Raw genomic sequence first — 288358 nt, forward strand, 5'->3', positions numbered from 1 at the left:
GCATTGGAAGCAAAACACTTTTCATTTAAAGTGAGCCTCTAAATAGAAAACAGTTAGGGTTGGGTTAGACCGCCGCTATGACACCTATGAGTTTAACCCAAAGCAGTCAGTCCCATGATCCTCACTCTCCTTAGGATGGCCGGTGCAAGCAGTAATACTGTTCCAGGGGCTTAAGGGTGGGGTTTTCAAAAGCGCCCAAGGAGATAGGAACATAAATCCTGTTTTCAATCTGAAAATCAGGCCCTAAATGTTTTGTTTAGCTAGTATGATATGATGGATATGTACGAGGGGTATGACTGTACATAAAGCACACGCTGTTCTTAATTCAGTCAAAGCACTAGACACATGCAGGGTTGATACACCAGGATTCGTTTGATCTTATTCCACCTAATTTTTTAAAAAGATATTTCTTGCATCAAATGGAAGGAAAATTACATGCTATTTTTGTCTGGATGCTTTTACTGTGTTGTGCACATTATTGCCAAGCCTAATCTCTCTCTCGCCCACACCCTGGGTTTTTATATTGTGCTCTTGAAAGACTCTAGGCCATAGAGACACACACAGGTTTTGATCAGAAGTTCAGTTGCCATGTTGAAACTGATTTTTCTTCAACTAGTGATATACAGATCTAGAAGGCACACCTTCAACCATTGACTTTCCCCTGAAAGCAGCCTGTAAACAGCTTTTCACTGGCTCAAGGGTTGATAAATCCTGACAAACTGTGGACCCATTTCTAATGTGAGCATCATTGTATCTGGATGTCCCACATTGAGAGATACCTCATCATCCCCTCTGATGGGGAGAACTCCCCTCTGCTCTCTTAAAATGTTCAGACCCCAGTGTTCTGCTTCCAAGGGAGCTTTGCCTGAGTAATTTATGACATGGTTAATTGGGAAACACCTGTGTAAATATGTCCAGGGTCATGCTCTGAGCATGGAAAGATTTAAACTCAACTTGATCTCTGGTGCTAGCAAGTTCGACCGCTGAAGGACCTCTGCAATGAATGCATTGGCCTGTACATCTATAAGTTAAAACCTGTGCTCTGAAAGCCAAAGCAGTCCCCATGAGCATAGATGATGTACTAGGTTGCTAAGAGATAGGTCATCTCCGAGACAGCTGTGCCAGTGCCTATTTAGGGCCTTACAGATAAAGACCAGGACCTTGAACTGGGTCCAGAACTGAGCTGGCAGCCAATGTAGAATGTGAAGTACTGGAACGATATGGTCTTGTTGGTTTGTATCAGTTAAGAAGTAGGCTACTGCATGCTGTACCAGCTATTGCTTCCAGGTGGCCCTCAGGGTCAATCCAAGGTACAGCAATCCAAGGTTAAAGTAATCTAGCCTGGAGGTAACAAGACCATGGATCATCAGGGTTAGACCTGTATCTGGAAAGATGGACACAGATGACTATCTAGAAGAAGAGGAAACAAGGTATTTCTAGCCACAAGTTGCTATCTGGGCACCCGAGTGATGAGTTCAATATAGTATTTTGTAAAGATATGCTGTAGCTCTAAAGGAATTATTTCGGGGAAGTTCTCTGGTCTGGGATATACAAGTCATGTGTGACAAAGCTGAAGACATGATGGGGAGTTGCACATGATAGAATTTGTTTTTGTTTTTAAAAAAACACACTAAGAAATGACATGCAAAAACCTACGTTAAAAGAACACTACAACGGTTGCAAAGTCAAGTACTCAAAAAGTTAGGAAATGCCAGATACAGAGTTGCCTGTGCAAGTGTAATGTATCCCCCTCTGTGTATACATTATGATAGTCTTTAATTACAAGATCACATGCTATTTTTCCCACAGTGCCTCTGCCTCATTCAATGTGCAGGATGGCTGCACAGGGAGGCAGAATTAAGGTTGCACAGCCAACCATAAACCTGGCATTTTCTAACTTTCAAGTGAGTGACTTTACAACCTAAGTCATGTTATTTTAACATAGGGGTGGTTTTTTTGTCTGTACGTTGTATTAGTTTGTTGGCTATAGATGCAGGGAATTGAGCTTGGATTGGGGTGATGACACTGACCATGACTTATACAATGGGAATCCCCAAGCAGTCATTTATGACACCCTTGGCTGCTTTGAACTGCATCTGGGTAGGAAATGGCAGGAGAACACCTGGATCTGGGCTTCAGTTTCTGAAACTGTATTTTTTTTTCAATTAGTTGTCATTAAAATTAGTAATATGCAGAGATGGGCACAAACTGAAACACCAGACCCCTGAACCCTCTGAACTTTAGAGGAAGTTTGGATCTAGATCTGAACTTTGCAGCTTGGGTCCATTTCTAATTATGAGTACAGCCAAATGCATAGGCCAGTGAATTACAATCATAATTTGTATCAGGACTGTCGTCTAAAGCCAAGAGAATGGGTTCAGTTCTGACCACTTGTACAAAACAGATAACTGGGTATTTCCCCAGTGTAAGGGAAATTGCCAGGTGGAATAAAGCCAGCCCTACACCACCCCCTTCCAGTCCCCAGCATAGGGCTCAGGTTTGAGGGTGTGGGATGGGACTGGAAGATGCCCCCTTGATGCTTGAGGCTGCTTTTAACTATGCTAGAGTCTGAATTGACCTACAGCTATCCCGGGAGTGGAAGCCACAACCATCTTCCTTGCACCCCACCCTCCATCCCCCACACCTCTGCTGAATCCAGGGGAGACTTACTTCATCTGTTTACAATAACCACCAAAAATGGCTGACACACAGGTTTATGAAAGCTGTATGTATGAGCTTCCCTCACAGAAAAGAGCTACAAAAAATGATTCAAGGGCTGGCAAAAAATGCTTTACAGTGAGACTTGAGGCGGTCAATCAGTTTACCAAAAAGACTGAGGTGTTCAGATTACAGTGAATCAATAACTTCAGGGAAAGAAAATACAAGGTACTTAAAGGGCTCTTTAATCTAGCACAAAAAGGCAAAACAAGAACCAATTGCTGGAATTTAAACCCAGACAAATTCAGCTTTAAAAAGGCACCATTGTTTAACCTGGAGGGAAGTGGTGGATTCTCCATCCCTTGATATCTCAAGTCAAGGCCGGAGGCTTTTCTGGAAGATAAGAAAGACAAGGTGGGTGAAGTGATATATTTCATTGTACGAACGGCTACTGGTGAAAGAGACACACTTTTGAGCTACACAAAGCTCTTCTTCAGGTCTGGGGAAAGTACCCACTGTATCAAAGCTAAATACAAAGGCGGGACAGATTGATTAGCATAAAGCAGGGGTTGGCAACCTTTCAGAAGTGATGTGCCGAGTCTTCATTTATTCACTCTAATTTAAGGTTTCGTGTGCCAGTCATCCATTTGAATGTTTTTAGAAGGTCTCTTTCTAGAAGTCTATAATATATAACTAAACTATTGTTGTATGTAAAGTAAATAAGGTTTTTAAAATGTTTAAGAAGCTTCATTTAAAATTAAATTAAAATGCAGAACCCCCAGACCGGTGGCCAGGACCCGGGCAGCGTGAGTGCCACTGAAAATCAGCTCGTGTGCCGCCTTCGGCACGCATGCCATAGGTTGCCTACCCCTGGCATAAAGGATTAACATGTTGTAAGAGACGATTCAAGGTGAAGTGGGCAGTTAACACAAAGGTGAGTTAGTGGGTTATAGTTGTAATAAGCCATAAATCCAGTGCCTTTATTAAGACCATGGTTTTTAGCATCTAGCAATGTTGTGAATATAAATTCCTTTGAAGAAGTTGTGCAGGTTTCTTTGAAGAACTCAGATATGGCGCGATCCATTTGTGAAAAGTGGTCACCCACAGGTGATGGAGTGTTTTTGGCTTTTATCATTTTCCTGTGTCTGTTCTTTGCGATCACGGTGGCTATCTGGTTTCACCCGCATAGCTGTGACGGGGGCATTTAGTGCGCCGGGTGAGGTACACCACATGTGACAGGCATGTGTAGGAGCCCTGACAGGCGTGTTGTGTGTGTTTTGATCACCGGGGCGATGGCTGCAGGTGTGGCAGCTGTTGCTCTAAGAGGGTCTGGTGCTGACTGGGTCGGTGGGTCCGGGTGCCTGGGGCTACATTGGGCTGATTTCCATGTCTGGAAGGTCCCTGGGCTCCGCAGGGGCAGGTGGGGTGACCAGATGTCGCTATTTTATAGGGACAGTCCCGATGTTGGGGTCTTTTTCTTATATAGGCTCCTATTACCCCCAGGCCCTGTCCCAGTGTTTCACATTTGCTGTCTGGTCACGGGGGGGGGCTCAGCGACCGGGTGACCCACAGCTCAGGCTAGAGGATCACAATGGTCCAGGGCTGCGGGGAGGGGGGCAATTGTTCGGGGCTCGGACAGCGGGGCCGGCTTTGAGCCCCGGCAGGGCCCGCAGGCAGGGCCCCGTCTCCCCGCAGCGCGGCGCTGTGGCGCTGCCGCCCGGCCCCTCGGCGCGTCCCGGCCCTGCGCGGCGCCGCCAGCAGCGGACACGGAGCGCGGCGGCGGGCAGCTCCGGGACCGCGGGGGGTCGGGCGGCGCAGCGGGGTTGAGCCGGGCTCGAGAAGGCCCGGGCCGGCGGCTCGTGTGACTGGGCGGCCCGGGCTGGGCCCGCCGCTCTCCGACTCGCAGCGCGGGACAAAGGGCCGCGCCGGAGCCCGGGCAGAGGTAAGCGGCGCGGCGGCTCGATCCGGCCTGCCCGGGGGCCGTGGGGCGGCGGCCCGGCCGCTGTCAGTGACCGGCCGGCCGGGCGAGGGAGGCCCCTACCCCGGCTCCAGCCGCCGCGCGACTCCGGGCGAGCGCCGCTTCCCTCCCCCAGCTGCTGGGCCTGCCCGCCGGAGCCGCCCCGCCGCTGGGTCTGTGCGGGGAGGCCCGGGCCGGGGGGCGCTCCGGGGCGAGGGGGCCGGGGGGCAGCGACCAGCCCCGTGCGGTGGGGAGGGTCCCGGGGGGGGGCAGTGACCGGCCTTGTGCGGTGGGGAGGGTCCGGGGGGGGGCAGTGACCGGCCCTGTGCGGTGGGGAGGGTCCCGGGGGGGGGCAGTGACCGGCCTTGTGCGGTGGGGAGGGTCCCGTGGGGGGGGCAATGACCGGCCCTGTGCGGTGGGGAGGGTCCCGTGGGGGGGGCAATGACCGGTCCGTGCGGTGGGGAGGGTCCCGTGGAGCAGCGACCGGCCCGGGGGGGGGGGCAGTGACCGGCCTTGTGCGGTGGGGAGGGTCCCGGGGAGGGGGCAATGACCGGTCTTGTGCGGTGGGGAGGGTCCCGTGGGGGGGGGGGGGTTTAGCGACCGGTCCCGTGTCGGGGAGAGAGTCCCGGGGGGCAGCAATGCGGGGTAGCGATTAGTCCCATGTGGTGGGGAGCTAGTGATGGGGGGCAGCGACCAGTGCTGTGAGGTAGGGAGGGGGCTCTTGGGGTGAAAGTGGGGGGCAGAACCCACCTTCATGTGATGGAGGGGACTCTGGGATAACGATGGGGGGCATTGCCTGGGACCATGCAGTGTGGAGGGGCCTCTGGAGGTTAATGATGGGGGACAGGGACCACTCCTGTGTGGGGTGAGGAGGGGGATCTTTGCATCAGCAATGTGCCTCAGGGGTGGGATGGTCCTCTGGGCTGAAGAAATGGGGTGGGGGAGCCCCTTGTTAAATCCAGTCCCCCAATCACAGGTGTGTGGCGAGGGCAGACTCCCCTCTCTTGTGGAGTCACCCTTCTCCAGCTACCTGTACAGCATCTCTGCCAGAGGTGACTGACCCTGGGGCCCACAGCAATTCCCCTGAAGAACAAAGATCCTGCCTTTGGAATAGCCCCACAAGTGCTGGGTACCAAACAAGGCCTTCCTGGGGGAGAAGGGGCCCTGATCTCCTTCCCTCCCACTCAGGGCTCCATCCCCACCCTGCAGATGACACACTGAGCTCTGTGTTGTTCTGTTAATACTCAGTTTATTTGTCCAGGACCAAAGTATAAATGCTTGCAGCAAGGGCACTTACGTAAGTGTGCCTCCAGGTGCTGTTGCATGTCTCCTTGGTTATGTTTATGAGAGAGCATTTTTTGTTTAAATGGAAGACCTGAATAGATGCTCTATCACCTCAGCTCCCTCTCTGCTAGCACACCTATCTCTGGGCCTACGGCAGGCAAGTTAGCATTATTTTTTAGGGGGTCCTTAAAATATCAACAGCACATAGCTGCCCTGTGCTGTGGAGAGCATCCAGGCATGGAACTGCCTCTCCTTTCCCTCTGTCTTTGGACCAGAGGTGGGAAGAGTTTGAGAAGGTAGCCGCTGTTTCCTAGCCCCAGCACAGCGTGAGGGGGACACCAAAACCTAATAAGTCGTTTTGTTTTGTGTCTTAGGCAAAAAGGTGGGAGCAGAAGCCATGTGTGCAAAGAACAGATCCCCTCGTTAGACATCTAGAGCATCTGTCCTCCTGGGAGTGGACTCCCAAGGGTGGTGAAGGGAGAAGCAACTGCATAGAGATCCTGTTTGCCCCCCTCTCTGGGGCTGTATTGGCTGAGGATGGACCCTGTGGCTCGGCCGAGTGGGGATATCATGAGGCGGAATCCACAGCAGGATTATGAGCTCATCCAGAGGGTGGGGAGTGGCACGTATGGAGATGTCTATAAGGTGAGAATGATATACTTACACCCTCGACTCTTTGCACCCCCACTTCCTGTTTTGTGACCCTGTAAATAGTAATGCTAATCAGCTTTCATTTTTAGAAATCACTTATTAGCCCTTTTCATTTTGTGGCCGAACTTCAGAGCACAAAGGGACCACTAGTGCTGGAAGTGGGAGATGGTGACTTCCTAAAAGTCCTGGCCCATTCAGATCCCTGGCACAGTGTTGGCAGGCTGAGATTCCCCTGCAACCCTCGTGCATGGGCCTGCACATTCTCTTTTTAAATAAAAAGGTTCTTTGACACTTGGGATGGATGGGACAAAATATCATCTCTCTGGTCCTGATGCTGCAAAGGGTCTGTATTGATGGATACGTCGCCTGCTACCTTCAGTGTTTATTGATCCTTTTAACGGGAAGGGAGGGGAGGGTTATTTGTTCACTGAATTACTTTGAGAATGTGTCATTTATAGTACCTGATTAAAAGGGTGCAAGTTTATCCCTGTGTTAATAATAGCTTTCAGAGGCAGAAGCAGATTAAGCCAGCTCTTCAGAAACTCATACAGGGTTTCAGGTCACTATAGAGTTAGTTAGCATTGTATATTCTGCAGATACTCTTGGAGGCCCTGATCACACTGACATGGGAAACGTTGTAAACACAACCATGTCAAATAAAAGCTATGCATATTACACTTCCATTCCTAGACCATTACCTGGTGAGGTACTGACCACCTTCTGCGAAGCCAGTGGGCATTGAGAATGCTCAACAACATGCAGGGTTGGGTGTCTTGCAAATAGTGCTTAAGATTTTTAGCTTTGTTGGCAAACTGGGGCTCTTAACTCCTGAGAAAAGAGGCTAAAGTGTTTTACTTCGGAATGATGTAGAATACATTTAACTCAAAAGTGGAACTGGTACAATACAACATACAGTGAAACCTATCTTAAGCCATTATATGAGTGGCCAACAAAAATTGACCCCTACTAGAGATGGGTCTTTAACTGAGATCAAGTAAAACTGTACAGATTAATTTTGGTGTCACTCCTGAAGTGATTGCTGAAAGTAGGAGGTTGGCTATGGGAAGGTGTTTCTAGTGCATTCTTCACTGTACCACAGTCACTACCTCAAGAATATTTAGCAATCATAAATACTAAAAACAGGTATTTTCCAGAAGCCTTTACAAGAGACCACTAAGTACCTTTGCTAGTGAATTTTGCTCTGAGCATCTGAAAAGGCCAGTTCAGCTTAACAGATCTAAAATGAAACCCACCTTAAACAAATGTTGGTCTTTTAAATTTTTCAGCAACTTGAACAAAGTTTATCAGTTTCCCATGCAAAGATCCCAAACAGGGATAAAATCAAAACCTCTCCGTACTGTAACCTGACAAAATTAAACCCCCAATATGTGAAAGGGACACCATCAACTTAATACATAGTTTAAAATCCATGAGTTAAAAATAGCTTCAGATACTACATTTATTCCTGGGCCATTGGTTTTTACTCTGTTCCTTTATGAAAGACCCCCTATAAACAGGGAATTGTAGGGAGATCTGCATTATAAATCTAGAAAAGAAGAACATACAATGATTTGTGGTTGGGCACAAATGTGGGCACTCGGCTTCTAGCACAGTCTTTTTTTGGCAGGTGATGGAGGGTTTAAGCAAATATTTTTGTTCACCATTAAATTGTAGCGGTACGTTTAAGGTATTATTTTACATCCTCCACCCTACTCACGTTGCTGTTCAGAACTGTTACTTGGAAGCTTAAAATTGAGATCTGTTTTGTTAGTGATTTTTTCCCCCCTCTCTCTTCACCACATGGTGCACAATGGTTTATTGTAGGGTTGCTCATGAGTGCTGAGTTGTTGGCACTGTTTTGATTTTTTTCGATTCCAGAAGGCATTTCTGGGTGGAGGAGAAATGCCTATAAATAAGTGATTTTCATATCTGTTTACAGTGTGTGTACACAGATCCAAATTTGGGCCTGCCCTTTTCAGTAAAATATCAATGCATCAATTGCCTAATTTATATTAGGACTGTATCTGCTTGTTCATTAATGCTTGCATAAAAAATAGCACTGTTTATTGAATGTTAATGACATTTTAAACTTCCCTTAATACAGTTCTTTATAAAGGATATCCTACATGCTAACTTTGAAAAGAGGTTGTAGTAATGAGGCTGGGATATTCAGTGGCATTGAAAAGTGCGGTGGTGTCTTATCCTTGGTGCCCCCGTCCCCCATTGTGGTTGTCAAATCATTTGCATGCTGCGATCCTGTTAAAGAGCCCATAATGCTGTTCAAAAAAGTAGGGATGGATGTTAGTTCTGTCTTCCTGGCAAAATTCCAATTTACCCGCCTTGCAGTACTTCCATAGTATCTTCCATATGAGGATCTCAAAGCATTGTATAAACATGAATCAAGCTTCCCAGTACCCTGTGGAGTACATCGGGAATGCAAAGGCTGCATTTCATCTCTGGTGAACACAGAAGCTCTTGGATATCACACAGCACTGCTGCCCAACATTTTAGGACAAGAGACTGGAAAAAAAATCCAGTGGAAACTGCAGATACTTTCTGTACCTGAATTCTAATAACCCCAGTATCCTGGCCAAATTCCACCACAGGTAAACACCTATATCACTATAGTGCTTTGGAAATCTCTACTAGTTAATACAGAATAAAAATGATAGTAAAGAAGGCATAAAGGAGGTTATACATTTTATTCTTTAATTGAAATTGGATAAAACATTAACATGGATTTTAATGGTGGCCATGGGAATGGGAAGTGATGTCTTGGGGGTGTGCATATAGCTATGACGTTTTGACATGACAATATCTGTGGAGATGTTCTGCTGGTGTTTGAGGTGCCTAGTGGAATAACGGAGTGTCTGTGTGTCCCTTGTGTTGAATGCAGTGTTTTAGGGATTTAAGTTTAAATATATATTCTGTTACAAATTTGAGAACTTTAACTTTTTCAAACTTTTTTTTTAAATCGAAAGCTTTGCAAGGAGCCTGTTCCCGTAATGTAGCAATAACACGACATGATGCTGTATAAAAGATCTGAATTCAAATTCCTCCCCATGCTGGCATGAATTCTGTGACACTTGTAACTCTTGAGGGGAGAGGGTTTCTTATGCTGCACTGATTGCATTTACTAATTGCATTGACATAGGCAAAATACGTGTCTCTGCATGCGGATTAGGAGAAACCTGGGTTTGTACCTGATTGTTCTGCTGGAGGGTGAATGAGACAGGTCTGCTTTAAATCTTAAAAGCCCCTGCTTTAAGTTCTGCTTCTCAGCTCGATGTTTGTGAAGGGACACTGATAATTACAAAAAAATCACACTGGGTTGTCAATTAACATGGTGCTTTAAAAACCTCACCAAGGCAGAGTTCCTGACCCACAGACCTTGCAATTTAAATGAGACCCGGAACAACAGATCAGGAGAGTCAGGGTGTGTGGGAATTACTGAGAGCGGGGAGGGATTGCTTGAAGACGAGGCTTTAAGGTGCCACTGCCTGGCATTGGTTTAACTTGTAAGCACTTGTGACTACTGAGGCCACTCTTAGGATTAATTTATACACATGCACCTTTCTCTAGTAGTTGTCCTCCCACTTTCTCCCCTTTCCTTCAGATTTGTGTTTGTTCAACTGTTGAGTTTTGTCTGAATCCCAGCTTGTGAGCTCTCTGGGACAGGGACCGTCTTGTTTGTTTGCACACCACGTAGGACAATGGGGTTGTGATTTCTGATTGGGGGTGGGATTTGAAAGAGGAAAGGGGATGTTTGGAATAGGGGCCATGGAGCTTGATAGAAGGCATAGAGTCCTGATTGAAGAAAGGAGACAAGGAAGCAGTCTCAGTAAGCAATCATCATGATGTGAGATGGGGTACTTCAATCATGAAGCCTACAGCAAGTTTGTATTTGTACATTCTAACAAGTCAAATATGCAGCTGTTAGTCCCAGCAGTTGGAGATTCCTGCCTGAATTGTGTTTACCAAAAATCCAAAGTACAGAATAAATCACATCTGAGGTATGGGGCACGCCTTTTCCTCTCCTGCCTTGTCTTTTCCTGTGACTCTTGGACTTATTGGCTACTTGGGATACATCTTGACTTTACAAACACGTTAGTTTCTCTTGTGTACGGCATTCATTAAATCTCGTATGTTTTTTATTTTGCTTTTTTTAAAGGTTGAAATGGAGTTTTTACGAATACCCCATACAATTGTCATTTAATTACATACTGCAGTGCTTAAGCATCCTTGTGCAGAGATGGGTAATATTGATTTCTAAAGCATCCTTCTGCATACAGAGTAGGTTTGCAAAATGTGTAGTGTCTTCAGGATATTTTGCAACAAATGATAATGTTGATTGCTTTACCTTAGTCTCATAAATCACAATCATTTCGTTTTTTTTAAAGGCTGTAGCTCTAATCTCTTCTTGGTTTATGGAACTTCTTTTTTCTTCATTCTTTGCTTTTTGGCTACTGTTGCAGATAAAACACAGGGCTCCAATATTTTACTTTGTGTGAAATGATTTTGTGGTCTCAGTTACTTTCCCACTAGGCAGGCTTTCAAATCACAATATCTCCATTGCAGTGGTGCCCTTCACAGGAAAAGGCTAAGGACTGAATAGGCATGGAAACTGCATCAGTTCTTAGATATGGTAGCTGCAAGTCAGGGATGAGGTATGCAGCAGTGGTGGAGAAACATTAATTGTTCTTTGGGCCTAGAGGACTTCAGCACATGGCCATCTCTATGGCATCTTCCACAGTAGAAGGAACGTCCAAACAATGGTGGGTGGTCTTCAGCCTGTCAGCCCTGATCAATCATTCAGAGCAGAGGAGGGCAGAGGAAAAAAAACTACAACCAAATCTGGGATGCAGAAAGGCTTAACTAAGTCCCTCAGGTTAGTTTTCATTATTTCCTCCAACATTCCCATCCACATTCCTTAGTGGTATCTGGCTCAAGGCTGGCCTATGGAAAATCTACACATCCGCTTGAGAAAAAGCAGAAGATCATAGATTGGGGTTGGAAGAGACCTCAGGAGGTCATCTAGTCCAACCCCCTGCTCAAAGCAGGACCAACTCCAACTAAATCATCTCAGCCAGGGCTTTGTCAATCCGGGCCTTAAAAACTTCTAAGGATGGAGATTCCACCATCTCCCTAGGGAACCCATTCCAGTACTTCACCACCCTCCTAGTGAAATAGTTTTTTCCTAATATCCAACATAGACCTCCCCCATTGCAACTTGAGACCATTGCTCCTTGTTCTGTCATCGGCCACCACTGAGAACAGCCGAGCTCCATCCTCTTTGGAACCCCCCCTTCAGGTAGTTGAAGGCTGTTATCAAATCCCCCCTCACTCTTCTCTTCTGCAGACTAAATAATCCCAGTTCCCTCAGCCTCTCCTCATAAGTCATGTGCCCCAGCCCCCTAATCATTTTCGTTGCCCTCCGCTGGACTCTCTCCACATCCTTTCTGTAGTGGGGGGCCCAAAACTGGACTCAGTACTCCAGCTGCAGCCTCACCAGTGCTGAATAGAGGGGAATAATCACTTCCCTCAAACTGCTGGCAGTGCTCCTACTAATGCAGCCCAATATGCTGTTAGCCTTCTTAGCAACAAGGGCACACTGTTGACTCATATCCAGATTCTTGTCCACTGTAACCCCCCAGGTCCTTTTCTGCAGAACTGCCTCTTAGCCAATTGGTCCCCAGCCTGTAGCAGTGCATGGGATTCTTCCATCCTAAGTGCAGAACTCTGCAGTTGTCCTTGTTGAACCTCATCAGATTTCTTTTAGCCCAATCCTCTAATTTGTGTAGGTCGTGCTAGACCTTATCCCTACCCTCCTGCATATCTGTCTCTCCCCCCAGCTTAGTGTCATCTGCAAACTTGCTGAGGGTGCAATCCATCCCATCATCCAGATCATTAATTAAGATGTTGAACAAAACCGGCCCCAGGACCAACTCCTGGGGCACTCTGCTTGATACTGGCTATCAACTAGACATTGAGACGTTGATCACTACCCATTGAGCCCGATGATCTATCCACCTTACAATCCATTCATCCAATCCATACTTTTTTCACTTGCTAGCAAGAATCCTGTGGGAGACGGTATCAAAAGCTTTGCTAAAGTCAAGATATATCACGTCCACTCCTTTCCCCGTATCCACAGCGCCAGTTATCTCATCATAGAAGGCAGTCAGGTTGGTCAGGCATGACTTGCCCTTGGGGAATCCATGTTGACTGTTCCTGATCACCTTCCTCTCCTCCAAGTGCTTCAAAATTGATTCCTTGAGGATCTGCTCCATGATTTTTCCAGGGACTGAGGTGAGGCTGACCGGTCTGCAATTCCCCGGATTCTCCTTCTTCCCTTTTTTAAAGATGGGCACTACATTTGCCTTTTTCCAATTGTCCGGGACCTCCCCCAATCGCCACGAATTTTCAAAGGTAATGGCCAGTGGCTCTACAATCACATCAGCCAACTCTCTCAGCATCCTCGGATTCATTAGATCCAGCCCCATGGCCTTGTGCAAGTCCAGCTTTTCTAAATAGTCCTTAACCTGTTCTTTCACCACTGAGGGCTGCTCACCTCCTCCCCATACTGTGCTTCCCAGTGCAGCAGTCTGGGAGCTGACCGTGTCTGTGAAGACCGAAGCAAAAAAAGCATTGAGTACTTCACCTTTTTCCACATCATCTGTCACTAGGTTGCTTCCCCCATTCAGTAAGGGTCCCACACTTTCCCTGACTACTTTCTTGTTGCTAACATACTTGTAGAAACTCTTCTTGTTACCCTTCACATCCCTTGCTAGCTGCAACTCCAATTGTGTTTTGACCTTCCTGATTACACCCTCGATCAATATTTTTATACTTCTCCCTAGTCATCTGTCCAAATTTCCACTTCTTGTAAACTGCTTTTTTGTGTTTAAGCTCACTGAAGATTTCGCTGTTCAGCCAAGCTGGTCACCTGCCATATTTGCTACTCTTTCTGCACACTGGGATAGTTTGTTCCTGTGCCCTCAATAAGGCTTCTTTAAATACAGCCAGCTCTCCTGGACTCCTTTCCCCCTCATGTTAGCCTCCCGGGGATCCTGCTCATCAGATCCCTGAAGGAGTCAAAGTCTGCTTTTCTGAAGTCCAGCATCTGTATTCTGCTGCTCTCCTTTCTTCCTTTTGTCAGGATCCTGAACTCGACCATCTCATGGTCACTGCTGCCCAGGTTGCCACCCACTTCTATTTACCCTACCAATTATTCCCTGTTTGTGAGCAGCAGATCACGAGAAGCCTGGCCCCTAGTTGTTTCCTCTAGCACTTGTACCAGGAAGTTGTCCCCAATACTTTCCAAAAACTTCCTGGATTGTCTGTGCGCTGCTGTATTGCTCTCCCAGCAGATGTCAGGGTGATTATAGTCCCCCACAAGAACCAGGGCCAGATGAGAACCAGATGCAGTTTATTGGGACAGAAGTTGTAGTCATCTGCATATAGCAAATCATCAAGTCCTAATAGCCTGACACCACTTCTTGTGGGGCAAAATCCTCCACTTCCTGGATCCGCTTCCAGAGCCTGCCAAGTGGGAAGTAAGGGGACTTATCAAAGTGTAGAAACAAAGCTTGGTTTTCAAGTGATTATGACCTTGCAAGAATATCTCTACTTGAAGATGTTGAAACACATGGGTCCCAAGTAGCTCAGAATAACTCAAATGTTGCTGTTGCTGAGAGCTGTAAAGCTACCACTTGGAGCACAGTTGATCTGTTTATGCAACATTACTACTTTATCTTGGCTTCCAGAGCTGATCCCAATTCACTAGAGCAGACCTGCCTTTTTCATTTTTAATATTGTAACTCTCCTTCTTTGAGTTCGTTACTGTTAATTTATCTCCCAAGGTCTGGGGATATTTGCTGATGATTCTTGAAGAAAAAGGCCTTACTTATAAGGTAACAACTGTCCTTAGAGTAGGTCATCAGCATAGATCTATATTTGATTAAAGCACTAGAACAATATAAAATAACATAGCACACATTAAATGGATTAAAAACTGGCTAACTGATAGGTCTCAATATAATTGTAAAAGGGACGTCGTCTTCAAACAGGTGTGTTCCCAGTGTGGTCCTGCAGGAATTATTTCTTGGCCCTATGCTATTTAACATTTTTATCAATGACCTGGAAGAAAACATAAAATCATCACTGATCGAGTTTACGCGTGACACAAAAATTGGGAAACAGTGACTGAAAAAGATTTAAGGATCAGGGTGGACAGGCAACTGAACATGAGCTCCCAGTCTGATGCTGTGGCAAAACGAGCTAAAGAGCTAATGTGATCCTGGGAAGTCATTAGTAGAAGTAGAGAGGTTATGTTCCCTCTGTATTTGGCACTGGTGCGATCGCTGCTGGAATCCTGTGTCCAGTTCTGGTGCCCACAATTCAAGAAGGATGGTGATAAACTGGAGAGGGGTCAGAGAAGAGCCATGCGAATGATTAAAGGATTAGAAAACCTGCCTTATAGTGATAGACTGAAGGAGCTCAATCTGTTTAGCTTAATAAAGAGAAGATTAAAGCTGATTTGATTGCAGTCTAAGAGTATCTACATGAGGAACAAATATTTAATAATGGGCTCTTCAGTCTAGCAGAGAAAGGTATAACATGAACTAATGGCTGGAAGTTGAAGCTAGACAAATTTAGACTGGAGATAAGGCATACATTTTTGCCAGTGAGGGTAATTAGCCATTAAAACAATTTATTAAGGTGTGTGGTGGATTCTCTATCACTTACAAATTTTAAGTCAAGATTGGCTGTTTTTCTAAAAGATCAGCGCTAGGAATTATTTTGGGCAGTTCTCTGACCTGTGTTATCCAGGAGCGCAGGCTAGATGATCATAATGGTCCCTTCTGGCCTTGGAATCTATGAATTGTCAGCCCTGCTTCTTCAGTCTCTCTCTCAGAGATTGTGATAAGGAAGCTGAGCTGACGGGGACCTGGGGTCATAGGTCCTTATCGTTGGGCCTGGGAGTCTGGTACCTCAAGGGAGTACATGTGTAGCCTCAAGGGTCAAGAGTTTTCTCAAAAGTTCTGTCTTTGGAGCCAAAGTGTGCGTGCATACCAAGCGTGGATCTGTACTGACAGCACAAAGAACTGCAGCTATAGGGTAAATAACCTTTATTTAAAACAACTCAGTACTGAATTATATAAATGGTTCATGTGAGCCAGAGTAAAACATCTGTTGTAAGTACTGGTATGTGTTCGGTTTAGGAAGGCACACAGTACCTGTAAGAGAATTTAAATGAGTGGAATCCATGTGTCTTGTGTAAAACACACAGGACCAGTTCTTTGGTTTTAATTGGTAAAGGGGCACTCAGATCAAAGTTAATCCAACTTTTTTACATTGTGAGTAAATGAACTTTCACAAAACAAGATGAATAGAAACTTTTCCATAATGTATTTATTCTGGGGGTGGGAATGGGTGGTTTTGGGGAGGGGAGGGCATAGGAAGAAGTTTTGTGTTTACAATGAAAGCCTTGCAAGGGAACCAGAAAGCGAAACCAGCTAGGCTATTTTCATTGTCCCAAACTCTGGTAAATGCAAAACAGGAAACCAACAGCATGGATAGTGAAAAGTAAATGGATTCGTACATTTCTTTAATAGAATCTAAGGAAGCTTAATACAAGTAGGACGTTTTTGGGTTTGGTTTTTTTATTTGTTTAAAACATGATTTTTAAATGGCAGTGTTTTGTCTTGTGGGTGGAAAGGGTACTTTTTCTCCCTCCCTTCGCCCCCAGATTTTCACACTAGCAAATGTACTTCTGCACTTGAACTGGCTGCTGGTACATTGAAGTATTATTTATTTGCACTCTAGTAGTGCCTGGAGGCCCCAGTTGGGGGATTGGACCTCCTTGGGTATGTCTACATAGCTCACAGCAGTGAGCCTCGCAGCCTGGCTGACAGACTTGGGCCTCTGAGGCTCCTGCTAGCACGCTAAAAATAGTTGCATAGACAGCGCTTTGAAGTTGCTGCACGGGCTGGAGCTCAGGCTCTGAAACCCACCCCCTCTCCTTTGGCTTCAGAGCCCAAGCCGAAATGTCTGTGCTGCTGTTCTTAGTGTGGTAGCGCGAACCCCATTCTGTCAACCTGGGCTGGGAGGTTTCCTGCTACGAGCTGTGTAGATACAGCTGTTGTGTTAAGTGCTGTACAAACCTGTGCGAAGATGACAGTTTAGATTCACGTTCTTCTGTTTGGTGCGTATAGCCTTTTACACTGAATATGAATCTTTTTTAAGTGATAGAAGTTTAGATCCTCACTAGTTGCAAGTATTTTAGGCCTTATTTTCCCTAAAATTTTCCCCCACCCCCCAGCAGACAAAAAGCAGGTGGAGTGAGCATGTCAGTTGTGAAACATAACTTCTATTTTGTACTTGCAGAGCTTAATGTTTAGAGCAGAGCTGCGGGGAGGGGGGCATGCAGGGTCACATGCAGCCACAGATTTCTGCCAGGGTTTATATATCCTGCCCTGAGCCCCGCTGCATACCACCAGAACTTTTAAATTGCGCCCTCCCCCCCCCATCAACAGGTACGCTTCGTCTCTGGTTTAGAGGAAAGAATATTTCGGTATGAAGTCTTTGGGCAGGGGCTATCATTATCTGTTTGTACAACACGTTGCAGTATGGTGCCCCAGTCTGATTGGTGTCTAAATACTAGGATAATATAGAGTGAAAAAGGATGTAGAAGTATATTTATTTTCCCCCATGACTCTACTTTCAGATAGACTTATTATTCTTGAAAAGAAGTAATAACTACAGTTGTGAGAGACCAACCTCTTTAGTGTGTAGAATCTGACACATCTCTGTTTAGGGAATGTTTTCTGAAAGGCTCTGTGCTCTTCACTAGAAAAGAGCCTGGTACTGCTCTCTGTCTTAGAAATCCAGCTGGAAAATTACAGAGTGAACAATTGCTTCTGGGATTTCTGTCTGTGAAAATGAAAGTACCCTGAAGACTAGAAACTGCTGTTAGGTGTCTCTCTTAGTGGCTGGGATTAGTTTCAAGTGTGCCTCACCCATGCCCATGTGATCTGAGCCGGCTCATGAATGCAGTGTTGTAAGGATTCAGAATGGGAAGTGCAGTTTCTTCTGTCTGGCAGAGCTCTATTCTGATAGGTGCACCCATCCAGCAGGATTTGCGTTAATCTTTTGCAGGATCCATAGTATCATTTTCATAGCCATCCACGTCTGTTTCCACTTCTCTTGTTAATCCATTTCTGGATCTTCCCCATGTGGCAGACAAAAATGGCTGTTCAGCATCTGTTCTAGACATGCTCAGTTTATACATCCATCCCCATTCTCTGCTGGTAAAGAGGCTCCGTGGGAATGGAACCCATATCATTTTGTTGCTTAGGGATAGGGAGGTGGGATACAAGGACTCCTTGCACAGACAAGTGGTACATGCACCTCCTTTGCAGTATGCTGCGCTCTTCTGAGGATTCCTGAATGGCAGTAGGATTGGGGGTAGGGTGGGACCAGAATACAGGGTCTGCCTTCAGAGGCTACTGCAGGTACTGATCTTGAATAGTTTGTGCAGAGGAGCTGTGAAGCCACTCTGTGGTCTGTAGTTTCCTCCCCCCATGTGTCTAATTTAGAACTGGCCTCTGGATTTGTCCCTAGGTGAGAAGAGAGGTTGTATATTTTCTTTGAAGAGTCTTGCTTGGGTGAGCAGCTGGGGAGGTCAGAAAGCGGCTCTAAGCCTGGCTGCAGGGTGTAAGTTACATTTTAACCTTTGGTTGCAAATCCTTTAACAAAGTAGAGGAAAAGCTCTTTGGAGAACCTGGTTTCTCTAAAGAACGTACTTTCGTCATGTGGTACAAAGCCGTGTAAAAGAAAGCAGCCCGCATTTTTCCCAAGCACAGCACTTCTGCAAGCTCACTCGGGGAGAATAAATTCTCCCCACTTACAAACTGAATTTTGTGAAGAGGTTGTAGTTACAAGTTGCATTCTCACAACGACTACCCACCGACCTGTGGTTTGACTTTTGGGTTAGGTTCACCCTCGAAGGAGGCAGCGTTGCTGGTGTTCTGGCACCTCCTCGGCGGATATTAATAATAGCATGTCCTGTGCTCCTGCTTCACAGTTTAACTGTTAGTTCTCCAGCTCCCTACCCCTCCTCTCCTCACAGAAGAGAAGTTTCTAAAACTGACAAATCGATTTATCTGGGTATCAAGAATATCCTGAGTTGTTATGCTTACAAAAAAATTGGAAGAGATATTAAAGTTCATGCTCCAGGGCTTAAGGCAATCCATAATTATTAGAGATCAGGGTGAGGCCTAATGTGAGGGGCAGATTATCCCATCCGCTCCTACGGAGTTATTACACCTTCCTCAGAAGGGTCTAGTACTGGCCACGGTTGGAGAGAGGATATTGGACTTGGTGGACCTTGAATCTGTTCCAGTCTGGCGATTCCTACGACCCTGGTGCACTTCTCTTGCCTTTGAGATCTACGATTCTTTTGGAAACTCATTCCCCACCTTCATTTCTCAAAGGCCTGCTATAGAGTCCCAGGCAAGCAAGGAACCACTTGTCTGCATGACAGATTCTCTCTTTTTACTTCCCCCGCAGACCAGAGGAAGGTACTATGTTTCTCCTCTGAATTTGCTCTTGAGGATTTTGCCTAACCTGAAAGTAACTTCAGTAAGAAACCAACGGCCTGGTTTCCCAGAACTGGGCATTTAACTTGCCTGTGTGGTAACAAAGATTATGCATACAAGTGGCCAGTGAGATGCTTAGCTAGTTACTTGTCCATGGTATGTGAGTGTGCAGATTAGTCCTGGAGCTTTGCCATTGCCACTCAGTTCTGAAAATCAAGGTGTGGGTATGAAAGCCAGTGGCGCACCGCAGAGAGCACTCCTGTCCTATGGATGAAGGTATGCTCCAGGAGGCAAGTCCTCTGTCAAAGAGAAGGCAGGCACTCAGTGTGTGGTCCCACAGAAGGCCATGGGGATGGTGCCAGCTTGCAACAATTGCTTACCACAACTTCCCAGGAAGCACAGCAGCTTTCCTTCAGAGATATGAGTTATGGGTAAGGAATGGTGTCCTTAGCTTCTGTCTGTCAGAGGGTGGAGATGGATGGCAGGAGAGAGATCACTTGATCATTACCTGTTAGGTTCATTCCCTCTGGGACACCTGGCATTGGCCACTGTCGGCAGACAGGATACTGGGTTGGATGGACCTTTGGTCTGACCCAGTATGGCCGTTCTTACGTTCTTATGACTCTAAATTTTCAAGATCCCAACCCCTACCCCAAGGCCTCCATGCTCAGTCCCATTAAGACTCTCCCAGTACGTACCCGTCCTCTTCATAAGAAAATATCCAGAGCCACAGATTTGTCTCCGCATTCTGTTTTTTTTTTTTTTTTTTTTTTGCTCAATGCCTTGTAATGTTTTTACAATTTTTGTTTTAACCTGATTACAGCTAGAGTACTGAATGTACCCTGGTTTGGCACAAGTACGTGTGCTTCCTGCATACGCGGAAGGAAGTTGTTTTCCTGGATTTAGAGTGACCCAGATGTCTTTTCAACATGTGAAGTTGACATTGTGGAGATGTGCGATGACAGGCTGTATTGTGGGAATAGATAGAGGAAGACGGGCTGGGGTGGAAAGATAGATTTGTGAGTCATTGGCATGGAGTGGTAGGTGAGGCTATGGGAGGGCTGTGATTACCTAGAGAAGAGTAAGGGACTGAGGTAGATCCCTGATGAACCCCTACAGAAGTTGAGAGGAGAGGACAGCTACCTATAAAAAGAGAAGCCCTGGAGGGGTGAACAGAGGTAAGAGGAGAACCAGCGAGGGTAGAATAATGGAAGCCAAGGGACAAGAGGATGTTAAGAAGGTGGGTGCTGTCAAGAGTGTCAAAAGCAGCAGAGTAGAGGCTGATGAGGCTGGAATGAAGGGCTTACTCTTTGATGAAGAAGAGATTGTTTAAAAGCTCTGAGAACAGTTTCATTGGAGTGGTGAGGCTCCAGGATGGAGCTGGTGAGAGGTGCTCAAGGCAGTGATTGTAGATGGCATATTCTGTGAGTTTGGCGGTGAAGAATAAAAGAGAAATGATGTTGAGGGGCTGCTTGATGAGGCTAGGAGAGATGAGGGCATGCCTGTATTGTCAGAACAATGAGCCCAAAGAGTGTGAGGGGTTTGAAATGGTGAGAGTGGGGGCAAGCGGGATGAGGAGGTGTGGGAGGTTAGAAGTGGAGAGCAGATGAGAAACCTCCATGTTGGTGACAGAGGAAGGAGGAGATCAAAGATGTATCTTGGAGAGACTCAAGGGATAGTCTGCAACAAAGGAGAAAGCAGGATGGATACTTGGAGTGTGGAAAAAAAAGTCACGAGTATTAACAGATTAAAGGTTGGGAAAGCGGCAAAGGGGGTGAGTAGTAGAGGTCAGAGAGAAGGAACTTGGAAACTGAGATATCATGGAAGGAGGAATATTTAGCGAAGAACAGATCAAGCAAGCAGCCATTCTGGTGAGTGGGGCAGTTGATCCAAAGTTGGAGATCAAACAAGGATGGTGAGTTGGTTGGAGGCAAGGGTTTTTCAGATGGGATCTCCACATGGAAGTTGTTGCCACAGCAGTGGATGGGAGATTGACACCTGGATCTCCCTCATTTCCTCTCCTCTCAGTGTTAGAGTGGAAGATGGTGGAACAGGAAAACTAGGAACATAAAGACTATAGCAGCTGTAGCTATGATGTTCAGCAAGTGAATTACTTCCCCCATTTTCCTCCTGACTTTGTCAACTCCCACAGCTCAGTAATTTAGATTGTAAATTCATCTGTGCTGGGATTGTCTCATTTTATTTGTAAGGCACTACGTACACCTGTCATGCTATATGCATAACTGGTTCTGAAACAATCTTTTCCCCATTTATTTCTGATGGTTGAGTGGCCAGGGTGCCCCACCCATAATATATTTTTCCATGTGCGGGGCTTGAGAGGAGTGGCCAGGGAATGTCCTACCCGGAATTATCATGTCCATGATTTCCAGTATCCTCGGACAGCTTTTTAATGCCAATCCGAGCAATACTTTTCAAGCCACAGTGAAAACCTTGTAATTTGGGTGGGCAATATGGAACTCCACAAAATAAAACCACAACCAACCTATGTGGAACAGTGCCTTGTGCTTTGAGAATCGTATTGGGGCATAGGTACAGTTTCAGTGATAAATGGGAAAGTATGTCCTTTCCATGGGTTTTTATCCTAATCCTGGCTGTGGTCACAATTGGTCTACATTACAAAAGTAATTACATCACACAGTTTAGCACAGGGGTAGGCAAACTTTTTGGCCTGCGGACTGCATCAGGTTTCCAAAATTGTATGGAGGGCCGGTTAGCAGAGGCTGTGCCTCCCCAAACAGCCAGGCGTGGCCCACCCCGCTCCCTATCTGACCCCTCCTGCTTCTCACCCCCTGACGCCCCCTCCCCGGGACTCCTGCCCCATCCAACCCCCCCGTTCCCTGTCCCCTGACCGCCCATGGAACCCCTGCCCCTGACTGCCCCCCGCCACCCCATCCAACCCCCCCCCCGACTTTCTCCCCCCTCCCCCGGGACCCCTGCCTCATTCAACCCCCCTGTTCCCTGCCTTCTGACCGCCCCGACCCCTATCCACACCCCCGCCCCCTGACCACCACCCCGAACTTCCCTGCCCTCTATCCAACCCCCCTGCCCCCTTACCGCACTGCCTGGAGCACTGGTGGCTGGCAGCGCTACAGCCGCGCCGCCCGGCTGGAGCCAGGCCACACCACCGCGCAGCACAGAGCACCGGGTCAGGCCGGGCTCTGCAGCTGCGCTGCCCCAGGAGCTCGTAGCCCCACCGCCCAGAGCATTGCGCCGGCGGCGGAGCGAGCTGAGGCTGCGGGGGCGGGGGAACAGCGGGGAGGGGCCGGGGGCTAGTCTCCTGGGGCTGGAGCTCAGGGGCCGGGCAGGAGGGCCGGATGTGGCCCGCGGGCCGTAGTTTGCCCACCTCTGCTTTACCATGATAATCAAGTCTTAGCAAAGCTGCCTAAATGAGTTTCTGTACCTGGTAGCTTCTTGTCCCACTGCTAGGTCACCAGGGCAACTCTGAAATCACTGTTACCAAGGGTATGTCTACGCTGCCCACATTACAGCTGCGGCCGCGCTGTGACGTGGGCAGAGTAGACCCGCTTTATCTCCTCTGAGAGGAGAGAGAGGAGAGCTCTCCCGGCGATTTCAAAAACAAAACAAAACCCTGAGCTACTAAAAGTTTTAGCACTGTAAAGCAGCAGTATAGACAGCGCTTTCTCGCTCGGGAGCTGCGCTCCCAGGGGTAAAGCTACCACCACTCGTTCGGGGTGGGTTTTTTTTTATCGCTGGGAAAGCTCGGGGTGGTGTTTTTTTCCCCCACTCCCCTGAACGACTAATGTTTTAGCGCTGAAAGTGGCAGTGTAGACACCACCTTAAAAAGGAAACTGGTGGTTCTTTTATGTCCTCGGTGTATTCCCATTTGTGTTGTGGAGACAAGGGGCCCTTCTAGAAGGACAGTACTTGTTAGTACTGCATGAACCACTGGATGTTTGGAGCAGAGGGTAGAAAAGGCCTATGTAACTCCAGTTTCTTCCTTTCAGTGGCTAGCTGCAGATGTAGGCCCTTTCACTCTCTCTGCACAGAGTGACTTCTTGTATGTGTGTGTCTGTGATTTTTAATTTTTTTTTTTAATTCAAGAGTTCCCCTTATTTTATCCGTCTTTATAGTTGAGCTAAATTGTGCCATAGCACACTAAATGTTTCTGGGGTCCAGGGATCCATTAGCTATGGCAGATCGGCTTTGCAAGGTTTTGGTGAAGGTCAGGTTTAAATAGTATGCGTCATGCTCCTTCGTGTTCCCTTAGGTTGAATCACATACTCATTGTTTGTTTTGCCTGCGGGAACCACATTCCCTGGATTTAATTGTGTCTTGGGCCTGTAGGCTCAATGTCTTAGAATCCTAGACCATTAGTGTTGGAAGACCACAGGAGGTCATCTAGTCCAACCCCCTGCTCAAAGCAGGACCAATCCCCAACTGTATTTTTTTTTTTTTTGCCCCAGATCCCTAAATGGCCGCCTCAAGGATTGAACTCACAACCCTGGGTTTTGTAGGCCAATGGTCAAACCACTGAGCTATCCCTCCCCAGTGAAGGCCTTCTGAGCCAAGTCCCTGGATCTGGCATCAGCTCAGCATCATAAGAATTGCCATGTTAATTCAGACCAATGGTCCATCTAGCCCAGTATCCTGTCTTCTGACAGCAGCCTGCACCAGATACTTCAGAGGGAATTAACGAAAGAGGGCAATTAGCGAGTGATGGATCCCCTATCATCCAGTCCCAGCTTTTGGCAGTCGGAGGTTTAGGGACACCCAGAGCATGGATTTGCCCACCCTACCATCTTGGCTAATAGTCATTGATGGACCTATCCTCCATTACCTTATCTCATTTTCCTTTGAACCCTGTTATAGTGTTGCCTTCACAACATCCTCTGGCAAAGAGTTCCACATGTTATCTGTGCATTGTGTGAACAAGTACTTTCTTATGTTTGTTTTAAACCAGCTGCCTATTACTGTAAGTGGTGACCCCTGGTTCTTGTGTTATGTGAAGGGGTAAATAACACTTCCTTATTTACTTTTTCCACACTATTCATGATTTTATTGGCTTCTTATAGTATTCCTCTTTCGTCGTCTTTTTTTCTAAGCTGAACAGTCCCAGTCTTTTTAATCTCTCCTCCTATGGAAGTTGTTCCATACCCTTCATCATTTTTGTTGCCCTTCTCTTTATATTTCCCAATTCTAATACATCTTTTTTGAGATGGGATGACCAAAAGGTGTGGGCATACCATGGATTTATATAGTGATATCATGACATTTTCTGTCTTATTTATCCTTTTCCTAATTGTTCCTAACTTTGTTAGGTTTTTTTTTTTTGACTGCCATTGCATAATGAGCAGTTGTTTTCAGAGAACTATCCATGATGACTCCAAGCTCTTTTTTGAATGGTAACAGCTAATTTAGACCCCATCATTTTGTGTATATATAGTTGGGATTATTTTTTCTAGTGTGCATCACTTTGCATTTATCAACATTGAATTTCATCTGCCATTTTGTTGTTCTGCCTCTGTGAAGAGATTGAGTAGGCTACCTTGGGCTTCAAAGCTGGGCAAGTTGGGAACAACCCCAGCATTTAAAGAAATTGCTACCAGATTATCATGCTTATAGTTCTGAAGTCTCTGGCTGCTACCAAGCAGAAGTCTTGGATCTTGGATCTTCAATGCATCAGCATAGATGTAATAAAGGTTGACTTCAGCTTCTAAGTGAACTTAAAAAGACTTTTCATCAGAAACTGCAGAACATTGGTAAGGGATGCAAAAGGACACAAGGAAATGGCCGGCAGAGTCAAGGACAATAAAGAGTAGGGTTTTTTTAAGTATATTGGAACAAAAGGGAGTCCTAACAGTGATATTAGTCCAGTTCTTGATGGAAATGGTAGAACTGTCAATAATGCAAGAATGTTTAATAAATATTTCTGTGCAGGATTTGTGAAAAAGATAAATTATATAAACAAAGGATAATGAAAGACTTTCAATTTCAACAGTAACTGATGAGGGGGTTAAACAGCAGCTATTAAAGTTAAACATTAAAAATCAGTAGGTCTGGAGAACTTGCATTCAAGAATTTTAAAAGATCTGTGGAGGAGCGTTCTGGACTGTTAATGTTGATTCTCACTAAATCTTGGAACACTGCGGCAGTTCCAGGGGACTGGAAGAAGGCAAATGTGGTTACAATATTTTAAAAAGGCTAAAATGGACAACCTGGATAATTATAGCCTTGTCAGTGTGACTTAAATCCTGAGCAAAATAATGGAATAGCTGATATGGGACTTGAGTCTAAAACAGGGATCTCAAACTCAAATCACCACGAGGGCCACTTGAGGACTAGTACATTGGCCCGAGGGCCACAACACTGAAACCTTTTCATACAACGATACAAAAGTGTAGTCACAAAAAATGAAGAGTAATATAGTATGCTATTAAAAGTCAATGTATTAACTTTTTAAAAACTGTAATGTGAAGAGGGGTTTTACTAAAATAGAGACACCTGTAACTATTCCTTATGTGGTCAGTAACACTGATGATGATCTACACTAACAGTCTATCAACACAGCTGTAATGGCAGGAACCTTTTAAAGTAACTATTCATACAAAATACGTTGCCACTTTTAACAAACATTCTTCCCTACTACTCTCAGCAAAGAATCATACATGCTGAACTTCATACCTCAGACTGCTCATCTAGTCCATGAGGCCCCGCCTCTTCCCACCCCTTCCCCAAAGTCCCAGCCCCGCCTCTTCTCCACCTCCTCCCCTGAGCGTGCCACGTCCCCGCTCCTCCCCCTCCCTCCTGGAAAGTCTTAAGCGCAGCCAAACAGCTGTTTGGCAGCAGGAAGCGCTGGGAGGTAGGCGGAGGAGCGGGGATGTGACACGCTTGGGGGAAGGGTGTCGGGGGGGAGGGGAGCTTGGCTGTCGGTGGAGTCAGCACCTATGGCAGGCTGCAGGAAATAACTCTGTGGGCTGCGTGTTTGAGACCCCAGGTATAAAGAATTAAGAGGGTAGTATAATGCCAATCAAGATAGGGTTTATGGAAATGTACACCTCTATCCCGATATAACGCTGTCCTCGGGAGCCAAGAAATCTTACCGAGTTATAGGTGAAACCGTGTTATATCGAACTTGCTTTGATCCGCCAGAGTGTGCAGCACCTCCCCCCCCCGGAGCGCTGCTTTACCGCGTTATATCCGAATTCGTGTTATATCGGATCGCATTATATCGGGGTAGAGGTGTATTTGTATTATCATAGCATCTAGAGCCAAGCCCCAGTCATGGATCAAGACTCCCTTGTGCAAGGTGCTGCACAAACACAGAACAAGAAGACAGCCCTTGCCTTCAAAGAGCTGACAATCTAAGTATAAGACAAGAGACAACAAATGAATACAGACAGACCCATGGGGGAGAACAAGGAAATACTACAGTATGACTGGCAGTGGTCTCCGCACATCAGCAGCTGAACCATTGCCAAGTTTTTTGTAGGCCTCGCAGCTAAGGAGAGTTTGATAATGAGGTAGGTCTGTGGATGTTTACGGGAGCTTCTCCCAAGCATGAGGGGCAGCATGTGAGAAAGCATGAAAGTGTTTGGTTGAAAATTTAACAAGTGGGCGGTGAAGGCTGGGATCATGGGCCGATCAGAGGCGGGAATCAACTTTTTGATACTGAATGAGATATGATAAGTAGGGTTGGGACAGATTGTGAAGTGCCTTGAAAGTAAAGACAAGTCATTTATTTTTGATCTTGTCCAACTGGATATCTTTTTGTGGAGATTACAAATTGGACAAATTGGAGAAATGGTCTGAGTTAAACAGGATGAAGTTTAACAAAGACAAATGCAAAGTGCTCCACTTAGGAAGGAAAAATCAATTTCACACATACAGAATGGGAAAAGACTGTCTAGGAAGGAGTACGGCAGAAAGGGATCTAGGGGTTATAGTGGACCACAAGCTAAATATGAGTCAACAGTGTGATGCTGTTGCAATAAAAGCAAACATGATTCTGGGATGCATTAACAGGTGTGTTGTGAGCAAGACACGAGAAGTCATTCTTCCGCTCTACTCTGCTCTGGTTAGGCCTCAGCTGGAGTATTGTGTCCAGTTCTGGGCGCCGCATTTTAAAAAAGATGTGGAGAAATTGGAAAGGGTCCAAAGAAGAGCAACAAGAATGATTAAAGGTCTTGAGAACATGACCTATGAAGGAAGGCTGAAAGAACTGGGTTTGTTTAGTTTGGAGAAGAGAAGACTGAGAGGGGACATGATAGCAGTTTACAGGTATCTAAAAGGGTGTCATGAGGAGGAGGGAGAGAACTTGTTCACCTTAGCCTCTAAGGATAGAACCAGAAACAATGGGTTTAAACTGCAGCAAGGGAGGTCTAGGTTGGGCATTAGGAAAAAGTTCCTAACTGTCAGGGTGGTTAAACACTGGAATAAATTGCCTAGGGAGGTTGTGGAATCTCTGTCTCTGGAGATATTTAAGAGTAGGTTAGATAAATGTCTATCAGGGATGGTCTAGACAGTATTTGGTCCTGCCATGCGGGCAGGGGACTGGACTCGATGACCTCTCGAGGTCCCTTCCAGTCCTATAATCTATGATTCTATGATTCTATGATTACAGTTTTGTTTGATAATGGTAATAGTGTTGTTGTAATATACTTAGACTTCTGTAAGGTGTTTGACTTGGTACCTCACAACATTTTGCTTAAGAAGATAGAACAATACAAAGTCAATATGGAACATATTAAATAGTTCAAAAACTGGCTAAAAGCTGATAGGTCTCAAGATGCAATTGTAAACACCCACATCTAGTGGGTTTCTGCAGAGTTTGGTTCTTGGCCCTGTGCTTTTTAATATTTTTATCAATGATCTGGAAGAATGTAAAATTATTACTGAAAGTTTGCAGATGGCACAAAGATTGGGGGAGGGGTAAATAACGAAGAGGACAGGTCACTGATAGAGAGCAATCTGGATTGCTTGGCAGGGCCGCCCAGAGGATTCGGGGGGCCTGGGGCAAAGCAATTTCGGGGGGCCCCTTACATAAAAAAAAAGTTGCAATACTGTAGAATACTATATTCTCGTGGGGGCCTGGGGCAAATTGCCCCACTTGCCCCCCTCCCCCCGGGACGGGCCTGTTGCTTGGTAAGCAGGGCATGAGCAAATAATATACAGTTCAGTATGTCAGGCTGTACGTCTAGGAACAAAGATGCAGGCCTTACTTACAGGCTAGGGGACTCTCTCCTGGGAAGCAGAGACTCTGAAAACGGCCGGGGTGGGGCATGGTAGATGATTGGCTGAATATGAGCTCCCAGTGTGACGCTGCAGTCAAAAGGGCTTAATGCAATCCTTGGCTGTATACGTGGAATATTGTGTCCAGGTCTGGTGTCTGCAATTCAAGAATGAGGGTGAAAAATTGGAGAGGATTCGAAGAAGTGCCACAAGCATGACTGTAAAACTTGCCTTATAATGAGAGATTCAAGGAGCTCCATCAATGTAATTTAACAGAAATCTGATAACCCCGCTATTATTAATCTAGCACACAAAGGTATAACGAAGTCCAGTGACTGGAAGTTGAAGCTAGACAAATTCAGACCAGAAATAAAGTGCAAATTTTGAACAGTGAGGATAATTAACCATTTGGAACAACTTACTCCAAGGGTTGTGGTGGAGTCTCTGTCACTGAAATTTTTTTAAATCCATATTGGATGTTTTTCTAAAAGATCTGCTCTGGTTCAACCACAGCTATAGGATTTGAAGCAGGGATTAATTCAGGGAAGTTCTGTGGTCTGTGTTGTGCTGGAGGTCAGACTAGATTATCACAATGATCCTTTTGGCTTTAAAAGCTGTGAATGAGTGCCAGGCACTTTCAGCAGGCCAGAGAAGGTTGGCAGACCGCATCCTATCTAATTGACATTTGCATAACATCCCTGTAGCAATGGCAGCTATTGCTTACATGGAAAAGTAGTATCAGGAAAGGATATAGTGTGTTGTATGTTTCAACGTCTAAGAAATGCAGTTGAACAGCTGGAAGCAAAGAGGGAAAAGCCAACACTATGTGATGAGCTATTTCTCAGGGGACACCAGTAAGCGCGTCATGGGTCACAGTGTGAGCAAATCCGTCCTTGGTCTCTTATGGGAATCTCCATATTTCCTAATGGTATTGTCAGGTTTACAGTGTCAAGAAGACCCTTATCCTGTATTCTGACCAAGTCACTCTACCTTCTGGCTTGGACACAGGACGCAGACTACTTCTGCGCTGTTTCACGCTGTAGAAGTACAAAGGGATTCTCCTGCACTCTAGAAAGCCAGTTAATGTGAAAGGTTATTCTCAGAAGTGGAGAAAGTTTCCTCTGTGGGGAGTGGATAACAATCTATGTTCCGCCTCCGTATCTTCTCTTTTGGGCTATTTGCTCAGCCTCTTCTTGTCTTCAGTCGAGCTGCACTTGTCTACCATCTGAGCATGTCACTTGCAGTGGATGGTTCTGCGACCTTCAGTTGCCTGACAATCACCGGATTTTGAAAGGGCTGGTGGTTGTCATCTGTAGGTTCGAGGATCTGTCCTGACATGGAATCTTGACTTAGTGTTGACAAAGATGAGGGATTCACCTTTAGAGTCCTTGGGCTAGTGCTCCTTATTCCCCCCCAGTGTTAAAATCAGCATAAAATCTGGGGGGGGGGGGGAGTGCGTTGTACGCTTCAAGGGTTCAGCCTCCCTTCTCCTCATTCCAGGGGGATGAACTTGCTCTGTATCCTCATCCTAAATTCTTGCTAAAAGCGGTGTCCGAATTTCATCCATCTCAGGTTATTTATCTCCCAAATTCCTCCTGTAACCTCACTCCATATCCAGGGTGCCCAGGGAAATGTGTGTTTCTATTTTGGATGGGGATAAAACAACTAGGAATAGATTTCTTGTAACCTTTGGATGATCGGTGGAAAGGAGATGCCGATTCCATTCAGCACCTGCCTCAGTGAATTAGGCTGTACGTCAAAAATAATATACCTTAGCGAGGGTGACAGCACCTGGGTGACTTAGTGCTCACTTTACTAGAGCTAAGATAGCATTAATGAAATCCCCGTGAAATGTTTCCATCATAGAAATCTGCAAGGCTAATACCTGGGGTTCTAATCACGTCTATGTGCAGCACTACTCTCTTAACTTGGCATCTAGATCTTATACTTTGAGAGAGCAGTTCTGTGATCCGTAATTAATTCAGCCTACCTTCCCTGAGGGCTGAACTGCTCGCTAGACTCTCACAAGCAGGACAACGCAGAGGCTGCTGCGGAGTGAAGATTAAGGTTGCTTATAAGAAACGGTGGCTATTTTAAGAGTGTTGCCTCTGCATAGTCTCGCTGCTCACCTACCTTCCCCTCTTCATATGAGTTCTACTTGTATAATGCTCTGGGGGTTAGTGGTAGGAAATGAGAGAGTGGGGACTGCACAGTCCTTTATAACCTCACCTCTGAGCAATTGGTGCTGCAAGAGGCTGCTGGTGCAATCCAGACAGGCTCCAAAAGGTTCCCACTTCAGCAGCCCTGAGGAGTACATCCCACAAGCATGAATGTGTAGAGGCAGTAGTTGCAGGTAACTAATTGTATTTTCTGAGCTTGATTAGGGTAAGTGTTAGCACATTGGTGGCACCCCAAGACCCAGCCAGGATTAGGGCCTATTGTGCTTGAGCTGTACAACCATAGAAACAGACAATCTCTGCCCCAGAGGGCTTGCAATTAATTGCATTGTGCTGTACTGTAATACAAGGCTTCACTACATAAAAGGCCATTGTTTATAAGTCCATTGTTTATAAGGCCCTTGCATTATGATTAAATATGTCTTAACTTTCTTATTTTAGGCCAGAAATCTTCATACAGGAGAGTTGGCTGCTGTAAAAATTATCAAGTTAGAGCCAGGTAAGTTTTACATTCTTTCCAAGTACTGTTGGGAGGCATGTGATCTGTCATTAAACATTGCCAGTTCCCCTGTATATTTGTTTTCACACAGCAGTAATAGGGCATTTGCATTTTATTACCATTCGCTGAAAAAATGGTGGTTGCAGTAGTTTCAGTGGTTAGGTTTCAGGAAACGCTACAGAATTATTTAAAGCGTGGTACACAATTACCTTTGGTTATTTCCTTTTTGTTGTTTCTCCTTCGTTCTTATCTATTTTATCTACCACCTATTAATTTATAACAGTAAGGTTTGGTTTATTAGTTTAAAGGCAAGCTTGAGGACAAGGGGCATTTCCCCCCCCCCTATAAACTGTTACAGAATAGCCTGTACATTAATGTTTTAATTCCTGTTTACAGAGCTAGTGTTCAAACCTCTCCTGCAGGCACCCCCCCCAAAAAAAATATTCTATGGGAGAGGCAGAGAGGAACAGGCAGTGTAGCTGCCTTCCATCTCTCCTGTCCTTCCCTCCTGTCCCTCACCTCCACCAAGCTTCTCAGTTCCCATGGTCTGCATGAGTCATTGTGTGAGAGCAGAGAGGTAAGGGGCAGTACAAGTTCAGATTGGGGGAACTGGCTAATACCCATCTAGCTGTGTTAGAAAAGCCAGTCTCTCACACCCCTGCATGTTAATGTGCTGCCATTTTTCTATCCTGGGCTGATGAGAGCGCTGTAGATTTTATCCTACCACCACCCTGTCACTGCCCAGGATAGCTGTTGATCTGAAATCTGACCTTGGAGTCCTGCATGGAAATTGGGATGGGACAATTAACCTATTCCTGGAGTGTGAGAGGATTCCAACTCCTCTCCCAAAATATAATCTGTACCACCTCTGAGTGTGCAGGGTTAATATCCCACTTCTTGCTCCCCTCTTCACTTTCAAATCCCTCCTCATAATTATCTTCCACGTATCCTTCCTATGTTTGTCACCCCACAACTTGCTCAGCCTGGTCTCTTGCCCCATGATTTGTGTGGGATGCAGAACCTTCCTTTTTGAAGGCTGCAGTTCTGCAGTGTGCTCTTCCCAAACATCAGTTTGTTTTTGTGGCCGCCTTCAGGGAAGGAGTACAGACTTGGGGGGCGGGGGTGCGAGCACATATGTGAGGGGTTTCGTGTGTGCGTGAGAGAGCGAGTACGTGCTCGCACTCATGAGTGAGATGTGGATTTTATGTTTGCTGTTTCCTGGATTTTATTTTTAACTGTGAGGCACCCACCAGTTGTGAGCAATGGATACCTAGAAATTAAAATGTATTTGTTGTCTGTAGAACCCAGCTTAAAAATTAGTAAGGCCTTCTTGGAGGTCAGGCTAGATGGTCATGATGGCGTTTCTTCACACAATGCACAGTCAACCTGTGGAACTCCTTGTCAGAGGATGTTGTGAAGGCCAAGACTATAACAGGGTTTAAAAAAGAACTAGATAAATTCATGGAGGATAGGTCCATCAATGGCTATTAGCCAGGATGGGCAGGGATGGTGTCCCTAGCCTCTGTTTGCCAGAAGCTGGGAATGGGGCGACAGGGGATGGATCACTTGATGATTACCTGTTCTGTTCATTCTCTCTGGGACACCTGGCATTGGTGACTGTCAGAAGACAAGATACTGGGCTAGATGGACTTTTGGTCTGACCCAGTATGGCCGTTTTTATGTCCCTTCTGACCTTAAAATCTGAGTCTTCTGCAAATCCAGCCCAGCGCATGTCTGACTAAGTTTGGATGATTAGAACTTCCTATTCCAATGGCGGTGGCTCTGACAGCCCCTGCATCATGTTAGATAAACACCTTAATTCTGGTAGTCAAACTCTTGGAGCCTATTTATCCCAAACTAGAGCTAATTACCTGCTTAGATATTGAAGAGGTAGAGAACTGGGACCCAGGAGACCTGGATCCTTTCCCAGTTTTGTTTCTGTCTTGCTGTGTCACTTGGGACAAGTGACTTCACCTTTCTGTGCCTCTTGTCCTCTCAGCTCTTTCTGATTTCTCTGTTCAGACTGTAAGCTCTTTGGCACAGGGACTGTCTCGTACTTGGTGTCTATACAGAGCCCAGCACAATGGAGGCTTGATCTCAGTTGGGGCCTCTAGTTATGTGCTGCTGCTACTAGCAATTGTTCATTGGCAAAATAGGAAGTTCTTGTTTACACATATAAAATGCAGCGAGGGCTCTTTCTAATTATGTGATGTTAAAGGAGAGGAAAACAGAGTCAACATTAGTTTATACGTAGATTCTGGTCAGCTTTATCCACCCACGTTTTCTTTTAGATCATACATCGAGAGGCACTAAATCTTTCTTCCCATACCCTCAGCTGATGTACCCTAAATTGTAACCTCAACGGGGGGCGTCAGCACTTACTGCAGAGAGTAGATGAGCCCCAACAGGTCCTGCCAGCCTGTAGTGGGAGAGTTAAAGACCAAAGTGCTTGGCCCAAAGACAGGACAGGGCAATGGTTTTTTTTTATGGAGAAGAGTGGGGTGGATTCAGCCTATGATGAATGCAGTAAAACTGGCCCCCTTAAGCCCCTAGGTTTCTGCTCCTGATCCACAAGAAATAGACCAGACGCTTGTATGTTTTTATGTGCTGCTTGGAAAGCTGTGAGCAGAGGCAGGGACTTAATCCTCTGCTGGTAGAGGGAGGTGTGGGGAGGGAAAGACCCTTCAGAAGCTAGAGATTGTCCCTGCTGTGCTTTTCACTTTGAGTAGCAGAGTGAAACATACCATGTGACCCATTTCACTGCTGCTACAGTAGAACACTACTGTAATTAGCAATGGTGATTATAGCTTTGTAAATTTCGCTGTACTGCTAGCCTGACTTGCCTCAGGCAAGTGACCACTTTTCCAGTTTTTTAGATAACTACAAACCATTGCTAGCATGAGTTCCTTCTTTGGAGATGCTTGCACAGACTGCTGGTGAAGACCTTGTGGGGGTATTATTTTTAAGGCTGGATTACAGTATTTCTTTATTCTCTGGAGTGTTTGCTCACATGGCCTCAATGATGCAGTCTAGTTAGAATGCAGCAGCTCACATCCTTGCAGGTAGACGTGGCTGTCTCAACATATCACTCTCATCTTGTAAAAAAATCTCTGCATTGGCTCTGGGGGAGATTTTGTATTTATATAAAGTTTTGACTTATTTTGAAAGTTTTGAATGGATGTTGTCCAATATATTGGGGTGTTTCAGATTAAACAGTAGTCAGGCTGTAGTACTGCCCGCCCTGGCATCAGGTCAATGCGAGAAACTCTACCAATTAATCTTGGAGCTCTTGCAGAGAATACAACTCCTTTTAACCCAAACCCAGAGTGTAGCAAATATGCTGTCTTCAGTACAGCGTTGAAGACATTTGAGTATCTGAGCAGGCAGAATGGAACATTTGGTGGTTGAGGTAGGGGGCTAAGTCTTTGCATTTAGACCAGAGGACACAGCTAGAGATGACATTGATAATATGCTGTTAAAGATTCTGAATGTTGCTGTCACTAGAGAAATGAAGGAGCTTGGCTAATTTTGAGTTCTGTACAGTCCTTTTCAGCTGAGAGGGATGGTCACCATAATAGGGGACCTCAGAGGAGAGGAAGCAACTGAGGAAAACAAAGAATGATGCGGCAAGTGATTCATATATTCATAGAATCCAAGACCATAAGGGACCACTGTGTTCATCTAATCTGACCTCATGTATCACACAGGACAGAGAACTTTCCAAGCAGATCTTTTAGAAAAACATCCAATTTTGATTGAAAAATTGTTAGCAATGGAGAATCCACCGCGACCGTGGGTAAACTGTTCCAATAGTTAATTACTCTCACAGTTAAATGTATGCCTTATTTCCAGTCTGAATTTGTCTAGCTTTAACTTCCAGCCATGTGCACTGAATCAGAGGTGAAAAAAGGCTGCCCAAAATCAGGTGGTAGCTGAGAAATTCTCACTGTTGTATGGGACCCATGGAGAAGACAACCCAGAGAAAGAAACTGCTTAATTTTAGGATGGGAATGGTTTGTGTTTTGTTCCCATTACCACTCTAATGGTAATAATTGGATTAGTAGGCAAAAGAAACATGGAAATAAAACCAAGGTTGCAAAATTGTTAAATCTCTTCTTCCACCTGCTTGTCCCCTTCCTCTAAACAAAGGAAACTACCCCCATCCCCCCACCCCCGTTTAGAAGGCTTCAGTCCTGAATTTGTTTGAACTTCTGTGCAGTGTGCTAGCTCAGCTAACCCTGTTACTTAGACAGTACTAATAAAATCGGACTAGACAGTGTTTTTCACTTCTTTTGGCACAGACTTTGGAGAGCATTTAGCCAAAAATATTCTGGCACGCTAGTGACATTTCCCAACATCCACTGAGTTCAAATGCTTCACATAACTTGAGAGCCAGCTCGATTTCAGAAACTAATTCTAACTGTACTCAGTATTTTCAAGAGACCTGCGCAGAAGCCAAAACTATGTGAAACACAGAATCCACTTCCTTGTATGGATTTAGCAGATGAACTGATGGAACAGTAGATGCAGAAGGACAATTATTTATCAGTATGATTCTTCTCTGCAGAGCCTTCTCTTTAGGAAAATACAGTAAAAATTACTTTTGAATTTAATGGGAATCTACATCGCAAATACTGCTGTACCATTAAATAAAAACACTGGGAATATTTGAAATATGTTTGTAATGCTCTAAATAAACCCCTTTACAAATTTACTGAAGTATCTAGTTGCTAGTTTTCATTTGGTTTAGGGAGAATTGGTCTGATGTCTTTATTTTTCTTGTAGAAATATTCTGTTTGGGGCAAAAGAAGCTAGTTGTATTTTAAGTTGGACTATTGATGTATCTTGTTCTATGTTGATTGAAGTTGGAAGTTCAGAGATTTTAATGCCATAGCAAATAACTGTCCACATGTGTGGTGTTTGGTTTTCATAAATTCAGAGCAGGGTGTTTTGTTCACAATATTAGTTTCTGCACTTTGTGATCCACATTCTGAAGTCACTTACTTTCATTTTAATATTTGATCACATCTGTTGAACTATTACAGCCAGATCCTCAACCACTGTTCTGGCCTCTTTGGGCCATTCTGCAGTCCGTAGGAGCTGGAAAGCTGCCTTAATAAGGAATATGTTGGGGATTGAAAGAGGGTGGGGAGATATTGTTGGGACGACCATTGTATACTCTGGCAATCCCTAGCTGTGTAGTGGCCCCTAGGGGGCCGTTACCAGCTGATGTAAGTAAGAGCAACTCTCAGCCTACTTTAACTTAACATGTGGCTGAACTGGCCCTAGCAGCCCCCAAGATTGGAGGTGTATGAAAATGGCTTTAAGTTACCTTTGACTCTCCACAACCACCTTGTGCTGAGCGCAACCTCGCTGGACTTAAGAATCTGGTCCTTAGTGTGTGACCATGTTCTTTTTTTTAAAAAAAAAAGGCTTCATGAGCTATGAAGTGGTATGGTGTTGGCCCTGTAGCCTTTCACTTCTGACACCTGGATTCAAATGCTGACTCTTAGTCTGGTCCCATTCTAACCCTGGTCGATATCATTTCACTAAATGAGACCACTATGCAATTTGACATGATAGATCATTCTTCGCTTACGACATACCCAGAACTGGAATGGGATGTTTCAGGGCAGTTTTAGGGGCACACTGGAGTTGTTTGAGAGAGACCGCATCTTAGAGTAAGGTGTAGTGTAAGCAAGTTGATTGATATGGTTGGAGATGGTTCATTGTCAGGGTGGGCCAGGACTCTGAACTGGCACTGAGCATTCTCTCTCTCTCAAGGGCTTGGCTGGCTCATTCTTTCTTGCATAGGCAGGGGTCTAACTGATGGCGATAGATGGGGTCGGGAAGGAATTCTCCCCCAGGTCAGACAGGCAGTGGTCTTGTGGGTTTTGTCACCTTCCCTGCAGCGTGTGGGTTACTTGCCAGGATTATCTGGGTATAACCATTTCCCTGCCATGTGGAGGCCTCAAGCACCGATACCCCTCAGTCCTGCCTATTCTCTGCCTATGGCCCATAGTGGCCTAGTCTCCTGTGGGCTGTAATACTTTGGTCTCATTTATGTAGTTGGGTTAGTTTAGGGCGCTGGGTGGGGTTGGTGGGGTGTGATATACAGGAGGTCAGATAAGGTGATCTAGTGCTCCCTTCTGGCCTTAATCTCTGTGACAGTAACCTTCAGCTTCATGAGCACCAAATTCAAACCGCTTTTGAACAAACCAGCCTGTCTTCAGGTTATACAGAAGGCAAAACAGAAGCAACACAGTGTTTTTAATTGCTATTTATGATGCAGAAGGCATGCGGTAATGCACTGTTTTATTTAAAGTAGTGCAATAAAAATACCAAGTGCTCTGAAACATATTTCTTGAAATCTGGTGTCATTTTATTAGTTTGATTATTACATATTATGCAGCTTTCTACTGTGTTCTCACAATTAACTGTTCTTATGTCAGATAGCTAACGTGTCTAGGTTATGTTTTCCTTTCTCAGCTTAACCTTTTACTGACTGTGTGAAGGGGCACTCACCTCTTGAGTGCCTCATTGTGGCTGGGAGTGGTATTGCAGTCCTCCTCTCGCCAGGATGCCTCCTGCAAGCTGCTGGCTGACCATGGTGGGTCCTGAGCGGCATGGCCCTCCAGCCGAGTCACAAAGTCTGAATGACACCCTTCCAGGGTCTTAAAGAGTCAGTTAACAGTCTATTTGCTCTCACTAGAGTCTTCAGCCCTGGCTCTGGGCCACTTAAATTCAGCCCTTTGTTCAGGCTCCCAAATAAGCTCCATCCCCTTCTTGGGGTTTATGCCACTTTGTGTGTGGCTAGGAGGGGAGTCCGGACCCACCACTAATATCGGCTCCAGCCCAAGGATCCTATAAACAGCAGCCATGTAGTGCTTGATTCAATTCATTGCTGCTTCTTCCCCGAGCCTCTTCCTACTTGGGCCCTGTAGGTTCACCATTATTTCAGTGCTAAGGTTCTTAGGTTCTCTCCCTGCAATCTCAGCTATGAAAAACGCAGCCAGAAAACAAACTCTGGCTGTCCCTCAGGTCCCTTTGCCCAAAGAGGAGTGTCCTTCCTCACCTCTGTCATTCCAGGTGGGAACTGACCTTCTAAGGCCAGGCAGTTCCTTTTATCTGGACTGGCAGGGCCTGATTGGCTGTTGCTAGCCTCTCTAGCCCTTGGAGGATTGGGTCTATGGTTTCCAAAATGGTTGCTCTGGATTCTCTTCTTTAGGTAAGATTGGAGAACCCACCTTTGCTGCTCTTTTCCTCTTAGCTCGCCGCTTCTTGGTGCGGGGCGGGGGGGAATTGGAGAACCTTGGGGCCCAGCAGGGAGTTGCAGAGGCCGAATACACCCCATCACAGACTTGTACAGAATTAATGAAATCAAGAAGGCAGCCAGTGTGGGAAGTGATTGAGGACAAGATGAAACTGGGAGGAAAGTTGGGCATGAGACAGTTCAGAAAACAGAATGGAAAGCATGAGACTTGGGAAGAAGGCAGACTGGGGGGGACGTGTCCGCTGTTCCATGGATGTGCCAGGTTCAGGGGCCTGAATGCATATGGAGGAGGGAGGGAAGTAATGGGATCCAGTGGTTTGAGGTGAGACTAATTGTGTTGTACTCCCAGAGCCTCCCACCCACTGATGCTTCCCTGGGCAGAGTTCCTGAAGCCACTCAAACTGACTGCCTCATGCAGTTCCTTCTAGTAATCCCACTGAGTGGGGGTGGCAGGCTGCTCACTAACAGCCCGGGGGAAGGGTTGACAGGCATCAGCACATCTCAGAGGGATCATGTGTCTGACCGCTCTGAAGGAACTCTAAGATGGAGGCCAGTAGGCCAAAGACAACCTCCTCCCCCATCAACAACAACCACAGCTTGACTTTATCCCTTGGGAAGAGTCTCATTCTACTCCACCCATCCTCTAGCCAGGACCAGCGTCCAGATGCCTTACACAGGAGTGAGAGGCGCAAGGTGATCCCACAAATCTCCTAGACATTAGAGGGCCCATGAAGGGAACCTTGGGCACAGCACTGGGGTTCTGGAAAGCTAGACCTGTCCAAGGGGGTGATATATGCAGCATTGTTATGGCTGTGTCGGCCCCCGGATATTAGAGAGACAAGATGGATGAGGTGATATCTTTTATTGGACCAACTTCTGATGGTGGGAGAGACAAGCTTTCGAGCTACACAGAGCAAAAGTTAAAGCTGCTGTAATGATCGGTTCTGAATAGATTTTATGTCAGCTTAGATGACAAGCAACGTGGTTTCAATCAGAAGCCAGATACCTGCACATATCTCTGGAAGGGGAGATCAAAGCACTAAATTCCACTTTAAAATAAAAATCTGCACATTGTGAAACCTACATCAGTCATCGGCACAGATCGGACCCCTGATTGGATTCACACATTGGGTTTGGAATGATTTTTTTTCTTTCTAATATTGAATGGGATGGGGAGATCTCTGTAAATTTCTCTAGGGGTTTAGTGAGATCTGGATATTGTACCTTGGGCAGCTTTGCTGTGGAGTTTGCACACTGAGAGGAATTGTTATAACAACTTATCCCAAGACACTTTTCTTGCTTTTTCTGGGAGCTCTAATTGTTCAAATACAAACACTTGGAAAAATGGCACAGTTCAAGTCGTTAGTCGTTTCCTGATCTGGAATTTAGCCAGGGGACCCCATCGCTGATAAAACACAAGAGAGATCTTGAATGGCTGCAAATGGTGCAAACTGTTCACTTGCATTTCACTGCCTTGAGTTTGATGCTGGCACAATGGTTCTGCAAATGCCACTTCTTCCAGCACCTTTGAAGCCCCGTCTACAATGACGTCCTGTGGCAAAATAGATAACGTTATTTGCCTCATGGGTGTTATGCAGCAAGTTTGTGTGTTGCTGCTTCTGATCTGAAGGCATGCTTTGTAGCATTCGTTACTCCTCTGCCAGCAAGCATAGATCAGGAGTGCTGGCAGACTAGCTGGCAGGGTGCATTTTGGTCTCCCAGTGCTCCTGCCCAACTCTGGAGTGATGTCTTTGGCAAACCCCTTTCCTCTCAATTACATGCAGGCCCAAGAGCCGCTGTGGCTCTTCTCAGCTCTGTCCATGCCACTCTCTCTCTCTCTCCCCACACACTGAGATCGTGCAGATCCCATTTTATTAAAACAATAACTATCTATTTGTCCCAGGGGGAATCTCTGAAAAATAAACAAAGTGACCCAGAGTCAGTCCAGGAGGGGCTGCAAGGGTGCGGGTGAATCCCTGGCTTCCCGGGGTGCATGTGTGGCTCCTTACACAGGATGGTGCCCTTCATAGCAGGGCAGTGGAACAAATGAAAATGTGATCAAGAGCGAATATACCCTGTCAACCATAGACATTATGCCCCTACTCCAAAGAGGTGTGTGCTCTGTGTATGTGGATCCAGGATGGACCAACACCAGATCTAGGATGGCTGGTGAGAACTAATACTGGCTAGTTAGGCTAATTCTAAAACTTTAATTGCGACTGGAACCATTCTCTAGTGCAGATGGGCCTGAGTGATTCTTGTTCTTTTTGCGGATACAGACTAACACGGCTGCTACTCTGAAACCATCCAAACACTGTGTGACTTAAAGTACCAGGCCCTGAGTTGCCTAGCTTGTGAGTTTTGGATGGGATCGCAGCACAAGGTGGTATGGCCACAGATTTAAATAGTCTATTCTGTAGCACAGTTGGCAGGGAGAAGAGCAGATCGTTGAGCCAAATGGAGCAGGTTCAACCACCAATTGTGATCTGGGGAAAGTACTTTATATTGTGACTGCTCTTCTGTATGCTGTATGTTTAACTGTACAGATACAATTACATAATGTTAGCAAGCGGCAGTGAGTCACCATGCTGCTTGCATGATTTACAACAACTCCCCAAACCGGCTTTTTGCTCAGCATGCGGCATAACCTATAATTGCAAACATATGAGTAGACGAAAGTACATTTTTCCGATAACATGTTGTTTAGCACGAAGTGGTCTCTGATGACTAAACCAGAAGTAAATTGTTTTGCAAGGATATATTGTCATCAGCTACTTTGCTTAAAATTAAGGTCTTATTTTCACTTGCTGTCTTCCTTCAAATGAAACGTTGAGAGCAAGTATTATTGTCACGCCGTATTGTTAATTTCCTTCACTTCATTCCAGTACGAGCTTAAGGAATAGTTCATCTTGGCCTCCCCATCTTTTCCTCTTCAAAGTCTGTCCAAGATACTGCCACCTAGAGCCTCTTGCTCTTCCACTATTCTAGCAGCTTTTCCGCTTTCCTCCCTTATGCACTAATTCCCTTATTCTTTTGAAATTCCACCTCCTCCTCCCTTTAAAGTTCTACATAACTCCTCGCCTATCTACATATCTGACCTCTCTTTAGCCTCCCTGTACTCCATCAGGTTTCTTTCCCGACTGCTCTATTCTTCACACTTCCTTTCTCTTTGTCCACTACACTCAGGACAATCTCTCTCAACATCCAGCAAGCACCTCCTACCTCCTCCTTTGGATCCCTTCTAAAACCCTCTTTGCTAGGCAAGGTCTCTGTAAGGGCAACTCAGGGCTGGTCCCCACTTAGTCCGGACTTCGGACTAAGGTACGCAAATTCAGCTACGTTAATAACGTAGCTGAATTCGAAGTACCTTAGTCCGGACTTACCGGGGTCCAGACGCGGCCGGAAGTCTCCCCCCGTCGACGCTGCGTACTCCTCTCGGAGAGCTGGAGTACCGGCGCCGACTGTGGGCACTTCCGGGATCGATCCGGGATCGATTTATCGCGTCTTAACCAGACGCGATAAATCGATCACAGAACATCGATTGCGTGCCTCCGGACCAGCCGGTAAGTGAAGACTAGGCCTCAGGCTGCTACCTATGATTGTGAGGTGTTCAGGGTTGGGACCTTGTTTGATCATCTCTTTGAAATAAAAGTGCCATGTCTATTCAAGTGTCTGTTCATGAATAGACAGTACTTAGTGATGACCTCTGATGTGAAGACATTTCTGTTAACAAGGGATTTGGCATCATTTGATGTGATGCAAACAGCTGGAGAACTGATATTGTTATCTATAGAGACACTGTGGGTGAGGTAATGTCTTTTATTGGACCAACTTCTGTCGGTGACAGAGAAACTTTCAAGCTCCACAATCTGAGGAAAAGTTCTGTGGATGTGAAAGCTTGTCTCTTTCACCAACAGAAGTTGGCCCAGTAAAAGATGATATCTCAGCACTTTGTCTCTCTCATATCCTGGAACCAACAGGGCTACAACAACACTGCAGACATTGTTATCTAGCGAAAGATAATGCCTTCCTGGTGCTGATTTCTTCCTTCAAACTTACTCTTTTGGATTTGATGTTGACCTTCTTTTAAAATGACATGAATTTTGAAATGCTCCAGTCTGTTATACATAAGTGTTTTAACAGTTTCCTGTAGGAAATTTGTCAGAGACACTGGAGTGAATTAATCCACCTGACTCAAACCCAAAATTCCTCTGTTCACAGTAATAGTTTTAGGCAGGTGCATGAATTCATGCCAAAATTCAGTATGATCATAGGGGAACGCCCCTGTACAGTACAAAAAGTGTGCAGAACCTGATCATCTGGTTTATAGAAACTGCTTTATTATATTTATTTAGCTTGCAATGTATAAACAAAAAAGAATGGCTATCTCAGGTGCTCGGCTTCAGGCACCTCGAAGAGTCTCCTCTAAGGTGATGTTTTGAGCTCCACCTTTCTAGGAGCCCATTGTGCTGCTAATGTTTTTTCCATGCCTGCTTGTCCACCCCAGCGAGGCCCTTCTCCGTATACTCAACATTCAGAAGTTCTTGTGGTTTTACTTGAAGCACACTAAGGCTATTAGACAGCCTTCTCCACCTCTTGTTTCACCTCACACCTCTTCCTTGGGGGAGGGATAGCTCAGTGGTTTGAGCATTGGCCTGCTAAACCCAGGGTTGTGACTTGAGGGGGGCCACTTAGGGATCTGGGGCAAAATCAGTACTTGATCCTGCTAGTGAAGGTAGGGGGCTGGACTCGATGACCTTTCAGGGTCCCTTCCAGTTCTATGAGATAGGTATATCTCCATATATTTTTATTATTTTATTTTTAATGCTGTTAACAGTAGGACTATGTCTAAATAGCTGTCTGCCTACATTTCGGATTACTATGACCTGACTGGCCATATCAATGTTCATTTGATCAATAGCCATGTGGGCCTCACTCAGTACGTTTGCTAAGTATTCTTGCTTAGGTTCAGCGTATAGGAGAGATGAGAGGGGAGTCCAAACACTCTGATCTCCGAGAGCTTTTCTTTTGGGATAGCTCTTATTTGAACTGGCCAGTTGTATTTGAAGGTTTCTCATTTGCTTGCATTCTTCAGAGGATACCTGTCTCTTGTCTCAGTCGTTAGGAAATACCCCTGGTGGTGTCTTAAAACCCCCTCAAAGAACCTTCCTCTTCAGGGTTGGTATTTTTGCTGTTGCTCTTGGCTGAAGCCTTAACTCTGCATGTAGTGACACCATGGAAGAGCAAAGAAAAAATACCCTGATGTCTTTTTTTTTTTTTTAATTGTCTTTATCTAAACTCTGGGTACAGATACCTTCATCATTGTCATTGTTGTTACATGATGTCGCTACAGGGCAGAGTTAAGTTTGTTTGGGTACCTTAACTATGCAGTTCTTGTTTTTCCACTCCATGCATTTGATGAAGTGAGTTTTAGCCCACGAAAGCTTATGCCCAAATAAATGTGTTAGTCTCTAAGGTGCCACAAGAACTTCTCGTAGTTCTTGTAAGTGTAACTCTTCATTTTCTGGGTTTGTACTGCAAGGCTATGGGATGACTGCAACATACCTGTAATGCTTTTTACCCTTGTTATAGATATGTGCTCTCAACCCTGACTCCATCTTAATGTAGTTTTGTCTTGGGATTTAAATTCCATCTGTTGCCAAAGAAGTATCTGGCTGCAGAACATGCATTTAAAATGTACATTCCAAAATTAGGCCCCCAATCACTCTCTTCCTTAAGCACCATCACCAGCCCCCTCTGTGCCCTCCTTTCCTGGTTTCCATTGCAAGAAAGTGACCATAGTAATGTTGGTGCCCCATCATTTAGGGTCTGATCCAACCTCTATTGAAGTAAATGGAAAGATTCTCATTGACTTAATTGGAGCTGGACCAGGTCCTTCCTGCAGATATCATGATATGCTATTGTTGAACAAAATCTGTGAGCAGAGCAACCTAGAGACGGACTATAGGGCTTGTTTTGTTTGGGAGAGGGGAGGGGAGAGGAGACAAATTGATGTTATTAATTTCTAGTGTCAACATTTTAGATTGCAGTAAGGCACAAAAAGTTTACATAATATACCCGGGGAACACTATTAATACTCATTTAGAAACAATATTTTCTTAAATGTAATTACTTGCCTGTAACCTGTCTACTGTTTCACTCGGCTTTTCCATTTGGAACCTGTTTGCAGAGGGTTATAATTTCTTTGGAGTGGAAGTTAGCATAACTGATCTAAACCTGTGAAGATTTATTACTGTAAATTCTCACATCGGGAAGAATTGACGTTTTGAATGTCTCGTCTTCATGCCTCTTATCTAAAAAGAACATCTTAAGTGAATCCATGACGTAGATCGGTATTTCTGGCTTATTTTAAAGGGGTGTTGTGAAATCCTATGCTGTAAATTAGCTGCTTCTTCACCCCCTCCTACCCATCTTGCTAATAACACCTTGGATTTTTGAGATTCTCGCTTCTAATTTAGTTTTTAAGTTTATGCGCTTGGACGCTGAAAATCAAACCAACCTGTCTAACGTTTGTTTACACTCAGTTTCAGGTTCTTGGGCCCAGACCTTCAAAGGGATTTAAGTGTTTAACTCCCATTGATTGAGGATCTGAGCCTTAGCGCTGTAATGTATGGGTTCTAAATTCTACAGGGGAATGTTTGTTTTAAAATTATTGTTCATCGGAATGACCTAGTATTAAACAAACAGTTCTATTGTTTCCTAGTTGTTTGGTTTTTTTTAAAAAAAACCCCTTTTTATAAAATTAAAATTATGGGACAAATTTCTTTTAGCATCCCTTTATATTTAAATGGTGGAAATATCAAGGGCAGCGAACAACCTCAATAAGTGTTTTTTAATTACAATGCGTTCAAGACAGACATTGCTTAGGATGGTTAATTTTACTTGCATAACCACTATGATCCATCATTTTAAAATGCATCTGTAGCAAGGAGATCAGAGTTTGGGACTCTGACTCTGGCCTCCTCTCTTGGTCATCAGTGACGGAGAGTGCTGTGCTGGCGATATGCTGTCCCCCAGAATTAATTGGAAATGGAATTTTTAAAAATAGTTTTTGTGGTGTCTGCTCTCAGGGGGGGACCATTTCCTTCCGCCTTTAGGGCTCTTGAATCACTGGTACTATAGACCCACCCTCCCCCATCCCTGCAAATGAAGAGTTAGAACAACCCCCTACAGAAACAGTTAGTTCCCTTCCAAAAGTAGCCAAAGGAGCTGCTGAAAAGCATTGTATGATGTTCCCATCCCTCTGAGTACTGTCTTGCCAGCAAGCACTGGGAGTGCTCTGGCTAGTGAGTGAACTGATCATATTGCAGGCTACCTCTAGACTGCCAGGCCAGCTCTTCTCCACTGGTCTTCAAGAAACCTTTTGGTGTCATGCAAACTATGTAAAAAAGATTGGAAAGTGAAAAGAAGGACATAAATGGATCACTGATATTGAATAGGATGCTGAGTTGGAAACTTTCAAACAGGGTCAGCAGCTGTCAAAATACAGTGGCTTGGGGTTTCATAATGATGTGCGTGTTTTCAGAGCTTTTCAAGCTCTTGGTCACTTTGTGCCCACTTCCCTGATTTATATGTAGGTCTGTGTTTTATGTATGTTGTTGGCGTGACCGTGCCATCTCTTGTTTTTCAGGAGATGATTTTTCATTGATACAGCAAGAAATCTATATGGTTAAAGAATGTAAACACTGCAACATTGTAGCCTACTTTGGAAGCTATCTCAAGTAAGTCCTGTTTAATTGTGTGCATTTCTACAACTCTTCCTTTCCGGGGAGTGCCACCTTTATCCTCACGCCCCAGTCCCCCTCTCATTTGGTCCCTTGATTCCTAGTTGCCTTTTAAAATGACTAGTATTCACCATCTCTGCTAGCCAGCAGCCTTCTCCCTGGAGACTGTTGCAATGCAACCAGCCTCATAGCCTGATGTTTTGGGAGTTTTGGTTTCCTACCAAGTTAGTGGGGAGATTTGAAATTCTAGTAACTTTTAAAATAAAAAAGGCTAGTTACTTACCCAAAGAATTATGCTTCTTGGTATTTTATTTAAAGGTACTGCTGTTACAAAAGTATAGGTGGGTAGCTGTGATTTGTAAATATTCTAAATCTGAATTGTTGGTAACAATCAGATTTCATGGCTGTGGTGTGACAGCTGTGAAATATTGAAGAGAGAGAAGAGGTGAGACCAGCTGGCTGTGTTTTCAGGTATACACATTAAATACAGTACAAAAAGTTGGAGAATATTTTCCATTTCTCTGCAGTTCTGCAGTCTATCAGTGGGCTCTGTGGGAATATATATCATCACTTTCCACATCAGGGTTCTTATCCTAGCTACACAGTTCTAGGAGATCTTGTCTCCAAATTGCTTGGGGAGTTACATTTTCAAAGTGAAAGGTGCCACTCAAATTGACTTTAATTGGACTTATGGCTAAATCCTTAAGCCAATACTTCTTTGAAAAACTGAGGTGTGGAATCTATGAGGAACACACTTTTGAGCATTGAAACTAGCATAGCATAGCATATCCAGATCATTTTATCTCAGTTAATAGAATGTATGCCTCAGTTGTATTTTTACACAAACTTTATTTTGGAGAAAAGGTCATGGTTATGGCAGTTATATTACACTTCTGATCAACAGAGTAATTTGTCAGTGAATCTGACACGTAAGGAGTTTCACACTAAGTGAGAATTGATATTGACTTGACTGCTCTGTATGTATTAAAACACATGCAAAATGTATATCTGGGTTTTGTGATACATCAGCACTTTAGAATTCCTCAGGGTATAAGAAAATGGAAAACAAAACAAATAACTAGCAGTTAAATAATAAAATCATGATCATTATTGACTGCATCTGCTGTATAGAGATCAGTCAACTGCTAACAGTTATGTTTAACTTTTTAAAAATAGCCGTGAAAAGCTGTGGATCTGCATGGAATACTGTGGAGGTGGATCACTTCAAGACATTTACCATGGTATTTTGAAACTTACTTTGGTATTTATTTGCATCTCTTCGAAGTCGAAAACAAAGAAAATATGACAGAACAATAGAGAGTCATTTTAATGGCAATCCATTGGCATTTTACTTTTCATTTGCTACGAATGAACAATTATTTCATTTTGGCTAAGGTCTCTACATAACTGGTCAAGAACTTTTCATAAACATGGTGACTATTATATTGTGTTCAGAACCTGTTGTTTATACTGAACATTACAAAATAAATAAGTACTTCTACTGTAGATAGATCCTAAACAGGAATAAATGGAGCCCTTTTTGGCAACTAGGTATTTGGAGGAATATTTCCAGTGTGATGAATAGGAGATGAGTACATATTCCTATTAAAAATAATGGAAATAGATACCTAAATCTCTCCATATTGTATTGAATGAACAACCCTTAAACTGCTAGTTAATGTAAAGCCTGTTTTCCCATCTTCACAGGATCACAGCTTTCTGAGAAATTCTTCTTTAGGGGACTCAGATTTTTCATGCATGGTTTGAACGTAGAGATGAGGAGCTTGTGGGTTTATTTGTTTTCTAATTTAAAATATATTTTAGCTATTTTTAGTTATTGGAGAAGTGAACAAAATACACTTTTTCAGAACTAAGGCTTTGAGATATTTTTGCTCTTTAACTCTAAAAAAGAATGAAGAAAATCCTTCGATCTTGCATGTAAACAGTACTTATTGAGAAGTCAGTCCTGGGAGAGAGGAGTTAGTTACAGGTGACTGGAAAATGATCATGTTTAGTTGGTATTTGCTGAGAAATTAACATTTCCTAATGAAATCGCGCCCTTTTTGTGACCTCACAATGCCTATTACCCTTAATAGGCTTGGAGACTATTTCTGAGTCACATTGCAGAAGTTCATCTCACTTAAATGTGACTTTCAAAGCCCTCTTTAAATGTTAACATGTATTGGTAGTTTATTCCCTTTCCTTGAAAAAATGAACAAAATAACCCCCCCAAAAGTTATGTTAATAACTGAAGTAATTAAGTAACAAATACTGCATTTATCGAAACATTCAAGTCATGGAATGTAAAAATCAAAGTTCTTAAAGTAACACTGTCCTCATATTGCAGATATACTATTTGGTTACAAGTTAGGCCTGTCAAAGTAGGCTAAACATATAGTGAACAATCTGGGCAAGCTAATTTTGCTAGGAAAACCCTGAATGTGATCTTAAAAGACAAAAAGGGATGTCATTTTGTTCTCCTTTATGATGAATAAAGACTAAAAAGGTATTTTCTAAACAATTCTGCTTGCTTTTTACTTCATATATGTTAGCTTTGGTCTTCACTGATTTTGCTGGAAGACTTGTTGGAGGTCTTGGAAAGCAGATTGTGGGCTTTCTCAGACCTTAACTAAAGGGATGGAATTCTGAATTTTAAGCAAAGATATCCTTTCATCTATGTATGTCTGTCATTTAGTGTAATATAAATAGCTGTCGATGAAAGCAAGTGTTTAAACAATCTTCAGATGCCACAGTCATCCAGGGTAAAAAGATCTAAATTTCTAATTTTAAAAGGCAAACAGAAATTATCTCTGCTGCTTTTTACCTCCATGAAGAGTGCAAACAATATTATTACCCTGTTGTCATCAACTTAAAAATCACATTTGTCTGAAAAATGTTTTAATTCTCTGTTCTCTGGCAAATGTTTACCTCTTTTTGCAAATATTACAGAGGACTACTATATCTGAGAGATATGGGAGATGTTCCTTCTCTTTTTCAGCTTCTTTTACTTTGTGCATTTGATGATGGTTTGGGTACACCCAGTTTCACTATTATCAGTTTCCCTCCATTGTTCTTATTGGAGAAGTTTGGTAGTAGCCCTCTTTTGTTTTAATAGCGAAAAACATGGCTGGAAAACTACAGAAAGACACTGTCAGAGTAACACCTAAAATGGCTTTCAACTTGGTTTTTGTTTAAAAATAAACTATATTTTAAGTTGAAAGTGTCCCTTGAGCTTTGCAGGTTGGATACTGCCCTATTCTGTTGACTGTTTTACAATGGTGTATGTATAGTGTGCATAGACTTGTTTCTATCTTTCTGTTTTCAGTAACAGGACCACTGTCAGAGCTACAGATTGCATATGTATGCAGAGAAACTTTACAGGTACTGTACGTCTGTAGATACAGAACAAAGCTTCTTTTTGATACACACGAGGAAGATGTGGAAGATAAACTATTTCAGAAGGAGGTGCTGTGCTGTCACTTAAATTTGTAAACCTGGGAATATAGCTTCAATGAGACCAGTTTGCTAGGGTTAACAAATTCGTTTTTCATATTTCCAGTATTACTATAAATTAGTAGGATATTACAATAATGTAGTGCAACAAATACTTTATTAAATAATTTTAATGCAGCATTTCATATCAGTTCCCTGATCCTACAAAGGGATTTATACAGCTATAAGAATCTGCCTGTATAGCAGGATCAGAATTTTAAGCCCCAGTCCTGGTCATGTTTAACTTTAACCCCAGGAGTAGTCCCATTGATTTCAATGCAATTATTTTCATCATGTGTAAGTCTTTGGAGATTTGAGGCTTTAGATTGACCTGGCTATTCTCATACACTGTCCAACTGACGTGGTGGTTCAATGCAGCCATTGTTTAGGATAAATTTCTGAATCTCATTGCAGAAGACAGCTAATTCCTAGTAAGAGAGGGTGAGTAGTTGAGCAATAAAAGGAAATATTTTGCGATGTATTATCAATCTATGGCAGTGAATTCAAATGTTTTGTAGAGGGAAAAATTCTATGGCTGGACTGCTAAAATTCTGGTTCATTTTATTATAATTAATTATAGAAATGTAAGCCAACACAACATAGATTGGCTGTTAAGTCTTGCCCACATGCTCAAGGTTTAGCTGATTGCCATATTTGGGGTCGGGAAGGAATTTTCCTCCAGGGCAGATTGGCAGAGACCTTGGGGGGTTTTCGCCTTCCTCTGTAGCGTGGGTCACTTGCTGGAGGGTTCGCTGCACCTTGAAGTCTTTAAACCACAAGTTGAGGACTTCAGTGGCTCAGACATAGGTCAGGGGTTTGTTACAGGAGTGGGTGGGTGAGATTCTGTGGCCCGTGTTGTGCGGGAGGTCAGACTAGAAGATCATAAGGGTCCCTTCTGACCTTAAAGTCTATGAGTCTATAGATAGTGAAACGTCATGCTTCATTGCGTAAGCTGATCATGACATTTTTTGTGTCAGGAAGGAACTCTACCATTCATGCTGTATACATCCATATATAATTGTGTAAGGGAACCATAGAAGACACTTTCACCTTCCTATGAAACATTGGTGAACTGGTCACTGCCAGAGGCAGATTGTAGACTAAATGGGCCAACGAACTGATCCGATATGGCAATTCTGTTCTAACCTCTTAGCTAATATTTTGCTAGCAGTAAGAATTGGTGTTGCAGAACGTGTTTTGACTTTCAGTGATAGATTCCAGCATTAAGCACCTCTGAAAACAAGTCCACTTTTATTTATGAGCTAAATGTGGATTTAGGCACCCAGGCTTGCAAACTTTGGCTGAAAGCTTTCTAGGCTTGAGAAGTAAATAAACTTTATTGGCTTCAATCATAAATCTTATGCCTCTTGAGGTGCATTTTGAAGCTAAAAATATAACAAAAATGCTACATATATAACTTGTTGAAAAAAGTCTGCACATGTGTTGGTGTTGGAATCAGGAGTGGTGAGGAGCAGAAGTGATGGATGCATTTTCTCAAAATCTCAATGTTCATTTTTTCAGTTTTTAATTAAAACTACAAATTGAGTTTGAACTGTTAAAAATCCAATTTGAAATGTTATGTTTTGTAGTATGTTAACATGGCAAACTTGAGTTACAGATTTATTTTTAACTTGTAGGGTCTTGCTTATTTGCACATGAAGGGCAAAATGCACAGAGATATTAAGGTAAGGTCACTTAAAACTTCAGGGACTAATTTAATACTTTGTAATGCAGAAAAATGTTCCAAATATTATTTTAGCATATTAATTTTTGCATGTTTTGTTTTAGGGTGCAAATATTCTGCTAACAGACCATGGAGATATAAAATTAGGTAAGTTCAGTTGAATTTACTAGTAAATAGAAACTGAATGAGGGTTTTTTAATTGAACCAATCAAAAGGTGGCAAGTTAAGGTACCAATTCAGATGCTTTGTTTCAGTGAGACACCTTTTGCACTTACATTGTAGCTACACAACAGTTCACTCTGGCGAGAACTATCAGCAGAGTATGAGATATGAATACTCCTTTCTCCTATCTTGTATTTAACTAAACAGGATATGTAAAGCAAGCATATAGAAATGTATGTGGCCACATGGCTAACTGCACTTCTCCATTGTGGATGTGCAGAAGCAATGTATTAGGAGGACACGATATATATATATATTTTTTAATTGAAAGCCTAGAAACCTCATAGTTGAGTTTCCATTAACAACTTTAACTCTGATCATACATGGATACCCATTTTCTATCAACTGGCCAGACATCCTTTGCCTTCAATGTGGACTACAATTCTTTAGGTACTATAGTGTAAATACAGTAAAACAAAACTGGCTCTGGGTACATAGGATGATTATCTGCAATACCATGCGTTCAGTGTAGCTCTGCTATCATCAGAGAGTCCTTCTTGTCCTAACAATACGAACAAAACATCTCCCCTGTTATTTCCTCATTGACGCAGCACTCTCATAACTACAATGCCATTCTATCTTCCCCTCAGTATATATTAATTAGAATACATAATATTATGTCTTGATACGATTCAGTTATGGTGTGATAAGACCGGTGGAGGTAAGCGGCGAAACAGGGTCCATTTTAAGACAGTTTGAAGAAACCTAACTTTCAATTTCCAGACATTAAAAAAAAAAAAATTCCGGCTAGAATTTTCTGCTCTTCTTTACCTGAGAGATTAACATTGTAAACAATTATCTTAATTTTATTACCTAGGAATGTGTGTGTTTTGTTGATTTATAATAACTTCCTAGAGTGGTGTTGGTTTTTCATTGAACATTCAATCTCTAGGAAATGTAATGATGATATAATTTTGTTTTACAGCTGACTTTGGTGTAGCAGCAAAAATAACAGCCACCATTGCGAAGAGAAAATCTTTTATTGGTACCCCTTACTGGTAATAAATTGCTTTGATTCATAGAATGACTACATGCAAAGTGAAGTCAGTATTTACAAATTAAACTAAAGCTTCTAAAATACAGATATGTTTTAACTACAGACATAGTATAGTTATTTAAACTTTCTGATTTTAGTGATGTGCTTGGGCAAGATATGACATTGTCATTTTGTTGCTTTATAATATCACTGTAACATCAACCATGTGATGCTAATAGCATGGCTGACACCTTTGCCAATCTAATACAGTGCTGAATGTTATTCGTATATATGGTAGGAGTTTGGTCCGGTGCTGTAATTCCTCTCCCTCTCACCAATATAAAAACATAATATTTATATCTTAAAGGTGAACAAAAAAACTTTTTAAGAGCAAAGACAAAGCATTTGAAAGTGCTATCTAAGATCATAATTAGTGACACATGTGTATATATAGGCATGTGTTACAATACTTGGATATAAGCATTAATTTAAGTAAAATTCTGCTGACAAAACCTAAATGTGGGCATCTGGGTTTCCCCCATGCAGGGGACATTATAGTGAAAAGAAGCACATTTCAGCTATTTTTGTTTCAAAACTGTCTTTGCTATTTAAGGCTTTGAAATGCCAGACATTTTCAACTTCGTAATTTTTGGGTTGTATAAAAATGCAAATTTAACTGCAGTGAATTGAGGCACTGCCTTAATACAGAGATCCCTCATTAGCGTAATAGCCATAATGAGGACTGAATATAGACAAAACACTTAAATTATAGATTTTTTTAAATTGCATATTGTATTAGAAATGGCAAAAAATTGCATAATGTATTCATGTTAGAGAAAACAGACTGAGGGAAGAAAGATTGTGTTGCGGTTAGAGGATTAGACTGGGTATCACAAGACTTGGGTTCTATTCCTGGCTCTGCTACAGAATTCATGACTTTGGCCAAGACACTTACCCCTTGTGTCTTTGTTCTTTTAATGGAAGGAATTCGTCCCAGCGCAGAGGATCACATCAGGCCCATTTACACTCTTTGTGTAGGCCCTTTGCCTTGGAATGAATTCCACAGTAATCATGTAAAGAGATTTGAGATCCTCAGGTCGAAGGAGATGCTATGGAAGTGATGGTGTATAATGTGTAATCAAATGATGATTTTACATTTAAAGGATGGCCCCAGAAGTTGCAGCAGTGGAAAAGAATGGCGGTTACAACCAACTCTGTGATATCTGGGCAGTTGGCATAACAGCAATCGAACTTGGAGAACTTCAGCCACCTATGTTTGACCTTCATCCAATGAGGTCTGCTGATCACGAAACTCGCTCATTTCAAGCATTTTCTTAAATCATAGCCCATGAGGGACCATTACAATCGTCTAGTCTGTCCTGCATAACCCAGGCTTTATAACCTCATAACCTCTCCCAGGGATTTCCACATTAAGCCCATAATTTCTGTTTTAGTGCACCACACCTTTTGTAAAAGTCATCCAGTCTTGATTTAAAGATGTAGAGTCAGATTCTTAAGGACACAACATTTTGTAAGTGTTTTAGTTCCCGCAGTCTATGGTAGCCCTCTAGTTAGCAGGGTTGTCCATGAAAATAAACAGATTTTATTTCAAAAACACTGTCCATAATTAAAAAAATCAACAGCTTTATTTTGTCTCTTACAAGATCTTTTATGTTGCATACTACAGAACTCATTTGGATTTTCATCAGCTCATATTGTCTCTTGTAGGGTAATAGAACTACTCTGTACAGTATTTTATTCAATCTCAAGATATTAGAATAAAATGAATTATTTTCATATTGTATAATATTATTATGTTTGCTTTATCTTAGGGCTTTGTTTTTAATGTCTAAAAGTAACTTTCAACCTCCAAAGCTCAAGGAAAAAGCAAAATGGTAAGTCAAGTAAAATTTTTCTCCCTTCGTTCAATGCATATTTTAAAGATCACGTGAATGATTATTTATGTCAACAGTTCATAAGCATATACCCTCAACCTGCAAACACATATGCACATTTGGTACTTTTATACATGTGTTGTCCCTTCAAATTCAGTTCTTACTGCTAAACAAAATACTTAATTACAGCAAAAGATTCTGATCCTGGAATGAGGACCATGTGAATGGACTCCCTGTTCATGCAGCGCCTCATTAAATCTGAACTGTGAAGCTCTCAGTGCGGGATCAGGGCTAAATTTAGTATAGGTCATGAATTTTTAAATTGCTATGACTTCTGCAGTGACCAAAAAATTATCTTTGTTTGCTCAAACTCAGAAGTTTTTCTTGGAACATAATTCATCCCTGGTAAATCATGCTTTAAAACAATCTATCTCTAAAAATGGGACAGTAATTTCATATTGCTCTGTGGAAGAAGAAAACCATTGATAAAAGTGTGCTGCATTAGTTTTCATTCCAGTGACCTGAAAGATGATTTCCCTGAGGATGAAGTGTGTTAGGCTGAGACATCTGCAGTATGGACCAGCAAGCAAGATGGATTATTATTTTTTATTTTTTTTTGGTAAATGAGTTGATGTTATGGGGACCTAGAAACAAATGCAACAGAAAGGACCAAGGTCCAGTGGTGCACACACTTCTGCAATGGCAGGAAACTGATTGTGTGGGACAGGCCCACATAATGTTTGTTGCTCCTCCTCTGCTGGTCCAGAGGAAAAGGAAAACTCCCTCTGGGCTGCTATCAGGAGAGAAAAAAAATCTCCTTCCAGAACACACATTTAGCAATTAGACAGACACTCTGCATGTGATCAAGACTCGCTGTAGTGAAGCAGTTAATCCCATTTATGTACTTAGAATGCTGCTGGTGACCAAGTAACTGTCCTTTTTTCCTTAAGTCTTTGAGAGGGGGATTCTGCCAGTATGGCTGCGGGCAGATACTTAAAATTGTTTATCACTTGGAAAAACATCCTTCTGTGAATTGCATTCTGCACTAAACTTTGCACTTTGCACCTCTTTCTCTCTCTCCCCCCACCCCCTATGAGATTTGTGCACATGCTAAGAGTACCTAGCCATATACTCTAGGCATTCTTGCCATAACTTAAAAGCACATCACAAATAAAACTCGATGTGCAATAGTACAGTTCAGTACAACCCACCTCCAAGAAGCAGATCATCAGCCCCCCCCCCCGCCCTCCACCGCTCCAATTCCTTCTTATTACCAAATGCCTGAGGGATAAGTTTTGCAACTTGCCCTGAAAGTCATCAAATTCAGGTGATATAGCCCTTGAAAGATATGTTAAAATAAACATATGCAAGAAAGACAAGTAAAAACTGTAGGATGAGACTTTCAAAGGGATTTAGCCTCACATCTTGCATTAATTTAAAAGAAAGAGGTGTAGTTAAATCATCTGAACTGCTTTGAAAATCTCAGCCATGCATTTGAAAGGGGAGGTTGATGCTTTCTCCTGATCGAACACCATTGTGCATTTTATTTTCCTCCTGGTGACATGAGATAATGTGGAGTGTCAGACTGGCCTGGATTTTGTGGGTTTGCTGTATACCTAATTCACTATATTATTTTTATTTCTGTTATATAGTGCCATAAGACTTCAAATGGAATCTGATCTTTTGACTGCTTTTTCCAAAGGGACAGTAGTAGTAATCTCCCGCTAGTTAACTCAGCAGCAGAATGGTATAAATCTGAAATGCCTTGGGATATCTGAGCAGGATTCTAATTCAGCAGATGTTTTGCCATTTATATAGCAGTTACATTGAAAGTGACCATTATTTTTTCCTTTTCAGAAAAACGTAACTTGATTTTAAGTATTCAATTTTTTCTTTGTCTTTTTATGTAAAGGTCATCAACATTCCATAATTTTGTCAAAATAGCACTTACAAAAAATCCAAAGAAGAGACCAACTGCAGAAAGACTCCTTACTGTAAGTGTCTAAAAAGAAAAGTCAGAACTTGTAATGTCACCACTAAATCTGTTGTTTCACAGAGAAAGAAGTCATTAGTGCACCAAAAGGGCTATGTTTCATACTCTTATTGTACAAGTGTGCTTAATGGTGCAAACGCAGCAAAAGTGAAATTGGAATCTCATGGAATATACAAAAGTTTTATTTGGTGCAAGATTTTATAAAGATACCTGTCTACACTGCAAGATAAGTCCAGTTTTAATTGTCCAAAGACTGGCATTTTGTAACAGTATGCCCCAGTTTGATAGAATTAATTGTATAGATAGGTTATTAATCACCCCATAGGGGCAAAATTAGGCCTTGATTCAGAAAACACTTACTCGAATGCTTAATTCTACTCACCTAAAGAGTCCCATTGAACTCTATGGAACTACTTACATGCATAAAGTTAAGCAAATGCATCAATGTTTGCACACCTAGGATCTTAATTTCTAATTGCAAGTGATGCATAATGCTATCAGGCTAAAACTGATGCATGCTTTAGAGGCGTACTTGCTCAGGCGACGTTAAAAAGATTTTCTGGAGTGTCAGTTATAAAGTTTTGCAAAACAAGAAGGCTAATCTTTTGAAGCCCAGACATACAGGGTTAAATATCTGCCTCCTATTAAACCTACTGTAACATATTATTTTTTTGTGATTTTTAGCATAGTTTTGTAGGACAACCCGGTCTCTCGAGATCTCTAGCAGTTGAGCTGTTGGACAAAGTAAATAATCCTGAAAACCATACACATTACGGTGAAACTGATGACGATGATTTTGAGGTGAGAACATATTTGTATTTTTCCTGTTTTGAAAAGCTGATGTGTAAAAATCTTCTCCTGTTTTCACTCTGTAAAGGTAGATTCTCACTTCAGAGAGGGGTTGAAAAATTATTCTACTCTGCTGCACAGCAGTGCTGTAGAAACCAGGAGGCCTTGCCACAGAGTTGAGGTTAAGCTTGCTGTCAAGTACAAGGGGCTTGTGTGCAGGCAATAAAAGTATCATGGGTAGGAAACAGAGTGTGTCCCCCATTATAATAGCTCTTCTTTCCCTTTAATTATGGTATGAGATCTAAGGTGAAGGCACTATAACTGAATTGTAATGTTTCTGTTTCTAACAGCCTCACTCTGTTATTCGCCACACCATTCGCTCTACAAACAGGAATGCTAGAGCGGAAAGAACAGCATCAGAGATAAATTGTAAGTCCCTAATGTGCTTTTTCCCATTTTGTGGTGCTGGTTTATTTTTCCTGATGGAGGGTGTCTGTGTCACTCTTTTATAGCAAACCTTAGAGAGACACTTTTACTATTGTCACCCACGAAAGCTTATGCTCCAATAAGTCTGTTAGTCTATAAGGTGCCACAGGATTCTGTCGCTTTTTGCAGATCCAGACTAACACGGCTACCCCTCTGATACTTGACTTTTACCATTGGCACACTTAAAGAAAAAAAACACAAACAAAAAAATCTCCTCAGTAATAATAATAAATAATATGTGGAGATATACCTATCTCATAGAACTGGAAGGGACCCCGAAAGGTCATCGAGTTCAGCCCCCTGCCTTCACTAGCAGGACCAAGTACTGATTTTGCCCCAGATCCCTAAGTGGCCCTCTCAAGGATTGAACTCACAACCCTGGGTTTATCATGCCAATGCTAAACCACTGAGCTATCCCTCCCCTACAGTATTTTTCCAAAACCAAAATTGAAACTTGCATACTTTTCTGTTAGTTCATTTCATGTCATTGCAGGATGCAAACATTTCTATAAAACCAGGGTATTGTTTCTTCTGTACTCAGCCTCTCTCTGCCATGGCGTGGTGCCAAACTTTGAATACCTACTGGCATCATAAAAAATAATAATTTAATAGAAGCATTAAACAGGAAGATCAAGTTGATTATTATAGTGGGAAGAACATGTTCTTACACATAGATGTCTTGGTCCTCACTGGCGAGGGAGAATATAGAAAAGTAGGGGGGAGGGAAAGCTCAGTGGTTTGAGCATTGGCCTGCTAAACCCAGGGTTGTGAGTTCAATCCTTGAGGGGGCTGCTTAGGGATCTGGGGCAAAATTAGTACTTGGTCCTGCTAGTGAAGGCAGGGGGTCCCTTCCAGTTCTAGGAGATAGGATATCTCCATATATAAAAATAAAATAAAAAAAAAAATAGATGGCAATTTGATTCCACTCTGATTTCATGCTGGTTTTCACATTGATGGTCAGCTAAATCTCATCCTAACCACTCGAGGGTGCTCCACTTGTTATGGTCACATCTGTTGTACGGACTATATGGTGTATGTTAAACTCAAAAGGAGTGCAAGTCCTTACGCTCCATGCAGCATTCATACGCTATTGGGTCACTTTCAAATGGGTGGAGGGAAAATACTGAAATTTGGTGCCTGTTGAAGCAGGAACTGGCTTGCTCTGTGTTTGAAAAAGTGCCCTTGCAAACTAAATAATTAGTAGATATTATTAGCTATGTGACCATAAAGTGCCCATGGAAACTAAATTATTATTAGATATGTGACCATAAATATTATGGTCACATGTACTGTACTGACTATGGTGTATGTTAAGCTCAGGCAGTGTTGACACGCTATTCGGTCACTTTCAGCTGGAGCGGGGGAAAAAGTGCTGAAATTTTGGAGCCCTTTGAAGTAGGAACTGGCTTTCTCTGTGTTTGGAGAAGTGCCCACGCAAACTAAATAATTAGCATTTAGACTACTTGAAATGGGGATTCTTACTGCTATTTTCTCAGTTTCATTTTCTGCGGGTTGTTTCATAACAAATACATTGCCAGTACAAATATTTAGACATTGAAGACTTCTATAAAAACAAATGTGCGTGATTCAAAGAGTTTAGAATTTTATAGGCAAGTTAAAATGAAGCGTTGTCACACTGCAGCGTGCACTTTGGGTTTTTGTATGCTACAGCATGCTGCTTGCTTTAAAAGAGGGTGTCAGTAGAATGTTACATGTTTTAAAGTTGAAAATGTGATGTTTTGCAGTTGACAAGCTGCAATTTGAGCCTCCCTTACGGAAAGAAACAGAAGCTCGGGATGAAATGGTAGGACTTGGTTTTCCATCATTTATTATAATCACAATGTCCTCATTGTTTTATGCTTTAACTCTGTTAAGTAATATGTATTCAGAGTATAAAGAGAGTCACAAGAAGACAGCTATCAGTTTTCAGACAGTCGCCACATTCTGAAGAAAATGAATTGCTTTCTATGGTTCATGAGGAGGGTCTTCCTCATGTGCAACTTGAAATGCACCAATTAATGTAGGAATGTGAAAAGAGATTCTGAATTTGATTCCCTTAGATCTCTCTACCAGCCAATATTATTTTTTCTGCTCTTTGTTACTCAGAGCCCAGCCATGTTGCTCCATTGTGTGCCTCTTGCTGTTGTTTTAACCCTCAGCAGTTATCTGTTTACTCCAGCCAACACACGTTTGTCTATGCATCCGAAGAAGTGAGGATTTTACTCACGAAAGCTTATGCCCAAATAAATCTGTTAGTCTTTAAGGTGCCACCAGACTCCTTGTTGTTTTTGTAGATACAGACTAACACAGCTCCCCCCTGATACTTGTCTGGAGTAGAGTACGGCTGTGGAGGCAATGGGCCTCGTTTTTCATAAGTGCTGAGTCCCAAAAGCTCCCACTGACTTCAGTTGGAGACACAGGTGCTCAGCATTATGAAAATCAGGATCCGGATGTTTAAAGCCATATTCCTGTTGGCCAGATGGGCCTTTTTCATGGCAAAAATTTGCATCATTTCCCAGCTTTGTCTCTTTGGGGCTTAATCACTGAACAAAAAAACCTCTACACTCATGATGTTAACCGCGTCCGTGAAGGGGAAGTTAGTGGGGAAGCAACTGACCCAAGCCGATTACATAAAGCAGCAACAGCTCACAATAATTTTTTAATGACCGGCAGCAGGAGGCGGGTTGATTTGATTCCCGAGGAAAATTTTCATTTTTTAACAAGTCTAAAGTCACTTTAACGAGTGCCGCACTAACAGCATTCACCAGGAGCTCCTTCACCAGTCACTGGTGAAAAGGCAATGATGGGACTGGGAGTTCAGCAAGAGTGCAGTGCAATGCCTGCTGGCCAGGGTGGGGGGTAACGGCCCTCAGAGAGCTGTAGTTCCGTGAGTCACAATGGGATTTCGTTCTGGAAACATGGTCCCCAAGAGTAGCAGTGATCTGTTATATCAGTACCCACGGAGAAAAGCTTTCTCCTTATCCAGTTTGTACCAGTCATTTGTCGTCTGTTGAACCTGGGCTCTTCGCCATTTCCAGGTGTTGTTTTCAAGCCCAAATTAAAGGAAGGTTGGAATCCCCCCCCCCCCCCCAATAATCAGACTGTAAAAAACATTTGGACTTTGGAACTGAAGTTCCACTGTTTATGGGTGATTATTTTCTGCAGTTCTCTTCCTCCCCAGTCCCCCATGATGTTATGGAAATATGTTTAGAGAAGATTTTCTTTCAATTCAATAAAAATGGTTGAACTGAAATTTCTGCATCTTCAGATTGTGGCATCAGGCACAGACTTTGCTTCACACTGGAATCCTTTTGTTGATGGCGGAAGCAGCAGCAAGTATGTACATAATTTAATAGCATTTTCAGAGTTTTGATTGAGTGAAAAGAAAAACAGAATTGTGCTTAAAAAAACCTCAAAACCATGAACTGATTAATTCTAATTTTTATGTCCTTTGATCAAGTAAGACAGGCCAGAATAGAGGTAAAAATGATTTGGACGTCACGTTATATACAGTATTGCAGTGCAGTTCTTGTGATCCAGTTGGTTGGTCAGTTCATCCGGGCAAGGATAATCACTTCTGTGCAGTTTTGATCCCTGTGAAAGAGGAGCAGCGATTTTTTGGGTGCTTGGTTATGGGAACGTGTCGTATATGTAGAGTATGTATTAAAACAAAATACGGTAACTAAAATCAGGTTTTGTTTTACTTGCCTGTCAAAGGGTTCTGTTCAGGATTCTGCATGGGCCTTGCAGCACTCCCTGCACTGGTGAGTGGTTGTGATGTCACCATGTGCAAGGCGCATGCAGAAGGCTGATGAGCAGTCTTTGCAAGTAAGTAAAGGAGGAACTGACTTTCAAAAATTTGGCTTTTTAAAATTGCAAATATTTTTACTTAAGTGTTTGTGGTATGTGTCCATTATAGGTGCAGTGTATTCTACAGTACAGTCAGTTAACAATTTAGCTTTTACCTCCCCAACATTTTAAATCCCAACTTACTGTATCCCTGAAATTTAGTGAGCACAACTCTGTTGAAGCTAGGGCTGAATTTGACCACGTAGCTGCACAGGGCTTCCTTTTACTGCACACTGCTAAACTGCTTTAAAGCTGATCTTTGAAGTTACAACAAAAAGTAAGCAGGCTTGGTATTACCAGCTGAATGATCCAGCTAAACAGGAAAGAGAGTATTTTAGAAATGATCTCTTCTGCAAGTTTAAATTACTGCTAGGCTGAAAAATCCCTTGCTCCCTTCTTTATTTGGAGGCAGTCAGTGCACAATATGCTTTTGTTTTTAGCTTTTGCAGATAACCTTTAGCATATAGCTCATTTTCAACATTGCAGCTCCGCAATCCAACCGGTCATGTCGTGCAAAGTATCATAAATCCATTGTTTTAAATGTGTGACAGTTTATCCTTCCATTTATTTTCTGTTTTCTTCTCATCTTCGCTCCTTCAATAGTGAAAATTCAAGCCGTTTTGTAGCCTGGTCTGTCCTCTTCTCCCCAGAAACAGGAACAACTCCTTTTCCTCCCCCTTTTCTTGTTTTGCTTACGTGACACTGGCTAGCTAGAGCTGAAAAGCCTTACACGTTACTGACGAAGCTGTTCTGTGGGCAGCTGGAATCTCCAAGATTGGGAGGGTGGGACCACACTCCAGAAAGCTGGGAGTTCTGTGTCCTCTTCAAAACTACCCGTGGATATGAATTTGATTCCGTAATGCTGTGGCTTTTTGTATAATGTAGGCTGTATATATAAAACTGCATCAAAAGCAGCTATGAACAGCTGTAACAAGGGTATACATGTTTATGAAGTGATGCTTCTGACTGGAAGGGGGGCAGTCGTAAAGTCCCAGGACAGTGAGTTTCTCTGGCATTCTCTTGGAATTCAGTTCCTTCTCAGAAGGGTAAACAGGAAATGCTTAGCCCTTCTGAGCCAGGGAATTCTGGATAGTGCCATAATGGTAAAAAAAAGGCTGGCTTGAGAGAGGGGGTGGACTGCTTTTCTGTGGTTTGGCCCATGCCAGAGATAACACTGATTTATACGCTGACTCGGGTTAGTTTTATGTAAACAAGACAAATGCCATTTGTGCTTAGGGAAGATTGAACTGGTTTGATACTTTCTCAATCTATAATTTAACTTTTTAAAAATGACTATTTTGTGCACTGTTTTCTGCATTACGCATGAGTAACTTTTTAGTGCACACATCTGGTAATGACTTGGGGATAATTGATTCCTCTCCTCCTCCCCCCCAGTAGTGTCTGGGGCAGTAGTCCTAGTTTCATTAGCAGCTGTTCTGGGACCACTCAGAAGAAGCAGCTCAAAGGGAAATTGATTAGTATACAGTGTGCTATGTTTTGATTAATATGCTTTTGTTCAATAGTTATGTAAATGGATCCTGTAATCTTCTTTTCCGGTTGACATGGCATTTCATGGAACCTTCCAGAACATACTCATTAGTGGGGACGTGAGAGAGCTAGGCACATAGAAAGATGGATACTGTGGTATTGGAGTCTGTCCACCATTGTTCGGAATTTTCGATGCCACCATATTTTATCAAAAACAAACAAACAAACCTATAGCATTTCCCTGTGCTAACTGTATCTTTCCAATGGATTTTGATTACCAGCCTGTTCCCCCAACCTTGCAGAAAACTGCATCTGATTATTAAAAAAATAAAATTGCGACAGGCAAGTTGTGACTCTCACCTCCACCTCCAGAAAAAAGGCCTGTCCTTCCCTGAGCTCACTGACATAATTGAGATTAGCTAATCATAACAGGCCATCACCAAAATAGTTCTCTCTCTGAGTGCATGAGCAGCATTAGTGTTGATGGATTTTGAGCAACTGAATGTTTACAATGTAGTGTTATTTAGAACCATATCTGTGAAATAAACTGAAATAAATTTTACTCTGTAAAATTAGCTAGAAAGTTGGTGATTTTCAGAAATCTAAAAGTTGGTTAAAAATCTGACTTTTCTGCACTTTTCTGTTGACCCTGCAGACAGAGAAAACTATTTAACAGTGTAACAAGAAAACAGTCTGTGAAAATCTTCACTATATCCCTGCATTTTTCACTAACTTTCTCCATTTCCCGTTGTTTGTTAGTGCACATAATTAGACCTTGCAACAGTGCCTTAATATACTTAGTAGATAGAGGTGTGAGACTAGTTTCTGATACCCAAGCATAAGAGAACATAAATAACTATTCCTTAGTTTAGGGGGGAAAGAAAGTGCAAAATGAAAAAAAAAAAAAAAAAAAAAAGAGTTTAACCTAATGAATAAGAGCAAGGTACTTTTGTGTTTGTGATGGGCTGATAGATACTATAAGGTCAAAGTGAAGTACATCAGTAATCAAATTTTGACTGCATTGATCTTCATACAACTTAAGAGTGGGCCTCTTATTTTTATGAACATTTTACCTAGGGGACCGTGCACAAAATTTGGCGATGGCAGTGACGATGTTGAAGAGTGAGTGAACCGCCTTCATTTTCAGTTGTATTCTCTATAGCTCTTTCTTTAAGCGGTTAAGGTTCTGGCAAAATCCCGTTTCTGAAAATGTTGTATTTATCCCACATGACGGTGAGGGGCTAGTGGTACTCATAAATGTAATGCACCCTTCACTGTGTATACAAGCATCAAGAGAACATGTGAAAGCCCTGTATAGATAGAAGTACCATCCTCTCTTCTCTCCCCTGCCCTCAATACAATATTATGGGGTGTGCAAGAAAGCTTCTGATTTTTTTTTTAAAGGGGATTTTGTGTGTTGAGAATGAGAGGATAATATTACTATGATGAGCTGGGCCTACTACAGTCAGCTGATGTACAAGGGTCCCTAAGAGCTCTTCCAATGCCCCTCCCCCCGCCCTACGACACCCCTGCTATTCCAGTACTTAATCATTCTTGAGCAAAATCTGCAAGCCATGTCAGATAGCTATGGGTTTTTTGTGATTTGAACCAAACATTCAGTAGGTGTTAGGATGATTATTAGAAGACAACTGACAGTTTCTTTTGTCACTTTAAGGAACTTGGGAGAACTCTGCTCTGTGTCCTAACCTACTGGCTGATCCAGCAATGTAACATTTTCATTGTCAGGAGGGATTTTCTTGCATAACCAAGAGAGTTAGAATTAAGGGAGTGGGGGTAATCACCCCAAAGGAATAGCTACCTTAACATCTGTTTAATCCTGCTAATTTCAAGTAGTCTTCACTGCACAGTTGTCTTTATGTTCTTTCATAATGTAATGTCAATTTAAGTAAAAAAGAAACCACTAACAAATATTAACCTGCTTTTCTGATCCTCTTTGTATTGTCCATCTGCTTTAACCCGTTTTTGTGTTAAGCTATGAAAAGACAATCTATTCTATGCACACAGCTCACCTTATTTCCACAGACTTCATATTTTCAGCCAAACCTATCTGTGTGTTTTGTGCTTGAATAAATAACCGAGATGCTACTGCACCTTTTTATTTTAGGTCAACCCTAAAGCGAGCAGGGCCACCACCACTACCTCCTAAGGTAAGTTTCTGCCATGTTTTAAAGAAGGGTTTACTGATAAATGACATTCTATGAAATACTTCAGCCTGGTGCTTTCTAGTTGCTCATCAGTTTAGAAGCTAATTTACTAACAGTTGGAGGGAAACATAGCTCTTGGACTTCATGTGATGGGCCATATTTTGCACTGACCTACACCCTGTACAGTCCTGTTGAACTTTCTGATTATCATAGAATCATAGAATATCAGAGTTGGAAGGGACCTCAAGAGGTCATCTAGTCCAACCCCCTGCTCAAAGCAGGACCAATTCCCAACTAAATCATCCCAGCCAGGGCTTTGTCAAGCCGGGCCTTAAAAACCTCCAAGGAAGGAGACTCCTTATACTGGGTGTCACTGGGCCCTATATATGTTTGTAAAAGTGGCTTTTAGGTAGTTTCCCTTTTGAAGGGACGTGGTATATGTGTGGTACGTCCTGTTGACCATTATTCTTTCTGCCACTATGTCATTATTTTTCAAAATCTATCAAGAAAAGAATAATTCTGATAATAGATTATCCTGCTGTCAACGTTCTTTGTTAGAATGGTGATACATTTTCTACATAAAAGCTAGCATGTAATAATTTTATGCCTCCGAAAAATCATCATACGTCTTTAAACCATAATTTGAGGACTTCAGTAACTCAGCCAGAAGTTAGGAGTCTATTACAGGAGTGGGTGGGTGAAGGTCTGTGGCCTGCATTGTGCAGGAGATCAGACATGATGATCACAATGGTCCCTTCTGGCTTTAAAGTCTGAATCTATGAACCTTATTTTCTAAACCCCACCTATTTTATTTATTACAGCCAAGGATAAACAATTACCCTGAGGAAAGCCTTGCGGATGATGAGAAGTCTCAGACAATAAAACACTTTCCAGATTCACAGTGTAGAGCGCCGCCAGCTCATAGGAGACAGAGCATTCCAACATGTGGGCCACAAGCTGAGCCGTCCCCCGTTGGTATGACTAGCAGTCTCAGCAGCCCTGGACTGCTTACAGCTAGATACAGTGACTTGGGTAAATATCCTAATTTATATCGTTTGCGGTATTGTTGTAACCAGGTCAGTCCCGGGACATGAGAGAGACAAGGTGGGTGAGGTAATATCTTTTCCTGGACCAACGTCTGTTGATGAAAGATACAAGCTTTTGAGCTGCACAGAGTTACTCTTCAGGTGCCTGTAGCTTGAAAGCTTGTACCTTCTGCCAAGAGAAGTTGGTCCAATAAAAGATATTACCTCATCCACCTCGTCTCTCTAAATTACATTTTCAGAAAGTGACTTGTTTCCCATAAAAAGAAATATGTTTTGGAGCCAACTTGACTTTAAGCAAAACATTATTGTAATAGAAGTAGTTCCTGAAGTGTGACTTTCCTGCTCACATGTGCTGGGCTTTCTCTGTGCCCTGGAGGTTCATACCCTAAAGGCCTAGGTCAGGGAACTTCCTGCTGGCACAGAGATGCTGAATGGAATCTCGTTTGCAACCAATCAGTACCATTCCTGTGTTGGCCCACTGTGCTCCCATCCGCCGGTCTGAGCGGGTTGCAATGACAACAAACACGGGCTTCTCTCGATAGTGAAGAGCCCTAGCCACTGGGCAGCTGGACTGGCCCCTTTTCCGCAACTCCCTCTGAAAAGGTTCAGCTGGCTGAGATTAATGTACGATTACTTCAGAACTGTGCCTCCCTCTTCTTTAGGATTAATTATATATGTTGCAGAGAAGAGAACAAGGGGCATGTAGGCAGCAAAATTATTTGTACTTAATTTGGATCTCAGATATGCATGTGGGATTTGTTTTAGGAAATGGGGATAGTATGCTGAAACTCACTGAGGAGAATGCCGAAGGTTCTGACCAGGTCCCCCAGCTGCCACGTAAAAAAGACAAAAGAGACTTTCCAGTAAGTATTTGGTACTGTAGCTGTTAAATATTGGTCAGTGACGTGACTTCATTTGTATAGATTACACGCACATGACTGTCTGGTGTAGAATTTTAAACTAGTGTGAATCATTTTACAATTTCTCTTTCGCCACAGAAGCCAGCGATCAATGGTCTACCGCCGACGCCAAAGGTGCTGGTAAGAAATCTCATTTAAAATAAGAATAACTGGGAGCACAATTTTATTTATCCATCTGCTTACTTTGCCTTTATACTCTTAGTAATTAGTTTATTACCAAAAGAATTCAGTGTTGCTGTCAGCGTAACAGCCACTAAAAAGCTTTCATGTTATTCCGGATTTGTATCTATGGTGTTCTGTAGAAATTCGGCCAAACAGAGAAGTTTCATAGGATGTGTTGTAGTGTTCTTGGGGAAGATGAAGGTTTTCTTGCGTCAAGTGATATTAAAATAGGTTTGTGTGATTGAAGAAAGGAAGGCTAATTTGTTCATGTGTCTGGCGTGTAATTAAATAGGTGACTAAAAAATAAACTCTTTACATTGCAAACTTGTTTCCGGTTTCAATTTGGGTTTCTTTTAGATGGGAGCATGTTTTTCAAAAGTTTTTGATGGTTGCCCTTTGAAGATTAACTGTGCAACGTCGTGGATACATCCTGATACTAAAGGTAGGCTCGCTTTCCCCTTTGTATTTTAAGTCCTGCTACAAAACCAGTATTGTACTTTCAGATTAAGCCAATTTCTCTCCTTTTTTAGATCAGTATATTATCTTTGGAACTGAAGATGGTATTTATACGTTGAATCTGAATGAACTTCACGAAGCAACAATGGAACAGGTAATTATCAATGTCTTGTACAGAATATAATTGACAGATACTACGAAACACCAACACTGTGATTTTTAGCGGGGGTTGATAGGGATGTTCTGCTTTGTTGTGTAAGCAGGGCCACATCAAGTCAAATCCCATTGGTCCTAACGTTAGAAATCCCTGACTTTCAGGGCAATCTTTTTGACAGTGCTGATGAGCTGCTCAGATCAAAGGATAGCATGGAGCCCTCCACCTGTATTAAGCCCTCTTCTCTCAGAACTGGCTCTGCATCCCCCTGCTCTGGCCTGCCTCCTCTCCTTTGCTACCCAGCCTGCCTCTTCCTTCTCTATCTTGATTCCACTAGATGGCACACCTCTCCTCCGCTGTGCATGACCCATAGGCAGTTGCAGCCCCGCTGCTGGTTAGTCCAGCTGGCACAACTGCAGCTGGTAAATATTTATGGGCTGGCCAGCTGCTCCTCCTCTAGTCCCCTTGCTCCTTTAGCTCCCCTTGTTGCTTCCCCCCTGCTTGCCTGCCTCTCTCCTTCCAAACCCCATCTCCTTTTGTGCTTTGGCTTTGGCCCACTGCTTACTGTCGCTAAGCACCCCATTGCTCACGCAAACGTCCCTAGCTCACTCGTCACCTCTAACTTAAAAACAACCAGGAAGGAAGATGTTAATAGTCCTTTTTATTTCTTTGATTTGCTGTACCCTCAGCTTGGGCCTCACGGAGCTATACGTTTGGGTTTAGGCCCCATATTAGGCCTATCTGAAGTTATCTAGTGGGGAATAGCCTCCAGGCCTTAAGAGGGAGACAATTTTTGCCAGACTTACTGTAAGGTATTTTTATGCTTTTTGCTACTGTTACTGTCCGAAGAGGGAGGAAAAGGTAAGAACCCTCTGTCTGGGGTAGAGTTGGTCTAGATGGTGCTAGTGCTGTTGTCATATGGAGCTGTAGGTTTGTACAGCACTTTCCAAACCTAGCAAGGACCCAATCTCTGCCCCAGAGACACAAAACACAACACAGGCTGATAGAGGAAAAGGAGACTGTGGGGCTTTGATGAGGAGAGCACGGGACGGATTCTAGCACTGAGTGGGTCAGAAGGAGGTAAGGTAGAGAGGGTATTCAGCAGACCGGAAAAGAGAGGCTGTTCCGTGGGCGCAGCATGATCGAAGGCACAAAGCGAAGTGTGGGTGAAAGACAAAGTGGCAGTCTGGCCAGATGATTTGGGGGCGCTGGGCAAGCAGAAGGATAGGAGAGGAAGGTTAGGTAGGCTCTGATGGTAAGAATGAGGAACTCGAAGTTGATACAGTCACAACAGAGGGAAGGCTTTCTCGGGTTAGTGGATACAAGAACATGCTTGAAAGCATAGGGGAAGGTAAGACCGAGTAGGTACTGGAGAAGGAACTGAGAATGAAAAGAAACATGGAAAGGGGAGGTGAGCTACAAGGATAGAGGCAGGTAGTGGAAGTGGGATCTCTGAATCAGCCGCGTTAAAGGTGGAGAATTAAAGATGGAAGCGCCTCATTGGGTGCTGGTGGTGCAACGGTGGGGGAAGCTGTTTTAGAAAGAAAGGGGAAGAAGGGGTACAGCTGGGATACAGAAGAATGAACCTGACCGAGAGAATGTCAGCGTCATCATAAGACTTCATCAAGAGACAATTAGCAGGGCATGAACAGGGCCTGAGGAAATGGATCAGGGGACCCAGCAGTATTAACCCATGTATATTTCTTTTTTAATTCAGTTTCTCTCTGTTACATGGAAATATCTTCTGCTTCTTCCTTTAGTTATTTCCCCGAAAGTGTACCTGGCTGTATGTTATCAATAATACTTTAATGTCGTTGTCAGGTATGTATATGTTAAGAAAAAAGCCACTGTACATAATGGGAAAATACACAAAGCATTCACCTGTTATAGGATATTTTCCTGTGTGCTCCATGTAGATCAGTAACATTATATTGAATCAGAGAATAATGTGCTGTTTCCTGTATTTCTGTTTTCCTTTTCCATATAGGAAGTTTTACTTTGAAAATGCTTTACACAAGACATTTTCATAGATTGTAAGGCTGGAAGCTTATAAAATCAAACTTGTAAACACTAGGTTAAATGCATCTGAGGCCTCCCACTGTTTTTTCCCTGAAAGGTTAGGAGTTTGATGATTAGACCACACAATACAACTCTTGTTCTGAGTAATGCCAAGGGCCCAGTTTGAGCGGGAGAAGGGTATTGAATTTTTCCTGCTTTTGGCCTGTGAGATTGCAGTTCCAAGTTCAGGACAGTGTTCCGCTATTAAAATAACTATCAAGCCAACATTCAGTTCTATTCGGGAGGGGTGGAAAGGGCTTCTAAGAATTGAGCTGCAGTGTCTAATCATTCCCCTGGTGCATTGCAGTTTGGTGCCATCTTTAATGGCTCTGAACTTCCCAGTCATCCTCCTCATACATCCCACTGACTCAGAAAATAGGTATGATTGAGGACAAGAAGAGTTCTTAGTTAAGGAGGAATGACGTGCGTGCGCATGTGAATAATAATGAATTTGTCCTTCTTATCTATTATATTTGTCCTAACTGTAGATGATTTGAAACAAGGGGTTTTCCCTCCTGTCCTGACAAGAGAAATCTGCATCCAGAACAGATGCCCAAGGCCGATCTTAATTTTGAGTGCAGACAGATTGCAGGATCAGGCTTTTAGACATAGGATTCTGTGTGTAATCCAAGTCATATCATGATAGTCCAGGATTGGTTTTCAGAAGGCTGGTGGCACATAGGTTCCAAGGGCCAGAGAGGACCACTCTGATCATCTAGTCTGACTTCCTTTGTGACACAGTTCATAGCTCTTCCCCAAAAGAATTCCTAGAGCAGATCTTTTTGGAAAACATTCCATCTTGATTTTAAAATTGCCAGTGACACAGAATCCACCATGACCCTTAGTAAATTGTTCCAGTGGTTAATTACCCTCACTGTTAAAAATGTTTGCCTTATTTCCGGTCTAAATTTGTCTAGCTTCAACTTCCAGCCATTGGTCCATGTTACACCCTTCTCTGCTAGATTGAAGAGCCCATTATCAAATATTTGTTCCCTGTGTGAATTAATGCTTCTACTGCCAGGCACGGGAGGGTGGTTATATAGGCCATAAAAGTTTTTTCAAGATTGTTTAGCTGTATGCATTGTGTTTGAGTGATTGCAGGTATCTGTACATAGATAAATATCAATTTGATATGTCAATATTAATAATATATATTTATATAAATTTAATGAAAGTGTTCTGGCCTGATACAGTCACATCAGTGCCTTGATGTTGTATCAAAAAAACAACCTAGAATTTAGTGTGTGCATTTGTTTTACACATTTTCTTAAATGATCTTATTAAACCTTAACTGTAATAGTGGAATTATGTCCCCACTTGATGCACTGTCATTTTAATCATGATTTGTTTCTCTTTACATTTTGGCTTGGCTTCTATTTTTGACATGTTTGTGGATCGCCTTTTTAGAAGGTAATTACCACTATGTATTTTTACCATAAATTACCGCTATCTAATGTGCGTATGTACGATACAAATCAGTTTTCTGTCTTACAGGAAAAACGTTCCAGCTCTACTCCCATAACCTAATAGCTTTGTTTGAACAAGCCAAAAAAACAGGATTTGCTGCTCATATGCAGACTCATAGGTTCCCTGACAAAATATTACCAAGGTACAAAAATATCTTTATTTTCTAGACAATTCTGAAAACTGAACACAAGTTCTAAACTACTTTATCCTTTTTGCTTCTGATGTATGTCTGTATGAATCAGTAACATAAAAGACTTTCAATATCGGTCACTGATGTGTGTTGTTAAACTTACTCTGTTATTCCAGGAAGTTTGCCTTAACAACAAAGATTCCTGATACAAAAGGATGCCACAAATGCTGCATAGGTGAGTGAACATTCAGTCTACTGATTTTTGTTCTTGTTTTTTATTACTGGAACAGTGGTTCGCACTCAGATTTATTTTTAATCATCATAAACAAAATACAAATGTGGGTCCTGGATAGCTCAGGAGATTGGTAATGAATTACTGAGCTTTACTTTCTTCTTATGTGACCTCCCCATGACTGGAGGTTTGCAACCCTGGTAGTCCATTCGGTACGATCCTCTTCTAATCTCTTTGTGGATGAATAGTCCTTTGATCCACCCAGGATACAACAAAATCCATCCAAGATCTTCGTTTTCTGCCTACTGTTCTTCTACCATCAGCTTTCTCGTCCAGTGCCCATAAACATGCATCACCCGCTGAACCTCTTAAAATGTACCTTGCAAATCTAGCTTTACCTTACCACATGTGAGCTACTGTCCCCAGTGCAATCAAGAGAAGTTTTGCTGTTGACTTAAATGGGGCCAGTATTTTACCCCAAATCACCAGTCAGTGTGGCCCAGGTCAGTGGTACCACGGTCACTACTACCTGTGGGATGGGCAGAGGGCTATATTAAAAAATGTGGTGGTCGGTCTTAGTCAAGTCCAAGTGGACAAGTGTCCCTGTCAGTAACCACTATCACTGACTGACACTTCTTGTTAAGCCTCACTAAAGAGGCCAAAGACTGGTCATGAAAGATGAAATATCCTCTGACCCTAGGAGGGTGGCGCATTCAAGGTAAAGTTGTGGCATAGGGCATCATGGGTTGAAGATGGAAAACTAGCAAACATGATGGTAAAGAACCAGTTATTATTTGTAGGTATATGTGGTGGGGGGAGGTGTAGTTCAGCTGATTAAAAATCACTTTGAGCTGTATTTGACATGTGAGCTTACAACCCTTGTGTGTGCTGCATAAACACACATATTTTTTTTAATTTTGGGGTAAATTAATATAGCGGAACCCCATTTATCTGACCCTCCAGTATCCTGCTTTCCACATTACCCTAATGACCTGGACTCCAGGGCCAGAAGCGGGCAATCTCTCCTGTGGACGCTAGATGGCGATGCCGCATTGCATGTTCTCATTCTCTGGAATATCTGGATTTTTGATTATCCGATCTGGCCCCGGTCCCGATTAGATCAGATAAACAGGGTTCTGCTGTAATACCTAGTTGGGGACCTCTGGAGCTTAGTGCATGAGCCTCTACCGCATGAGCTAAAAGCCAACTGGCTGTTAGCTCTCTCTGTGTCTGTGTGTGTGTGTGTGTGTGTGTGTGTCTCTCTCTCTCTCTCTCTCTCTCCCCCTCTCTCTCTCCCCCCCCCACCCCCCCTCTCCTCGGTGCCACTAGATGGGACAAAACACCACACCCAGGAGGTGTGTGGGTTACACTGGCTCAGGGGCTCTCAAACTGTGGGCCGGGACCCTTCAGGAGGCACGAGGTTATTACATGGGGGGTGGCGAGCTGTCAACCTCCACCTCAAACCCCACTTTGCCTCCAGCATTTATAATGGTGTTAAATATATAAAAAAGTGTTTTTAATTGATAAGGGGGTCGGACTCAGAGACTTGCTACGTGAAAAGGGGTCACCAGTAAAAAAAAGTTTGAGAGCCACTGCACTAGCTCTTGTATAACATTTTTGTCTCTAATGTATTTATCCTCACAGCACCCTGTGAGGTGGGGAAGGGCTGTTATTCCCATTGTACAGATGGGGATCTGAGGCACAGACTAGCTAAGGTCATCAGTCCCCGGTTCCTGAACAATGGGACTGTGTGATCAAAGAAAAGAAAGGAGCTGTGGCCGTTGCTGATGTCAGCATGATGAAGGGGGTTGCTAAGCGTCAGGAAAAGCATCCGTAACAGAGAACGCTGTTGTGAGGATGACATTGACTAGCAGCGCCAGGATTACAGCACTGACTAATGTGGTGAGGGTTCTCATTGTGTACGTACAGTGCATAACACAATGGGCCCTGGTCTTAGGTGGGGCCTCTAAGGTGCTGCAGTAACACAAAGAAAGAATAATGCTGGGGCATTGAGAAATTTTACAAGAGGAAGAGGTGATTTGGTTGAGATTGTTGGCTCTTTTATAATTTGCTGTTCCCATCTTCCTTCTATTTCAACGGGCCCCTGACTCTCTCTTGCTCCTCTAGAAACAAATCTTTGTCTAGCACAGGTGCGCTGTTTGCTTCAGTAACATTCCATGACTTAGTCCACAGGTTACGTTATGTTCATATGTAGCAAAATAGATAATTTTGTCTCTAGTTCATTTGGAAGTTAACACAATAATAAATGGAACAAACGTTTTAATACAGCACCAAATAATAAACCTAAGGTCAAAAAGGTTAGTTTTTAAAATTTTGAATCCTCTGTAAAAATAGCTGTAATTTTCAGTTTTACTTGAAACGTGATTGCCTGTTAAATCCAACCCTATTTGATATGTGGATTGTTTTTTTTTTGTTTGTTTTTTTGTTTAATAGTAAGAAATCCATACACAGGACATAAATACCTTTGTGGAGCATTGCAGTCTGGAATTGTTTTACTTCAGTGGTATGAACCAATGCAGAAATTCATGTTAATAAAGGTAAGCTTTACCCAGTTACAAGATATGTCCTTTTCCTGTTGCACAATGTTAATCATTCAACTATTATTAGAAATAAACAAAGCTCTCTGAAAGTGTGTGAACCATTCCACGTTTTTATGATGGAAAGTGCGTCCCTTTCTAATCCTGTTTGTGGATGCTAAGCACTTGAAAATCTGGCCCTGCAAGCTTTTACTAGCTCTAGGGCTGATCCAGTGCCCGAGGGAATCAATGAAACTCTTTGCATTGATTCACAAGATGTTGGATCAAACCCAGTGCTAGCAGTAGCAGACCTCCAAAAACTAAGAGCATGAATTATGAATTATACTCTCCTTGATTGTGAGTAGTAGTTTGAATTACATAGGCAAGTGAGAGGAGAATAACTCTCACTAAAAGGACTGAGACTTAGAATCACAGAACTGGAAGGGCCCTCGAGAGGTCATCTAGTCCAGTCCCCTGCACTCAAGGCAGGATTAAGTATTATCCAGACCATCCCTGACAGGTGTTTGTCTAACCTGCTCTTAAAAATCTCCAGTGATGGAGATTCCACAACCTCCCTAGGCAATTTATTCCAGTGCTTAATCACTCTGACAGTTAGGAAGTTTTTCCTAATGTCCAATCTAAACCACCCTTTCTGCAATTTAAGCCCATTGCTTCTTGTCCTATCCTCAGAGGTTAAGAAGAACAAATTTTCTCCCTCCTCCTTGTAACAACCTTTTATGTACTTTTCAGCTTGGAAAAGAGACAACTAAGGGGGGATATGATAGAGGTCTATAAAATCGTGACTGGTGTGGAGAAAGGGAATAAGGAAGTGTTATTTGCTCCTTCTTTTAACACAAGAATTGGGGGTCACCAAATGAAATTAATAGGCACTGGTTTAAAACAAAAGGAAGTATTTCTTCACACAGCGCACAGTCAACCTGTGAAACTCTTAGCCAGAAGATATTGTGAAGACCAAGACTATGACAATGTTCAAAAAAGAACCAGATAAATTCATGGAGGATAGGTCCATCAGTGGCAATTAGCCAGGATGGGCAGGGATGGTGTCCCTAGCCTCTGTTTGCCAGAAGCTAGGAATGGGCAACAGGGGATGGATCACTTGTTGATTACCTGTTCTGTTCATTCCCTCTGAATCACCTGGCATTGGCCACTATCGGTAGACAGGATACTGGGCTAGATGGACCTTTGGTCTGACCCAGTATGGCCGTTCTTATGTTCTGATATTCATTAGTATCTCTCATTAACTGTGCATGTCCGTTTTTAGGCTGCCTACCTACATGCTAGGTAAAAGTAACCTCTAAACTTGATTTATCTTAATTTTTTTCAGCACTTTGATTTTCCTTTGCCAACCCCTCTGAATGTGTTTGAAATGCTAGTGATACCAGAGCAGGAATACCCCATGGTTTGTGTGGCTATCAGTAAGGGCACAGAACCAAATCAAGTAGTTCAGTTTGAGACAATCAACTTGAACTCTGCTTCTTCATGGTTTACAGAAATTGGTGCAGGTAAGGTTTTGGAGGTCTAGTGTGTGAACCTTGCATTCTAAGTAACGTAGAAACACTTTCTCTACCAGCTTGATTCCAGTTAATTTTTGAGGCACGCATACATATCTAGATATAGGCCTTGCAGTGCCATGCCAGCCTGGATTGCATCTTCCTCTCTGTGCTCTGGCCTTCTGAGCATAACTGTTTTATAGTAAGATATAAAATCACTTCCTGAGAAAAGTTGGGGGAACCCTTCTGGTGTTAAAAATTACTTCATTCCCTCTACTTAATATAGGGTTACCATACGTCCGGGTTTCCCCGGACATGTCCGGCTTTTGGGTCTTTAAATAGCCGTCCGGGGGTAATTTGTAAAAAGCTAAAAATGTCCGGGATTTCCCCTGGACGGCTATTTAAAGACCCAAAAGCGGCTAACAGGGCAGCCACGCCGGCGGAAAGCAGTACTGGGAGCAGCATGGAGCGTCCGTGAGAGGTGGGTGTGGGCGGCCCGGCTCCCCCTGCCTGGGGCTCCCCTCGCCCGCCGGGGGGTGTGGGCTCCTCCTCTGCAGCACTGCCCGCCGCAGGGCTGGGGCTCTCCCGGGGCTCTGCCCTGCACACGCCCAGCACCCCTGGGCTGCTCCTGCCTCCCTGGACTGGCCCCAGATCCCCTCCCCCACGGGGCTGGGGTCCTGCTGCGGCTTGCGCCCCTCTGCCTCCTCTGCGGGGCAGGCAGCCCCAGGGGGTTGAGGCCATGCCACCCCTTCCCCAGCTTCCCCCACCAGCAGCCCCCGCACCGCCCTGCCGGGCCTGTTCAGCCCTCGGCCCCACCGGGTCCTGCCCTGCTTCAAGCAACCCCCTCCCCACCCACCGTGCAGCGGCCCGGGGGGGACTGGGGGAGCCGCAGCAAAGCCTCGCCCAGAGCTGGTGCAGGAGACGAGCCTGGCTCTCAGCCCAGGCTCCGGCATCAGCCTGCAGCCGGGAGCAGAGCCACCACCCGCCGGCTCGGCTCAGTCCAGCCCTGCTCTTAAAGGGACAGGGACCCCACCGCGGCTTGGCCCGGCCTGGGGCACGTGGGGGTGTCACCTCACCCCCCACCTGGGGGGCCAGGTGAGGGGGGTGCTCGGCCCCATAGCAGCGCAGAGGCACCTTACTCTCTCCTGCACTGCCAGCCACGGTCTTGCCTCCTTTCCCCAGCTCTGTGAGGCACTGTACACCTCAGAGCAGCAAATGGTAGCAGATTCTGCTGTCTCCAAGCAGAGTCTAGCCCTGAGTGTTTATTTCCGCAGCAGTGAGTTTTCGGTTTGGTGCATTCACTCCTGATCTTCCTGGTAAAGTGTAACAAAAGCCCTTGGCATTCATTTTCTCAGTGTTTCTGGGAATACCCTTTTCAGTTTCATAGATTGATCTGGGATCTTTCTTTTGCTGTTTCCGGAGAGAACTGTTGACAGTAGGGAGATATGTCCCTGACTAGAGGGCAGGAAGCAAATTTGACTAGACCAGTTGTGACTTCCTTTTTATTTGTTACTATAAAATGTATTACCCACAAATAGATTGCTAATGAACTTCCACCTTTGGGTTTCTGGAAAACAACTCACTCTGATACTTGGAAGATGCAGGGACCTTTGCATCAGACTCATTAATTTGGGAGAGGTGCAGTGGTCCATTTATGAAATTTTTTAAAAACATGATTCAAAAAATCCTTCTGAGACTGTATTTTAATGCTGAGTTCCCAATAGCCTTACTATAGAAATAGAAAGTAAAACAAAGACATTCTTGATCCAGGTCGCTTAGAGCCGTGGTTGTCAATGTTTCCAGACTACTGTACCTCCTTCAGGAGGCTGATTTGTCTTGAGTACCCCTCACTTAGAAACTACTTGCTTACAAAATCAGACATAAAAATACAAGTATCACAGCACAGCATTACTGAAAAATTGCTTATTTTCTCATTTTTACCATATAAATTATCAAATAAATCACGACTCCCAGATTGAGAAACACTGGTATAGTATATAGAGCAGTATAAACAAGTCACTGTCTACGATGATGGTTGCATATGCTTCGATAATTAGTTTGGCAAGGCCTTCTATAGCAAAGTTACACACATTTTTACACAATATCAGGCAAAGCAGCTTGGATCGCTCTCTATTCATGTCTCTGTACTAATTGTGCTCTGCATCATTTCACAAAAAAGTTATTTAACTGAGCTTGAAATTTGTCATTATACTGAGATTTCTAAAAATATCCTTCTAGAAAAACTTCCATTTGGCTTCCCAGTAAAGAAAAGGACTTTATATAAGTTGTTTGTTTGAACTTCGAGGCCCATACAGTCCCTGAAATGACACTGCCTTGGTTAGTGTTGTGCCCCATTTCTCACAGTACTCATGCTGGGTTGGATTGTCACAGCCCAGCTCTGCCACACAAGGGAGTAAATATTATCTTTTCCAAGTAGACCCCGCTGATATGGGGATGCCCCTTTAAAGGAAGGCCCCGGGACAGGTATGGACAGGGGAGTCCCTCCAGTGGAGGGAGAGGTGAGTGTCAGAGGTAGGGTTACCATACGTCCAGATTTTCCCAGACGTGTCCGGCTTTTTGGTCCTCAAATCCCCGTCCAGGAGGAATTTCCAAAAAGCCGAACATGTCCGGGAAAATAGGGAGGCGCATGGTAAGGGGACTGCCTCCTCCCCGGGCTCCAACTTTCCCGGCTCCCGCCGCTCTCCACCGCGGCGGGGGCCAAAGCAACTTCCCCAGCGCAGCAGCAGCCGGGGGGCGGGAGGAAGGAGGGGGGGAATGTGGGGTGCTCAGGGGAGGGAGCGGAGTTGGGGTGGGGAAGGGACGGAGTTGGGGCGGGATCCCGTGGAGTGTCCTCTTTTTGCACTATTGAAATATGGTAACCCTACTTAATCATCACATAGGAGGCTGGTCCGTCAGACCTTTCCAAGTCCGTTTTCTGCCCAGCTCCAATTTCGTTTACATTTTAAAAGCACCATGTATTAAAGTGGATGTTTGAAAACCAGAACATGACCCACTCAGCTAAGAGCTCAGTGTGTAGTTACTTGGTCCATGTCCCTCCAAGGGCAGTCTCTGTGCTGTTCCCCCGTTTCCTCTCTGGACACCCTCAGCGAAGCGCATGCCTCTCTTTTGTGGCCTCACATAGACCTTTTTTGTAATCTGTTGCCCATTTATGCCATGGAAAAAGTTCTCCTTTCTCTTCAAAAGCTATTTGCTACCTTGATTACTTTTTTCTCCGCTAAGCTGATTCAGACACATCTTTCCACATTTAAAGGCTTCTTTTTAACAGCACTAGTGGGCGAGCTCATTTATGAATTAAAGCTATATAAACTGTTAGTATTTAATTTATCAGTCACGCTGGGCTTCCTAGATTGTCATCTCCAAACATGAATTCTCCAAGGGGGAAGTGTCCTGTGCAGATCCCCACCACTCACTATTGTACCTTGTTGCGAACCCCCTCTAAAGCAGATTTGATATGTTCTTGGCAGGCTGTCACAAGCAGACAGTAGTCCCTTCAGAGTTATGGTTTCTGTTTTAAAAGCCCAATTTTTTGAGAGGCAAGACTCGATCCTGAGCTCCTCTCCCATAACACAAAGGGGTCAGAAAGCAGCTGACTCACCTCAGCTGGAGAATTGGTTTCTTTAACCTTGCCACCACTAAAAGAAATAAAAATGACTCTACAAGAATAGAAATCCCTAACTGTAAAGGTTGTATGCAGAGCGGCAAACGCACAAAGTAGAATATAGGGTTTGGGGAGCTAAGATCGGGTTTTAAAGGTGTAATGTAAACTGGTTTTGTTTTCCTTTAACAAGGCAATCAGCAGTTAGATGCCATTCATGTAACACAGCTGGAAAGAGACACCGTTCTAGTCTGCTTGGACAGTAAGTATTGTCTATATGGTTGGAGCTGTGGGATAGAAACCTTTGCTTTGGCACAATTGCTACTTTATTAGATGTCAGCTCTTTGGTTCTCTTTTATACTGTAGCGTTGCAATATCAGGGCTTTAGTTAAGATTTAGATACATGCAGCCTTCAGGTTTGCAGCCCTCTTAAAAAAATACATATATCCTTTATTTTGTCTTTTGTTTTCATCGTTTAAACTTAATGCAGTGTTATGATTGAGAATAGAATACTCAAAAATCAGGAATTTTCAGAGCTTCGTTTCTTACCACAAATTTAACTTGTACAACACACCTGGCAATACAAGAATCTGTATGCACAGAAGTGTGGCCGAAAAGTTAATGGTTTCAGTAGCAACCCAGTCGTGACTTTTGTGTATTTAAATATACAAACCTTCATCTTAGGGTGGTTGTTTCTTTTTTTCTTTGAATAGTCATATATTTTGTATTTCTTTAGGATAGGGTTACCATACGTCCGTTTTTTCCTGGACATGTCCGGCTTTTTGGTAATCAAACCCCCGTCCGGGGGGAATTGCCAAAAAGCCGAACATGTCCGGGAAAAATACCGGCCGGGCACTTCCCCTCCCGGGCTCCAGGGGCGCAGGGCCCAGAGGCCTGGGGCTGCCCGAAGCTGGAGCGCTCGGGCAGCTCGGCTCTTAAACAGAGCCGAAGAGTCAGGGGAGGAGCACAGCAGCCGGAGCCCGGGAGGGGAAGTGCCGGGTCGGGGGCGCAGGGTCCGGAGGCATGGGGGCTGCCCGAAGCCCGAGCGCTACCGGCTTCACGGTTTGCTGGGCAGCCTCCAGACCTCCCGGGCTCCAGCTGTGCTGGGGAAGCGCCGGCCGGGGGCGCAGGGTCTGGGGGCTGCCCGGCAAACTGTGAAGCCGGTAGCGCTCGGGCAGCCCTTTTCGCATGGCTGGGAGGGAGGAGGGGGAATGCGGGGCACTCAGGGGAGGGGGCGGAGTTAGGGTGGGGGCTTTGGGGAAGGGGTGGGGAATAGGCGGGGAAGGGGCAGAGTTGGGGCAGGGCCGGGGGTGGGAAAGGGGCGGGACCAGGGCCCCATGGAGTGTCCTCTTTTGTTTTTTAAATATGGTAACCCTACTTTAGGAAGACTTTTAGCAAAGTCTCAAACATACAGATACATATACGGTCTTACCTACTTGTGCATTAATAGAAACATGCTCTTTGATTCATTCTGTACAAACTGTAAAAGCCAGACATGGGAATAAAATACTCTTAAGCCTGAAGGTGGTAGTTAGCATTTTATATGTAAAGCTGTCTATAATCCTTTTCAGCAACGGGGTTTGAGCTTAATTTTGTCCTTTTTTTTCCCTTGAGAATTTGTGAAAATTGTGAATTTACAAGGGAAGCTGAAATCGAGCAAGAAGCTGGCCTCTGAGCTAAGTTTTGATTTCTGCATTGAATCTGTAGGTAAGTAAAAATCTCCTGACTGGTTCTCAAGAACTGAGCCTTGAGCAGAGAAGATTTTATCTTCAAATTGCATGGCTCTTTCTAGCCGAGGTTAGTTTATTGTCTGACACCGCAAAAGCTTATTACTTGGTGTAGTGCTTATTGCGGTGAGTTGTCTCCTTGACTGCATTGACTGGCTAGATGCCAGCTTGTGTTTGCAAGCCTGAGCCTGATTTTTGGAAGTTCCGGTCTAGTGTAATTCCTGCTGGTTTTAAATAAGATGTCTCCTGTCTTGATTAAAAACAAAGAAATTGCTCTCCTCTGTTCCTCTTCGTTTCTAGAGCACCAAGAAACGTTTTTATCTAAGGGGTTTTATTGTAGCAATAAATTAGGTTGGAGCAATTTTTAACAAAGCTGAGATTTTACTTAAAGAAACCCTGCAGATAGCAATTTAGCTCGCCCATACCTTCTTAATAATACATAGCTCTTACACGGTGTGTAGCAGTCTTGTTTTTGGAAGGTGTGCCATCATCTCTACACAACAGCGCACTGTTATGCTGAGAGTTCCTGCCATGATCCATGGTCCCCAAAGTGGGGATTTAGTATACTGTACGTTAATTGTTGCAGAACTGGAATTATTTAAACTTGTTCTGGAACCAGAGTCAGTGGTGAAAAGCCTTTAATAAAAATCCTAGTTTCAAGATCAGCTCACTCTTACCCAGCAGTTCCTTGCCGTTTGGAGCACTGGGTTCCTTGGGCATCTTCCCTTTGGCAACAGATTTTTGGGGTAGCTTTTTTAAAAGAATGAATGTCACATGGTCATCTGTCCAGGCAGTGCAGGGTGTTGTGTAACAGACTCTCAGAACTGGTCAGGCAGTGAAGGGACACTGCAGTATTTTTTTTTATTTGACACGTGGTCTTTTCCTACATCATGAAATGTTATAATTATCCAGTTGAATTCTCAGTCAGAAATCTTTCCCTCCATTCCCAGCAATCGACATACACGGTCATTTATACTGTAATGTAACTACACTGCGTAAACTGCTTTCCTTTGACACGCTGAAGGGATGAATAGATGGAAAGATGTATCAAGGACCCTTGCACTAATTGTCTAGCTCACTTTGCAGATGGCTGGTCAGTGAATGGTTTCTGGAATTTATTACACTCTAGATGGCTCTGGGGAGCCTCGGTTTTATAATGTAGGGATTGGAATAGGAATAAGTAGGTCTTCCCGGTTTATGACAGGCGATGGGGAGCAGCAAGTGCACATGAATCTAAGGGCATGTCTGTATTGCAGTCGGAGGAGATTGCTGCTTGGGTGGCCGTACTCATGCCAACTTTAATCCAGCTAGCAGGACTCAAAATAGCAGTGAAAACACAGCCGCATGGGCTAGGAGTGTGAATACCTACCCAGGGTTCCAAGTGGGCTTGTGCAGCTGATGCTGAAACACATGGAGCCAGGTGCTTGCTGCTGTTGCTAGCGGCACTAGCCAAATTCTAGCTAGCACAGGCGTGCCTCCACGAGCTACAGTCACCCCACCAGTTGCAGTGCAGACATACCTTTTATGTAGAAAAAGGTACGGTTTGTTGATATGTTTGAAAAGCCCAATCACTAGTTTATAAGTTTCAGTTGACTTCATTGAATGCCAGATGCATCAGCTACTGAGCAGCATGCCCCGTTAGTCTCTGAGAGATCACATAGGAAACAAGCAGGCAGGGCCGGCTTTAGGCCGATTCCCCGGAATCGGGCCCTGCGCCTAAGAGGGCCCCGCGCCTTAGGCACCTTTTTAATTTTATAATTTTTTTTACTCACCTGGTCCGCTCCAGGTCTTCAGCGGCATTTCGGCGGCGGTGGGGGGTCCTTTGGTGCCACGGAAGACCCAGAGCGGAGCCCCCGACACCGAAGTGCCGCCGAAGCCCCGGACCACCGCCGGGTATTCGAATCGGGCCCCGCAGTTCATAAAGCCGGCCCTGCAAGCAGGACCTAGAAAAATAGCATGGCTGTACAATGTGTAATATTCACTTGGTGCTTCTGAAATTGTGCATTAACATCTCAAACATACTTCCTGTACTGAACCCACCAATGCTGTCTTTGATCAGAGACAACAGAACTCCTTTCAACCCATTGGTCTAATTTTGTTTTTCTTCTTGTAGTGTGCCTTCAAGACAGTGTGCTGGCTTTCTGGAAACATGGCATGCAGGGCAAAAGCTTTAAGTCAGATGAAGTAAGTACTCACCTGGTCTTTCCATAATTAATTTAATTTAATTTTAACTCATCTTCCCCTCGCATCTGCTTCCAGGTTGCTGATTCTGATTGGGGCCCTAAATTGCTACCATAATACAGTAACTCCTCACTTCACATTGTAGTGATGTTCCTGAAAAATGCGACTTTAAGCGAAACAATGTTAAGCGAATCCAATGTCCCCATAAGAATTAATGTAAGTGGGTCGGGGGGAGGAAATTAGGTTCCAGGGAATTTTTTTTCACCAGACAAAAGACTGTGATAGACCCAGGCCAGTTGGGAACAGCAGAGTAGCAGAAGGGAGATATACTGGCCACTGGATAAGTAGTTTTCTGTTCCCTGAGTGACCAGAGCGGGGGCTGCTCCAGGCTAATAGACCACCTGACTCCAATTAACCTGCTAAGAGTCAGGTGAGGCAGTGAAGCACCTGACTCTAATTAAGGCCCCTCTGATGCTATAAAAGGGCTCATTCCAATCAAGCCAGGGAGCCAGAGGAGAGGAAGTGAGAGAGAGGAACTGGGAGCAAGAGGTGTGCAAGAAGCTGAGAGTGAGTAGGCGTACTGCTGGAGGACGGAGAAGTACAAGTGTTATCAGACATCAGGAGGAAGGTCCGGTGGTGAGGACAAAGAAGGTGTTGGGAGGAGGCCATGGGGAAGTAGCCCGGGAGTTGTAGGTGTCGTGCAACTGTACCAGGAGGCACTCTAAACAGCTGCAGTCCACAGGGCCCTGGGCTGGAACCCGGAGTAGAGGGTGGGCCCGGGTTCCCCCCATACCTCCCAACTCCTGATCAAACAGAGGAGGAATTGACCTGGAATATAGCTTCTACCAGAGGGGAAGGTCTCTGGACTGTTTCCTGACCCACAGGGTGAATCTGTGAAGCGAGCAAATCCGCCAATAAGCGCAGGACCCACCAAGGTAGAGGAGGAACTTTGTCACAATACATATACACAGTATACGTTTTAAACAAACAGTTTAATACTGTACACAGCAATGATGATTGTGAAGCTTGGTTGAGGTGGTGGAGTCAGAGGGTGGAAGAGGGTGGGATATTTCCCAGCGAATGCCTTACTGCTAAATGATGAACTAGCACTCGGCTGAGCCCTCAAGGGTTAACACGTTGTTAATGTAGCCTCACACTCTACAAGGCAGCACAGATGGAGGGAGGGGAGACAGCATGGCAGAGAGAGAGAGAGACACACACACCATGTGTGTTAGAGATGTGCATTGCCCCTTTAAGTACGCTGAGCCCACTCTAAGTACATTGCCTTTTTAAGTAGATCCGCAAGTTGAGACAGCAGCTGCTGCCAGCAAGCTCCCTCCGTCCTGAGCCCTGTCGTGTCGTCGTCCCCGCTCTGTGGAGATGGGGGTAAAGGAGATGGGGGGCAGGAGCAGGGTGGAGGGGGACACCCTGACATTAGCACCTCTCTTCTCCCCCCCCGCCCTTCCCCGTGCACAGCAAGCAGGAGGCTCACAGGAGCAGCTCCAAGGCAGAGGGCAGGAGCAGCACAGGGGTGTTGGGGTGTGCAGGGGAGGGACAGCTGGACTGCTGGCAATTGATAGTCTGCTGGGCGGCTGCCGCACAGGGAACTTAGGGGAGCTCATAGGGGGGCTGCCAGCCCACCCTGGTTCCAAGCCCCCACCAACTAGCTCCAACGGGCTGCTCTTCCTGCAAGCAGTGAACAAAGCAGGCGGCTGCCAAACAACGTTATCAGGGAGCATGTTCTCTAATAGATCAGCAACGAAACAACATTAACCGGGACAACTTTAAGTGAGGAGTTACTGTAATAGTGTGTGGCTAGTCAGTGTCACTGTTTTGGATGGTCAGATGCGTGTTCTGACATTGCTCTCCTGCGCTGCTCTGGGGGAAATGGCATGCAGGCTTTTTCCCAGGCCACACAAGAGGGCATCTACTAGTAGCACAGCACCAAGCTGAAACTAAAGAGGCATCAGGCAGGTGTGTCCAGAGAATGGAGAGAGATGGGCCCAAGCATGTTGATGTTCATGGATTCCAAGGCCAGAAGGGACCATTGTGATCAGCTAGTCTGACCTCCTGTGTAACATAGGCCAGAGACCTCCCCCAGAACAATTCCTAGAGCAGATCTTTTGCCAAAACATCCAGTCTTGATTTTAAAATGGTCAGCAATGGAGAATCCACCACGACCCTTGGTAAATTGTTCCAGTGGTTAATTACTGTTACCGTTAAGTGTGCACCTTTATTTCCAGCCTAAATTGGTCTAGCTTCAACTTCCAGCCATTGGACTGTGTTATATCTTTCTCTGCTAGACTGAAGAGCCCGTTATCAAATATTTGTTCCCCATGTAGGTACTTACAGACTGTGATCAAGTCACTACTGAACGTGCCCTTTAAGCTAAATAGTTTATATGAGGCGTGTGGCTCTTGGGCCCACCCTAAATATCATCAAAGGTTCAGAAAAACCTTTATACATTTGTGCCTTTAAACCTTTATACAAATTCAGGACGGACGATTTGAAGGGCTGGCTCAGAAAATTTAATTCTAATGAAAATTCATCTTGTGAAAATCAAATTGATAGTGTCTCTTTAACTCTGCACAGTGGTGGATGAAATTCAATCTCTCTGCTGAGATTTAAGCAAAGTACCCTCAAATCCACCACCTAATCCTGCAGTGTGCTAATCATCACTATTACAAGCTATTTAAGATTAATCTTGTGAGGTCTAATCACTAAGCTGTACTTAGTGCCTGTATAAGGTTCTATATTTTGCACTAAATCTTATTTAAAACTGTAATTTGAAGAAACTGGCTGGCTATTTTCTCTTCTAAATCATATTCATGTATTTTACTTTACCAATACAAAGGAGCTTTCCGCTAATCCTTTTCTTTTGCAGGTTACCCAAGAGATTTCGGATGAAACCAGGGTTTTCCGCTTGTTGGGATCAGACAGGTAGTTATATTTAAGAAACTTAAATCTTGTATTAATTTAAATAAGTTAGCTGAAAACTAGTTAAAATTCAACTACCGTCCAGAACGGTTCTCTCAGACCCTTGTGTGGGGGGAGAAAGATGGATGGCAATGTAGCTTGTTGCTCAACACTGCCACCTTTGGTTGATTTTAAGAAGTGATTGTGATTAGAACCAAAGTGAGTTTGGCGCCATCTTCCAGTCTAAGGGCACGGCGTACTTTGACATTGCTTTTAGTAATATGAACACAGTGTACCTAGAATATGTAAATCCCCACGCAATAGACCTGTGGGGAGAGAACGAACCGCGTGTAACAGATGGTAGTCGTGTTGCTCCATGCCCTTCAGGAAAGTCCTGGTTCTGGCGATCATGGTTTGGATTTTGAGGGAAGAATTATATTCATGAATCACCTAGAAAACCAGCTTGTAAATGTTCTTTCCTTCTGTGGGACTTGAGGTCTGGAATAAGATAGCAACAAACCTAAGTGACTTGTTTTGTTTAACACACAAAGCTTCGTTTTAATCTCAGTCCCTGAAACATCCGGCTGAGTCTCTTCAGCAAAAGCAAGCAGGGAACAGGTGCAGTCTGACTGGAGCCACCAGCTCAAGGGAGATGCTCTTTGAATCCAGGTTTGTCACATTAGCCGAGGCTGCTTCAGCCTTCTCGGCTTTGTGCCGTGTAGCCATGTGGTTCTTACGAGTCAAGAGATTGTGATCTAGGCCCGCCGACATAGCTTATGCCGCTCACGGAGGTGGGTTTTATTATGCCAACGGGAGAGCTTGTCTTCACCACATGTGTTGCAGAGGCACAGTTGTACATCTAGACGTGGCCTTAATTTCCCAGACCTGAAGAAGAGTTCTGTGTAAGCTCGAAAGCTTCTCTCTCTCCCCAACAGAAGTTGGTCCAATAACAGATGTTATCTCACCCACCTTGTGTCTCTAATATCCTGGGACCGACATGGCTACAACAATGCTGTTTACATAAGTTAAATAGGCATTAAAGGAATATCAACAAACCTCTATCACCTTATGAGCCTGTGAACAATGGGAGTTGCTCCTCTTAATATTAATATTTAAACCGTGGGATCTCTGTTTTCCAGCTAACCCCATTCTGTTTTGTGCTTGTGTTTACTTGCAGGGTTGTAGTGTTAGAAAGTAGGCCGACAGAAAACCCAACTGCACACAGCAATCTCTACATCTTGGCTGGACATGAAAATAGTTACTAAGCAACAGTAACCCAATGCAAATAACAAGAGAATGAATCCATCACATAAGGAAAAAAGAACCATTAAGGAAACTCAAATACAAGCTGGACTGTAACTTACTTTTTCTCTTCTTGGTATCTTAATTATCTGGTTTGTAGGGTAGAAATCAATATTGTACTTTTCACAGCTGGAAACGGCTAGTTCTGTCTCTTGCCACTGTGTGGCTGGTTATATCACGTTTGCTTAATAAAAGCTATCAGATAAATAGTCCTTTATTTGTTAATCCTAGGGAAACACAGCCTTTAAAAAAAAATGCAATAAAGGTGCCATAAAAAGTTAGGTATTTACTTCCTCTGGGTTGTCCTTGTATCCTGTAGATATAAATATAGTGCCGGCCAGTCCCCCTTTATACTGAGTCTTATTCTTAATAAAGATGATTTGCGTAGGAAGTGAAAGGATCAGCAATGCTTTTCATTTTTAAATCTGCCATTCTGTATGGCTTTGTAAAATAGACTATTTAATCTTTATTTATTAATCTGCTGCTAGAGTGGTGTAATGTATCTAACTTTTAGCAAAAGAAGGTTGCAGAGCAGCTTAGCATTTTTTACAATTGTATAAAGATTTGATGATTCTTGGTCCTTGTAGAGATGTAGTGCATTGTTGAAGGGGGTTATAGTACAATGTTGGTGGTTCCTGTATAAATGCAATTTTGTACAACAAAGTATTTTGTATTCATTTTGCCTACAGAGTTGCCATAAAAGGGAGTTTCATATTTACTGAAATAATAGGTGTAGAGTATATACAAAATGTAATATTGACACCTGAAACGTTCTTAGCGGGTGGGTGTGTACAGTGTATGTGTGTGTGTGTGTGATTGACAGGCAGTGTATATGTAAAATATACATGCTTTATTTTCATAAATTAGGGATAACCTGTGTGAAATTAAACGGAAGGGTAAGTGGATTGTGCCTGGTCATCCTTAAGGAATGAAAATAATGTATCCAACTGCCCACAACATGTATTTTATTTATACTATTCCAGAGGGGAGCTTGTAGGGCAACTATGCTTATAAGCTTTTTGTATGTATAGTTGCTCACCTTGTTGTTTGTCAGACTGTCATTTAGTGATGGTTGTTTCCCAGCTGTATAGTATAAATATCTATGATAAGAAGCAGTATTCTATAATAAAGCTTTGGGTCACGTCTCCTTTTACCCCTTCCCCCCTTTTTAGTTTGTCATCCATACTTTATCACCTTATTCCTCCATTAAAGAGTCACATTGCTTCCTATTGTCTGTGCTCATTAATTAACATTCTGATGATACCCTGGACAATTAAACACTACCAGATAGACTGCTGTTCAGATCCTGTATAAGGGGTGTTACTACCCCAGAATAACACTCTAGCCGCGATGTAAGCAGAGGCCGACACAGTAGCAGTTATTTAAAGTTAGGGTTTATTTTAACACTTAATTCTACTGTATACTGGGGTGTCCCATTCAATCTCAATACCTGCTAAATTAATAGGGGGGAAATACGTTAGAACCTTCACAATTCATTTCAATAACACAACCGTGTAAATGTAACAATACCAAAAGGCTTTGTCGCTAAGCTGTGGTGACAGATTCTAAGGCAAACATGAGTGATTTGATGTCCTCTGATCCGCTGAGAGAATGAAAAGCCTCATTGTCCTTTTGGAAATCAAACGGCTTGATTCATAATGAATATTGCTGAAATTAACAATGGGTAGTTGGTGCATGTGAGGAATCAGGAGGGTCGTGTCTTGTTTGGTGCATCTAGAGTTCATATTGTTCTGATCTCTTGGCGGGAAGATTGAACTGCATAAATTTAAAGGCTTTGTCCACTTAAGTTGTCATTCAAACCTAGTTTTGTAGTATTGATTTGACAGTTAAATCAATACAAAAAAAAAGTTTTTAGTTCAGAAATTGTATTGAAGTTTATAAAGACCTTACAGATATTCCCAAACAGTACACTGACGATAGGAGAATTATAAATTGTATCAGAAATCTTACAAGAGTAGCACACAAGTTTTGTATTTCTGAAGAATTGGGAAGGAGTTTGTGTCATTATATTATTTTGTTTTCTAAAGCAGTGTTTTGGATACTAGGGCCCAGTTGATTTCTTCCTAAACTGTGTCCGGGAAATCGCAGGGACTGGTGCCAGTCCAGGGACTGGTCGTTGAGAAACACTGTTCTAAAGTAGTCTTCTCTAGGAGTGGGAGGGTCTCCAGTCATCCAATAACTGAATGTACAAAAACTCCGTGGCGATTGAGATTTTTAACAGAATCCCAAACGGCAAAGCAAACTAGATAAAAATATTTTGTTTCTGCAAATATTTTTTCAGCTGTGTACATATTTGAGCGAGAGAGGGATTCATTTAAGATACTTTCGAGCTGACTTTTCAAATGAAAAGTTTTAACAGATGGTGGTATCAGAATGTCCTTGTATTATCACTTGGCTTGTTACGGTAAAATAAGTCACAAACTTGCAATGGTAGTTAGCTATATTTTCTAGTATAGAAATGACTTTTGCCATATGTAAAGGTGATTTATTACTAAGGCTTGGTCTACACCTAGAAATGAGATCTACCAAGCTACATCACTCAGAACTGGGCAAAATTTCATATCCTGAGTGCTGTAGTTGGGTGAACCTAACCCCTACTGTCGGCATGGCTAGGTTGTCAGAAGAATTCTTTTGTAGTGGCATAGGTGCAGTGGCTTTAGTGTAGTCTTATTCTAACTGTATTAGAAGTAGGACACATCTATAAAAATGCCGTACAGCAAACATCACTTTGACATAAACGGTCTTTTCCCACATGACTTGTAGCTACTATCGACATTTGAAGTCTGTCTAATATTGTTTATACCTTGTATGTTCTGTAACATTTCAACCAGGATAAAATACCCCAGGGTGCAATTATCATCACTAAATACCAGGTTAGCTCACACCCTCAGGACCTTTGAAAGGTGGCAAAGTATTAATTATTCTGTGAACAAGTTTTGTATTCAACTTTAAGACTAAAACAGGCTCCTCGAGTTCTTTGAAAGGCAAACAGCAGATTAGGAAAGCAAAAGGGGTTAATTAATGTGATCAAATGTATTGTAAACTGAGAAACAGCCGTAGTGGTCGTGACATCTGCGTTAGCTGAGGAGGAAAGGTGCAACACATCAATGAAGCCCCAAAGTGATTCCCAGCAGAGAGGTGCGCCCTCGGAGGATGGCGGCTTGCTGCTGAGAGGAAACTTTCTGACGTGGCCGCTGGTTTTTAAACGCTTGCATTTCCGCCAGGTTGGAGCTGAGGCTGGACTTGTAGACTGTTTAGCTAGACTTTCCTGCGTGTGTGTTTGTTAGGGAACAGTGGGCGAGGTAATCTCTTTGTTGGACCAGCTTCTGCTGGGGAGAGACCAACACGCTTTCCAGCTGATGCAGCTCTGTTCTTGAGCCCTGAAGAAGAGCTCTGTGTACGTGGGAAAGCTTCTCTCTCACCCACCTTGTGTCTCTAACGTCCTGCGACCAACAGGGCTACACCACCACTCCATTTATATTCTCTGCTTTCAGCCTCCCTGCCGCATGCACTTTATTTGCTATCTAGAAGCCCTGTTCTAGGTTGGTTTGGAACAGTGGGAGGTAAATTGATACCTGACTTTAGGGAAGGCACGAGTAGGGCTCACTTTCTTGGCTGAAGACGCGGGCGTGGAGGCCTCTCAGCAAAGGATTCTCCCAGGGAGATGTAGGCTGATGCAGGTGCAAGGAGAGCAGGAACACCCTCTGCTGTTCCTTTTCGTGCACCTGGAGCCACTTGTCAGGCTAATGTACTGCTCCCCACACCTCGGCCTGCAGGAGCTGCTGCGTTTAAGGGCCTGCGGGCTGCTTTTTGAACATGAGTCTCTAAGGGTACCTCTCCCCCGCCTTTCAGAGCCAGCCTGGGGCCTCTAGAAAGAGCTGTGTGGGCAGCACTTTGAAGTTGAAGCCCCCCTCCCCCTCCCTATGCTGTAGAGTCCCAGCTGCACCTTCAAAGCCCTGTCTACACTGCTATTTCAGAGCATTAACCCGTCTGTCAACTGGGGTGGGGGCCTGGCTCCAAAACGCTGTGTAGACATCCCCTAAAGGGCTAGTGCAGAGGTGGGCAAACTACGACCGGCAGGCTACATCTGGCCCATGGGACGCTCCTGCCTGACCCCTGGGCTCCTGGCCCGGGAGCTCGCCCCCTGCCTTGCTGTTCCCCCTCCCGTGCAGCCTCGGCTCACTGCATCGCCAGCGCAATCCTCTGGGCTGCAAGCTCCGTGGCCTGACCCGGTGCTCTGCGCTGCGCGGTGGCATGGCTGCCTGAGCTGGTGCTCTGCGCTGCGCGGGGGCGACGGTGTGGCTGGCTCCAGACAGGTGGCGCGGCTGCCTCTCCTAGTGCTCTGGGCGATGTGGCTCTAGCGCCTCCAGGCAGCACAATAAGAGGGCAGGGGAGTTCTGGGGGTCCTCAGGGGGCAGGGGTGTGGATAGGGGTTGGGGTGGTCAGAGGGCAGGGAACAGGGGTGTTGAATGGGGGCAAGTGTCCTGGGGGGACAGTCAGGAAGGAGACGAGAGGTTGGATGGCGTGGTAGGGGGTGGTCAGGGAGCGGGGGTGGTTGGATAGGGCAGGGGCCCCCGGGGGTCGGTCAGGGGCTGGGCTACGCCTGGCTGTTTGGGGGGAGACAGCTTCCCCTAACCGGCCCGCCATACAATTTCAGGAACCTGATGGGGCCCTCAGGCCAAAAAGTTTGCCTGTCCCTGGGCTAGTGTGTGGGGCGAGCTATTTCCATGGGCCGGAGCTGATCCAGTGGGGGCACTGTCACAGCTGTGGATGGTGCTGGGGGCTGGATCTTGGCTTTGCAGAGCAATGACTCTGGAAGGGCTAGGGCAGGGCTGGGGGCTGTTGGCATTAGCACCCCAGGGCGAGCGTGTGCAGGGCAGGGATCCGGCAGGCCAAGGCCCCCTGTTCTCTCTGCAACACCAGAACAAGTGGCGTTTTCATGACAATAAAAGGTGGCGAGGTTTAAAACGATAAAGGAAATACGGTATTCCCCACCCCCGCACCATTCGCCTGCGGAACTCCCTGCGACAAGATGTCACGGAATCCAAGAGTTTAGCCGTCTTCAAAAAAAAAAGGCGCGCGCGGGGGGGGGGGTCCTGATCCTGGACCCCGCCCTGAGCCCCTTCCCCCCTTGCCACGTACGGGCAGCGAAACGCTCCTTCCCCGGGGGGGACCCAGCCTCTGCCCAGCGCCCCTGGGGCCCGGTTCTCCCCGCGGGGCAGAGGCAGGACCGGGAGGGGCCACCCACGTGCTGCCGCCCCGCTTGGCCCCGCCGGGGCTGGAGACGGATCCGTCCCGGCGCCCCGGGCCCGGCCCATCCAGTGTCGGCTCCTCCCAGCGCGGCCGCGCCTCCCCCGGCAGAGGCAGAGGCAGGTCCCCTGGCAACCCGCGCCGCCGGCAGGCGGGGAATTAAATTTTAATTCCCGAGGGCGCCCGGCGAGCCAGGGCAGGACGCGAACCGGGGGCGAGCTGCGAGCTCTGCTCCGAGCCGAGACGCGGGCGATTGGCCGCTTCCCCGCCCCGGCGTGTGGCTCCGGCTTTGGGTCCCGGGGGATGCGGAGCCGCCGGCGCTAGTGCCGCTCTCCAGCCCCGGCGCACTCGGCTCAGGTGCCTTGAAAGGTCCCCGCCTCGCCCGAGCTCGGAGCCGGCCCCGGAGAACCTGCTCGCCGGGCCATGGAGAAGTATGAAAAAATTGGCAAGATCGGAGAAGGCTCCTACGGGGTGGTGTTCAAATGCCGGAACCGAGACACCGGCCAGATCGTGGCTATTAAGAAGTTCCTAGAATCGGAAGATGATCCGGTTATAAAGAAAATCGCCCTGCGAGAGATCCGGATGTTAAAGGTAACAGGCTGTTCGCCCTGTAGGACTTGACGCTGCCCCGTTGTGACTGGGTTGGGTTTAAACTCTCAAAGGTTTTGCTTATTCCGATTCAAATAACATCTTGGGGCGGTAATTTCCCCAAACCTCACTAACCCAGATACCAATATCAGTTGTCTCTGTATTTAGCCTGGTATTTCCCAAAGCAGCCCAAGGAATCCCATTGGCTTTCAGCGGGATTTGAGGCGCTATCTCCCCTCTGCTCTTTGAAAATGACACTCTTCGTGATTTTCAAAATCTAGCAGCTATTCCCACTTCTGCGCACAGAAGGACCGGGACACGAACCGATTCTCCCTGTGGCTTTCCAGTGATGGGATAAATCTTCCCTGCTTACAAACTACTTGTGGCCTGAGCAGCAACAGTTCTTTATCATCCTAGCTGTTGTGTAGAGTGGTGACAGCACCTGTAATCACAGCTATCCTGAGCTGTCTGGTATCTCTATCATCAACCATGTTTTGGGGTGTAACTGTTCTGCATAAATATCCCAACAGAGCTGATTTTAATTCTGGGGAGAAAAGTGCAACAACAATCTTTTCCTTTATCAGTAGTTTTTATTAGAGGGAGGAAATGTATATAATGCTTAAGTATCAGAGGGGTAGCTGTGTTAGTCTGAATCTGTAAAAAGCAACAGAGGGTCCTGTGGCACCTTGCATCTGAAGAAGTGAGGTTCTTACCCACGAAAGCTTATGCTCCCAATACTTCTGTTAGTCTTAAAGGTGCCACAGGACCCTCTGTTGATTGTTATATAATTCTTGTGGCTTTAGATGATGGTTGCATGGCTCTTGAATATAAAATGGCTTAATGGTCCAAACGTTCATTTTTCCTAAGCAGTCTTTAAAGTGGGTAAATCAACTGGGGTAGCCAACAAAGCCCCCGCTGACAGAGCTGAGCTAGTTACATGGAGGTTGTGTGGTCGATTTCCGAGAGTACCTTTGGTAGTAAGATTTGCTAAACAGCCATTTGGTTGATGCAGAGATAGTGGTACCATGCTGCTGGGTCATCCTTACTAGCGACTGTGTGTAGTAGGGAAACGCACGGTCTTGCTGATGTTAAGGGAAGTCTGAGAGTTAAGACTTGGAGCACCTGGAGGAACTTGAAATTCACGTGTGATGGGGAGAATGTGTAGTCTCAATCCAACGCGAATACATGTGCCTCACTTAAAATGTAAATTGAACTTGTGCTAACAACTAGTGTGGCCCAAAGAGGAATAGATTAGTGATGTCCGTGCACTGGCATTGTACAAACATCACTGTTTTCTCAAATCTAGCTATGAGGCCAGATGCTGCTGTACTTACTCGTGGGGAGTAGGACCTTATTCTGCGAGTGGCCTCGTTGGTAGGGAAGCCAGACTTTTGGCCCTGAGGGTGTGTGTATATAAGATACCTCCCTACAAGCTCACCAGAGTTGCATAGATTGGCCAGCAGCAGCCCAAGAAGCAGACCTTCTTTTCCCCAGTTAGGTTGTCTATTCCTAGAGTAGCAATGATCGTGGTAGGTGGCAAAGCTGGGTTGTGGAGCATGTGCAGACCACCACCACTTCAGGTGTGGAAGTGCCGCTGTCTTGGGCCTTGATCCTGCAGACCTGCCCCGTGAGTAACATTCAGCTCGTGTTTGAAATTGCTTGTTTGCGTAAGGGCTTGCGGTGTGGGGCCCTTAGTTTGGAGACACCTAGTGACTCCTGTTCACTAGTTAACTAGGGGGTGAGAAGAGGCCTTGTAGCTTCTGCTCCTCAGGTCTCTTGGGGAGAAACTCGCTGCTCTGTCGATCCTGCTCCAGGCTGCCCGTGCGCACGTGTTAAATGCATGTATGTAAATTAATAAGGTTTATTTATCTCTGTATGTTTCACAATAAAATACAATAAATACTTTAAAACAGTGTAAGAAACCATCAGAAACGGTGCTTGTAGTGCGCTTAAATATGACCCATATTAACAAAAAAAAAACCCTAGGGAAACTCCCAGACAACCAAACCCGTTCCTAGTCACATGGCGCCAGGTTTATATAATTTTTGGTGCTGCCCAGAATGGGTCCAAGCAGAGCCGTCCCATCCATAGGATGGACTGGGGTAACCACCCCGGGCCCTGTGCTTTGGGGGGGCCCCACGCTTCAGGGGAACATGGGGTCCAGGGCGGCCTGGGGGCTTAGTGGGGGGCTTGGCGCCAGCAGCACCCAACAACCCAGCCCACCCCTGCTCTGCCCCCAAACCTTCCCCCAAGCCCCTGCCCCCACCCTGCTTCTTTCCGGCTTCCACCCCCTCCCCCAAGCGACGCTGGGAGCCGGCGGAGCGGGGCAGGCTGGGGCCAGGCCCCCTGCTAGCCCCCTCCCCCAAGGCTGCCCTGGACCCCATGTCCCCCTGGGCCCCTCAAAGCCCAAACACTGGTGAAGCCGGGCCCACGTTCTTAAATACTGGTGGAGCAGGGGCACCATGGGCCCATATAACTCGCCGCCTAGGCCTATTCAGACATCTAAGGCTGAAAATAGACATTGTGGAACATTGTCATTTATATAAGCCGTAAGTCAAGAATTTAGGATGCTTTAGCCCCAAAAGCCTGACAGAAAACATGGAAATATTCAGTGAAGGGTCTTTTTAAAAATGAACTTTATTTAAAGCTCAATGTTTAGAGATTTCTTTCCCAGTATTAGCATTTCCCCCCGTCTCTGGTTTCTACCTGGCATTTTGCCCAGACTCCACTTTCTGCTTGGCATTTATGGAGCAGTGGCAGACCATTATCCGCTATCAATGTTCTTTTCCATTATCTTAATTTGCTTGTTGGGAACCAAGTAACGTTTCTGTTGCTGTAAGTAGGAGATTTCAGTGTGTCACAATAGTTCTGAAAATGTCCCCAAAGCTGCTCTTTCTATAAACCATGGTCCCGTTTGGTATTTTATTACACGTGTTTATATAAAACTGTGGGGTCCTGATGCGAAAGAGGCTGTGAGAAGACTGCCGAGTCTTACTCCTGTTTCCATCCCAGTCGGTGGTAGAAGACCCATTTGTTTCAGCTGAAGGAGGATCGGATCCCTGTTTATAGTCATGGTAGTGACTCCAGAACCATTTTAGGAACAAAGCACCGTTGGTGCAGGGTCAGGCTCGATGGGGAATATAGGTGTGTTGCCCTGCCAGGAACAAACTGGGAAACTGCAGTTCTATCTGTTTAGATGCATAATTCTTCCTAACAAACTGCATTAAACTTTATGTGAATATTAAAGATTTGCAAACGAACATAATAGTTACTGAAGCTACTTGTCAGAAGCCTGGCTGATAAATGCGTCTTCCCCACCCCCATAATAATCAAGAACCCAACAAGCTGCAGGGTCATCACCAAAAGACGTGTGTTTGGAGTGATGTTGATTTAACAAGTGGAGACCTGCTCCACTATCTTTTAAACATTTTCTTTGTAAATAGTAACAGATTGTTTGTTTATGTATTAATTAATTAAGATATTTCTTGGCTTAGGCAACACACTGTTTGTCCAAGATCAAATGAGATTATGTTTCATCAGTGAAAAATGTAAGCCCCCGGATAAATAGTTGTTCTGCAGAGTAAATATTTTGTGGACAAAGGCTTGTGTAACTAACCAGCTATGGTAGCTGGCTCCGAAGGATAGCCAGAGTATGCAGAGAGTTTAAAGGAGTACCATTGTGTGTGATGGCTTTGAAATATACAAAAGGTACTACTGTGAAAACAGGGTCAGTCTTTGTATAAACCGTATCCCCGACAATAGAAACCCGATACCGACTGTTTGTAGAAGGATGAATTTCAAATGTTGCCAGCTGATACAGTGCTGTGCATAGGGCGTCAGTTCACAAGACGCTCACAGGTATATACTACAAAACATAAAAGGTGGGCGTGGCTTTTAAAAGAAATCCAGCTCTGTAGGGTGTATGGCTTCTGGAGGAGCAGGCTTCAGATGGAGAACGGGCCTTTGACAAAGAGCTACTCGCAGATTGCAAACAAACACATTCATTATTATTATTCTGCCTTACAGAGGCCCTGGTGGAGATCAGGACCTGTTTGCGCTAAGTACTGTAAAAATACATAGTCTGAGACCGTCTCTGCCCCAAAGAGTTTACAGCCCAAGTAGACAAGACAGATGAGGGATTAGAGGGGTCGGGATTTGCCAAAGGTCAAACAGCAGGGCATTGTCATCTTATCATGTACGACCAGCTCCACCACTGCTGATTCCACAGAGATTTGTGTGCTAACGGCTCCAGAACCTTTCCTGAGTCTTCACCCAGCGATGGGGCTGCCTGGGAAATGGCGTTTGCTTGCTTTGGAAAGTGCCTGTAGCAGACGTGTGGGACTTAATCTGCTGGAAAACCTTGATCCCGGGGAACCCAGCCCCAGCGCTCGTTCCCAATAGTACTGTGCTCAGGCGAAGCCAAGTAGAGCTTTAAATAATGCCCGAAGGAAGCGCTGTGTGAAAGCAGGGTGGGAAAACAGGGCAATGAATTGACCAAGCAATATGGGCTCGTGCGGTACTCGGTGTCCACTTGGTTAGACTTAGTTGGGGATGGGGAATTCCACTGGAAAGACACTTGAGTCAAGAAGACCCTGCCCTGGCCAGAACAGTGGGATGTACAGCAAGGTCAGCTCTGCTGATTTCATTTGCCTTGGGTGGACATAGGAAGAAAGGGTCACTGAAGACTTTGGACCTTATCCTATGAGGTGCTGAGAGGCGAGAGCTCGACTCTGACTGACTAATGGAAGTGGAGGCTGCCTGCTGGATTGGACCCTTTGGGAGAAAAAGCCTTCAGCTGACTCACTTTGCTTTTGGGCAAGCGGTGCAATTCGTGGAGAAAGGCTGGCACCAGGCCCCGTGTTCCTCTACCAAGTTGCAGACAGCTTGGCAGAAGCTGGCTAACTTAAGGGAAGCCCAAGTAGAAGTGAATGATGGTAGTCGAGCCTTGGTGTGGTAGACAGGAATGACCATAGCACAGTTCCCACTGAAGAAAAATGCCGATTTTCCAGAGATCGGGAGATGGGATTAGCCACTGGTGTACTGCTGCAATGTGGCCTTCCGTGCTGAAGGACAAATTCAGGGATGACCCTAAATCTTCTCCGTTTGGCTAGTGGCAGTCGTGCCACTGGGTGAATTTGTGAAAATGCTCATGGGCTGGGCTGTCTTGGTTCAGGGACCCTTCTTCAGGCTGGGCATAAGCCACTTGTATCTCATTCAAACCCACAGCCGGCTGAAAGGATGCATCAGTCTTGAGATGCGTTAGAACCCTGCTGTGTTCTGTGAAAGATTCTTGGCCAATGATGGGCAAGTGCCGCCCTCCATTGCGATCTCTGCTATAAGACTGCTGGGCGGGTGCATTGAAAACTCTGGAGAGATGTTTGCGTGGTATCTCCAAAGCAGCCCAGGGATGGACATTTTAAGGCTCCAGTGAAAAGTTGCCAACTGCTTGAAGAGTTCAGCTGGGAACTGGAAACCACGTTGGAACGGGGGCGGGGGAGGCTGCTCAGACTCACTGAGGCAGCAGTGAGGTAAAGAGAGAAAAGCTGGGGCCTCCAACCTTGAGCTCACCCTCTCCCCACTGCATCAGAAGAATTGTCTGAGAGGTTAAAGGGGTGAAGAACTTCCCCAAAGAGAAGGTCTCTTGGGTGAACTAAGCCTTAGCAAGACGCTGCTTGTCTGTCTTGGAGCAGCAGGTGCAGCTAACATAAGAACGGCCATACAGGGTCAGACCAAAGGTCCATCTAGCCCAGTATCCTGTCTTCCGACAGTGGCCAATGCCAGGTGCCCCAGAGGGAATGAACAGAACAGGGAATCATCAAGTGATCCATCCCCTGTCGCCCATTCCCAGCTTGTGTCAAACAGGGGCTAGGGACACCATTCCTGCCCATCCTGCCTAATAGCCATTGATAGACCTATCCTCCATGAGCTTATCTAGTTCTTTTTTGAACCCTGCTATAGTCTTGGCCTTCACAAAATCCTCTGGCAAGGAGTTCCACAGGTTGACTGTGCATTGTGTGAAGAAATACTTCCTTTTGTTTGTTTTAAACCTACTGCCTATTAATTTCATTGGGTGATCCCTAGTTCGTGATCTATTTGTGTGGAATTGCTGAAGAATTGTCCTGAACAAAGTTTTTGCATTTTATTTTACAGCTCATCTCTTGTTTTAGTTTCCCCCGTGAGCTGCTGACACAGCCCATAGCCTTTTCTGTTAGAGTTAAGAACAAGTGTATTCTGTTTCTCCACTCCTGGGTGGTGGTTGTTTGGTACGCTAAGAAGCACCGAGGTATGTACATGGGGGAGAGGTCTAGCGTGACACCCTTTTGAATGCGCTGTTATCAGATCAGAGAAAGCATCCGAGCAACCAACTCTCTCAGAACTTGAATACACAAACTAGAGGTGAATTCGATGCTAGCATGTCTCCTGTTCACTCTTCCCTTGGAAAGTGAAACACCAAATTCCCTGCTAAGGGCTGACCAGGGCCATGCAGGAACTGGCTTTGACGCATCCCCTTCAATGAGTGAACTCAGTTGCCAGAGGACAGTTCCACCAGGGGCCACACACCAGCCCCCCAATGCCACTCGGCTCCCAAGAACTGCTGACAGCACTAAAGAACCAATTTCCTCAGGCGATTCACACTGGTCAGGTCGCGAGCTGGTCTGAATTCCCCGAGAGAGATGCCAGAGTTTCAGGAAGGATTAGCTCTGCACCCCGTCTCCTTCTCAATGGGAACAGTGGAGCCTAGGCCGAAGGGTAAGCGTGAACTCTCCCCATCCCCTCCCCCACACCTGTAAATGCAGGCCAGGACCCTGGGCGCCAGGAGACAACCCCTGACATCTTCTGTCAGCAGTGAACCGAGCCCTTCCCCACGGCCCGGAGACAGTCCTAGGGCTGCAAAACTGGACGGGGAGCAACCAAAACAGGCCCAATTTGAGTGGTGGTGTGACCCCATGCGCCAGGTCGTGACGCCGCTCACTCGGATTTGGCCCGGCCCCATCTCCACAAGGGTGTTCCCGTTGCCCCGTCGCAGCATCGTGACCTGACGCACAGGGTGGTGGCGCCGCTCGGATTTGGCCTGGCTGCCTCTCCAGCCGTTAGGCCACCCAGCTCCAGAGCAGGGCTGGGGGGAGGGGGCTCCCTTGCCAAGTTCAGGTTCTCAAAGTGGGGGCAGTGGCCCTTCGGCACCCCCATCTCCGGCACCTGCTTAGGCAGTCTGGCCTGCAGGTGGAGGGTTGAGCCTAGTTGCAGCCTGTTAGGAGCTCAGACAAAGGGCCTGGCACCTCGTTTCCTGCTCTGACATCGATACAGCAGCGAGAGCCGACCCGCTTCTAATCTGTTGATCTGGCCAAGAGGCAAGGGAAAACCACGGCCGCACGCAGCTGCCAGGTTTGTCCCCGCTGGCAGGAAGGCTGGATTTCCCCCATTGCCAATGATCTGGGGTGACTGATGAACCCCAATTTGCTCTGCGGAGGAGGTGATGCAGCAGGTGCTGGGGTGGAGGCCAAAAGACCCATCTGTAGTTGGCGATTCTCATAGTCATGTCTCATTAGCGCTACGTTGTGACTGAAAATAATCTTGACGCCTGGACCTCTGCCGGGTTCTACTGGGATGAGTTGGGTTTGTGTGTGAAATGCCTGTACCACTGAACAAAGCGGAAGTGATTGGCTGCAACTGATATCACGCTACTGTCTGTGCCCGCTGCTGACTGTTTCCTTCCAGTTGTGTAGTAATTGGCCCTTATTAGGAACGATAGTCCGCATCTTCACCCCTTCCCCCCCCCCCCCGATGGGCCTGTGTATCCCACCTGGGGTAAGTGACCCACCCCAGAAATGCTGAACTTTATAGTCAACGCTGTCTTGGGAGTTTTCTCTAGTGCCCGTCACCTACCGATCTGAGCCCTTCCCAAGTGTGATCAAGGGGGTGCTGCAGCCACTCACGTGGAGGGCTAAGGCTTCTGGGGGCCGGCACATCATATGGTCCATAGCATTGCAGTGAGCTGAGCCGCCCAGAGTTGTTTCCCAGTGAATTGGGCAGGCAAGTTCTCTCGCTTCCTGGGTGCTCAAGGGCAAACGTGGGATGGCATTGGAGAGCTAGCGGCCCTCGAACGGCACCAGCCGCGTCCACACTGCAGACAGCTTGGATTAGCACGCGATAAACTTTGCTCATTTGAGCTTGAGATTCTGCCGCTTCTTGGACCAGGCAATTTGAGTTAAGAGCATCCCAACTCTTGAGTTGAACGCTTCCGTGTGTGGATGGGAAACACTGGGGTTAACTGTGCAGTGAAGACGAGCCCTAATTTGCATATTGCTTCAAGGTGCTTATCCTATTGTTTTGTGTGTCCCCGTGTTTGGGCTTTATTTGGTTAAGGGGGTTTGATCTATGTTGGTAATGGACAGCATCCTCCAGGCAGGGCACCTCTTGTGTGGCTAACGTCACCTACTTTAGAACTTGTGCCCTATAACGCCAGCTACAAACCACAACAGTGTTCAGAAATGTCCTGATATAGGGTCCAACCTGCAGCATAAGGTGAAGAATAGAGTTCCATCTTATGAACCACACAGCAGTGCAGTTGCATTAACATTCCTCCTTTCCATAGAGAACAATTACTGAAGCTGCCGGGTACCTCAGCTCTGGCATTGCAAAGGGAGTGAGGGGAAAAAAAATAATTCAGTGCAACAGAAGGAAAAATAAGATCTTTTCCCGATCAGGTTAGTAGAGGATTGTGTAGCTCTAACCGAAAGCTGTCATCCATGCCACCAACTGACTATCGATAGTATACGTAGCTGCAACAGGTGCCCATGAACAGTACTGAGTGGGTTGGGATTAGGAGGGGGAAGTCTTTTCTGCTGCTGCCTGACAACACCCAGTGGTGACACTAAAAAGCTGAACGCAGCTTTCTTTAGCTAGACCCCATCTACTGCAACTCACAAAGGCACTGCGAGAGGTAATGGCAGATTTATGGGGCCTTTGAGTGCACAATTATGGCTGGGGACTGACTGAGGCATTAAAGATCTGAACGTTCTTTGCCCAGAGCCGTATTGTTCAACTAGAAATTAATGATCTTAGCTGCAGCCCGCTAAAATTCTGCACATAAGCTGTAATTTACTAGCCAAGTTTGACCACACAGCCCTCTCTTCGGTCTCCCTGGTGGAGTCTTGAGCTTAGGAGAGTAATCAAATATCTGCAGCGCCGGCTTTCAGAGCATTGTTCTTGTGGTGCTTTCAATGGGGAAAGTAAATCTGGATACATGATATTAAAAATATCCCAACTTTTATTTCAAACTCCAGTTCAAATACACACGGCGACTGTTCCGCATTAAGGACAATGTACAGATAAGCACCTTTGAAACTTTAAATGGGTTTGAGTTTCAGTCTCGCTTTCTAAACAGTGGTGACCATGGCCTGTTTGTTCTCTCCTGTGTGTGTTGCGTTGCCACAATTGTCACTTATTTAAAAAGAAAAATCTCCAGGAGAGTCTCGTCTTGAGTCTGTGCTTTACTGCGACACGGGATGTGTGGGCACAGGCCAGTCTGACGCATGCAAGCTGCTCGGGTTTTTAAAGCCTGCTGCATTTCAATGATCTGACCCTACGATTGGGAGAAATACTGGCCAGTTAGTCTTATGGGAAGACTTCTAATCGCTGGGCAAGACCTGGACTTATTCCAGCAATTGCACGGGTTGTTATCTGTCTGTGTAACCCTAGCATCCAGAGGCTGGGTTATTGAATTTAAACCTCCCAGCTATTTTGAGGGTGTTTCCTGTTGGTAGTAATGTACCCCTGAAATATTAGCCTGGGCTAATGTTCACATGGCTGGGAAGCAAAATTCCTGAAAGGTGAATACGTATTGTTCAACGTTTGGCCATTCTGTGCTGCCTCCAGTCACCCTGCCTGCCCCTTTCATTGCCGTCCCCCACTGTATTCCCCTTCCCACCTACTGGTCAGCAAGAATCTTGCTGTTGGAAGGGCTGCGATCTGGTTTTGTTTCAGAACCAAGCTGGGCCGAGGGTCTGCAGTTCTTGCCATCTGGGCTCCATTCAGGGCTCTCTGGCTCCCTCTGGTGGCTGGGCAGCAGCCCCAGAAACCTCCTCCCGCTCACAGAGCTGGGCCTTTCAGCTCCAGCAATAAAGGTTCGTGCTCTTAGATCCGGGGGTTATGAGTTCAGTGCCCACTGCTGACAACCCACCCAGCGGCATCATGGCCCGTATGGAAGTTACTTTAGAGTATAGAGATGCTGGTGGAGTGGGGAAGGTGTGAGGTGGGGGGAGGGAGAATGGATGGATTTACCTTGGGATATACATGTGTGTTCCTCCTATGGTTTGACAGCTGCACTGTGATACTTCTCCTCTCCCTCCCTTTCTCTTTCCTGTACATTTTGGTGGCGGTACTTCAGCTGGAGGGACTAATAATCTGAGGGTGGCCAGAGCCCGGGTTACAGGTGCCCCGGTCACAGCAGAGGGACCAGTGAGAGCGACTTGCAACTTCACAGGGTAATCATTAGGCACATTGGCTCTCCACAGCCATTCAGAGTGCAGCAGTTTTGCATAACCAGAACCAGCTGTGTGTCCATTAATAAGTGCCCCGCAACCCCGCGCTTGGATCGGCAGAACCAATTGCGTTTCGGCGTCAGGTGCTGCCATCTGCATCGTGCAGGGCGGGGACCCAGTGTGTGGTTCTTGCAGGGTAGCTGTCTGTAGGGCGTTGTAAGCAAAGCTCTTTCAAGGCCCGAAAGATGACTGGTACCCACCGCTGCCCTCTGCTGTGCTGTGTCTTGCCTGTTGAGCACACAGACCGCAATGATTCAAACAGGCTGGAGCTCACCTCTGCTCTTCTCCTGAAGAACTCACAGCCTGCCGGGCGGGGGGTGTTTTCAGTTCGCTTGATTTCAGCCAGCCAGATTTCCATCTTCTGCCCCCGGGACAGAAATATAACTAAATATGGGGTGCGGTGGGTGTATGCCTCTGGTTTGATAAAGGACGTGTATTCATTCGCGTGGGGATGGTTATAACTGGAAGCTCTCATCCCAGCTCCTGAGTTTCATCCGTCACCTCTGTGATTCATTTGGGTGGCCCCTGGCTCGTGTATTATGATGTAGGTCAGAGGTTCTCAAACTGTGGGTTGGGACCCCAAAGTGGGTGGCCAGGGCTGATGCTAGACTTACTGGGGCCCAGGGCCAAAGCCCAAGCCCCACCGCCCAGGGCTGAAGCCGAAGCCCGAGGGCTTCAGCGCTGAGCGGCGGGGCTCAGGTCCCAGGCCCTCTGCCTGGGCTTTGACTTTGGCCCCTTCCCCACCAGGGGTGGTTCGGCTCAGGCTTTGACTTTGACCCCCGACCCAGGGCAGCAGTGCTCGGGCGGGCTCAGGCTTCGGTCCCCCGTCCTGAGCTTGTGTTGTAATTTTGGTTGTCAGAAGAAGGTCGCGGTGCAATGAAATTTGAGAACCCCTGGTGTAGGTGAATAGGAGCTTTGCTACATCGCTCATTATCTCCGATACTTGTCTCCCTCCGCCCCCGCCTATAACCTAAACAGCCCCGATCTTCCCAACCTCTCCTCACACACACATGTCTTTTCATGCCTTTCCTCGCTTTTCCTGCCCTTTGGCCAGGGCCCTTTTCTACATCCTTTGTGAGAGGAGATGAGCAAACTCGCCGTAGTATTCAAGGGGAGGGCAAGTCCTTGGCATATCTAATGGTGTTATAACTTCAGTATCGTTCTGTATCCTTTCTTAACATAATCTAGCATCTCTTCTAGCTGCTGTTGTGCTCTGAGCAGATGTTTTTATGAGCTGTCTGCAGTGCGGCTTTTAACCGGCATGGTTATATCGAATCCATCACACTGGAAAGAACTATTCACACTTGTATTTACCTTGCACTTCTCTACTTAATCCGCAATTGATTTCTCTGGTCAGCCTAGACCCTCCTTACAGTCTTCTCCAATGTTGGCTAATTTAAATCATTTTTCTCTGCTATTTTGCTGTTCATTCCCTTTTCCGAATCGTTCGTTCACATCTTAGAAGATGGCCTAGTACAGAACCTTGGAGATGCCTTGTCAGTTTCCTGTGTTGAAAATTCATTGTTTATTCTAAAACTCAATCCAGCACAAATTTTAGGATGTCTGTCTTTGTAAGCGTGTGAGTAATTCCCTTGAAGTCAATGGGACTACTCCTCTGATTAAAATTGCCCATGTGCCTAAGTGCTCTGCTGGACCGGGGGCCAGCTCTGTTTTCTATTCCTTTACCAGTTACTTGTCCATGCACCTTGTTTTAAAAAACAAAAAACAAAATAAAAAACAAACGTTAACAATACCAGGAAGTGGAATAACCATTTCATATTGCAACAGACAACCTAAAAGATCCAGATGTGCCAGATCTTCATACGCACATTAAGAATCTTGGTCTGAAGTTCTTTGGTAAGGAAGCCCCTGATACCAAACAAAACAAAAACAAAAAATCACTTCCGAATGAACCCCTCAAAAGTTGAGACCGTGAATTAGCAAAGCAAGGCGCGGGAGGTTTCACTGTGTCATTGGGGGAGAGTCTCAATGTCTTAGTCCCAAAAAGGCTTCTAACATTGATATAAAAGCTTTTTTCAGCAGCTATAAGGTCTTATGGTGTGTATTTCCAAGCCATTGTCTAAGGAGACTCTCTTCTTCCACTGGTACAGTCAGAGGCTAGCTACTATGTGATGGATGATACAGAAATACCTGTGATGGATAGAAATTATTTTTTGCCTGCCAGCATCTTCTCTAGTCGGTGGCTGTTTGAGCCAAGTTTATCTGTGGCCCCAGCTGTCTCCGAAAATAACTAACCACTAGCCTCTTCCGGCCCTGGTTGTGGCAGGTTGGTCCCCCTATTGTGCAAGCTGGCTGATTCAAGGTGTTTTGTGTAAGAAGTGTTCTGCCCCCTCCCCTCCCCGCCCCACTTTTCAGCTCCAAGCTGCAGGACGGGGCAGTGAGCCGTCCGGGGCTGCGTTACTAAGTAGACCGCTCCATTGTGTGTTCACAGCAACTGAAGCACCCCAACCTGGTCAACCTGCTGGAAGTCTTCAGGAGGAAACGGAAGCTCCACTTGGTCTTTGAATACTGTGACCACACGGTTCTCCATGAGCTGGACAAGTACCCGCGGGGGTGAGTAGCCGGCTCCCGGGCTGCGGAGGGGGTTTGGGGGAGAGCGAGGGAGAGTTCATGGGAGTTGCTTACGGCCCCAGAGTGCTCTCGGGAGGGTCTCATTAATAACCGTCGGGGCGACGTGAAGGCTGCCCGGCACAGTGCACTTGACCCTCTCGGTTACTGTGGTTTAGCGATGCTGTCCAAAAGAATTGCCCAAGCATTGCCTGGGAGTGCTGCTACCCGGAGCTGCTCACCAAGGAGATCATGTCACTCAGCCTAAGCATGCAGAGTGATCGCTCGCCTGCTTGACAGGAGCAAACTGGAGCGGAGAGAAGAGCTTGAGAGACCTCTGAAATCCTAACGCTGCAAACAGCCCCCAGGCCCAGAGAGCAGCGGGCAGCCCGAGAGCCCGCGGCCGTAGTCGCATTCCACGGCCACCTCCATGATGGCTTGTGAGGAGCAATGAAATTAACCTGTGGGTGGCTCGAGACGTGCAGTGGCTGCTGGTGTCCTACCAGACAGGTGTCCATCAGCCACCCTGCAAAGCCCACCGGTATTATTTTGTGTGTGTCCCCCTATGGGGAGATGAGTTTGGCCTACACCCACACTGTTTAGATGAGAAGAAATACTAGCCCAGTCTGGCCTGGATTGCCAGCCGGTCTGATGCTGAGTGAGCATCGGCCTGAAATTCTCTCTCCCGTCCCTCACCAAGGTGGACGCTCCGGGTCTGGGTTTGAGCTCAGGGGGAGGGAAGCCTGCACGGCTGCCTGTTTGTGGTTGACTAGAGAGTCTAGGGGGCTTGGCTGTCCGGGGCTATATTCACTCTAGCTCCTGTGCTAAACCCAGCTTCCATTTCCTGTTTAGAGATTAAAATAATCTCTGGCCCAAGTGATTGTGCTCAACTTTACTTTCGCTGGGTCCCATAAAGTCTCCCTCTAGCCTGTCCCTGCTGGGCTCTTGTTGATTGCTTAGCCTGGATTGTGAGCACTTGCAGCGGTTTTGCTATTGTCTCTTCGCCCGACTCCCCAGTTGTACTGAGCAGGGCACGTTGACTCGGCTCAAGCTGTAGCCTGTGCGGCCAGTTACCCAACCCATGCGCGGTCATTAATAATGTGACGGGCATGGTCGGTCAGGCAGAACTCATGGCTTCCTGCGGTCTGGCTCGCTCTCCGGACAAACAGAATCAGGCACGGCTTTGGCAGAGCGTTACCCTGGCATGTACCATGCATGCGCCACTGTGTTTTATGTTCATGCCCCCGAGAGCTCTCAGCACTTCCCTTCAAGCAGCCATCTGTGCAAAACAGGAGCGGTGTGTACAGAGGAAAGGAAACATTCTCCGTTCTGGTGTCTGTCTGGTTTGTGACGTGATATAAACGATGCTCTGCCGAAATGTAGGACCGTGAGTTACTCCTGGTGACTTGGTGCTGTGGAAATGCTCAGTGTAAGTTTATAAATCGTTTTGCAGGCCTTACATTAGCTGAATGGTCGGTGGGAAGCTAATTGGTTGAGGGGTTGGTGGAACAAGAGCCGTTGCTCTCATGGGTGAGTAGCTTCAGCAGAAAAATTGGACGTGCTGATGGGAGATAAGCTTTGTAAGCGAGGCAGCAGCTTCCCTAGCACGCTAGCTAGAGTCTGGGAACGTGGAGTCAGGAAATGGGATGCGTCGCCCCCGTCAGGGCAGACCCCTGACGTTCACTGTCTCTTCATTCCAAACAACTCCAGTTTGAACTAATAAGTTTACTGTAGGCTGAATAGAACTGATGCTCTAATTAGAATAATCTTGGTCTCCGTTACTCTGAACGGACAGTTGTCCTGAGAACGGGAGCTGGGTTTGTACAGAACGTAGGTAATGTGTTCGGACCGCACTGAGCACAATGGAGCCTGGATCCTGACTGCAGCTAAGCGAAGCTGTTCTCTGTGCGTTTAGGGCCTTTCACAGTGGAGCCCTGCTTTCTGATTGGGACTCACGCCGCAATACAAATAAACACTAATACATATATCCTCATTAGTAAAGGATTCAAGGATAGGAATATAATTAATGCCAGTCAACATGGTTTTATTGAAAATCGGTCTTGTCGAACCTGATTTCCTTCTTTGAGGAGATTACAGGTTTGACAGATAAAAGTAAATACATACATGTAATAGACTTCCCTTAGGACCACGCACCTTTCTGATTAAAAAATTAGCACTATCCAATATCAATAAAGCACAGGTTAAATGGATTAACATGTGCCTTGATATTGGATAGTGCTAATATTTTAAATAAATTAGGGGGCATGGATCAGCCTTCACGTCACACTGCCCGTCAGTACCCGGGTCGGGCCGGGAAAGCTAACGATCCAACCAGCGGACCCAATTCAGTGATGAATGCTGGTCACGTGCTGCCTGAGACCCGCTGCGCATCCGCTAAGAAGAATGGATTAAGATGTATCTCAAAAAGTAGTTGTCAATAGTGAATTACCATCAAACGGGGTGTCCCTAGTGGGGTTCCACAAGGTTTGGTTCTAGGCCTGACAATGTTCAACATTTTCATCAATGATCTGTGAGTAAATACAAAATCACCGCTGATGAAATTTGCGGGTGACACAAAGGCTGGCGGAATACGCAATGAGAGAGCAGTTGCACAGAGTGGTCTGGATGCTTGGTAAGCTGGGACAGACGCCGGGTCGTACATACAGGAACAAAGAATGCGGGCCCTGCCTACAGCATGGGGGGCTGTCGTGGGAAGCAGTGACTCTGGAAAGGATTTCTGGGTCGTAGCAGATGGGCAGCTCCTGGTAAGCACCCCGCGTGGTGATGTGGCAAGAAGGGCTAATGTGATCCCGGGGTGTACAAACGGGAGTAGGGGCAGGGGAGGCGACGTTACCTCTGCATGTGGCATCGGTGAGACCGCCACTAGGACACAGTGTCCTCGGTTTTGAAAGGATATTGAAAAATTGGAGAGGGCGCCGGGAAGAGCCACAGACACTATTTATTTGAAAGCGGGAGAAAATGCCTCGCAGTGACGGACTGAGAGTCCAGTCTGTCTAGTTTACCAAAAGGAGATTGAGAGGTGACTTGATTAGAGTGTAGCCGTACCTTCACAGGGAGAAAATACCGCATACTAAAGGGGTCTTTATTCTGGCGGAGCATGGCAGAACAGGAACCAGTGGTGGGACATTAAATCCAGGCACAACTTTTTAACCATGAGGACGATTAACCCCTGGAACAAGCTACCAAGGGAGGTGGTGGATTCTCCATCTCTTGGTGTCTTGAAGTCAAGACTTGATGCCTTTCTGGATGACCTGCATTAGCCAAACACAAGTGAGTGGGCTCAATACACGAGGTAACAGGGTGACATTTAAGGGCTGTGTGGTATCCAGGAGGTGAGACTAGATGATTTAATGGTCCCTTCTGCCCTTAAACTCTCTAAGGCCATGAATCATCCAGAACAATGTAACGCTTTTCAAAATAGCCAGCACTGAAAATAATGAGATGATTTGTCACTGCTGAGTTCCTTAGTGTTTGTTCACTTGAAAATACTTTTAATGGACGTTTCCAGGAATCTGAGCAAAAGCTTCAGTTGACCTAGAGCAGGAGTATAAAGGGAACAGTTATTTGTAATAGCGAAGGGTTTATGCAGAAGGAAACAAGAATTAAAAAACAACATCTCACATTTGAATGTCCTGTTGCAGTTGCAGGCAGGGCTGGTGGCACTGCCTCTCATTAAAGCTGCCTGGCATTACCTGTTCAGACCCTGTTTTGTTAATTCGAACTCTGCCAAATGTTAACCTGATGTCAGCTCGTACTGAGGTCGGAGTGCAGCACTCCAGGTAATGTCATTCTGAGACCATTTCCTGAACACGACTCTAGCCCTGATACAGCAGCATTGGCAGGAGAGCCGGAAAGGTGACATGCAAAGGCTCTCCCTCTTCTTTTGGCTTCTTTAAGATGGATGAAAAAGGCTTGAAAGGCATAAAACGTTTGTGTTGGGCCTTTGAAACCTCAGGACTGTCAGCTCTGCCCTCCCTGGTGTGGCTGGGGGACCTCATGAATGTCTGAGGATGCGTATTACGAACTGTTGCACCTCATAACCGTGGGGAGGCGGGTGCTGAATCTTTAGAGATGTCCCCTCTCTAAAATGTCGGTTAGCCATCGACGTTAAACAGATGGGAGGGAACAGAGCAAATCCTTCCTCTCTCATTTGCTCAACTTTCACTCTCTTGGCGTTGGTGACCTAGTGATCTGACGGGATCACAGGTCAGTGGTGGCCTCAGTGCTGTGATTTGTCTCGCTGGCTCCGGCACCGGCAGGGGAGAGCCGGTGTAGACCGGCCGTTGGCATTGTTCGTAGGATGTCAGAAGAGTTAATGGTGCAGGACATGTGAATGATGAGACTAGCCATGGGACAGGAGGCGCCAGTAGCCAGCCCGCATCAGTGTTTGGTTGCCAGGGGGCAGACGCAATGTCGGCTAGATGTGAATGGCACCAAAAACCTTGGATCGGGCTTAGCTGGTGTAAATCTTTGTGTCTTGTCATTGTAAACTGAAATCGCAAGGCCCCTCAGCGCTCGTCCGAATCTGTTCGGCGTTTGGAATAGCGCTGGAAAGTACATAGTGCCCTTCAGGACAGACCTTGAAGGTGCTACAGACTTAACACCTGTATTTGAAACATCACCTTAGAAAAGAGGTTTACATGCCAGAAAGGGTCTCTGTAGAACTCCATATAGAGTTTCTAGCTGCAGCATAAAAATGTGGGGAGAGTAGACAGGCAACAGATAGAAAAAGCCTCCGTTGTCAGTAACATGGGTGGACTTTTCTCCGGGTTCCTGTAATTATAGAGTGAGTAGGCTGAGGATTAAATCTGTGTTTCTTGTAACTTGTCTCTACTAAGTGAAGTCTGTGTAAATGGTCCCAAAGTGTTGCATTGGGGGATCTGTTCTTCCTGATTGCTTTGGCTGTAGATGGCATTAAATTTTGCTGGCATTTAAGTTGAACTCCTTTCTCCTAATTTCATTTAAAAATAAATGTACTCCTTGTGCTTTTTTAAAACAGGGTCCCAGAGCATCTCGTGAAGAGCATAACTTGGCAGACCCTCCAAGCTGTAAACTTTTGCCATAAACACAATGTAAGTCCCATAAACACTAGCGCCGTATATCAGAGTGTTGCTTTGAAGTGGGTACAGATTCTATTACAATCTCTCAGGTCTGGTATACTCTGTGCTGGGGAGTCAACAAGATTTTTGTCATCTTTTTATAGAAAACACCCACTTTTAGTGTTGCTACAAGCTCCTGAATATTTTATTCATTATTTAGATTCCTGAGGTTCGTGGTCAGAGTGATTTTATGCTAACAGCTTCAGGTGAGCTTCCCGCCTAAACAATCGCCGGTAGCAGTGTGTCCTTCTGGGAGAACTGTCACCAATCGCAGCCACGTGCAGGGAACAGACCTGATATCTAGTAATTCAAAGCCTGATTCAGCACCTACTGGATTCAATGAAAGTCTTTTTATTGACTCTAGTGGGTGCTGGATCAGGCCCCTAGTGAAAAGTTTCAAAAGTGACATGTGCTAAGATCTGTGCTAAGGGACCAGCTAACCTCCGCTTTCAGGAGGTGGATCGTCGTGTTAGGCTAAATAAAAATTGTACAGGAAACCTAAGCACGCTTTAACCAGGCTGCGTATGAGGAGGTAGAGCGGGAGAGTTGCTTATCAGAGGTTACTGTGAGCTTAGCTGGTATCTTCTTCATTTTTATTTATCTGCCGAGGGCTGATTTAAGAGGTGGGAGGGAGACCTCTTTGGAACAAACATTTTGTTTCCACTAGTAGAGCCGCGTAAGACCGACCACAGGAACCTGGCAACCTGCCTCGCTGGCTTGCAGAATTTGTTGTTTTGTCTCTTTCTCTCATCCCTCCACCATTAAATTGACGGATTGTATTTGGTGCTAGTCGGCACAGTAAACCTTGCACATGTAAAGAGCTCTGTGACTGTCCATCACGCCGCTCCGTTATTTCACACTGGGCCACTTGAGTCGAATGGGGGTTGTCGGAGCGACGCAGGACTATGGAAATTGTGGATGTGCGTAGTATCTTCTCCCGAGTGTGACGTGAAAGACCAGGGTATTGTAGGACCCAGCAGGATGCTACTTTAACAGTTAGAGTCTTTTCGTCTTCTGTTAACGATCCAGGTCGGGTCAGGCCGCTCAGCAACGGGAATGTGGCAGAATTAACCTGGTCCAGAGTTCGATACTTGCTCCTGATTCACTTGTTTGTGTTTCCAGTGCATACATCGGGATGTGAAGCCAGAAAACATCCTAATAACGAAGCATGTGGTCATTAAACTTTGTGACTTTGGATTTGCTCGCATACTAAGTAAGTGCTGGTAACTTCTTCCATGTAATGTGTGTGTTTAAAACACAAAGTGTTTGACCTGCTATTTCCATGCTGTTAAGGACTCTGTCTGAGGGCAGTCCTGCCTGGAATGCCCTCCTGTGGCAGGCTGTGGCACAACAAGCGCACTTGCCTCAGTTTCCCTGCCTCGGTTTCCCCTCTATACAACCCATGCAAAGAAGTATTCTCATGCAGCAAATTCAAGCCGTTTTATTTATATAAAGTTCCACAGTCCACAGATCCCTCATAGTAAAAGCAATTCCTCTCAAGCCTCCCCCAGAAAACAAGGCTACACTCACCCCGGCCTCTCTGCCCTGGCTTCCGGTATCCACCCTCCAGCATCGGCCCTCTTGTTTTCGGCTCAGCTTCTCCTAGTCAGGCTGGTTCTTCCCTTTCTTCCCACAGGCCTTTGCACGAACTGTCCTGTAACACGGCAGGGGATCCCCAGCTCTGGCCAGGCCCCACCATCAACTTTTGGCTCTTCCCAATGGCTCTCAGGAGCAGCAGTGAAGAGCCGGTACAGTTTCTCCCTGGGTCTCCTGTCCTCCTCAGGCAGCGCTCACCTGCCCCTCCTGACTTCCTTCCGGGACCTCTTGCCTAGGGCCAGGCGTCCTCTTTGGAGCCCATTTGGGTCAGCTGATGAGTCACAAGGGCACTAGCCTTTTCCTCTTGACGAACCAGTGCCGCCTTGTGACAGGCGCACTTTGTCTTTGGGATACCCCCACACACATGAAAACCCTCTCGCAGTGTTGGTTGTTTCCACAGAGAACCTCCACTTAAGGCAGAGTCTTGTTATCGCAGGAAGGGCCTGGTTTGCAAAAGGGTCTCGCCTTGGGAACGGTGGCTTCGCTTGTCCCATAATAATAATAATAATTTAAAAAATCTTGTGACCCTTTGGTTTGCCCGTTTCTCCAGCAGGGCTGCCCGGGGGGGGAGGGGGGAAGTGGGGCAATTTGCCCTGGGCCCCGCAGGGGCCCCATGAACCCTGGCCGAGAATCCCTTCCCTGGCTACTCACCCGGTGGCAGTCCGGGTCTTCGGCACTTCGGCGGCGGGTCCTTCAGTGCTGCCGAAGACGCGGAGCAAGTGAAGGACCCGCTGACGACGACTCGGCGGGCCGCCCGGTGAGTACAAGCGCTGCAGCGGGTGGCGCCTTTTTTATGTCCGCTCCCCCGCTTTGCCCCAGGCCCCCTGAATCCTCCGGGCAGCCCTGTTCTCCAGACAAGTGACCTGGGGTTTGAGAGCTGAGAACTGGCAGCGCCCTCTCGGAGGAGTGGTGCGTAGCCTGATTTCAGAACAATATTGTTTTGATTGCACGAGCTCATGAGCGTGGCAAAGTTGGGTTCTGAATAAGTGCAGTAACCCATGTTGGATGACTTTCAGGACCATTACTGTAGCAATGTCTGAGAGAGATGATAAGCAACATGCTTGTTACCCTTCCTTCAATAATTCTGATCCCAGATTTCTATTCTTTCTATCCTTCCTGACCACAATCTAGCTGGCCCTAGTGATTATTACACAGACTATGTGGCTACCAGATGGTACCGTTCTCCTGAGTTACTTGTAGGAGATACTCAATATGGCCCTCCTGTGGATGTCTGGGCAATAGGCTGCGTCTTTGCAGAGTTGTTGTCAGGTGTCCCCTTGTGGCCTGGAAAATCAGATGTGGACCAGCTGTACCTAATCAGGAGAACCTTGGGTAAGTTGTCCTCGTGCAATGAGGTTTCAGCCATGTTCCTCTCTAATCATCCTGTTTAACCAATAATGGAAACAGTGCAAGTTCTGGACAAACCTGATTATTATGCAGATCAGAATCCAACTGACACTTGTATATTAGGAAAGCCTCCGATTATCAGTTCAGAGCCCAAATCAAACTCCTCCTCCAGTTGTGCTGCTTTATTTCACATGAATGCAATGGTTACTGGTTTGTTTTGAGTCACAGCAGGCAACGTAATCAGAGTACAGCACAATAATCACTGTGCAAACACACTTAGAAGTCCCGAGCTTGGCAGTAAATTGCACTTTAGAGTCCCAACTGAACAGCAGGAATGCATATGCAAATAAAGAGAATGTAAATAAATAAAGATATCCTATCTCCTAGAACTGGAAGGGACCTTGATAGATCATCAAGTCCAGCCCCCTGCCTTCACTAGCAGGACCAAGTACTGATTTTGCCCCAGATCCCTAAGTGTCCCCCTCAAGGATTGAACTCACAACCCTGGGTTTAGCAGGCCAATGCTCAAACCACTGAGCTATCCCTCCCCCTGTTAAATTTAACTTTTCAGCTGTCCAGCTCTGCCTTGGTCACAATGGGCCTGATCCCCACAACTCCCACTGGAGTGAATGGGAGCACGGGTGACCCTCAGAAGAAGATTGTTATTAGATTGATCCCTTGTATTCCTGTTGACTTTGGTGGCAGTTAGGTTTACCCAGCATTTCTTGGGAACGGGCCCCGTCCCCATGCGTGTGTTTGCAAGAACATACACTCGAGGTACCAGGTGCTGCTCAGGGGCTCCTGTAGTTTTTCTCCAGGATTTAAGTTGGTCACCCAATTGCTAAGTCATTCTAGGACACGTCCATGCACTGGGGATATGGAGGTGGTGGTGGTTTTTAATGAGTTAAGTGAAGAGTGGAATAACAGGAAGAAAGCCAATTCTGATTCAGTTGCATTTGTGAGTCTTTCATATTTACCCTCCAGTCATTCTCAAGAGCTCAAACTTTCCCAGAGCAAATACTCACCGAAAGTGAATTTTAAGCTCAGCTGTATGCTGACAGCACACGTGAGTCTATTAGACCCCCAAAGGAGCAGCTGGCCTCACATGGGCACAGGGGTTCACCTGCATGGAGCCTGCTGTAGGATCTGCCCCTTAGAGTGCGACGTTCAGTTAGCTCCGTGGTCCGGTTCTGGGGACAGGAACAGTAGCGTGTGATTTATGCAAATGACGAGTGCTGCAGCGCTTCACTAGCCATCGGCAGAACCGTATTTCCAGGCGAAACTTGGGTCTGACTTGGAACGAGTCGAGCTGAGAATTTCGCCATTTGTTCCCGAACAGGAATAAAAAGGTGAAATGAGGCAGATTATTTGTTGTGAATTATTTGCTTAAGGCCTTATCTCCCTCTCTCCTCTCTAGTCTCTTGGACTTCCAAGGAGCCCTCCCACTGCCATTCCCCCAGGTTTAGAACAGGCCTCATGCCACTGTGTCTTGTCTTTCCAGGGGCGCTGGACGAGACTCCCTTTGTTCTAGTCCAGGTAGATTTGTACGCGTGCCCGTCACCATGGTATCTGAGCACCGTGGCCCTGATTGAGAGTCCCTGGGGAGGATTTCCTTTGATGGGTGTTGCTGCAGTTTGATATGAGCCATAGTTAGTTTGGGGTCTGTTCCCTGGACCCCCCTGTTCTCCCTTTGAGCTGCGTCTGCAGTAGCTGTAACCTTTGCCGTCCTTCCAATTCTTTGTTTTTATCCTTTTTTTTATAGAAGCCTTTTAAAATTTATTTAAAAAAAAAACGTATTCCTTTTGTACCACAAACTTTCTGGAAAATGTGAATCTCTCCCCTGTTTTCATCATCCCATCTGGACTGCATGAAGATTTGAAACAGCCACAGTATTTCCCAGCAGCCGTGGCAAGCTCCGGGCCTCTGTATAAGGACCAATTGGACTTGGCTAATTATAGTTAGGAAAAAGTCTCAGTAAAATGTATTTTGTAAAAAGGTGAGAATATCCAGAGGAGGACACTGCAAACAGTGAATGGTTCAGATTCTCCTAGCTGTCGACTGCTTAGCGACAAAGGAATCATTAGTCTGGTTTGGATTTAAAATTGGGGCTCTTAATAGATCAGTATTCCTGTGTGTCATTGGGGACACCTAAAAGTATTAGGTGGGAATTAACCAGCTCTTACTCCTTTTGTTTCCCATTGGTGTGTAATATATAAATCTGCTTTTTCATATGTGATTCTTGGATAGATCAAGATTCATATTTTCTTACTGAGTAACTTAGAAAATCATGTAAAAGCCCATTCGTCCTTTTTATAGATAAAATATACGTTATCCAATATAGGTAAAACCAATTTGTAGTCATGGTTTGATTGCTACAGTCTCTGGAACGCTCCCCCTGAAGCTTTAGGAAAGTTACAATGTATTGTAAGAATGGGCTTTCGGCTCAGAACGATTTCCTTTTGATCCAGGCTGTGGAACCAAGACAGGTTAAGGAATGATTTGCAGTGGAGAGCGACTTGATCAAAGCTATGTGGTTTCATTACTACCTTAACCCTGGGTTAGTGGTTTGATTTGAACATCTAAGCTCAATCCCAGCTGTTCTTTCACAAGCACAAGGGCTGCAGACACGGCTTATGAAACCCTCCTGGGGAGAGCGTGGCGTTAACATATGCCTGTTACTGCATTTCAGCCCATTCTTGCCCAGTGATTGTCTGCTCAGGGCTATCCAAAAGGAAGGTTACAAATATAAAATCAAATTTTAATAAGAGAGTGACCGTCTTCCCTACCCTGTCCCCCTTCCCGTGTTCATAGAGGAAGGGCCCATTGTCATGAACAGCATGAGCAAAGCCCCTGTCTTTGAAAGTGTTGAAACACCGCATTAATCTGAGCACTGGGCTGGCATAACCTTTGTAGCCCCCGTTGTGAACAAAGCATGTCCTACGCCCAGGATGCAGTAAAGCCCAAAACAAACAGTAGCCCTTGCCAGTCATTCATTACTGCAGTGGACTGTTCCATCTTCTGAGACTTGAGCAGGGGAGTTACTTGTTGATTTGTTTTCTTAATAAATGTATATGCAGCATCTCCAGTGTTCCCTTGTGTTAGAGTGCCCCGTACACCATACTCACATCAGGATAGCACGGCTTGGCTTTCGAGTCCTGCAGCCTGATCTCACATGTTCATGCAGCACCCTCTAGCTCTCATACTTAGACACGCATCTGTTTATATTCAACCAACCAAAGAATTGTCCTTTAGAATACTACCAGGCCAGTGATACCAGTATTGGTTCTGACATGGAGCAGTTTTATTTTGGTAAAAAGTGGGCATGCCTTTGCCCTTACACGGTATGCTCCTTGCTGCTGTAGTGAGGTGTCTTTTAGGCTGTAGTGGGACTCACAATTTGCCAGCATGATGTAAATTGCCAAACAGTGAAGGAAAAAAACTAACCAGGCGTTAATATTGAGAAATAAATATCCAAGGCAACCATTGCATGATTGTCGCTATGCACGAAGCATGGAAATTCAGACCCTAGTGGTAGCAGTGGAGATTGAAGTTGGATCTCCTGCTCCAAAAGCACAGGCTCCTATCACTTCTTCTACAAGAGAATCTCCATTAGCTATTAGCAGTATAGGGCCAAGGACACACAGTTGAGCAGTTATGATTCCATCTAGTAGAGTAGCATGAACTAGCCAATTTATTGCAACACGGTGATAGTTTTAAAATTGATCAGGACTTTTAATCAGTGAAGTCAAGATGATTAGTTTTTGTAAGTGAATATTGTATTAGTTCTCTTGATGCCAGGATATCTATTTAAAAATCTTCTAGTGTAGTTTCAGCCTTGCTACACAATAAGCTTGTAAGACGTGGGCTAGTAAAACATCTAATTCACCTGACTTGGCTTTTTATTTTTGATTAAAGGGGACCTTATTCCCAGGCATCAGCAAGTTTTCAGCACTAATCAGTTCTTCAGTGGGGTGCGAATTCCAGATCCAGAGAACAAGGTAAGAATGCCCTACAAACTTACTTGAGTCCAACGCTAATCAGCAATTTGTATGCTATGCAAATGAGATGGTTGTGTTCTGGATAGAGAAGTGTTCTTGCTTTGACTCTCCTGGGGTGTAGAGTTAGGCTGTTGTTCACAGAGCTGCGTGTAGGGCTACAATTAAGCGATAACTGATTGAGATTCAGGGCATTTCCGAGGGATTAATGACCGATGGCCTGCGGCACAGCTAAAAGCCATTCATCCTGGCCAGTCGGTATTCCGCATGAAAAGCACTACACCGAGGCGGTCGTTGCTGTTGGACACAGCAAACGCCAAACGCAGACACACCGTAGGCCCCGATCCTGCAAAAACTGTGGCATATGTTTCACTTTAAGCATGTGAGTAGTGCCATTCAACTCCTGAGCATGAGTCTTTGTAGGAGAGGTTTGCGTGGGCTTCATTTTTAAGCCCGACCGGACCCAAGCCCACCCTACGTGGACCCCAGAGGGCCAAGTCATTTTCTGACCCAGCTCTGGCTCTTCCCCCAAACTTGAGTCAGTGTTGCTGCCACCTCCTGCCCATGGGGTTGGCGGCACCCCCAGCCGCTTGCCCCACTCCTGCCAGCTGCTGCCCTCTGCTGCACTGTGGGCGCATTGCCAAGCAAGAGGTGCCCGGACTCCTTGGCACGCTCACCCTGCCGGGCGCACTGCATGGTGAGGTGGCGGCGGCCGGCGGGAGCAGGGTACGCAGCCACTGCTGTGCCGACCCCACAGGTAGGAGGAGGGAAGCCGACCTGGCCCAAGCCCGAGAGGGTCAGGTTGTTTTCTGACACAACCCGAACCCAACCTGGTGCTGGCAGTTGGCAGGGCCGGCTCCAGGGTTTTGGCCGCCCCAAGCAGCCAAAAAAAAAAAAAGCCACGTTCGCGATCTACAGCAGCAATTCGGCGGGAGGTCCTTTGCTCCGAGCGGGAGTGAGGGACCGTCTGCCGAATTGCCGCCGAATAGCTGGACGTGCCGCCCCTCTCCAGAGCGGCCGCCCCAAGCACCTGCTTGCCAGGCTGGTGCCTGGAGCCGGCCCTGGCAATCGGGTCCCATCAGGGTTGGGTTGGGTTGCAGAACTCTACTTTGTAGGGTCAGGCCAACAGAAACCAGAGATGGAAAAGCCCCTGTTACCAGCTCTGCTTGTCCTTCTCTCTGCTTGTTTGGGATCATTCCCTGCGGTATGTACTTGAAAGTCTGTCTAGTCCAGTGTTAAGTGACCCAAAGAGGGCTCTTGCCGTATCCACCGGGAGAATGCTTTGCGGGTGACTTCACCTCAGTCACGTCTTGTTTGGTTGATTTTTTTTTTTAATCTGATATTCAGTTTAAACTTTCCTTTGATCATTTTAATCCTCTCACCCCTAATCTGACTCACTCAGACCTCTAAAGAATTCCTCTTCTTGGTGTTGACTTGCATCTGATACTTGCAGATGGTTATCTTATTCCACCTTAGTTACTGTTATATGATCAATACGTGTGTAATTATTTTAATATTTCCTCATGGCTTAATCCTCACAGACCTTTGTTATTTTGTTGTTCCTTGTCTTTAATACTCTATAAAATTCCTTTCAGTTTATCTAACATGGGATATACTGGATTCAGATCATTATGAGCCATGATTGCAGAAAAATGTGGGTGTCGGGAGCAAACCGAACAGAACAATAAGCAAATCATTATTCAATCACTGTGTGTTTATTCAGTAACTGTGTACTCAAGGATCTTTAAAATGATGTTGATTGTGAAATAGGCTGAGTTGGAAGTGAAAAGAGATGATGAATGCATCATGTGTAGGGCCCTACCAAATTCATGGCCATGAAAAATGCATTACAGACCGTGAAATCTGGTCTCCCTTCAGAGCTGGGTGGCCGGAGAGTGGCGGCTGCTGACTGAGGGTACGTCTATACTTACCCGCTGGTTCGGCGGCAAGCAATTGATCTTCTGGTATCGATTTATTGCGTCTTGTCTAGACGCGATAAATCGATCCTGGAAGTGCTCACCGTCGACGCCGGTAATCCTGCTCCGCGAGAGGAGTAGGCGGAGTCGACGAGGAGGCCTGCCTGCCGCGTGTGGACCCGCGGTAAGTACCTTTAAGTTCGAACTAAGATACTTTGTTATTCACGTAGCTGAAGTTGTGTATCTTAGTTCGAACTGGGGGCTTAGTGTGGACCAGCCCTAAGGGTCCAGCTCTGAAGGCAGCAGCGCAAAAGTAAGGGTGGCAATACCACACCAGGCCATCCTTCCTTCTGCGCTGCTGCTGGCAGGGCTCTGCCTTCAGAGCTGGGCTCCTGGGGCCAGCAGCTGCCACTCTCCAGCTGTTCAGCTCTGAAGGCAGCGTCATCACCAGCAGCAGCGCAGAAGTAAGGGTAGCAGTACCACAACCCCCACTACAATAACCTTGTGACCCCCCCCAACTCCTTTTTGGGTCAGGACCCCTACAGTTACAACACTGTGAAATTTCAGATCTAAATAGCTGAAACCATGACATTTATGATTTTTAAAATCCTATGACTGTGAAATTGACCGAAATGGACCATGAATTTGGTAGGGCCCTAATCATGTGGTGTGGAAAGCATGTTCATGATGACCCCTTGATATTTGAAACAGTTACTAATATAAATATGCTTTTTTTTTTCCCCAGGAGCCACTAGAATTGAAATTCCCTAACATTTCATATCCTGCGCTAGGACTAATGAAGGTAAGCGAAGTACCGTCTGTGGCAAAGTACTGAGTTCACACTTAAACTCTATGTATCAGAGGGGTAGCTGTGTTAGTCTGAATCTGTAAAAAGCAACAGAGGGTCCTGTGGCACCTTTAAGACTAACAGAAGTATTGGGAGCATAAGCTTTCGTGGGTAAGAACCTCACTTCTTCAGATGCAAGAAGTGAGGTTCTTACCCACGAAAGCTTATGCTCCCAATACTTCTGTTAGTCTTAAAGGTGCCACAGGAAACTCTATGTAGGTTACCCAAGAGAAGGATAATTCACTGTTAGCCACCTGGGTGTGTAACATGACTTGGGGAATTCTGTGTTGACTCTTAACCCTGGAAAACCCGGACTCCAAGGATCCATTTAAAAAACCCCAGAGTCCACAGATGTTCATTAAAACCAGCTGCTTTTAACATCTGTAATGTTTTAATGCCACCGTACACAAAGACCACCTGCGTGATCTTTAGCTGTATGACGTTTTCTTAGGGCTGCCTTCATATGGACCCTGCTGAGAGGCTCACATGTGAACAGTTACTGCAACATCCATACTTTGACAGCATGAGAGAAGCAGGAGATTTGGGAAGGGAGCATGAAAAAGCCACTCGGAAACCAACCCGGACCACTCGAAAGCACATGCCAGGGGTAAGACTTACTTCAGAGTGTTCAATGTCCTATAGCCTCGGGTAGGAGCTTGGTTCCCTTTTGTAGCTTCCAGCAGGTGGAGTTAGCGTTCTGACACCTGCAGTTTTCGGGGAGATGAGGATCCCCAGATCAGACCAGCAGTGGGCTGCAGAAACGGGGGGCTCTGACTTGTAACCGAAGAAGACAATTAACTGAGCTAACAAGCCAGCCCAGTGCAATCTGAACTTTAGGCCAAATCTTCATTGAGACAGTGGGATTGAACAGGAGACAAATGTAATTAGCCAAAGCCAGTTAGAAATGAAGATGCCTGACAGAACGCTGCCATGATCGTTATTAGATTCAGACTAGTTCATGCTCTCTTGCGTCTGTAGGCTACGCTCTTTGCACAACCCAGGGGCTCCTTGCATTCCTCCCCCATAAGCTCCCTGTGTGCCACCCTTCCACCCCCCTCTATTTCAGGGACTCCCTGAAAATATTCCCGCCCCTGGAACAGAGGCTCTGTGCCCTCCCTACCATCAAACTCATTTCTTTTCTTTCTGCCTGGGAGATAAGTCATTTCACGGTGTCAGCATTTTAAACTGTACTGGGAGCACGGGCAGAGCTGAGATGGGGATGGTGGTAATGCTGGTAGGTGTATAGACAATCAGCTGACTTGTCGCTCTATAGACAATTGCAGAGAGGATTGAAACTGCAGTCTCTACTAGCCAGGTCCTGGGGCTCTGTGTCTGCCCCCCACCTTCCCTTTCCTCCTTCCAGTTTCTGATTTTTACCAAAATCACTAGTGTTCTGCCCCTCGGTGCCTAGACCATTTGCTGACATTTTGGAATTCGTCAGACGTGTCATTCAAAAGGTCTTGCAATACATACACACAAAGAGAAATGCCGTCAAGCCAAGGGTCGGGATCTTTGCTTCGCTTGGCCAATAAAACTGCGCCCCCTGAATAAGCTCTGACGTACCAAATGCAGCCGCCTCTCTGCTTGGCAACACAGGTTGCCATGAACACATCACCCAGGAGTTCTGGTCTCTACACTGGCTTCCTGCTGAAACACTGTCCAGCCCAAAGTCTCTAAAACTGATGCTCTCAGTGCTCCAAGGGATTTGCACTAGTCATCTGTGAGTTCATCTTTCCTTCTGACCTTCCACAACAGCTGCATTCCACTGGAACACTGAAACAGCCACACTGGGTCACACCAATGGTCCATCTAACCCAGTATTGTGTCTTCCGACAGTGGCCAAATAAACTTCCTTATTTACTTTCTCCACACTAGTCATGATTTTACAGAGCTCTATCATATGCCCCCTTAGTCGTCTCTTTTCCAAGCTGAAAAGTCCCAGTCTTTTGAATCTCTCCTCATAAGGAAGCTGTTCCATACCTTTAAACATTTTTGTTGCCCTTCTCTAGAACTCTGCCATTCGTACTGTATCTTTTTTGAGATGGGGCAACCAGATCTGCATGCAATATTCAAGGTGTGGATGTACCATGGATTTATACGATGGCATTAAGATATTTTCTATTTTGTTACCTATTCCTTTCCTAATGGTTCCTAACATTCTGTTCGCTTTTTTGACTGCCGCTGCACATTGAGCAGATGTTTTCACGATTCACAATGACTCCAAGATCTTTTTCTTGAGTGGTAACGGCTAACTTAGATCCCATCATTTTGTATGTATAGTTGGGATTATGTTTTTCCAATGTGCATTACTTTGCATTTATCAACAATTTGTTGCCCAGTCACCCAGTTTGGTGAGATCCCTTTGTAACTCTTCAGTTTTCTTTGGACTTAACTACCTCGAGTAATTTTGTATCGTCTGGAAATTTTTCTTCCTCACTCTTTACCCCTTTTTCCAGATCATTTGTGAATATGTTGAACAGCACTGGTCCCAGTACACATCCTGGGGGACACCACTATTTACCTCTCTCTCTTCTGAAAACTGACCATTTATTCCAACCCTTTATTTCCTGTCTTTTAACCAGTTACTGATCCATGAGAGGACCTTCCCTCTTATCCCATGACTTGCTTACTTTGCTTAAGTCTAGAGCATTTGGTGAGGGACCTTCTTAAAGTCCAAGTACACTATATCCACTGGATCACCCTTGTCAACATGTTTGTTGACCCCCATCAAAGAATTCTAATAGATTGGTGAGGCATGATTTCCCTTTACAAAAGCCGTGTTGACTCTTTCCCCCAACAAATCATGTTCATCTCTGTGTCTGATTGTTCTGTTTTTTACTATAGTTTCAACTATAGTTTGTCTGTTACTGAAGTCAGGCTTACTGGCCTGTAACTGACAGGATCACCTCTGGAGCATTTTTTTAAAAATTGGTGTCATATTAGCTATCCTCCAGTCCTCTGGTACAGAATCTGGTTTAAGTGATAGGTTACATACCAGATTTAGTAGTTCTTCAATTTCATATCTGAGTTCCTTCAGAACTCTTGGGTGATACCATCTAGTCCTGGTGACTTATTACTAGGGTTGTTGATTAATCGCGGTTAACTCATACGATTCACTCAAAAAAAATTAATCATGATTAAAACAATGAATCACAAGTCATCGCAGTTTCAATCGCACTGTTAAACAATAGAATACCAACAATTGAAATGTATTAAATATTTTAGCTGTTTTTCTACACTTTCATATATATTGTATTCTGTATTGTAATTGAAATCAAAGTGTACATTGATTTATATTTGCACTGTAAAAATGACAAACAAAAGAAATATTATTTTTCAATTCACCTCATATAAGTACTGTAGTGCAATCTCTTTGTTGTGAAAGTGCAACTTACAAATGTAGATTTATTTATTTTTGTTATATAACTGCACTCAAAAACAAAACAATGTAAAACTTCAGAGCCTACAAGTCCACTCTTGTTCAGACCAATTGCTCAGACAAACAAGTTTGTTTACATTTACGGGAGATAATGCTGCCCTCTTCTTATTCACAATGTCACCAGAAAGTGAGAACAGGTATTTGCATGCCACTTTTGTAGCCGACATTGCAAGGTATTTATGTGCCAGATATGCTAAACATTGTATGCCCCTTCATGCTTCGGCCACCATTCCAGAGGACATGTTTCCATGCTGATGATGCTTGTTTAAAAAAATAATGCGTTAATTAAATTTGTGACTGAACTCCTTGGGGGAGAATAGTAGGTCTCCTGCTCTGTTTTAACCACATTCTGCCACATATTTCATGTTATAGTGGTCTCTGATGATGACCCAGCACATGTTGTTCATTTTAAGAACACTTTCACTGCAGATTTGACAAAACGCAAAGAAGGTACCAATGTGAGATTTCTAAAGATATTTACGGTACTCGACCCAAGGTTTAAGACTCTGAAGTGCCTTCCAAAATCTGAGAGGGACGAGGTGTGGGGCATGCTTTCAGAAGTCTTAAAAGAGCAACACTCCAATGCGGAAATTACAGAACCCGAACCACCAAAAAAGAAAATCAACCTTTTGCTGGTGGCATCTGACTCAGATAATGAAAATGAACATGCGTCGGTCCGCACTGCTCGGATTGTCATCGGCATGGACGCATGTCCCCTAAAATGGTGGTTGTAGCATGAAGGAACATATGAATCTTTAGCGCATCTGGCACGAAAATATCTTGCGACACCGGCTACAACAGTGCCATCAGAACACCTGTTCTCACTTTCTGGTGACATTGTAAATAAGAAGAGGGCAGCATTATCTCCTGCAAATGTAAAAAAACGTGTTTGTCTGAGCGATTGGCTGAACAAGAAGTAGGACTGAGTGGACTTGAAGGCTCTAAAATTTTACATTGTTTTATTTTTGAATGCAGTTTTTTTGTACATAATTCTACATTTGTAAGTTCAACTTTCATGATAGAGATTGCACTACAATACTTGTATTAGGTGAATTGAAACATACTATTTCTTTTGGTTTTTTTACAGTGCAAATACAGTACTTGTAATCAAAAATAAAGTGAGCACTGTACACTTTGTATTCTGTGTTGTAATTGAAATCAATATATTTGAAAATGTAGAAAACATCCAAAAATATTTACATAAATGGTATTCTATTGTTTAACAGTGTGATTAATCATGATTAATTTTTTTAATAACTTGACAGCCCTATTTATTACTGTTTAATGTACCAGTTTGTTCCAAAACCTCTTCTACTGACATTTCAATCTGGGACAGTTCCTCAGATTTGTCACCTAAAAAATGGCTCAGATGTGGGAATTTCCCTGACATCTGCTGAAGTTAAGACTGATGGAAACAATTCATGGATCAAATCAACTCCTCTGCCCTTTGCCATGTGACTGACTGATGATAACACTAGTCTTTTACATGCCTGTCAGCTCTGCTCGGTGTCCCCTTCGGGTTCCCTGCTTTTGACCCTTTGACCCTCGCACCCGTCCTTGTTTTTTCTGTTGCCACCCGTAATTATTTGAGTCCCGGGCTCAGTGGATCCTCCCCTTAGGCTGGGGGAGGGCCCTTTTGTCATGGGTGGGCTTGCATCCACCCATCTCCCCAGAACCCAATATGAAAATAAATTATTTGCCCAAGAAAAATGGTTTGAGTAAAATTTGGAAGAGCTGTTCTAAGGCAAGTTGTATGATCACATGAACAAATGCATATCTGCTCTGGGTCTCTAAGGCTTGGTCTACACTACCCCCCTAATTCGAACTAAGGTACGCAACTTCAGCTACGTGAATAACGTAGCTGAAGTCGAAGTACCTTAGTTCGAACTTACCTTGGTCCACACTCGGCAGGCAGGCTCCCCCGTCGACTCCGCGGTACTCCTCTCGCCGAGCTGGAGTACCGCAGTCGACGGCGAGCACTTCCGGGTTCGACTTATCGCGTCCAGACTAGATGCGATAAGTCGAACCCAGAAGTTCGATTGCCAGCCGCCGAACTAGCGGGTAAGTGTAGCCAAGGCCTAAGTGTGCAAAGTGCATAACTGTTTTATGTAATGCAAATATTTTCAACTGGCTTACAGTATCGTTTAGGAAATGAAATGCATAAAATTACTGCAAATTCCTATGAAAGTATAAACTGTGATTTCTGCTTTAGTTACAGTACCTGCCTCAGTTAACCAGCAGTAACATTTTACCAGCTTTGGATAACAAGAAGTACTATGGCAACACAAGAAAATTAAACTACCATTTCCCCAACATCTAACAAGATGGCAAGTCACTACTAAGAGAGAGCTATTTATTGTTCCGAGTGCAAGCCTTCAACAATTTCTAAAAGGAACACTTAAGGTGAAGTTACAATAGACACATAAGTGATCTCTGAAGTTAGTTTGTGGTGGGTCACCAATGGAAGGAAACCTCTGCATAGAGAGCTCAGAGCTGCATGCTAATCAGTATTCTATGTATAAAGGAGAACACAAGTGTTTTGTTTTTGTTTGTTTTTGTTTAGTGATTATATTGTGGTTCAGCGTTACCAAGACCCACTGCTTACAGCATGGGACTTTAATAAACCACAGTGAGTGCCTGTATTCAAGACTTGGCAGTTAAGTCACAAGCATGCCAAATAAGTTTGTTTTAGAAAGTCCCATTGTGTCAAAGCATTAAAAATAATGAAAAAATATACTAGATATTACACAGCACTAGATAGTTGAAACGCTTATGCATACGCATAATTTTATTCACATGAGCAGGCCCAACAGTAGGACTTCCTATGTGAGGAAAGTTTCTTGTGTGAGTTTGTAAGAATGGGGCTGGGAACTGTTCAGCTAATTGCAGCATTCACTCAATTGGCTGAACACGGTAAAATATATTTGTAATGTGCAAATACGGTGTTAGGAACACTAGAAAAGCCTACGGTAAACGTAATGGAATGCCCAATAGACTACAGCATTGTCACGGATGGTGGGGACAATAAAATAGATACATACTCTTTTTAGTAAAACCTTGCTGTTGCTTTAGAACAGGGATCTCAAACTCAAATCACCACGAGGGCCACATGAGGACTAGTACGTTGGCCCGAGGGCCGCATCATTGACACACACACCCCCACTGACCCCGGCCCACCCCCACTCCACCCCTTCCATGAGGCCCCGCCCCTATTCCAACCTGTTCTCCAAATCCCCGCCCCTTCTCCACCTCCTCCCCTGAGCGCATGGCTCCCCGCTCCTCCCCCTTCCCTCCTGGAAAGCGCTAAGCGCCACCAAACAGCTGTTTGGCGGCAGGAAGCGCCTAGAGGTAGGCAGAGGAGTGGGGACGCAGTGCGCTGGGAGGGATGGGGGGCGGCGGGGGAGGGGAGCTTGGCGGCCACAGGAAATAACTTGGCGGGGGCACGGGGAGCTTGGCGGGCCGCAGCAAATAACTCTGTAGGCCGCGTGTTTGAGACTCCTGCTTTAGAATATGTTTTTAGGTTTCCCCGGCCTTTCTCTTTCTGGCATTACCAAGAGATTTCACTTGTTATTTGGTCAGAACCAGAAACCGGTCACCTGTGGGTTATACTAGAAAGGAATGGGCTGGAAGGCCTCCTAAATATCTGTACTAGGATAAATCTCATTTCTTTGTGTAATCTCAGGATGTAATACTTGATTGGTTTTGAATAAAATTAATGTAGCTCACCTTTCTATTTGTGTGTCAATGTTTGATTATGGTGTACGTCATTAATAGCGGTAGTACAACCTCAGAAATATTTAACAGCTGTTTGAAGTCCAGAGAAAGTATTATTCTTTTGAATACTATCGGAGGTATAATGCAGTTCAAAAACTTGACGTTGTTTTAGTGGGGCAGATAGCCAAACACATAGTCTTGTGAGGACAGATTAACGTATTTGTTTTATATTTTAATGTTCATATAAGTGGACTAATACAGTTTTATATCATTTAATTTCAAGCATTGTCCCCTATGTATTTGCTTGGTTATGTCCTTTTTGAGGGGGGGAAAAATATATTTCAGTGTTTTTATGTACGAATAAGTCATCCAGCCTTGCATTTTTGTGATGGAACAGAGCAATTATGCTGTACAGTTAAGTAGCATGTAGGCTGAGTGTCACATCATGGACCTGATCTTGTGAGCTGTGGATTGTACTAGAGTTCCATATTCCAAGCATGGCCACCGTCTAAACAGTAGGAATATAGGTATTGCCACAGGATCAGCCCTGAGGTCCATCTAGTCCAGAATCTTGTGTCAGATGCTTCAGAGGAAGATGTGAGATAATCTGCCCCCCACCTCATCCTGCTCTCTAATAGTCAGAGATTGGCCTAAGCCCAATAGTACAATTCTGCCTGTTTGTGGTATCTGAATCCCAAGGGAACTCACGGAGCCTGATTCTGCTCTCATTTGTACTGATGAAGTATGAGTAATTCCATGAAAGTCAATAGTGACATCTGTGTATGTAAGATCAGAAACTAGGTCCACTGCTGAAACCAACTAGCTGATGCTAGATGGGTCCTAAGGCTCCCTCACCAGCGCTCTTGTAAGTAGATGGAATTGTTGGTACACTTCACCTCACAGTAGATTACTGAGACACTTCCACTTGCGTCTTCTTGTAAGTGTTTTAGGCTGTTGCTTTCCATAACACAGTCTCTCTAATTTCCCCTAATCTCTATACATCACTTAATTAAACCCCAAGGCCAGTTCCAGTAGAAAAGCCCACTCACTGGTACGGAAAAAGCTAAAGCGCAGAGACTAAAACTATCTCCTGCCAGCGGTGGATTCTATGAGAGCAGCAGCTGTAGGGGGATACGTGATAGCCTGTTTAAAAAAATTACATTGATTATATATTTTCCTCAAAGCTTCCCCTTCCCACTTAGCGCTCCTTTGTGGCCATATTTCTTCCCGAAGAGCCTTCTAGTTGAGTAGCAGAGTTCACTAATAATTCCAGCACTGGGTGTCTCTATTATTATTTATGCAGAGTATCACCATACCACTAATTTAACCATTCATTCCTTTATTAAATCCAAAGGCCAAATGGTATTTATACAATTGCTCTAAACATGCCTAAAGCGTAAGCAATTTACTATATCCAGACAGTAACACAATACTTATCATTTGATCAGGATACTTACAAATGGGCTAAACCCCATCTTGGTCAGCTCCAGCGTGGTCAGCCAATGAACCTTTTCAGAGTTTACTTTTGATGCTCTTTAACAACCAAGTGATGTCATGGCCAAGTACTGACTTTAGCTAAAAACCAATTTGAGACCATTCATCCTTAATTCCAGCCTTAACACAGATCAGACTGTATTTCTCCCCAAGGCCTTTCCTCCCTCTCTCTGCCCCTCCTCCTTGCTGACCAACAGTATTTCTTTTGCATCTGGGTTCACACTGGCCCTAATTTTTGAGATGACACTGATATGTGGGGTAGGAAGGCCTATGCTGGATCATTTTAAGACCAATTCCCTGTCTTATTTAAAACCATCCCCAGTCATCCCTGTTGGTCAGAGGCCTTTTTAGAAATCTTTCCTTATGTTTTAGTTATTCTTTGAACCAGACATCCTCCCTACTTCATTCCTTCTAGCCTTATAATTCATTATTTCCAAGGCCTTCCTTCGACTTACTAGTCAGGGCTGTTCTTTAAGCTAACTTTAATTATTTCATTTCATATTTATCCTACAATAAATACCAGCTCAGTTTACTGTCCCCAAATTGCTGAGCATATATATACCCTCCAAGATACAGGTCAGTGAGTCTTTCAGAATGGACAGGTTGTTCAAATGGGACAAATAAGGGATGTTCTCCATTCTGCTCTGCATTACCTCTGAGGGAGAACCGATTTAAAGGAGAGAGAAAGAGCAACAGGTACAATCCATAATAGATTCCCAGAGTGGAAGAGAGAAAAAGAAACATTCAGGGCTGCCATGAAGGAGACTGAATAGAGGTTTTCACTCTCCCCTTCTGGGAACTCTCAACACACAACTGTGGAGTTAGCAAGAACCTTGTTTCCTTGTCCTGGCAATTCCCTGCAAGCCCTTCTTTGCCCTATCACAGAAGCCTGGAAGGGGTTCATAAAAGCACTATAACCCTTTTGAAGATAGACCACCTCTCTCAACTTGGCAGAAGTATAAAATATTCGTTACTAATTACGTTATTTCCTTAAGTGCACCCAAACCTGTTCGGGGGTAGGTTAGGGTGACCAGATGTCCCGATTTTATAGGGACAGTCCTGATTTTGAGGTCCCTTATATAGGTTCCTATTACCTCCCACCCCGTCCCGATTTTTCACACTTGCTCTCTGGTCACCCTAGGGGTAGGTACAAGGCCTAATTCAGCCCAAAGTAGTTTAAAGCAATAGTCTGTGCAAGGGCATCCACCAGAAAACCTGCTTCTTCATGGGAAAAAAGTGCTCGGCCTACCAGCTGCAGTTCCTTGGAAAAGTTATAGAGCCTGTCTTTGAAAAAACTACCCCTAATTTCTTTCCATTTGGATTTGACTTAAATTGGTTTTCAAGAGTGTTTATTAAAACTTCATCATACACATTTGGTAACATTCCCAAACAGACCGTGCATTTAGACAGCAGGTGAAACTTGACAAATATTCAGTACAGCTGTATCCTGTCTAGTTCTTCAGCCATACTCAATCTCTTTTCCATACTCATCTGGTAGACAGAGGCACATTTAAAAACAGCCATTGTAATTGTATACATGGGTGCAAGGAAGAGTATTTGGTTTTTACTTATTTCCCCTGCTAGTAGACAGAATTCTTTATCTTCTTGCAACCACTCCAAAACATACAAGTGTTTACAGAATTACATTCGCTATAGTTAAGTGAAGCACAAATTAAGTTCAACGACATTTCACTGAGATTGATTTTTTTTTTAAATACCTTCAAAGCCATGGATGAGAGAGCTTCTTCCATGAGGAAATATAAGTAGTGACAACTGTATAACCCATATAGTTTAAGGATAATGAATATTATGAAATAAGACCTCAGAATTATGTAAAGATGCCTTTATTCTAAATCTAATTCCAGCTCCAGTGATGGCATTGATTTCTTAAGGATTTGAATAGTAGTTTCTTTCTCACTTATCCCAGGAAGGTCACTCAGAAATAAATATTCAAGGTTCCTATAAATATATAAAAAGTCAGTCAGTGGCTACTTTACAAGACAGTGTGATTAATTTCAAAAGCACAGATACTTTCACCCTTAAATTAATTATACATATGAAGAGACTCTGGGGGCTGTAGGTGTTTCAAAGAATTTTTAATAGGGAGCCAATATTTTCACAATTGGTTGCCTAAAGTTTTCAGAGCTTAGTAGTTTCAAGCTTCCATTGATTCATTTCTTAAAGTGTGCAAGGTGCTTTGCTGACAAAACTGAAGACAAGCTCCCTGCCCCACATACCATCCTGCTCTTTTTACATTACTTTTTATTACTATCAGAAGTCCTCCTAGTAACTTACTAAGGCCGTGAAAGCCAAACTGGTGCCTCTTCACCATTAGCAAGGAGTTTGTCAATGTTTATACTCCTGTATAATAATCAGAGTATAGTGCTGCTTGAAGTGCTCTGTTGAATCCCTCCCATGCAGGGATTAAAAAACAAACAAGGCCTCAATCCCAAAGACCTTAGGAGCTACCTCAGACACAGCTAAAGCAAAGTGGTTGAAGTAAACAAAGATAATTGGAGGTGCGGTGAATTGTAAATGCCAGGGTTGGTTTTGTTTTACGTTGAGGAGAAAGGGATGGGGTGCTCACTGGCAGAAAGCAAGGTGAAAGTGGGTTGTTAGTTCCTAAGCAAGCCTCCCAGGTATGTCTACACTGCAATAAAAGACCCATGGCTGGCCCGGGTCAGCTGACTCAGGCTCACGGAGCTCCGGCTGTAGGGCTATAGAATTATAGTGTAGACACTGGCGCCGGAGCCCTGGCTTTGGGACCCTCCCCACTCACAGGGTCTCACAGTCCGAGCTACAGCCCAAGCATCTACGCTGCAATTGTGCAGTGTAGCACAGACATATCCTAACATAGTAGTCCAAAGGTGGCAGGTAAATGTACTAATCCACTGCACTTGCAGAGACAAAGCCTGAGCACAGGGACTGCATGATCTGCTGTAATCTGTTGAGCAACCAACATTTCTGAATCTCACCTACAAATGGGGACATGAAAAAAGGTTAATTACGAGGACATGATTCAGCTGTGGATTCACATACTCTTAGGCTTCCTACTTTCAGCACTATAGCCTACAGTTAGTTCTACTTACTGAATTGTTGTTAGGTTAATGGGTTTGTTAGATTTTTGTGTGTTAATTCAGACTGCTAAAACTGATTTCTCAGAACAGCCCACACCGTTTTTGCTTTCATTGTACATCAAAGACTATTGAAATCTAATGTAAACAAAAAAAATGAATTTCAGTGATCCAATACTATTCTAAACATACAAATATGGCAAGAGCTAGAAAAGTCATGTTCTACAAGACATTCCCTCAATGGCTCACGTTAGTTTGTGGAGTGCTACGATGCCTTTATCTGTGACATTCCCACAGGAAATTATCATCAGTCGCAGGAGACTTTTCTGTAAACTCTCAGTCTCACTGATCCTCTGCAGACATTCATCCTGGATATAAATACAGTTGCTCAGCTTAATTTCCTCAATGTGTTTGAGACCATCTGGAAAAGAGAAAAATCATAATACAAGGAGCAAACTGTACGAGATGCCGCCAACAGGTTTGCAGTTCTTATTCTCATGCTTCCATAAACCGGTGGCAACAGATGCCTGCATATGGAAGAGCCATAATGCATCATGAATTATTGTACTATACTCTGCAGCGATCCCATTGTTGGCTTCACAATCACAAAAGCATGACTAAGGTTCTAAGGGCTTTTTATACGGAAGTAGGCAAATGCCAGAAAATCAGCATGCCCAGCATGACCGATAAGTGCTGAACTAACAATACAATTATGCAAGAAATTTACGATGATTTGCAAAGAAAAAAAAGAGTGTGTGTCCCATTTTTGTTCTTTGTTGTGTAAAAGACGACTGAAAGGCAACAGCTTTTTAAAACTTCTGTTTTTTAAATTAGAAATTCAGATCTTGCTTATCTGGCTTTTCCTGGAAATGACTACGGCTTCACAAATAGCAAAAATGGACACATGATTTAGAGTAAGTCTTTTTTATTCAGAACATTTAAAACCCTGGTTTGCATTAATGCATATTGAACTATGAACTTATTTAACTAATAAATCTTTGTTCCAATTGTTTAATGCTCTTCCCTCTTCAAGTAGTGGCTGACAAAGTTCCCAATCCATCTGTATCCTAAAAAGAAACCTCCAGCAAAAACAGAGGTACAAATCTGATATTTCTCAATTAAAACACAAACATTTTTCTTTTAAAAATCAAGCCTTCTCTGTGAGTCACAAAGAAACAAAAAAAGACACAACTGCTCAGTCTTTGATGCAAATGGATGAATTTTAAGGACAATATATAATTTGTAAAGCTGTGTCTTGGTTACCCAAATAATCAAATCCTCGGTACATGATGCAGGACTCTGTGGCATCGATTGCTTGTATCTTGTATTTTCCCAGAGGCCCGGTTGGGAGACCATTGTAGTCATGCTGCCATTTATCATAGCCTTGGAAACGAACCAGTGCCCCACAACGCAGAAGCCATTCCGAAGCGGCTCTATCAGGGCCAACAGCCTGTATACGTTCATAGTCTACCCTGTCAACATAGAACAAACATTTAGATCTCCCTATACCAACATACAGCTTTATCACATTTGCAGCCCTGTTACTGCACAATAAATATTTTGAAGTGTCTGATGAAAGGAAAGGAGAAAGATAGGATCGAGTCCCAGGGCAGTGCTTTGCACCAACTTATTAAGTCTGCACTATTTAAAACAAAAATCTGGTAACGTGTTAATTTATATTTTAAATTAAAATTAAATGTTGGTAATGTAATGAAGAAAGACATTGCTAGCTGATTTGTCACTTGTATTTCTCTCTAATCCTCTCCTTCTGTCTGTGCTCAGCATTCTACCTCTGCCAACCCCATGCACTCATTAAGCTCACGTTGCCCTACCTTATTAATTCAAAACTACTTGTAGGCATGAAAATGCTACACAAAGTATTGCAAAAGCATGAAACAGACAGAGACGTCTGTATGCAGGCGATATCCAGCATCTGCCCAGGATGAGGCTTTACAACAGTATTTGGGATTTTGCCTCCTGAGTCAGTTTTGATTCCATCATAGATGGCTACATACATGCAATTCCTGACATCTCTTTTGTCAAGGTTTAATAGTACTACAAAGGGACACACCCCAGGAATTAGTTAAAATCCTGGGATCTATTCTATGAGGATGCTTCTTAAGACTTGGTGGAGAATGCTGAAGAAGACTGAATGCAGATTATGAATGTCTGACATTTGTTATTGATAGAGAAATAATTAAATTTTAACTTTTTTAAAAACAGAAAAACCTGTTAGTGCAACTAAATTACATTAGGAAGGATAATTCTTTAGAGTGTCTTCTGAATACATAAAGGAAATGTAGAATGCTAGAGCCAGAATTTAAATGCTAATGGAATCAAGGCCAAAGGAAGATGGGGATTTAGGAAGCTAAAATTTAAATTCTAACTAGTCTCAACCAAGGTAAATAAAATTACCCCACAGCATACTGATTAAAGCACACACTTTCCTTTGTAAATCAGTGATTTTATTACTGGAACATGTAAGAAACAACCACTGTCTGACAACAGAATACTGTTTGAAAAGAAAAAACATTTTTAATAGAAAAAGCTCTCTCCTGTTCTTCTGTGACTTGTAACTAGCTACTGTTGCTTATGCATTAACTGAATAACCACGCTACACAGTGATGTGCATCAGAGCTTTTAACTAGCACATGAACTATTACATACATCTGTTTTCCTTACTTGTTAAAAACTGCATTCAGCCATCCCCAGAAGTGCCTGCGTGGACCTGGGGTTGATAGTTTCTTTAAGCTGAGCACTGGTTGTATGAAATTTCCCAACAGCATCATAGAACTGAAAGAGAGGTTTACTGAAATGTCAGTTTGGTGCCTCTGTCCTCTTGCCACTAGTCACGTACAAAGGAAACATATATTACAGGTATTTTGTTTTGTTTAAATAACACTATGTCACTTAATTGAAGGATATTTTTAACTTTTTAGCGATTACAGATATGAATGTATGTCATCAGAAGCATCCCACTGACTGGCAGCCTGAAAAATGCTGAAGTGCTAAGAAAAATGCCATAGTTAAATCCGCAACTTGGAATCAAAGATCAGTTCTGTTTTCAAATTTTAAACAGATAGCATCAGCACTCAAATGTAAATAAATGCTAAGTCGTTTATATTCACAGTGACACCGCCTGTTGTTGATCTGATTTTAGTCAGGCCACACCACTAAGAAGGGCTGGTGCAGGTTGGAGAAGTCTCCTAAATGGGAGCTCTAGCCAAATCATATCCTCTCAGGATCCCGCGGCAGACCGCGGGAGAGCAGGGGTGGCCCACCTGTGGCTCCAGAGCCATATGTAGCTCTTCAGAAGTTAATATGTGGCTCCTTGTATAGGCACTGACCCAGGACTGGAGCTACAGGCACCAACTTTCCAATGTGCTGGGGGTGCTCACTGCTCAACCCCTGGCTGTGCCACAGGCCCTACCCTCTCTCCACCCCCTCCCCTGAGCCTGCCATGCCTTTGCGCCTCCCCCCAGAGCTTCCTGCACACCACGAAACAGAGGGAGGGACAGGCACTGACTGGCAGGGCTACCGGTGGGCAGAAGGACCTGGGGGAGGGGAGCAGATGGGGGGCTGCTGATGTATTACTGTGGCTCTTAGGCAATGTACATTGGTAAATTTTGGCTCCTTCTCTGGCTCAGGTTGGCCACCCATGGGGCTAAAGACTTTAAGGTCAGAAGGGACCACCCTGATCATCAAGGGCGGCTCTATGTATTTTGCGGCCCCAAGCACGGCAGTCAGGCGGCTTTCAGCGGCGCGCGTGCGGGAGGTCCGCTGGTAACGTGGATTCAGCAGCATGCCTGCGGGAGGTCCGCCGGTCCCACGCCTTCGGCGTATCCACCGCCGAAACCGCGGGCCCAGCAGACCTCCCGCAGGCGTGCCGCCGAAGGCCGCCTGACTGCCGCCCTCACGGCAACCGGCAGCCACCCCCAGCGGCTTGCCGCCCCAGGCACGCGTTCGGTGCGCCGGTGCCAGGAGCCGCCCCTGCTGATCATCTAGTCTGGCCTCCTGCACCTCGCAGGCCACAGCCCCTGGGCCACCCGCTCCTGTCACAGACCCAGCGCCTCTGTGAGCCTCCCACGTCTTTGAGTCTGGGGGTAACGGCTCTGGCAGGAGGCAGGTTGGCCGCCGGCCCGGCAGGGCCCTGGCTAGTGTTGGGGCCCGCTAAGCCGCCTGGCGGAGGGAGGCCCGGCCCCGGCCAGGCCACGGGCTGCCCTGCGCTCACCCGGGCAGCGCACAGGCCTCCCGCCCCGCTGAGGCGGCGCAGGCCCGGCCCGGCCCCGGGGGCTGGAGGCGAAGCCAGGCGACCCCCCCCCCCCCCCATGGCTAGCGGGGAGCAGCCCGGCGCGGCGCCCCTGGGCCCGCTCTGACACCCGGGGAGCGGCCGGCGTGACTCCTCCTCTCGCGGCGGTGGGAGGAACGGGGCGGGTTCGGGCTCCGAGAGCCACCGCCGGGACGAGCCCAGGATGCCGCCGCTGCTGCGGGCGGGCCGCGCCTGGGGCCGGCTGGGCCTGCCCGGGCTGTGCCGGGCCCTGGGGCAGCAGCGCCGCCGCAGTAGGTGAGGCCGCCGGGGTAGGGCCCTTCCCGCGGGAGCGGCGGGGACGGAGCCCGGCCCGGCCCGGCGCTAACCTGGCGGGAGGGAATTAGAACCGGGCCCGGTGTAGACGCGCCGACTTCGGAGTAGACGGAGCCGAAGTGGATTCGGTCACTGTTGGCCCGACCCAGGCGAGCCTGCTGGGGGGCGGCGCCCGCGAAGCCGAGCTGGCTCCAGTTCGCCCGCTGGCCGTGGGGGGGCTGGCGGGACGGGGACGGTGGAAGTCAGGGCTGGGGCCTGCCTGCCTCTGCTGCTCCCCTTCGCCCCGGGGCAGAGGTCGGCTGGGGCCGTGGTGTGCTTGTGAGCTTGCTCCCTCCGCGGCTCCCAACGCTTCTCCTAGGCCAGGGAAATCGTTTGAGACTTAAGTTTTCTTCTACTTGAAAGATCTGCGACTGGTGTGTTTTAGCCACTGTGTTACCTGTGCAATGCTAATAGGGTGACCAGATGTCCCAATTTTATGTCCTGATTTTGGATTGGATTACCCCCACCCCCGTGTCCCGATTTTTCACACTTGCTGTCTGGTCACCCTGAATGCTAATAACACTTGGAGGACTGGTAGAGCACAGCTCACCTGAGCACTTACTCACCTAGGGCCCAATCTTGCAAAAAAACTAAGCATATGGTTAACTGTACCCAGTGTGAGTGGTCCCGCTGATTTAATAGGGTTGTTACCGGGAGGGCATAAATAGGCACATGCATGAATTTTTGCAGAATTGGGACCTCAGAGCACTTGTTGGCCTAACACTAGTGAAATAAACCAAAACACTTTGATTCCCCTGAAAGAATTAATGGGTCAGGAATGTTGAGCGCACAACAATCTGGGAATCTCAAAAACGGAAACTAGTGTCACTTAAAAAATAAGTGTCACTGCAAGTTGGTGTCACAGTTTGACCCAGTCCCCTTCTCTGGACAGACTCGAGTTTGCGAGTTGACCCACTGGCTGGATCCTATGTGCAGTTGCAGACATCATTTCTGCACCTCTTCCTTGGGACAAGAGGCTCTGCAGCCTAGCTGCTTTAGACCTCTGAATCAGTATCACAGCCCCCTGAACCCCCAGTTGCTTACACACATCTTATGAGTTCCACCTTGCTCTGGGTGCACTGAGCTTCTTGATTAACTGGAACAATGTGGCAGGCAACCAATGAATGCAAGTTTAGCAAAGTAATGTATTAATTATAGGCACTGTACTCGAAACAGCATAGAGTTACAGATCTTTGAAGAAACCACAAACAGTCCTGAGATTATTCCTTTCCCCCACTTTAGTCTGATCCTTCCCCTTCTGTGAGCCTGAGGCCTGGTCAGCATCCTTAGGCTAAGGAGACTCCTTGCTTTTCGTCTCTCTCTGGACAGGTTTCTTGGCATATGGCAGTGGACACAGACAGCCTCCTTGCTCAGAGTCACCCCTTCTTAACTTCAGACGCTGGCTCCTTTGGTCATGTAGCTAGCAAAAGAAACTGCAGATCTCCCAGCCATTTGCTATAGGTTGAGTAACTCCAGTCCCTGCTCCCAGCCAGGCTACTGCGTAGAAAGTTCATCGTTATTGCAGGGGATCGGGAATACCTGGAGTTGATGGCTCTAGATTACTCTGTTACAGCTAGAGCACTGCAAATCCACCGATACCTGCTTTATATCCACATCTGCAGATATCCGTGGACCATTTTTGTGGATCACAGATGGATGCGGATACAAATTTTGTATCCACGCAGGGCTCTAGTCATAGCTTCTCAGACACGGTCATTCCATTAGATATCAAGTCTGTATTACAAAATTGTTATGTTCACAGCAAGCACCCAGAAATGAGATAGAAAACATTAATACTCTTGCTAGAAGGTTGCAATGTAAAACTACTTTTTCTTAGAATTCAGAACAAGTAACACACAAGAACCCCAAAACACACAGAGCGAAAACCAACTGCTCTCTAAGGGCTTGTCTTCACTACCCGCCCGGATCGGCGGGTAGAAATCGATCTCTTGGGGATCGATTTATCGCGTCTCGTCAGGACGCGATAATCGATCCCCGAATCGACGCGCATACTCCACCAGCCCAGGTAGGAGTAAGCGCCGTTAACGGGGGAGCCGCAGTGGTCGATTTGCCGCCGTCCTCACAGCGGGGTAAGTCGGATCAGATACGTCGAATTCAGCTACGCTATTCCCGTAGCTGAATTTGCATATCTGAAATCGATCCCGCCCCATAGTGTAGACGTAGCCTAAGTCACTGAGACACAGCTCACCCCACCTGGCTCTTTCCAGGTTGTCTGTCTGCTGTGCTCATGCTCTGCCACAGAGCCATGCAGGCTCTGGGCTGCAAGCTGGATTCAGAAACCCTCCCCACTCTTAAATTGATAGCTTGCAATTCCAACGCAGTCCTCAGTACACCACATTCTAATCCACAATGTGGATTGCAATATAACATGAAGGTTACAATACAAAGTGGCGACTCTGCATCAAAATGATGTTCTCAGAATAAATGGGGTAACAATTTGATACAGGTATATCTCACTCTATCATAGTCACATAGTAGGATTTTACTGTAGAGTAATACCTACTGTTGATCCATGGACATGCAATATTGAAACACGAAACATTTTTACGTCCCAGTGTCCATATCTTGAAGTTAGATCTGAATTTAGACTCATCCTTGTTTCATGTGAGGCACTGTTCACATTGTATGTATTTCAGTAACGAGGGCCACCAGCCCAGAGGCAGCAGGAGAAAGCCTTCCATTTAATCCCATAATGCATTTACGTTAGCTGCTGAAAGGACTGTGTCCATAGTCTTCTCCCCGAAATTTGTAAGATAAAGGTACTCATGCTCCACTATGCAAATATCCAGACACTGTCTCAGTTTTTAAGTTACTTTTCAAATAGTCTTCCTCAGAACCCCCAGGTGCCTCCATGTGAACACAGGAAGTGTCTTTGCCTAGGGAGGAAATGGATCCTGTGGTGATGCGCAGCAGTGAGCTCCATAGCATCTCAGGAGACAGACTTTTCAAATAAAATAAAAATACATTGAACGAAATTATTTTCATCTTGGCTAACCTCAGATACCATTTGTTTTCCTGTTTCTAATGTGGTAGATTCCAACAGGGCATTATTTATCTGTTGAATGGCTTTGTCAGTGCCAGCAGGTATGTTTGTGGCTGTGGGAATGGTGTTTATTATTCAACTGTTGCTCCAAAGTAAGTACAGAAGCACAAAACCTGTTTGTATGGGTCCTACAAAACTAGTAGCTTGGGTTGGGATTTTTTACAATTTTTTGACAACTGAGTGGATTTTGAAAAAGAAAAGTAGGTTTTTTTAGAATGAGGTCTATTCCCACCAGAGTACTGTATCCCCTTTACAGTACGTCAATTTTTTGCTTAAATCACATTATCCTGTGTGCGCCGCTTAAGTGCTGATTCATAGATTTCAAGCCAAAGGAGACCATCTTGGTCCTCATAGAATCATAGAATATAGAATATCAGGGTTGGAAGGGACCTCAGGAGGTCATCTAATCCAACCCCCTGCTCAAAGCAGGACCAATTCCCAACTAAATCATCCCAGCCAGGGCTTTGTCAAGCCGGGCCTTAAAAACCTCCAAGGAAGGAGATTCCACCACCTCCCTAGGTAACGCATTCCAGTGCTTCACCTCCCTCCTAGTGAAATAGTGTTTCCTAATATCCAACCTAAACCTCCCCCACTGCAACTTGAGACCATTGCTCCTTGTTTTGTCATCTGCCACCACTGAGAACAGCCGAGCTCCATCTTCTTTGGAACCCTCCTTCAGGTAGTTGAAGGCTGCTATCAAATCCCCCCTCATTCTTCTCTTCTGGAGACTAAACAATCCCAGTTCCCTCAGCCTCTCCTCATAAGTCATGTGCTCCAGACCCCTAATCATTTTTGTTGCCCTCCGCTGGACTCTTTCCAATTTTTCCATGTCCTTCTTGTAGTGTGGGGCCCAAAACTGGATACAGTATTCCAGATGAGGCCTCACCAATGTCTAATAGAGGGGAATGATCACGTCCCTCGATCTGCTGGCAATGCCCCTTACTTATACAGCCCAAAATGCCATTAGCCTTCTTGGCAACAAGGGCACACTGTTGACTCATATCCAGCTCCTCGTCCACTGTAACCCCTAGGTCCTTCTCTGCAGAACTGCTGCCTAGCCATTCGGTCCCTAGTCTTTAGCAGTGCATGGGATTCTTCCGTCCTAAATGCAGGACTCTGCACTTGTCCTTGTTGAACCTCATCAGATTTCTTTTGGCCCAATCCTCTAATTTGTCTAGGTCCCTCTGTATCCGATCCCTACCCTCCAGCATATCTACCACTCCTCCCAGTTTAGTGTCATCTGCAAACTTGCTGAGGGTGCAGTCCACGCCATCCTCCAGATCACTGAGTGATTTCGCGCCAGTAATGTGTTGGATGGAAACTTCTATTTTCATTGGCTTTGGGGAACGTGAAGTTTGTTTGTTTTTCTTCACTGAACTATACATTTTCTCTGTGTATTCTGTCTCCCTTCAACTCCCTGGTCTTCCTTGCACAAAATTTCCAGCTTCACTTCCAGGTGGGTTTTTTTCTTTTATTTTAAACACACCCCTCTTTCCTCCCAACCTTCCGCACCTTTCCTCAGCATAAACAAGCAGGTCACTCAAAGGTAAATCAGTGGATGACTTAGTCAGCTGGCTTCTTGTCTGGATTTCAGAAGAAGTGGGTTTTCAAGGGGTTCAAAATTCATTTGCTAAAATGCAGCTTCTTTCCGTGTAAATGTGAAGCATGTTGCTAGAGAACTCTTACAAGATGCCCTTTTTTTTCCTAAATAGCACTTTTGATGTGGTTGTTGTCGGCGGTGGAATTGTGGGGCTTGCGTCTGCCAGAGAGCTCATTCTGCGACACCCATCGCTCACGTTCAGTGTGCTGGAAAAGGAGAAGGAGTTAGGTATGGTATCCATGTTATCCATGATATCCACTGTATCAGAGAGTGGCAAAGAAGTTTGCATTTTCTTCCCTTGCTTATTTCTGGTTTCCTGGTGTCAGTCTGTAAGATATTTTAATTAAAAACACATACACACTAAAATAGCAATGTTAAGGGTATTGAATTGAGAAAAAAATAACAAAAAAATGGGAGGCTCTTTTAATGAGGGGGAAACAGTATCTATCTGCCCATCTATCTGAAATGAATGAAGGGTTCCCCTTTGGAATAATTTCACAGTGCAGTCCTGTCAAGGGACTATGCAAACATAGGGAGGAAGAGCATAATAGCTCCCTTGGATGAGTCTTTGGCCTTCTCTTGACTGGTGATTTGCCCCCAACTAGTCAGAAAAACATAAGAATGACCATGCTGGGTCAGACAAATGGTCCATCTATCCCAGTATCCTGTCTTCCGACAGCGGCCAGTGCCAGATGATTCAGAAGGAAGGAACAGAACAGGGCAATTCTGAGTGATCCATCCCCGTCATCCAGTCTCCGCTTCCAGCAGTTAGAGATTTAGGGACACTCAAGCATAGGATTGCATCCCTGACCATCTTCGCTTATAGTGTGACAGACCCAGACCAGTGGGGTACAGGAGTCTGGTAAAGGGCAAATATACTGGTTGCTGGATGAGTAGTTTTCTGTTCCCTGAGTGACCAGAGAAGGGGCTGCACTAGAGTAATCAGGAACCTGCTAGAACCAGTTAAATCAGGCTGGCTAATTAGGACACCTGGAGCCAATTAAGAAGAAGCTGCTAGAATCAATTAAGGCAGGCTAATCAGAGCACCTGGGTTTTAAAAAGGAGCTCACTTCAGTTTGTGGTGTGAGTGTGAGGAGCTGGGAGCAAGAGGCGCAAGGAGTTGAGAGGGCGTGGGTGTGCTGCTGGAGGACTGAGGTGCACAAGCATTATCAGACACCAGGAGGAAGGTCCTGTGGTGAGAATAAGGAAGATGTTTGGAGGAGGCCATGGGGAAGTAGCCCAGGGAGTTGTAGCTGTCATACAGCTGTTACAGGAGGCACTATAGACAGCTGCAGTCCACAGCCCAGAGACCCTTCCAGAGGGGAGGGTCTCTGGGCTGTTCCCCAACCCACATGGTGAATCTCTGAGGCAAGAAAATCCACCAATAAGTGCAGGACCCACCAAGATAGAGGGGAACTTTTGTCACAATAGCCATTGATGGACCTGTTCTCCATGAACTTAACTAATTCTTTTTTTGAACCCACTTATGCTTTTGGCCTTCACAACATACCCTGGCAACAAGTTCCATGGGTTGTCTGTGTGTCGTGTCAAGAAGTTCGTCTTTTTGTTTGTTTTAAACCTGCTGCCTAGTTCTTGTGTTATGTGAAGGGGTAAATGACATCCGTGCCGCTGAATTGATGCAAAAGGTAAAGTTGCTGTTTGTATCTGTGGAGCTTACCCATGTGATGTACCACTACATCTATCACAGGGACTGGAAAATCATCAGTCTAGGAAGGCCTATGGCTAGGTCTGCAGGTTTGTCCTGGTGGGAAAAATATAATGGATACCATGATTTTCCCAGTTGTCCCTGACTTGTGTTTGTGTCTGTGATTTTAATAAACTCACCCTGCCGTGGCAGCTTCTGTGGCCCCTGTCCCACAGGGTTGGGCCCAGGAATTTTGACCTGGTGCATTGGGTCGCAACACCGCTCAGGTTTGGCCCAGCTGCCCCGCCATCACGATGAGGGGCCAGCCGGGCCAAATTTGAGTGAGAGGCATTGCGACCTGGCATCCTGTGGTGTTGTACCACTCAGGCCCCTCTGTCCCATAGGTGAATACAGGACAGGCTCACTCTCAGCCGCCTTCCCCCTCCCAGGACCCCTCTCTTCGTCAGGGCATTTTTAATAAAAAATCATGGGAAAGGATTTTTGATTAAAAATAATGCCGTGACGAATGTGCAGCTCTGCTTATGGCACCTCCTCAACAGCTGGGACTGATACGCTCTAGTAGTTTCCACCAGTTTCCTGGCTCTTAACATAGGTGATCCATGCAGTAGTCTCGCTTTGAAGATCAGAGCTAATATAATTATTCCAGTGACTACCTGCAGGGTTTGATTAGTGATGCCAATGGGACTTGTGCCTGTTTACACCACAGCTGGTAAATAGGGACACTTGGAATCTTGCGACACACCAAGGCCTGTTTTCTATCCAGACTTTGAAACAAAAAAGACTAAGCACCCTTGTTTTGCTGTTTGTTCTTCAGCTAAGTAAGAAGAACTTGCAAATACAGCTGCATTGCCAACGATCAGTCTCCTGCCACTAAGTGCTTATGCAGAATCCCCAAACACGTAGCATAGGGTCCGAGGAATCCCAAGAGGGTAAATCAAACTGCTGACTTAGAATAGTGTGACCTAATGTGTGTGGATAATGCTTAAACAGCTGAATGCCTTAAATAGACACCTCAGCTGGGTCATTGTTGCTATATAGGCCATTTATATATTAAAGTATTTAATGCCCTTGTCTTACCATGAGTCTTAAGAGAGGAGGCTATCAGTTGTGTGGGTAAGTGAATGGGCGTAAGATTCGGGCACCAACATTTTAAAGGGGAGATTGTGTAACCTTTTTCGAATAAGAAATTAAATTTGGTCAATAAAAGTACTCTTGGAACCTGCCTCTCTCTCCTCCATTTCACTTCCCAAGAGAGAAGAAGTAACAGTCAAGCCTGGCTCACAAATGCTCGAAAGCCTTTTGCAGAGACAAGCGGGGCTGCCAGTATGTGAGAGATCCAGGATCGTACTGGCACTGGAGTACAGGGAGGCTTTATAGTAGGGGTCTCAAACATGCGGCCCATGGGGCTCTTGCATGTGGCCCGCCAAGCTCCCCGTGCCCCCCACCCACCCCTCTGCCTACCCGCAGGATTGCCCCCCGTGGCGTTGCGAGCCCCACGCCGCTCTCTGAAGCAGCTGGCAGCACACCCCTTCGGGCCCGGAGAGGAGGGGGAAGGAGGCAGAGGGCTCCTGCATTGCCTCCTTCCAGGCACCGCCCCCCGCAGCTCCCGTTGGCCGGGAATAGGGAACCGCGGCCAATGGGAGCTTCGTGGGAGGTACCTAGAGGAGCGGCAAGAGCATTGCACTCACAGAACCCTGTTCTCCCCTCCCTCCAGGGGCTGCAGGGACACGGTTCCAGCTGCTTCCTGGAACGGAACGGAGCGGCGTGGGGCCAGGGCAGGCAGGCAGGAGCTCGCACCCTGAACCCCTCCTGCACCCCAACCCCCTGCCCTGAGCCCCCTGCCACATCCCAACCCCCTGCCCTGAGCCCCTTGCCACATCCCACACACCAACTCCCTGCCCTGAGCCCCCTGCCACATCCTGCACCCCAACCCTTTGCCCTGAGCCCCCTGCCACATCCTGCACCCCTCCTGCACTCCCTGCCCTGAGCCACCTGCCGCACCCCTCACCCTCTTGCACCCCACTCACCAACTCCCTGCCCTGAGCCCCCTACCGCACCCTGCACCCCCTGGGGGCAGCGTTGGGGTGGGGACTTCAGGGAAGGGGTTGGAATGGGGCGGGGAAGGGTTGGAAAGAGGTGGGGCATGGGCAGGGCCTAATGGAAAGGGTGGAGTGGGGGCGGGGCCAGAGGCAGCGGGGGGTGGGGGTGTCAGTGATGTGGCCCTCGGTTCAATGCACTAGTCCTCATGTGGCTCTTGTGGTCATTTGAATTTGAGATCCCTGTTTTATAGGGTCATTTCATTTTAAGTATTAGTGTTAACATTTAGAAAGTCTGAACTGATGTGTACACAATTGTGGCTTGTAAGGGGGTGGCACCCACCTCTCGCAAGCGCCCCTGGTCGAGTGTGTGGGTGCCTGCAGTTTTCTCAGTTTCTTGGCTCCCAGTGCTCCCCATCCGCCGCTGCGCTTGTCAGGAGGGTCTTTGGTGACTCAGCCCTTCAGCCGAGTCACCCACAATCTATGTGCCAACAAACAAACAAACCCCTTCTGCAGTCCACTATCCAACCGGGCGTATCTCAAAGCCCTCAGTAATGTCCTGTAGCCCTCCCTGGGCTCAGTCCTTTCACAGTCCAACAGGGGTTATCACAGTACCCCTCCGTTGGCAACGTCTCTGTAGCCCTCCCCAGGCTCCAGTCTGACCAACAGGGCCTATCTCAGTGCCCTAGTTGGCCAGCTTACGTGTGAAGGTTCCTGCTCTGGGATGGCACATCACCCCCAGGGCTTCCTTGCTGGAGGCTCTTCACCTGCCCTTTAGGCCTCTGAGCCCGGCTGGCTGAGTCTCAGTTCAGCCCCCTTCCGGGGGGTAACAGTTCCATGTACAGTCCCTTCCCTGGGCCTGTCTACACTCCCTTCTCTCAGGACACAACCACTTCCTCACTAGCTGTTGGGGGAGGAGGGCACCCAAGCCCACCCACTACTCTAGGTCCCAGTCCAGGGACCGTCTAAGTAGCAGCTATGTGCCACGTCTCTAACTGTAGTTCCCTTCGCCATTTCCCCGTAGCCCATCTTAATTGAGTCTTGATAGCCATCCAGAAGCTGTTCCCTTGCTTCCCCGGTTCCCTGCCAGCAACTACCTGCCTTAGCCCTTGCAGCCCCTGCAGCCAGCCAGGAGCACCTCTCGCTCCCCTGACCCTGCAAGCACAGTCATCTATCCAGCCCTTTCAACTCCTTTTATATGAGCCCGCTGGGCCCTGACTGACTGCTCCCTGCAGCCCCTCTCATTGACTCTGTCCCACACAGCCACTCTAAGCAGCTTGGAGGAGAATGAAAGGAGGAATCTCCTGGAGTGGAATGTTATTGCATCTTATTACTGTAGAATCTAACCAGAACACAGTCTTAAATTGATCATTTTTCTGATGACTGAAAGAATGAAGGTAGTGTATGAATCTAAGATATGTGGCGCATGTATTTTAATAGCATAACTTCTCTCTTTATTTAGCCTGCCACCAGAGTGGACATAACAGTGGTGTCATTCATAGTGGCATTTACTACACACCTGGATCTCTGAAAGCTAAATTGTGCGTGCAGGGTGCGGCCCTCTGCTATGAATACTGTGACCGAAAGGGAATTCCATACAAACAGTGTGGCAAGGTACAGTAGCTGCCGCATCTTCTCTCTCTCTCTGATTTTGGAAACTGTGACTGTATGATGTATACAGTGTAACACTACCACACACGCTATTGTGGTAATTTCACCAAGGGATATATTCTGGTGTGCACATAAGCATACATGGACACGGTTAAATCCTGCAGGGTGAGTGTGCCCTTGCCATCTTTTCGCAGGAACTCAAATGAATTCCTCCCTTGGGCCCATACACTGCAAGGCAATGGTCTACTGAGGTGAGGTGATAACATCTGCAGTTTAGACTCCATATTAGGACACCCCACTGTGTGTCTTTCTTCCTTTCCCTCCATATACGTCTCAAACTCTCTTGCTGCTGGTTTAAGTTAAATGTTATTTTTAAAAGCGTCCCAACAGGATTTAAAACCATATCCCCCTGCCTCCTTCACACTCTAAGTTTTGGCGTTATGGCACTAGTTGCAAATATCTTCCAGGGAAGGTCAGTTAAATTGTTTTCTAAAGACCTCTTTTTCACACTTCCTTTAAGTGCGGCAGTCCTCTCTGAGGCTATGTCTACACAACAGACCGCTGCAGCTGCGTCACTGTAAGGTCTCCCGTGTCGTCACTCTATGCCGACGGGCGAGAGCTCTCCCACCGGAGTAATATAACCACCCCCCCAATGAGCAGCAGTAGCTATATCGTCGGGAGAGCGTCTCCCACTGCCATAGCACTGTCCACACCAGCACTTATCTCAGTGAAACTTATGTCAGTCGGGGATGGGTTTTTTTTCACACCCTTGATGGACAAAAGTTTTACTGACAAAAGTGCTAGTGCTGACAAAGCCTGAGTATTGGTATATGTTGTGTTCATTAATGCACTCAACGGTCGCTTTTCCTTTGCATTTTTCATGCACTGCAAATGCATTTATTACCATGTTGGCGTCTCTCATGAACTCTGTCATCCTTTCTGAAGCTAATAGTGGCTGTCGAACAAGAAGAAATTCCAAGACTCAAAGCACTGTATGAGAGAGGGCTGCTGAACAACGTCAGAGATCTGAAACTGATAAGTGCAAAAGAAATACAAGCAAAGGAGCCCTTTTGCAGGGTAAGTTGCTTATTATTCTTAAATGGAATGAAAAGCGTTAGTTTATCTAAGTGATCTGTTACATTCTTTTTAACATAAACCCTCGATGACGCTGCCCCCGTGGCAGTCTCAGTGGGTGATGTGTTCAAAGGAATGCCTGAAATCCCAGTGGTATAAAAACTGCCAGCAAGAAGGAATTCATTTATAGTACAGAAATATTTAGCACAAAACCAACCCTGCGTGTATATACCTCTTTAAAGAAATGATACTAGCCGTATTTTTAGGAAATGTTCTCCTAACCCAATTTTAGGAGAAACTGCAAAACCTTCCTCCTTGAAACCTCCACCATTGACACCTTCTTGCACCCAAAAAACCCCTACAAAACCCTGCCCCCCAAAAACCCTTCCCTAAGTAGAGTTTTTTGCCCCCAAAAGGGAAAAGTGCCAGAAATTCCATGAAGGCTTCTTGGGACTTTGCTATGGCTATTGATGTTATATGAAGGCTCTCAGATACTGTGATGATGGGTGGCAGTATAAACCCCTAAAATGTATGGATTTGACTGGAGTGGAGAAGGGGACCTGACTTCTCCCACCACCTTCTACACCAGTCCCTGTGATCCCTATTCTTATCCTGACTCTCATAATATTTCCTTCTTCCTTGGGTGAAAAAATCAAAACCTTTCCCCAGATGCCTTCTTCAGTCCAGAGATCAAATGTCACCTAAAGAAAGAAACCAAGTTGAAGGGGTTAGATCCCTGTTGAGAAAGTTATTTCCGGGGTTCTGGTTTGAATGATCTGTTTCCACACATCCTATCACTGATGTAAACACATCTCCCTATTTGACCTGCCAACATGGTTCCTCCCAGCTGCTCCAAACTGGTGGTCCATATTGTTCCTGTGGGGAAACCTGGACTTTCTGATCTACCTTTGGTGACTCCAAACACATCTGCCAAGCAAGGAGGAGAGAGGGCAATAAAAAACCCAAACCATTAGCAAGGGATGAAAAAAGTTAGGGTGCTTCCCTAGTAGGCTTCTTTCTTTCCCAACTATATTTTGAGGGATGATATGGACCTGCTGCTGTTCTAATTGCAAGTGATAGACCTGTTCTGTCACACCAGACAATAGCTTTACATTACAGAAAGCAAGTAGTATTTCACCTTGTGATGCTTCTCGGGGATACCCAGGATTGTGGGGCACCTCACTACCCCCTGTCCTTAGCGGGAGGATGCCTTGTCTGTGCCTGCTGTGGAACAGCTCAAGGCTCCACCGGCCATGGGGAATACAAGCACTCTCCTCTAGGCATCCACAGGCCCTGCTTTCCAGGTTAGCGATGGGCACACTATAACCTCCGAGCATGCCCCCGGAGTCTCCAGCCCCTGCTCCACTGGACAGTCATCATATTCACTGCTCCCAAGGAGGCAATACACCCTAGCTTACCAGTTTTACCTCAGATGATCCTTGAGGGGCCATTTAGGGATCTGGGGCAAAATTTGTCTGGGGATTGGTCCTGCTTTGAGCAGGGGGTTGGACTAGATGACCTCCTGAGATCCCTCCCCACCCTGATATTCTATGATCATAGCACCAATGAATACAGAGCATTTAGATATGGCTGTAGTGAAAACAAGAAAAGGTTTATATTAACAAAGGGTAGAGGTTCAAATGATAGCAAGTATAATTATTGGAAACAAAGGATTACATGTAAAATAAAATCATCATCTGCATTCTAGAGTCTGCACTTATTGAACAAGGTGCTCTCATGTCTAAGTATTGTTCACCCAAAGATCCTTACAGTGTTTTTACAGCCAGGTTGTCTGTGACCCTCCATTCAGAAGGCAAACACACTGTCAGCTTGCTTCCTAGGTGAAGAATCCTGGGTGTTTCTTTGCAACCCCAGATATATCAACACAGTGCTTTGATCTTTATTCATAAACCGGACACCTTCCTGTAGATTTTGCAGTCTTTGTGGGGAAAAAAAATCTTAATGACCGTGTGGCTCAGTATGCAAATAAGCCTCCGTTGTGAAGCAGACAAAATACATTTGGCCAAACAAGGTGTCAGTTACCCCCTACATGAACGGAATCTGTCCAAAGCATGTTGCCTGCCTCAGCTCCTGGGGGAATTCTGCACCAGAAAATTAAAAATTTTGCACATGATATTTTAAAATTCTGCATATTTTATTTGTCAAAATAACAATATAATCACGCTGGTTTCAATGATTTTGGTCATTTATTTCAAAATACCTGTCACTAAGTATGTCTGTAACAATACAGACAACAAAAAAGATTCGGGAAATGTTTTTGACAATAGATTCCTTACCAGATATATTAATACAGAACTTAGAGTAATAATTCTTTTAACCTACAGTACAGAACTGTGTTTTCTGCACCCCTCGGAAGCAGTGCAAAGGCTTCGGGGTTAGGGGTAACAGAGGAGCTGAGGGAGAGGGAAGTAATTGCTGGGAAGGAGCCTGGGAGTGAACTTGGAGGGTTGTTGGGTGTGGGTTGGAGAAGTATGGAACAGGTTTTTTGGGGGGAAGGGATTGTTAGGGAGTTGGGGAGCCTCATCCATGCAGACCCTGGCTGTTCACTAGCCTCTTCCATTCAGTCAGGCACATCTGCCCCTGTCCCCGGTTGTCCCTGCTCCCCCATTCAGCCAGGCATCTCTGCATATGTCCCCGTACACCCCCACTCTCCCTGTCCCCATGTAGCCCTGCATCCTCACTCAGCCAGGCATAGCTGCCCCTGTCCGTGTGTGTTCCTGCACCCCCCACATCCCCATGTGGCCCTGCACCCCCTCGTTCAATATTTTCACCCCACTAGCTCCTGTGCCCTGGCCCCAGTCTATTCCCCTTGCTAGCCCTTCTGAACTCCAGTCTGTGTGACCCCGCACCCCCGTGTGTCTCGTTCTGTCTGTCCCCGTCATATGCTGTGCCTCCTCACCTGGCCCCTTAGGCAGGGCGCTATGAGGAAGTCAGCCTCTCCTCCCTCTCTGCGGCTGGTTGCTCAAGCCTGTGAGCCAGCTGCCCTTTAGTGCTACAGCAGCCCCTGGTGGACGAAAGGTGTAATTGAAGCGTGACCCCTCTCGCAGCTTTCTTTCGCCTCTCCATCAGAATGCGTTATTGTGCGGGGTGGGGAAATCTGTGGGGGACATTAATTCTGCGCTTGCGCAGTGGTGCAGAATTCCCCCAAGAGTAAAATACTTTAAGAATGTAATTTCCAGTATAGATACCTAACTCCTTAAATATTATCCATACTATACATTTCAAAATTATTATAATGGCCAGTGAGCTATTGGCTGTCAGTAGAGACCTTACATGCCACGATTTGGAGAACTAATATGCATATATCTGACTATGGGGATCCCGGTACCACCCCAGATATCCCCCGTGCCCTCTGCCAGTTGACACCAAGCAATCCCTGGGTCACACACCTACAGCCTAAAACCCTGAATCTCAAATAGTGACTTGAGCCAAAATAGAATCTTCTGTAATATTGATGTACCCAGGGGTGGATAGATTCTAATCGCCAATGGGGATTAGAAAGTTTTCCCTGTGGAGTGGAATGGTTACCAATCGGTAGTTAGGCTTTCCTCTCCCCAGTTCAGAGCTCCCGTGTGTGAATTTTTGCTGAGAGGATCTTTTCTCTATATAATAGTCCTGTTTAAAGCCCTACTTAATTTGCGATGTTGCAGATCCCGCAATATTTAGCTTCCATCGCAATTTTGATAGCAGGAGTGCCAGCTGCCCCGGGACTGACAACGGGGGCTCCCACTGTCAGCCCCAGACTCCTGCTGTCAGCTTTTCCAAATTACCACAAATAATAAGGGTCCATTATTACTTTTCTGTGATTTTCCATGTGTTGTCCAGAACTCAGCTGCAATTCTTTGACAGTCATCCCGCAATTCAAGTAGGGCCTTAATCACGTGCAATATCAGTGAAGCTGTGTAGCAAGTGCAAATCTCTATTCAGCTGGAAGCACACAGTTCTGATTCAAACCAGTTTGAATGTAGTCAGTTTTTGTGCTATGATTGTTATGTAACACTTTGCTCTCGCATGTATTTCTTTACTGTAGGAGGAGATCAGAAATGTGGTCAGCCTGTTAGTTTCAAGACTTTTTATTACTGTTTCTTTTGTTGAAAGGAAAATTGGGAGGGAAACATCCCTGTATGGTTTCATCTGAAAGTTTTCTGCTGTTGAAGTGGTTTGTGTGGGTGATTGCTTAGAAGTTACTGTAGTCATCTAGATTTATGTGGTAAAAAGACAAGACAAAAACCTGTCCGAAAAGGACTCTTAGTATTACCTTAATTTAGCTTTTGTGGCTATTGTGTAAAATATATAGAAATATATGTGTGCATTAATAATCTGGCTAAGCATTTAGCTCTGCAAATAACTAAAATCAAGTGGGTCTGATTCAGTGCACGCTGGTATCCTGAGTTGATTCCCAACATCCTGAACAGAAGAGAACTGGCACAATATATTAGTTTATAAAGAGCGCATTGCTCTGTATTAAATATATGAACAAAATTCATCAGAAGGAAACTTAAAACTGCATTATGGGTTCTTATTCTGTTTATCTAAGGTTTCTGAGCACCTCACAATCTTTAATATATTTGTCCCAACAGCTCTGTGAGGTAGGGAAGTGCTATTATCCCCATTTTACAGATGGTGAGCTAAGGCAAGGCTGTGTTCCTTACCAGTGCGCTGAAAGAAATCAGTCATACAGGAAATAGAGCCCCTTTGATGCAAAGATACCCGTCTGCCAGGGAGTGACCTAAGAATTTCACCCACCTTGCCTGGGCTCATGATAGAGCAGGTGCTGGTTATTCTCTGGCATAGGAAAGTCCATTTTTGGGAACAGTCTAGTATGGAATAGCTCAGTGGTTTGAGCATTGGCCTGCTAAACCCAGGGTTGTGAGTTCAATCCTTGAGGGGGCTATTTAGGGATTTGGGGAAAAAATCTGTCTGGAGATTGGTCCTGCTTTGAGCAGAGGGTTGGACTAGATGACCTCCTGAGGTCCCTTCCAACCCTGATATTCTATGATTCTGACATCCAGTTCAGGGGGTAACTCACAGCAGAGGTGATGTAATTGGCTTTTAGTGACAGGAAGCACTAGAAACAACTACACTTTAGGGAAAATGCCCAGTTTGGCCATATGCACATTATATTGCACCGAGGGTGGTATAATCCTGTACCACAGACAAAGCAAGGGTTATATAACTTGATTTATAACGGAGAGCCATTCAGAGGCACACATCTTAGTTCCCCACCAGACTATTTTTTCTCCTGTAATTCATCCAATACCATTTTAGGGTGTGATGGCCCTTGATTCCCCATACACTGGCATTGTGAATTATAGACAAGTGGCCCAGTCCTATGCGGAAGATTTCCAGGAAGCGGGTGGTGCAGTCTTGACAGATTTTGAAGTAACAGACATGGAGATGGCTAAAGAAAGTCCTTCAGAAAGTGAAGACGGTAAGCACTCCCTCTTCTCTATTTCTTGTAACATTGCAATCTATTTTCATAACAAATTTTGCCCTAAGGCCTTTATTGTAACTAAAAGTACTTGAAAGTGCTGTAGCTACTTTTCTCTCACATATTTTTGAAACTCTTTTTAGTAATGATATATTTGGCTCAAAGACAAAATTATGTCAGCTGGGATATTTCATCAAATTGAACGAGCCCACTTTTTTTCCAGGGCAGATCACCTTTAAGAAGAAAAGTTATAATTTTCAACAAAAACAACGAGGAGTCCTTGTGGCACCTTAGAGCAGGGGTTCTCAAACTCCAGGACGGGACCCCTCAGGGGGGTCACAAGGTTATTACATGGGGGGCCACGAGCTGTCAGCCTCCACCCCAAACCCCGCTTTGCCTCCAGCATTTATAAAGGTGTTAAATATATAAAAAAGTGGTTTTAATGTATAAGGGGGGTCGCACTCAGAGGTTTGCTGTGTGAAAGGGGTCACCAGTACAAAAGTCTGAGAACCCCCATCTTAGAGACTAACAAATAAATTTGTTAGTTTCTAAGGTGCCACAAAGACTCCTCGTTGTTTTTGCTGATACAGACTAACATGGCTGCCTCTCTGAAACTTATAATTTTCAAGTGGACATAGCAAAAATGCCCAGTAAAATAGGACTCTCTCTTAGATGAAACAAGTTATTCTCTCAGGATAGTTTGTGACAGCTGAATATTGGGTGCACATGCTTATAATAGTGCTCTTTGCTTCTGTCTTGGAGAGCAAACTGGGTCTACTTCAGATACAGATCTCAGAATGTGGAAAGGAATAATACAATACATGAAGGAAACAGAAAATGGTTAGGTTTATATTTATGAATCCCATCAGAACAATGCTTGCTCCATAGTCTGAGGTTCCCTGGTTGGACTCCAATCCTGAAAAGTTGGCTGTACTATCGGTTTTCTTTTTCTAGCATGGATTCTGTTAACCTCTTTATATCTAATTCTCTTGCAGGGATGAAATATCCAGTTGTTGTTAGAAACTCTAAGGTAAGAATTAAGCCTAATATTGAATTGATTAATAGGAAAAAAATCTGCTGCTTTTCTTCTTGGGAGTTACTGGCATGCTGTGAAAAACTAATCATATAATTCAAAAAACACTAAAACATTGATAACATTGGACGGGCTGTGCTAGATAATACAATACCTGTTTATGAAGGCAAACTGACATGGTACACAGATGGCTAGATGTTAAGATTTTACTGTAGTTTGGTAATGATATTAAAATATGTTGCATACTCTTCGTTTCATTCAGTTGACTGGTCTATATTTGATCATTTAGGCCTTTCGTCTTGTTTGTTTGTGCTTTCCAACCACTATCTTCCCCACTTGTCTTTAGCTGTTGAAACTGCTTCTGAATTATTTTACCAGGAAGCTCATTGGGTTTCCCTCTGTGTCCGATTCCTTAGTTCTCTGGATGTTTGTGTCATCTGGTTTGTTCTTTGATATTTTTAAATGTCTTATAATTTAGTTTAATGCATCCCGTGCTTAGTTTCCAGTAGGTGCCCTATCAATGCGTTTCTCAATAGTAATAATCATGAGATTTTAATTCTAGCCGATACCAATTTTAGACTTAACGTTTGTTGTATGTAAATGCCTTGGGGCTAAAATTTGGAGTGCTAATCTTAATGATCTCATTATAGATTTTTGCCTGAGGTATTATTTTAGTGCAGTTTTATTATGAGGTTTGGTTGTTCAGAAATTTCTTTTTCAGGTTTGTCCTTCAGCTCCTGCCTCCACTATAATCAATTAAAATTACAAGGAAATATTTTTTATAACTGGAAAGCTATAAAGTACAATATAAAATGATGTGTGGATTGTAATTCTTATTGCAGCTCTGTTCATGCTGCTTCTGATTGTGCCCCTTCCATTTTCATGAGTTAAAAAAACAAACAAAAAACCTTTCAAGTTATAGGAACCCTTCCATCCCACCCCCCCAAAAAAAGTTTCCTCTGCAATAACTTTAAAGTGATAGTTAGAATTTTTAATGTAAATAAGAATAAGAAACCCAGCACTTGAAAACAGAGTAATGCCAAATTACTTTTCCTCTTCACAGTGTTGAATATGCAATTACATAGAGCTTTTGAGTACACAAACTATGAATTGACACTGCCTTTAGAACTGTAACTTCTCACAGTTCGTGGAGTGGAGTTGATTTTTGAAAGTAAAGAGATCCTTTTAAAAAAAAATACCCTTATTTAATCAAACACATAGAATCATAGAATATCAGGTTGGTTAGATACACCACCGCTATAATAGACTCCAGCAACAAAAACCTGGCAGGGAGCTGCATGCTGGAATGACGCCAGTATTCCTGACGTTTGAGTGAAATAGGGAAATTCCAAGGGAAAAAGTTCAGTTACCTGGAGGATCTAAATCTCTGATTTAGGCATGATGGGTCTTTGTGTATTTTTTACACACACACACACACACACACACACACACACACACACACACACACACACACACACACACACACACACATTTTACAGAGCAAACTAATATGTTCCATGCATTTCACTTGAGGAAGGCCATCCAACAACTGATACATTAGTTATTTTTTTCCTATAAGGATTCTTCCAACTTTTTGTAAACTACTTGCTGTATGACTGTTTTAGGAAGCCAGATGTAGAGGCACTGCCCTCTTTCAGGGTGGGGAAGGAAAGAAGAATATTTTCAAGAATTAAATAAAAATAAACTACAAAAATGTTACCCACTTCCAGCATGCAAAATACCTGATCTTTCAAAGGCGTGATTGTTGTTCTTTCTGATCCTGGCTTGTTTTTTATTGGTTTATAGGTTAATTTTTCTTCATCTTCTTCATCTGTTGAATTTGTAGTTGTGGGGTTTGTTTTTTGGCAGGGAGAGGAAATCCGCTGTCAACATATCGTGACCTGTGCAGGACTCTACTCAGACCGCCTCTGCGAAATCAGTGGATGCAGCCGTGAGCCTCGCATTGTGCCCTTCCGTGGAGACTACTTGGTGTTAAAGCCAGAAAAATGCTATATGGTTAAAGGAAACATTTATCCAGTACGTAATATTCTGTGCATTTCACAATGTGAACCGAGAGCTGCTGACACAGCTTCACGGTTTTGGGTAGTCTTTTTAAACAAACTTAAGTATTGAATTGTTTAAATTAGAATTATGGCAGTTGACTTTCAGTAGAGATGCCCAGGTACATAATATACTCACTTGACTTTCACCAGGATAGCTGAAGACAAAATAACAATTGATAGTTATTGTTACCCACCAGAGTGATTACTTGCCCAGTGTGAGGATAGTAATTATTTGGCCCGTGTGAGGATAATCTTGAAAGGCTGTAATGAACATTTTTTTTCTCTTCTATTATTATCTTTTGACTAACTTCTAAGTCCACAGTAAATCATAAATGTTTTCTCTGTGTCTCCTGGAAAGTGATTGACTTTCACATTCCTGACAATGTTATTGGATCAAACAATTACATTGTTGTCTCTAAATCTGTTTTGAATGGGGTTACAGTTCTTGTTTTCTGCTGCAGGTTCCTGATCCTCGGTTTCCTTTTCTGGGAGTTCATTTCACACCGAGGATGGACGGCAGTGTTTGGCTTGGTCCTAATGCAGTGCTAGCCTTTAAGCGAGAGGGTTATAAACTCTATGACTTCAGTGCTAGAGACTTTATAGATGCAGTTGTATACAGGTAATAGCTTCATTTCAATGGGTGTTTGTTTGTTTTTTGCTGAATGAAGGGATCCACCACTTCTCTGTCAGAAGCTCCCCACTTTTGTCACACCTCCACCATGAGTGCCCTGCATCTCATTTGCCTCCTTTGGAGGAGGAATAAATGAGACTGGCTCTGATTGTGTAGAGGAGGTCAGTGTTGAGTGACACAAGGCACTTGTTTTCCATTCCACACACCCAAAGAGTACCTGATTGTGTTTTCACTTAAGTATATGGCAAGAAAAAGAGCCTATTACAGCTTTCAATCCCCATTATCTCTGAGGTTGCTCAGCAGAAGGACCGAACATGACTAATTTTCCTTTCTTTAAGGATACAGTTTGCAACATGCCTGTATAGGTGACCAGAGAGATTTTAGCTGCGGGGAATGGTTAATAATTCTCTCTTGCACCCACAAACCTGACAGAGGAGAGACGCCTTCCCCTCCTCAGACGCTCATTGCTCTTTTCCTAATGGTTGTGGATGATGCCTCTGGAGTGGTTTCTGTCTCCTCCTTAAATGTGTGTAGGGTTTTCAATCCTTTGTCCTCTGCTCTCCCGAAGAAGAACCCCCAAGTTATCTCTGGATGCTAGTCCCTCCTAACATCCGCAGAAAGAGCTTCATTTCTAAAACTTACATGAGCTTGTAGCAGGCTTCACTCAGGGTCCAGCTTCAGCCTCAGCCAAACAGTTTCTCCAAGCCTGGAGACAATTTCCGGGCAGTCCAGGGGCCTGGCAGCCAAGCCACAGTTCGTCACCCTCACAGAGTCCTCCGAGAACTCTCAGGGGGCTGGGGGAAGAGGGAAGGATAGGGGGACCCGGGCCCTCCTTCTCCACTGGGTCCTGGCTCAGGACCCAAAGGGAGAGAGGCGAGGAGTGGCTCAGTCCTATCTGGCAGCCACTCCAGATCAGCCTCCCCTGAACTATTTCCTACCTTCCCTGTTTCCCTTCAGGTTGGGATGTGGCCCCAGCCGCCTTCTTACAGTCTCAGTAGTTCAGGGCATCAGCTGGGGGAGGGGATGCTTCCCAGCTCACCCTCCGAGTCCAGTTGTCCCCTCACTTAGTCAGGGGAAGGGGGTTCCTGGCTGAGCCTTACTCACAGTCACGGTCTTTCCCTTGTAGACCTCTTTGCCTCAGCAGCTGCAGCCTGCCTTCTTGCAGCCAGTTTCTCCTCCATCTCTCCCCCCCCCCCCCACCGGGCTGGACTTCCAGAGCTCTCTTTTAAGCAGATCCTCCATCGGGAGCATGCCTGGCAGCTGCTGAGGGGCGGGGCCTTCTTGGCCCGATACTGTTCCACCACTCCTGGGACCTTGGAGTGGGGTCTGTAAAGCCCATCGCAGAGCTCTACAAACCAGACTGACTCGTGTAGGGAAGGAGTCCTACACTGGAGGAAAGGGTGACGTCCTTAGAAGCAGAAGGAGCCATGTGGTAATTCTCCTAGCCAATCCGAGAAGGTCATTGGATGGTGGTGAGGATGGGAAGCTGATTGCACAATCCACATTTGATACTGAGTGTAGATTGTAATGTTTTGATATGGTACATTATCAGAGGTGCATGTCTGCACTTTGTATGCAGGAGGCCATTCTGTTACCTACAAATGTTGTTTTGTCTCACTCTCTAGTGGTTTATGGAAACTGGTGTTCAGAAACATCTCTTACGGAATGAGTGAAATCTACAGAGCATGTTTCCTTAGTGCACAGGTGAAGCAACTTCAAAAGTTCATCCCTGAAGTTACCATCAGCGATATACTCAGGTAAAAACACTGTTTAGTATCTAGCTGTTTGTTAAACCTTATTGTACAGATTAATAAATCTGACATTAGTTCCCTCCCGTCCCAACTGAGATTTCGCTTGGAAAACTGCTAATATATCCTGGGGAGGGAGCAAATTCGACACTGATACTTAATGAGGGGGAGAAATCTGGGAGGTAGTAAAGTTGGAAGAGAACCAGGGTTGACAGGGTCTATAGATAAGTGTTTGCAATGTGATAGAGATGTGGAAAAGGCCAATGCCACTTGGCCTGCATACTCAAAAGCTTCGTATCACAGGAGGAGATAATAGTCCTTCTGTATGACCAGTCTGATCCCATCTACAAAATCCTGTTCAGTTCATTGTCCTTCATTGTGAGAAAGATGGACAAGTTGGGAGGCCTTTAGAGAGTAGCAACAGAAATGATTAGGAAGCTGGAGAGACTGATATAGGAGGAAAATTAAAGTAGCTAAAATATGCCCAATTTGGCTGAAGGGGACATACGCTTCTCAATATTTGGAGAGTGTAAAAATCAAGAAGGAAAGGAAAGAAATCTAGCACAGTAAAAGTGAGCTCTCCAAACTGGTGGAATAGATAGCTGCCATAGCACTCTGTCCAAAAGTTATATGTGTGACAGAGTTATTTCTTTTTTCTGGACCATGTTTTTTTTATAAGGAGAAAAGCTAAACGATATACTCTGATATAACCAGAAACAAAACAGAAAATCCTCTGCCTGGGTAACCACCCCAGCCATGCTCCACTGGCTGTGGGACCCGGCCTTCCCCAAGCGTCCTCCCCTTCTGCCTAGCAAGCAGTTCTGAAGTTTCCTGCTTTCCTTCAAGAACCTGATGGAGCCTCAAGTCCTCAGTCTTGCTCTCCCAGAGCACCTGCGTGAGGTATGAACAGAGTGTGCTTGGAAATCTGGCAGGGCCTCTGTACTCTGTCATAAGGTCTGACTAGGAGTAATGAGGTGAAAGTGAGTGGGGAGAATTGAGGTTAAATATCAGGTTAACCTTCCTCACAGGGCCGTCTGTTAGGATGGCCAACAGATAATTTCTCTAGGGGAAGTGGCACATGCCCCATTACTTGGGACACTGGGAAGCAAGCCATACACAGCATGGCAGGAGATGGACTAGAAAACCTGATAGGTCTTTTCAGTTGGTAGAGTCTAGGATCCCAAGTAGTGGGAGTGCTGCGGACACTGCACAGCAAAGACCCTGTTGGGAATCGCTGCTCTGGTTTTTAACAACCTGTTCTGTTGGGAGCAACATTGATGGGGGTCTGGGAACAACAGCCTGCCTTCCGTATGAGGGAGGATGTTGCGGTAATGTGGGTCTTTTGTGGGATGATGAAAATGGGGGATGGTTGGAAAATTTGAGGGGGTCAGAGGATCCTAGAGAAAGAACCCTGAGGTGCAAGATGGAAGAGGAAATCTCCTCTTTGTGGCTTATGCTTGTTTCCACCTAGTAAAGCAGCTTTAGTGGTTCTTGTTTCTGACACGAAACCAGTAACAATCTTCTGATTTTCTGGTAGCCAGGAGAAGAACGTTAGGGGACGCTACACTGCAACGTAAGCCTAGGATTCAAACTCCGGCTCAATCCTAACCCCCTCCCGTCTACACACAAATCATGCTAACCCAGGGCTCGGACCCAGGACGCCACAGAGGTGCAGAATCCAAGCCTAAGTCAAGCATTCAAGCCCTAATGCTTTCCAGTGTAGACGCAGCCCCGCTGGACTTGTGCTCTCGAAGTCTGCCAAAAGTATTCCACAGTCCCATGGGCCAACTTTCTTTATCCTTTGGACAGTCGAATTTTCCCACACTGCACCACGAACAAAGGGCGAGAGCAGCCACGTTTTGGGAGGGCGCTAGGAAGTCTGGGACATAGGTGGTTGGCCTCGGGCCAGCATAATGCAATGTAGATGCCAGAGCCCTAAGTTTCAGTAATTCCTGGGGGTTACAAATGAGTGTAGACACTCAAGCCCTAGGTTAACAAACCCACGGTCTTTTTAACTTGAGTTCTCCTACGCCTGGGTTTACACTGCAGTGTAGACATACTCTAGTGCAGTGTTTCTCAAATGCGGCCACCAGGGGCTTGTTTCGCAGCCACATCTTCTTGGGCTGTGATGTGGGGGTGGGGGAAGGAAGCAGTGGCCCCTCTCCCAGGTCCACCAGTGGGGATTCGGCCCTGTCCCCTACACAAGCGCTGGAGTTGCAGGCAGCTGTGAATGCCCCACTTTCCCGAGGGTGGGTGGGCAGTCTTTAGCCACAGGGCTTTGGGTTCCATCCACGCGATAGCAGGCTCTGGTTCCAGGCTCACCACCCACACTGTCATCTTCACTCTGAGGTCACCAAAAAATTTGTTGTGAGAACTCCTGCTGTGGCTGGCCGGTGTCAGCTGACTTGGGCTCCGGTTACAGGGCTGTTTAATTGCAATGCAGATGCTCTGGCTGGCGTCAGGGTTCTAGGACCCTGCAAGGGGGGCGGGTCCCACAGGCCAGGCTCCAGCCCAAACCCGAACAGCTATTCTGCAGTTAAACAGGCCCTGTAGCCCCAAGCCCTACAAGCCCAAGTCAACTGACATGGGTTAGTTGCAGGTGTTTAACTGCAGTGTAGACATATCCTTGGAGAGCTCCAAAAGAGAGAACCAAATCATTAGTGTTTGTATTGAAATGGTAGGCAGGCAGAGCAATTCCTATATGTAGGTTGTTGTACCCATAGGCTCCAGGATATTAGAGAGAGAAGGTTCATGCTGTACTATCTTTTATTGGACCAACTTCTGTTGGTGAGTGGGACAAGCTGTGTAAGCTCGAAAGCTTTTCTTTCTCACCAACAGAAGTTGGTCCAATACAAGAGCAATTCCTGGACTGATTTGCAATCGGGAAGATGTAGTAACTACTTTTTGCCACAAGAAGGTTTTTGAGTTTGAGGACCTTTCAAGAACTCCTTCTACTGTACTCCAGCGTATTTTGGAAATTGGATCATCAAAACCAGGTCATCAACTATTATGTTTAATTTCAAACTTTAGGAAATTAAAGGAATTTGTTTAAAAAAGTCAGCTGGCTTGAAGAGCTCAAGGACTTAAATACAGAGGAGGCTCGGAACTTCTTCAGATCAGCTACACCAGAACGATCTGAAATTTGCATCCCAAGAGGAAGAAACTTGTAGGAAGAAGCTCCAGACCCAGCTGGATGAATAACCACCTCAGAAAGGTTATTAGGAGTAAGCAGAGAGCCTATAGCGCATGGAAAAAGGGGTTCATTAGAAAATGTAGGAATAATGTGAGAATTGCTAAAAGTTAATCTGAATTAGCTCTTGCCAAGGAAATTAAAATAAATAAGAGGGTTTTTATTTATATAAATAAAGGGAGAATAAGAAAGGATGAGGTTGGGCCACTGTTCAGCGTGAATGGGAAGGAGATTAAAGATAATCTAGGTGCAGGTGTACAGCCCAAAACTTAAATGAATACGTTGCCTTGGTTTTCAATTCCCATGATGATACAGAACATGTGCATGAAGGTAAGTGTGGCTGATGGGAATGGGTGTCTACAAGTGGAAATGACCAGATGGAAGAAAAACTTACAGATCTTAATGCACTGGGGGGACTGGATAAGTTCTACCTCAGAATACTGAAAGAAGTGGCACATGAGATTGCTAGTTTGGTAGCAAGGATTTTTAATAAATCTATCTATCCATCCAGGGGGAATGCTGTATGACTAGAGAATAGCTAATGTCATACCTATATTTTTAAAAGGGGGAAAAATGATCCAGGCTATTAAACCTGTTACTCTGACCTCAATAGTAGGCAGGATTTTAGAACAAATTGTGAAGAAAAGAATAATTCAATTCACAGAGGTAAATGGTAAAGGAGGTGCAATGCAACATGGATTTACCAAAGGTAGATTGTGCCAGACTAACCAGATTTCCTTCTTTGAGAAAAGAACTGATTTTTTTTCGATAAGGGAAATCATGTATATTAGATCTACTGCGACTTCAGTAAAGCATTTGACACAGTGCAATATGGTAAATTATTAGTTAAATGAGGGAAGATGTGGATCAGAACAAGCGTTGTAAGGGGAATTGACTAAAGGAGAGAGGGCAATGGGTTGTGATGAAAGGCAAAAGATCAGACTGGAGGGAGGTTACAATTGAAGTTTCTTAGGGATCAGTTTTGGGGCAAGTCTTATTCAATATTTGTATTAATGACCTTGACACACAACGTGGGAGTGCACTAATGAGATTTGCTGATAATACTAAGCTGGGAGGCACCATCAATACCGAGGAGGATCGGAACATTTCACAGGAAGATCTGGGTGACTTTGAAGACTGGAGTGACAGAAATAGGATAAAATTCAAGAGTACAAAGTGGAAGGTCATGTACTTGGGGTCTAATAATAAGGATTTCTGCTACACTAGATCTAATCCAAGCTCTGACACTTACTCACCCCCTGAGATCTGGGCAAGTCATTTAGCATAAACACCACCAAAATACTTCTGCCACAAATATCCATATTTTCTCCGATTTTCTCTTGTTAATAAGGGAGATGGATATTAGCTCACATCCACCATTATACTTACCCTACATACATACTGTTGTATAGAGATTTTGTTACTAAAGAATATTTGGACCATTTGGGGCACCGTGCCCTTCCTATGGAAAGCCGTAAGTCAGATGTGACATGGAAAAAATATTCTGCAGCTGTGCAATTTGTGTAAGCTGTAGTCAGACAGCTATTCCATGCTGACATCCCAGCAGTGAAATATGACTATGAAGCTCAGTTATTGTATTTCTCTCTTAGTGGAGCTTCCTGTAGGGCTGTTTGCAGGCAGTGCTGAATGCAGCAGCATACCTGTTTACTGGATTGATCACATCTATCATCGGTGTTTGTATGGCCTCCTTTACCACTGTATCCAATGTCTTACACTCTTTTCATGTGTTCACCCTCACAGCACTCTGTGAGATGGGGATAATAGGAGCTTCTTTATTTTACAGATGGGGAACTGAGGCATGGAAAAACTAAGGGCTTGTCAACACGAAGAAGTTTACTGGTATAATTATATTGCTATAACTCTCTGTGAGTGCACTGTTATTCCAGAACAAAAGTGCCTTTTCCCTGTTTGGTTCATGTCACTAAATGGGAAAAGGGCACCCTTAGTCCATAATAAGAGTGTCTACACTGTGTGTCATTCTGGTATGACTACAGCAGTATAATTGTACAAGGATGGTTATGCCAGTAAGTTTCCCCATGTTGACAATCCCAAAGCGACTTGCTCTAGGTCACACAGGCCAAGCAGGGAATTGAACCGGGTCTCCCAAGTCCCAGGCTAGCATCCTAATCATTCCACCACCCTTAGGCTTGCCCTGCAGTTTGTGCATTGGATGCTTATGTGACAGAATGACCATAAGGCAGTCATGTTCGTTTAAAAACCCTTTGAGCAGGGAGAAGGCTACATGCAAGGCTTCCATCTTGAGTTTACCCCAATGATTCTCTGCATGCCAGTAATATCAGCCATATAAGGATTCTTCACTCAAGCCTCAGGGCTTGTCTACACGACAGTTAATCTGGAATAAGGTAGGGTGTGAGGGCACTTCTTCACTACCCCGGCTCGGAGGGTAGTGATCTATCGGGGATCGATTTTATCACGTCTAGACGTGATAAATCGATACCCGATCACTCTGCCGTTGACTACGGAACTCCACTGCAGTGAGAGGCGGAAGTGGAGTCGGCGGGGGAGCGGCAGCGGTCAATTCACCGCCATCCTCACCGGCAGGTAAATCGACCTAAAATACGCTTATCTTTCTCATTACCAAGTCTTCCTTTGTTATTGCAGGGGTCCATCTGGAGTAAGAGCCCAGGCCTTGGACCAGGATGGAAATTTGGTAGATGACTTTGTATTTGATGGAGGCACTGGCGATCTTGGAAGCAGAGTTCTTCATGTCAGAAATGCCCCATCTCCTGCCGCTACCTCCTCCCTTGCCATTGCAAAAATGATTGCAGATGAAGTGGAGCGAAGATTTGGCTTGTGAAATGAACCGGCACCACACTGGTTGTCTCCACTCGTGGTTAGCTGTGTGACTGCACTGAATGAAGTCTGCAGTTCGTCAGAGTGAAGAGAAATTGGAAGTCGTCTTGTTCGGCAAATGAACACTGTCATTTAGGCTGTAGAATACAAAACTGACAATTCAGTTGTTTGCCTCCATAAGCCTTTACTTCTCTACTTAATAAACATAGAAGATGCGAGATTAGATAAGTCCTGGGGGAATGGAGGGTATCCCCAAAATACTGTATTAATGGGGGGACAGGAATCAGTGAGTGCCCAGCTGGAAGAGAGAAAAGAGCCACCTTCAACTTCAGAGGCAGTGACATCTCCTTCCGCACCAAAGAGCTGCCTCTCTGCGCATGGTGCTAGCACTAACTGCGGCTCTATGGTCACTAGGGGGCTGTAGGAGGAACCGAAAGAGTCATTGCCAAATGGGCTGCCCGCACTCTGATTTCCCATGTTCTCTGGTTTAAACAGGACCTCTCAGCATCTCCACTGCAGCAAGGTGGCCCCTTGAGGCATCATGGCCCAGGAGAGGCTGTGATGGTCCCTCCCTCTTTCAAGAGATTGGGGAATTCACCTCCCCCCTAATGAACAAAATGAGAAAAACTGGTGAACGCCCTTTAAGGAATGTGGAATATGGAAGTACTGTAAACAATCCTTTGCCATTGCATCATTGGGGAACTGCTGCAAATGTTATTTGACATTCAGAGCTTTCTCCCTTAAAAGATGATTTCATAGAATACCAGGGTTGGAAGGGACCTCAGGAGGTCAATCTAGTCCAACCCCCTGCTCAAAGCAGGGCCCATCCCCAAACAGATTTTTGCTCCAGATCCCTGAATGACCCCCCTCAAGGATTGAGCTCAGAACCTTGGGTTTAGCAGGCTAATGCTCAAACCACTGAGCTATCCCTCCCCCGTATGCAGAGTATCTGAGATAGGCCCAAGCCCAACAGTTGGTTTTATATTTCCTTTGGATGTCTTACTTGGTTTACATCTGCACACAGTCATTCATGGGCCAGATGAGCTAGACAAGCACTGTCTGCCTCCAGAGATCAGAGATAGATCCATAAAAGCCATTTTTATAAAAACAAAACGGGGGGGGGGGGTCAGTGAAGAGCAAATAATTATTCTTAAAGACAGATGATGCACAATGAGCTTGCTTTTGTGCCGCATATTGAGCAATCGGATGAAAATCTACTTCGTAAAAACGATGTGAAAGGGAGGAAGTTACAGAAACCTGTCTTTAGTTGAGTCATTTTATACACTGCTTTCACTTTGAGTCCAAATCGCAGTGAGTCACGAAAGTTTCCCACTTTCAATCATCTGTCGGTAGGAGGGGACCTTCGAGAGTACTGATTGGTATCACTGAAAGACACACTTGTGAACTTTGTATTTCCTCAGACATTTGCTGCTTCAAACACTATGAAATGTTTTCAGAAGTGTGCCTGGAAGTGAAACTGTTCCCTGGAATGCGGAGAATGTTCATTAAAATCTGGGGACTTAAAACAACCTCTTTCCTAACTGAACTATGAATGTCTTAGTATGTACAGCATAATTACTACAAAAAAAGATAATTGTATGGCCCCAGGGACGTAATGCTGCAAAGTACACTTTAAAAGCATGTGTGCATGAGATGTTGGGAAATGGAGATAATTAAGGGTGGTTAGCTACCAGACAATTTGGCGCTTCCTTTTTTTTTTTTTTTTTTTTAAAAAGATTACCTTCTAGATTTCTGTTATATACGTACATTGCATTGTGTTAGCACAGGAGTTCAGGTACATAAACAGATTCTACATCTCTGGTATACTTGAGAACTCCCAGTAAACTTAATATGTCCATTTATAAACCCAAATAATGAGCCTCTTGAAGAGAAATCTTTATGCACATTATTTTTAACCCAAATAAAGCTAGAATGGGATTCCAGCTGCTTCAAATACCAACACAGTATAGTTGAGCAAGAGTCAGAGCTGCACAGCTAAAATAGGTCCTCTCACCAAGTGTTGCCTATCAACAGTAAATACAAGAAGATTGCGAAGTAACTTCCTCCTACATGAGGTGTGGCTCTAACATGTATTAACAGAATAAAGCATGTTAAAAAGTAAACCAGTCATGCACTTTGATTCTTAAATCAGGGAGTTTAAATGTACAGCCTGATCGTTTTATAAGGAATTCTCTCTTAATTAAATTTCAGTGAGATAACTGGGCTAAAGTTTATTAGATGCTTTTTTAGTTCTGAATCTTTTATCAAATTATGTAAAATAGTCTTTATTTCTGCTGAGAGTTGTAAACAACTTTTTTTTTAAAAGGAAACATTTTAAAATTCTGTAAATTGCTACAATAGCGGTGTTAGCACGTAAGTGAAGCTTTGTTCAAGAAGTGTGAAAAGAATAAAATGTTCAGTTCGCTTGTATTGTTCCAATATCATGTTCCTTTGTATTTTGTGGTTAAAAATATTACATTAGCACTCCCCATTCACCCCACTGAATCTAAGGCATACAAATTGTTCTTGATTTGCAGGAAAGTTCCCGTTGGTGGTCTATAGAGTTAAACACCAATCTCAGGCAGTCTGTGGTTCTGTGTATAGAAATACCTAGATTTGCTTAAAGAGAAAGTTCTTTCTTTCCCACATAGGAATGTGTGTGATCAGTAGGATTTCCCAGAACCACCTATGAGAATGAGCTGAACGTCTCTTCTGAGGAGGTTCTGATTAAATGCACTCACTTTCCTCTCAGGATCACTCAGAAGCTTGAAGCCCAGGAACTGGGAAACTGCTTGTCCTTCTGCAGTGCCTCTGTTAATTAAATTCCAAGCATTTAAATAGGCCAGCATACTAACTCTGGTTTTAAAGGGATTTTGTATCAGCTAGACTATACACAAACCAAATAGAAATCACTTTTAATAGGGGTTGAAAAATGTCATGATTTACCTGGAATTCGCAAGTGTCCTGGAAACATGAGGTCCTGGCTATCTCCTGCTATGCATCTGTGGACAGGGTTCAGAGATTCATAGATGCCAAGGCCAGAATGGACCATTGTGATCAGCTAGTCTGACCTCCTGTATAACACAGGCCAGAGAACTTCCCCCAGAACAATTCCTAGAGCAGAACTTCTAGAACAACATCCAATCTTGATTTTAAAATTTTCGGTGATGGAGAATCCACCAGGACCCTTGGTAAGTTGTTCTAATAGTTAATTACTCGTGCCATTAAAAATTGTGCTTTATTTCTAGTCTGAATTTGTCTTGCTTCAACTTCCAGCCGTTGGATCATGTTATGCCTTTCTCTGCTAGATTGATGAGCCCATTATTAAATATTTGTTCCCTGTTTAGATACTTATAGACCAGGGGTAGGCAACCTATGGCATGCGAGCTGATTTTCAGTGGCACTCACACTGCCCGGGTCCTGGGGGGGGCTCTGCATTTTAATTTAATTTTAAATGAAGCTTCTTAAACATTTTAAAAACCTTATTTACTTTACATACAACAATAGTTTAGTTCTATATTATAGACTTACAGAAAGAGACCTTCTAAAAATGTTAAAATGTATGATGGCACGCGAAACCGTAAATGAGAGTGAATAAATGAAGACTCGGCACACCACTTCTGAAAGGTTGCCGACCCCTGTTATAGACTATAATCAAATCTCCCTTTAACTGTCGCTTTGTTAAGCTAAATAGATAGACTCAAGGAGCAAAATCTTTCTAAGGCATGTTTTCTAATCCAATTTATTAACATCCTTCTTGAATTGTGGGTATCAGAACTGGACACAGTATTCCAGCAGTGGCTGCACCAGTACCAAATACAAAGGTAAAATAGGTTTCAGAGTAGCAGCCGTGTTAGTCTGTATCCGCAAAAAGAACAGGAGTACTTGTGGCACCTTAGAGACTAACAAATTTATTAGAGCATAAGCTTTCGTGGACTACAGCCCACTTCTTCGGATGAGAAGTGGGCTGTAGTCCACGAAAGCTTATGCTCTAATAAATTTGTTAGTCTCTAAGGTGCCACAAGTACTCCTGTTCTTTTTAAAGGTAAAATAATCTCTCTGCTTCTAGTGGAGAGTCCTGTTTATGTGCGCAAGAACTGCATTAGCCCTTTTGGCCACAGAGTCACATTGGGGGTCTCCTATTCAGCTGATTATGCATACATTTGCATACATTTACATTGAGCTGAATTAAAACGCATCTTGCTTGCTTGCACCCATTTTACCAAGCAATCAAGCTTGCTCTGAATCAGTGACCTGTCCTTTCATTATTTACCACTCTCCCAATTTTTGTGTCATTTCCAAACTTTATCAGTGATGATTTAATGTTTTCTACCAGGTCATGGATAAAAATGTTAAATAACGTAGGGCCAAGAACTGATGTCCGCTGGAAATACACCTGCTTGATGATGATTTCCCACTTACAATTACATTTCAAGACCTACCGTTTAGCCAGTTTTTAATCCATTTAATGTGTACCATGTTAATTTTATATTGTTATTTTTTAATCAGAATGTCATGCAGCACCAAGTCAGACGCCATACAGAGATCAGTATATTAAATCAACACTACTACCTTTATCAACCAAATTTGTAATCGCATCGAAAAGAGATATCAAGTTAGTTTGACAGAGTCTATTTTGAATAAACCCCTGTTGATTGGCATGTATTACATTACTCTCCTTAAATTCTTTATTAATCAAGTCCGGTATCAGCTGCTCCATTATCTTGCCTGGGATCGATGTCAGGCTGACAGGCCTATAATTACCCCCATCATCCTGTTTAACCTTTTAAAAATTGGTACATTAGCTTTCTTCGCGTCTCCTGGAATTTCCCCGGTGCTCCAAGACTTATTGAAAATCAACAATAGCAGTCCAGCAAGTGCCTCAGTCAGCTCTTTTAAAACTCTTGGATGTTATCTGGCCCTGCTGATTTTAAAATGTTTAACTTTAGTAGCTTCTGTTTAACATCCTCTAGAGATACTAGTGGAATGTAATGAGTGTTATCACCACATGATGAGACTGTATCGTCTGCTGCTGTGCCCATCACCCAGGATAAAGTATCCAGACTGCTGTAGTCAGCTGCTCCCAGTGTAGACTTCTGACACTTTGCCATAGTTTTGGCAGCAATGAAAGGGAGGTACCGATTGCCAGGGGTGCTCTCCTAAAGTTATGTGGGTCCAAAGGAGCAGAAGAAACTGTATATGTGAGGGCTTGTCTATACATGGAAATTGACCAAAATAGTTATTCCACAATAGCTCCCCATGTGGACACAGTTATTCTGCAATGAGTGGGGTTTGTTTTTTTTTCTGATTCAGGGTGTGGTTTAATCCACAAGTTTTTGATGCATGTCAGGTAGCTCACTCCAACACCATGCACACAGAACATCTGATGCATTTTCAATTTGCAGTGTGTGAACATACTGCAGCGGTGCTGCAAACAGAGGTTGTGGTGTTCTTGGGGTGGGTGTGCATCTTGGGAATGTTTTTGCGGTGAATTGTGGGAAACCAGGCAGGTTTTTTTTCTTTTTTTCTTTTCATTCCCTGTTTCCACCATCTCTGTCCCATACTTTTCCCTTCAGGGTGAGCCTGTGCCGTTTTTGAATTGCTGTTGGCCAGCATGGACCCAGCTGCTCTGCAGCCCTATGGTGATGAGTGTGAATAAACACAAACTGCTTGGGCTATAGTACAGTAGTCAAAGCTGGATGAATTTGACACTGGTCTTCACCCGCACAACACTGACCAGACGATGTGGACTGTGCAGAAGCAGGAAAATATCGTATTGTAGCAGCTGCAGCTCCTGCTTTAGCACGGGAACACTGTGACGCGGTGCCAACCAGAGGAAGAGGATGGTAATGAGCTGTTGGAACAAGAAGACCAGTTCCAGGATCACCTACACAACATTCAGCACCGATTCTGGACCCAGGAAACCAGTGGTGGGAGAGGGTTGTTGTGCAGACATGGGACGACCAGCAGTGGCAAGAGAACTTCAGGACAGGGAGGGTTACCTTTTTTGAGATCTGTGCAGAACTGACGCTGGAGCTGTAGTGACAGTGTATCAACGGGCAGTGCCCCATACCGATGGAGTAACAGGGTCACCATTGCCATCTGGAAGCTGGTCACCCCAGAATGCTACTGGTCCAGAACTAACCAATTTGTTGTGGGGCGATCAACTGTGGGGGCCCACTCTCATGCAGGTCTGCTATGCCAGTGATAAGGTTCTGTCTGACTGCATCATAAAACTGCATAGTGCTCAGGAGATTGTTGAGAGATTTGCATGCCTGGGGTTCCCAAACCATTTGGGGGCAATTGATGGACCCCATGTGCCTATCATTCTCACATCTCCACCCAGGGTGCAGAATTCATAAACAGAAGGGGGTATTTCTCCAGGGTGCTCCAATGACTGGTCGGCCACCATGGCAGATTAACAGACATAAATGCAGGGTGGTCTGGAAGGGTCTACAATGCTAGGATCCTTCGGAACTCAGTTCTTTTTAGAATAATGGAGAAAGGACTGTTCGCCCTCAGGACCACTGTGGACATCGGTTTGGTTATTCTGGGAATCCTGGTTGATCCTCTGATGCCGTGGCTAACGAAGCCATACACAGCCCACTTGGACAGAAAGAAGGAACATTTTAACTATCGCCCTGAGGGCATTGACGACCCGAGCCTGGTGACAGTGTGGGAGCATAACCCCGGAACAGCTCGAACCACGCCCTCCATCCAGCAACCCCCACTCTGGAAAGCAGCAGCCTCTTGGTGCAGCTCCCAGCTGTTCCTCCCTCTCCCTGCCTGGCGCAGCTCATGGCTTAGCTGCTCTACATAGAATCATAGAATATCAGGGTTGGAAGGGACCTCAGGAGGTCATCTAGTCCAACCCCCTGCTCAAAGTAGGACTAATCCACAGACAGATTTTTGCCCCAGATCCCTAAGTGGCCCCCTCAAGGATTGAACTCACAAGCTTGGGTTTAGCAGGTTAATGCTCAAACCACTGAGCTATCCCTCACATGGAGGTGGCCTAGCCACATCATGTGACTGAGCAATCTGGCGGGGGGGAGGGGGGGATGTGACCCCGCATGCCTCTCCCAATGCATCGCCTCTGCCTGAGTAGTTGCAGAATGATGGTTGAGTTGCATTTGGCCATTTGAAAGGCAGATGGCACTGTTTAGGGAATTGGAAGCGGCAGAAACAAACATTCTGGCCGTTATAACTACATGTTGTGTTCTGCACAATGTTTGTGAGAGCAGGGGAGAAAGCCTTAACGATAAGTGGGCGGCAGAGACTTGCTTGGTGCTTCGAGCAGCCAGGAGGTGTCCCACAGAAAACAGTCACCCCAGGGGAATGTGCTTGGGGGGCCCATTGTTCATATTTTGAGTCTTAGGCCTGAATATGTGCAGCTGTTTGCCCATGGAAGGGGAGTTGGGAAAGATACAGGGTGAGCACTAGCGTACTGGGTATGGATGGTGGAAATGGAACATTCCCTCTGTACTTTTGTGAAACCCTATGACGTTTTCAGCTTTACTTAAAGGAATGGCTGAGATAAATGCACTGATCACTCATAACTGATGCTTTGTAAACTGTTCTTATTATGGAAGAACAATAAAAAGCTAAAAGTAAAGTTTTTTATGGAACCAATGGAAAAATGATAATAGTTTCATATGTGCAAATACATTTAGCTAAACAATGTGCTAAGCAAACAACTATAGACGAACCTTTCATTAAAGCAACAATGCAAAACAAAACTGGAAGTTCAACGGTAAGAACACTGCAAATAGAACAATTTTGGGTTGAGGGAGGTGTGATCCTGATCCAACAGGCAGAAGGCACCGGGCTAGATAAGGGTTACAAGGATCCCCCAGTCTGGTATATACGTATTAATTTGCCAAAGAGTGTCATGTAAGGTTTCTATGCAAAGCCTGTGTCACGCTGGTCATCGTAATCATTGTGAAATGTCTGCATGGATAATATGTAAGGAGTTATGTACATATACTGAAAATTATGTTCTTAGTGTCCATGAGTTGGGGGCTGGTAAGAAGGCGATAAGCAGATTTCGTTCAGGCAGGAGATACTTCTCTACCTGTCTGGCTATATGTAGAGTGTGGGTACCGTACACTTCACAGTGACCACCTATTTACAGTCTGAGCAACATGCTAATCAAGTGGTTGCAAAGTCTCTCCTGGGGTTACCCTGTTTGCAAGTGAAGACAATGGATCGTTGGACTATAGCTGGGGGTGCAGAGAGACGCCCAGTTAGCCTTTGCCGAGGGAATGAGTTGCCAGCTGGCCTGTTTTATGACTGAAGGATCATAGCCAACCTGGCCCTTTGAGACATGGGAATGTTTTGTTCGTTAAATCTCGGCTTTAGAAAGCGTGTTGTGATTTTATTCTATGTGTAACCATTTGTTTCCATTAATTCTACTTGTTTCTTCTCAAATCTCTGTTCTTTATCTAATAAACGTCTTGGTTTTACTATAAACATATTGAAGTGCTGGGTGTTATGCAGAGCTGTGATCTAAGGTGCACTGCAGTGGTTCCCAAACTTGTTCCACCGCTTGTTCAGGGAAAGCCCCTGGCAGCCAGTACGTCCCTCGGCCTGCGCTGCTTCCAGCAGCTCCCATTGGCCTGGAGCAGCGAACCGCGGCCACTGGGAGCCGCGATTGGCCGAACCTGTGGACGTGGCAGGTAAACAAACCAGCCCGGCCCGCCAGGGGCTTTCCCTGAACAAGCAGCGGAACAAGTTTGGGAACCACTGGTGTATTGGTAAGCTGGGGCGTGCTGTCCTTTGGGAGCAGAGGATCTGTGAATTCTGTGAGTGTCCAGTTGATTTGGAGCTGGGTGCTCCAGGGGGATGCTTGGAGGACTTGGGGGTTGAGTATGCCTATCACTAACCTGTACAGCGAGCAGGGCCTGCGGAGTAGGCAGGCAGTGCTTATGTTGCCAGGGGCTGATGGAGCAGGGAACTGACCCACAACAGGCATACACCAAGTTTCCTCACACTAAGGGTAGGTGGTATTGGTGCCTCTCAACTGCGGGTACTCTTGGGAAGATTCACAGGGGGTGCTCAGAGTTACAGGGAAGGCACATGTGTGATTTCCCTCTGGCTCTTCTTGTCCACGTGGGTTCTGGAGTTGAGTGCTGCTGCTCAAAACTGTCAGGGTGTTGTGGGTCTCAAAAGAGCAGGGCTCCCAGTGCTAGAGGTCTCTGTGCTCGTTTTGAAAAGGGAACGCTCTCAAGGAGCACTGCTGCAGGAGTACGGCGGGGAGGTCCCAGTACCCGGTATTGTCCAGGGGCTGAAGGACGTGGCTGGGTCACAGATTATGGTGCTGCAGAGCCTGTTGGCTGAGCAAGAGCATGTTGTGAAGGAGAGCATTCACGGGCAGCATAGCGTCCAGGGCAGCCTCTGAATCGCCCCGTCTTTTTTTCCCCACGCTCTCCGTGGCCATGTTCTTGGCCGCAGCCACGACTTCCTGAGACAGCTGCATTTCTTCCTCCCTCTGGATGCTCATGTACAACCTCCACTTCTCAGCTGGCCTGTGTGGGACTCTACCGTGAGTTCTGCAAACATCTTGTCCCGGGTCTTCCTTTTTCACCTCCTCGGGTTGTCCAGTCAGTCAGCAGTAGATAGAGGCCCTAGCCTTGACAGTCTGGTGGTTGCAGCTGCTGTGGGAGTAGGGGAAAAAAAACTGTTGCTTATTGTTCATATCCCATGATAGCTTCTTTTACTACGTCTATGAGATTACCTCCTTGGGACTCTTCTCGTTCTTAGGGGACCCTCAGAGATGGTAAGTGGTCTGCATGTCTGGAGGTGCTGGATTTCAGTCTACTCTGTCTGCTTTCATGTTGCTAGGGGTGGAGGTGGGGGGTGGTTGGAACAATGTGCCAGGTTTTATTTTGTTTTTATTTGCGTGCTGGAGGCTATTCTATAGCATAGGTGTTAAGGGGAGTTATGGGGGCCATCGGGGGGTGAGGTGAATAGTAATCCCCTCTACATCCTGTCTGAGAGGTCCCCATTTTCAATGACCTTACACTGAGGCAGGTGACTAGGAGGCAAAGAATGGTCTTATTCAAAAAGGCAAAGGGCTGTCCAGAGAGCTACGCTGCCAGGGTGGTCCCCCCAGAAATGCCTCAGGAACGGAAGGGGCTTGCAAGCCACCCTGGAGGGAAGGGTGCACAACCATGCCCTATAATGGGCAAAACAAAACAGAGCAATTTCTCAGGCTTAAGTTCCGCTCTATCTCCCCTGCAGAGATGGAAAAGGTGCAGAGAAAAATAGATAGGACCCTGCAATAGCTGTTGACTACAACTGTGTACAGAGCATTTATATTTTAGCTGGGAGCAGTACTATTTGTGCCATGACCGGGCATGCATTGTCCATTCATCCCCCATGTAAACTACAAATACTAACCAAACCTCTTATGCTGTAGCCACTTGCGCAATATCCTGCTGAATTTTGGACACATAGGTGCCCACTCCATGGGTGCTCCAGGGCTGGAGCACCCACAGAAAAAATTAGTGGGTGTTCTGCACCCACTGGCAGACAAGCTTCCTCCCCACCTCCCCCCGAGCGCGTCACATCCCCTCTCCTCCACCTACCTCCCAGCGTTTGTTGCCCGGGAACGTGGTGCGCTTAGGAGAGGAGGCAGGGCCGGGGCGGGGATTTGGGGAAGGAGTTGGAATAGGCAGGGCTGGCCTTACCATGAGGCAAACTGAGGCAGCTGCCTTAGGTACTAGAGTGTGTGGGAGCACCACTAGGACCCAGCGTGTAGAAAATTGTGTCTGCTGCTGGTGCATCTGTATTCTCTCTGCTCTAGATGCACAGAGATGGTGGAGTGCAGTGCTGGAGAAAGGAGGGCACAAGAGATATAACAGGCAGGCAGGAGAAAAGGTGAGAGGGGATAACAGAAAGTAGCAGGAGCTGCAGGGAGAGAGAGGAGGAGGAGCCTCTTATGTGCCTCTCTAGCACCCCCAGGAGCCTGGACTGATTAACACCAGCTTCTCAGGGAGCTTCCTGTCTCCTGCTGCTTCCCTGAACCCACTTGAGGAGAACAGGCAGTGAACTGAAGTAGTAGGAGCCAGTTAGGCCCTTAAGACGCTGATATCTTCCCTCACTCAGGCCCTGCTACCAGCCGGCTTATTTGTCCCCTTCAATTGAGTGTTGAGAGCCACTATAGCTGGCACAGAACAGCAGTCCTAGTGAAAGAAGAAAACGCCCCTCTGGGGCAGCATTCAGAAAAAGAAAGAAAGCAAAGGAAGCTTTTCTCTCTAAGCAGGAAGGAGCTCTCCTGAGATACATAGACACAAATGTTCACGGTGAGCCTTCCGGCCCCAGTGAGGATGTGAGTGGTGAGGAGATGCCTGATCTTCCAGTTAGTCAGAGTGCAGGTGACCTGGCAGCTACTGCAGCATCCATATCTCCATCTCCAATGGATGTAACCATGCTCATTCCTGAAGAAAAGTGTAGATCAGAGAAGAGTGTGGTGGAGGCGCAAGAAACAGCTGCTGCTGAATTTAGTTCCTTACGTCTAGATGATCCAGGACTGTGGACCCACTTGAGCAGTAGCCTGAGGGACTTCCCTGTACTGTATGGGCCACAGCTAGTGAAAAACTTCATGTTCCCCAAAGACAATGAAAATAGAAGTTTCCATCCAACACATTACTGGCGTGAAATCCCCAATGGTGACAAAATGGCGAGGCCATGGCTTATGTACTCAAAACCCCAGAGTGCTGCACACTGTTTTTGTTGCAAACTCTTCCAGTCTAATGTTCCTGCCACATTGGGTTCTACAGGAACAAAGGACTGGAAAAATCTGGCTAGAAATCTGGCATGTCATGAGAAGGCAGCAAATCACCAGCGAGCATTCCATAGGTGGAAAGAGCTTGAGATGAGACTAAGGTTAAAGGCCACCATAGATGATCAGCATCACGAGAAGATTGCATCAGAGTCTCTTTACTGGCAAAATGTCCTGAAAAGGCTCATTGCCATTGTGAGAATGCTTGCTACCCCAAACCTAGCACTGCATGGCATTTCAGATCAGCTGTATGTGCCAAACAATGAAAACTTCCTTAAAATTGTGGAGCTGATGGCTGAGTTTGATGCTGTACTCCAGGAGCATCTAAGAAGAGTCACCACCCAAGAAATGTGCACACACCACTACCTTGGAAAAACCATTCAAAATGAGATCATACAGTTACTGGCAACAAAAGTCAAACAGAAGATTGTGGCAGATCTGAAGTCAGCAAGATATTACTCTGTTATTCTGGACTGCACACCTGACATCAGCCATATGGAACAAATTACTTCAATGGTGCGTTTTGTAACAACAGAACCTAGTGAAAATGTCCCTGCAATGGTGACTGTCAGAGAGCATTTTCTAGAATTTATTGACATTGATGATACTACAGGAGCTGGTATGACAAATGTGCTTCTTAAAAAGCTGGAAGATACAGGAATTGCGATAGCTGACATGAGAGGTCAGGGCTACGATAATGGTGCCAAGATGAGAGGAAAGAACAGGGGAGCGCAGACACGGATCCGAGAGTTAAACCCTCGAGATTTTTTGTCCCATGCAGTTCTCATTCATTGAACTTGGTGGTCAGTGATGCAGCATCAGCTTCTAGTGAGGCTGCTGAATTTTTTAATGTAATTCAAAGCATCTATGTATTTTTCTCTGCATCAACTCATCGATGGCAAATTTTGAAGCAACATCTGGGAATATCCTCTCTGACACTGAAACCACTGAGTGCCACACGATGAGAAAGTCGAGTGGAGGCGATAAAGCCTATCAAACACCAAATTGGGAAGATAGATAATGCCGTATTTGCCATTATGAAGGATAATGCTATGACAGGAACTGTTTGTGGGAGAACAGTGGCAGAGGGAAATAGAATCTCCAGAAACATACATAACTTCAAATTTCTGTGTGGCTTAGTGTTGTGACATGACATACTGTTTGCAATAAATGTTGTAAGCATGAGACACCAAAGTGTTGACCTTGATATATCTGGAGCAATGGAACAACTGGACAAAGCAAAGTCATACCTACAGTCTTACCAGTCAGATGAGGGATTCAAAATGTTCTGAAGAGTGCACAGAAGTTGGCAGAGGAACTTCATACTGCAGCTATTTTCCCACCCATTCAAGAATACAAGAGTCACCGAAGAAGATGACATTTGGATTACGAGTCATGGGATAATCCCATAAGAGACCCCACAACAATTCAAAGTTGAATTCTTTAACCAGGTGCTAGATTGTGCAATACAGTCAGTTGAAGAATGTTTCATGCAGCTCAAGGAACACAGCAGTATATTTGGGATGTTGTATGATATTTCAAAACTCCTCACTATACCTGAAAAAGACCTATACCAGCAATGCAGAGACGGTGTTGACACATGATGACATGTGCGATATTGATGCGAGTGATTTAGGTGATGAACTGAAAGCCCTTTCAAGATGCATTTCAGCAGGATCAACTCCAAAGGCTGGTCTGGAATATATGTGCACAAATAAGATGACCACCCTCTTTCCAAATGCTTTTGTTGCTCTGTGCATACTTCTAACACTTCCTGTAACAGTTGCCAGTGGAGAATGCAGCTTCTCCAAGCTGAAGTTAATAAAAACACATCTACGTTCCACAATGACACAGGAGAGGCTGGTCGGCCTTGCAACCATCTCAATAGAGCATGAGCTGGCCCAGACTGTGGACCTTCAGGAAGCAGTTTAAATCTTTGCAGCCAAGAAGGCACGGAAAGCACCACTTTGATTATTCAAACAGATAAAAATGCCAGTGTTTACTATGCAGACAAGAAAAGTTACATTTGCTGTTCAGGCATTTGAAAGTTACGTGTTACTTAAAATTTTTGAACAAGGCATTTTAGGTTGTTAGTTCTCCTTTATTGGGGTAAGTAGCAGAGCAGTACCATGAGAGGAGTAGAATAGGAAGAAGGCAGAATTGAGACCTTTCAAAGTTTTGGCCCAAGCGAGGGGACATGGGGGCCTCAGGTGCCAAAATGTTGTGGGATGGCCCTGGGAATAGGGGCAGGGAGACGGCGGAGTTGGGGCAGGGACTTTGGGGAAGGAGTTGGACTGGGGGCATGGGTGGGGCCTCATGTAAGGGGTGGAGTGGGGGCGGGGCAGGGAGGCGGAGGAGGGGTCGAGCACCCAGGGGAAAGCGGGGAAGTCGGCGCCTATGTTTGCACAAATATTATTCGACTCGGCTGCGGGGACAGGGTAGAAATTGTGGCTGGGCCATGCTGGCGGTTGCCATTTTGAGATGGCAAAAGTGGGGAGAAGGGGTTTGCCGGTCGGGATAGATGAGGTAAGGGGAATGGATAATAGGCATGTGGGCAAGTGCTCTCCATGCCACGGTCCTTTGAGTGGTCGCTAGCCGTGGCTTTAGCATGTCACGGAGGCCGATTGTGCAGGCAGAACAGCTGCCATGTACAGGCCGAACAAAGAGTGTGGGCTGAGAGAGGTGGGGCTGGATACTTGGATGGGCTCCTAGCTCATATTCATCTCCAAAGGCTGCGGCACCCAGAACCAAAGCCACAATGGCAGTGTAGCACAATAATAATAAATAATTGTAAGGCTAGGTACTTGCATGCCCATGTTCCATCAAGGGTAGGGTGACCAGACAGCAAACGTGAAAAATCGGGACGGGGGGTGGGGGATAATAGGAGCCTATATATGAAAAAGACCCAAAAATCGGGACTGTCCCTATAAAATGGGGACATCTGGTCACCCTAATCCAGGGGATCTGACTCGTCAGTCTTGGCTTGGGTTTCTAGCTGGGACTCAGGCTCAGCCGATGCAGGGCAGTAATCAGGGTGCGCTGCAGTAGGGCATGACTGGGACTGACTTTCCAGCTAAGGGTTACTGGGTTCAGACATGTGCTGATCTTCAGAGCCCTGAGCGCATGGGACCCCAGTAACGAGCAAGCGTTGCGGGAATACAGAATCGGTCAACCCTACGCTCGGCTGATGCAGCAACTCATGGTGTTGGATGCCATCAGGTGGTCGAGGGACATCTACATAGAACACATCACTGGACATCAGCAATACCAGGAGAGATGAACTGAAGTGCAGATGAGAAGCATAGTGAGGAAAGTAACTGAAATACTTCCCCGATGGATTGTATTTTCTAATGGACAACTTACTCTAAATCAGTGGTTCCCAAACTGGGGTTCTCAAAATGCTACAGGGGGTTCTCAGGAAAAAAATCCCTAATGGAGGACAGAGCTGTCCTTAGGGACCCCGGGCAGCACAGGGCCAGCAGCCCGGAGACCCTGGACTTCCAAGAGCTAAACAGACCAAAGCAAGCATATCTATCACACTGAGGGCTGGTCCCCACTTAGTCTGGACTTCGGACTAAGGTACGCAAATTCAGCTACGTTAATAACGTAGCTGAATTCGAAGTACCTTAGTCCGGACTTACCGGGGTCCAGACGCGGCCGGAAGTCTCCCCCCGTCGACGCCGTGTACTCCTCTCGGAGAGCTGGAGTACCGGCGCCGATTGTGGGCACTTCCGGGATCGATCCGGGATCGATTTATCGCGTCTTAACCAGACGCGATAAACCGATCCCAGAACATCGATTGCGTGCCTCCGGACCAGCCGGTAAGTGAAGACTAGCCCTGTGACAAAAAGGAGTCCAGTGGCACCTTAAAGACTAACAGATTTATTTGGGCATAAGCTTTCGTGGGTAAAAAAACTCACTTCTTCTGCCCAAATAAATCTGGTAGTCTTTAAGGTGCCACCGGACTCCTTGTTGTTTTTGTGGATACAGACTAACACGGCTACCCCCTGATACTTATCTCACTGAGGAGATTTAAACTTCAAGACTCCTTATAAGAAATGGAAAGGGAGGTGGATATTTTTTGCTGTTTTTAAAATTAAATAGGCAGCTAGTATTGTTTTTAAAATGATTATGAAGAACAAGTTTAAGCTTTGTTGTAACGTGCGTTGTTTGCCTGGACCGCTCAAGACCTGAATGCTTGTGTAGGAGGAACTCTTTGAGTTGGCTTCTTAAATACCTTCATGCTGTTTCACATCTGATACTCCTTGATGAAACATAGGAGCCTCATCTTATAACAGGCTTATTCAAAGTGATACAGGCTACGAAAGTGAGATCTTGGAGGAGTGTTGCCGTTTTCATAACGTAATAAAAATACTGTAATGATCAATAACAATTAATAAATAGTGTATAATAAGCATGTCATAAAAACCCAATTTTATATTTCCAAGATCACTGCTTTTAGAATTTATTCCCAGGTAAAGGAGAAAATCCCTGGATATATTCATTTTTAGGAGGGGGTTCGCGAACTTGACATTTTAGTGAAAGGGGTTCACAGGTTGTTAAGGTTTGGGAACCACTGCCCTAAATTCTCACTTCCTGAGGGACCAGCGACACTCATTGCTATATCTGCTTTCTACCACCCCCTCTCCGTACAACTTTTCATGAGTGATGTACCCGAGTGTCCGGATTCTAATAGCTAAACTATCCTTAAATGTCTCTCCAGGTGGGTTATTGCTGCCGATGGACTAATGTATCTGATGACTTTTGCAGCCACCTTGGTATGTGTGGCTAATCTCAGCACCCTACCCCCTGGCCACACACGCTTGTCTTAACCCGGGGATTACAGTCGGTTACCACCATTCGCTTTAATAAAACGTTTAGCTCGGGGAAGAGGCGCCTGGACTGGATTTTAGGGACACTGGGGGCTGCCGGTGAGAGGTTTTGTGTCTGGACAGGCCGGGCCGGGCGCTGCCCGGCGCGGTCCCTAGGGGGCGCGGTTGTCCCTCTGACGGGGGCGGGGCGCCGTGCGCCTGCGCAGTGCCGCGCCGGAGGGAGGTGCGGCGTGAGACGGCCGCGGCCCAGGCGGGCACAGCGACCTCGCGCAAGTGGCCGGGCCGAGGCCGGCAGCGCCCCCCCCGCCTCCCGCACCCGGCCGGGAGCCCAGCCCCGGCCCCCCCGGATGTGATCGCTGGCCGGGCGGGGGGAGAGCGCCGCCCCCTGCCTGCGCAGCGCAGCGCAGCGCCCAGCGCGGCCTGCGGAGCCCGGCGCGCATGAGGAGCGGCCAGCGCCGGCCGGGCCGAGCCGAGGGCAAGCGGGGGCCGCCTCCTGGCCCAGGCCGGCCTGTCCCTGCCGCGCGGCGCCGCCCCATGCCCCGGGCGCTGTAGCCGGGGCCGCGCGCTGCGTTCCGGGGGCGGCAGGCCGGGCGGGCCCGGCGCGGAGCGGCGAGCCGGGCCCCACAGCCCCCGATGCGGGGGAGCGGCCGCCGGGGCCATGCAGCCGCCGCCGCAGCCCTACGAGTTCTTCAGCGAGGAGAACGGCCCCAAATGGCGGGGGCTCTTCGTGCCCGCGCTGCGCAAGGTCAGTCCGGCCGCCGGCTCCGCCGGGGTGTGTGTGTGTGTGTGTGTGTGACGGGCCGGGGGGGGGCGCGGCTCGGGCCTGCGCTGCCCCCCCACCCACGTCTCCTGTACCCCCTCACCTCACCCTCGCTACCCCCCTCATCTCCATCCCCTGTGCACCCCCGTCATCCCCGCTATCCTCCTCACCTCATCCCCTGTGCACCCCCCTCACCTCATCTCCATCCCTGTGCACCCCCCTCATCCCCGCTACCCCCCCTCACCTCATCCCTCATCTCCATCCCCTGTGCACCCCCCTCATCCCCGCTACCCCCCTCACCTCATCCCCTGTGCACCCCCCTCACCTCATCTCCATCCCTGTGCACCCCCCTCATCCCCGCTACCCTCCTCATCTCATCCCTCATCTCTATCCCCTGTGCACCCCCCTGACCCTCGCTACCCCCCTCACCTCATCTCCATCCCCTGTGCACCCCCGTCATCCCCGCTACCCCCCTCACCTCATCCCTCATCTCCATCTCCGTCATCCCCGCTACCCCCCCTCACCTCATCCCTCACCTCCATCCCCTGTGCATCCTACTCACCTCATCCCCGCTACCCTCCTCACCTCATCCCCTGTGCACCCCCTCATCCCCGCTACCCTCCTCACCTCATCCCTCATCTCCATCCCCTGTGCGCCCCCGTCATCCCCGCTACCCTCCTCACCTCATCCCTCATCTCCATCCCCTGTGCACCCCCGTCATCCCCGCTATCCTCCTCACCTCATCCCCTGTGCACCCCCCTCACCTCATCTCCATCCCTGTGCACCCCCCTCATCCCCGCTACCCCCCTCACCTCATCCCTCATCTCCATCCCCTGTGCACCCCCGTCATCCCCGCTACCCTCCTCACCTCATCCCCTGTGCACCCCCCTCACCTCATCTCCATCCCCTGTGCACCCCCGTCATCCCTGCTACCCCCCTCACCTCATCCCCTGTGCACCCTCCTCACCTCATCTCCATCCCCTGTGCATCCCCTCACCTCATCCCATCCCCTGTGCACCCCCCTCATCCCCGCTACCCTCCTCACCTCATCCCTCATCTCCATCCCCTGAGCGCCCCCCTCATCCCCGCTACCCTCCTCACCTCATCCCTCACCTCCATCCCCTGTGCATCCCCGTCATCCCCGCTACCCTCCTCACCTCATCCCTCATCTCCATCCCCTGTGCACCCCCCTCATCCCCGCTACCCTCCTCACCTCATCCCTCACCTCCATCCCCTGTGCATCCCCGTCATCCCCGCTACCCTCCTCACCTCCTCACCTCATCTCCATCCCCTGTGCACCCCCCTCATCCCCGCTACCCCCCTCACCTCATCCCTCATCTCCATCCCCTGTGCACCCCCCTCATCCCCGCTACCCCCCTCACCTCATCCCCTGTGCATCCTCCTCACCTCATCCCCATCCCCTGTGCACCCCCCTCATCCCCGCTACCTCCTCACCTCATCCCCTGTGCACCCCCCTCATCTCCGCTACCCCCCTCACCTCATCCCTCATCTCTATCCCCTGTACACCCCCCTCATCCCCGCTACCCTCCTCACCTCATCCCCTGTGCACCCCCCTCATCCCCGCTACCCTCCTCACCTCATCCCCTGTGCATCCTCCTCACCTCATCCCCATCCCCTGTGCACCCCCCTCATCCCCGCTACCCTCCTCACCTCATCCCCTGTGCACCCCCCTCATCTCCGCTACCCCCCTCACCTCATCCCTCATCTCTATCCCCTGTACACCCCCCTCATCCCCGCTACCCTCCTCACCTCATCCCCTGTGCACCCCCCTCATCCCCGCTACCCCCCTCACCTCATCCCTCATCTCTATCCCCTTTGCACCCCCCTGACCCTGGCTACTCCCCTCACCTCATCCCCTGTGCATCCTCCTCACCTCATCCCCATCCTCTGTGCATCCTCCTCACCTCATCTCTATCCCCTGTGCAGCCTCCTCACCTCATCTCTATCCCCTGTGCAGCCTCCTCACCTCATCCCCATCCCCTGTGCACCACCCTCATCCCCGCTACCCTCCTCACCTCATCCCTCATCTCCATCCCCTGTGCACCCCCCTCATCCCCGCTACCCCCCTCACCTCATCCCTCATCTCCATCCCCTGTGCACCCCTGTCATCCCCGCTACCCCCCTCACCTTATCCCCTGTGCATCCTCCTCACCTCATCCCTCATCTCCATCCCCTGTGCATCCTCCTCACCTCATCTCCATCCCCTGTGCACCTCCCTGACCCCGGCTACCCCCCTCACCTCATCCCCTGTGCACCCCCTCACCTCATCCTCATCCCCTGTGCACCCCCCTCATCCCCTGTGCACCCCCTCACCCTCATCCCTCATCTCCATCCCCTGTGCACCCCCCTCACCCCGGCTACTCCCCTCACCTCATCCCCTGTGCACCCCCTCACCTCATCCTCATCCCCTGTGCACCCCCTCACCCCCTGTGCACCCCCTCACCCTCATCCCTCATCTCCATCCCCTGTGCACCCCCCTCACCCCGGCTACTCCCCTCACCTCATCCCTGTGAATCCTCCTCACCTCATCCCTCATCTCCATCCCCTGTGCATCCCCCTCACCTCAGCCACGCTACACCCCTCACCACATCCGCTGTGCACCCTCATCCACGCTACACCCTTCACCTCCTCCCCTGTGTACCCTATCCCCACTGCAGCCCTCAAAACCTCCTCTGTGCACCTCCGTCTCCTCTAACGCATCCCTTCTGAACCCCCCACCATGTCTACATCACTTATCACATCCACACCCTTTGCACCTCCTCCCACTACGTTCCCTCCCCTAATCCCTGGTGCAGCCCCCCATGTCCCTGTCCCCTCATCCCCCTCCCTAGTGTACCCCCCACCTACCGGCCCGCCGCTTATTAAACATCGAGCCATCCCCTGTACACTCCACCACCATATCCACACCCACCCATCCCCTATGTGCACACCAGCCAGCCAACTGCTATACATCCCCCATCTACCCTGCTATGCATGTCTACCCATCTCCTATATACCCTCCACCACAAATGCATCTACCTATCCACTATATACTCCCATTCCCTATACTCCCCGTGCCTACCCAGCCCTGTGCATGCAATCCAGCCATCCCCGAGACACCCGGTCGACCTACTGGGCCTACATTCTATCCACCCCCCTATGCCCACAGCCTTCTCCTCCTAATGCCCCTGTCCCCACCATACATTCCCCAGCTCCATGATGCAGACTGATAGGTTCAATAATGTGCTCAACAGACTGTCACAGTAGGGGCTTCCATTACATAACTGTCTCCTTCCTGCCCCACAGACCTCAGCGATCCAATATGTTTCCTAAAGCCACTGTCCCCATTTTACATCTAGTGCCTCTTTGTGTAAAAGACGCTGTTGGGTCCTGCTGTGTGCATGCTAGACATTGACTGACCTAGGCAGGAGCATTCTGCCTTGTGCTCCTCCCCACAGCACACTCTTGAATTGGCTGCTGTGCTCATCCATGGGAGACTCCTAACTGTGCTACTGAGTTGTCTCCAAAACACCTTGTCTGAGTGGACAACCCACACATATACTATAATACCCTCCCAAAACAGGCTGTTACGAACAGCTGTCTATGAGATTCTGATTGTCCTCCTGAGCTGCCCCTCGCCTCCCTATCTCCTTCCTCCCAAAGCCAGACTACTTTACAGAACTGTGTGAAAGACTGTTAAAGGGTACATCCTGTACCCCAATACCCTTCCCAAACCAGGCTTTTTCACTGCTGTCTTACTAGTGTCTCTAACATGCCCTGATTCAGATGGTCCTCCCCTACAAAAAAAAAGCTGTTGTGTATATATATTTGAGAAGGAAACAGCTGCCCCTGGCTATATAGATTGTGTATGTTTGTGAGAAACAACTGCCCAAAGTGCATAAATGGGAGAGAAGCTGTGTATGGGAAACTGCTTTAATTGTAAGTTTCTTGGGGAGGGGTCTGTCATTTGGATAGAAGTTTGTGTAGTGGCTAGCACAATGGGGTCCTAGTCTAGGATTGGCATCCCTAGGCACTACCATACAAATAATGAATCCTAATAATTAGAGAGATGCTAGTGTGAGTTTCTTTTTTCCAAAAGCAGTTTTAAGAGTGACAGCAGATCGGTAGACTATGTAAATGTGGGATACACACCCTTCCCCTCTTGTGTATATCTGGGGTGGTGTTTCTCGTTATCAAAGGCCACTGAACTCAGCTAAATGCTCCTGTGACTGACATAAAAAGAGCACCTTGTCTGTAGTAAGAATCCTGGATGCTTTGCTCTTCGCCCCTGAATTTCCTCTTTGGGTCAGTCAGAAGTTTGGAGCGTGCCACGCTGTCCAGCTTCCACCCCCAGATGCTTGCCAGGGGTTTAAAGCATGCAGCATCTCTCCATGCATGTTGTTCTTTCTGTATCTCTCCAGTTTCAGGATTACACTTAAAGATGATAGTATCAGAGGGGTAGCCGTGCATCTGAAGAAGTGAGGTTCTTACCCACGAAAGCTTATGCTCCCTATACTTCTGTTAGTCTCAAAGGTGCCACAGGACCCTCTATTCTACTTAAAGATGATAAACCTCTATCCCTTCCCCCTGGATGAAAATGACTTATGGTGTAGCTTTACCAGTTTGATCCAAACGGATAAGATGTATTTTAATTTCAAATTTCGTTAAGTTGAAATTTTCTTCTTGGGATCCTAAAACAAAAAATATTGATACAGTCTCTAGTCGGTTAATGCTATTGTTGCCAATTTACTGCTATAGACTTGGTTTTGTTATGAGGAAACAGAACTGGTATTTGAATTTCTCTGAGAGAGAGAGAATATGTGTGATTTTTTTGTAAAAAATTCTTAGCTGCTTATGGAGATCTCCCCCCGCCCCGCTCTGGGGAAAGTTCCTTGTCCGGCGTACCCACCCTTAATATGAAGCAATCCTATTGTAATGTGCCTTTGTTTAATAAGCATGAAATGTCAATGAGTCAAAGTAAAATTGTATCAGTGTTCCAATTATTGTAATCCCAGACAGGACATTAAGGGGCAATGTCAGGTTTAAAACCACAGCAATGAAGGTGTTTAAAACAGAAAATTTTAAAACTGTAATGTGTCACTGTGCTGTTTACACATTGAACTTATTTCACTTTAGACTATGAAAACAGACAGTTTAGTAGTTCTGCTGGGCTTGGGTTCCAAATACTTAAAGAGAAGTATTTTTTGTTTTTTTTTTGTTTTTGTTTTTTTTAAAAGCTTCCACTGAAACTAAATGCAAATGCATTAAAACATTTGTTGGTCCCAAAAGAAGCTGTCAAGGGGGATAAAAATTGATAATTTAGAAAAAATCAAAACCTGGATTTTTTTATGTAATAACATTTTTCTTAAAAATAATTCTGTTTAAAATTTGAAATTCTGACTATGTTAAGGCCTAAATATATTAATAAATAATTTAAATAAAAAAAAAAAGGTATGTATTTGCTGTTGGAGTTTTAAAGACAGTCAGACAACTGAACTGGTGGAAGTCCCTGGCTAATCACGTGGAACCAGAGTTTACTGAAGTGCTAAGCCAACTTTTGACAGCACTAGCCTCTTCGGCAAGTGTACAGAGAATATTTTCTTCATTTCAGTTTATTGATCAAGTTCATATCAATTACTAGTTCATTCAAAGTTGAAAAAGCAGGAAAGCTTGTTTTTCTCTTCCCATCTATGAATAAAAATAAGCTGAGAGAGAAAGAGATCTTAGATCTTTTAGAACTAGTAGGATATTGTGACCAGAAACAATCAGTAAAATTCACTAGCAAAAGATATTTTCTTCGCATTTAAAACTAACTGATATATTAAGCAAAATATATTTTGATAAACATTTTTCTTATGTATCAGCACATTTAAGGTAGTTTTATTTAAACATTTTTAAATATTTTGTGCATTTTATTTGAATTCCAATTTCCATCCACATGCAGCTTGACACAAATCATAAATAAAAAATTATCAAGGAAATAAATGTTCACCATTTTCTAACATAAACAAATGTTAAAAATCAAGATTTGAATAAATGTGTGTTAAATTATATAATTGTTTAAATGTATAGAGAGGTAGTGTAGCTAACCGTACAAAATTATATCTACCAATGAGTATCTACCTTTCTTTAGAAAAATAATTGACGTACAAATGGAAAACAAGATTTAAATAAAGGTTTCCAGCATGCTGATTTCAGTTATAACGATCTTAAGTATTACTTTGAATAAGTAAAATATTTAAAAGAGAAGTGTGTTCTTTTTTTAAGTTGGCAAGGCTCTTTATGTTTAGTAAAAGATACTTTAAAAAAAAAGCCCTGCTAAATCTAGAGCTAAATTTGACCACAATGTCATTTTAAATAGTTTTTGAAGCTCCCACACCAGCAGTTTTATTAGGCAAGACAAAGGAGTGGCTTTTATAGGACTTGATTAATAAAGAATAAAAGGAGGGCAATATAAATAATGCCAATCAATGGGACTTTATGGAAAATGGATGATGTCAAACTAACTTGTAATCTTTTTTTATAAGATTACAAGTTTGATTGGTAAAGGTAATAGAGTTAATGTAATATACTTAGACTTCTGTAAGGCATTTGGCTTTTTACTGCATGGCAATTTTATATTTTTTAATTTTTAATCGAAATAACATGGCACACATTAAATGGATTTAAAGTTGGCTGAATCTCAAAATATAATTGTAAATGTGGAATCATCATGGAATAGGTGTGTTTCTAGTGGGGTTCTTTCTGCAGGGATTGCTTCTTGACTCTATACTATTTAATATTAAATTTTATTAATGACCTGGACATAAAATCATCACTGATAAAGTTTGCACATGACAGAAAAATTGGGAGAGTGGTAAATAACGAAGAGGACAGGGCACTGACACAGAGTGAGCCGGATCACTCGATAAACTGGGTGCAAGTATACATTATGTGTTTTAATATAGCTAAATGTAAATGTATATATCTCGAAACTAAAGGATGTAGGACGTACTTATAGGCTGGGGGACTCTGTCCTGGGAAGTAATGACTGAAAAAGATTTGGGGATTGTGGTGGACAATCAGCTGCATGTGAGCTCCCAGTGTGATACTCTGGCAAAAGGGCTAATTACTAAGTATCAGAGGTGTAGCTGTGTTAGTCTGTATCCACAATTGGGCTAATGTAGTTCTTGCGCGCATAAACGGGACTCTCCAGTAGAAGTAGAGAGGTTATGTTATCTCTGTCTTTGTCACTGGTGCAATTATTTATTTAAAATAAATAAAATATGCAATTATTTATTTAAAATAATATGCATCCGAAGAAGTGGGTTGTAGCCTACGAAAGCTTATGCTCTAATAAATTTGTTAGTCTCTAAGGTGCCACAAGTACTCCTGTTCTTTTTGAGGATACAGACTAACACGGCTGCTACCCTGAAACTGGTGCAATTGTTGCTGGAATATTGTGTCCAATTCTGGTGCCCACAATTCAAGAAGGATGTTGATAAAGTGGAGAGGATTCAGAAAAGGGCCATGAGAATGATGAAAGGATTAAAAAACATGTCTTATAGTGATTGAGTTCCTTGAGTCTATTTAGCTTAACAAAGTGAAGATTAAAGGGTGACTTGAGAACAGTCTGTAAGTACTTACATGGGGAACAAGATTTAATAATGGGCTTTTCAATCTAGCAGAAAAAGGATCCAATGGCTGGAAGTTGAAGCTACACAAATTCAGACTGAAAATAAGGTTTAAATCTATAACACTGAGAGTAATTAACCGTTGGAACAACGTACCAAGGGGTGTGGTAGAGTCTCCATCCCCGACAATTTTTTAAATTGAGATTGGATGTTTTTCTAAAAGATCTGCTCGAGGAGTTAGTGCTATATAAGAGGTCAGACCTGATGATCATAATGTTCCCTTCAGGCCTTGGAATCTATGAATGATCCTATGTATTTCAAAGTCTCCTCTCTATGACCTTTGTAAGGAAGGTGTCTAGTTAAGAAACACACTCTAAAACTAAGGTCCAAGTCCTCTAAGTGAATTTGCTGGTGTGCATCACTATGACTGAGCAGAGCCCCCATTCCTACTGATAGTCAACCCTCTATAGAATGAAATGTTGCAGTACTGAGATTATTTTCCAAGTTATCAGTGCTTTGATATAAATCAATTAACGTTTTAGGCTGTGATTTTCAAAGGAGACTGTTGGAGTTAGGTACCTAAATCTCATTGACTTTCAGTGACAGTTGGGTGCATAACTCAGGCCCCACTGCAAATCCCATTATTAATGCATTTATAATAAATGCATTGTAGTATAAAGCTGTTTGGAGCTGTAGTTGAAAACTCCCATTGATAGTGAATTTCTTTTTAAAATATTATCAGGAATCTATTTCTTTTCTGATATTCACAGCAAGCTTCCTAACTAGAGCATTTAACTGCAACCAAAATGGAACCAGATTGCTGGCACTTAAACTAAAAAGATCGTAAAGCAGTTTTTAAACTAAGAGCTGGGGGAAAAGCTGACAGGTGCAGAGGAGCATGTGGTTTGGACAGAGACATCCCTTAGGGGAGGATCTATTAATGGATATTCTCTATGTCCTAGTAAAGAGAAGAGGATGGAAGATGATAAAATATGGGTAGGATCTGATGAGAAACAGTCAAATGAAAAAGTGTCCCTTCAATTACATCATGTAATGGCAGACAGCTAAAAAGTGACAAATATTTAAAGTGCTTATATACAAATGTTGGAAGTCTAAATCAGGCCTGCACAACTCGTAAAGCGGCGAGGGCCATATTACTCCAAAGAAAACAGCTGAGGGCTGAAACCCCCCGGCCCCGCGGAAACACCCACCCACCCCCAGCGCCGCCCAGCCCCGCGGAAACAACCCCTCCTTCCTCAGCACCACCCCGCGGCTCCCCCCACCCCAGCTCACCTCCGCTCCGCCTCTGAACACTCCGCCCCGCTTCTCCCCCTCCCTGCGAATCAGCTGTTCACGTGGGAAGCCTGGGAGGGCAGAGAAGCAAGCGGCAGCTTTATGCTCAAGCCCAGGGAGACGGGGCGGAGGTGAGCTGGGGTGGGGGGGAACCGCCCGCGCCACAGCAGGTAACCCGGGGGGAGGGGTGCAAAGGGGAACCGCTCCCCGCCCCAGCTCACCTCCGCTCCGCCTCCCTGGGCCTGAGCGCGAAGCCGCCACTTGCTTCTCAGCCCTCCCAGGCTTCCTGCGCAAACAGCTGATTCGCGGGAAGCAGGGGGACTGCAAGCTCAGCCTGACCCAGTGCTCCAGGCACTGTGCGGTGGCGGCGTGGCCCGGCTCCAGCCGAGCGGTGCAGCTGTAGCGCCGCCAGCCATCTCCAGGCAGCGCGGTAAGGGAGCAGGGAGGGGGTGTTGGATAGAGGGTAGGGGAGTTCAGAGGGGTGGGGGGGGTGGATAGGGGTCGGGGCGGTCAGAGGGCAGGGAACGGGGATTGAATGGGGGCAAGGATTCCAGGGGGCAGTCAGGAAGGAGCAGGGGTTGGATGGGGCAGTGGGAGGCAGTCAGGGGCAGGGGTTCCAAGGGTGGTCAGGGGACAGGGAGAAGGGGTGATTGGATGGGGCAGGGGTCCCAGGGGGCCATCAGGAATGAGAGGAGGGGTTGGATGGGGCGGCGGGGGGCAGTCAGGGGACAGGGAAGGGGGGTAGATGGGGCAGGGGTTCCAGGGGGGCATCAAGGAACGCGGGGGGTTGGATGGGGCAGGAGTCCCGGGGGGGGGAAGAGGGGGGCAAAAAGCGCTCAGGACTGGGGTGGTGGCTGAGCCCCGTGTCCTGCTGGGGGGGAGGGGGCAGCGGTGGCGCGCGAGGGCTCTGTGCCTGTGTCCCGCTTGGGGGGGGGGGGGCGCACCGGCAGCGCGGGAGGGCTCCATGCCCGTGTCCCGCTTGGGGCAGGGGGGAGGGACAGCGGTGCGCGAGGGCTCCGTGTCCTGCTTGGGGCCTGGGGGGCACGCGTGCTCCGTGTCCCGCTTGGGGCCGGGGGTGGGGTGGAGGTGCGGCAGTGCACGAGGGCTCCATCCCCGTGTCCCGCTTGGGGCGGGGGGGGGCACTGGCAGCACGCGATGGCTCCATGCCCGTGTCCCGCTTGCGGCAGGGGGGCCCGGTGGCGTGCGAGGGCGCAAAAATATCCTTGCGTCGGGTCGGGGGGGGGGGGGGGGCACCTGAAAGCCCCGCCCCCGCAGCTCTGATTGGGCTGGACTCAGCCGCCCGCATTGCTGGCTCCTGTCGGCAGGCGGGCACGCCACCGGGAGCTGCCCCAGGAAGCGCTGCCACGCCAGCCTCGGGACTTTGGCAGTGATGGTGAGCGAGCGGTTAAAGGGCGACCCGACCAATGTGCGGTTGGAATGCGAGACAGATGTGTGCGTGGGGTTTAGAATCCCCCCGCGGGCCGCACAGTGAGCTCCCACGGGCCGCATGTTGTGCAGGCCTGGTCTAAATAATAAGTGGGTGAACTAGAGTGCCTTGTATTAAATGAGGATATAGATACAATAGGCATCACAGAAACTTGGTGGAATGAAGATAATCAATGGGACACAGTAATATCAGGGTATAAAATATATTGGAAGGACAGAACAGGTTGTGCTAGGGGGGAGTGGCACTATATGTGAAAGAAAGTGTAGAATCAAATGAAGTAAAAATCTTAAATGAACCAAACTGTGCCATAGCATCTCTGTGGATAGTAATTCCTATGCTATGCAACTCCAACTATGTGAATACGTAGTTGGAGTTGATGTACCTTAGGTCTCATTACCGCGGGGTCTGCACCGCAGGGGGTCGACGGGAGAAAATCTCCTGTTGACTTACCTTACTCTTCTCATTGGGGGTAGAGTACAGGGATTGACTGAAGAGCGATCTGCAGTCGATTTGGCGGGTCTTTACTAGACCCACTAAATTGACCAGTGGATCGATCTCAGAGTGTCGATCCCTGCCGTAGTGTAGACCTGCCCTTTGTGATGCGTAGAACATGGAAAGTGATCAGAATACTTTAACTTGAAATTACCCATGAAATGTATTGCGAATAAATTTACAAGGAAGTTCTTAGCAAAGCTTCAGGTGTTGCACCATAACACTGTTTTTTCTGCACCCATAGTGAAAGTGTGAAGTCTCTGGACAGAGGTGTGGTAGGAAACACTAGGCTCTTGTAAATTAATATGAAGATTGTCCCCTTTAAACTGTTGTAAGTTTTCTACATTTCCTCTTTCCCACACTGGTATTAAGATATCTTTGCAAGTAGTTTTCTGCTTTGTTATTTATAACCTTCCTGAAACTTACTTTTTGGGGCATAAAAATCATTTCTGTGCTGATTAATATTTACTATTTACTATTAATATCTACTAATATTTAATAAGGGATTAGTCTCTTAAAGTGTTTTTTCATCTGCCAGTTTTCATTGTGTTACTTAAGCTGTGTTTTGTGTTAGGAATAGTTTATTTAACTCAAACTGTTGCTCAGATGGGCAAATAATGTCGTAATGAAAGCATAATTTTTTACTTGATTATTTTATCTTCAATCATTAAAATGAAACTAAGACTATACTTGGATTTGGGATATTTGCAAATGGTAGGAAGAAGTTAATTTGAATACTTGGCAGTGTGAGCACAAGAAATATTTCCTATTTGTTTTGTTAAAATATGCATACATGAATGTTAATTTCTGTAGAGCAGTGCCCCGTCAAATTTGTAGAGTTATAGTTATTGACGGTAAAACAAAAATGCCCCTTCACTTGATTCTTCCATGACTTTTCTGCCACTTTCTGTCCTCTCTTCTCTTCTGTTTTGTCTTTCCTCCCCTCTTGATCCTTTTGCTCCTGTCACACTGTGTAATCCACATCACTAACCCCAAACTTTTTTCACCTCCCCACATCTGATTCTTCTCCTCCTGAACCACTGAATGTCTCTGGGGGAAAAAGTCCCATAACCACACCAGTTTCCCTCACTACAATGAATTCTCTTCCCTTCTTAGTTCTGCCATTTTCCTGTCGCCACAATACTGTTTCTTCACCCTCATTGAATCACTTTTCCACAACCTCCATTGCTCACTTGCAACCCTTGATTTTTTTCAAAAACGACCCTAATTCCCACTCCCTCCTACATCCTTATTCTTCACCTTGTAGGATCTTGCTGATTTCATAATGAAGATTGACAGGACCTGCGGTAATCTCCCTTCTTTCTTCAAAAACAATAAGGTGCCACCGGACTCCTTTAAGACTAACAGATTTATTTGGACATATGCTTTTGTGGGTAAAAAAACCAATTTCTTCTTCCATCTTGAAGTGGGTTTTTTACCCACGAAAGCTTATGCCCAAATAAATCTGTTAGTCTTTAAGGTGCCATCGGACTCGTTGTTGTTGTGGATACAGACTAACATGGCTATCCCCGATACTTGACACCCTCCTTTCTTGTCATTCTCACAGGTTTCTTACCATGTCACCTGCCATAGTGCCCCAAATTCCCTCTTGGCTTCTTTCTCCCACTCTCACCCTCTCCTTCATTCTCCTTAATCTCACATCTCTCTGTCTCCCTCTCTTTCTCATAGTACAAGTATGCTCTAGTCTCCCCCATTCTGGAAACGGTGTCCTTTGACCCCCCCACTGTGTGCCTGTTGTAACTACCACCCTAACTTCCTTTGTCTCCGGATACATCAAGTGAGCCTTTTACAGTCATTGTCTTGAGTTCTGCCCTGGCTTCACCCTCCACTCCATTAATACCACATTCATCAAAATCACTAATGACCTCATCCTTGGCATAACTCAGAGCCTCTACTTCAGTGGGTCTCAAACTTTTTTACTGGCGACCCCTTTCACATCGCAAGCCTCTGAGTGCGACCCCCCCTAATAAATTAAACATACTTTTTAATATATTTAACACCATTATAAATGCTGGAGGCAAGCAGGGTTTGGGGTGCAGGGTGACAACTGACGACCCCCCATGTAATGACCTCACGACCCCCTGAGGGGTCCTGACACCCAGTTTGAGAACCCCTGTTCTACTTCATCCTTAGTCTCCCCACTCTCCCAGTAGTGTTTGACACTGTTTCCTTTCCAGCCATGCCATTCACTTCTTTGTAACCCTTCACTGGCTTCCCTTTCTTCGCTGCATCATGTTCAAATTTTTTGTGGTTGTATTTAAGGCAGTATGTAACTCTGCTTTCCCCTGCTTATCCACTATTGTTTCTTATTACATCCCCCCCACCTCTGTGCCCTTTGCTCTATCAGTCGTCATAACCTCCAATCTGCTTTGTGTGCTTGTCTCATAACTCTCTGCCACCTTCCATACCTTATGCATGGAATGCCCTTTCTAAACTGGTTTGCAAAGCACTACTCTCATTTAAATCCCTTTTGAAGACCCATTTCTTCTTCAGCATCCATAAAAAACTACCTGACTACTTATTTATTTAATCTATTTTCTGAGTGAATTGTTCATTTATGTGTCAGGGAAGGGGTCAGATATTGGGAGGGAGGAGCTTGAATATACTGGATTTGGAGTTAAGGATTGCTGTTTGGGAAGCAGAGTGGGTTGAATGGTGATGGGAGGAACTTGCTATGTTTTTCTAAAAAGCAGTTAAGACATGTCTATCATCATGCTTACTCTGCTTGTATGTTTCTCTCCCTCCTATTTATTTTTAGATTGGAACCGGGTCTGTGCCTAGAACAATTAGGCACTACCATAGTTTATAAGACTTTATATAAATTCTTTTAACATTTCTGGAGGTTTACTTTTCTAGCCACTCTTAAGGTGCATGGCTTTTGTTGAGTGTCTTCTGGATCCTCTGTTTAATGGAATACAATCAGCTAAAAAAATCACAGTTATGTTTGATTATTATATTTACAGATAACATCTAAGATTGCTATAACTGAAATAATTTGGTGGGGTTTTTTTTCTGTATCTTCAGTTTGCATCTGACAGAACGTTATGTTCATCATCATTTAATTGCAGTAGGGCCCAAATCCTCAGTCAGGATCCAGGGTTACAAATGTATAGGGAAGCACATTGCCTGTCATATCGATCTTATGATCAAAGGCTCTGATCCCTCAAGCTGATAAGTTCAGGTGGGCCTCTGCGCTTATATGAAGCCAGTTGACGACAGTAGGATTTTGTGGGCACATAAAACGCTGTCCATGTGGCTCCAGTTTGCAGGCTTGAGGCTTAATTTAAGATGTGGCATAAACAAGTGAGTATGAAAAACAATTGGAGGGCAGACAAGGGCAACAGTAATAAGATTATGTACATAGCCTATGTAACTGCACAGCTGTATGGTTCCACAACTTTTAAGTGCTTTTTTCCCTCCTCCTTTTTAAAAGAAACTATTTTTTGTTTTGTAAATGTGAATAGTGGGTATAAGTGCGCTTGGGACTGTGGCAGGGGAGAAGCCAGGAGAGATGTTGGTGAATGATGGATTACAAAACACGGGGCGGAAGATGAGAGTGGGTAAAGGAAAAATGGCATGTGCATTAGGGAAAGAGGCATGGCACTATTTGGGGAAATGAGTCCATGATATTAACAATGAAAGTCTTGGAGAACAGTCTGGGAGGAGGTGAATCCCAGTGAGGAAGGAGTGGTCGTCCCTCATGCCCTAGTTCTTCCAGAGCTGCAGTACCAGTAGTCTGGGGAGTCAGTTTCCTTAAAGCCTGCAGAGTCAGCTACTGTTCATGCTACAGCTACACAGGATTTTATAACTAATTAGAACCATAATCCGCCTAACTGGTAACAAGTTATACAGCTTGGCTTGTATCCATATAGCAGATTTTCTGCCCTCCCAGTGTTTGCATTCACACCTAGCACTCTGCCTAATTGTGTTTGTAGGAATGATTTCTGGGACTCTGTTCCATGACTCAGAGTCTCTGCACCACATTCTATGGATATTTTAAAGAATTTCCACAGTGCAAAAATGTGGGATATCTGCCTGAATGCGGTGTAGTTGTAGAGATTTGAAAAAGAGCTCTTGTGTGGCTCAAAAGCTTCTCTGTCACCAGCAGAAGTTGGTCCAATACAAGATATTATCTCACCCACCATGTGTCTTGGATGTCTGCCTGCACAATTATGAGCTGAAGGAGGAGTAGACTTACTTATGGGGTACAGTTAGTATGGTTAAGGGTTCTTGTTCATGCAGCATAATACTTCTATGCATAGCTACTTGCAGGAATCAAACAGTGTCAGACTAGGCAGGTAAGAGGGTTGGCATACTGTTAAGATTCTCCTGTTAACTAACTGATCATGTTTTGTGGATATTAACTGTGTTTTTAGCTAACCTTGTCTCAAGCCATTTAAAGACATTTAAAAATAAATTTAAAAAATTGTTGTATAGGCAGATCTGTTAATACATTTTTTTTTGGCTGAAAGCCCCCCTTACACATGTTAACAGGGGAGCAGCAAAATAGTTAAATTTTGTAAAGGGACATTTTCTTTAAACGGTGCTGGGTTAGAAACTGCATTTAAAAATTAGCATTGTCATGTTAAAAAAAATCAAGTTGACAATGTCTTTAACTCATTTATTTGGGCATAAGCTTTCCTGAGTAAAAACCTCACTTCTTCGGATGCATCCGAAGAAGTGAGGTTTTTACTCACGAAAGCTTATGCCCAAATAAATCTGTTAGTCTTTAAGGTGCCACCAGACTCTTTGTTGTTTTTGTAGATACAGACTAACACGGCTACCCCCTGATATTTAACTCATTTATATCCTTAACTCTCCAAATCTCCTTTTTAGTTGGCTATTAGGAGTGACCATTTTCCAGCTAAACTGGTGCATTGAGACTTGTTTGACCCTTGTTCAGTGAAAGACAATCACTAATATGGCAGCACCTGACTACTTTATTCCCCGCACCTCCCCAAGTGTAAGTTTAAATCACCTGGAGAGAGATACATTATGGGTTGGGAGGTAGAGTTTCCTGTGCATTAAAGGGCACCATTATCTTTTTTTTTTTTTTTCCTTATGAAGAGATGGGAAAACACACTCTAAAAAAAGAGAGAGAGAGCGAATGAATCTGCTTTAGAGCTCTGTGTCCTGGGTTTTAACATTTGGTATCAGGCAGCTTTTATTGGCAGTGATTTATTTATTTTTGACTTGTAAACAGTGCATGGAAATACTGACTAGTGTTGGCAAGAACTTACGCTGCTTGATCTAGTAAATATGTAACTTGAATATTTTAATCACTCTGCTTGCTCCCAAATTTATAAAGTCTGTTCTTGAAGTTAATCAATAAGCATTAAAGTAGCACTGCAAAATTTTAGTCATCCATTTATTTAGGGTGAGTAACTTCTTTGTGAAATCAGTAAAATACCATTCGTTTCTAAATTTTAATCAGTCACTATCGGAAAAGGTGCGTGAGTAGAATTTCTGTGCCTGATCTGGTAAACTTTTATGACAATCTTGCAAGGCTATAAAATTTAACAAAGGTGTTTTATTTAAATATTCTTCCATAAATCTGGCAGGGGTGTGAACTTTTTGCCATTGTACTAACCTGTTTGTGGTAGGCATTCTTTTCCCTTTGAAACAGGAAAATTACCGTATATCTCCAGTAGCTCAGGTGAACAGGGGGACGCAGTTTTCTGAAAAAGCAAATGATCGTTTGAATGCAAATAGAGAATTGGGATATTTCAATCTAGCCCCCCAAGAAAATAAATTCATATTTTTGGCATTATTTCTTTATAAAACATGTGTGTTTGATATTGGATCTTTAGTTAGCATTTTTTAGTTTATTATAAACAATATACTCTTAGAATTATAGAATATTAGGGTTGGAAGGGACCTCAGGAGGTCATCTAGTCCAACCCCCTGCTCAAAGCAGGACCCATCCCCAAACAGATTTTTGCTCCAGATCCCTGAATGACCCCCCTCAAGGATTGAGCTCAGAACCTTGGGTTTAGCAGGCCAATGCTCAAACCACTGAGCTATCCCTCCCCCTGTTGTTTTGTTTATTTTTCTTTCTCACTACAGTGCTACTTTTTTGTCAGTGATATGTTAGTTTTAGAAAGGGAGCCTTGTATCAAGTGGTTATGGACCTTATCTTGCTAGACCTTGTTGTGATGTGAAATATATCTAGGCAGTGCAAACAAAATACAGGCTCATTTTATTAATCCAGGCTAAAAAGAAAATTATTTTCAATTCTTCTTTTACTCTTAGGAGTTGTTGTTGTTGTTTGTAGAGGCAATTGTTGCTTCTTGCTTCTGTATTCAGGATTTAATTGGACACAATCCCAAAAGAGAAACCCAATTTGTCCCTAAACTTGATACCATCAGTTTCATCCTTGGAATAGGTGCACCATGATTTTCTCTGAGGTGACTTCTTTCCCAAGCATTTAGCAGCAGAAATGTTAGTGTCATTAAGAAGGAATTTTGAAGCTTTGCTTCATCTAGGCAGCTGCCCATTTCCTTGATTTACTTCTCCAGAGTAATCTTTGCATGGTGGTGTGACCTCTCAGGAAAAGTTAGGGATAAAATGTCTAAATCCATCTCTAAGCTCTATAGCAATCCTTTCCTAGCTAGTGCTTCCATGGATGCAGTGAAAATCTTAACCAGAACCCTGGCAATCCATGGGACAGCCTGTAGGTAACTAGAGACTACTCCCTAGGAAAGGAAATACCCATGTGAAGCGGGTGCTGGACTCACTTAAATTTCAAGTGATAAACTTTTGAGGAGGCATTAGAAGGGGAAAGAAAGCTGTTCAAGAACACCCTATGAAAAAGAGAAGCATGGCCTTACAGCCCAAGAAAGAACTTCAGGCCAGGCTCACGGTATATCTGTTTTTTCATCCCTTCTCTTGGAAACAGTAAACTTCTGAGAAGGGAGTCATCCTGCACCAAGGATAGGCAGTAGAATAGCCACGCATACTAATCTCAACCTCCCCTCTGTGTGACTCAAGGGACTCTCCTCTGAGTCCCCCAGACCTGGAGGGAAGGGACAAGACCCCCTGCTTCTCTGATAACATCTGCTCAGAATTCTTATTCCAGGATGTAGCCAAGTGACTCACTACCTGATGCGCCACCTGTGATGTTGTGGGTTTTTTTCCTCTAGTCTAGCTGCCCAGGTCTGCTGGTGGATCCCTTTTGCCTTGTGACTCCCTCTCCTCCTTACTTTAGCCCTGTTCTTGGCAGTCTTTTGAGGGGCAGAGATAAGGTTGCACGGTGTGGGGAAGTGTCACTTCAAGTCATTTCCCAGTTATCGAACAGTGTTATCCATGATCAGATTTGTGTAGCCAGTCCTTCTCCTTAATGATGAGACCTTTTTGTCTCATTACTATTTATATAGATTTTGATAGCACACTCATCACTGTAGTATCTGAGCCATAGGTGCCAACTCTGTGGATGCTCTGGGGCTGGAGTGCCCAAGGGGAAAAGATGGTGTGTGCAGAGCACCCACCGGCATCCCCCCATCAACTCCTCCCCACCGCCTCCAGCGCCTATGACTATGCTAGGCAAAAGTTTGGGGTTAGCTACTCTCAATTTGTGCCTAATCTAGACAAGTGCAGTGACACTCGCTCATTTATGCTCTTGCTCATCCATGCACACTTCACACCAATCTCTTCTCCTCTCACAAATACACACTTCACGTTTGTTTTTCTCACTAGCTGCTTCACCCCCTCAGCTCTGACATATCTTGAGTCACCCAACCCATTCTCAAATCCACTCACCCCTGGCCTTTTCTCCAAGTAATTAATTCTGTTCCCTGTCAAATGAATCAGTTCTCTTTTCTCACCATCCCAGCTCCTCAGTTCTCTTTCTCCAGTCTATTAATTCTATCTCTGTGCCACCCCCCTCCCCCCAGTACTGCTATTTTTAATGGAGGCCATTGCAGCTCTTCCTTCACTCATTCTGATGCTGAACCTGTGGTAGGATAAGGGGATCTTACCTCTACAGTGGCTTTCTCACTGTCCAGGCAGCTGTATCATCAGTCTGCTTTTGAGTCACATTTTTAAACTCTTCTTTGCAGCTATATTTAGTTTTATCATTAAATGAAAGCTTGATAATGGCTTGAGTTGATGCCATTATATGTACTACATAGGAAAGCTTCCTACTCACCCCATGTGCATGGGAATTTGCAAGACTATAAAATAATGTAGTATTTTTAATCTGTTTTTGCTACCATATGCTCCTCCACACGTCCTTCAATACAGCTTCTGACTGAATAAAATAATTCTGTTGTGCAGGTTCAGCAACAGGTTCATCCCAGTTTTTCAGCAAAAGAAGATTCCCTCTATTATATTGAAGAGTTGATACTTCAGCTGCTAAACAAACTATGCATTGCACAGCCACGGACTGTCCAAGATGTTGAGGTGAGAAAGGCAAAGCTGTCTTAACTAATACTGGAAACAGGTGCTTGCTTACAAAATGACTATACTCAAGTATTGTAAGTAATCTGTTAATTTATAACAAGATAGAATATACATAGGGCATGTTTCTGAAAGATTAGTCAGTGTTCTGCTTTCAGAAATGCAGTTTAATATGAGCTGCAATTAGCTTCTGTTCAGAAGTCTCATAACTATCTTGTAATATTTAAAATATTAAATATTTAAAAATCTATTGTGTTTTTAACAAACACAGAAAAGCATAGCTAGCTGCAAATGTTTTGTATTGCTTTAGTTAAAATAGACCTTGAACTTTAGAATTAAATCTTGGAGGGATTTAATCTTTCTTTTTAGTTAATCCACAAAAGCAAAATGTAAACATTTTAATGTAATGAATTTAAACTGCCAATTTAGGTCCTGATCTTGCAACTGATAGTGAGTGGGCAGGTTGCTGTTAGTGTATGGAAATATGTTGAACTCCGTGAGGCTCTGTATTCTTGCAGCTGTCTGTCTATGGACTGTCAGTTACAGAATTGGGGCCTTAATGGGCTGCACTTTTTAATAGACACATCCAGAGTTATGTTGTAGTTTTAAATAGCTGCTATCTTTCACATTAGAAAAATTGACTTTCTTAAAAAAAAAAAAAAAAAAAAAAAAGGGTGTCTGTGTCTGTGTGTTAAAAACCAGCCTGACTTGCTTTGTAGAATATTAGACAAATTATAGCTATGTGTGTAAGGCACTTTCAGTCCACTACAAGGTGATGGTCTCATCTAATATTCTACAGATTTGTTATGGAAATGAATCATTTGTGAGTACTTATAAAAATGTAAAACATATTTATTTACAAAATTGATTGCCTGGAGGGTTTGAGGTTCTTATTGTGAGTTGTGGTTTTTAAATACATTACTTGACATTGAGTCAATTAATCAATTGACAATATTGGTTTATGATTGTTTTATATTGTTGTTGTACAAAGATTTGTATAAAGCTAAATAAACTTATTTTGTATATGTCTCTTAATAGCCCTTGTTATTTCTAGTTACCACCAACGGAGTCTGGATTTAAACTTTATATGTAGAGGTGAAAAGCTCTGTGTTCTATCTCCAATCCCCAAGCTATCCAGTCCTCTAGAATATAGAGCAATGCTTGGCCAGGTCAGAGACTGTTCACCTGCTCGCCAACCCTGTAATTTCTGTCTTCTAATACAACAAAAGGAATGCTAAAATAAGTTCGTGTGTGTGTGTATTAATTTCCAATTAGGTGAAATTATACTCCACTTGTATGAGCTAAAAATGTTAGGTATGTATTTTGTTAAACAATTACACCAGTATTGATTTAAGTAAGAAACTTTATGCCTATAAGATTCCCAAGTCCTCACACATTGTTTCTTAGAGAAAAGAGAGATGCTAATCTTTTATAAAACTGCCAATACTTTATCTGAGCAAAGAGATATCTCAGCACATAAGATTTTAGCTATACACAGGATTTAGTTTTGGTTGTATCTTTTAAAACATATTTTTTTTTAGGTAGTGAAATAATAATATTGATAAAAGCACTTAGTAATGTAACCTACCTAGACTTGATTATTTCATTAAAAATGAGGAAGTATGTTTAAAGAGTTCCCAAGACCAGTGGTACACCTTGAAGGTCAACAGACTTAAACTCTGCCAGATGAATGTAGGAATGAGTCAAGGTCTATTTGTGGAGATCACTCTACCACCAGACCACTGAAGCGTAAATCTGGAGATTGTTTGCTGAGATTGTCAGCTGTTCTCAGTTGTCATGGTAGAACACCAGGAGAGCAGTGATCTAAGAGCCTCTTCATGCAAATATCTACACATGCAAGTAGCTCCCATTGGAGTAAATGGACTATTTGCATGTAAAGTTAAACAGGAACAAGAGCAAGAAACCTAAACCATAAAGGGCTTAAAGATTAGAAACAACACTTCAAATTGTTTCCAACTATAAACAGGAAGCCAGTGCAGTCTTAAGCCCAAGTGTCACATGCACTCTGTGAGATGAACTGAGAAGTCCGTGGACAGCGATGTTCCACATTACCTCATTTTCTGGGGGACTTTCAGGTGCAGTCCCAAGTGAAGTTGATTGTGGTAATCCAGTGTAAAGGTCACAAAGCTGTGGATAACTGCGGCAAGGCTTGCATCCAAGAGGAAAGGTTGCAATCTGTTGACCTGGTATAGGATAACAAAAAGGACTGTTAGCCAGTATTGCCATGTGGTCATTTAAAAGAACTTCGAATCTAGCAAGGCCTACAGATTATACGCCTTCCTGTCAAAACGTGGGCAAAAGCCATTTATTGAGGGGACACATCAACTCAGTCATCTCCTGGATGATTCCTGCAGCTAATGAGTAAAATCTCTGTCTTGTCTGAATTGAGTTTCAGCCATCTAGCCCTCATCTAGATGTCAGTCTTGACTAGACACTGGGAAAACTACCATTCAGCTCTGGTGACAGTTATAAAGTAGAGTGGTATGGTGGCACCACAGCCCAAACCAAGTGTCACATCTGATGTTGAGGGAGATGAGAATGGAGCCTAGCAGCACCCCACTGGAAGGCCCCTCCAGAAGAAAAGCAATTGCCCATAACTACCTTCTGGGCCCACGGAGAAAGGAACAGAGCTTTTCACCTACTTTTATCACAGACTCTCGGTGACTGTGGGCAAGTTACATCTCCTCTCTGTGGTTTAAGGTAGTGGTGCCCAACTTTATTACACAGGAGAGCCACATAAACCTAAGCCGGAGGTCCCCAAACTGAGGGGAGCAGGGGAACGTTTTGGGGGTGCATGGCGGAACCTGGACCAGCCCCCATAGGGGCAGGGAGGGAGCACTTCTCACCTCTGCTCCGGCCCTGGCTTACAGCTCCGCACCCAACCCCGGCCCTGCCCCCAGCCTCGGTCCCTGGCTGTGGCTCTGTTCCCAGCCCCACTCCCAGCTCCAGCCCCCTTACCCCACCTGCCCCCCTCCCCGCCCCCCTGCTCCCGCCCCTGGCTTGGGGGGGGGCATGGACAGGGGTAAGGGGGTGCAATACCCTGAAAAGTTTGGGGATCACTGACCTAAGCACAACCTTGTGTGGGCCAAACAGCTTCTACATACTTCCTTGTATAAACTAACATGATGTAAACATGGTGACAAAAGGCTAATGAATGAGCCATTGGTATATTGTGTTGAAGCAGGCCGTGCGCCTTATGAAATGCTGTGGTGGGCCGTAGATTGGGCACCTCTTTAGGGTATGTCTACACAACAACTAGACACCTGTGGCTGGCCTGTGCTAGCTGACTTGGGCTCATGGGGCCCATGCTGTGGGGCTGTTTCATTGCCATATAGACTTCTCGGCTTGGACTGGAGGACCCCACAGGGTGGGAAGGTCCCAGAGCTCAGGCTGCAGCCCAGGCCTGAACATCGACGCCACAATGAAACAGCCCTGCAGCCCAAGCCCCGCGAGCCCGAATCGACTGGCATGGGCAGGCCAGGGGTTTTACTTTGCTTTGTAGACAGACCCTTAATTCCCCATCTGTAAAATGGGAACAATATCTCTTTGTCTTTTCCGTTTAGACCGAGAGCTCTTTAGTATCCTCTCTTACTGTGTTTGTACAGTGCTCAGTATGATTTGGGCCCCGTCAGTTGGAACTTCTAAGTGCTGTCATAATGCAAATAACAAAGGGCAGGAAGGACTGTTTTGAGGTGAGATTTGAAAGGATGTTTGTTCTGTGGGGAGTAGAAGACTGTTTCAGCCTTAGAGGTGGGGCTGCATGAAAGGAGAAGAACCAAAGATTAAGAGACAGAGAGAGAAATGGAGCAGTTAGAAGCAAGGAAGCGATGGGGTACAAACATGAATAGGGAAATTAGGTGACTGATTGTTTGTAAGCTTCTGTATGCTGACTGGTACTGCATTTCTTATGTTTGGGCAGGAGCGAGTTCAAAAGACATTTCCTCATCCAATTGACAAGTGGGCTATTGCTGATGCACAGTCTGCTATAGAGAAACGAAAACGAAGAAACCCTCTCCTACTACCTGTGGACAAGATACATCCCCTATTAAAGGTATTTTAGATAAGTCTAAGAGTTAATTTTTACTTTATGCTATGTTTTGCTTGTTTAGCATAGTACCTTTAAATATTTCTTTTTAATTTGTGTGTAACCTATCATAGAAAAGACAAATCCAGATCAGTTTCTGATGTTGATTGGAAGAGTCAAACTAGCCATTTTAGTATACTGTATTTACGTAAATGTAGCACTAAACCAAACTTTTGAATCTCTCTTGTGGTAGACTTCATTTATTAAAGTGCAGTTCAACTCTGAAAAATTAAGGACATAAAAAAATGGTGTCACCTTACCTCACATATCTGCTCCCTTTATGTATTCAGAGTTCTACCGGTCACCTTTAATATCTGCATTTACTGCTTTTTATTGGCACTGTCGAGCCAAAATAGCTAAGAGTGATAGAGCTGGATACTAATCCTTGTACATTAACAACGGAAATGTTCACTGAATTCCAAGCAATTACATTTGTGCAGACCTGTTGGAGTCAAAAGGTGTCACTGAGGCATAATTGGACACCAGTAGGTTTTCCAAGGCAAAACAGAAGTCCTAATTTGAACTACAAAACATTTCTGGGCGGGAGGGTTTGAGAAGGAAAGTAGCCAAATTGACACTCAGATCCCAGGTTGAGTGTATAGAGCTGGCAGGTAAATTTTACTTTCAAGCTAAGCAAATTTGATATGGAAATCATTGAGTCACAAACATTTAACCGCCCAATACTATTTGTAGTGTCATTTTTCTTAGCAGAACAGCATTTCCAACTTTCAGATCAGTGCGGCTGTAGCAATAGCTGAATTAAGTTCACTTCATTGCATGTGTAAATGGAAGAGGGTTAGATATCCCTTCCTCCCCATAGCCTTAGGAAAAGGAAAGTAAGTAGCTATTCCTTTGCTCATTCATACTTGTTCCATGTCACCAAGGGTCAATAAGTGACAAGGACGTTCTAAATAAAGAGACCACAGAAACAGCGAGGAAATAAAAGGTTATTGCTTTTCGAACATTGTAGTTTATCGATGGCTTACATTGAGTCATTTACAAGTATACTTTAGAAGGGAGCTATTAAAGATTAGCAAGTTTTGGGAAGCATTTCTGAGCTGTCTATAGAATACGATATTATTTATACAGTGAAATGTAGCTGTAGTTAAGATATTTAGTAATTAGCCTTCTGAATAAGGGCCATATTTTTCTAAGTAAAGAAATAACTGGTACTGCAACATTGACATGCTTGGTCTTCAGTTTAGTAAGTTAGCTTCTTAAGGTCAGGGCAAACAATTTATTTTTTATTTTTTGTAATTTGTGTCAAAGTGCTCATTTGCTTTGAAGGGAACTAGGTTTGTTACACGTTCAGGGACACCTTACTGCTCAATTTCTAGAGTAGGCGTGGCTCTTAAAGGTACATCTCCTTTTCCCTTATTTAGAAATTTGTTCGAAATCTCTGCTTGGAAATATTATTTAAATACAAAATTATGTACCAGCATGTGAAGATGCACTCTTTAAAAAACATGTGGTGACATTCTTTTATATCACTGCAAATTACTTTAGAGGGTTTAAAAAAAAATTAAAACTGTTGTGCTATAATATGTACAGTTCTAAGGAAGAATTAACTGTCTAAAGTTCTTATGGTTTGTCTAACACAGCATTTCTCAAATACTGCCACTGTGGCCACATATGGCCACCAGGGGCTTTTCTTGCGGCCACAGCCCCGGGCAGTGATTGGGGCGGGGGTAAAGCAGTGGTCTCTCCCCCAGGGTCACCAGCAGGGGTTGGACCCTGCCTGGTCCCCCCCTCAGCCCCCCCCGAGACACACATGCTGGAGGAACAGGCAGCTAGTGAGTTCCCCACCTTCCTGGGGACAGTAGGGTCGGGCTCCAGCCCTGGCATGGCAGGCAGCAGGCTCTGGCCACGGAGCTCCAACCCCCGGCTGTGGGGCTCCCCTCCCTCCATCACCCTGGCCTCCGCCAGCCCATCATGCATTCCCCCTGTCTCCCAGTTCCCCCCTGTCGACCTCCCCATCCAAGGCTTAATTCGTCCCCGGGCTTGCCAGGACTGAGTAAGTCTACTGCTGTGAAAAGTGATATTTGTATGTTTGCTAATACACCTCTACCCCAATATAACGCGACCCGATATAACATGAATTCGGATATAATGCAGTAAAACAGTACTCCGGAGAGGGTGGGGTGGGGGCTGCGCACTCCGGCGGATCAAAGCAAGTTCGATATAACGCGGTAAGATTTTTTTGGCTCCCGAGGACTGCGTTATATTGGGGTAGAGGTGTATCACTTTTCACAGCACAGACTTACTAGCTAGCAAATCTTTTTTAAAAAGCAAACAAAACAACAACAAAAAAGACAAGAACTTTCAGAGCACCTTATTTGTGTTTCTGTTTTGGTCCAGTAAAGAGTAGAGAGAACTGTACATTATTTTTATTATTGAGTCTTCAAAAAGATTCAATAAATTACAATGATTTAGACATGTATATGTGGATATTTATTTATTTTTTCCTAAAGTTAATTAAGAATTTTAGGAAAATTTGTCAGCGTGGCTACCAACAAGAATTGGTAGCCACAGTTTGAGGCCACCAAAAAAAATTGTTGTGAGAAACCCTGGTCTAACATATCCTCACATCAAACTTAATGGCAGGAAAAATTGTTTGGCTTTCGCTTCTTAACTAGTAGTGCCACTGGTTAAATTTGAAGAAACCATGAAAGCCTGGAAGTTCAATTTCTTGGGCATACTGTTGATTTTTCAAGTGAGATTTTTTTAAAGCATAGGTTTATCCTGAATTAGTTTTACAATATCCACTGATTTTTCATCTTTAAGTCAAGGTTTATCCTTGTTGTCAGTAGCTACCGGTGTGGTGCTCTGCTCTTTTCGATGATGATAACAGTTGGCTGCGTGCGTGTTCCCTCTGTGCTGCCCCAGTTCTGCGCAGATAGCTGACACAGCAAACCCCGAGAGAACCCCCAAAGCCCACAGACTTTAGTAAGGTACAAAGGAACCCGAGTCAGGTTTATTGTCAAACGAAGCACAGTAATAGTTTCCCGTAGATGCTACAAGACGTACTACGAATTTGTGCCCCCGCAATGGACCGGCTCAGTCAGTGGTGGGACTTTCCACTGCCCCCTAGGCCAGACAAAGATAGGCACTCCGGGACCTACTTTTATACAGTTACAGGACAGATTACTCATCCCTACTGACGTGTTGAAGTACAGCCCCTTGACTCATAGAGGGCTATCTCCCTCTTTGACCATGTCGGTTCAAACAGATCTATCCATCATGTTGTCCTTTTGACCCTGTCTTTAATATGCACCTGCCTGTTCCTTGTTATCGCTGTGGAGTGTTCTGATGCTATCTTGGCACAAGTTCCTCTTATTAGCACTTACGTGTGGATGCACCTGCTTCTAGCAGCCCTCTTCTTGCCAACTTCTGAGTGGGGCCTGCCTCTGGCTCACAGCCCAGCTTTTGCTTAGCAATGCCTGGAAGTACTTTGGTTCAGGCATCAGACTGGGCCTCTGACAGAAGAGTTTGTTTCAAGGCCTTATCTTACTACGATCCTGAATTAGTTTTACAATATCCACTGATTTTTCATCTTTAAGTCAATCTTTAAAAATGCAAAAGTTTCTCCCTATTAAGATATTATGTGGGTCTGTTTCTCTCCATGCTTCATATTTCCTTGGGATTGGGGGGGTTGCCCCGTTGCCCGTGGCGGCTTGGAGCTCCGGGGCCGCCAGCGGCGCCACGGGTACCCTGTAGCTCCCTGCCCCTGCGAGCAGTGGGGGACCCTACAGCTTCTGCCCACCACAGGCTGAAGTCACAGAGGTCGCTGGAAGTCATGGATTCTGTGACTTCCGTGACTAAATCCTAGCGTTACTCGTTACACCTGTAAAATCAGCTAGTGGGCAAATGTATAGGACCGTAGTAGCTGGTTTTAAATCATGCATCCCAAAATATATGATGGCATGATACAAGATTAATGATATTACTAAAATGCACAAGCCTATCTGTATTTAGTCATGATGATCCTATCACAAATATGTATCAGGCAAAAGTTGTAGAGTGAAGTAAACCCTCAGCAGAATATGAAAAATATCATCCTGTTAGAAATGTTTTCAAAAGTGGAATAATGTCTTCCCTGTTTTTCTCTTCTACTCCACTTTCTTTTCTCCCAAAGCTTAATTAACCTCTTCATATTAATTTGAGTGTAAGTATGTGATTTCTTCAGTTGCACACATGTTTTGTCTGAACACTTCACTTAATTCCTATTTAAGATTATATAAAATGGCCACCCTGGGTCAGACCAATGGTCCGTCTAGCCCAGTAGCCTGTCTTTCGACAGTGGCCAAATGTTCCAGGATAATGGATGTGCTAACGCAAGGGGGCAAGAGCCTGCAAGAGATTAAGAGCAGACCATTTTTAATTCTGTGAAAGGTGTGCACACATTTTGCATTAAAAATGTAAAAGGAAGAATCCTTTTTTTCCCTTCATTTTCCATATGTAGGCTCTCATCCCTCAAGGACGTAGGCGTACTTAATTTTAAGCACATGAATGGTCCCACTAAAGTCATTTAATTTTAACGGGATTTGAAAAGCCATGTTTCTGTAATAGGCAAAGTGTGACAGTGGCATGTTTCGAAGATCTTCCTTGGTGAATATTGTTGGCCACCGACTCCTGTTTTCTGTTCTGTGTTCTGGCTCTTGCAGCTGCGTGTTAGCTGGTAACTCAAAGCAAAGATCCTTTTGGTAAAAATGCTAATATTTTACTTTTCAAATATAGTGCTCAATGTCAGAATAACTTTCAGGCATAAGTATGATTTTACTGTGTTTTGTTTTTAATTTGCAGGAGGTTCTAGGCTATAAAGTAGATTATCATGTCTCTCTTTATATTGTGGCTGTTTTGGAATACATCTCAGCTGACATTTTGAAACTGGCTGGAAATTATGTTTTCAATATACGACACTTTGAAATCTCCCAGCAAGACATTAAAGTGTCTATGTGTGCTGATAAGGTAAGAAATAATTGATTTGCTATACTGATGTTTAAATGGCTTAACACGTCATTTAGAAACATTGTCCTTTAGTTCCCAACTGCATCATCCTGTTATGATTATCGTTATTATAACTCCTCTTTGTAATGGTAGATTCTCCACTCTATGTGGTTTAGGAAAAAATAGTCTTTCTAGTTTCATCTTTATTAAATTGTTCAGAAACCTTTTTTGTTGAATTTCAGTTATCTTCATCGTCAGGCAAAAGATTTTGCAAGATGCCTTCTGTTCTTCTGAACCCATCTTTCGCAAATCCTAACTTGTTTTCCTGCTGCACTAAATTATATAAAAAAACACAGCATTGGCAATTGATCCTGCCAAAGGTTCAACATTGCTACCTCGTGATTTTTATTACAGAAAGTGTTGTGTTAAATACAGTTCACTAGTTTTTGAACAAATTGAGACCATTGAGTTTGAATGAAGGATAGAAATCAGATTTGTATAAAAACTTGACTTTCACTCTTTACTAGGTTTTGATGGATATGTTTGATCAGGATGTTATTGGTTTGGTTTCGCTGTGTGAAGATGAGCCCTCTTCTTCAGGTGAACTCAATTACTATGAGCTAGTGAGAACTGAAATTGCAGAAGAAAGACAATATCTACGGGAGTTGAATCTGATAATAAAAGTGTTTCGGGAAGCTTTCCTGTCTAACAGAAAGTTGTTCACACCTTATGTAAGTCCCTTTTTAATAGATTACTGTTTTAATGCTTAAATACTTGCATATCCATTTTCAACCGCAACTTAGCAAATTTACATTGGCTGTAGCAGAGTAGGTGAAATTTGGCTTGAAGTATCCTAGTGTATAACGGAAGTGGTGACTGGTGCCTGAAATAAGAGGGAGGGACTGCAGGTAGCAGTCTTAGATGAATATTCTCAGACCAAGGTTTAAAAAGCAAGGTTCCCTGTTAGATGCAAACAATAGTTATAGTGCCAGATGGTCATGTGGGTAGAAAATCTGATCCTTATGCAATTATGCACCTGCACTTTACCAGGCAAGCAGCATAGCAGCAGGTGGAGGAGCTGGGGTTCCTAGGAAAGAGAGTACTAGGAAGAGGGGCTGCAGATGTCTCTCAAAAAGAGGAAGATGTGAAACCGTGGTAATTTACCTTAATTGACAGGGAAAGGGGGGAATTGATAAAGGGGTGGAGAGAGATTTGGGGGCTAAGGTGTGGGCAGGGAGAGATGGGATGAGTTCCTGAGCGTTGGATGGAGTGGGGCAAGGCTGGAGGTAGCTGGAGAAGCAACTGATGTCATTCAGAGGTTGGAGTCAAGAGAAGGGTACTTTCCAGATGGTGGGTTGGGGAAGTCTGCCCAGAGGGGTGTGTGAGGTACGGGACAGTAAAAGCAGGACTTGAAAAAGGAAGCTGCCACTTCCCTCTCCAAGCCCAGCTGGTATTCTGAAAAAGTGACTGCATAGCTTTGATCATAAAGTTTTGTCATTGAGACCTGAGCTGGGGGCTGTTTTTAAATTTTCACTTCAGTTTAAGTTCAGAGACCGAAAAGAGCAAGGAGGGTGATGGAGGGGAAATAATGACAGCTTTAAACTGCCCCTCTCCTCCTGATTGTGGCCTGTTAGTGTACAGGCTAAAAAAGTAGGACCCCATTGTCCTACCCAATGAATAACCGGTAGCCTCTCTCACAAGAAACACTGCTCTCGAACGCTGGATTGGATACTGCACCATGCTCTTGGACACTTAAAAGTAAAAATCGTGCAATGTTGGATCGAAGTGAATATGCCCAAGCATGACCGCTCAGCCTGAATTGACGCCTAGAACTTGACTTCCTTTCCCCTCTCTTTCTATTGTCTTGTACCTATTTAGGGTGTGTCTACACTGCACGTTCCTTATGGCGGCATGTAGAGCAGAGGCACTGCATAGACATGTAGACAGTGAGGCACTGCTTAGGCGAGTAATGACAAACCTGAATCCTGGGGGTATACCCTACATGGCTCTCTCTACGCCCAAGCAGTGCCGCTTCCGTCTGCACTGCTACCTCCACGCTGCTGGAGCTTTTTCCTGCTGCGGGGAAAGGCTCTGGCATGATGGAGGTAGCACAAAAAAGCTCCAGCAGTGAGGAGAAGCTCCAGCAGCATGGATGCAGCCTGTTTTCACTGCAGCGTGTAAGCAACGTGTGCCCCACACACTGCTGCCAGTGTAGACAAGGCTTAGATAGCTCACGCTTTGTTTGAAACACTTGGATGTCTGCAAAAGAGTAAAGGAAATGGTAACAAATATTACTAAAGCATAACTTTTTTCTCAGGATATCGATACGATCTTTAGCAACATTTCAGATATTCATGAATTGACTGTGAAGCTTTTGGGGTTGATTGAGGATACTGTTGAAATGACAGACGAAAGTAGTCCTCATCCTTTGGCTGGCAGCTGCTTTGAAGATCTGGCAGAGGTGAGTTTCTAAAATCACTTCATAGGAATAGTTTGTATCTTCATATTAAGCTAGTGTCCATGAGGTTCTGAACAGAGAATGATGATAGGGCAGTCATACAGAGCAATCTAGATTGCTTGGTAAGATGGGCCCATTCAAACCTGCCTTTTAATACAGACAGATACAAGGTCATGCATCCAGAAACAAAGAATGCAGGCCATGCGTGCATAATGGTGGGCTGTGTCTTGGAAAGCAGTGACTCTGAAAATGATTTAAGGGTCATAGTGGACAAGCCGCTCACCATGAGCTCCAAGTGTGATGATGTGACAAAAAGGGCTAATGCAATCCTTGGATGCATAAACAAGAGAGTAGGAGTAAGGAGGTGATTTTACCTCTGTATTCGGTATTGGGGAGACAGATGCTAGAATACTGCATCCAGTTCTGGTGTCAAAATTTTAAACAGGAGGTTGGAAATTTGGAGAGAGTGCAGAACGGTGCCACAAAAATTATTTGAAAGTTCCTTACAGTGAGAGACTTAGGGCTTGTCTACACGGGGACATTCAGGAAAATTAATCTGAATTACAGTGTGATTTTTAAGGTGGATTAGCAAAACCGCATTAAACCTGTGTGGACACTCTTAGGGCTCATCTTCACTACCAGGCAGATCGATACTGCTGCAATCGATGCAGCGGGTGTCAATTTAGCAGGTCTAGTGAAAACCCACTAAATTGACAAGAGAGTGCTTTCTGTCGACTCTGGTACTCCAGCTCCCTGAGAAGAAGAGTAAGGTAAGTTAACCAGATTGCGTCTCCCATCGATGCAGCTCAGTGAAGACACCAGGATAAGTTGACCTAAGCTACGTTGACTCCAGCTATGTTATTCACATAGCTGGAGTAGCATAACTTAGGTCCACTTACTCCGGTAGTGAAGAAAAGCCCTTATTCAGAATTCAAGTGACAATAATTTGGTTTAGCTTAATTCACTTTCAGAATTAAACTAAGGGCTTGTCTACACTAGAAATTTCTTCCTTGAGTGATGGTCCCTATTGTATTTCATTGAGGGCGATGTGTATGCACTCGGAGCTGGAACTTTTCAAAGTAGTAGTGTACTCCGGTCTGTGCATGCGCCCTCGTGGTTTCACCTGAGGCGATAAAGGGCAGGGCAGACTGACTGCATCTTTACTTCCTTCTCACCGCCTCATGGTCCGGGTCAGAGTTTCTGCTGTCTTCTCATCTTTGGTGACATATTTTCCAAACTTTTCTCCATAAAAACCTGTTTTTTATTCTTTATTTAGTCGGGATTTTGTTTTTTTGTAGTAGTTTTCTTATTTCTGAAAGTTTCATAGGATTAAAGACTGGGGAAGCCACTCTGTTTGGCAGGAAACCACCAGTCTGCTTCTGTCCTCCCCCCCCAGCACCCATATCTGGGTACTGGAGTTAGTTAGGATTTTGCTTGGTTTTCAGTAGTAATTTTCTTGTTTCTGAAAGTTCTGTAAGTCACAGGACTCAGGACACCACCTCGGCGGTTCCCAACCAACAATACCGCCTCCTCGCTCAGATTTCCTCCAGCACCCGTGTCTGGGTACTGGAGTATGATGCAGAGGCTGGGATTCAAAGTTTGGGCTTCCTGCCCTCATTTGTTCTCCCTCACCTAGGAGCACCAGCGTTGTCTTTACTGCTTGGGTGAAGCTCAGACTGCATCTAGGTGCAGCATCTGTCTCTCCTTCCTGTAGTAGGAAGAGATACTAAAACATAAGCCCTTTTATTAAAGGCCTGGTATAAGGCAGGACCTACTCACAAAATTTGGCAAGATCAGGGCTAATATTGCAAAAATACACATTCCTAAGAAGTGCTAGTCACAAAGTGCTCATGCAAACACATCCTGATATCAAATGGTATCGAGACATCCCAATAACAAGGATGGTACAAAAACATTCCCCAAGAATAACAGGAACACACTGACCCCTCCTAAAAGAAGGTCAGGATAACAGTACGTAATAAAAATGTTTTAATCAAACCAACATATACAAAATGGTGGGTAATAACTAGCGACATCAGGGGGCAGTAACTATGTCAAAGGGGCAGTACTAACTTGTTTGTATTGGGATACAAAGATGTATCTCAAAGGCAGTATCTTTGGCCAGCCTAGGGAGCAGTGAAAAGTCCCGCCACTGACTAAGCTGCATCCATTGTCATGGGCATATATGTCTTAGTATCCTCGTAGAGTCTCCCAGGTGCTATTACCGTGCTTCGTTGACAATAAACCTGACCCAGCGCCTTCGCTAAAAAACAAGTCTATGAATTTATTGGGCAATTTAATTGAGGTTTGCTATTTGCGCAGAGCTGGGACAGCACACTACGCAGCCAGCATCTGACCACATTTCCCTGCCCGTACGTAGGAAGTCAGAGCCCTTTGACTTGAGTGCCTTATGGAAGTCACCACGGGGCCACAGTTGGATCCTGGCTGGGGAACCCCCCTGTAGTCTGAATAACCCAAGAGTGCACCTGCTGCTGCAAAGACCTAGCCCAGCTTTGTTGGTACCAGTGCTACAGACCCCACGTCGGGGCCTAGCCATGAGTCACAGAAGCATCCACTTAGCATGGCAGTAAGTCTTCCCCCAGGTCTAAGGGGGATGCCGTGCTGTCCACTAGTTCCGGCCAAGCAGGGGCACCATGTTCTAAGACCCACAACAGTGACAAAAAGCCACATTGCTCACCGGACCTGCTGATCCTCGTTATGGACCTGCATGGCCTGGCATCGGCCCACTGGCATCTAGGGAATCGCTGGTCCTGAAACTAGTAACCTTACCGCCCTGTCCCATCCATAGATTGAGTGCCATTGATTCCAGGGAGACTCTCAGCTGCTCCTGGGCCTCATGAAACTCTGTGTCCTGGAAAAAATGCAGTCTCCACGTGACCTGGTACCCTCACCTACCAAGAGGGCACTATCCCCCATATCGGATCTGCCACCTTCTGGCCATGTTCATACAACATTGCTGGCTTCATCAGCGCTGCCACTGATGCAGGACTTCGGTTCCTCCTCAGAATCTGAGGGCCCAGACATCATGTATTGCCCAACACTTCTGTTCTGAGGACATGTCTATCAGGATATGGAGGGATTTAAGTCATCCTCCCCAGATGAGACTGTGGTGTTGATCCCCTCCCCCAGCTACCGCCGTCAGTTTCAAGAGCTGCTATGTAGGATAGCTCATGCCCTTGAGATACTATTGGAAGAGATGCAGGACAAGCAGTGCCACCTACTAGACATTTTGCCCGCATCAGTACTGGCCAGGGTCAACAAAGACATTCTCCAACCGGCATGCACTGTGTGGCACGCGCGCACACACACACGCACACACACACGTCAGAGTTTCTATTGAGTGGGCTAAACAATAGCACCCATGCTCCACCCCAATTGACAAGGAGGGCAAGAGATTGGATCTTATGGGCTGAAAGGTGGTGTCCTCAGCTGGCCTCTAGTTCCAAATCTCAAACTACCTGGCACTGATGGCCAAGTACAAATTCCTACACTATGGACAGATGGTGAAATTCATGGATAAGCTGCCGTCATAGGATTGTTCTGAATTCCAAGCAGATCTAAAGGAAAGTTGGTTGCTAAGTCCATACTTCAGGCTGCGGTTAATTCAGCAGACACATCCTCGCCCATTTTGGCAACTGGAATCGTCATGAGGAGGGAATCCTGGTTACACTCCTCAGGTTTCCCTAGAGAAATACAGAACACAATTGAAGATCTGCCCTTTGATGAATCACACCTCTTCAGTCAAAAGATGGATGATTCCTTGTAGTCGCTAAAAACTTCTAAAGCCAACTTGAAATCCTTAGGTATATACACGTCATTTCCAGAGTGAAAGTTTTATTGCCCACTGCCTGCACAACGTTACAGAACTTCCCGGTTCTACCACCAACGGGCCACAAACCTCCCCAGAAAGGTCCTAGGGCCCACAGTCCATCCACCTGTTCCAACAGTGCAGTCCTCCACACATCACGCTCATTTTGCGCTTAAGTGATATTTCTGAGCTCAACTAGAGAGCCATCAACCACCCCTTTCCGGGGCCGTTTCAAACTCTTTCTGCCGGTGTGGAGCATGATTACAACGGGCAAGTGGGTCCTGGACGTCATTCAATGTGGCTATGCCATGAAGTTTATGGCACTATCTCCTCCATATCCCCCACCCTGATTCCGTTCCATGGATCACTCTCACTACAGTGTTCTTACCCTAGAGTGGATTCCATCCTCTCCAGTTTTGGTTCCCTCTTCTTCTCCGCATATCGAAGCATCCTCCACCCTTACTACCAATGTTTCCGAGTCTACTCTCACAACGCAACGGCAGGCTCAGACACCCCAACCTAAGGGTGCTCCACCTGACAGCTTGGTTTATGGATGGACACCTCCGTTAGCGCAGGAATGCTCGCCGGTGGTCCAATACATCCTCTCCGATAGCAGAAAGTATTCGACAAGGCAATCATACCAGGCCAGGTGGCTCATTTCACTGCCTGGGCCCAACACAGAGGGCTTGCCCCCGAGGCTGTGGGCATTCCCATGGTATTAGATTACCTTCTCTCTCTCTGAAGGCCTTGGGACTTGCTCTCAGCTCCATCAAAGCGCACATAGCTGCCATTAGTACCTTCCACCCTCCTGTGGAGGGGCATTCCCTCTTCACCCACCCCTTGACTGCCAGATTCTGGAAAGGCCTTGTATGCAAATACCCTCCCATCCAGACTGTTGCTTCTCAGTGGGACCTCAACCTGGTCCTCACAGTACTAAGGGCCCCTTGCACTCCCATCCCTTCAGTCTCTGGCCTCCTCTCTTTTCTCTCTAAGAAAGTAACTTTCCTGGTTGCTGTTACTTCTGCAAGGAGGGTTGGTGAACTGGGGGCTATGATGGCAAACCCCCCTTTCACCACATTTCATAAGCACAAGGTTTCCCTGTGCCTGCATCCCAATTAATCCATACACCTTCCCATCGTCTTTCCCAAACCGCACACCTCAAATGAGGAACGGTGGCTTCACTTCCTCGATGTACATAGAGCCCTGGCCTTTAATCTACAAAGCCTTTCCGGAAGTCTTCAAGATGTGTGGTCCCTATCTGTATTCCAAACCCACCCTCCTTCCCCTCTGCTGTGGATTTGATAGGTCTGCGGTGGAGAAGGAACTAAAGAGACAGTTAGTCCCGCCCTGCCCTTTATCGCTTGGGCGAAACTACAAGGCAATGCAAGGGCGCATGCGTGGACCGGCCGATACAACTACTTGGAAAGTATCCTCAGACCCAGAGGAAGTGACAGCTACCAAAGTGGAACTGAAAGAGTCGGCATTCGCTACCACACTCCAAGAGCTGTTAGTGAAAGAGGCAACTAAGGGGACGCTGTCAAAACTGGCGCCATCAGTTTTGATGCCCTCAACCCCAGTGACCTCAGTGCTGACACCTTCAACATCAGAGCCTGTGCCCCAGGAGCAGAAGGACGACACTGAAACAATCCTGCATAGACCATGAGCTCCAAGCAACACATGGGATCATCCCACAAGGAGACTGTGAAACTTAATTCCAAGAAAAGAGTCCCTAAGTCTGCCTAGGTGGGAATGGCACACAGTGAAGAACCTTGGCACCAACCCATATTGATACCCTCAACCAAACTGAGATGCCCCGCTGGGTGGCCAACCCTCACACCTTATTAATGAAATATCATTTCCTTACCTGAAAGAGGGTATCTCCCTTCTTGTCAAAGATCCACCCAGCTCACAGGAAGTACTTGAGATTCACAGTGAGGCCAAATCACTGCCAGCAAAAGGTACTATTATTCAAAAACTCCGCAGCACTGAGTCTTTACAACCTGGCTAACAGAGGTTGCAGCATACCCGAGGAGGCAGGGCATCCATGTGTATGCTTACCTGCATAACTGTCTGGTCAAAGGCAGATCCCAGCATGAGACTGCAACAAACCTAGAATATTCTCCCTTCCTGTTTGCCCGGAGGTCGTCCTAGTGAATTGTGATGCAGAGGATAGAGTTCACAGGTCAGAGTGGGCAAACCTATTAGAGTTCAGGTTAATGTCATTGCAATCACTATTACTTGAGATAAGATCAGACTACAATGGTTACAGACTTGCCTTGGGTTGTTAAACCATATGCCAGCGTGGCATGTATGTGATGCTGCTTGCCAGACTTCACCCAAGGCTGCTACTTCTTAGGGTCAAATTCATCTGTTCCCCTCCAAGACATCAGATGGACAGTAAGGTCTTGGGGCCACCTCATATCGTTGCAGAGTTGACATGTGCTGGACCCCAAAAAATTAAGCAGAGGGGGTACTGTTTTTGTTCCTCCTACTCAACAAAGACTTCAGTCACAGATGCATCAGGCAAAAGTTGTGGAGCCTACCTGGACCACCTGCGAATGCAAGGGATCTGGTTCCTGGAGAACATAGGAGTTCCCATAAACATCATGGAACTCAAGGCCATCAGGCTGGCCTGTGTGGTGTTCCTGCCTGTCCTCTGAAATTCCACAGTGTAGAACCTGATGGATGCCACATCTTTGATGCACTGCATAAACAAGGAGATGCATGCTTCTCGCCCCTCTGCCTGGAGGCCATCAAATTCTAGATATGGTGCTAGCAACAGGGGTAACTCCAATGGCTCTTCACTTCCCAGGAGTCAGCATTGTCCTAGAGACTTCGTGAGAAGATAACCATGCCAGTCGTGAATGGTCACTGCAGAGAGATGTTGTAGTGCCAGTATTCTATCATTGGGGGGTTCCTGTATTAAACCTGTTCACCACCAAGGACAGTAACACACTGTCATCTCTGTTCCAGGTTCATTGACCAGCATCTTCCTTCCTTTGTCTTTCCACCTATTCCCCCATCTTCCATGGTGATTTCCAAATTCAAGAGTCACAGCCACGATGATTCTCATAGCACCACATTGGTCGCAGCCGTTTTGGTTGACAGACCTGCTATAGATGTCCATTCAGCCTCTGAACCAGCTCCCATAGTGCCTGGACCTGATTTTACAGCACCATGGCCAGATAGTTCATCCGGTCCTAAAGTCTCTGCACCTGACAGCCTGGATATTGGCTGGCTAAGTACTACGGTCAGGGACTGCCCATGGCAACTCCAGGAGATGCGATTACGGAGTAGAAAGACAACAACCAGGAGAGAGATACCTCTCCTATCTCAGGATGGCTGGACAACAACCAGGAGGACTTAATTGTCAACTTGGAAAAGGTTCTTGATCTTGGTGGCCTAACAAGGCTTGGCTCCTATGCAAGTACCACAGATCCTTGACTACTTGCTGCATCTGAAACACTGATCTTTTGTTCAGCTCCACTAAGGTCCATCCCATTCTGATCTCAGTTTGCCATCTGCCTGTACATTTGTGCTCCATCTTCTCTCGCCCAGTAGTATTGAAGCTCCTCAAGGATGTGATGTATATTTACCCACTGGTCAAAGAGATGGCTCCTGCCTCAGAACTGTGTCATCCTGTCGAGACTCGGACTCAAAAGAAGGCTCTTTCTGAAGACAGTCTTCCTAGCTGCAAGCACTTTGGCCAGGAGAGAGTGAGCGAGCTCCAAGCACTTAGGGCTGATCTTCCGTACATGAAATTTCATAGGAAATCAGGTCTTGCAACGTGTGAGGCACATGAGCACCTACTGTGGGATCCACACTGACATTAGCTTAGAGAACCAAAGTTACTGTGGGGTAATCATTGTTTTCATATGTGTTAGAGAAGCCTTTTCAAAACATGACTTGTTGGTGATGGGATCGCTACTGGACTGTAAGTAAGAATTTGCCTCTTGGCTACCACCATTTCATTAAAATTTGTGTTAATGACAAATACCGTGATGCTGAGCAATGCTCACAATAGGTTTGTGCATGCATTAAAATATACATTAATGAATTATGGGATATACTGAGTTATATTATTTTTGAGTGAGCTGAAACTTTCTTGAAAAATCGCATTAAACATCAGATCTCAATAAACAAATTGTGCAGCTGAGCACAAAAGATGTCCTGCTCCTTTTACTGTATATACATAATTATTTCCTCCTTTCTTTAGGAACAAGCCTTTGATCCATATGAAACTTTGTCCCAGGATATTCTTTCCCCACGGTTTCATGAACATTTTAATAACTTGATGGCTAAACCAGCTGTTGCGCTACATTTTCAGGTAAGCATGAAATCTCACTCAAGAAATACCACATTTCTTTTTTGAGATTCATCCTATATTTCCAGTTCCCAATCACTCTTTGGGGTTGGGGGAAATCCTAGTGGGATCCTGGATCATGATTTCTCCTCAGATTAAGGTATTTGGGCTGCGCCTCTCTTTTTGCAAATACTGGAGGCAGCTCAGACACGTCCGTGGGTCTTGGTCACTTCCCTTCAGCCCTTGTACTAGATTCTTTCCCTCCAGCAAAGCGGTGACATGGCATTCCTGCCTTTTCCATTGCCATCCCCGTTTTTAATACCAAATCAATGAACAATGTTCTCTCTCTCTCTCTCTCCTTCCCCACCTACACCTTGTCCTTCATCCAGTGGTTGACTTTTTTCAGGGATCCATTCCTTAACAGGACCACCCATTGAGCTCCTTCCCTTGTTTATTTTCCCCTTCCCCCCCAGCATGGCAGATCCTGCTAAACAGTGCCTACAAATGGCTAAGAGTTCTTCATCTGGAAGGAGACTCAAAGGAGCCACAGAAGGAGAGCTCTGCCACAGTTGCTCCTATCCCACAGACCCTGCTTGGGCAAGGACTCAGTTTGGACAGCTTGTTTAGGGTCTTTATGTCCCATCGTGCCAGCTGAGACTCCTCCCGAGACATCTCTTCAAGGGTGAGTCAGTCCTCTTCACCTTTTGGGACTCAATAAACAAGACCATCATTCTGCACCTGATGATTCCTTGGTCAGTGCAGTAAACCCCTTCTCTCCCCCCCACCCCTCCAAAAAAACAACAACCCCCAAACAAACAAAAACAACAACCCATGGCCGGTCCACCTCTGTAGGGAAAAGCTCTGGAGCCTTATCCCAGATACTCAGGTGACTACTGAGTCACTTGGGAAGGAAGCTGGCATCCTCTCTTGACTCTTTTTCCTCTCCCCACCCAATACTAAGAGTTGGACTGTGTTTGGGATGTTCCTTAGCATTTTGTCTCCGTCAAATTGGAGTGAAGGCAGAAGAGGTATGGTCAAGCCTTGAAGTCCCATGAACAACCATGAGCTGCCTCTGGCAATTGCAGAAAGAGAGGTCCAGTCTAGATGTCTTAGACTGACAGATCATTTCCAGAAAGGAAAACATTGGATAAATACATTTCCATTCCACAGTTACTTAATTTTAAGGTGTGTCTTTGATATCGCTCTGCTTTTTTTCTGATCCATGCTTAAAGTTATGTTCCTTTCCCAGGATCCCTTGGAAATTCTTTCTCCTCCTCTTGCCTTCTGAGTCACTGCGTTAGTTAACGGATCAAAAAGCAAAACCGCTTTAAAATCATTTTTGTTGATTAAATAAATATGTGAATCCCAAAGTTACTACGACTAGTATTATCCCGTGTATTTAACAAGATCTCCTGATTTCTGTGTCATGTCAGAGCGGTAGATTAAGGCAGAATTTAAATATCTGGGCCTATGGATCTAGCAAGGATCTGGAGGGAAAGACACGGTGCACTTTGAGATCTGGAGAGCAGGAGGTAGCATTGACAGAAGAGGGATGTGAGTGCCACAAACCCTTTTGCAGGGTGGTAGGAGGTGGGGTTCTTGAATTTCTTGTGGGGTACCCTTTGGTCCCATTGTCTCTGGGTCCCAAGTAGTCTGTAAGCTCTCACTGCATTCCAGCACCAAATTCTGCAGGAAATAGAAATTCCTTTTGTTACTTATAGTAAAATATCCATTAAAGAAGTGGGTTTGAGCATATCTGATTGATCATAATGTTTTTCAAGCTTTATGCCTTAATACCCTAACTTCCCAGGCATGACTGTGTGCTTTAGGTTTGTCTGCTTAGTCATGAATACGGTTTCACTGTAAAATTCTGCATGTTCTTAATTTTTGGCTTTTTGAGCTAGTGCTAATTAATAAGAAAAGGAAATGCATAACTAGTTTTTTGTGTAGATCTTAACACCAGGTGACCTAGGCTTTCCTGAGGAATATTTTGTTAATGCAATGGAAATCTTGATTGAGGAAAAACTTAATTATTGTGGCTGGTACTGAAGACATTGCTGAAGTATGAAGTCTGTTAAGGATAAAGGTCCACATGGCTTTGTGTGATCTGAGAGCTGTTTGTAAATTGTTTTGTAGTTAACATGTTCCAGCACATTGTATGTTGATTTGCTGTTTCTGGTTAAAATAGAGGTAATCACAGGTAAACTGATAAGTTGCCTATTTTATGAGGTTGCCACTGCAGATTCTCATCAAGGCAGTTGAGGATGCTGTAACTTGCAAGCCATGGGTGAATTTTTAATAGCAAACTAGGAGCATGTATGCAGTACCCTCTGATCTGTCCTGCTTTTAAAAAATGTGCTTCCAGTATTTACAATGCACTCTGCCTCCTTGCCTACCATCTTACCACACCTTACTCATTCAAGCCCTTCTTAAGATTCACTATATCTATATTTCTCACAAACAAATTAATAAAACTCTGGAAAAACCTCTCAACTTCTTCCCTCTTTTTTTGGCTTATATGTGGTAATAATGCCGCTTTTTTTTTCTTTTCAGTCTATTGCTGAAGGTTTTAAAGAAGCTGTACGGTATGTTCTTCCACGACTTATGCTGATCCCAGTTTATCATTGTTTGCACTATTTTGAATTATTACAGGTAAGACAGTAGTGCAGTTTCATATAAAGCATGAGTAATTTTAGTTTAACTAGGGAGTTAATTTTTATTTACTGTGCATGAAGATAGGATATGAATATATCAGAGGGGTAGCCGTGTTAGTCTGGATCTGTAAAAAGCGACAAAGAGTTTTGTGGCACCTTATAGACTAACAGACGTATTGGAGCATAAGATTTCGTGGGTGAATACCCACTTCGTCAGACGCATGGTCTGACGAAGTGGGTATTCACCCGTGAAAGCTTATGCTCCAATATGTCGGTTAGTCTATAAGGTGCCACAGGACTCTTTGTCGATGTGAGTATAGTTAAGCATAAACTTTACAGTAGTGATTGCATGGTTAGAAAGTAAATTGATTGTTACAATATATTATCAATATTAAATCATGCAAAATTCAAACTACTCCAGTTCTCAAAGCTTCCATAAATCTTTGATTATTGCTTGTGTGCTGTGGCATGCTAGGTCTATTTTTTATTAAATTGAACTGGCATTCAAGTGAGATTTTCATTAATTTTACAGTGTGAATTGCTTTTAATTCTTTGTTTACTTTTATTGCATACATTTTCCTAATTCAGTAAAAGATAGTTCAACTCAATGTCTGGGCCTCTCAGCTCAAGGCAAGCAAATCCATCTTATTATTTTTGGAAAACTTGTGTTTCACACTCAGCAAAATCAGAATAATCTATTTTGACTATTCAGTAGTTGTTTTGGGGTTCCAAGTGGCCACGGCTGAGAAATAAATAAAGTAGAAGCTTTGAAAGCCCAGCACATTTTCCCCATAATGAGGATGGGAGAAGAGTTACATCCACAACACTCCTTTTAAAAAAAAAAAAATTTTTGGAGAGGCTTTCATATTTTGTACCTTAAAAAGTGAGGACATTCGCAAGGATTTATGGAATCCTGATTTAGTTTGTGGTTAAATTATATTCCTGTAGCATTTTGTTTTCAATAGCTTTGTTACCAAGAACAAGACTGCATAGTTTGGAAACTGATGTGGATTTATAAATAATTCTGTGTGTTGGGAAATAAAGAGACATTAACTATACAAAAAGTAATCTGCGGGTATGACCAAAGATTACCTGTGTATCTAGTGCTTCTTATGTGCCCTGGCAAGGTGTAGTCCACACCGCAGCATATGTTTTTGCAGGTAACCCTGCTCATAGCATCTGATAAATAGCATAATAACAGTTGTGCATACCTCCATTTGTCTGTATTTGTTTGCTTCTGATTTGAGTTAATGGAGACAGGGACCCAGGCAGGATAGAGGGTCCATCAAAAGGCAGAAATACAACTCTTGTTGGGAGTATGAGATAAGCATTATAAATGAATAAACAAAGAACAGAAATGTGACTAGGGACAATGCGATATCTTGGCTATAGGGAGTGATCTTGGGACACTTGTAGCCTCAGAGATTTTTCATGATTGCAGACCATGTGCCAAAAATGTTTGCCCATCTCTGGTGTAGTAGAGATGGTGCTAAGAAATAGATTTGTAACACATTCGTGAACAAGTGAATGATTAATTAAACTATAAATATTTCATTTAAAGGAATGAAGTGATATTGGGTTATTTCTTAAATTTTATTATTGCGTGAGTGCTAAGAATTTTTTAATTAAGCTCACAATTAAAAAGATTACATTACCTAAAATGTATTGCAGGGGTAGGCAACCTATGGCACACGTGCCAAAGGCAGCACGCGAGCTGATTTTCAGTGGCACTCACACTGCCCGGGTCCTGGCCACTGGTCCGGGGGGCTCTGCATTTTAATTTAATTTTAAATGAAGCTTCTTAAACATTTTAAAAACCTTATTTACAACAATAGTTTAGTTATATATTACAGACTTATAGAAAGAGACCTTCTAAAAACGTTAAAATGTATGACTGGCACGCGAAAACTTAAATGAGAGTGAATAAATGAAGACTCGGCACACCACTTCTGAAAGGTTGCCGACCCCTGATGTATTCTGTGCATATTGCAGTGATATGAGGCTTCCCTCAGCGTGTGGTCAGTTTGTATTGTCATGCAACTAATACAACCTTTCAGTTCTATATTGCTAGATGGTCTTTGTGTACAGTTCCAAGGATATACTTAATATGTGTGGAAAGAAATAGCAAACTTTGCAACCTAAAACTTATCACATTGTAGCACTCAGACAAGTTAAAATCTACTTAACAGTGGAAAAAACTGAATGGAAACTCAAGTTAACAATTATTGGGTTTTTCAAGTATTTAATTCTGTTAATGTGTAAGATTGTTAACATTTTTAAATGATAGTTTAATTTTCACTCTTTATGCTGTTTACTTTTTGCAGTTCAGTCAACGTTAGATAATGAAAACATAATTGGTTTTACTTGGAGTCTCATGTCTTAGCACAGGGTTATAATGTTTGGGTTGTCAACAGCCTGTAGTAATGTTTAAATCTAAGTGGTTTCCTTTTATTTTTAATCTGTGAAAATATTTCTACTGTTACTAAGTTTTGAAACAACATTTTTAACCACCTAAATTTTTGTTCCAAACACCTGGGCTTTGTTGTGGTTAGAAGATGTAAATTGCCTTAATTATACTACACTTTGAATGCCTTCATGAAGTTTATAATTTTATTGAGTGAGACTTAAAAGATGAACAAAATACAAAGCATTCTTGATTCTTGGAGTAGCCTGACTTGTCTTAGGCTACATCTACACTACAGGGGGGGGTCGATTTAAGATACGCAAATTCAGCTACGCGAATAGCGTAGCTGAATTCGACGTATCGCAGCCGACTTACCCCGCTGTAGGGATGGCGGCAAAATCGACCTCTGCGGCTTCCCGTCGACGGTGCTTACTCCCACCTCCGCTGGTGGAGTAAGAGCGTCGATTCGGGGATCGATTGTTGCGTCCCAACGGGACGCGATAAATCAATCCCCGAGAGGTCGATTTCTACCCGCCGATTCAGGCGGGTAGTGTAGACCCAGCCTTAGTTGTTAGTTCAGAAGACATAAGTCTTCATACCACTAGCATCAATTGGCTATACTTTTGCGGGGTTTTTTTTTTTTTTTTTTTTGCCAGCCCTTGGTTTGGGGTCAGTACTAATAGACGTGTAAATACAGTGTTTGTTTCAAAGAAGAATAACCATAAGGAGAACTTAATCATTGACGGTTGTTCTCTTTCCCTCACAGCAAAATGCATTTTTTAATGTGACAATTCTCTGACATTTTTTGAATGTCTTTAAAATGTGAATACCTTAACCAGTTTAGTGGCCTGTGTGATGCAGGAGGTAAAACCGATTATCTTAATGTTCCCTTGCTGCCAAAAAAAAAAAATTCTATGAATAGGCTATGTCTTAGTATTACGTTGAAATATGAAATCTTAGGCTCCAGTCCTGCAAAGACTTAAGCATGTGCATAAAATTATGCATTGAGTAGTCTCATTGAAGTCAGTGGAAGTACTCACAGTGCATAAGGTTAAGTACAAACATAAATCTTTGTAAGATTAGGGCCTTAGAGTGTTTAGACAGTTTTCAGCTACAGGATCTAGCGTTTAATTTAGTGTGGTGTTTTCACTTTGGTGTTCTGTGCATTTGAGGATTGCATGCTTTATTTACAAACTTGCTAGATCTTATTTGTTTCATGATTCTAGAAGACTTGTTGCTATTTATATTCCAAAATGCAAAACAGAGAAGGTACTTAAATCTTTTCTAGATAAGCTTGGTCTCGTCTTTCTAATCTCATAAGAGACTTTTTGTCTGTAGAGACTTTCAGCACACCAATAACTCCTGTTAATGCTAGTGGGAACTACATACACACACCCTCTGCATGAATGGAAGAACAGATTGTTGGGTATCAACTTTCTTTTACCTTTAAGTGTAGAAACTTGTAAATAACTGCAGAAATATTTTGCTGGGTTTTTTTAAGTTTACATTAAATGCTCTTGTTTAAGTTATAACTTAAAAATAGATAAAGCCGCAAGATGATACATGGGCAATACTTTGGCAGATTTATTCTTGATTATAGGAAAAATCCAAAGCTTTTTTACTAAGTGTGATGCATTTTGATTTACATGCAAAGATGAACAGAATACCAGGCTTTGGGGCAGTGTTCTAGCTCAGCTACAGGGATTGCCACTAAAAAAATCAGCAATTGCCCAGTTATTTGTCCTTGTAAGTATAGGGAGGGAAACCACTGAAATCTTGAATACTATTGTATAGTAAATGTTGGGAATGTTCAAAAAAGAACTAGATAAATTCATGGAGGATAGGTCCATCCATGGCTATTAGCCAGGATGGGCAGGGATGGTGTCCCTAGCCTCTGTTTGCCAGAAACTGGGAATGGGCGACAGGGGATGGATCACTTGATGATTACCTGTTCTGTTCATTCTCTGTGAAGCACCTGGCATTGGCCACTGACGGAAGACAGGATACTGGGCTAGATGGACCTTTGGTCTGATCCAGTATGGTCGTTCTTTTGGGAAATGTTGCGTCTTTAATGGTGACAAATGAATAACTTCAGGTTAAAATTTGAACTTCATATTACATTGTGAAAACTTCTGCTTAGTGATTTAAAAAAATATCCCCAATGTTGATGTGGATTCAGAAAGGTATAGAGAACAATACTTACAGTATATTAATGCCATTACATAAGTTGTTGGTTTTCCTTCTCCTTGAATGCTGTAGTAACTTCATCTCATAAAGAATGTAGCAGAAATGGAAACAGTTTAGACAAGTACAACAAAATTCTTAGAGGCATGAAAGAGAGGTTTCATGTTTCTGAAGGCATGAAGAGAGGTTAAAAAGATTAGGACTACTTAACCTCAAGAGAGGAGAAGATAAATAAAAAAAGCAACTGAATAATGGTATATAAAACAACAAATGCTCCAGAGAAGGTCAATCAGACACTTCTCTTTATCCTGTCATCTGCGTGCAGATCTGGTCGCCCCATCTCAAAAAAGATATATTGGAATTGGAAAAAGTTCAGAAAAGGACATCAAAAATATTAGGGGTATGGAATGGCTGCCATATGAAGAGAGATTAATATGACTGGGACTTTTCAGCTTGGAAAAAAGACGACTAAGGGGGGATATGATAGAGGTCTGTAAAATCATGACTGGTATGAAGAAAGTAAATAAGCAAGTGTTGTTTACTCATAACACAAGAACTAGGTCACCAACTGAAATGAATAGGCAGCAGGTTTAAAACAAACAAGAGGAAGTATTTCTTCACACAACGCACAGTCAACCTGTGGAACTCTTTGCCAAGACTATAACAGGGTTCAAAAAAGAATTGAATAAGTTCATGGAGGATAGGTCCATCAATGGCTATTAGCCGTGATGGACAGGGATGCAAAGCCATGCTTTGAAGTGTCTGTATCCTCTGTTTGTCAGAAGCTGGGAATGGGTGATGGGATGGATCACTTGATGATTACCTGTTCTGTTCATTCCTTCTGAAGCACCTGACATTGGCCACTGTTGAAAACTGGGCTAGATGGACCATTGGTCTGACCCAATGTGGCCGTTCTTATGTTCATACAATATGAGAGCTAGGAGACAACGACAAAATAAATAGGTGATAAATTCAAAAGTGCTAAAAGGAAATCTCTTCTTACATACTTGTATAATTACCCTGTGAAATTCACTGTTGTAAGGTATTTGTGAGTCAGCGTTTACTAGGATTCAGAAAAGGAATGGGCACCTCTATGAACAACAAGCATATTCACAGTTCCGTGAAGATAAAATATAAGGGATGTTAAGTCTTTTGCTTCATGATATAAGGCAACCATTTAATTGACTGAGGTGAGGCGATAACTTCCCCTGTGGCATATTAGTACATAATTTCCTGTAATAGAACTTCTACATCTTATTCTAAAGTATCTGGTTGTACTAGATAAGCCATTGCTGTGGTTCTGTTTTAGTGTGATCCTGTGTGCAGTGAACTCTGCATTGGGATATAAATCTACCCATGTTCCCTGGCAGATCTAAAGACTGCAGGACAGCCTGTCTGTGGTTGATGTTTCAGCCTGTGGACTAGAATAGCAATGTTTGTATTTCCATGTGCTCCATTTTCATGCAGAGGTTTTGGGCTACTGCATTCTTTAAGCTGCAGAACCCTGCACTGTTGTGCACAAGCCCACCTGTACAGCCACTCCACTCAGGACCTCCCTCAAAAGATATTACAGGTTTGTCATAGAGGTTCTAAGAGAAGGAATAAAGGTGTTTGATCTTGCAGTAATGCTGAGAAACAGAGGTAGCCAAGTATAGTCTGCATAGGAATTCTGCAACTAGTTATCAATCTTAGAATATTCTGTGGTTCAAAATACGGTGATTAACTTTTGTAACTAATGAAAAACTCTAATATCAGATGCACATTAGATTGAGTTCCTTGATGATCACAAATTCAAGGAGATCATAACTTCTCTCTTGCTTCAAAGGTACCTACTATAAAAATACCATTTATCAGATTTCCAGACCAGCTTTATGAATCTATTTCAAGGAACTCAGGGTCAAAGAATTTATCTAAACCCTGAACAAGCTGCCAACCATCTTCAGACTCTTGAGAGCCATTCAAGTAAGGAAGGAATATGACCTCTGCATCGAATCCGTGAAGACTTTCCTTTATTGATGGACTAGCATATTCTCCACCCTTTTAAACTGTGACTGAGGACCAGGGCCGGCTCCAGGCACCAGCTGAGCAAGCTGGCGCTTGGGGCGGCAGATTGTTCGAGGCGGCATTCCGCCCAATCCTAGGGCGGCACGGCCGCTTTTTTTTTTTTTTTTTATTCTGCTCTGGCCGCCCTGTAGGGGGGTCCTCTTCCTTCCCTCCCCGCCGACTGGAGCGGAGCCCTCGTGGCAGGCGGCAGGAGGCGGCGCAGCGGGAGGGGCCGCGTGGCAGTGCCCCTGATGTAGCCCTGGCCGCCCTCTTCTCTCTCTCTCTCTCTCTCTCCCGCCCGTTCCAGCCGGTCCCCCTGCACCTGTGCTCCGGCTGCACCACAGGGTTTTTTTTTTTTTTTTTGTTGCTTGGGGCGGCCAAAAAGCCAGAGCCGGCCCTGCTGAGGACAGACTATGAATTATCTTTTTGTTGAAATTTATCTTCAAATCCACTCACTTCAGAGATCTCTTGCATAGAATGGCTTGTTACATAGTTGCCAAACAACCCAAAAGATATTAAATTCTGTCTTTTTTATCCCTTTCATTATTGTTTAATCATTAGCAGCAGATATAGAGAACGAACAGCAGCATTTTATAGACTTTCAGCACCTTATCGTTTGTAGTCACCAGTGAGAAATACATATGAACAAAAATATAGCTCCTCACCACATTATACAACATTTTTCTTACGTTGAGCATGGTGTGTTTTCGTGCTCCATAGTTTGAGGGTATAATCACACAATGCCACTGCTAATCCAGTCTCTGACCTGTCCTGAGCAGAATACTTATTAGTGCAAAATTTCATAATGATCTTGTGATGGACAACCTTTGGAGATAAATGTAGTCTTGTCCTTGACCACCACAGGTTGATTGGCTCCTTAAGTAACTCTGTGCCCAGTTCATCTAAAACGTAAGACAACAGAAAAGTGTGTCAACACAATAAGAGTGGGTGGGTCAGCTTTTGTGGCCCGCATCATGCAGGAGGTCAGACTAGATGATCATAATGGTCCCTTCTGACCTCTATGAGTCTATTATAGTACTGTTTTTTGGCATTCTATTACATCAGTAAGGAAGAGTGTCTTAACATTTGTCAAGAGCTACAACAACTGTTCTCTACAAACATTGCCTCCAAAGTGTGTTCAGGTGCCAAGACATGAGACCAAAAGCAGAAATACAATTAATTGAACTCATTCTACAATTGCAAGGGGACTTTTGCACAGTTTTAGAGGATGTTCCAAGAGATTAGATCCACACAAGATCATCCATTCTAGAATACCAGAGGGAAGGAGGGAACGAAAATATCACAATTCAGTTCTTCACAACCAATAGTTGTGCTTATCAGTGGTCAGAAGAACTCTAATGCCCTTCATTCCTGTTGTCGGTCATTTCCTTCAAAAACGAATAAAAAAGTTGACAAAACTGTTGTGATTGTCAGTTTACCAATATTAATATTCTGTCACATCTCTGGCAAAAACATGTTCCTTTTTTCTTATCCTGTGAATAGCAAATAAATTGCACTCATATGTTGATTTAGTCGAAAAGCTTGGCTGTAAAGGGCAAGAACTTGAGAGAGTAAAGTTTGCCAGAACAAGTTGCCTGAATTGGATTCCGAAAACTCAATATGTTGGAAACTAGAAATGGGAGAGATTTCCCTATATCTTTACACAAAATGAAAATAGATGCCATGTAATGTCCACTAGCTACAGTTTTAGACTATTTTCTGGAGCTGTTTCACTAAGCTAAATACAATCTTTTTGTCAGCGTATGCCAGCGATGATCTCTTATTTTGGAAAGAGTTTGGAAGAAATCCTCCCAGGGAATCTGAGGACCAGAATCAGCATATTGTCACAATCCTTAGCTATTTGCGTGTTTTAGGACTTCATAAACCTCATGTCATTTTTTTCAGACCCAGTCTTATGTTCTCCCCCCTTTTTCCTTTGCTGTTTTAGGGTTTTTCCTTGTGAAGTGGAAAAGAGGGGTTACTCACCATGGCAAGTGCCTTATTTTCTATACGCCTCTTCTCAGCATGCATAATCCTCACAAATTCTCAGATATAAAAGTTCTTTGATTTCCATGATATACAGACTGGGGAATGTTTGGCCATCTGGAAAATATAGGTGGTAGTACTTTGAATCACATAAAGGGAGAGGGCCCATCTGGTCAATCCTGTTATCTCAATTACTTTTAGAGCCAGCTAATATCCTTGCTGAGAGAGCATACTGGGAAAGAAAAAGAAGGCTACTGCCATACTGAGTGATTGTGGGTAAGATTCCTCTTAAAATACATAGGGCAAACATGAGTTAGCCCATAGTGGGTGGCTAATTGGCTTGATTTTGCCCAGTAGACCAGTCTGCCTGAATTTTCTTGTCTACTAAGTTTTTCATGCAATCTTAACTTACAAGAGGAATTTACAGTTAAAATCGTATAGACTCTTCAGTTACTCATCATAATATTCTTATGCTGTTAATATTTTATGAACCATTATCTTAAAGAATGTGAAGTTTTCTGTAACCCCTTTTTTCTTACAAGTGAGTGTTGAGATAAATATCGACTATGAAAGCTAATTAGATTTTTATAAATCAGTGAGTTCCTGCATAGTGGAGAAGGAAAAATCTTGTTTTCCCTAGTAAGTGAAGCAAACATTATCACTGGAAAAGCAGCAAAGAGTCCTGTAGCACCTTATAGACTAACAGACGTATTGGAGCATGAGCTTTCGTGGGTGAATACCCACTTCTTCGGATGCATGTGACTCTTTTGCTGCTTTTACAGATCCAGACTAACACAGCTACCCCTTTGATAATTATCACTGGAGTTGATCATTTGTTGCTAGTATTAAATCTGGAATTTCAAACTTTATCTTTGCTAGTAGAGAGAATGGTATATGAAGTTGACCTTTGCTCTTACCCATCTGCTGGACTTGGTTAAAGTTATCTATCAATCTATAACCCACTAAAGGCATGTCTATGCATACAGTGCTTCAGCGGCGCAGCTGTAGTTTGTGTGGTGAAGACGCTCTATGCTGACTGGAATGATTCCTTAGAATATGTGCTAACTACTTGTGCTAAACAATCTATTCCACCTTGCATTTAGCTGTGGCTCCAAGTACCTTTTCCAGACCTGAAGAAGAACTCTGTGCTGCTCAAAAGCTTGTCTCTCTCACCAACAGAAGTTGGTCCAATACAAGATATTATCTCACCCACCTTGTCTCTCTAATATCCTGGAACCAGCATGGCTACAACTACAATGCATCGTTAGTTGAAACACTATTAAACTACTAAAAAAGTGTGTCGTTGCTGTAGTACTGACATACAGTTTCAGGACTGTTCCAAGCCTCTAGACTAGTGAACACTGCTAACTTCAAAGGCCAATGATCATTATGAAACAGAACAATTTAAGTGAAAGGATTTAAAGAAAAATATCCTGTAGGGTTTTTTGACAACTCACGGTAAGGCTATCTAGTATCTTTCTTTATCTCAGAATCTCTCCCTTTCACACACAAGCTCACACTCTCACTCAAAAGCTATTTATTTTTCAGGTTATCTGATAGATGTGTTTTCATTTCAGTAACTACTTTGACAGGCATTGGTGGTCTTGTGGGTGAGATTTGCAAAATCACTCAGCATTGGTTATTGACTTCAGTAGGATCAAAGTCAGGTGAACACTGAGTGTTTTTGAAAACAACCCTACATATGAATATATTTGTTTTTGTCTGTATATATCTCTAAAGAAAACCTATTCAGTTGAACAGAAATGGATTTGTTTTGTCATTGTAGCAATTGCAGGAATGCAGTGAAGATGAAGAAGACAGGGAGTGCTTGAAACAAGCCATTACTGCTCTTTTAAATCTCCAGTGCAGCATGGAGCGCATTTACAATAAACATTCACCTAGACGGCGGCCTGGGTAAGAATACAATCAAGGAAGCCTCTTGTAGCCCAAAGTAAGTTAGAAGGAAGATATCTAGAGGTGGCAGTGTTTCCCTATTTCCCCCTTCGTTGACTTATGTAAAAAAGCAGCATGTTTTTGTTCGACACTTGCACATGCCAAACATCAAAGCTAGCAGACTTCAATCTGTTGCCTTTCCAAGAGTGTTCACTTACAACCCTCCATACCCCATTCTTGAATAGTTTAAAGCCTTGTCTACGCTGCCACTTTACAGCGCTGCAACATTCATGCTCAGGGATGTGAAAAAACACCCCCCTAGCACTGCAAGTTTCAGCGCTGTAAAGTGGCAGTGTAGACTGTGCACCAGCACCGGGAGCCACGCTCCTAGCGCTGGTAACTACTCCCCTTGTGGGGCGGGGTTTGTTTTTACAGCACCAGGAGAGCGCTCTCCCAAAGCTGGTGCCACGACTACACAGCCACATTAATGTTGCTAGAGAAGACATACACTTAGTCTTTCCCTGGCAATTCACTGTCCTTTATACATTTGTGGTTAAGCATGATTAGGGCATATTTAGGTTGGGGGTGGGGGAATAGCATACAGTGTTAAATTTAGTGGTGTGTTTTTCAGTCTCTGCGGCAATAATACGGAAGAAGCTAACCAGATAAAATTGTTTGTTTCTAGGGAGACAATTTGTCGTTTTTACAACCGCCAAGTAAGAAGCAAGCACCTGGCCATCAAAAAAATGAATGAGATCCAGAAAAATATTGATGGTTGGGAAGGCAAAGATATTGGCCAGTGCTGCAATGAATTCATAATGGAAGGTGTGCTGACAAGGATGGGAGCCAAACATGAACGCCACATATTTCTCTTTGATGGTTTACTGATCAGCTGTAAAACTAATCATGGACAATCGCGGCTTCCAGGTTACAGCAATACAGAGTACAGACTTAAGGAAAAAATTATCATGAGGAAAATGCAGATCATTGACAAAGATGACACTTGTGAATACAAACATGCTTTTGAGCTAGCGTCTAAAGACGAAAACAGCATCGTGTTTGCTGCCAAGTCTGCTGAAGAGAAGAACAATTGGATGGCAGCTCTGATTTCCCTTCAGTATCGCAGTACGCTGGATCGAATGCTTGACTCAGTGTTACTGCAAGAAGAAAATGAACAGCCACTGAGGCTGCCCAGCCCAAATGTGTATCGTTTTGTAGTGGAAGACTCTGAGGAAAACATTGTTTTTGAGGACAATCTGCAAAGTAGGAATGGAATCCCGATCATTAAAGGAGGAACTGTAGTGAAACTAATTGAAAGGCTAACATACCATATGTATGCAGGTATGCTTTATTTATTTTTCTCTGTAATTTGGCACATTTTGTAATATCTTACTAATTCTTTAGGTAACGTTTGGATAGCCAATAAGATTAATCTTTTTGTCTCTTGCTTGCTTTCCCACTGAATAGCTGTTTAAAGTCAAGATGTGGGTCATAGTTTAGGGCCAGGAGGGATCACTAGATCATATAGTGTGACTTCCTGTATATGACAGGCCACCAGCACCTAAACCCAACAACCAAAATGAGACCCGAGTATTACAGCTCAGAGAAGAGTGGACTATTATGTGCCAGAGGCAGAGAACAGGAGGGACTGAGGTGCATCAGTGCTTGAGGCCCCCACGGTGGCAGGGAAATGATAGTGAGATATACCCCAATAATCCTGGCAAGTGAGCCACACCCACGTGCTGCAGAGGAATGTGACAAACCCCCAGAAACGCTTCCAAACTGACCTGCCTATCCTTCCCGACTGTGAGCAAGAACCAGCCAGCCAAGCACCTGAGAGAGAGAATGGTTGATGCCATCTCAGAGCCCTGGCCCACCCCATGTCCCAACTCCAGCTGTGGCCATCCCTGACGCTTCAGAGGAAGGAGATGTTAAAAAACCCTCCTGGAATGCATGCAGAAAAAGAGCACCAGTTAGCTTATTAGGTAACTTTAGTAACACTTCAGTTAAGGGATGAATGAAAGACATTAAGAGGAAATGCAATGGAAGTTAAAAACGTAATGCTGGTGGGATTTTTGTAACATTTTTCAGATATTTATACTTAGTTTTCTGTTGTATAAAACTGTCAGCTTTGATTGTAGGTTCCAATTAGGTGTTCACATTCTAGCAACTTTTAAAATATGAATACTCAGATTTTTCCAGCAACGATTGGTACAGAATTCAAATAGTAAGCCTTCAAAACTCACCCCTATTTTTACAGCTAGAATTAACTATGAATCGGATCTTGTTGAGTGACACACCTTAGAAGTGGACAAGTAAAGCAGTATTTAATGTTGATGACATGTTAAAATACCAATGTCCTTAATCTGCCTGAACCTTGTCATAAGGCAGTGCTGCTTGGTACGTCTTCCAGCAGCAGGATGCAGCACAATACAACCTCAGTTTTCCTCCTCCAGTCTCCAGTAACTCCATGTCAGCTTTCTTGCTTCAATAATACCCCTCCTTTGGGCCAATTGTGGTGGTTTTTTTGTTTTGTTTTTTTTACAGGAACATAGTCCAAATAGTCTGTAACAGAAATCCCAAAATATAGTCCATCTGTCACTTCAGTGCATGTGTCTTAAAATCCCTAGACATCCAGTCCCTGATGCCCCACATATCCCACTCTGGTATCTTCTGTCACGCTTGGGTTCTTCATCAGTCCTCTCCTTCTTCCAGGACAGCCACGCCAGCCCTTTCAGCTGGTGCAATTTCCACCCCCATTTCTCCCAAAGCCTCTCTGCTGGAAGTTCATCCATCACTTCTCCTGTACTAACCTCTCATATCCCAGACAGGCAGGCAGGCAGGTTGGCCTTCCACTGTTCCACTGTCTCCAGTTCTCTAGGTGGAGACATCAGTGGATAAGCACCTTTGCTTCTGGCCTCCCTTCAGCCTTCCCCAGCCTTTTGCTCCAGCCCTCTGGCTTAGAAGTCAGCAGCTCCCTTTGCTGCTCTCTGGCCTTCAGCCCCCTCTAGCCTTGGCTCTCTGGCTTGGGGAGGTCAGCCAGCAAATCCTTCTGTTGCTCTGCTGCATTCAGCCTTCCCCCAGGAACCATCTACAGCTTCCTTCATGGACCTCCTACAAGTCTTCTGGTCTCTGGCAGCTGTCACCTGCTCTCTTCCTGACTGACCCATCCCCTGTCTCAATCTCTCCCCCTTTATATGGCCCAGGTGCCTTCTTTTAACCCCAATTTCAGGAGGCAACCAATGAGTCAGGTGCGCTGGCCTCTTCCTTCCAAAGGGCAGTTACCACCCTGTGACAAACACATTTTCTTTAGTTGTAGTATCATTTGTGTGAGTGCAAAGTGACCCCCACTTTTAAAATATGGTGGTGTTTGTATGACTCACAAAAATATTCAGCTTTCTGAATTGACTGGTGTGCATTAATAGTTCTTACAGTGTAGCTGTGGGAGTTGTGACACAGTCATTTATCACCATAGCTAGTAAACATAGTCCTTGAGCTAGTAGCTGTTTAGTAAATCAAACCTTACAATTACTGTCTTGTTGACATACTAAGGTGATTGTTGTTTGAGGTAGCCTCTGCATATTCCAACTTGTATAATGCATCCTGCAGTGCCAGTGAGCTTCAGGAATCTTCAAGAATAGCAGTGCCCATGGAACTACTCAAACAACCTTTCACAGCAGTGTGTGTATGGAGCCACAGGTCCTTTCAGTGGCTAGCTTTGGGGGAGGACCTTCACTAGATGCCTAGAATGCTTTATCTTGGGTGTGTTGGCCAGATTATATGTTAGCTTGTTACAGATATTGTAGTATTACATTAGCTTTAGGTAGGCTTTGTTCCAGTGTGCAGTTCAGATTCTCAGACTGGCTCTGGATTCAATTCCGGAGTCATGGTTACCAAAGAACTTCAAAATGACATTGGTCTCATGGGGTACAACAGGAGGTGATTGGTAGGTCCAGGTTCAATTAACATCTTCACTGAGCTGTAAGAAATGATAGAGCACATTAAAATTTGTATACTCCACTAAATTGGGATTATCCTTCAAGACAAACGTAATTACAAAGAAACTTGGATTAGAAACAAGGGCAACCGTACCCAGTGAATAGTACCCGCATGCTCAGTGGGGTGTGGGGGAACCTCGAAAGCAGTAATTTTAAAAGTGTGAGGTAATAGTGAAGAGTGAATTAGAAACAAGTTGGGTGAGGTGTAATATATTTTATTGGACCAGCTTCTATTGGTGAAAGAGACAAGCTTTTTGAGTTTACACTGAGCTTTTCAGGTTTGAGAAAGGAACTCAATGTCGCATCTAAATACAAGGTGAAACATTGAAGGTGTTGTGCAGGTTTCCTTTGAAAATGAGAACTGAGAGGTCAGATATGGAGTGATCATTTTGTGAAAAGTGTTCGCCCACAAGGATAGCAACAAAAATGATTAGAGGTCTAGAAAACATGACCTATGAAGGAAGATTGAGAAAATTGGGTTTGTTTAGTCTGGAAAAGAGAAGACTGAGAGGGGATGTGATAAGTTTTCAAGAACATAAAAGGTTGTTACAAGGAGGAGGGAGAAAAATTGTTGTTCTTAACCTCTGAGGTTAGGACAAGAAGCAATGGGCTTAAATTGCAGCAAGGGAAGTTTAGGTTGGACATTAGGAAAAACTTCCTGTCAGGGTGGTTAAGCACTGGAATAAATTGCCTAGGGAGGTTGTGGAATCTCCATCATTGGAGATTTTTAAGAGCAGGTTAGACAAACCCGTGTCAGGGATAGTCTAGATAAGGCTTAGTCCTGCCATGACCTCTCGAGGTCCCTTCCAGTCCTGTGATTCTATATGGTGATATTATATATTTTGTCTGATATCATTTTTCTGTGAAAGTTCATTCAAGAATATAGTAATTGTCCTGGGACCAACATGGCTACAGCAACTCTGCAAACAGAGTAAATTAGAAACATTCACAATGCAGTGTGGCAACAAAAGAGGCTTATGCAATACTGGGCTGCATACTCAGAGGCATCGGGTCAAAGTGTTGGAAGACAGTAGGCTCTCTCTAGCTTTGGTAACTGCATCTAGAACATGGCTTTCAGCCCTAAGCACCACATTACTGATGTTTGGAAGATACTGACAAATACAAAGTCATTTAGAGAAGAGGGGAAAAAATTCAGGGAGCTGATTTATGAGAAACTGAAAGAGCTAAGTTTCAGAGTAGCAGCTGTGTTAGTCTGTATCCGCAAAAAGAACAGGAGTACTTGTGGCACCTTAGAGACTAACAAATTTATTTGAGCATAAGCTTTCATGGACTACAGCCCACTTCATCGGATGCATGTAGTGGAAAATACAGTAGGAAGATATATATCTATATATCTCCTTATAGTGTGTATGGTAACACCCATTGTTTCATGTTCTCTCTGTGTGTATATACATACACACACACACAGAGAACATGAAACAATGGGTGTTACCATACACACTATAAAGGAGCATTCAGTTAAGGTGAGCTTTTATCAGCAGGAGAGAAAAAGAACTGTTTGTAGTGGTAATGAAAATGGCCGATTTCCAGCAATTGACAAGGAGATATGAGAAACTGGTGGGGGGGGGGGGAATAAGGATGGGGAAATAGTTTTACTTTGTGTAATGGTCCAACCACTCCAAGTCTTTATTCAAGCCTAATTTAATGGTGTCCAATTTACAAATTAATTCCAATTCAGCAATCTCTCGTTAGTCTGTTTTTGAAGATTTGCTTATAATTTTGCCCAACTCTAACCATTTGGCAGGAATGTTCTGTGCTGAGTACCCCTAGCTGACTTTTTTTTTTTTAATTTCAGCAAAAAAAGTTCAACCATTTCTCAGATCGAAGTTAAGGAATAATATGTTTTGCCCTTGTTAAAGTTCTTACGACCATTTTGTTGAGAAGTTCTAGTGCCTCCATGCTGTGGAACAGGGACTTGAAATTTGACACTTAAACTAAACTGGTATTTCCTAAATTTGAGTGCCTGACTTTGCAATCTATTATCTTAATATAGTTTTTAGGTGTAATGTTTTTTAAAAACTAGTAATGAAATTTGATGTAATTGAATCTCACTAAAAAGGTTTTTTTGAAGGTAATTCTTTACTAGCATTAAACTTTTAATTGGCATTAATAACTTTTGTCTTTTATGGCCATATTTTTTATCATCAGTGAAAGTTGAAATCATTGTATAAAATTCATTTTGTTCATTTTCTTGTTTTCCCTTGACAGATCCTAATTTTGTTCGCACTTTCCTTACTACCTACCGCTCCTTTTGTAAGCCACAGGAATTGCTGAGCTTGTTGATTGAAAGGTAAACAACAAACATTTATTCTGAAGACACTGGGGTGTTTCAGTTTAGATTACTTGCTCCTTCTCTTCTGATGTTTGCAGTGCAATATGGCAGCATGTTTTGGTCTGATTGAACCATCCCATATGTAGGAAAACTTTATACAAGTCATGAATTGTATTAAAACAATATTATTTTTTTAAAAGGAAGGGAGAGGAAGAAGAGGGAATGAAATTTTAACAAAGGCTTATTTTTTCCAAAATGTTAAATGTCATTGAAGTTAAATAGACGTTAACAGAAACAATATACAAATGACTGTAGGCCATGTGAATACTGTTTGGCAGTGCTTAGGACTTTCCAGGAGAGAGGGGGTGGAGCAGGGACACGGCACGCTCAGGGGAGGAGGCAGAGAAGAGGTGGGGGCGGGGATTTGGGGAAGGGGTTGGAATAGGGGCAGGGAAGGGGCAGAGTCGGGCTGGGGATTTTGGGGAAGGGGTTGGAATGGGGGCGGGGAAGAGGTGGGGCAGAGGCGGGGCCTCATGGGCTAGATGAGCAGTCTGAGGTATGAAGTTCAGCATGTATGATTCTTCGCTGTGAGTAGTTGTAACGATACGGTTCTGGCGGGACCTAACTGAGAGTACCAATTCAGGACAAATTGCTTAAACAGGGCAGTTACAGCCCAAGGCTGGGGTTTTTCCACCTCTAAGGCAAACCAAACCAGCCAGACTAAGGGTACATCTACACTACAGCGGGGAGTCGATTTAAGATACGCAAATTCAGCTACGTGAATAGCGTAGCTGAATTCGACGTATTGCAGCCGACTTACCCCGTTGTGAGGACGGCGGCAAAATCGACTTCTGCCGCTTTTTGTCGGCGGCGCTTACTACCACCTCTGCTGGTGGAGTTAGAGCGCCGATTCGGGGATCGATTGTCGCGTCCCGTCGGGACACGATAAATCGATCCCGGAGAGGTCGATTTCTACCCGCCGATTCAGGCGGGTAGTATAGACCAGACCTAAGAGACTTTGGGCTAACCACAAGTCACACAAGCAATTCCCTTAGACACTCCAGTTTCCCAATATCACCACCAGTGCCACTCGTTATGGGGACAAATGGTTATGAAAACCAATACTCCAATAAAAGAAAAAAGGTTCTCCTGATCCCAAAGGATCAAGCCCCAGACCCAGGTCAATATACAAATCAGATTTTACCCACAAATCACGCTGTTGCCAATCCTTTAGAATCTAAAATCTAAAGGTTTATTTATAAAAGAAAAAAGATAGAGATAAGAGCTAGAATTGGTTAAATGGAATCAATTACATACAGTAATAGCAAAGTTCTTGGTTTAGGCTTGTAGCAGTGATGAAATTAACTGCAGGTTCAAATCATGTTTCTGGAGTACATCCCCAGCTGGGATGGGTCATCAGTCCTTTGTTCAAAACTTCAGTTTGTAGCAGAGTCCCTCCAGAGGTAAGAAGCAGGATTGAAGACAAGATAGAGGAGAGGCATCAGCCTTTTATAGTCTTTTTCAGGTTTAAGAACACCTCTTTGTCCTTACTGTGGAAAATTACAGCAAAATGGAATCTGGAGTCACACGGGCCAGTCCCTGCATACTTTGCTGAATTGTAAGGCATGTTTGCCTTCTCTCAATGGGTCAGTTGTATAGCTGATGGTCCTTAATGGGCCATCAAGCAGGCTAGGCAGAGCTAACACCAACTTGTCTGGGAAGTTTCCCAGAAGCATAGCATAAGTTTGAAATACCGACAGTATAGAGCCAGTATTTGTAACTTGAACTACAAAATTGATACACACACATAGACAGCATAATCATAACCAGCAAACCATAACCTTGTCTTAGACACCTCATTTGACCCCCTTTATACAAGATTTGGTGCCACTACAGGACTTTGGTTGCAACCATGTTCTATATGGTCCCAGTTCAAATCAATAACGTGACAGTAGTTGGGAAGAATGTTTGTTAAAAGTGGCAACATATTTAGGATGAATAGTTACTTTAAAAAGTTCCTGCCATTACAGCTGTGTTGATAGACTGTTAGTGTAGATCATCATCAGTGTTACTGACCACATAAGGAATAGTTACAGGTGTTTATATTTTATTGAAACCCCTCTTCACATTACAGTTTAAAAAAGTTAATACATTGACTTTTAATAACATACTAGATTACTCTTTATTTTTTACTATACTTTTGTATCGTTGTATGAAAAGGTTTCAGTGATGCGGCCCTCGGGCCAATGTACTAGTCCTCATGTGGCCCTCGTGGTGATTTGAGTTTGAGATCCCTGCTTTAGACCCTGATCCCGTAGATACTCAAAGCACATTATTAAAATTAGGCATGTGCAGGGCTGGATTAAGATCATCCAGGCTCCTAGGCACACCATGACGTGCGGCCACCGTGGCTTCACCTCAACAACTCACCCATCTTGGAGTGCCAGAGGCAGGAGGCATTGTTCTTCTGCCAAAGAGAGGCACTGGTCCTGTCCTGCCATCCCCTTCTTTCCCTTAGAAGCAACAGCAGAATTCCCTTTCTTTCATGGAGAGGCCCGGATGGTAATGGGGGCAGCCCAGTACTTAATCCAGTGGTCTGGGCCTGCTGCATTTTTTTCCATCTGCCATACATAGTCCTCTGCTAGAATGGTGAGAGTGGATCTTGGCATTAACATCTGTGTAGATATGTCACACCTTTCAAAACTATTGTTTCAGATTGTTTGCAGACATCACTGCATAGATTACACTTGGGTCACCTTTTCAAGCTTCTCTTTGCTTGCAGCCATGTAGACTAAAAACTTGCATGATTTTTAAAAAAACCAAAGCAGATATATACTGCCCTCTGTTGTGTGACTCTGAGAAATGGGGCCCTAGGCACAGGTCTGTGCCTCAATCTAGCCCTGAGCATGTGCCTGAGTGCTTGCACAACTGATTGAAATCCTTAGATTTGCCCAAACCACAGGTTCAGATCCTGGCAGAGTTGACTGAGCCCTTCAACTTTACAACGAGAGTAAAATAAGTTCAAAATGCAGATTACTGTGTGAGAGTTTCTGGGGACTTAAAAAAAAAAAAAAAAAAAAAAGTTACTATATATTCATTAAGGGACCTGTTAGTTTTCGTAGGAGGGAATATCTGACCCAACCTCCTTGGCACAACAGTTCTTCCACCCTCATTGTGTGCTGTGCTCTGGTTGCTTACCTCTGTCCCAGTGGTGAAGCTGTGTCCGTGAAGCTTTATTGGGATCCTTTGAAATGAAAGATGATACATCAGTTTCACTGATATTAATATAACTGCACTGTCTTTTTGGTCTGTGTTTGTACAACACATAGCACAATAGGTCCTGGTCCATGACTGAGGGCTCCTAGGTGCTGAGGGAATACAAATACACCTCTACCCCGATATAACGCGACCTGATATAACACGAATTCGGCTATAACGCGGTAAAGCAGCGCTCTGGGGTGGGGCTGCGCACTCTGGCAGATCAAAGCAAGTTTGATATAACGCGGTTTCACCTATAACGCAGTAAGATTTTTTTGGCTCCCGAAGACAGCGTTTTATCGGGGTAGAGGTGTAATTAATAATAGTACTGGCAGCACAGTGGTTATGCTTGAAACAGCACTGCCATTATAAACACTTATTTTCAGCCACAATTTTAAACTGAAACTTGATGCCTGTTTGTGCTGAGATGACATTTTTGAAAAAGTTTGATCCATTTGGCTATTTTTGATGTTGCCTATCTTCTGGGGCACAAGAATTAAAAATAAAGGTGGTAAAAAACAAGGCATGTGCTTGTATCCTCCTCCTCCCTTTGTCTTTTTGCCTTTCTAATATAAGCTTTTTTTGGATCCTGGGCCAATGTGTTTGTAGTACGATAGTGGTCCCATCCTGACCAAGGCTTCTGGGCATTACCCTGCTACCAAACAATGATGATAAAAATTTAGTTATGAACTGTATAGCCCCATAAACATACACAGTGCTTTTAAAGCTATATAGAGGATATGATCCCTACCAAAAGGAGCTTGCAGTCTAACACAAGGTATAGAACTTCTCAGGTAACACAGAGTGCAGAGAAATCAATGGGATGACTATACACCTCTACCCCGATATAATGCTGTCCTCAGGAGCCAAAAAATCTTACTGCGTTATAGGTGAAACCGCGTTATATCAAACTTGCTTTGATCCGCCAGTGTGCGCAGCGCTGCTTTACCGCGTAATATCGAGGTAGAGGTGTAATTTAGGAGGGATTCGTGGATGAAATGGGTTTATTTGGTTAGCAAGAAACGACCAGTTAAAATGAATGATACAGCTTGACAAGACCAAAAGGGAATAGTGGAGAGAGGGAGGCTAAGAGATTAATTGAGATGTAGACGTGGGTTGTGTTTTGAAGGACCTTGAAAATAAAGATCTTTAATTTGATGGCTAGTGTCAGGACACAAATGAAGGCTAATGAAATTATAAGCTTTGAAAAGAGCATTACTGCATTCCTTAACTTTTCATCAATGCACCAAAGGTGTAGCTTTTCAGATAGTCTTGAAGTAAATCAAACCTGGAATTAGAGCAGCATATACCCACTCATGCATTGCTCAGGAGTTTTCACTGTACTTAAACCATTTTAATTATGTTTTTACTTAATTGGTTTTATATAAAAAGGTTTCATCAATAATCAGCGTTGTGCTTTTGTGCATAGGTTTGAAATCCCAGAGCCTGAGCCTACTGAAGCAGATAGGTTGGCAATAGAGAAAGGAGAGCAGCCAATCAGCGCAGACCTGAAAAGATTTCGCAAGGAATATGTCCAGCCAGTACAACTCAGGTTTGGGTGCCTTTATATTTCCTGCATCAGATCCAAATTTTAGTTCAGTTTGTGTATCCTGTTTTTGAAGACACAACTTAATGTGAAGACTGGTATCAAGTGTTAAGTTGTTAGTGTGGCCAGGCTATGGACAATGATAATCCAAAGACATGTTATGATTAGTCATTTAGGATTCTGTTGGTTGTTACAATCATATGTCTGTTCCATGCTGCTCACAACTGAAAACTGAACACACTACAAAAAAGCCTGTTGCTCATTGTGTTAAAATGGTGCAGGTGAGGTAAAATTACTCCTCTTATATTGAATGACTGTTTGTATAGGTTATAGCCACAAAGATAGCCTAAGCTAGTAACCCTCTTTCCTTTTACTCTTCAGTTCCATTGCTTTTTTCACTCCCTGTTCCAGCCCAGTTGATGTATTTGTACACAGGTAGCTTCTCATAGCTGTGCAGTTTTCTCTGCAGCACTATTGATCACCATAACTGGCTTAAGAATTGGTTTCCCTCTGAAGTCTGATCTGTAGGAATGTTTACGACAGTACTTCAGAGAGAAATTGCTGTTTTTCCATTAGTACTTCCAGTCACTCAAGTGCTGTGGAGTCAGCCTGGCTATTTAACAATAGTAAATTGAATTGGGAGCTACTTTAAGGCTCTTAATTCAGCTTTTTAAGGTTAACGCTTTAAAGAACTAAAGCCGCATTTAAGATTATCCTGTTGGTGAATGCCTTGTTTTCATCTTGCTCTCTGGTGGTAAGCAGCTTACCAATGTACACCCTGATTAGGCATAGTGCTTTTAGAGTGTGGATCCCTAACTTTGTTTGCTATTAAAATAACCTTTTTACATTTGTTTTTCAAGAGTTCATCCAATGTATTTTTCTACTTTGATAAATCATTTGTAATAGAAAATGAAATAGTGGGAAATTTATAAACAGTTTCTTGCTACTAACGTCTATAAAATAATTTTTGTGACGTATTGCCTTCTTTTATGGCTTGATGAACTGTTTGGAGACTGTCTCTCGGCCTTCTTTCTGAGCCCAGATTTCTATCTGTTCAGTAGATCTGGCTGAAATCCAGTTTTTATTGAAAGGTTTTCTGGTGCTCTATCTTTCAGCAGGACTTAGGGTACGTCTATACCCAGCCGCTAGTTCGGCGGCTGGCAATCGAACTTCTGGGTTCGACTTATCGCGTCTTGTCTGGACACGATAAGTTGAACCCGGAAGTGCTCGCCGTCGACTGCGGTACTCCAGCTCGGCGAGAGGAGTACTGCGGAGTCGACGGGGGAGCCTGCCTGCCGCGTGTGGACCGAGGTAAGATCGAACTAAGGTACTTCGAACTTCAGCTACGTTATTCACGTAGCTGAAGTTGCGTACCTTAGTTCGATTTGGGGGGTTAGTGTAGACCAAGCCTTAGTTGCCTGACTGACTACTTTTGCCTGCTACATTGGGGATAAGAAATACTCTTAAACTAGTGGTTTTAACAGAAAGTGATCCAAGAGCCCTAAACTGCATTTAGGCTTTGTGGGGGAGGGGCAGTTTAAAACTTTAACTTTAAACTGCCATTTACTGCACACTCTCTTGTGGCTTATTGTTAACATTTTGTTCTTGGGAGAAATTAGAATTGTCTGTGGCTTCTAATAGCTTGAAACTGAATTATCTACTGGGATTCAAAAGAGAAACAAGGTGGATGAGGTAATGTATTTTATGGAACAACTTTTTTTGGTGAAAGAGAGAAGCTTTCAAGTTCACACAGAGTTCTTCTTCACATCTGGGACCAGTATGGCTACAACAACACTGCCTAAGCTATAGTAAATCTGTCCTTTATCAAAGAGGTTAACAAACTGATTGCTCTACTCAGCAGTTAATGTCTTTTTTTTTCCCAATCTGTAGTTAGCAGAATAATTTAAAACAAAAATTATGTTGAACTCTCCTAAGTCATCAGTTTCTTTGTTACCTTCAGGTTCAACTATTTCTCTGTTCTGCTTGGGACTTTACTTGAAGTGGTAGCTTCAGCTAGCACAGAATGCATGGCTCTCCTATTTATTGGACTGGGCCAACATGAGCAGATTACATCCATGCTATGTGTGTGAGGTGTGATCTGCTTTGGGTGCAGTTCAAGGTTTTAGTTCTAATGCATCCATCCCTTTATGGTGCTGAATCTGGCTGTTTTAGGGAGTGCGTATTTTCTATATGCAAACTGATAACGACTGGAATCAGCTGAGGTGTTTTTGTTGACAAAGTCTACATGAAACTCTTAAATGGAGGGAAGTTGATTTTGCTGGAGGGTCCCCAGCTATGGAACCTGCTTTTTCTGGTCCCTTAGCAGCGCTTGAGTTTGTTGACTTTCAGAGCATGGTGCAAAGTACACCTCTACCCCGATATAACGCTGTCCTTGGGAGCACAAAAATCTTACCGCGTTATAGGTGAAACCGCATTATATTGAACTTGCTTTCATCCACCAGAGTGTGCAGCCCCGCCCCCCCTGGAGTGCTGCTTTACCGCATTATATCCGAATTTGTTATATCGGGTTGCATTATATCGGGGTAGAGGTGTATAGCTTTAATCTGGGCCTCTACAAGTTATGGTTTTATAGGGTGGTATGGAGAGAGATTTGTTTGTGTGAGTTGATATGGACAGTTTTAATTTGTCATTCATCTAGATAACAAGGCAGTAGGCCCAAATGAATCTAATAAAGTTTGAGGCATCAGCTCACGGAGGTTTTTTGCCTGGAGGAGAGGAGAGAAAAGCAAAGTTTCTCATCTTAAGAGTTCAAAGGACAAGTGTAATCGTACTTTGGTTCTAAAGGTTAATTTGACGCTTAATGTTTAAGAAAGTAGAGAAAAGGCAGGTGAAAACTTGTATTTCCTGATCTTAAGAGAAAAAAGTGGATCTTGTTCTGTTCCTTTCCTTTCATGTGAATAAAAGGGTATAAAAAAGTCTAAGATGATTATTATTATTATTATTATTACAACACTGACTTTTGATATATCAGCTTTTAAAATGAAAAATGTAAATAGGAAAGAGAAACAATTAGAAAACCTCTGCCTTTTTATAAATGGTAAATGTTAACTAACTTTTTCACTTGAGAAATTTGCTAATAGAAGAATGTTGGATTTTACTTTATTCTTTTGTTATGCAGGACTACTAGCTGTAGTCTGTAACCTATCATTTAAATCAGTTTCTGTACCAAATGACTGGAGGATAGCTAATGTGATGCCAATTTTTAAAAAGGGCTCCAGAAGTGACTCCAGCAATTACAGGCCGGTAAGCCTGACTTCAGTACCGGGCAAACTGGTTGAAACTATAGTAAAGAACAAAATTGTCAGACACATAGATGAACATAATTTGTTGGGGAATAGTCAACATGGTTTTTGTAAAGGGAAATCATGCCTCCCCAATCTACTAGAATTCTTTGAGGGGGTCAGCAAGCATGTGGACAAGGGGGATCCAGTGGATATAATGTATTTAGCTTTTCAGAAAGCCTTTGACAAGGTCCCTCACCATAGGCTATTAAGCAAAGTAAGCAGTCATGGGATAAGAGGGAAGGTCCTTTCATGGATTGGTAACTGGTTAAAAGATAGGGAACAAAGGGTAGGACTAAATGGTCAGTTTTCAGAATGGAGAGAGGTAAATAGTGGTGTCCCCCAGGGGTCTGTACTGGGCCCAGTCCTATTCAACATATTCACCAATGATCTGGAAAAAGGGGTAAAGAGTGAGGTGGCAAAATTTGCAGATGATACAAAACTACTGAAGATAGTTAAGTCCCAGGCAGACTGTGAAGAGCTACAAAAGGATCTCTCAAAACTGGGTGATTGGGCAACAAAATGGCAGATGAAATTCAATGTTGATAAATGCAAAGTAATGCACTTTGGAAAACATAATCCCAACTATACATATAAATGATGGGGGTCTAAATGAGCTGTTACCACTCAAGAAAGAGATCTTGGAGTCATTGTGGATAGTTCTCTGAAAACATCCACTCAATCTGCAGCGGCAGTCAAAAAAGGGAACAGAATGTTTGGCATCATTAAGAAAGGGATAGATAAGAAGACAGAAAATATCATATTGCCTCTCTATAAATCCATGGTATGCCCACATCTTGAATACTGCCTGCAGAGGTGGTCGCCCCATCTCAAAAAAGATATATTGGAATTGGAAAAGGGCAACAAAAATTATTAGGGGTATGGAGCATATGCTGTATGAGGAGAGATTAATAAGGCTGGGACTTTTCAGCTTGGAAAAAAGACACCAAAGGGAGGATATGATAGAAGTCTATAAAATCATGACTGGTGAGAGGAAAGTAAATAAGGAAGTGTTATTTACTCCTTCTCGTAACACAAGAACTAGGGAGTCACCAAATGAAATTAATAGGCAGCAGGTTTAAAACAAACAAAGGGAAGTATTTTTTCATACAACATACAGTCAACCTGTGGAACTCCTTGCCAGGGGATGTTGTGAAGGCCAAGGCTATAACAGGGTTCAAAAAAGAATTAGATAAATTCATGGAGGATAGGTCCATCAGTAGCTATTAGCAAGGATGGTGTCCCTAGCCTCTGTTTGCCAGAAGCTGGGAATGGGCATCAGGGGATGGATCACTTGATGATTACCTGTTCTGTTCATTCCCTCTGGGGCACCTGGCATTGGTCAGTGTCAGAAGACAGGATACTGGGATAGATGGACCTTTGGTCTGACACAGTATGGCCGTTCTTAAGTCCTTCTATGTTCTTATGGTGTACTCTTTTGGGTACAATCTTCCATTAATCCCTCCTCTTAAAAAACAAAACAAAACAAAAACAAAAAAACTGACTGTTAAGGCTGCAAAGTTATGTTCTCAAAATTCCAGGATTACCAAAGTTAAGTTTCCACACTCAGTTGTGACGCCAACCTATTGTGCATATGCATTGTGATGGTCCTTAATTACATGATTGCATACTGTAACTTCTGCAGAACCCATGCTTCATCAATGTGCAGGTTGTCTGGACTTGAGGGTTCATAAAAATTAAAAAGATTATTTTTTTTCCTTCCTCTCCTCCCCCCCTTATTTTTCAGGATATTAAATGTTTTTCGACACTGGGTAGAACATCATTTTTACGATTTTGAAAGAGATCTGGAGTTGCTCGATAAACTGGAGACATTTATTTCAAGTGTAAGAGGTACGGTAACGGTTACAATCCATTTGTTCTTTTTACTTTCTAATTCATTCTGGGGGTCTATTCCTGCTAGCTCTTACAAACATGAGTCACTTTACTCACATGAGCAGTTCTTTTTACTCATGTAAGTACTCCAGTTGAAGTCAAATCTCACGTGCATAGACATTTCAAGATTAAGTCAGAAACCTAAATAATATCAGACATTACTATGTTGTTTTATCAAAGCTTATTTAGCAATAAATATTTAAGATTGTCATTGTCTGAAACCAGTATGGTCTCTCTAGAATTCAAAACACTTTAGGCTTGGAAGGATTAGGTTTTTTATCAGCAAATATCAGTTTCCTCGGACACACAAACCAACAAAAAAATATTTCCATTGATAATCAAAATTTACAGATAGGCAAGAAAAATGTTGCTTCAGATTATATTAGAGTTTGATTTAAGTATATTTACTTTATGTATTTTGACATGATAGCGACCATTTCTGTTTTAATGGTTATAAAACAAACTCTTTGAATCTGTGTCTACTGTGATCAATTGTCTGACTCCCCCATAATTTCCTGAAACTGTAAACATTTGAATTGATAAAAATCGGAAAAAATACTTAACACCCATAATTTTGCACAGCGGTGATCATTTAAATAAAAAAATGTTAAAAAATAAACCAGTATAATCTAAATATTTTTAATTGAATTCTGCCTCTTTCCAACTTTAAGTTCCTAGAGAAAATTTTTCCTCAGTGAGAAGAAAAAAATGTCTTCCCTACTGGAACACTGATCCTTTTCCATTTTACTATCCTTGTCCTGAAGACCCTGCACAACAACCATTACTCTTCCAGAAGGGAGAGCTGAACAATAAAAACCTTTTAGCTTCAATTAGTGTTACTTCCTTAGGTCTTGTTGTTAAGGCTGCAAGTCTGTCACTAAGGTCACGGATGCCGTGACTTTCTGGGAACTCCATGACTTCTGCAGCAGCCGATGCGACTGGGCCAGGGGCCACCTGAGCAGCTCAGGCAGCCTCTGGGCCAGCCGCACCGGCCACTGCTGGGGCAGTCCACTGTGCCCCCCCGCAGCAGCAGAAGTTGAGGTGTGGGAGGGGGCTCAGGGCTGGGGAAGAGGGTTGGGGCATGGTAGGGGGCGAGGGCTCCAGCTGGTGCTAACCTTGGGGGGGCTCCCCAGAAGCAGCGACATGTCCCTCCCTCGACTCTTAGGCAGAAGTGTGGCCAGGCGGCTCTGTGCACTGCCTCCGCTCACGAGCGTTGTCCCCACAGCTACCATTGGCCGTGGTTCCTGGTCAGTGGGAACTGCAGAGCCACAGCTCGAGGCGGAGGCAGCACATGGAGCCTCCAGGCTGTGCCTCTGCCTAGAAGCTGAGGGACATGTCGCTGCACAGAGCCAGGTAGGGAGCCTGCTAGTCCCGTCAAACACCCCCTCCACCCAGCAGCAGTGCGGGTCCCAGACTGCGTGTCACCACCCTCCCCAGAGCACCCGTGGCACCCCTGGGCAGCCCTCCCACCCCCCAGAACACCCAAGATTTAGTATGGGGTATATAGGACAAGTCATGGACAGGTCACGAGCCGTGAATTTTTCTTTACTGCCTATGACCTGTCCATGACTTTTACTAAAAATACCCGTGACTAAAATATAACCTTACTTATAGTTGAACAGTGTGATAACATTCCCTAAAGCAGTGGCCCTCAACCTTTCCAGACTAGTGTACCCCTTTCAGGAGTCTGATTTGTCTTGTGTACCCCCAAGTTTCACTTCATTTAAAAAGAACAGGAGTATTTGTGGCACCTTAGAGACTAACAAATTTATTTGAGCATAAGCTTTCGTGGGCTACAGCCCACTTCATCAGATGCATAGAATGGAACATATAATAAGAGTGTGTATATATATACATACAGAGAAGATGCCATACCAGCTCTAAGAGGCTAATTAATTAAGATGACCTATTATCAGCAGGAAAAAAAACATTTGTAGTGATAAGATGGTCAATTACAGACAGTTGACAAGAGGTGTAAGGATAGTTATCATAAGGAAATAGATTCAAGTAGTGTAATGACTCAGCCATTCCCAGTCTCTGTTCAAGCCAGAGTTAATGGTATCTAATTGCAAATCAATTCAAGCTCAGCAGTTTCTCATTGGAGTCTGTTTTTGAAGTCTTTCTGTTGCAAAATTGCCACCCTCAGGTCTGTTACTGAGTGGCCAGAGAGGTTGAAGTGTTCTCCTACTCGTTTTTGAGTGTTATGATTCCTAATGTCAGATTTGTGTCCATTTATTCTTTTGCGTAGAGACTGTCCGGTTTGGCCAATGTACATGGCAGAGGGGCATTGCTGGCACATGATGGCATATATCACATTGGTAGATGTGCAGGTGAACGAGCCACTGATGGCGTGGCTGATGTGATTAGGTCCAGTGATGGTCCACTTGCATAGATATCTATCCACATATCTTGAATCTATTTCCTTATGATAACTATCATGCCCTGCCCTGAAAGTCTGTCTACACTTAAAACGCTGCAATGACACCTCTGAAACAGTTCAGTGAAGATGCTACCTACACTGACAGGACGGATTCTCCCATTGGCATAGGCAATCTACCTCTCCAAGAGGCGGTAGCTAGGTTGATGGGAGAATTCATTAGGAAATTAGGCCGGTTTAACTGCGTTGCTCAGGAATCTGGATTTTTCACACTCTGGTTATACCGACCTAATTTCCTAGTGTAGACCAGACCTGAGTACCTCTCCCAGACCTGAAGAAGAGCTCTGTGTAGCTCAAATGCTTGTCTCTGTCACCAGCAGAAGTTGACCCGATAAAAGATTTTACCTCACCCACCATGTCTTTCTAATGAACTAATACAATATATTGTAAAGTCATCACATAACTAAAAACTGTAAACTTGAACAAATAGGGCCAGACTATCAAAGTTAACTACAAAACAGGTGCACCCAAAAATGTGCACTCTTTGTGCATGTATTTGCAAATGGAAATGGGTAACTGCGCACCTAACTTCTTTGCACATGCAATTTCCTGATTTGCATACACAAATGTAACCTTTGGTGGGTGCACAAATTGTTTGTTAAAGAAAATAATTTGGCCCATGAACTTGAATTTTTCTATCCCATTCTATAAAACCTATACAAATTTGTTAATCTTTTCCTTAAGTACTGAATGCTAACCTTATTTCATATCATTCTACTAGTTAACAAGCAGAAGTGTACATCTAACAAAAGTATCATTTGAAAAAGCTGTTAAATCATTAGTATGAACGTTTTTAATGTTTTTTTACAGGCAAATCCATGAAGAAGTGGGTAGAATCCATTGCTAAGATTATCAAGAGAAAAAAACAAGCTCAAGCAAATGGAATTAGTCATAACATTACCTTTGAGAGCCAACCTCCCCCAATTGAATGGCATATTTGCCACCTTGGACAGTTTGAGATGGACCTGATGACACTACATCCAATAGAAATTGCTCGTCAGCTAACACTTCTAGAATCTGATCTCTACAGGTAGTTATTCAAAAAATGTGTGTGTTCCTTAGGTAGATTTTTGTTGGCGCCATAAGTCACACTATTTGCACTAGTCAGAAGCATGAATTTCCTTTTCTGACTGGAGAAAACTAGCAGGATTAATATGGAAATCTAAATGTATGTTGCTTTTATTTGTAAAAATAAAAAAGGGCTGGTTGCTATATGTAATCCCACTTTACAGGTTTGTAATGGGAAATTATAGTGTTCTCTGCAATCACTTTTAATACCTACTCTATATTTGGCTTTCATTTGTACTAGAAATATTGAGTTAATCAAATTGCATTCGGCTTTAGCAAGAAAAAAATCTTTAATTTGTAGAATCAGCCTGAAGTATATTCTTCTCTTTTATGATTTGCCAAGTAAGGTTTGCTCACCTTCTGTCCTATACCAAAGTGTTTATCCATCAACATATTAGACTTGTGTCAACATAACCAAACTTGTATAGTAAATAATTAGGACACTAAAATGCTGTAGTGAGTAGACAACACTCAAACATAACTGGGACGTAATATATGAATTCTCAAAATAAAAGTTTGGGGGGAATCTTATAAAAAATGCTTGTAGAATCCTAAAAAGAACTTTATTCTCTAGGGGCCCTCATAAAAACTAAGGTATTTAACTGGGATTTTTGAAAGGTTTGCATGCTACAATGGCAGAAGGATTTCTAATAAAATATTTCTTTTTGCACATGAGGCTTTTACAGGGTTTGTCGATCCCCATTCCAGCAACACATTACTCGTGTTTACCCATTAGACAACGAGAAGTTTTCTTTGTTCAGGATGCTTATTTCTTCCTTCAGAAGACAAAACTGAGTCCTTAGTAATTTTCTAATCTGAAAATACACCACTGATGTTCTTTTAACAGAGACTGGCATTTTCCAGAGTCCATTAGTGCCCGTGTTGAAATACCAGTCCAATAATTATTTTGAATGACTGTACCATGATGGATTATATTGAATAATCTGTACCAAATGTCATGTCACAAGTAAGGGGAAGAAATATGTAATAAGTCGTCTACTGCAAACATGGAACATATGAATATTAAGTATTAAACATTCCCTTGCCTCATACTTAACATTTTCTTTCAACAGGGCAGTGCAGCCATCTGAACTTGTTGGGAGTGTGTGGACTAAAGAAGATAAGGAAATTAACTCCCCAAATCTATTGAAAATGATTCGGCACACTACAAATCTTACTCTTTGGTTTGAAAAGTAAGTACAGGGGATGTTAATGTACTGACGTGGAATCAAGTTGAAGTTCAGGGATCGCTCAGTTTTTCTTACAGTTTAAAGGAGAGTCCTTTATTTTGAATTATAAAATAGTTGTTGTGTATTTCAGTAATCACTATCTTAGCTAAGCATTGATTTTGTGCTTGGCACAGTCCAGGACGTAACCAAAAATCTGCAAGGCAACCTACTCCTTTTAAGTTTTAAACTGCTTATTTCAGTGAAAACACTGAGACGCTTAGGGTAATGGTCTTCATTTTGAACTCCTGTTCTCTATGGTGACTAAACACTAGATTTCAGTGCCTAGCAAAGCGAATTTCCTAATTCCAACATTTCCTAATACCATGTTTCTTGATTAGGTGCATTGTGGAAACAGAGAATTTTGAGGAGCGAGTGGCTGTGTTAAGTAGGATAATCGAAATTCTGCAGGTTTTTCAAGAGTTGAATAATTTCAATGGTGTGTTGGAGATAGTCAGTGCGATGAATTCTGTGTCAGTGTACAGACTAGATCATACATTTGAGGTAAGTCTTCTGAGTGATTTGTGCATCCTTCTTAAGAGACTATCAAGAAAAGCAAATCATATACCATTTTTTGAATAAACACTGTTATTTTACAGTTACTTTCTTTATAAGTGTAATGTGAAACACTCGTGAGGAATATTATCAAAAGTAGTATATTAAGGGTCCTGGGTGCCACAGGGGATTTGTAATGGCATTTGGAGTCTTTCACCTGTAGCTTGACAGCTCAAATCCAGCATGGCAATGATTGAATGTCATGGCTAAGGCTAAGGCCTTGTGGCTACACTTGCAAGTTACAGCGCTGTAAAGCCTCCCCCAGCGCTGTAACTCACTCCCCGTCCACACTGGCAGGGCACTTACGGCGCTGTATCTCCCTGGGTACAACGCTGCAGGTACTCCACCTCCCCGCAGCGGAGTGGCTACGACTCACGGGTGTGAGTGTAAACGCAGCGCTGTACTAATCACCTTGTCAAGTGGCCAATCCCAGGGCCGGCTCTAACTTTTTTGCCGCCCAAGCAAAAAAAAAAAAAAGAGCACCACCCTCCATAGCGCCGCCATAACACATACCCTCAGCACCGCGCCGCCGAACCCCCCAGCCCCCCCCGCCACGGAGCGCCGCTCCGCCAAACCCCCCAGCCCCCCCACGGAGCGCCGCCGAACCCTCCAGCCCCCCCATGGAGCGCCACGCCACCAAACCCCCCAGCCCTCCCACGGAGCGCTGTGCCGCCAAACCCTCCAGCCCCCCCACGGAGCGCCGCCGAACCCCCCAGCCCCCCCATGGAACGCCGTGCCGCCGAAACACACACACACACACACCACGGAGCGCTGCGCTGCGCTGCTGAACACCCCCCCCCCCCCCCCCCCCGCTGCCGCTACACACACCAAGCGCCGCAGCGCACTGCCGAACCCACCCACCGAGCGCTGCGCTGCCGAAACCCCTCCCCCCCGCTGCCGAACACCCCCACCACAGATACTTTTAGTAAAAGTCATGGACAGGTCATGGGCATAACAGAAAAATTCACGGATGCCCCTAACTTTTACTAAAAATATCTCTGACAAAATGGGGATCTGCGGATCCCCATACTACTTCAAGTGGGGCAGCTGCAGGGCCTAGGAGCTGCCTGTAGCAGCTGATGGCTGCAGGGTGCCACCTGCAGCTCCAGGCTGGGAGCTCGGGGTTCCCTGCAACCCAAGGGGACCAGGAGCTGCCACAGCAGCAGGGAGCTCAGGGGGTCCCTGGCAGCCCGGAGCTCGGGTTCCCCTGCTGCCTTCCACTGGGAGCTCGGGTTCCCCCACCACCGCCCCTGGGGGCAGGGAGCTGGGGGGAGGGTTCCGCCGCTGCCTCCTGCTGGGAGATCGGGGTTCCCCCACAGCACCCCCCCCCCCCAATGGCAGGGAGCTGGGGGTTTGCTGCCGCCACCCACTAGGAGCTGGGGGGTTCCCACGCTGTCCTGGGTGGCAGGGAGCTCAGGGGTTTCCCCTGCCGCCTCCTGCTGGGAGCTCAGGAACCATGGCCAACGGGAGCTGTGGGGAGCAGCACCTGTAGACAGAGGCAGCGTGTGCTTGCAGATCTGCCTGGCCGCGCCTCCGCCAGAAGCAGCAGGGACGGGGAGCCGCCGGAGATGAGCACACCCCTTTACTCCCCCTGCCCCCCCCAATCCGGCACCACAAGCCCCTGCCTCAAGCCCCCTCCCGGACCCAAACTCCCTACTCCCAGAGCCTGTGTCCCACAGCCCTTACCACACCCCTGCCCCACACTCCACCCCCATCCCCCCACACTCCACCCCCATCCCCCCACACTCCGAAGCCCTCCCTCTGAGTTAACCGGCACCCCCCCCCCGTTTCCCCGGCATACCAGTTAAAAACTTTTACTGTACCTTGAACTCTATCTGGGAGCTGCAGAATTCCAGCTAGGGGGTAGGGAAGAGAAACTGTGAGAGATGCAGGTGACTGACCCCTTTCTTCTTTCGCTGACCAGAGAAGATCCACGCATAGGTTTGGACATTTACAAAGAGTTTAATGCTCAGGAAAGAACTTAAGCACATGCTTAAGAACATTGCTATCAAGGAATTTTTTTTTTTTTTTAAGCTTTGCTTTCCCAAATGGGGATTCTTTCCTGTATCTTGGTCAGAGTGAGTGTAAAAGAATTTGAGGCCAGTTTTAGCAAATTCTGGAGAAAGAAGTTTAAACATTGGGGAACATTGGTGAGTTTAGGAAGAAAAAGTGTAAATTGGTTACTTTTTCACTGAAAATGAGTGTGCAGTAAACTAATAAATTCCACTGAAGTAGACTATTGAAGTTCAGAAGACAGTTTTTGCACAGAAGGATGGAGTTTGTGTTGTATGTAGAAAAATATTTTTACTAGTATCAGTGCTAGATGCTGATAACTAAGTTTGATTTGTTTAGATTTGAAATAAATCATACGCCTCTACTCCGATATAACGCTGTCCTTGGGAGCCAAAAAATCTTACCACTTTATAAGTGAAACCGCGTTACATCGAACTTGCTTTGATCCACCGGAGTGCGCAGCCCCGCCCCCCGGAGCGCTGCTTTACCGCGTTATATCCGAATTCGTGTTATATCAGGTCGCATTATATCGGGATAGAGGTGTATTTAAAACAGTTGGGATTATTTTTGTAAATTGATTAAAGTGAAAATAATTGTATTTACAGTAGTCTGACATTTCCATGTGATGCATCTTAGGGCTATGTCTACACTACAGAGCTTATGCTGGTTAAGTCCCCTGGTACACTAGCCGCATATGCTGACAGAATTTTTTTTTTTGCTGGTAGACATTAGCTATGTTGGCAGAAGCCCCCTTTTGTCAGCATAGCTGCGTCTACACTGGGGGTTTCATCGGCAAGTTTTAAGCGATAGAGTCAGGGACAGTTGATGTAGTAGTACATTGGAAACCATTTTAAATCACACTTAAATTCAAATATTGTGAGAAACAAGGTTTTGTTAATTTATAGATAGATAATATAAATATGAAGGTACCTATTTTCACTAAGCAAACCATGCAAAAGACACATTGTTGCTTTGTTTTCTCTTCAATAAATTAGGCATTACAGGAGAGAAAAAAGAAAGTTTTGGATGAAGCAGTAGAACTAAGTCAAGATCACTTTAAGAAGTACCTAGCTAAACTCAAGTCAATCAACCCACCCTGCGTGCCTTTCTTTGGTAAGTTATACTACAGGGTTGGAGATACGGTTCTTATGTTGGCTTTCTTTTAACGTTAAAATGAGCAGCAAATTAAGATGCTGAAAATGCATTGAGTTTTTTTTTTTAAGGTATTACATTCTATACTCTGAAGAATTGCCCTTGTGCTATGCATAACTTCTGATTTATTCGATTTTTAACATTAGTGTTTGTGAATAGTTAAATTCAGTAACCTCTGTTACACGGTGTTTGTGTAAATACTAGATGATTTTGTTCTCTTGGTGCACTATAAAATTCTTGTGTTTTCAAGAACAATTTTGTAGAGGCTGTGATTACTGCTCTTTTTGCTAGTTATTTACCTCAGAAGCTTTAATATTCCTTTGCAATATATCTTCTATAAATTTGGTTTTCTTCCCGTTTTAGAAAGTCCCTGGATATTGCTGTTGTATGCAGACTCCAGTTCCATTGAAAATAAAATAGGGTTTCTCCTAAACTTGAATTTTATCTCACATTCTTGACACTGTTCCTTTCTGGATGACCTAAGCATGCTGAGGAGTCTTGTTGGAATGTGACCTCCCAACCATGACCTCAGTATAAGCAGATAAAACTTGTTCCCTCTATAATATATTTAGTTTTCAGAGAGAATGCATAGCTCGTTTGCTCTTTCTGATTAATTCAGTATTGGTGCATTGAAATAAATGGTTTGCTCTCTTTTTATGCTGAGGATTTCTTTGTTGGCATTTATCAGAAAAATGAAAACAGGAGTTGGGGTGAAATGTGAAAATCAAAATTCTTTTTTTATATATATATATTAGGAATCTATCTAACAAATATTCTGAAGACCGAAGAAGGGAATCCAGACTTTCTTAAAAGACAAGGGAAAGAGTTAATCAACTTCAGTAAGAGGAGAAAAGTGGCTGAAATTACAGGCGAAATTCAGCAGTATCAAAACCAACCTTACTGTTTACGGATAGAACCAGAAATACGGGTAATCAAAGAACAAATACAATAGGCGTATACTTTATGTATGTGTGTGCATGTATGTGTATTCATATGATAAACAAACTGTGGTAGATACTCTACTGATATTCTTGCTGGGGTGCTAGTAGATGTGGGGATGACTGCCTTAATAGTGCAATAACCATCATTGGTAAAGAAAAGAGTGTGCGTCAAAGCATACATTAATTCTAAATCCTTAATATAGTTCATCACATATATCTCATCTGCTCACTACTATACAACAGATACTGCTTGGTTTTGCCATTGCTATACAGTACTTCACTAGCTGGAGCGGAGTGACTAGGATTAGAGGAAAAGAGTTCTAAAACAACATGAACATATGATGAGAAACTAACAGTTTCTGTGAAGAAAAAGTGTGCTGCTCTGATATATTAGAATCCTTCGTATGTATCCAATTAATCCAAAACTCCTTTGACAAGGTTTCTGACAAGAGGCTACTAAGGAAGTTAAATAGTCATAGGGCAAGCAGTTACGGATTTGAAAGTAGACGAAAGAAAACAATGAGTAGGAATAAATGGTCATCTTTCAACGTGGCAAAAGGTAAACAGTGGTTTTCTCTAGGTTCTTCACTACGACCAGTGTTTAATATATTAATGAACTGTAAAGGGGGTGAACAGTTAAGTGGCACAATTTGCAGATGACACAGAATTAGATTAGCCTCACACTCGAGAATATTGAAGAACTCCAGAAAGACTTAAAGCAAGGTGAATGGGCCATGTGATGCCAGATTAAATTATTGTTGGCAAATGGAAGGGAATGTTCATTGGAAGGAATAATTAAACTACTTCTACTCAGTGATGTGTTGTTAAGTAACTGTAACCACTCAGTTAATTAATTGTAACCTCCTGGGCTGTTTTGTGGACAATTCAATAAATGTCTGCTCAGTTTACAGCACCAGTCAAAGAAGCAACACAATGTTAGGCTGCATAAAAAATGAGAACAGTACTGAAAATACCAAAATGCCATTCTTTAAATCAACGATATGCTCTCACCTGAAATAACGTGTACAGTTCTGGTCACTCTGAAACTGTAGCTGAGAAACAGCATTCTTTGTATTGTGCTGTTCATTATTGAGAACAGTTCTGGAAAAGGGTTAAGTGATATAATTTTAAAATTACGAAGAGGAGCATTGGAATATTTTGAAAACAAATCAAGAAAAGACAGAAATACAATAATCGTAAGTTATAGGTTATAAGTATTGATGGCGGTAAAAAAAAAGTGTTTGAAAATGAAGGAACTGGAAGATCTTGATGACTGCATTGAGATACTTGGTAAATCATCTACATAACTACAAAGCATTTTACAGAATATTGTTACATTTAAAATAGCTCTGTTCATGTGATTTAAAATAATTCCTCTAGTCAGAAAATTTTACATTATCATTAGACTAGGCAGGATTCAATTTTTATAATTTTGACAGATAATATTGATGTTTATTTTAAGCATTTTTTAGACTTTTATCTATTTAAATTTTCACAGTTGCAGGAAAATATGGGTGGAGTGTCAGAATAGGTGAGGTCAGACAAAATTTATGTAATAGCTGCTGAGATTCAAAAAGTTAAAGGTTTATAATCCTTAAAACAAATTGTCAATATTACATGTCAAAATGTACAAAATAAATATCCCTAAATCAAACTCTTAAGTTTTCAAGCAGCATTTTTCTTACTCTGCCTGTCCATAAATTTTGATTATCATCAATGGAAAATTTTTTTTGTTGGTTTGTGTGTGTACACTGAAATTGACATTTACTGGTAAAAATCTAATCCTTTCAAGCCCAATTATCGTTAACTTGTATGTTTTTTTAGTGTCATTCGCATCAGGACTTGTTGCTGTATTTTTCCAGGAATGAATTAACAGTAGTATAAAAGCTGCATGTAGCCAGTGAAATGTTCAGATTTCATTGAACAGTTTTGTATTTTCTATATATGCATATGTTGTAAGAGTATATAAAATTATTTATTGAAACTTGTTTACCTCATTTTAGCGGTTCTTTGAAAATCTCAATCCTATGGGAAATGCACCAGAAAAAGAGTTTACAGACTACTTGTTCAACAAATCATTAGAAATTGAACCTCGAAACTGCAAACAGCCACCTAGATTTGTAAGTCTTTTTCTTGTAATTTGTTTTAAGTATTTTAAATCCACTGATACTTTAATAAATATGAATAGTACTCTTAATAATGTGTATTTACTTCCTTTGAAATTATAGATGTTTCTTGAGTTTTTGTCACAAGACTTTTTATTCCAAAACTGTTGTTTTTTTAGTTTGAGAGATTATTTTAGTTCCTAAAAATACACCTCTTTTGGCTTTATAGGCAAATTGTGTTTTACAATAAAATCTTGGAAAGAATAGCTTTAAACGTTTGATTTTATGCAGTGTAGTTCTTCTCTTTAGAACTTGTAAAATAATGTAAAATGGCTTGATAGCATTGTGAAATTATTTTAATTACAGAATGTGGAAAAACCTGCATAAAATAAAATGGAGAGACCTTTGTAAAAGAATTTTGAAATAAATGTTAATTGGTATTTTTCTCTGACATTCAGAGGAATATTTTCAAAAATAAACTTCACTTTCAGAGCTAAATGGAAATTCTCTTCACTTCAGTGCTGAACTGAAATATATTACAAAATTTAAAATGGGGTATAATCTTCTTGTGAAGCCAGATAGTGTTGATTAGTTTGTCATTTTAATTAACATTTTATTTTTAAAATAACAGCTGCTGAAGCATAAAGTGATTTTCACGATATTTTGCCTCATAGAAAACTTACTATTATGTCATTATCTTTGCTATAACTCTTGGCAAATCAGGAGTGCCTTTTTCTTATTCTTGGGGTAAGAGAACCATAAAGCAGTTAACAGTTTTTGTGTCTTAAGGATGATTAAGGTTATACTCCTCCTCTACCAAGAGAATCAGATGAAGTGCTGCTAAAGTAATGCCTCCTTAAAAACATGGTCCCTGTAGGTATTCCACATGTATGTGCACCATGTGCCTGAGATTGGAGAGTTTTGCTCAGTTGTTCTCCCTGTGCTCCAGATGAGGATGTAAGGGGCAGTGCAGACTGCCACCACTCCAGTTCCTTTTTACCATCACATGGCCTGAGTCTGAATCCTCATTGTCCACAGATTTTCTTCATGCTTCTTTCTTCTTCAAAGCTGTAAATATATTATAAATAGCTTTTAGTATTTTAGTGTAGTTAGTTTTAATCTTGATGTATTTGATAACATACTTTCTCCGCACCTCAGGGAGTCTCTTCCCATGGACAAAGATATTGACCAGAGTCTTGAGTTTAACAACTGCATCTCCCCCCCCCCCCCCACTCCTTTTCTGTGAGCAATGAGCGCCAACACTGCCTCTATTCTATGGGAGAGGCACATGTCTTAGCTAAATGCAGTATTTGCTGCTCATTTTCCTTCAAAACCATGAGACATGAGAGCTCTGTCTGAGAAAGCCTTTTCTGTAAGCTGTTATGAGACCTCCGTCTGACCCAGGCCAGGGGGACCCACCTGTACATTGGCCTCAACCAGTGAACAGTGTCCCAACTAGCACAAGCCCAGGAGAGGAAGCCAGAACTGCTGAGCCCAAGAAGTCGCCGTACAGGGCTTCTCATGAGAGTCAGGGGCACTCTAAGCATAAGGACAGATTTTTCTTCCAGGTCTTTTTCTGAGAGAAGTGATCCTTCCCTGACTCTGTCCAAGTCCAGTGTGTCTTCACACACAGTTCTTAAAGATTTAAGCTCACTTAAACTTTCTGATCAGGAGGGCAAGGCACAAAAGAGAGAGGATCTGCTGGTACTGACATCAATGCCAATTCATAAGCATAAGGATTAGCACCTGCCAATCCCATTTAAGAGCTCCCAAGTAGACACTTTGGTGTTCCCGACCTGCTGTCCATGACGACTGTAGTTGCGCTGGATTCATCGGTCCCAATTACTGGATTGCCCCAGACTCTTGAGACGAACCTAAACTTACACTTCATGGGAGGATATCTTCACTTTTTCTTATTCATAGTCTGTTCTTTTTTTAACATGAAAAATGTGAACATAGGAGGAAACTACCTTGAGGAGATGGGAATGTTCCCCTCCTCAGTCCATAGACAGAAGCTTTCACCCACTGGTTCCGATAGCTCTGCTATTTGAACAAGAACTAGCACTCTCTTTGGAGAAGTTTGGAGGCTCTGGACATTTCTTGTTTCTGTGACTGTCAACCTATATTCTCATCAGCATCCAACTCTTCACGTATCTACTACCTCGGAAGAACAGCAACAACAAGTATCCCAACCCAGGGCCCCTTCACCTTACAGCCTGGTATTTGGATGAGCATCAGATCTAGAATGTTTATGCTTGGAGATTGTTGTTTATTCTCAACCAAAGCAGGAAAGAGTACAGCAGAACATGTTATTTGGCTAAATGGAAGTTTCTCTTCCTGGGCACAATGTAATTGGTCCTCCAGAATCTGCAGATAGTCCAAAACATCAGGGTTATCCTGTCCCTGAAAACTTCAGGGCTTTTCATTAGTTCCCCTGCAGTTCATCTAGCAGCAATCAGTGCCTTCCATCCTCCAGTAGGACACTTCATTTTCCTTCACCTTCACCCAAAATTTGCCCCAAAAGTAATTTGAGTTTCACATAAATCAACCTATCCACTTACTGGTATTGTTCCCCAAAGTGTATGCTTCCAGTGAGGAGAGAAGACTTCACACTCTGGACATCAGATGAGCACTGGTGTTCTACCTGCAAAGGGTGAAATCGTTTAGAAAATCATCAAGCTTATCTGTTGCTGTAGCAGAACAGTCATGAGGGCAGACGTTATCTGCTCAGAGACTGAGTGAATCTCCAGCTGCATCATTCTATTCCTCCTCCAGATGAGGTGACTGCCCATTCCACTAGAGCACAGGCAACCACAGCAGCATCTCTTTGAGAGGTGTATCTATATGGAACATCTGTAGAGTGGCTATACATTCATGAAACATTATGCATTAGTTCAAGCCTCCTCTGTAGATGTACCTGGTGTAACTGCAGTATTACAACCATCTATACCTACTGCATCCCCGACCTTCCTGTTTAACTACTGCTTATCAATCACTCACATTTGGAATACACATAGGGACCAGCACTCAAAGACAAAAGCATACTGACCTGTAACTGGTGATGTGGGATCCCTGTCTCTATGACCCTACCCTTCTTTCCATCTTCTTCAAATTCTTCTGATTTGGTGGTAAGAGAGGAATTGAAGAAGAATCTGTCCGTCCCGCCTCCTATACCTTCAGTTGGAGAACAGCTGTGTGGGTGCGGACCAACGGACACTACTTGCTATCAATCTCTGATCTCAGGCACACTAGAAACGCACATCTTGAAGAACCTTCAGTTACAAGTCAGTAACCTCCATTTCTTGTAGAATTGAGTTTTGTTTAACTGAAATTAGCTGAGTGTTCTGGAGGCACTCTGATACCACCCTGGTGGATGTGATATAAGAACATAGGTACCTTTCAGATAATCAATGTTTATCTGTGCTGTATTAGAATTATTAAGTGCAATTCAGATTAATTCATGCTTCTTTTGACTGCAATGTCATATCAGCCGCATCTGTCACTCTTATGGGTAAGAATTGTATACGGACTAAATCAGATACTAGAGACTAAATCAGATACCAGAGTATATAACAATAAAGAAAAAACTATTCTTATTCAAAGATTCCTATCTCATGGGATTCCGACTCTTGGATCTATGCATGTGGGTAAGGGCCTGGTGAATTTCTACAGTATAAGCAATAGGATTGTCACGTCACCCTTACTGTGAGGTGATTTGACTGCCCCTGTACTCTGGCTCCTTCTGACTACAGTCTGCAAAAGAGCTCCTCTGGGACACCACTTGCTGACTCCCATGGTTTGTCCTGATCGACACACACCTGAAACTCCAGACTAACAATTCTTTAGAATTCTTGAAAGAAAGATTTCTTGAGCGGAGCAAATTTTCACAATTTTATTAAAACCCCATAAAGAGTAGTTTGTAATAAACACTGACAGACCCGTTATAAACTTAGACCCGTTATAAAAATCACCTACCATTAAACAAAATTATGATATTTGTTCAGAGTTGTGTACTCAGTTCCTTTTTTGTTTGTTTTTTCCGATGTCAGATAGTGGGTTGGCATTTTTACTGTTAGTTTCCTGTACTAAATACTAGTAATATTAATCATGATTACTTCCTTTAGCCTAGGAAAACAACGTACCCTCTAAAATCTCCTGGAATAAGGCCCAATACTGGCAGACATGGCTCCACCTCTGGAACCTTGCGAGGTCACCCAACGCCACTGGAAAGGGAACCATGTAAAATAAGTTTCAGTAGAATTACTGAAACAGAGCATGAGTCAGCAGCATCGGCCCCAACTTCTCCGAATACGCCGTCTACTCCGCCAGTGTCTGCCTCTTCGGAACTCAGTGTATTTTTAGATATTGATCTCAACAGTTCTTATGGTATGTATATAATCTATTTGATATTTACTTGCTTTTTTCATTTCCTATTCCACCTCACCTCTGCATAGGCTCTTGTTGTTCCTTAAAAAATGTTTTGTTATGGCAGGTGATGCCAGGTGGTGCTATTAAATGTAGTCTTCTTTCTATGTTCTTTTTCTAGTTGCATGCAAGCCTTTAGTCCTGGAAGAAATGCACATGATGGTGTTAGTTCTTGGTTTTTACAAGGTCCTGTATAGAAGGAGCTGTACAAGTAACAGGAGAGTTTGCTCTTTGCCTTGGGCTTGATAGGGTCAGTTCTTGAGGCATAGTTGCTTCTTGGAAGCCAAGCAAGGATGTTGGGGGTGTGTGTAACACGAGTTGTATCCAGACTCTGTGTTACTGATTACTTCTCCTTGGATATAACCAGGTATCTAGTACTGTTTGGCAGAGGGGCGACACTGGTGTCACAAGGGATGCTGGTGTTGAAAGAAGGGGCACCAACAAGACTGTTCTGCTATTTAATATGGCATATCATCTTTATTACAATGCCAAAGCAAGTCTCATTTGTAGAAGAAACTCTAATGTACTGGATTGTGATAGTGATGGGATATAAAGCCGCTTTGGAAATAAATTGAGAGGCTTTCTTGAGAGAAAGGATGGGGACAATTGAGAAAATAGAGCAACCCTGAGTTCCACGAAAAAGTTGAAACCCATGAGCACCTTTTCAGCAGAGTCTGTTACTGCTGGGAGTGGCACAGGATGATGGGTCCTTAAAGCTTCAGAGAGGCCTGAAATGGTATACGGTGGTTGCCAGCTGCTGAGGTTATGCTTGGGAAACTTGTTCCAAACACAGGCCTGTAATGTTTGCCCTTTCTCCCACAAATGACACGTGAGTGCTCATGGAAGTTACAAGCTCGGCCAGCGGAGCTTGTATCTACTTCATCAGCATTATTGAACTAACTGTGTTTCTACTGCACTCCTTGCCCATAAAAGCTATGCACGAAGTACATAATGGAAGTCAACATCTAATGTTCACAAAAGAACTTGAACTCTGTGCCCTTTCCTCCCCCCTCTTAAAACAGCTGTCCCACGCACAGCTGCGGAAGTGGTTGTCTCTCGGAGAATGCTACTGGCCCATTCAGTTCAGTCCTATGACTACCTGATGAGGTGAAAATTAGTGAGGTGAAATTAACTCCTGCACAGAAGGTCAGCACATGGCGTATGCACCCCTTAAGCCTTATTTTGAGGGTTAAAGTAGGGCTTTTAAGTAATGCATAGGTTGTGTGTTTGTCATCTGTGCTGGAATGAAGTCCACCCTCAGAATTTCCTCTCCCCTCTCAATCTGGTCGCTCTGTGTTGCGCTGTCAGTGGGCAGTTGACCATTCACGCTTGTTCACCTGTTGATAGATTTGGGTGCCAGGATCCAAACGATACAACAACCACCCTGTGATACCCTCTCAGTACATATTGCATGGGCTGGAATGAAAGGATAAGAGTTATGTTCACATATCACCATAAAACTAAGAAAGGGGATTACATGACAGACTTGTGTTTCATGTGGCAAATAGTGAGGGCTCTCCAGCCTGTAGGTAAAAGGTGACTAGGGTGGTTGATGTTGGTGTCAAAATTCAGTTGTAATTTCCTACGTTTCTAGTATTCAGTATATTCTTAACTATAACGTTTTATTAATATTGTTTAAAAAGCCATATATTCTTCAACAATACCTAACAAAGTTTTTGGCCTTGAAATATTTACATAGTAGAATGTACCTTGTTTCAACAATAGATTTGATAGTACATCAGAGATATTTTAAAGATGCACGCCAGTACATACTGGTCTTTGGGATGTTTTATAAACAGATGAAGGGAGGGGGGAACACTGTTTTGGTGGCAAAATTTATTTTTTGATCCATTTTTCATTTTATTAGGTAACAATAGCATCTTTGCTCCTGTCCATTTGCCGCAGTCAAGTGAGTACCCTGACTCCTGTAGTTTGTCAATAAATTCTTTCCGTTTTCTAAATCTACTTTTGTACCATAAGAGCCTAAGAATCATGAAACTCCCATAATAAAGGTATAAAGTGTTAGACCAGTTCATTAAAAAAGGGGGGGGGGCGAGGCGGGGCTTTTCCCGTTAGGTAGAGCATACAGTAAAATGATGCATAAAATCTAAGGACTGCTTGGGTTTGAGCCTAACAAATAACATGGCTGTTTTTCCCCACTGTTGCTTAATTGATAAAGACTGGCTAACTGCACAGATAAAGTAACTAGATATTATGGTGGTTGGCATTAAAATCTCATGCAAGGATTTGCTCTACTATTAGGGAGAGAAAAGGTGCTTTCCATACCGTATGTGGTGAGCTGACACTGTATTCATATGCTTTGTACATCTGATATACAACTGAGAACACTGCTGCCACCTGTGCCTATCCTCTTGAATAAAAGCAGGTGTTTTTATTTGCATTTTATTTTTATGAAAATCCAGAATTGTAGAATACAGTACGAAATTGGGAAAACAAATCCACTTAATATACTGATCTGCATCATGCACATAAATGTAAAAGAAACGAGCTTTAGCAAGAGCCAGTGTTTTCTTATTTAGATGCCTAACTTTTAATATTTTTCTGAACAACTCTTAAATATCCCCCTTTTTTTTTTCTCCAAAGGGAAAAGGTTGTAAACTTTTAAAGGGGATGAAAGAAGTTGTAACAGTTGGAGTCTTATGTACTATTTTTGTCTGCTCTACCATTTTTTCTGCTGTGGGATTGCAACAGAACTGCTATTACATTCCATAAGTAGCCCTGTAAACTCCAAATGTGAACGTGTAATCACTTTTTGGACAAAAGGAGGAGGTTTTCCATGCCAGTTTTTGATTTAAACATATGCCAAAACCACATACACCACTACTTGCTTCCAGTTAAAGACAATGAATTCTCCCTCATGAAAAAGCTTCCAAATGAAACAGTTTCATTGTCTACTAACTTTTCTTATCAGGCCTTCGTTTTCTAAATACAGAGAGCATAGGAAGACTGTCAAATTGAGGCATTCAATATTGCTTATTACCTGCCGTATGAGTATATATTGTACTTCATACCGAAGTCTGCTTTGTGAAATGCAGTGTATAATTACAAAAATGGCTGGTAATGTAACTTCCTTCAGCTGGGCTGAACAATTAGGGATGCCACTGAATACCAAGAATCTGTTTTATGCAGCGTTTTTGTAGCCGTGTCGGTCCCAGGATATTAGAGACTCAAGGTGAGTGAGGTAATATCTTTTTGGACCAGCTTCTCTCACCAACAGAAGTTAGTTCAATAAAAGATATTACTTCACCCACCTTGTGTCTGTAAGAATCTTAGTTTTTTTGTAGTTTTGTCTAAAAAATTTCAGAATGTTTGACTTTACTGTATTGTGCACCACCTGAAACTCACCTTATCTCTTTTTAGAATCTTTCTTCAGTTCGTGTGGTAGTATACATAAACTAAGTGAAGAGCCTCTGGTTCCTCCTCCACTTCCTCCACGCAAAAAGTTTGATCAGGATGCTTCTAACTCTAAGGTGATTGTGTGTGTGTGTGTTAGTTAAATCATCTTGTTAGTAAACGTGTTGGTGGATTTGATCAGCTTTATGAAACAATTGGTCTTTGACATGTGCACATTGTTCTAATGTAGTGCAATCTTGTTAATTCTGATTTGTTAATCTTCAAACCTAATAAATCTCACAGAACAGCCTTACCCTGTTTGCCCCATTTCATAGCAAAAACTTAATAGCAGAGAGCTGAAATGCAGTTTCATATTAATAAGACTTCATTACTGTTGCAAAATACACGGCAATACTAGTCCTAGTACAATATGAAGTAGCATAATTAAACTGCAAATAAACTATATGAACACAGTACACTATGATGCATTGCTCTTTATTTTGTGGGTGTGTATACATATTAGAATGATTTTAATCTTAGGGAAAAACTCTTACCACTGGGTTTGTAAAAATCAGTTCCCTCAACCTGATGTTTTGCCCGTTAAAGGCTACACTTTGTCACTTTTTCAACTAGCGAAACCTTCACTCTACACCTTCATTCAGTGCATGTCAGGAAATATATTACTTTATAAGAAATGAAAGGTTCTTTGGGTGATTTCTTTTTCTGTATTTCAGGGAAGTTTAAAATTGGATGATGATCCTCCTGCTATTCCACCAAGGCAACCGCCTCCTCCAAAGATACAACCTAGAGTTCCTGCTTACAATAATCCATTTGATCAACTGCTGCATAGTCCACCCCCACCCCCTCCAAGAGACCCTCTTCCTGACACCCCTCCACCAGTACCACTTCGGCCTCCAGAACACTTCATAAACTGTCCATTTAACCTCCAGCCACCGCCAGTGGGACGCTTTCACAGAGATCCAGATCGGTTCAGGGAAGCCAGCACATGCCCAAGCTCACCAAACACTCCTCCAAGCACACCCTCTCCAAGGGTCCTGCGTCGCTGCTGTGGGCTCAGCTCGAGTCACAACAACCTTGCCCATCCTCTAGCTCCCCCAGTCCCACCAAGGCAAAATTCTAGCCCTCAGTTACCAAAACTGCCACCAAAGACTTACAAAAGGGAGCTTTCCCATCCTCCTTTGGACAGACAGTCTTTGCTAGAAAATGCAGAAACTCCTCAATGACCTTAGCCATATTAGTCATTGACACTGGAATAGTATTTGTAAAGTTCCTTTTTATTTATTCAAAAAAAGGCAGTGTATTTTAGTACTTTCACAAATAATGCTCTTACAAAAGTGCTGCTGATCAAAAAAAAAGAAGTTAAAAATTAGAAAAACCCTCTGCTCTTTGTCTACTCCCACAGCATTACCCTCAGGTGATCAGTAGCATTGCCTTGTCTCAGATCCTCAGTGCCGACAGCTATGCCAGTATAAAGATTATATATTTTGCACTGTAAACTACACTACATGAATTTAAACTATCAGTTCATTGCACTGAGCCGGAAAAAAAGGTGCGTTTGTGGAATTTTTCAAATTTGAGCACTAGTGGCCTTTATTTAAAAACAAAAACAAAAACAAAAAACCCAGTGGAATTGCTACACAAGCATGAGGATGGATAGTGTTACTGATTTTAAACCTCTGGCTACTTGCCTTCGAATTTTATGTAAATCTGGGAAGTTTGTGAATGACAACTACTGTTCTCAAATTTTTAATGCCATGTCTTAATGTCCAGTCATTTGCTGCTGAAGAGGAAAAAGAAAAATGAGTTGAAAATCTAAATGAAGATATCAGAATGCACTATTAGTTTTAGGGGGGGGGGATAGCTCAGTGGTTTGAGCATTGGCCTGCTAAACCCAGGGTTGTGAGTTCAATCCTTGAGGGGGCCATTTAGGGATTTGGGGCAAAAATCTGCTTGGGGATTGGTCCTGCTTTGAGCAGGGGGTTGGACTAGATGACCTCCTGAGGTCCCTTCCAACCCTGACATTCTATGATTATTTTGACAAAGTATAACCTAGGACTACCTAACCCAGTTATTGGAAAGAATCCCTAGTATTTAGCATGCATCTTGTTCAGATGTGCCTTTTTGTTTTGGCAAGCAAAGGTGTCTTAAGCTAAAGAGTTGCCTACTGTTTCGGAGAACAAAGCTATATGCCATGTATGTACAGTTGTTTATATTGTATATTTACAGATAATGCTAATAACCTGTATAAATTTAAGTGACTTAAGGCCTGTAATACAGTCTGCTACTCTTGCAATCTTATACATTCAGAAGCATTTCCTATGGCTTAGGAACAAAGTCTTGCCTTCCAAACCTAATAATGTTCTTTAGCTCTAACTTCATTTAATTACAAATTCCCTTTTGGAAATTGGTAGCATTTAAACCAGCAAACACTTAAAGCTTTATTAAACTTTTTAAACTGAAAAGTGAATGGAACTTTTCTTTGCCAGTTGAACTACTTGTTGTTTGAACTGGTGTGAGAGTGAGTCTGTTTTACTGGTAGTACTGTAGCAGAATTTGTAAAGTGGCCAAAAGCCACATTTTATTTACTGGTCTGTGGCCTTTTACTGTGCTTTGTATCAGAGTTCTTAACAAGATTAATAAATCACCCCAGTCTTAATTTTTAAGAGATTGACCAGTGTGTGTTCCTTGTAAGGATGGGAGAGGGGAATACAGTATCTGCAAGGATGTGCAAGATTCCTATATTCTTTCATACCACTTCTGCTAAGCCTGACAAGTGGTTTGCGTTCCTATCTGCAGTTAACTGGCCCATTTCAATGCTGTGAGAGGGCCCCAGGTAGAAAAAGTCCTACCCATCTGGCAACCCACCAGGAGTTTTTAACCCCTTCCAGCAGAGGAGTCACAACATTTTGAGGGGAGAATGTTACATCAAAGGTTTCTTTAAAAAATTAAGTTCAAGAAGAATCAAACAAACTGAAGACACAACATCTCTTTAAAAAGCCCCAAAACACTCTCCCTTTCCCTCCTCTTAGTCCAACTCTTCCTCTGAGGAAGGATGTGAGTTATATATAGATAAATATTCAGGTCAGAAGAGATCATTATGATTTACTCTGACCTGCATAACACAGGCCGTAGATTTCATGCAATAATCAAACTATAACTTCCCACTGAATTAGAGCATATTTATCAACTTCTGGGGCTGAATACTCTGACAAAGAGAAATTAGAAAAGATTTTCCCTCTAGATTGTTTCATCACCATATCTAGATATGCCATCAATACTGTTGAAAAGCTGGGCTTTAAATCTCCTGGCAAAATCCCTACCCTCTCAGGTCAATTCCAGTTCAAGTTTGCCAGTCCATTTTTCTTTCAAGGGTGTTACTAGAAGTAAGACTACCTAGACAATTTGAAGAGGCAAGCAGTCCTCTCAAATTCTACAAGCTATGAGAACCCAAACATTCCTTGCTTTGTGTACCTAACAGGTGTCCAAGTAGTGTCACCAGACAAGAAGGTTATCCCATCAGAGGAGGAGATCTTCCTTTAAGCACCCAGTGGCTTAAAAAGTGGAGACCGCTGTAAGAATGGCTTTTGAAGCTTCAGCAACTTCCTTTTTCACAATTTCTTTTACTTGGCGTGTTGCTCTCATGTCACTGCACCTTACAAGCGGAGAGTAGTTCATTTTAACAGTCATGAGGCTGCAGTCTTTATAATAGATTCATCCCTGGCTCTCATGAGATTTGCTGCTCAGATTGACATTCCGCTCAGTTGTCAGATGGCACAGCTAGCTCATCCCTAAATGGCAGATGTGTGTCCAGAACAGCTCCTGTGGAATGGAAAGGAAAATGGCTTCTTGGTGGGATAGATGTAAAAGCATTGGCTAATAAAGCAGCTGCATATAAGAGAGATCTCCATTGGTTCTTAGTGAGAACATGAACCAAACAAAACAAGGAACCAAAAAATTCAGGTTCCAAACCAATGATCTTCAGTTGGTGATTTAAGGAATCCAAATTCCTAGTTCATACAGCATTGACCAGTCTCAGTCTTACCTACTAAATAATTATAATGGTCAATGGCCTACAACGTGGAGCTCTCATGGATCACCTCACATCCCAACAATCTTTGTCCCAAAAAGGAGAAAAAGAAAAGATAATCCTATTAGAGTTCAGAGCAGCAAGATTAGCCCTTTCGCTTTCACCACCATGTTAAGGATCCTGTCAGTGAGATGGCGGCGTACGACAGTGTCTTATATAACGTTAGGGTGGGGTGGGAGGGATGAGGAGTACCAAATTACACTCAGAAGCTTTCTCTTGGACAGGCACAAAGCGGATTGTAGAATAAATATAAAATCAGATCATTCAAGTTAGCTTAAGTTAGGTTAAAGAAATACATGTTGTAAAGAAAGGCCCTAACTAGCGAGTAAAATAAAGGGCTTTGAAAGTAATGACTTGCAGAGCTAGAAGAAATGAAGTAGGGAGGATGTCTGGTTCAAAGAATAACTAATGAAATCGGGACGTTTCTGAAAAGAAGGCCTCTGAGAGGGATGACTGCAGTTGGTTTTAAATAAGACAGAATCCGTCTTCAAAAGAGTCAGCTTACCCTTCCCACCTGATATACCTGTGTTATCTCAAAAATTAGGGCCGGTGTGAACCTAGGTGGAAAGGAAAAACTGTGGGTCAGCAAGAAGGAGGGGAAAAGAGATGGGGGGGAAAGGCATTTGTAAAATCTTAGCTGGATGAAGACTGGAAATAAGAGTGAACTGTCTCCAATTGGTTTTAGCTGAAGTCGGTAATCGGCAATGGCATCACTTGTTTGTTAAAAGATATAAAAAAGTAAACTCTTAAAAGGTTCATTGCTAACACCTGCCTGACCATGCTGGAGCCGACTAATATGTGTCTAAACACCCCTGGGTTTATTCCATTCATAAGTATCTTGATCAAAAGCTGATAAAGGTTTTGTTACTGTCTGGATATAGTAAATTCCTTATTATTTAGGCTCTTTAGGCATATTTAGAGCAATTGTACAAATACCGCTAGGCCTTTGGATTTAATAAAGGCATTTATGGTTAAATTATTGTTGTGATAATATCCTGCATAAATATTAATAAGTCTAGCATTGTTACAATATTTATTCAAAATTAGTAAAAGGGAGGAAAAAACAGACCTAAAAGCAGATAGGCTGAGCAGCCAGATTGATAAATCAATACTAATAGTTCAAAGGGTAGTCAGAACTCCATGAGTGGACTGTCTGTCACCTTGCTGCCTAATGCCGCATCTCTTTCCCTCCTTACATTTTGTGTGATGGCTTGTTACTTCCCATTCACCATCCTCTGTTGGGGAGAGAGACAAGCTTTCAAGCTACACAGAGCTCTTCTTCAGGTCAGGGGAAGGTACTCAGGGCTTGTCTACACTGGCACGTTACAGCGCTGCAACTTTCTCGCTTAGGGGAGTGAAAAACACCCCCCTGAGCGCAGCAAGTTTCAGCGCTGTAACGTGCTAGTGTAGACAGTGCACCAGCGCTCGGAGCTACGTCTCTCATGGAGGTGGTTTTTTAGAGTACTGGGAGAGCTCTCTCCCAGCGCTCTGCCGCAACTACACAAGCCAGCGTAGACTAGCCCTCAGTGTCACAGCTAAATACAAGGTGGAACAGGTTGTTCAGCATAAGTAGTTAACACATTGTAAAAGACCATTCAAGGTGAAGTAGCCAGTTAACACCTCTGCAGCCATAGGACAAAAAAATGGGGTTAGTGGGTGTGACGTACTAAGGGTACAATCTGGACTGTTGAACAGCTGTGTCCCCTTCATTCTCCAACCTGGAGTGCCTTTCTCACTGCTTCGCTGTGAGAGCAACCAGTTCCTGGCCTGCGCTCTCAGCCTCCAGCAGGTAAATTACTCCCACCTATACAGTACGAGCGCTATAGCCAGCCACTCTTTAATTACACTGCAGATATGTCTTGTACTGCCCAGCCATCTCCTGGGCAACATAAGCTCATATAAAGTGCATCCTTTCATTAATAGAAAATTATATGCACAAAACCTGTTATCTCAAGTGGAGTTTCCCAAACACTTCAATCCAAGCACACTGGTTTAGATAAAACAATAAAAAAAGTTTAACTACAGAAAGATAGATTTAAGTGATTATAAGTAATGAGGCATAAAAATCAGCATTGGTTACAAAGAAATAAAAGGTAAAACGCTACTCACACCTAACTTAACAAGCTAAGTGAATTCAAAGCAAAAGTCTCTCTCGTGTTCTGGCAGTCTTACTGGCTGAATTCCTATCTGCCAGGATCCCTCCCGAGACCAGTGATGCTTCCTTGTTCTTCAAGTGTTGTCGATGCCATGAGTAGAGATGAAGGGAGAGGTGATTTGGGGTGTCTGTTCCCCATTCTTTATACTTTTTCTTCTTCTTTGAGAATTATCTCCAGCAGGGGTTCAGGAGATGACAGTCTGTGGGAATAGGAAACTCCAGCTGTTTCTTTGCCAAAATGTAAATTTCTCACTCTCGCCCTTTTTCCAGCCAAAGAATGGCCACTTACACAGGTGATAGTCCGTTTGAGTTTGTTGGCACCTTGCTGAGGTGTCAGTTTGCGTTTTGTCATTGAGGAACTGGTTTGTGGCTGCTTCCCTAGATTTGGAATATGTCTTAATCTCATACAGTAGAATCTTATAGCTTTACATACAATGTTGCCACACACATTTTAGAAGAAGAATAATGATCAGCAGATTATGAGTTTTCAGATACCTTACAAGGCATAGTTGGTACAAAAGTTATAATCTCGACAAAGGAGTGAACATAGGGTACAGACTGTCACAGTGGGTTACAGATTGTTGTAATGGGCCATGAATCCAGTGTCTTTATTAAGACCATGATTTTTAATGTCTACCAAAGTTATGAGTATACTGTCCCAGGCTTGTCTTTTGAGGGTGTTGTGCAAGTTTCCTTTGAGGATGACGACTGAGAGGTCAGATGTGGAGGGATCATTTTGTGAAAACTGTTCGCCCAGAGGTGAAGGTATGTTTTGTCTATCATTTTTCTGTCGGCGTTCATTCAGGAGCGTAGTGATTGGTTTTCCCCATGTAGTAGTAGTTTGGGCATTTAGGGTGCGTTTACACGGGAATGAAAGACTCCTGGCTGCAGCTGGCCCAGGTCGGCTGACTTGGGCTCGTGGGGCTCTGGCTGTGGAGCTAAACATTGCTGTGTAGACGTTGGGGCTCAGGCTGGAGTCTGGGCTCTGGGACTCTTCGCCCCTTGCAGGGTCCCAGAGCCCAGACTCCAGACCAAGCAGGAATGTCTACACAGTAACTTCACAACCCTGTGAGCCCGAGTCAGCAGACCCAGGCCAGTTGCGGGTGTTTAATTGCTGTGTAGACATACCCTTAGTGCACTGGATGAGGTACACCACATGTGATAGGCATGTGTAGGACCCAGGGATCCTGAAATTTTGGGCGGGGGGGTTGATCATACCAGTGGAGATGTGTCTGCAGGTTTTGCATCTGTTGTTATGGCAGGGTCTGGTGCCGCTTTGAGTTGGTTGGTCCTCGGGTGTGGGCAGTTTGGCAAGTTTGGGATCAGAGGGTTGAAGGCCAGAAGAGAGAGTTTGGAAAAGATTTATTTCAGGATTCGTCTCGCTTCAGATTCCAACCATTGGATCTAGTTATGCCTTTTTTTCCTGCTGGATTAAAGAGCCATCTACTATCAGAAACCTTCCCCATTTGGTACTTGTAGACCATGATCTTAACCTTCTCTTGGATAAACTAAATAGATTGTATTTCTTTAGCTTTGCACTGTAAGTCATGTTTTCCAGAACTCATATCATTCTAATAGCTCTTTTCTGAATTCTTGGAAAAAACTTTTCTGGTGAGTTTTCAGGTTGGTGAATTTTACCTAAATGAGGCTGTCACTCATAGTGTTAAATTGTCCATGGTCTGTCTGCAGAGAAGAGAGCCCTTTTGGCAGGATTAGCAAACCCAACAATCTGGAAACTAAAATGATCAGGTAATGCAATTTTGCATTTTCTTTGCTGCCTTTGTTTTTAATCATTATAAAGCACCACAAACCGTAAATGAATGTTGATAGTGGTTGCTGCTTCTCTACTCTTCATAATTACAGCAACAATCTGAGGTTCTCATAGGCTATATAACTTCTTAAAGACTCAGAAAAAAAGCAAAAGTGCAAGCAGTTTATGGATTTATCAATGCACCTGAATCCTAAAGTCTGCTATTTTATGAATAGATTAAAGAGATCTTGGGTGAATGACGGGAGAAAAGAATTATAATGATATTCTACGAGAATGGCTATTCAGGATTTGAAAGAAACTGCAAATTGAACGATGTCCCATTTTGCACTGGCGAAATGTCTTCACCAGAGCATGGATTGAGATAGTCAAATTCACTTTACTAATCCAGATTTAAAGAGTTCTGAGCAGTTAAGACATCCGACCACTCATTACCAGTGGTGTTTTCAAGGCATTTATTCTGGTTTACTTACAATATTCATTTTTTAAACAATCCCTCCAGATTTTGGAATTCTTTATTGATCATATGTTCTGTAAACTGAAATGCTCAGGGAGATTAGAAAGGCTACAAAAACAGAAATAATGGGGGAATTTCAACTATCCCATATTGACTGGTAACATGTCACTTCAGGAGGGTGGCAGAGAAAAAAATTCTAGACACCATTAATGACTACTTTGATCACCTAGTCCTGGAACCCGCAAGGGGAGAGGCAACTCTTGATTCAGTCCTAGGTGGTGCACAGGGTCTGGTCTAAGAGGTGAATATGGCTGAACTGCTTAGTAATTGCAACTATAATGTAATTAAATTTAACATGCTGCGGGGAAAGGGAGGAATACCAAAGAAACCCACCACAGTAGCATTTAACTTCAAAAAGAGGAACCACAAAAATGAGGAAGCTCGTTAAACAGAAATGAAAAGGAACATCACAACAGTGAAATGACTGCAAGCTCCATGGAACCTTTTTTAAAATATCATTATAGAGGCTCAAATTATATGTACGCTCCAAATAAAAACAGCAAGAGGGCCCCAAAAATGCCACCATGGCTAAACAACGGAATAAAAGAGGCGGAGACCAAAAGACATCTTTTTAAAACTTGGAAGTCATATCCTACTGAGGAAAATAGAACGGAGCATAAATTCTGGCAAGTCAAGTGTAAAAGTATAATTAGACAGGCCAAAAAAAAATTGAAACTCAACTAGCAAAAGTCTCAAAAACTAACAGCAATTTTTTTTTTTAAGTACATCAGAGGCAGGAAGCCTGCCAATCACTCAGAGGGGCCACTGGATGATGGAGGTGCTAAAGGAGCACTCAAGGAAGACAAGGCCATTTTAGAGAAGCTGAATGAATTCTTTGCATCTGTCTTCACTGCAGAGGATGTGAGAGAAATTCCCACATCAGCCATTCTTTTTAGGTGACAAATCTGAGGAACTGTCCAAGATTGAGATGTTCATCGAGGAGGTTTTGGAACAGATTGATAAATTAGACAGTAATAAATCACCAGGACCAGAGGGTATTCACCTAAGAGTTCTGAAAGAACTCAAACATGAAATTACAGAACTGCTAATTGTGGTATGTAATCTATCGCTTAAAGCATCCTCTGTACCAGATGACTGTAAGGCAAATTGGTAGAAACTATGGTAAAGAACAGAATTATCAGACACTTAGATGAACACAGTTTGTTGAGAACGAGTCAACACAGCTTTTGTAAAGGGAAATCGTGCCTCAGCAGTTTGTCAGAATTCTTTGAGGGGGTCAACAAACATGTGGACAAGGGTATACCAGTTGATATAGAGTACTTGGACTTTAAGAAAGCCTTTGACAAGGTCCCACACCAAAGGCTCTTGTGCAAAGTAAGCAGCAATGGGATAAGAGGGAAGGTCCTCTCATGGATCAGTAACTTGTTAAGACAGGAAAGAAAGGGTAAGAATGGTAGTTTTTCACAGTGGAGAGTTATATAGCTGGGTCCCTTAAGGATCTGTATTGTTCAACATATTCATAAAAGATTTGCAGAAATGGGCTAAACAGTGAGGTGGCAAACTTTGCAGATGATTCAAAATTACTCAAGATAGTTAAATCCAAAGCAGACTGTGAGGAGTTACAAAGGGATCTCACAAAACTGGGGGACTGGGCAACAAAATGGCAGATGAAATTCAATGTTGATAAATACAAAGTAATGGATATTGGAAAACATAATCCCAACTATACATACAAAATGATGTGGTTTAAATGAGCTGTTACCACTCAAGAAAGAGATCTTGGAGACATCGTGGATTGTTCTCTGAAAACATCCACTCAATCTGCTTCGGCAGTCAAAAAATCTAACAATGTTAGGACCGTTAGCAAAGGAATAGATAACAAGACAGAAGATATCACAATGTCATTATATAAATAACCTTGAATATTGCATGCAGTTCTTCTTGCCCCATCTCAAAAAAAGATACATAGAAATGGAAAAGGTACAGAGAAGGGCAACAAAAATTATTAAGGGTATGGCACAACCTCCATATGAGGAGAGATTAAAAAGCTCTTTTCAGCTTGGAAAAGAGATGATTGGGGAGTGGGAGGATATGATAGAGGTCTTTAAAATCATAAATGGTGTGGAGAAAGTGAATAAGGAATTTATATTTACCCCTTCACATAACACAAGAACTAGGAATCACGCAATGAGATAAATAAGCAGCAGGTTTAAAGCAAACAAAAAGACATACTACTTCACACAACGCACAGTCAACTGTGGAACTCATTGCCAGGGGATGTTGTGAAGGCCAAAAGTATAACTGGTTTCAAAGAAGAATTAGGTAAATTCATGGAGGATAGGTCCACCCATGGCTATTGGCCACGATGATCAGGGATGCAACCCCATGCTCTGGGTGTCCCTAAACCTCTCACTGCCAGAAGCTGGGAGAGGATGACAAGGGATGGATCACTCAATAATTGCCCTGTTCTTTTCATTCCCTCTGAAGCATCTGGCACCAGTCGCTGTCGTCAGAAGACAGGATACTGGGCAAGATGGCCACTGGTCTGACCCAGTGTGGCCATTTTTATGTTCATATGTAAACTTGGGATTACGGACTTTCATGGAAATACGTTTTTAGAATACTTTACAACATTTCAAGTTTTGATGGTCTACTGCAGGGATCGGCAACCTTTGGCATGTGGCTCGCCAGGGTAAGCAGCCTGGTGGGCCGGGCCGGTTTGTTTACAGGCCGCGTCCGCAGGTTCGTCATATCGCGGCTCCCACTGGCCACGGTTCGCCACTCCAGGCCAATGGGGGCTACAGGAAGCGGCGCAGGCCGAGGGATGTGCTGGCCGCAGCTTCCCGCAGCCCCCATTGGCCTGGAGCGGCGAACCACGGCCAATGGGAGCCGCGATCGGCCAAACCTGCAGACGCGCCATGTAAACAAACTGGCCCGGCCCACCAGGGTGCTTACCCTGGCGAGCCGCGTGCCAAAGGTTGCCGATCCCTGGTCTACTGTATACATCTCTGTTAAGCCCCTGATTCAGTGAAGCACTTGAGTATTAGCTTCAATCCCATTGATTTAAAATTAAGCCTGTGCTCAAGTGCTTTGCTGACTAGGAACGGACTCAAGCCTATGTTTAAATGCTTTGTTCTGTCAAGGCCTCAGTAAACTGTCCGTTTTCAATATTCAAAGAATACAAACCTGCACAAGAAGCAGAGTTCACAAAACATCAATGCGTGCATAGTAGCTAACGTTCAAATTCTAGACCGGGGACTTCTTGTGTTTTGGGAGGGGGTTGAGAAAATACATTTGAAATGCCAACTACAGATTTTGTACTGGCAACCTGTAAAAATAGGGGAGAGAATTCTTAGAGTGGAGGGAGAGGATTTTTCATTTATTTTTTTAGGCTCGTTTGTGAAAAAGAAACTGCTCTTGGACCGAACTTTATCATGCCGAGCTTCCCCCCCAGAGAAAATTAAATAAATAAAACCTTTGGTGGAAATCCTGATACAATAAAGAGTGAGATGATTAGCCCCTGGTAAGTCACCATTGCTCACCTGAGGATTTCCCTAATAGGATTTCACTGTCATAATAGGATGTTCTAGAACAGGGGGTCTCAAACTTTTTCTTTCCGAAGCAGGGCCAGCTCCAGGTTTTTTGCCGCCCCAAGAAAAAAAAATAAAGCCAGAGTTCCGCCGCCAAAGCAAAACAAAAAAACACGGCGTGCCGCCCCTTGAAAAGAGCCGCCCCCAAAGGGCCGGAGTGCCGCCCCTTGAGAAGTGCCGCCCCAAGCACATGCTTGGAACGCTGGTGCCTAGAGCCGGCCCTGTTCTGAATGAAGCCTCCCCAACATGCTGTGAAAACTCCATGGCCCACCTGGGCCACAACAACTGGTTTTCTGCATAGAAAAGCCAGGGCCGGCATTAGGGGGTAGCAAGCAGGGTAATTGCCTGGGGCACCATGCCGCAGTGGGCCCCGCAAAGCTAAGTAGCTCAGGCTTCAACTTCAGTCCCAGGTGGCAGATCTCAGGGCCCAAGGCTTCAGCTCTGCACAGATGGGCTTTGGCTTTCTGCTCTGGGCTCCAGGGAGTCTAGCACTGGCCCTGCTTGGTGGACCCCCTGAAACCTGCTCACGGCCTCCCCAGGGGGCCCCAGACCCCTGATTAAGAACTGGTGTCTTAGAGCACAAGGGAATGATTCTGGCTGAGTGAGCAGCTCCTTGGGAGTTGCTTATCTACTAGCGACTGATTCAAGTAGCCTTGAGATTGCTGGGGTCCAGTTGGGAAGCCCCCATGGGACTACCCAGGCATTGCAAATTACTTACGTTTATGTTTGCAGGATTGGGCCCAGTGTTCGCATGTAGTGTGTAAACTGCACCCTGATTCAAGAGAAAATCTCTCACTTTTGCAAGACTCTTTACACAGTTAAACGCTTCTCAAAGCATAATGTGAGCGGGAACGTTTAGAAAACAAAGGAACATTCCAAAATAGGGTAACACCAATGACGTCTACAGATTGAAATGGTGGTGGTTAGGGTACGGAAGCGGCTGTTACCCAAAGCAGCTCCGTTTAGCCATGGATGTGGTTGAAGGCAGCTTAGGCTCCAGCCAGAAGGGATCAAGGGAAAGCCAAGATAGCAATGCATTAGCATTTCAAATTGCTCATAATTAGACGGGAGAGGAGAAGCAGCAAAGATGCCAAAGGAAGAATGGGAATCTGCTGGCTTTGAAGCCCACATCTAGGTTTCTGCGGGAGAACTTAAGGTCAAAGGCAGTTCCTCCTCCAAAAAAGTTTAGAAAAACAGATGGAATGTGATGAAAGCATTTTACTAGCAAGGATCTATCCCTGTCTTCTTCCGTGCTCCCATTTTGGATCAACAGATTTGGGCTTTTCCTGTTATTCCTGAAACCTGAATGATTTCCTGAGGCTGGGACTTGGCTATGACTGACCTGGAATGGTTTCTGGCATCTGGACTTTTCCCCTTCAATCTTTACTACAGTGCTTTAAAAGGTTCCAAATCACTTCTATTTTTCAAGAAGATACAATCACAGTTTGAGTTTCAAAATCTTTTGTAAATGTGGTAGCTCTTGTGTCCTGCAAAAGAGAGGCGTTCGCACTCGACAGAGAGGTGAAAGGAAATAAGGATGGCTTTTTACAAATGTCCAAGGAAAAATACCCGCAAATAAGTCTATTAAGGGAGAATTGACAAGGCTCAATTGATATTGACTGCTTTTAAAAAAACCTCTTTAGAAGTTTGAACACTGCTGGATCAGGGCTGCTTATGCATGTTAGTAACTTTACACATAGGAGTAGTCTTACTGAATTCAATGGGACTGTGTATGTGCATAAATACTCATAGGCTAGAGGCCTTAGGTCAGAAAAAGAGCTGGGAATTGCAGTGGACGAGAAGCTGGATATGAGTCAGCAGTGTTACCTCGTTGCCAAGAAGGCCAAAGGCATATTGGGCTGCATTAGTAGGAGCATTGCCAGAGATCAAGGGAAGTGATTATTCCCCTCTATTCAGCACTGGTGAGACCACACTTGGAGTATTGCATCCAGTTTTGGTCCCCTCATTACAGAAGGGATGTGGACAAATTGGAGAGAGTCCAGCGGAGGGCAATGAAAATGATCAGGGGGCTGGGACACATGACTTACGAGGAGAGGATGAGGTAACTGGGGTTATTTAGTCTGCAGAAGAGAAGAGTGAGGGGGTATTTGATAGCAGCCTTCAACTACCTGAAGGGGGGTTCCAAAGAGGATGGAGCTCAGCTGTTCTCAATGGTGGCAGATGACAGAACAAGGAGCAATGGTCTCAAGTTGCAGTGGGGGAGGTCTAGGTTGGATATTAGGAAAAACTATTTCACTAGGAGGATGGTGAAGCACTGAAATGGGTTACCTAGGGAAGTGGTGGAATCTCCATCCTTAGAGGTTTTTAAGGCCTGGCTTGACAAAGGCCTGATTTAGTTCAGGGGTCTCAACCATGCAGCCCACGGAGTTGTTTGCTGTGGCCCTCCAAGCTCCCCGCCCCCCAGAGTTATTTCCTGAGGCCCCAAGCTCCCCTCACCCGCCGCCCCCCCTGCCCCCCAGCACACTGCGTCCCCACTTCTCTGCCTACCTCCAGGCGCTTCCCGCTGCCAAACAGCTGTTTGGTGGCACTTAGTGCTTTCCAGGAGGGACGGGGGAGGAGTGGGGAGACACGCGCTCAGGGGAGGAAGCGGAGAAGAGGCAGGGCAGGGGCAGAGATTTGGGGAAGGGGTTGGAATGGGGGCAGAGTTGGGGTGGGGACTTTGGGGAAGGGGTTGGAATGGGGGCAGGGAAGGGGTGGGAAGGGGTGGGGCAGGGCGGAGCTTCATGGAAGTGGTGGAGTGGGGGCGGGGGCAGAAGTGGGGGCTTTTGTATCTTTATATGAAAAGGTGTCAATGATGCAGCCCTTGGGCCAATGTACTAGTCCTCATGTGGCCCTTGTGGTGATTTGAGTTTGAGATCCCTGATTTAGTTGGTGTTGGTCCTGCTTTGAGCAGGGGGTTGGACTAGATGACCTCCTGAGGTCTCTTCCAACCCTAATCTTCTATGTGTCAAAAGGATTACAGTGGCACACAATTCTACAAAGAAAAAGCATTTTAAAAGCACCAAAGAAAACTTATAAAACACTTTCAGTATAATGTGTTGGTATGCTGACCAGTACCATATTTACTAAAAAAAGAACAGGAGTACATGTGGCACCTTAGAGTACTTGTGGCATCTTCGGATGCATCCGAAGAAGTGGGCTGTAGTCCATGAAAGCTTATGCTCTAATAAATTTGTTAGTCTCTAAGGTGCCACAAGTACTCCTGTTCTTTTTGCGGATACAGACTAACATGGCTGCTACTCTGAACCGTATTTACTGTTAGTGTTCCTTATGTGTCACACAAATTAAAGCAACACAAGATTTTACCAATAAATAAATAATATTTTAAAGAACACAGTTTGTCCAATGTTGTCTGTTTTCTACGGTTTGCCATGTCCACCTGTAAATCCTTCTCAGGTTTGCGTGCAGCCTCGTAACTGTTCTTATATCCATGACTCTGGCATATCCTGTGAGAAATGTCCACCCCATGTAGTTGCTCAGTGAGCAAAGGATCTTCAGGTTCGTCATCCAATGCGCTATCCTCTTGTGCCTCATCAGCTCGTTGGTTCTTTACAGACAATACTGTCTCCGGAAGTTCGACATTAGAAAGCTCCTTTCTGTCTCCAAATGACAGTCAGTCAACGATGGCCTCCAATTCCTCTGCTGTTACATTTCAGACACACCAAAATTGGCCAGCACATCAGTGTCCACCAGGCCAATATTTTCTGTTGTTGACACAAACCCTCCCTTTCTGCAGCAGCCTGTGGGAGAACAACAGCCCATGACTCCTTGGCAAGTTGAGGTGCATCAGAATTGGTTTTTTTGGCAACATCCACCGCTCGTCGACGTGGGTCAGGATCCAGAGAGGTGATGGCGTGTGCATGAAGAAAAGCACAGTATTGACCTTTGACGTTGCTAATGACACTCGTGTTCATTGGCTGCATGACTGGGGTTGTGTTCGGAGGGAAGAATTTTAACACAATGTGCGACAGCGGAATGAGCTGGGTAACTGTCAGTCACCAGGCACGCGTGTTGGTCTGGTAGCCACAGCTCCCTGTTCCAATACTCTTCGAACAGTGAACTTGTCATCCGTGCATTGGCTGAGTTTCTGCAGATCGCGGGCAGCTTTAAGTGGTCTTTAGGGAAACTTGCTCTTTCCGCTCACCATAAAAGGCTATTTCTCTGCCCCATCCACGTTTGTACAACACAGCAATGTGATGCAGTCCCTAGCTTTTTTCCCCGATGTATGCCCAGGCTTCGGTCAGGAAAGCCCCAGTAAAAGAGGACCAGTCTCGTTAGCACTGAAGATGTCGCGCTGCTGGAACTGCTCGAGAATATTGGGTAGGGTGTCTGCCCGCCATTCAGTAGCTGCCAGAAGATCAGTGTCTTGTTTCTCACCATGCTCCCCTTACGCTGTGTCGGGCTTTCCAGTGACTGACCCAGCCATCCTCCCCCTGCTCTGCCACCGACGGACTAGCTTTCTGTTTCAGCATCAGCCCAGAGAGTCAAGCACTTTGGCCAAGCTTATGCTGAAACCAGAGTCACGGGATTTCACCAATATCTGCCTCCTTTCCACTGCATTGACGCTTGTCACCTTGGTTTGTGCTGCTCCCTGTAGGCCTGGGTTAGCTGCCATGAGCAGGCCCGTGTTAAGACAAGACAGCCTGAATAAGTAATTTGTTTCTAGTAAACAAGGGAAGCAGAAACTAACTATTGTGGGTATGTTTATAGTAAACAAAGTAGGCAAAAACATCCTGCACTGATAAGCTTGCACAGCTCTTGGCCTTTATTACATGCAAGAAGTACAAATGTTAGGAGCTAAAAAAGAGGTATATAAACTGTGTGGTGTGTGACATGAATTGGAAGTGTGGTATCACCCTGTACCTAAACCCCTGTGTCTGGGCCTGGCCAGCATGGGCAAAGAGCGGTTACATGCCTAATAAATAACCTGGTGACAAGCTGGAGTCGAACTGAGTTCTTTGGATGCCAGAGAACTGGATGAAGTGTTCTCCCAGAACTGGGTGAGACGTTCTGGATAAGTCGAGTGGAAAGGTCTCGGAGGGAACCCCAGCATTCCCAAGCTCCCGTAAAATGTTCTGGCTGTTGCTCTGAACATAGGCGTATTTTGACTTCTATATTTGGGGGGTGCGGCTCCAGTCAGACCAACAGGGCTGCACCTGTGGGGGAAAACTCCATGGCTGCCCACTGGGGTGCCATTTCTCCTCTCCCTCCCTGGTATTTATCCCTCTCATGTATTTATAGAGAGCAATCATATCTCCCCTCAGCCTTCTTTTAGTTGGGCTAAACCAGTCAAGCTTTTTGAGTCTCCTCCCATAAGGTAGGTTTTCCATTCCTCCAATCAGCCTAATAGTCCTTCTCTGCACCTGTTCCAGTTTGAATTCATCTTTCTTAAACGTGGGAGACCAGAACTTCACACAGTATTCTAGATGAAGTCTCACCAGTGCCTTGTATAATGATACTAACACTTCCCTGTCTCTACTGGAAATACTTCACCTGGTGCATCATAGGACAGCATTAGCTTTTTTCACAGCCGCATCATATAGATGACTCATAGTCATCCTGTGATCAACCAATACACCCAGCTC

At 44.3% G+C, this 288358-nt stretch overlaps 5 protein-coding genes across 11 annotated transcripts; 4 read left to right on the forward strand and 1 right to left on the reverse strand.

Annotated features, from left to right (window-relative positions):
* Positions 1-4460: 4460 nt before the first annotated feature.
* Positions 4461-88739, forward strand: MAP4K5 (mitogen-activated protein kinase kinase kinase kinase 5). Its single transcript, XM_008168603.4, has 33 exons — positions 4461-4600; positions 6274-6544; positions 30981-31038; positions 45963-46053; positions 47233-47297; positions 49382-49437; positions 51186-51233; positions 51337-51379; positions 52380-52452; positions 53594-53725; positions 54263-54325; positions 56238-56319; positions 57003-57119; positions 57458-57536; positions 59339-59397; positions 60862-60929; positions 65056-65098; positions 65917-66127; positions 66907-67004; positions 67140-67181; positions 67581-67665; positions 67754-67833; positions 69594-69654; positions 71299-71301; positions 71386-71500; positions 71665-71723; positions 74175-74278; positions 75603-75780; positions 79578-79646; positions 80999-81091; positions 83225-83295; positions 86177-86232; positions 87386-88739. The coding sequence occupies exons 2-33, from the start codon at positions 6437-6439 to the stop codon at positions 87471-87473; spliced, it is 2598 nt and encodes an 865-aa protein (XP_008166825.1). The 5' UTR covers positions 4461-4600; positions 6274-6436; the 3' UTR covers positions 87474-88739.
* Positions 88740-90556: 1817 nt separating this feature from the next.
* CDKL1 (cyclin dependent kinase like 1) lies at positions 90557-128469 on the forward strand. Of its 2 annotated transcripts, none has more exons than XM_065593985.1 (9): positions 90557-90755; positions 106363-106484; positions 111499-111571; positions 112721-112811; positions 114326-114526; positions 118457-118539; positions 121198-121254; positions 121751-121906; positions 126951-128469. In XM_065593985.1, exons 1-9 carry the CDS (start codon positions 90639-90641, stop codon positions 127056-127058), a joined length of 1008 nt encoding a protein of 335 aa, XP_065450057.1. In that variant the 5' UTR covers positions 90557-90638; the 3' UTR covers positions 127059-128469. The 2 variants fall into 2 exon arrangements, with proteins under 2 accessions (XP_065450057.1, XP_005290306.1); XM_005290249.5 differs by lacking the exon at positions 90557-90755 and adding an exon at positions 92888-93372.
* A 1305-nt stretch (positions 128470-129774) lies between these two features.
* Positions 129775-138040, reverse strand: DMAC2L (distal membrane arm assembly component 2 like). Of its 4 annotated transcripts, none has more exons than XM_005290248.5 (5): positions 137656-138040; positions 135703-135813; positions 134284-134492; positions 133270-133441; positions 129775-131905 (listed from the first exon to the last, which is right to left on the reverse strand). In XM_005290248.5, exons 2-5 carry the CDS (start codon positions 135807-135809, stop codon positions 131791-131793), a joined length of 603 nt encoding a protein of 200 aa, XP_005290305.2. In that variant the 5' UTR covers positions 135810-135813; positions 137656-138040; the 3' UTR covers positions 129775-131790. The 4 variants fall into 4 exon arrangements, with proteins under 4 accessions (XP_005290305.2, XP_005290304.2, XP_065450058.1 ...); XM_005290247.5 differs by having other exon boundaries at positions 135703-135865; positions 137656-137797; XM_065593986.1 differs by lacking the exon at positions 137656-138040 and adding an exon at positions 137252-137394 and having other exon boundaries at positions 135703-135865.
* On the forward strand, positions 137104-168083 carry L2HGDH (L-2-hydroxyglutarate dehydrogenase). 2 transcript variants are annotated; one of them, XM_065593983.1, is made up of 10 exons: positions 137104-137123; positions 142418-142533; positions 147470-147621; positions 148564-148695; positions 153982-154144; positions 155140-155174; positions 157047-157214; positions 157702-157859; positions 159497-159628; positions 165453-168083. In XM_065593983.1, the coding sequence occupies exons 5-10, from the start codon at positions 153988-153990 to the stop codon at positions 165646-165648; spliced, it is 846 nt and encodes a 281-aa protein (XP_065450055.1). In that variant the 5' UTR covers positions 137104-137123; positions 142418-142533; positions 147470-147621; positions 148564-148695; positions 153982-153987; the 3' UTR covers positions 165649-168083. The 2 variants fall into 2 exon arrangements, with proteins under 2 accessions (XP_065450055.1, XP_023961269.2); XM_024105501.3 differs by lacking the exon at positions 137104-137123 and adding an exon at positions 137448-137584.
* A 14635-nt stretch (positions 168084-182718) lies between these two features.
* On the forward strand, positions 182719-273337 carry SOS2 (SOS Ras/Rho guanine nucleotide exchange factor 2). 2 transcript variants are annotated; one of them, XM_005290246.5, is made up of 23 exons: positions 182719-183003; positions 202159-202284; positions 206222-206353; positions 211190-211354; positions 211861-212064; positions 213651-213794; positions 221837-221947; positions 224477-224575; positions 234981-235108; positions 235773-236428; positions 241315-241396; positions 246066-246188; positions 251232-251335; positions 254625-254844; positions 255956-256075; positions 256450-256612; positions 259672-259789; positions 260584-260756; positions 262773-262889; positions 266999-267260; positions 269167-269208; positions 270681-270790; positions 271388-273337. In XM_005290246.5, exons 1-23 carry the CDS (start codon positions 182917-182919, stop codon positions 271895-271897), a joined length of 3996 nt encoding a protein of 1331 aa, XP_005290303.2. In that variant the 5' UTR covers positions 182719-182916; the 3' UTR covers positions 271898-273337. The 2 variants fall into 2 exon arrangements, with proteins under 2 accessions (XP_005290303.2, XP_065450050.1); XM_065593978.1 differs by lacking the exon at positions 202159-202284 and having other exon boundaries at positions 182777-183003.
* The last annotated feature ends 15021 nt before the right edge of the window (positions 273338-288358 follow it).

The sequence above is a fragment of the Chrysemys picta genome, chromosome 4, assembly GCF_011386835.1.
Source record: "Chrysemys picta bellii isolate R12L10 chromosome 4, ASM1138683v2, whole genome shotgun sequence".
Classification (NCBI taxonomy): Eukaryota; Metazoa; Chordata; order Testudines; family Emydidae; genus Chrysemys; species Chrysemys picta.

Coding starts and splice junctions, on each gene's coding strand:
- CDKL1 (XM_005290249.5), top strand. CDS start 93,205: ATGGAGAAGTATGAAAAAATTGGCAAGATCGGAGAAGGCTCCTACGGG. Junction 118,540..121,197: donor TTCCAGATCCAGAGAACAAG/GTAAGAATGCCC, acceptor TTTTTTCCCCAG/GAGCCACTAGAATTGAAATT. Junction 121,255..121,750: donor CTGCGCTAGGACTAATGAAG/GTAAGCGAAGTA, acceptor ACGTTTTCTTAG/GGCTGCCTTCATATGGACCC.
- DMAC2L (XM_005290248.5), bottom strand. CDS start 135,809: ATGATGCTGTTGGGAAATTTCATACAACCAGTGCTCAGCTTAAAGAAA. Junction 133,442..134,283: donor CCGAGGATTTGATTATTTGG/GTAACCAAGACA, acceptor TCTCTTTTCCAG/ATGGTCTCAAACACATTGAG. Junction 131,906..133,269: donor GTAGCACTCCACAAACTAAC/GTGAGCCATTGA, acceptor ATATATTTATAG/GAACCTTGAATATTTATTTC.
- MAP4K5 (XM_008168603.4), top strand. CDS start 6,437: ATGGACCCTGTGGCTCGGCCGAGTGGGGATATCATGAGGCGGAATCCA. Junction 31,039..45,962: donor AATTATCAAGTTAGAGCCAG/GTAAGTTTTACA, acceptor CTTGTTTTTCAG/GAGATGATTTTTCATTGATA. Junction 53,726..54,262: donor TTTGACCTTCATCCAATGAG/GTCTGCTGATCA, acceptor GCTTTATCTTAG/GGCTTTGTTTTTAATGTCTA.
- SOS2 (XM_005290246.5), top strand. CDS start 182,917: ATGCAGCCGCCGCCGCAGCCCTACGAGTTCTTCAGCGAGGAGAACGGC. Junction 183,004..202,158: donor TCGTGCCCGCGCTGCGCAAG/GTCAGTCCGGCC, acceptor TCTGTTGTGCAG/GTTCAGCAACAGGTTCATCC. Junction 267,261..269,166: donor TGATCTCAACAGTTCTTATG/GTATGTATATAA, acceptor TCATTTTATTAG/GTAACAATAGCATCTTTGCT.
- L2HGDH (XM_024105501.3), top strand. CDS start 137,493: ATGCCGCCGCTGCTGCGGGCGGGCCGCGCCTGGGGCCGGCTGGGCCTG. Junction 148,696..153,981: donor CAAAGGAGCCCTTTTGCAGG/GTAAGTTGCTTA, acceptor ATACCATTTTAG/GGTGTGATGGCCCTTGATTC. Junction 157,215..157,701: donor TTAAAGGAAACATTTATCCA/GTACGTAATATT, acceptor TTTCTGCTGCAG/GTTCCTGATCCTCGGTTTCC.